At 47.9% G+C, this 226,602-nt stretch overlaps 12 protein-coding genes and 3 long non-coding RNA genes across 46 annotated transcripts in view; 6 read left to right on the top strand and 9 right to left on the bottom strand.

The window, feature by feature from the left end:
• fer (fer (fps/fes related) tyrosine kinase) overlaps positions 1-13,616 on the top strand; it is a 17,328-nt gene extending 3,712 nt beyond the window's left edge. For 2 of the 4 annotated variants that reach the window (XM_078956424.1, XM_078956425.1), the window contains exons 3-21: positions 760-891; positions 963-1,136; positions 1,633-1,732; positions 1,830-2,013; positions 2,115-2,252; positions 7,639-7,758; positions 8,543-8,665; positions 8,755-8,950; positions 9,088-9,183; positions 10,381-10,587; positions 10,740-10,862; positions 10,926-10,982; positions 11,065-11,183; positions 11,687-11,781; positions 11,856-11,979; positions 12,050-12,204; positions 12,281-12,403; positions 12,480-12,612; positions 12,714-13,616. In XM_078956424.1, coding sequence (XP_078812550.1) covers positions 760-891; positions 963-1,136; positions 1,633-1,732; positions 1,830-2,013; positions 2,115-2,252; positions 7,639-7,758; positions 8,543-8,665; positions 8,755-8,950; positions 9,088-9,183; positions 10,381-10,587; positions 10,740-10,862; positions 10,926-10,982; positions 11,065-11,183; positions 11,687-11,781; positions 11,856-11,979; positions 12,050-12,204; positions 12,281-12,403; positions 12,480-12,612; positions 12,714-12,762 — 2,448 coding nt within the window. In that variant the 3' untranslated portion in view covers positions 12,763-13,616. Of the gene's footprint in view, positions 1-759; positions 892-962; positions 1,137-1,632; positions 1,733-1,829; positions 2,014-2,114; positions 2,253-7,638; positions 7,759-8,542; positions 8,666-8,754; positions 8,951-9,087; positions 9,184-10,380; positions 10,588-10,739; positions 10,863-10,925; positions 10,983-11,064; positions 11,184-11,686; positions 11,782-11,855; positions 11,980-12,049; positions 12,205-12,280; positions 12,404-12,479 lie in introns of all 4 variants that reach the window. The other 2 variants (XM_078956426.1, XM_078956427.1) reach the window with 2 other exon arrangements.
• On the bottom strand, positions 13,158-19,570 carry cdc26 (cell division cycle 26 homolog). 3 transcript variants are annotated; one of them, XM_078956434.1, is made up of 4 exons: positions 19,430-19,546; positions 19,207-19,326; positions 14,789-14,882; positions 13,158-14,104 (listed from the first exon to the last, which is right to left on the bottom strand). In XM_078956434.1, the coding sequence occupies exons 3-4, from the start codon at positions 14,867-14,869 to the stop codon at positions 13,904-13,906; spliced, it is 282 nt and encodes a 93-aa protein (XP_078812560.1). In that variant the 5' UTR covers positions 14,870-14,882; positions 19,207-19,326; positions 19,430-19,546; the 3' UTR covers positions 13,158-13,903. The 3 variants fall into 3 exon arrangements, with proteins under 3 accessions (XP_078812560.1, XP_078812561.1, XP_078812559.1); XM_078956435.1 differs by having other exon boundaries at positions 19,207-19,275; XM_078956433.1 differs by lacking the exon at positions 19,207-19,326 and having other exon boundaries at positions 19,430-19,570.
• prpf4 (pre-mRNA splicing tri-snRNP complex factor PRPF4) lies at positions 16,710-43,699 on the top strand. Of its 5 annotated transcripts, none has more exons than XM_078956430.1 (15): positions 16,710-16,828; positions 23,656-23,833; positions 25,584-25,770; positions 25,938-26,025; positions 27,117-27,196; positions 34,345-34,438; positions 40,603-40,697; positions 40,778-40,836; positions 41,674-41,797; positions 41,907-41,996; positions 42,065-42,187; positions 42,653-42,760; positions 43,125-43,243; positions 43,323-43,429; positions 43,509-43,699. In XM_078956430.1, exons 2-15 carry the CDS (start codon positions 23,677-23,679, stop codon positions 43,593-43,595), a joined length of 1,518 nt encoding a protein of 505 aa, XP_078812556.1. In that variant the 5' UTR covers positions 16,710-16,828; positions 23,656-23,676; the 3' UTR covers positions 43,596-43,699. The 5 variants fall into 5 exon arrangements, with proteins under 5 accessions (XP_078812556.1, XP_078812557.1, XP_004084617.1 ...); XM_078956431.1 differs by lacking the exon at positions 16,710-16,828 and adding an exon at positions 19,299-19,398; XM_004084569.5 differs by lacking the exon at positions 16,710-16,828 and adding an exon at positions 19,464-19,603.
• Positions 43,700-45,460: 1,761 nt separating this feature from the next.
• On the top strand, positions 45,461-48,632 carry LOC105357611 (uncharacterized). The gene is made up of 2 exons (XR_911486.4): positions 45,461-45,597; positions 47,687-48,632. It is a non-coding gene; the product is annotated as an uncharacterized LOC105357611 (long non-coding RNA).
• Positions 48,633-49,467: 835 nt separating this feature from the next.
• rnf224 (ring finger protein 224) lies at positions 49,468-57,401 on the bottom strand. Its single transcript, XM_011492844.4, has 3 exons — positions 57,260-57,401; positions 56,454-56,684; positions 49,468-49,849 (listed from the first exon to the last, which is right to left on the bottom strand). Exons 2-3 carry the CDS (start codon positions 56,676-56,678, stop codon positions 49,529-49,531), a joined length of 546 nt encoding a protein of 181 aa, XP_011491146.1. The 5' UTR covers positions 56,679-56,684; positions 57,260-57,401; the 3' UTR covers positions 49,468-49,528.
• A 606-nt stretch (positions 57,402-58,007) lies between these two features.
• pisd (phosphatidylserine decarboxylase) lies at positions 58,008-67,400 on the bottom strand. 3 transcript variants are annotated; one of them, XM_078956432.1, is made up of 10 exons: positions 67,252-67,390; positions 66,447-66,487; positions 66,240-66,376; positions 61,597-61,741; positions 61,227-61,361; positions 61,048-61,149; positions 59,725-59,848; positions 59,076-59,219; positions 58,843-59,003; positions 58,008-58,470 (listed from the first exon to the last, which is right to left on the bottom strand). In XM_078956432.1, the coding sequence occupies exons 3-10, from the start codon at positions 66,275-66,277 to the stop codon at positions 58,225-58,227; spliced, it is 1,095 nt and encodes a 364-aa protein (XP_078812558.1). In that variant the 5' UTR covers positions 66,278-66,376; positions 66,447-66,487; positions 67,252-67,390; the 3' UTR covers positions 58,008-58,224. The 3 variants fall into 3 exon arrangements, with proteins under 3 accessions (XP_078812558.1, XP_004084615.1, XP_011491147.1); XM_004084567.5 differs by lacking the exon at positions 61,597-61,741 and having other exon boundaries at positions 67,252-67,400; XM_011492845.4 differs by lacking the exons at positions 66,240-66,376; positions 66,447-66,487; positions 67,252-67,390 and adding an exon at positions 62,804-62,992.
• Positions 67,401-72,673: 5,273 nt separating this feature from the next.
• On the bottom strand, positions 72,674-80,163 carry wu:fi75a02 (uncharacterized). Of its 3 annotated transcripts, none has more exons than XM_023960693.2 (11): positions 80,031-80,163; positions 78,096-78,209; positions 77,820-78,029; positions 76,248-76,650; positions 75,829-76,119; positions 75,696-75,719; positions 75,423-75,582; positions 75,266-75,354; positions 74,972-75,043; positions 74,620-74,750; positions 72,674-73,130 (listed from the first exon to the last, which is right to left on the bottom strand). In XM_023960693.2, exons 2-11 carry the CDS (start codon positions 78,199-78,201, stop codon positions 72,970-72,972), a joined length of 1,647 nt encoding a protein of 548 aa, XP_023816461.1. In that variant the 5' UTR covers positions 78,202-78,209; positions 80,031-80,163; the 3' UTR covers positions 72,674-72,969. The 3 variants fall into 3 exon arrangements, with proteins under 3 accessions (XP_023816461.1, XP_023816460.1, XP_078812549.1); XM_023960692.2 differs by having other exon boundaries at positions 79,938-80,079; XM_078956423.1 differs by lacking the exon at positions 72,674-73,130 and adding an exon at positions 74,116-74,288 and having other exon boundaries at positions 79,938-80,079.
• A 737-nt stretch (positions 80,164-80,900) lies between these two features.
• LOC101173361 (UDP-glucuronosyltransferase 2C1-like) lies at positions 80,901-85,319 on the top strand. The gene is made up of 7 exons (XM_004084564.5): positions 80,901-81,300; positions 83,098-83,587; positions 83,742-83,890; positions 83,968-84,099; positions 84,179-84,266; positions 84,394-84,613; positions 84,967-85,319. Exons 1-7 carry the CDS (start codon positions 81,055-81,057, stop codon positions 85,244-85,246), a joined length of 1,605 nt encoding a protein of 534 aa, XP_004084612.1. The 5' UTR covers positions 80,901-81,054; the 3' UTR covers positions 85,247-85,319.
• Positions 85,320-95,983: 10,664 nt separating this feature from the next.
• ythdc1 (YTH N6-methyladenosine RNA binding protein C1) lies at positions 95,984-103,860 on the bottom strand. 2 transcript variants are annotated; one of them, XR_002874296.2, is made up of 16 exons: positions 103,639-103,860; positions 102,800-102,901; positions 102,456-102,727; positions 101,998-102,388; positions 101,326-101,388; positions 101,155-101,249; positions 100,919-101,027; positions 100,728-100,845; positions 99,317-99,401; positions 98,077-99,231; positions 97,620-97,699; positions 97,429-97,465; positions 97,273-97,312; positions 97,136-97,198; positions 96,587-96,775; positions 95,984-96,500 (listed from the first exon to the last, which is right to left on the bottom strand). XR_002874296.2 is itself a non-coding variant. In XM_023960834.2 (16 exons), exons 1-16 carry the CDS (start codon positions 103,664-103,666, stop codon positions 96,330-96,332), a joined length of 1,998 nt encoding a protein of 665 aa, XP_023816602.1. In that variant the 5' UTR covers positions 103,667-103,860; the 3' UTR covers positions 95,984-96,329. The 2 variants fall into 2 exon arrangements, 1 of the variants encoding a protein (XP_023816602.1); XM_023960834.2 differs by having other exon boundaries at positions 99,077-99,231.
• LOC110014262 (uncharacterized) lies at positions 102,898-104,907 on the top strand. Its single transcript, XR_002289380.3, has 3 exons — positions 102,898-103,084; positions 104,565-104,657; positions 104,734-104,907. It is a non-coding gene; the product is annotated as an uncharacterized LOC110014262 (long non-coding RNA).
• Positions 104,908-116,145: 11,238 nt separating this feature from the next.
• On the bottom strand, positions 116,146-116,484 carry LOC144996726 (uncharacterized). The gene is made up of 2 exons (XR_013659575.1): positions 116,342-116,484; positions 116,146-116,175 (listed from the first exon to the last, which is right to left on the bottom strand). It is a non-coding gene; the product is annotated as an uncharacterized LOC144996726 (long non-coding RNA).
• A 1,020-nt stretch (positions 116,485-117,504) lies between these two features.
• On the top strand, positions 117,505-118,604 carry ufc1 (ubiquitin-fold modifier conjugating enzyme 1). The gene has a single exon (XM_011492252.4). It carries the CDS (start codon positions 117,505-117,507, stop codon positions 118,015-118,017), a length of 513 nt encoding a protein of 170 aa, XP_011490554.1. The 3' UTR covers positions 118,018-118,604.
• On the bottom strand, positions 118,597-129,935 carry fktn (fukutin). Of its 11 annotated transcripts, none has more exons than XR_002874298.2 (10): positions 129,675-129,932; positions 126,162-126,221; positions 120,573-120,773; positions 120,302-120,494; positions 120,103-120,233; positions 119,879-120,011; positions 119,684-119,813; positions 119,474-119,607; positions 119,275-119,399; positions 118,597-119,175 (listed from the first exon to the last, which is right to left on the bottom strand). XR_002874298.2 is itself a non-coding variant. In XM_023960840.2 (10 exons), exons 1-10 carry the CDS (start codon positions 129,774-129,776, stop codon positions 118,962-118,964), a joined length of 1,374 nt encoding a protein of 457 aa, XP_023816608.1. In that variant the 5' UTR covers positions 129,777-129,935; the 3' UTR covers positions 118,597-118,961. The 11 variants fall into 11 exon arrangements, 10 of the variants coding, with proteins under 10 accessions (XP_023816608.1, XP_023816607.1, XP_023816604.1 ...); XM_023960840.2 differs by having other exon boundaries at positions 120,348-120,494; positions 126,162-126,218; positions 129,675-129,935; XM_023960839.2 differs by having other exon boundaries at positions 120,348-120,494; positions 129,675-129,934.
• A 9,661-nt stretch (positions 129,936-139,596) lies between these two features.
• fsd1l (fibronectin type III and SPRY domain containing 1-like) lies at positions 139,597-157,886 on the bottom strand. 5 transcript variants are annotated; one of them, XR_002874302.2, is made up of 15 exons: positions 157,660-157,885; positions 157,426-157,499; positions 150,219-150,314; positions 148,675-148,806; positions 148,501-148,602; positions 148,411-148,433; positions 148,103-148,224; positions 147,660-147,878; positions 147,464-147,562; positions 147,216-147,345; positions 146,352-146,434; positions 145,685-145,939; positions 143,592-143,680; positions 140,450-140,690; positions 139,597-140,358 (listed from the first exon to the last, which is right to left on the bottom strand). XR_002874302.2 is itself a non-coding variant. In XM_023960897.2 (14 exons), the coding sequence occupies exons 1-14, from the start codon at positions 157,706-157,708 to the stop codon at positions 140,175-140,177; spliced, it is 1,590 nt and encodes a 529-aa protein (XP_023816665.1). In that variant the 5' UTR covers positions 157,709-157,886; the 3' UTR covers positions 139,597-140,174. The 5 variants fall into 5 exon arrangements, 1 of the variants encoding a protein (XP_023816665.1); XR_002874303.2 differs by having other exon boundaries at positions 139,597-140,291; XR_013659573.1 differs by having other exon boundaries at positions 140,450-140,676.
• A 445-nt stretch (positions 157,887-158,331) lies between these two features.
• On the bottom strand, positions 158,332-189,594 carry apc (APC regulator of WNT signaling pathway). 4 transcript variants are annotated; one of them, XM_023960896.2, is made up of 18 exons: positions 189,383-189,594; positions 176,483-176,638; positions 173,639-173,726; positions 173,359-173,551; positions 171,415-171,523; positions 171,150-171,263; positions 170,824-170,886; positions 166,233-166,280; positions 166,076-166,162; positions 165,813-165,990; positions 165,536-165,736; positions 165,362-165,457; positions 165,114-165,253; positions 164,960-165,037; positions 164,407-164,523; positions 164,116-164,330; positions 161,147-164,039; positions 158,332-160,632 (listed from the first exon to the last, which is right to left on the bottom strand). In XM_023960896.2, the coding sequence occupies exons 2-18, from the start codon at positions 176,615-176,617 to the stop codon at positions 158,773-158,775; spliced, it is 6,615 nt and encodes a 2,204-aa protein (XP_023816664.1). In that variant the 5' UTR covers positions 176,618-176,638; positions 189,383-189,594; the 3' UTR covers positions 158,332-158,772. The 4 variants fall into 4 exon arrangements, with proteins under 4 accessions (XP_023816664.1, XP_078812544.1, XP_078812543.1 ...); XM_078956418.1 differs by having other exon boundaries at positions 166,233-166,277; XM_078956417.1 differs by lacking the exon at positions 189,383-189,594 and adding an exon at positions 177,558-177,695.
• Positions 189,595-226,602: the final 37,008 nt, after the last annotated feature.

Genomic DNA, 226,602 nt, shown 5'->3' with positions numbered 1-226,602 from the left:
ATATTCACACAAAAAAAACACCCCTCTGCGGGTGGTTTCTCACCCAAGCTCGTCGGCTCTATATATATATATAAACCTGCAATAATTGAACAACAATCAAATGTGTCTGTTAGTTTACTGCACGTTGACATCTTTGAACCAGACGAAATGCATTTACAAAGAAAAGGAGTAGAATTGCAGTTTAGTTTAGTCCTATTTAACAAAGCAAAAATCCTGCTGAATGAAGCCAGTTTGATTGTGCAGATGCTCCACAAAGTTAGTTTTTTTGTCATGCTCTTACAGAAGCCACATTCTCATGAATACCTATTGACAAAATATGCTGAACCGCTTTAGCATCTTGGATGATAATTTTTTACAATTTTAAAAATTAGTATAATGTTGGTAAATGGTAAATGGCGTATACTTATATAGCGCCTTTCTTCCTAGAAGGACAAAGCGCTTTACAGTCACGGACCCATTCACCCAGTCACACACACATTCACTCACACAGTCACACACTGGTGTATAATGTTCAACCAGGAAACGTCCTACAAGTCCCGTCAAAACCAGGAAACTGCCTAATTGTCACTCTAGAACCACAGAACTGGGCTTGTGGAAGAATACTGGTTTTTGCTGTTGTGCTCAGCTTCATCGCCTTAAGGGTTGAGTAAATAAGCTTGGTACCATAGAACATAAGTTCTAATTTTACTAAAAACCCTCCAAGACCAGAATCTTGCTGTCAGTTAAACATTGAAGACCTGTGATTGCTCTGCTCTGTAGCTGCTGGAGACGGTGAAACGCTTCATGACTCTGCGGGTGAAGAGTGACAAAGAGTACGCCGCCCAGCTGCTCAGCATGACTCAGCAAATAGAGAAGCAGGAAGCTGCAGACTACGTCAGCACCGTCAGCAAGGTGTGGTCATTTAAAAAACTGCTACCCCCAGCAGAGGCTCGCAGGTGGTCTAACATCAGTGCTCCTCTCAGTCCTGGTCACAGGTGATCCGTCAGACGGAGGCATTGGGCCGAGTCATGAGGAGCCACGCCGACGACCTAAATTCTGGTCCACTGCACCGCCTCGCGATGTTGATCCGAGACAAGCAGCAGGTGAAGAAGAGTTACCAGAGTCTTCATCAGCAGCTGGAGAGCTACAACCATAAGGTATGCTGATGTGGAGGAAGGGTTGTTCTCTGTTAGCTTGAAGTCTCCAAATTGATTTTCCAGCTAGGATAAAACTGAATCCTGCATAGTGGTCCCACTAAAGACCAACAATTAAGTGTCCCTGGAACTAACAGTTTTGTAACAGCTGCAATAATAATAATAATAATAATTGATACTTTATTTATCCCACAATGGGGAAATTCTTCTCTGCATTTTTGACCCATTCCTTGGGGGGGAGCGGTGAGCTGCAGACTAGCCGCGCTCGGGGGGGTGACAGGTGGCTGGGGAGAGCGGGGATCGATCCGCCAACCCTTCGGTTGTTGGACGACCTGCTCTACTGCCTGAGCTAACGTGCCCCCCGATCAGACTATTGACTGACATTCATGGACAATCAGTCCATTTAGTAGTGAAATCTGATCTCCAAGAAAAGAGACAGAAGACCCAAGTTGAAGCTGCTAATCTGCTAAACCTAACTTCTTTTCTTTGCTGTTGCTAGGTAACCAGAAGTGACCTGGAGAAGCTGAGAGCATCATACCGTCAGCTGAGCCGAGACGCCAATAACGCCAAAGAAAAGTACAAGGAGGCCGTGGCCAAAGGTTGGTATCGTTCATGGCATGTGAAACGTTCTTATGGTTTTCTAGGTCTTTGTACACCGATACCCCCCCCCCCCCCCCCTTCTGGTTACAATCATAGGTAGGGAGGCGGAGCGATCCCGTGACCGATACGACAAAGCCACAGCAAAGCTCCACAACCTTCACAACCAGTACGTGTTGGCAGTGTGCGGCGCTCGCATACAACAAGATGAGCATCAGCGCCACGCCGCACCAGCGCTGCTGGACGCACTACAGAGGATGCAGGAGGACATGACACTTGCCCTGTACGTCACATGACAACACCCAAAAGTACTACAGAGTAATCATACTCTGCAACAGGGTGGACCTGTGTTCTGTCAGTGAAAGACCTTTGCTGTCACTGCAGTAAAAGTATTCTGGAGGAGTACTGTCAGATCAGCAGTCTGTTGACGGAGGACATCGTCAGAGTCCATCAGGAGATCTCGGAGGCGGTGCAGCAGATCGATCCTCTGGCTGAGTACCAGCACTTCATTGATGCCTACAGGTCAGTGGTACTTCTGTGTTTTATAGTCCAAACAAAACTAGTAAATCTGCTTTTTCACTTTCTAAAATTCAAAAGAAAATATTGAATTTTTCATCAGTTTCCTGTTTTATTTTGAGAAATGAAAACGCAGAAGCGTGAAAGAGGATTCAAACCATAGGACTCAATTTACTTTAGCCATGGTTATTGCTTTAAGATAAATTTTGGATGTTTTCATGATTGAAAGGTATATTTGCCGTAGTTTACAGAGACGTTTGTGAGGAAAGCTCTGATGCAGGAAGGCTTTATTACAGACTATAAAGCTCATCTTGTATTTAAAATGTGTGTCTTATAACAAATATAGTGGTTTCTGAGAGTGTGCATTAAGTCTTCAACTCTAATTTAAGATGAGACGATCACCCGGATTTTATGACTTGAGTAAATCATTGAAGTTGTTCATTCTGATTACAATGACGGTTTTTCTAAATGAACTTAAGATCTTCTTCACATTGTCCTTCCACTGTCTTCTTCTTTGCCTGTCAGCTGCTTCCTTTAGGGGGCGCCACAACAAATCATCCTCCTCCATTTATCCTTCTCCGCATCCTTCTCATTTACACCATCCTCCCTCGTGTCCTCCTTCATCCATGAACCTCCTCTTTGGTCTTCCTCTAGACCAAACTACGGCCCACGGGCTGGATCCGGCCCGCCTACATGTTTGGTCCGGCCCACTGAACAATATCAGAGACCCATATTTATTTATATTTTTAATCTGGCCACACGATCAAGACGTGACATTTTCTTCCCCCCTTCTGCAGTCTGAGCTCCAACCTGAAACCCTCTATAATCTTTATCAAACAAAACGGAAGACAGTCTTTCCTTTCTACGTCACAGTTCATCTTTCCCGGTTTAAATCATTCTTTCTGAGCGATCATGCTGCTTTTTTTAAACAGCACCCTGTTCTGTGTCCTGATTGGCTGAAGACCTTGTCAATCAATCTCCTCAGTCCGTGTGTCTCTACCGTCTCTGTGTCTCCTGTACAGCGGAACGCGTTACGCGGAGCTCTTCAGATCAGAAATCTGTGATCAGATCTTTGTTTTCATTCTAAGATCCTGGATCTAACTTCTATGAAGGTTTGAGAATTTAAACAAGAGAAAAGTGTGAAAATGTTCATGTCTGTGTGAGAAAAGTGTATTTATGCAGTGAGCAGTTTTGATGCCATGATAAAAAAAAACGTCTGTAAACAATCATTCTCCGTGGATTTCACTGATCACTGTTATATTTAGAACGTAACTCCTGCAATAGACGAGGAACTCTGTTCTGGTGAAAAGATAACAGAAATATGATTAGCTGCAGCAGAAGACACAGAAATGAGCTTTTTCAGTGTTAATGGATGAGAAACAGACGTGCAGGTCGCAGCTGCTCAATTTTAGCACAAACTGTTAGACGAGTGATGAGCTGCAGCTTCAAAGTAATTATTAGGATTATGACGGGAGAGGATCCACTATTTATTTATTTATTTATTTATTTATTTTTATGTATCAGTATAATTTTTCTGAATTTTTGTCTTTGAAAATCTTAGTGTTATTTGGTCATTGTTTTATTTCATAAATAATGTTATTTATTTTATTAAAAGGATCGAGAATGAATAAAACTTTATTCATAGCCCTTACAACTCCTTGGAGGTACCAAAGGGCTTCACAATAAAAAAAAGAGATATAAAATGGGAACAAAAGTTTTACACTAAGCCTAGAATATTCTGTTTTAGAATATAATTTTCCATCCATATTTTTTCATCTACATTCCATGTTATATCATTCTCCCTCCACACATCTGCTCCTGGTCCGGCCCTTCTATTGAATTTTAGAACCTAATGTGGCCCCCTGAGTTAAAATAATTGCCCACCCCTGCTCTATACCATGGCGGCTCATTCCTGGTCCTGGAGATCTACCAGTCTGCCTGTTTTCTAGCTCTCCCTGCACTGCTTGCTGCTGATTACCTCAACCAGAATGTAGAGACATCTGATTGAGCCAATCAGCAGCTAGCTGGGCTTGGAGATGTGGAAAACAGTCAAGATGGTAGATCTCAGAACCAGGAATGAGCAGCCCTCCTCTAGGCCTCTTTCCTGGTAGCTCCAACCTCAGCATCCTTTTACCGACATCATCACGGTTCCTCCAATCTATCTCCTTCTGCTTCCCTGCATTGATCTTCAGAACATTGACCATGTTCCTTGTCCATCAGATCTTCAGAGTTTCCCTTCCATCTTTCCATCACTCTTTTAGAACCTGTCAACACATCCTTCTATCTCTGTTTCTCTGACCCACCTGTGCAGATCCACCTCTCCCTCCTTTGAGTCCAACCTGTTATTCAGGTCCTTACATACCCTTTGTTTGACCTTTGCCACCTCCACCAGTCTCCATGATCACTTAAGCTGTAGCTGTCCAGTCATCTAGAAGAACCTCCTGATCTCCTGAAGTCTGTTTCGCCTTCCCCAAAAGCCACACAGAACTCACTTATCTTCATCTTACACCACTTGGTCCACATTATCTTTCTCACCATCAGAGTCATCCTCACACCACCATTCTCTGCTGTCTGGTGACACGTTTGCTAGTCTCCACTTTGCAGATGTCTTTGAATATTTCAAAAGCAAACAATGAAGTACTTTAATTAACATTTTCATTTCATCTTTTATCAGAGGTGTTTTGTATTTTAATTTTAGTATTACAGCAGAGTACCTTATAGGGATGTCCCGATCCAATCATATGATCTTAATCGAGCCCGACTGATTGGCTGATGACTCAATCGAAAATCGGATGTTGTAGCCCAGGGGTCGGGAACCTTTTTGGCCAAGAGAGCCATAAACGCCACATATTTTTAAATGTAATTTCGAAAGAGCCATACAATAATGTAGCGTCTCTTTCCCACACTGAGGCACGGAGACTTAACCTCTTTTAAGGTTCTTTATTCTGGTTACTGTAGACCACAACAAACGCCGTAAAATTAATTCAGCAACTCCTAAATCTCTCCTGTCGACACGAGACGAGAGAGAGCGCGTCTACCAACTTTATATTCCCCCCTCCAGCTCCAGCCCTCCCATTTCCCTTATTCGGCCCATAGCTGAACCCCATTGGTCCAAACTACCTAACAACCACCTGAGCGACAGAACTGAGAGCCAATCAGATCTCTGCTTGATGCGGTCAATGAACTCCAGAACTTTTAACGCGGCCCAACAGCCAAGTTAAACTCAGTCCGCGACAATATGTTTAAAACTAAATATACAAGTGAATGCGTGCATTTGATGTAATTTCAACATTTTTAAAGTACAATAAGTCTGTGGATTCTTTTTTAATAACATTGTTATTCTGTTGCTAATAAATGAGTATTTCTCGTGGTAGTTTTGCTGATGGTCTAGTCTGGTTGATACGTGGTGAGTTTCTGCTTCATGCAGGCGTTGAGACTTTAAACGTCATCGTAGGTCTGAATGTTCTGTAGATGTGACAAAGACTGCTCACATGCAGACGGGGAGACAAACACACACTCACACGCTGCAGTGAGTGACGGGCAACGGGTTTTACGTTTTTACAATCCCTGCGCGATTCACCTGCTGTCCCCACAACCCCTCACCCCCACCCTCTGCTTTCTCCCTCACACCTCCCGTCCCCGCAACTCCGCGCACTTTCTCAGAGACGGGAGCGCACACTTTTAGGCACGGTAATTCACAGGTTTCCAGCTGCTACAAACTCTGTGAAATTATAGATAATTGTAAACTTATAGCGCTGGCGCAGATTTTCTCTCCAAGCACCGCTACTACTGCGCGCCTCTGGCATCGCATCGCGCCCGAGAAGGACTGGACTAATGATAAAAAAAAAGTATAATTAAAGATTTGTCTGCGAGCCACATGTGACCATCAAAAGAGCCATATATGGCTCGCGAGCCATAGGTTCCCGACCCCTGTTGTAGCCCGATCAGTATCAGACATTTGATTTATTTTTATTATGATCCGCGCTTTAAATTTTAAGCTTATTATTCCAGATAAATACTCTACTAGAAGTCTGTATATCATGAACGGATCACAACACTTTATTGCAGTACCAGTTTGAGCAGGAGGCGCACAAAAACAGCTAAGCTAAGCTGGTGAAATACTCAGATTCAGACTGCCGGGACCAATATCTCTTTTAAAAGACACTTTGAAGAGGCAGCAAGTGTCTCTATTGGGTTGTCTTAACAATAACAACGACATGCAAAGACATTTTAACAAAACAATTGTTGAGAGTAGCGCTCCATACTCCCGACACACAGACGCAGTGAGATGCTACTGCCGGGGAAAAGGAGATTTAACCCCTTAAGACCTCATCCTTTTTTCATTTTTCTTTGACGGAGACCCAGTTAAGCAGAATTAACTACTGAAATAACCCAAAATGTGATGTCCATGCATGTTGATGCCAGGTCTTGAAAATAAAGAATCCTATATTCTCTAAAAAACAACCCCAACTGATAAATCTTTCTATTAATATGAGCTAGTCATGAATACTCGTCATCATATTTATGCTACAAACAATTTTAAAAGGTCATCATTAATATTTGTGTTTTTATGGAGATATGAATAATATTTGATAAAAATGTAGTTCTGAAGATACTATCACTACCGTCACCACACTTACTCCACATGAGTAATTATTACCAGTTTGTACTAGGTAATTGTTACTTTTTTTTAGAAATGATAATTTGAATATTCTTACTTGATTGTTAAAGTTGGTTTACAAAATTGCACCGTTTAAGCATTAAATGATAAAGGTTAATAAAACAAAAATAGGGGAAAAACCCAGATCTTTTCATTCAATTTGTTGCTTTTTGGGTTAGGGTTACGAAAGTATCGGATCGGGACTCGGCATCAGGAGTAACTCAAAATCAAATGACTCTGAATGAGATCGCCCCCAAAGAAATGACCGGGACATTCCTAGTACTTTATCCACCTTACTGAACAATGTGTGGACTCGATGGTTGAGAATTTTACTCCAAAATCCTCAAGTTTCATTCAGAAGGTGACCTCATGTTTCAGATAAGATGATATCAAGATACTTTATTGATCCCAGCCTGGGGAATGTGGTTGTTGCAGCAACAGTGTACAGGCTCGGCTAACAAAACAAACAGACTATCGGTGAAAAACGAAAACCAGGGAAGCAATTAGTCTGCTCCAAACAGCTGTTAGAAGACCAAGGATCAAATGAGCTTATCTATGGCACAAGAATGATCAATTATATTTACCTGAACATTGCCAATTTAAACAAAACAAAAAAGGGTGAATTTCATTGTTTAAACTTTGACAAACAAGTTTTTCAAATTAAACAAAAAAAACAGTAACTCCACAATTTGTGGAAAGAAGTGCTGCTGTCATTATGGTTACTTTGGTCAGGTCCCCGGAGATGCCAGAGGTGAGCGTAGAGTTTGACCCATCCTTGTTGGATGAAACGGACAACATCTCAGCCAACGAGATCCTGTGGAATACTCTGACGGCCGACAACCTCCAGTCCATGTGAGCTCCTTTACAAACAGCTGTGTTTACTGGCCTTTCAAATTAAAAGACTGTAACAGGGTCCATATTTCTGTTTCTTCCAGTTCAGTCTGTTATTAAAAGGCTTATATCATGCTTCTTTAAGCCTTTCACAGTAAATTATATCCATGTTACCATATATTCCCTTTGGCACACTAAAATAACATGTTTTTAATGAAACAAGTTATTTTCACAGCTCATTTACCAACCCAGAAGTAAGACAACTCAATCTCTGAGGCTCCGCCTTTCTGTCCGTGTGAGTGTCGCCCGTTTCATGACATCCTAGAGCCGGCAGTGTGTCTGTATTTCGCCCATAAACACAATCAACATCTGAACTTTTGCAAAGATGAACGTACATATCGTTCATACGAAATGAAAGTGTTTAGCTGATCACCGCTATCTCCACTGAGAAAGTGGGCGTGTTTGTTAGTCTGGGGGCGGGGCTGGCAGTGCAGACTCTTCCTGGAAGGGGCTGTTCTTCACTTTGTGGTGTCACAATGTGAGGATCAACTCGTTTTCATGGATTGGGAGGGGCTGGTGCTCAGAGAGCAGGTTATTAAAGGAATACTCAGAAATGTGTGAAAGGATCAAAAACCACTTTGGTTTTTTTTTGTCAGGATTGAACATTATAAAACACTTAAATCTCAGAAAGTTTATTTAGCATGATATAGGCCTTTTAAATGATTCAGGTTTTTCCTTCTTAGCCCTTCAGAACACTGTCAACTTAAATGTGTCTTTATTTAATCTGGACTTGTGGACTATGCAGGTTATCGTCAGCAACAGAGGAGTTGGTGCTGACTCAGCAGAATCTTCAAACAAAGGCGGCGTTGGCAGATGAACTTGAAGCTAAAATCCAGACAAGTCAGGAAAATACAGAAAGGAAGAGCGAGTGAGTCAGAGCAAGCAGAATCAAGCGTTTCTACCTGTGGTCCTCACTGTGTCTTTTTTTAAATTGTTTTTGGGTCTTTTCCATCCCAGCTGTGTCCTGCTGCTCAGCCAGAAACTTTCCCTCCTCGAGCTTCGGCACACGGTCCAGTCCCTGCGTGGCTCGGAGGCCCGCCTTCTTTCTCAGAAAGCCCTCTTAGATGCCAAAATGGCTGTTGCCTCCCCTCCGCCTCCACCTGCTCCCCTCGCTTTGCAGTACGAGGATGACACTCGCTCTGTCGGATCCACGGTGAGGATTGGACTGTCGGGTCGATAGGAGGTGGAGCCCTGACTGCTTGGCTGGCAGAAAGAGTTCCACTTTTACAATAAAGGCTTTTCTGCTTCAGTAAATGGTAAAAATTTTGACTTATTTGATCTTTGTGTCAGGATAAAACCAGGGAGAAGAGCTCACGCTTTGACACACTGCGCTCTCTGGCGGGGATGATCCGATCTCCTAAAGCTATGCTGGGATCCTCTTCATCAGTAAGATGCTCAACAAGGAGCCCTTTTGTCTTTGTAAACCTGCCCCCTCTCTTCCTAAATCCATTTGTGTCCAAACTTGTTTTTCTGGTAGTATAATTATTTTGGTAGTATAGTATAATTTCCCCTTTGTTGGATCAATAAAGTTTTGTTTTATTCCATTCCATAATGTTGGTAGAAAAGTGGACTTTTGGATCTGGGTTTGTGGTAGAAGAGCGCGTTACAAATTATTCTGCAAGTGATTTTTTCCATTATTTTTCTAAATCCTCAAATGACAGTCAGCATTATTTTCAAGTCACCAACCATTAGAGTTTATATTAAATGTTAGTGAACAAACCTCCTAAAGATAAGTTTTTGTTTCAAAACTCAAAACCTTTAAAGTCACTGTTCCACATTATTATATCAGAGTTCCACAACAGATTCTAAAGAACTGAAAACGGTCGATTGATGAATTTGCCGCATCAGGAGGTCATATTTAATGAAATCCAAAGCTTTTCCAATCAAATGCATCTTCATGGGTCAAGTTATATATAGTTATATATATACATAGGAGCAGCTTCACAATTTTTTTATCCATTGAAGTTGTGAGTTTTTGGAGAGTTTCTGCTTGAATTTCATTGCAGGATGTCAGAATGGCCTCCCAGGGCTGATGCTTGAATGTGAACTGCCCCCCACCCTCAGAGATATTTGGCTCGAAAATGCTCCAAAGGTTCTCAATAGGGTGGAGGTCAGGTCAATTGTATATGTTGATGAATTGGCCGTCTTTGAATATTTTTTTATTTTATAATAATACAGTAAAGCAAACAGTAAAACTCTTAGTTTCACTGTATGAAGCCATTATATTTCAAAAAGTTCCAGCTTTAAATTTAATTTGTTTTAATGAAGAGTCAGTTCCCAGCTGAGGTTGCATCAAAAGTTCTTCACACTGAAAAAAAAAACATTAGACAGAACTTTATTATTAACTTTTTTATGTCCCAGTTCAGTCTTGATTATTCCAACAATCCAGATTATTTTAACTGTATGATCATAGTTTATTTATATCTGAACCTTGAAGGAAAAATGTAGCCCTGTCTGTGACCCCCCTCCTCTGAAGGGGTAGGTGTGGTTTAAAGTCTGTTCATTTATTATGTGTTTAATGTGTGTAAAGTATTTTCCTAACCATAAAAGTGGTAACTTTGTTAATTGGTGTCCACCTGCCAGCAGTTCTTTGAGGTTATCCCAACTTCGGAGCGCCCCCTGGCAGAACAGGAGTGGTATCACGGTGCCATTCCTCGCACCGAGGCCCAGGAACTTCTTCGGCAGCAGGGAGATTTCTTGGTCAGGGAGAGCCACGGCAAACCGGGAGAATATGTCCTGTCTGTGTTTTCTGACGACCAGAGACGTCACTTCATCATCCAGTTTGCTGACGTAGGTGTCACCGCACAGGAAAGATGGCTGCAGCATTACATGCTGTTTAACCAAGCATCTGCTGGATGAAAGGATGAAATGCTGGAGCTACATGACAGCTCTAGACCTGGTTTCAGACTGATTACAATTTCTATCACAACTTTTTCTGGCAGAATCAGTACCGTTTCGAAGGAACGGGCTTCTCCACCATTCCACAGCTGATCGAGCATCACTTCTCCACCAAACAGGTCATAACCAAGAAGTCAGGAGTTGTGCTGCTCAACCCTGTTGTCAAGGTAATCAGTCGGGTATGGTTCAAGTAATGCCAGGTAAAAGATAAAGCTCTGTTTTCTCTGTAGGACAAGAAATGGATCTTAAACCACGAGGATGTGGCTCTGGGAGAGATGCTCGGAAAGGTGACCTCGCCGTTAGTCTCTTAAATTTCAATCTTTCTGCCCCACTGTGTGCCATCATGGCCATCTGCCTTAACTGTTAAAGGGAAACTTTGGCGAGGTGTACAAGGGAATGCTGCAGCGGGACAAAACTCCCGTAGCGGTGAAGACGTGCAAAGAAGACTTGCCTCCTGAGCTGAAGATTCGCTTCTTGTCAGAAGCCAGGTAAACAAAGGTTGCTCAAAAACACCTGGTCGAGGTCACAGCAAACATTCAGGAGTGTGAAGCCAGGTTTAAACCAGGCCAAAGTCTGGAGGAGTTCAGACCAGCCTGGACCGTAGCCCTGGAGGGTCGGGGCGTCTGCCATGACAAACTGCATGCAGGCGGCGCTCCACTACTGTGACCACCGGCCTTCTTCTGAGCACACGCATCCTGCCATTAAGTCAACGACTAATTCAGGAATAAAATAGTTCAAGAAAATGACATCTGAACAACATTCACGCGTGTGTGGCCACCGACCATCTGAACAGTCTCTGCTCTTACTTTCTGATTTATGAGCCTCCAGCAGTGCACGTAAGAACATGCACGTTTGCAGCATGAACTACAGGAACAAAGGTGCATGCTACTTCCTACCATCTGCACAAGCCCCTTTACCAACAGAGACATTGTGTTCTTTCTACTCTCTGAATGGCTGGTTCCAAAGCATCCCTGTCTGTGATTGGCTGCAGGATCTTGAAGCAGTATGACCACCCAAATATCGTAAAGCTGATTGGTGTCTGCACACAGCGACAGCCTATCTACATCGTTATGGAGCTGGTTCCTGGTGGGTGGAGCTTCCCCTTCGTTGAGTTGTGGGTTTCCTGCTGGTCAGATTCTGACTTTTGCTGCACCTATCAGGTGGAGACTTTTTGTCATTTCTGAGGAAGAAGAAAGATGAGCTAAAGACAAAGCAGCTGCTTCGCTTTGCTGCTGACGCAGCGGCGGGCATGGCGTACCTGGAGGGTAAAAACTGCATCCACAGGTAAGTCTGCTCAGCAATACCCACTCAGATCTGGATCCGTTGAGGTTTAAGTGACCTTCTTGACCCTAAGGGACCTCGCAGCAAGAAACTGTCTGGTTGGAGATGGCAGTGTGTTGAAGATCAGCGACTTTGGGATGAGTCGCCAGGAAGACGACGGTGTTTACTCTTCATCTGGACTCAAACAAATTCCCATCAAGTGGACTGCGCCTGAAGCCCTAAACTATGGTAACACCTGTGTCTACGGTGCACTCGATCATCAGTGTGATATGGTCAGATGACCGTCACCCTCTCTGATTGGTAGGCCGCTACAGCTCGGACAGTGACGTGTGGAGCTACGGCATCCTGCTGTGGGAAACCTTCAGTTTGGGGGTGTGTCCTTATCCTGGAATGACCAATCAGCAGGCCAGGGAGCAAGTAGAGAAAGGTTGGTGCACACAGTCATTCCCTTCACGGTCAGTCAGCGGTAACCATGAAACCAGCCTTTTCCTCCTTACTGGCAGGTTACAGAATGGCTTGTCCCCAGCGCTGCCCCGATGAGGTGTACAAGGTGATGCAGCGCTGCTGGCAGTACAACCCAGAAGACCGGCCAAAGTTCTCTGAGCTGCAGAGAGACCTCGCTTCCATTAAGAAGAAGTGAGAAGACCTCGCCAGACTCGCTGCTGCAGCACTTCCTGTTTGGGTGAAGGAACTTCAAATTCAGAAAACTGACCCAGAAATGTGTTGTTGCATCACAGCACTGCTGGCAGACTGCAGATGATGTCATTACAACATCCTGTCTGGTGAGCGAGGGTAGGCGTGCCGTCTCACCTTTGACCTGGCGACACTTGGGCCTTTGCAGTTTATTAGACGATCCTACAAGTGGAAGAAATGCGGTTTCTCTGCTGGATACGTGTTCTTAAAGCCCAGAGAGGGTAAACATGTTGAACAAAGGTCAACACTACAATCGGTCAACATTAAAATACTAAACAAGGACGTCAATGTCTTCAAAAATGAACAGAAACACTAAAAACATTTAAACTGTAAACAGGCGCCAAAAAAAATATTGAAAGGGTAAACAAAGACATCAAAACCAGGATTAAACTTAAAAAAATGTAAAGAAACAAACACTCAGTTCTCAGCGTGAAACTTGATGCCAACATTAAAAACTTTAGTAAACAAACACTAAACAAAATCACAACTTTTTTTTATTGTCTGTTTTTATTTATTGTGAGCGAATTCTGGCAGGAGCGTTGAGTCACAGTATGTAGTCCTGGAGTGTTACCATGGAAACGTGTCTTACTGACCCGTGAGCACTATGATTCATTTTATCTTTATTTACTCATATTTATTGTTTTAGCTCACCTTGGTTTGAGTCTGAAAGCTGTCGGCCGTCACAGGTGTCACCCACTCCACCAAAGCTGTGTGTGGTTAAACTGACGGTTGTCATAGTAACTGACGGTTCTTTGGTTCTGGTTTTCATATCCAATGGTAAGCTCTGAATGGTCAGAATTTTTGGCTGCTTATGTCGTTGTTGGCATAGTGAGCTCAGAGCGCCACCTGCTGACAGTTTTTGTAAATAAACCCATTCTGTTCTTGACTTTAACCTTTTTGTATTGTTGATATCAAAGTATCATTTATAATTAAAATAGATCATATGACCTTGTGGGTGTGTCCTACATTAATAAGCTAACAAACACAACTGGGTTCTTCTGACGGTCTGATCTCTGACATCAGAGGGTGGGAGGTCTTCTGAGGAGGAGGACTGGATGTTCTTCATCCTGAGCCATTAACACTCATGAACATCAGGGTTATGAGACCCATACTCTGGACTTGGGCATGAGTTGACGGTTCTGTTGAAGAGCATAGTCCTCAAAAGCTCCGCCCTCTCAGACAACATCAAAGTTCAGGAATGTTTATTTGAAAAAAGAACCAATTCTCTTCTACATTAAAACTGCAAACTCCCAAACAGGGTGGGTAGTGTTGCTGGTTTAGGGTGGGGCTTATACCCAATTCGCTCATTGATAAGATCCACCCTCGAAGTAACAGTGGAAGCTGATGCAGAAGCTCCACCCCCGGTTAGGTCCACGCCAATAACAGAAGAACTGCATGCTCCTGACTCTGCCTCCTCACGCTGGCGCTTTCTAGCCTAAAAAAAAAGAAAAAAACAAGCACATGTTTTCTCTGTAGATGATGTCACAACAATGACCATGATGAACCATTGTATATAACTGGACTGAGTGGCCCCGCCCCCTTGGCGTTCCAAACAGCAAGTGGCTCCAAGAAGCCAAAATCCCAAAGCCTGCTATAGAGAAATAAACAGCTGTTACTCAGTCATTCTATTGGTCAGAAGAACCGTTGTGACTTACACTTTTTTTAACATCTTATTGATAATCCTCATTTTTTTTCAGGATATTTTTTCTGTAGTTAAAGTTATTCAAGTTAAAACTTACCAATCAGCCCGCCTCAATGAAGGTATGTGGTGCCCGCTGGCCCCCACCTCGAACGTTTGACAGATTCTCCTGAGCTGTTTTCAGTGGAAGGGGTGTGGACTTCAACAAGCTCACTCCTGATTGGTGACAATAGTCGCCATAGAAACGTAACTCAAACCAACTCTGACCTATCACGTATGGTGGAAAAATGGCGACTAAATTGGCTTAATTTGTCTGGAGCCGGAGGTAAGGCGTTTTCAACGGGTGACATTGCACTCAGTCCAGTTGTCTATACAGTCAATGTGATGAACATGCCATAGCTGGCTAGCAGCTTCTGATCCGGGGTTTGGACTCTTCAGAACAACAGCATAACTTTCACCAGATGATTAGTTGAACTTAACCTCCAGATCCTTCTTGACTCCCTCAAACTCCTCCATGTCATCGATCTTCAGCTCCAGACGTGTTGGTTTCCTCCTCAGCATCTTCTGGTTTCAGCTGCACACACCATAACAGCACAAGTCAGTATTTCTGTCTCTAGACCTACTTTGACTATTCCATGAACCTTCAAATTGTATTTCGTAAATTGTCTAGAAGCTTTCGAGGTGTACACAGCTGTTTCAAAGATTGATCTCACCAAATCTCAAGACAGTAGAATTAGGTCACCAGAAAAAGAAAGGCATAAAAGATTATATCTACTTTTATGGATCGATTATTGATTTAGGATCAATTCAGGTTGATTAATTGGTGTATAAACCCAGCCCTGGTAGCAGAGAAGAACAGAGGAGCGGAAATATGTTCTATGGTCATCTCCAAACTGAAGGCTGAAGCTGTAAAAGCAAACACACGGCTCCTCCAGGGGGGTATTCCAGAAAGCAGGTTCTGCTAGCTCCCACGGTAAGTTTGAGGCTAAGGAAGTTGATAACCTCAGCTTTCAGTTCCAGAAATGGAGGTATGTTTCAGGGTAGGTCAAGTTACCATAGCAACTCATGCTCTGAACATAACCTGGTCTGGAGCAGGTTTAGTTGAAGGTTAGTTTGTTTTCAGAGAGGTGAAGCAGCATGGCGTGTCCATTTGAAGATGATTTAGTGGATGAAGAAGCTCAGATAATACTTTTTCCACCATGAGAGGATGATAAGACCACATATGGATGTTGGAAAGATAAACTTTATACTTTGATCTAACTTAATTATTTGCTTCAGTTAAGATGAATCCTTTTTGGAGTTCAGTCAGCTTAAAAATAACATGTAGTTATCAGACATTTATTTTACTTTCATTCAAATTAATTCAATTAAGTAGGTGTAACTTTGGAGCCGCTGTTAGATCGGCACCGCAAGGGATTGTGGGATACCATTCCCTTTGACTGTCTGGACGGATTTGGGTTTAAGTGTGGGTTTTTGACCAAATGTGTTTAGTTTAGCTGTTTTACTGTGTTTTGTCTAGTTATTTTGTCCTGTTATGTTTAATTCTTTCTGCACCATGAGTGAGAGGGAGGGAGAGGATGATGAGTGTTAAGCACCACTAGTGCAGCATAATGTTGCTAGGACTGAAATTAAAATTAGAGTCATAATAAATAAATGCATGGGTCATATTGCAAAACCTCATTGTCATTTATTTTAATGGTGTAAAATGTATTCTAATGGCCTCAAACTTAGACATATGGGAGTTCAAGAAGTACAATAAATTAAGATGGAAAAACATTTAATTGAATTGGAGTAATATGACATTTAGTTAGACAAATATGTTAAAAAAAAAATTCATTCATTCATTCATTTTCTTAACCGTTTTTCCCGTTCGGGGTCACGGGGTTGCCGTAGCCTCTCCCGGCCACTTGTGGGCGAAGGCAGGGGACAACCTGGACAGGTCGCCAGTTTGTCGCAGGGTAAACATTTGTCTTGTAAATTTGAGTTGTATAAACATCTGAGTTGGATAGACGTACGAAATTAGGTTGAATAATTGAACTCAAATAAATTACTACTATTGGTAAAAAGTAATTAAGTTGGATAAGTTATATACAGGGCTCCAGACTGCGAGCAATTGGTCGCATTTTGCGACCAAAATTTGAGAGTGTGCGACTGAATTTTACATCCAGTCGCACATGTGCGAGCAGTAAATTTGCCTCCCCCACCCTTCGTATTTTTTTATACATTAAACGTGAAAGGGGCACGTCAATGATCAATGAAATAATCAATGAGACGCGAGCGCACACGGAAGCAGGCAGACACACACACTCGCGCACATACTCATGAAACGCGAGCACGTACACTCTCGCGTGATGCCCGTGTGTGAGGCGGCCCTGCGTGTGAGAAGAATAGGGAAAGCCACTGTGAGTGGCTAAAATGCGTGTAGGGGGAGGGGCCTAGAGATAATCGAGTGCGCGTAAACATCTGTGGGAAGGAAACGGAGACAAATATCACAACCTGATATGTGCGTCTGAGCTATGGGTAAGCGAACTATTGATTCGTTCTTCCGACCTGCGGCTAGTGTACCAGTGCCAGAGTGTACAGCAGGGGTCTCAAACTCACGGCCCGCGGGCTATTTGCGGCCCCCAAGATGATATTTTGGGGTCCCCGCCTTAATATGAAGGTTTAATGTTACTGCAGCCCGCCAGTTTGTATGAATGACACATTTTCATTGTCGTGCGCGGAGCTGACCAACCAATCACAGTGGGGTATACGACTCTTGGGGGCGTGACAATGACAGGGCTTGAAAGCAGGACACCTGACAGCCCCCTCCCCAGACCACATTAAGGAGTTCCTTACTGTCCTTTAGAACGGATTTATTCGCTCGTAATTTTCTAAATACATGCAGTCCGTGCTGAACTTTTCTCTGGGTCACACAGACCCGGAGGAAGGTTTAGGTTTTGGTTACGGTTACGGCGGCGCATCAAACGGTTTATGCACGGCTGTCAAGGCAGCTCACCGCTCCCGCGGGAGTCGGGTCAGCTGAGGAGAATAAATGTCCCACACCTACATGCGTGACAGCTAACGGGGCTTGAACTTTAAACACGCTCGAGCAAAAACAACATTAGTTTTAGACACACTGAAAATACGTGGGGAAAATGCAACGATAGACGTGTTTGAGATGAACATCGCCTGGATCGTTGGGGAGACCAGGCGGGGGGGGCTGTGAGATGAAGGCGAATCTGCAGCAAGACTGAAGGAGAACAGGAAATTGGAGTTGTCCTTAACATTCAATTTAGTTTTAATATTCTTCTCCCCCTTAGTATGATCTGTGTTATTATATATTTTATGATTATTTTAATATTTTGTGATGTATGTAGCCTTTTTTTAATGAATTGGTATTTTAAATTATTTTAATTAATCACTCCACTACAAAAACCATCAGGACACATGTCCCATAATGCATTATTTTGTAGTCATCTGGGCAGCTTTCAGTCAGTGCAGTACTAAATTTCCAGCTGCGTTCGCTCAGGTTGGGGCCTTGCTCCCGCCCCTTTCTCGTGATATTTTTGTTTTGATTGACAGTTGATGTTGGAGCAAAAACAAAAATATATGTCACACACCAGGTGATCTGCGCAGCGTTGAGTCCACCTGGGTGATCTCAAACATGCTTATTGTGCATCTTGGCTGCACCTATTTGGTGTCACAAAGATAAATTTCCCTCCGTTTTCTTTACTTATTTGTACTGTCATGACAGTGATGGTGCTGTCAGTTTACCTTCTTGTTGCATCTTCAAAAGTGCAGAATAAAATGTGACACTGAATTTGAAACAGCACATTGTAATTTCTGCATCTATTATTAAAGTATTTATTAGTAATACAGTGGAAATTAGTAGATTGGGTTAGAATGTTGATTTACGGTATGCGCCCCTAAATTTTCTGGTTGTGCCCCTAAAATTTTCAGTTGGGGGCCACAGTGCTCCCAGTGAAAAAAGTTAGTCTGGAGCCCTGTATATATATGCGTCACAAGGAAAATAGAAATAAGATCAGAAACTCGTGCGTTTACTTTGTCTGTTCTTTTCTCCAAGCAGAAACTCTCTTTTGCTGATGATGCAGCCGTGTTACTTTATTGATGGACGTATAATCTTCATACGCCGTCATTTAAATGTCCGAATCCGTCTTACTGAAGTACAGCTCTCTCTCTTTTTTTCTCCACACGTTTCCATGGTGACTCCAGAAATCGGCGATCCATTGAGAATGTTTTTATGTACCTGCTGTGCACGTGCATTAACCCAGGGTTACCAAGTGGAGCGTAATTATGCTAACTCATATCCGGTCTGTTGGAACCGACATACCCAGAGTAAGCAAGTTCAGGTGGATTTCAGCCAGAGTTCAGGGTTAAAGTCAGGGGAGTTTAAACATGACTTCTGGAATACCCCCCTGGTCTCTGTGGGGGTTTACTCAGGAACCTCTGGTTGGATCAGATCTTCAGACTCCCACAAAGAGGGGGTCAGAAGTCTACAGTGTTTGACCTCAAAGTCACAAGCTACTCCAAAATATCATTTTAAAGAACAAGCTCTGTTTCTTTTACATAAATTATGGGACACTAGAACTTAAGCTCATCTCTGGTTCTGTGGGTTTGGGCTATTCTGGAATTGAAGACGCCCTGTGACTACACCCAGCAATAAGAACCATACCATTTCTCCACTGAACCTCAGGTCTGAATCCAGCAGCCAAAACAGCGCCCCCTAGGGAGCAAAGTGGACGTACTTTGCTGATTATCTGACACACCTAACCACGAAACGTGAAAGGTTCTAGTTTGATGCTCCACTGGTTCCAGTTCAGTCAAAGGGTCTTAAAAGAATGAGGATGCTCTGGGTCACACGGATCAGTTTGTGTAAGGTTTTGGTTGACAACCACCTGTTTCTGTCATGACAGCCAGCTGTACAGAATCTCTGATTCGGAGGAAAGCCACGAGCTCTGCTCCGTCTGCAAGGAACCCAAGACCTGGAGATGAGCTCCGGACGTTTGACCTCCTTTCTGGACATCCATTCAGCAAATAAACAAACACCACGTGATCTGCAGTTTTACTTCTGGTTAGCAACAAATTAGGTTCGTCACGCGCTTTTACCAGTGAGCTTACCTTGAACGAGTGGGTAAAACGCGCGCTCGCGGAGCTCCACGACCTGTTGTTGAGACACAAGACGCGCGTATCCAGGTTTTTCCGGTGAACCGGAAGTAGTAGGTTGACCCGGAAGCGGTTACAGCACATATATCCGGATCATTTAGCGCGTGGAGGCAGCTTTGTCGGATTAAGGTGAGTTTACGAAAAAAGTAACGAAGCTGTAGCAGCAAAAACAGTTAAGGACTAGCACGCGCTCACAGCATCTAATTTATTCCTCCGCCGCACGCGCTTTCAATCAGCCACAGATTCCCCCGCGTGGATCGGAACCGGTTCCACTGCAGAAATTGGTTGGAGGTTCTAACTGTTGTGCAGCTTCGCCTGCAAAAAGGGTGATGGAGGGAAGAAATGTTCAGTGTTTAGTAGATGACGTCATTAGTACAGACTGAATGTCCGTTTGCCTCAAGAAACGCAAAACAAAGAAAAGACGTAAGAATAGGCTGGCATTTACGATAGGACAGGTATAAAACATCAAATTACCAAGGATAGAAGATTAAAACTACTGTCGACTAAAATGCTTCATCGTTTAAAAAGGCGACCGTACCAAAATCTCCAAATAGGGGAGGAGCATCTGAAAGAAACAGAGAAGTTCAGCCGGCTAACAAGGAATATTGTGTTTTTGTTTTTCATTTAACTTTATTTGTTTTTAATTAACTTTATTCATTTCGTAGACAAATGCAAACAAAGGGAGTCAAACGTACACATGTTAACATAAAATGATGGATTCCTAGAGAAGAAAATAATAGAATAACTGAATATGATAGAGCTTATTGATGCTAACAGATGTGAAGAATTTATGTCATGTTTACATTTTATTTCTAAGTATCACTTCGGGTTTGCTGTTGGGGACTTAGCTGAATATAGAATTTAGCAAAAAATTAATATTTTTATTAAAATATGAATCCTTTTTGTCCTGATTAAAATGATAGAAATCGAAAATAACATTCTCATAAGGGTGAAAATCAGTGCAGATCAAGTCAGTGATCGTCTTTTAGAGAAGGAGGCCAGGCGTCAATCGAGAGGGTCGGAGGGTCCTGTCCCGGGTAATTATGAAAAGCAGACCCGTTATGTACATTTTCAAGGCATCGTTTCAGATGATTTGAAACCACCAGGGGGGTATTCCAGAAAGCAGGTTATGCTAGCTCCCACGGTAAGTTTGAGGCTAAGGAAGTGGATAACCTCAGCTTTCTGTTCCAGAAATGGAGGTATGTTTCAGGGTAGGTCAAGTTGCCATAGCAACTCATGCTCTGAACATAACCTGGTCAGGAGCAGGTTTAGTTGAAGGTTAGTTTGTTTTTCAGAGATGTGAAGCAGCATGGCGTGTCCATTTGAAGATGATTTAGTGGATGAAGAAGCTCAGATAATACTTTTTCCACCATGAGAGGATGATAAGACCACATATGGATGTTGGAAAGAGAAACTTTATACTTTCATCTAACTTAATTATTTGCTTAAGTTAAGATGAATCTTTTTTGGAGTTCAGTCAGCTTAAAAATAACACGTAGTTATCAGACATTTATTTTACTTTCATTCAAATTGATTCAATGAAGTAGGTGTAACTTTGGTGCTGCTGTTAGATCTGCACCGCAAGGAATTGTGGGATACCATTCCCTTTGCCTGTCTGGACGGATTTGGGTTTAAGTGTGGGTTTTTGACCAAATGTGTTTAGTTTAGCTGTTTTACTGTGTTTTGTCTAGTTATTTTGTCCTGTTATGTTTAATTCTTTCTGCACCATGAGTGAGAGGGAGGAAGAGGCGGATGAGTTTATTTAGCACCACTAGTGCGCGTTTCCATGGTGACTCCAGAAATCGGCGGTCCATTGAGAATGTCTTTATGTACATGCCGTGCACGTGCATTTACCCAGGGTTACCAAGTGGAACGTAATTACGCTAACTCGTATCCGGACTTTTGGAACCGACATACCCAGAGTAAGCAAGTTCAGGTGGATTTCAGCCAGAGTTCAGGGTTAAAGTCAGGGGAGTTTAAACATGACTTCTGGAATACCCCCCAGGTGCAGAGATTGGGTTCACTTCTACTCTGTTGACGGCTACATTTTCTTCTGACCTGCGGGTTTACGACACAATTTCCAAACTCATCTCCAGAGTAAATATAAACATGTGAGCGGTGGAGGCGATGCGGCTCAATGGCTGCGGGCCGTTATCGTGTTGTGGGGATGGCTTTATAATAATAATTGTTATGAACATTCATCGTCTCCGCCTTGTTCTCACTGTCCACTTCTGTCTTGATTCACACTTGAGTTGCTCCTTTTTGGTCTCCTGAACAAAATCCGTAATAAACTGCATCTGGTCCAGAATTCCACTGCCCATATTGTCTCCAGAACTCCAACCTTTGATCACCCCCCCCCCCCCCCCTTCCTCCAGCAATTGCACTGGCGTCCAATTCAATTCAGACTCCTCCTCTTCCTCACCTTCAAATCCCTCCATAACCTGGCCCCTGTTTACCTCTGAGCTCCTCCAAGTTGACGCCTCCTCTCGTTTTCTCCGGTCCTCTTTTTTTCTCCAGCTTTCTCACATTGTTTTTTTATCCTATTTTTCTAAATGTATTTTTATTCTTGTTTTTACTGCTATGTACAGTGACCTTGTGTGTCAAGAAAGGCGTGTGTCATCAAATTATTATATGCAATTCTTAAGATGGAAAAATTGATATTAAAATATAAAAGGAAAAATTCTACTAAATTTGGTCAAAATTCATCAAATCCATTCAGAGCAGGCTTCTAATGAATTCCACTGTCTATTTGATGTCTGCATTTAATGTCTCCACCTTATACTTAAATTTAAGTGAAATGAAATTAAACCATTGGGTGTTTTTGCTGATATTTGTTCTCAGTCTGTTATGATATTTCAACTTATGGACAACAGAAGAAAACGTGTCAAGGATCCTCTGAAGTAGGCCTGCACAATATACCGCAAATTTATCGTTATCGCAACATTAAGCTGTGCAATATGCATACCGCAAAAGACGGCGAAAATCGCAATAAATGGTTACCTCAAATGTACAAAAACAAACTCATGGCAGCTTGAAATATTGAACACATGAAATGAATCCCTTTATGCATTTAACCAATCGGAAGGACCCGTTTATGTTGTTGATCAATCAGATGAGCCCTTATATGTTTGATGTTTGCCTCCTACGTCAACAAGGGTCATTTGGATTATAATTTTTAAACTGTTGTAGTGAAATGGAAATTATTTTTTGGTTGTTTTGCTATTTGTTTATATACCGCAAATTATATCGTTATCGCAATATTAATCACCAATATCGCATATCGCGAGTGTTCCTCATATCGTGCAGCCCTACTCTGAAGTACAGTAAACCCTTGTTTTTCGCGGGGGTTACGTTCCAAAAAGAACCCGTGATAGGCAAAACCGTGAAGTAGAAACCTTTATTTTTTTTACAATTATCATACAATTAAATCCTCTATTATACATTGAAAAGAAAGAACAAACCATTTTACAGGCTCAAGCATTTGTTTAACAAATAAAGGTACTTTAGAAACGTTTTTTTCAACAAATAACTTCTATACTGTTCTGTCAAATAAAATTTTAATCATCAATGTGAACAGAAGGCGTCAAATCGCGGAGATTAGCCCCGCCCACCGCGACCCGAGTAATTTGATTAAACGGGAGAAAATTTAAAATGGTTATGAAAAAAAATACAAAGTACAGTGGGACAAATAGTGACTCAGGTGTATTTCACTGCTCTTCAGTCTGAGCCGCTGCATCCTGATGGGTTTAAGAGAAACTCGAAATTGCAAGAGAATTTGCACGACGTAATGTTAATTTGGCAAGCTGTTGTAGGTATGTGGACATATTAAACTGCAACGTTATTGATGCACAGGTAGAGAAGAAGCGGAGTGACTTTTTGGCCAATCAGAATGCAGAACACAATGCACGATGCAAATCCGTGAAGTAGCGAAACCGTGAAAAGTAAACCGCGTTATAGCGAGGGATCACTGTACTTGTATAATGAATACTGTACAGCAGTTTTACACCAAATCCTTTGCAATTTAAAAATAGGACAAAAACAAATAAATGTTGATAAATTCTGTTTTGTAGGTTTGAATTTGTGGATACATTTGAATGAAACATCAAAAAGTTAATTTATACTATTTAGTCCAAAGTCTTTCACGCTTGTCTACATTCTTCATCGTCTCTTTTGTTCTGCAGCTGAGGAAGAGCAGCACGAAGATGTCAGACGAAGAAGATGCAGTTCCGGTTGCAAAGAAAAGCCGTGTTTTCTACGGAAGCCTGGAGGAGAAGGAACGTGAACGTCTGAGTCTGCAGGCTACAGGAAGTGATGCCGTGAGGGCGGGGATTAAGGCTGGAAACATCAACATTTCCTCAGGCAGGTCAACTGTTGAATCATCACTCTGTGACTTTGGTTTCTGTGGTGACCACGCCGCAGGGATCCTTCAGATTCAGGGTCCGTCGTTGTTCCTGTCAGCTTCGTCCCAGGCACAGACGCAAAAGACCGGCTCTTCGTTTTGTCCGACGAAAGCCGGACACAAACCACAACTAATAATTTCTGCTTCATCAACAATTTTGAATTCATCTTCCATGAATTAAAGGGACGATATCCATACATCACTCCCAAATCCAAGTCTCTGATTGGTCAAAGTACAAAAGGTGTAACTTTCAACCCGCCGTTAATGGCTGTCATTTTTATTGGCCTGAACATGGTCATGGAAACTTGTGTGGCGATGCGTGAACGTAAGACTTTTAAACACGCATGTGCGCACATATGCATGTTCACATAGACTCTTCATTGGAAGTGGGCGCTTGAACTCAGGTTTCCGAGGGCGGAGTGAACGTAGCTTAACTGCAGGAACTTGGACAGCTAACAGCTCTGCAGATTGACAACTTTACTGCAAATGTAAACAAAAATAGCACCGATTTAAGTCAAAGTCAAGTAGGGATGAGACGATAAGCGGATTACAGCCCTTTTTTTTTTAATAGTTCTGCATATGGTGCGTGATTGAAACTATAATAAACACATTCATCTTTGCTGATAATTTACTTTTTCTGCTAGTCCTGTGTTCAGACTTCAAGGGTTTCTGGGGGAAACCTATGCTGCACACCCTCCCTCTACTCACACACACACGTGCGCGGTTACAGCAGCACACACACATCCTCATTCTACAACAGAACTTTCCGTCTCGCTAGGAAATGCGACAAATTTACTGCGTTCTAATTATTTATTTCCATTACAAGCTGCGTTCTTGAGTGCGTGACCCGGCCGCCCGCCGGAGGATTTTGTGTTGGGGGGGGGGGGGTTATTACTGTTCTCCTTCACTCTGCAACACCAAACATGAACTGCTAGATTTCCATGAATATCACTACATGTTTTGTTTGGGAACTATTTTGTGCAGCGTAACGTTACGTGTCTGTATGAACAAAGGCCTCCTGCCCCGCGTTCTTCATGGGTGTCAGGCCTCATGGCTACCAGAAAGGTGACAAAGTGTCTGCAGTCTGTTTATTACTGGTCAATATAGAATATTCTGAGAAGATGTCTGAACCAGAGAGCACAGGTGAAGCCTCACATACAGCTAGAGAGCAGAAGAATCAAAACACACCCCCAGCACACGTGTGCGCTCTTTCCTCCTACACACGCAGCGCGCTGACACACACAGACTCACACACAGTCATTCTACAACACCTATATAGTTAGTTCATAGGTAGTTGTTACCGTTATTTATTAATAAGGAATACTGCGTTGTAATTGTATTTATTTGCGACGTGGCCGCCATGGGATGTGGTTGGGGGGGGGGGGGGGGGGGGGTTGCAGTTAAATGTGACAACCCGCCCCCTGCTGGTTCATCACAATCCCACACCGTCACAGCTCTAAAGTCAAGTCAAAGTCAGCTTTGACAAAAATGCTGCAGACACAAGACAAGCAGCACAGATTAAACTACTTTCCTCTCGGCCCGCAGTGCGAGCAGCTTATACATTTTACTTTAAATCACAGAATCAGGATTCAGAACTCAGTCAAAATGAAAGAGACCACAGAAGTGTTCCATCCAGGTGTGTTCTCTCAATGCAGACAGGTAGTTTACAGCTCTGTCCCTGTTGTCTCTGTCTCCCATGATGCCTTGCAGGGGAGACTCTGGAGATTGAGGATCGAGTCAGCGAGCGGCAGCAGGAAGTGCTCGCAGAGTTCGAGCGGCGGCGGCGAGCTCGACAAATTACAGTCTCCACCGACGATGCAGAGGTGAAGGCCGGCCTCCGAGCACTGGGGGAGCCAATCACATTGTTTGGAGAGGGGCCAGCTGACCGCAGGGAGAGGTGGGTAATCTCAACTGAACTGTATTTAAAAATACTTGAAACAACAACAGTTAGAAAAGCAAAAACCTGCAGTTCTGTCTAACCAGCACAGTAACACAAATCATATTTTTGGAAACTGTATGAATAGAAATATCCCGCCAGAACGATGACACAATGCTTGTTTTCAGATTGCGAAGTGTTTTGTCTGTGGTTGGACCAGATGCCCTAAAGAAGTCCAGGAAAGACGAGGACAGAGCCAGAAGGTCCCAGGAACAGGTCAGCCTGCAGTCCTGCTTCCTGTGCTGCTAAGTAGCATTCTGAAGTACATTGTAGTACTGCAAATCTCCACTTGATGGCGTTGCTCTCACCGTGTTCATCAGCGTTGTTGGCGGTCCCTGCGTGTGCATTTAGCCAGGGTTCGTTCTTTAGTCCAGGGATTACCAGGCGGTACTTTCTCCCGGTCTTCCAATCGTTTCTTGGGGTCATGGATCTCATTGTCTGCCGGTTCGTTCACGGCGTGTAACCTCCTCACTTCCTCCAGAAGCTCCATCATGTTTCTGTTGGATCTTGATGACCCTCACGTCGTTAAGGCCGCCGTGGCGCAGAGATAGGGCGGTTGACCCCAAAGACCTCAGATTTGATTCCTGCCATGTATCGAAGTGTCCTCGGGCAAAACACTGAACCCTTCGTTGCTTCTGGGGGTTATGGGTTGTCTCCAGTTCGTGAATGTCTGTGTGTGAACGGGTAAAGCGTTTTTACCATTTAAGACATTAAGGGGTTTTCTTGATGGTTGGGGAGGACTTTTAACAAGTAATTAAAGACCCACTCATGAAAATGGATGTTTTTGCTGTTTTTAAACTGTTCTTGTAGCAATTTTCAAATATAAAAGAATTTGAGATTGAAACAGCTTTTCTGAGTATTTCTTTATTCAGATTGTGTTGGATCGGGGTGGGCTTATGACGCAGTGTGTGGGTCAAAGTCTCCCTTCTTTGGTTTCAAACCTAAATTCTCCACTTGAAGATGAATAAATCCATAAACGTCTTTTTTTTTCCTTGTCTTCCATGCCAACAGTTCTGCCCACATCCAAAAAGCAAATTTCTAACAAGCTCCTGCAGCTCTGGAGAAAATATGTCTCAAAACGACACAGGCTTTTTGATTGAGCCTAAAAACAGCACAATCATAATTAAAATACCACTGGGAACGACTTTAGCATGGAAAAAATATAGTTGGAGTAGGACTTTAAATTGTAAGATGACTGCTGCTACTGTGAAGCAAAGGTCCTTACTACTTCATATGAATTGATGAAGTAGATCTATTTGATGAGAATTGTCTTTCTAAGTCTGAAAATGTTTTTCCTCCAATCACAGTGTCTGCAGACCTGGTATCATGAAGGCTCCGCCTCCCTAAAACAAGCTCGACTGTGGATGGCCAGATATTCTCTGCCTCGGTAAGTTTCCAGCAAACTTGCTGGGCAGAAGAGGGGTAGGAAGGGTAAAACAGGTTTCTGCTGGACTGATTCTATAGAGCAGTGGTGGGGAACCTTTTTGGCCGAGAGAGCCATAAACGCCACATATTTTTAAATGTAATTTCCTGAGAACCATACAATATATTTAAAACTAAAAATACAAGTGAATGTGTGCATTTTATGTAATGTCAACAATTTCAAAGTACAATAAGTCTGTGGATTATTTTTAATAACATTGTTATTGAGGACTGAGTTGGACTGGGTGGCTGTTGGGTCCCGTTCTAAGTTCCAGAGTTCATTGAACGCATCAAGCAGAGATGCTGATTGGCCCTCAGTTCTGTCGCTCAGCCTGTCGTTGGGGGGTTTGGACCAATGGGGTTCAGCTATGGGCCGAATAAGGAAATAGGGGGACTGGTGCGGGAGCGAGGGAATAAGGGGGGGCTTCGGCGGGAGAGAATCAGGAATTGCTGAATCGATTGTACGGTGTTGGTTACGGCCTGCAGTAACCAGAATAAAGAACCTTAAAGGAAGTTAAGTGTCCGTGCCTCAGTGTGGGAAAGGGACACTACAATATGCTGTTGCTGATTAATAATGAGTATTTGTTAGCATGAATGTGACTCTGGTGCTGCGTGGTGGTTCTGCTGATGGTCTAGTCTGGTTACGTGGTGAGTTTAAGCTTCATGCAGGCGTTGAGACGTCCATCCGTTAAACGGGATCGTAGGTCTGAATGTTCTGTAGACGTGAGGCAGACCGCTCACATGCAGACGTCAGTACAGCAATACTCACGCGCTGCAGTGTGTGGTATGTGACGGGCAGGGTGTTCTCATTAGAGCGCCGCTTCACCTCGCTGCCTGAGCCCACGACCCCTCCCCTTTTCCTTCCCAAATAGGGGGGGGTGCAGCTGTAGGGACGGCAGTTCACAGTTTCAGGCTGCTACAAACCCTGTGACATAACAGATAATAGGAAGCCAATAGTGGAGCAGATTTTTTTTCTATAAGCACTGCTACTACTGCGCGCCCCCCCTGGCATCGCATCACACGCGTGAGAGACTGGTCTAATGAAACTTAAAAATATATATAATTTAAGATTTGTCTGCGAGCCAGATGTGTCCATCAAAAGGCTCGTGAGCCATGGGTTCCTGACCCCTGCTTTAGAAGAACTTGACTGTGACACCCAGGTGGGGGTTGATGTTTCTGACTCATGTTTAGCCCCTATTACGTCAGACAAAAATAGACCGTAATGCTGGACAATAGAAGGACAGCCAACGTTTTTTACTGTAATGTTTGTGGATAAGGTCAGGAGGAAGAACAGGTGATGTGGTGAAGAACACATAAACTAAACACATCATATCTGTGACACGGACACTTTGTGGCTTTTTCTACTTTGGATTGCTGGTCACCATGAAGTTAGTTATTTTGTAGTTCTTAAAAATATCAGAACCAAAATTACAGAAACAATTAGTATTAGATTAGGTAATTAGATTAGCCATTTTTAATTGCATTACTCTTCCACAACATAGAACAGAGCCCTCCAGGGGTCAGTGGTAAAAAAAAAGAAAAACTGATAAATTGTGCACATGGATTATCAGATTTTTTTTCTTTTTAACCAATAGGGACCTGGAGGGCTCAGTTATATAGAATTATATTTATATATAATTTATATAATGGGAGGAAGGCATAATAGTCAGAGAAAATTCACACAAAACTCCAAAAAGTAATGTCCCAGCTGGGATTTGAACCTTCTCGCTGTGAGGCGAAATTCAATTCAATTTTATTTGTACAGCCCAAAATCACAACAACAGTCGTCTCGATGGGCTTCGAAGTAAAACATGAAATCAAAAGGATCACGAATACAAAGAGTTCAATAGAAAAATACTAAAATGAACTAACAAACTGACTAAGCTATACTGGCATCCCTGCCCTTAGACCCCCCTTCGCGGTAAGGAAAAACTCCCAAAAAAACCGGATTCCGGAAAAAACGAAGAAACCTCAGGGGTGAAGGAGGGATCCTCCCCCAGGACGGACAGGCGATTTACCAGAAATCTTAGAGAAGAATTAACTTATCTAAATCTACAACTACATATATAAAAGTCCAGCAGACGAGCTTCATCCAGCCGTGGTTATCGGGACAGTCAAAGGCGCGAGTCGAGCCGGAGACAGGAACCACAGCCAGGTGTAGGAGCAGGAGCAGAGACGAGGTACTCGGTCAGGTACAGAGCAGAGACGAGCCAGAGATGAGCCAGAGGCAGGATCCACAGCCAGGTGTAGGAGCAAGAGCAAAGGCGAGGTAAACGGTCAGGAACTGGAGCACGGATGAGCCAACTGGAGTCTGGAAGCACTCCCACTCCCCAGGAGGGGAGAGGAAAAGAGGGACAATACATGAATCGCACTGCACCAAACAGAGGCATGGAGAACTAAATGATAAATTATGATCAAGAATAGAGGAGAGGAAGGGTAGAAGTAAAAAAGGAAAGAGGACAGAACCCCAGTGTACCATAGTTACCCCAGCTTCAACTTCTAGCAGCCTTTTAAAAGAAATAGTTATTATTAAGTTTAATTTAAACAAACTAACATTAAGTTAAATAATCTCTGAATACTAGCCAGTCTGACAATAAGCCTGTCCAAAGAGGAATGTTTTCAGTCTAGCTTTGAATGTAGAAACTGAGTCGGCCTCTCTTATATGAGCTGGGAGTTTATTCCATAAGACAGGGGCTTGGTGGCTAAACGCTCTACCTCCAACCGTACTTTTACCAATTCTAGGAACCACAAGCAGTCCTGCATTTTGCGAGCGAAGTGTTCTGATTGGTTGGTAAGGGACTATGAGGTCCTTAATATAGGACGGGGCCATTCCATGTAAGGCCTTATAGGTTAACAGGAGGATCTTGAACTTAATTCTAGAATCAACTGGGAGCCAATGGAGCGAAACTAACACAGGAGTGATGTGATCTCTTCTGCTGGTTCCAGCTAACAATCTAGCAGCTGCGTTCTGAACAAGCTGGAGACTTCTTAAGGAACTCTTAGGACACGCTGCTAACAAGGAGTTACAGTAATCCAGCCTCGACGTAACAAATGCATGGATGAGTTTTTCAGCATCACTCTTAGAAAGTATATTTCTGATCTTAGCAATATTCCGCAGGTGAAAAAAGGCAGTTCTACACGCCTGAGATATATGAGCCTTAAATGATAAATCCTGGTCAAGTAAAACCCCAAGGTTTCTAACTGTGGAATTGGGGGCTATACTTATACCATCCAGGGAGACTATCTGAGCAGACAGAGCATCTCTGAGGTTTTTAGGACCAAGTATAATGACCTCAGTTTTTTCTGGGTTCAAGAGGAGGTAATTAATTGTCATCCAGGTCTTGATGTCACTGATGCAGGCGTTCAGTTTCTCTATCTGGTCATTCTGGTCAGGCTTCATGGATAAATACAACTGCGTATCGTCGGCATAACAATGAAAATTAATGCTGTGTTTCCTGATTATGTTTCCTAGGGGTAACATATAAAGCGTAAACAGGATCGGTCCCAAGACTGAGCCCTGTGGGACTCCATAGTTGACTCGAGTGCACTGAGAGGAATGGCCATTTACATTAACGAACTGATACCTATCAGACAGATAGGATTTAAACCACTGGAGAGCAGATCCTCTGATCCCTATGTCCTGCTCTAATCTATGGAGTAAAATACCGTGGTCGATAGTGTCAAAGGCTGCACTGAGGTCCAACAGGACCAGAATAGAAAGTAGTCCCTTTTCTGAGGCCAATAACAAGTCATTAGAGACTCTAACTAGTGCAGTTTCCGTACTGTGGTGAGGTCTAAACCCCGACTGAAAGTCTTCAAAGTGGCTGTTGTCCTGTAGGTGGCAGTAAAGCTGCTTAACTACAACTCTTTCTAGGATTTTAGAAATAAAGGGCAGGTTTGATATCGGTCTATAGTTGGCCAAGATGCTAGGATCCAAACTGGGCTTTTTCAGAAGAGGTTTAACAACTGCATATTTAAAAGACTGTGGCACGTAACCCGTTTCCAGAGAGGCATTTATCATTGTTAATATGGGATCATTAATTAGGGGAAAAGTTTCTTTAAAAAGTCTAGTGGGAATTGGGTCTAACAGACACGTTGAGGATTTGGAGGATGTAATAATTGATGTTATTTCCGCTTGATCCACAGCAGTGAAGCAGTCTAATGTTACAGAGGTTTCTATGGATGCCTCCATTTCTACCGCTTCAGCCTGTTCTGGGCTGATAGTAGGAATAACTTGATTTAACTTATGTCTAATATTTGAGATTTTACTATCGAAAAATGTAAGAAAATCATCAGAGCTGAGAGAAACAGGAACATGTGGTTCTACTGAGCTCTGACTGCGAGTTAATTTAGCTATAGTGCTAAAAAGAAATCTTGGATTGTTTCCATTCTCTGATATTAAGGTTGAATAGTACTGGCTTCTAGCTCTACGCAGAGCTTTTTTATAATTTAATAGGCTATGTTTCCAGATATCCAGAGACTGCTCTGAACCGGAGCGGCGCCATTCTCTTTCCAACTTACGGGTTTCTCGTTTAAGAGAACGAGTTTCAGCGTTAAACCACGGTGCTACTCGGTTTTGTCTGACGAACTTAGGTTTCAAGGGGGCAACAACATCGAGTGTACTCCTGAGGGCTTGTAAGGCATCATTAACAAAGTGGTCATTTATACTAGGACTGATACTATGGGAGCTGGTCTCAGAGTATTTTCTCAGAATATCACTAAGTACTGGCTGAACTGTGTGTTTAAACTCAGACACAGAACGGTCAGTTAAGATTCTTCTAAGCTGTTTCTTATTCACTGGGGCAGAAGGATGTTCCAGTGTAAGCTGGAAGGTAATCAGAAAGTGATCAGAAATGATGGGGTTAAGAGGAAGGACACTCAGCTGGCTGATCTCTATCCCATGGGTTAGAACAAGGTCCAGGGTGTGCTTATGACAGTGAGTGGGTTCATTCACACTTTGGGTGAAACCAACATCATCTAATAAAGCTGCAAAAGCCTTTCCTAGGCAGTCACTGGGGTCATCAACATGAATATTAAAATCCCCTAATATTATAATTTGATCAGAATCTAAGACAATAGTCGATAGGAAGTCGGAAAACTCAGTTAAAAATTCTGAATATGGGCCGGGGGGGCGATAAATAATTATGAGTAAAACAGGTTTTCGAGTTTTCCTGTTTGGGTGACTTAAAGACAATATGATGCTTTCAAATGAATTATAAGCATTTTTAACTTTAGGGCTGAGAAGTAAGCTAGACTGTGATATTACTGCCAAACCACCTCCTTTACCTGAAATCCTGGATTTCTGATAGTTAGCATAAGTGGGGGGGGTTGCTTCATTCAATCTAACATAGTCATCCTGATGGAGCCAAGTTTCTGTTAAGGCTAAAAGACTAAGATTGTTATCAGTAATTAACTCGTTGACTAAGAGGGACTTGGAGGAAATGGATCGAATGTTTAATAAACCGCATTTAATGACATCATAATTCTGCTTGTGAGAACTGCTGTCTGTCACTGTAAGGTTTCTATGACGCGCTCCTTTCATTTGTCTTTCAGCACATAAGCTAAAGCTAGGACCTGCTTGACTTTCCCTGCATGGGTTTTGCACCGGCACTAACCCTAAGGGAGGCACTAACCTTAGAATTGATCACCATTAAAACAAAAAGAGTACAGGTCCCTGTCATTGTTCTGGCAATCTGTCCTACCTTGTGAGATTTTCCTACCCGTAGCACAAAATGATAAATACAGCCATCTAACTGTCCTCATCAAATAATTCTACCGATATGAACGGACGCACCATTTGGATGTTGTAAACAATGGGGCTGGGTTGATAAAATCGACAAATTGAGCTGAATCGTTCCAAGCTCAATTAATTGGTAACCAATCCATAAAAATAGAGATTGATCTTTTATACTTTTCCTTTTTTCGGTGACGCTAAACATCAGTAAAGCTTGAGTCCACTATCTTGATGCTAACGTATAATGGAATTTACCATAGGACGGCTAATGCTAACTAAATGAGAAGCTTTATAGACTCACAGGCAGGAATTTTCCTAAGTGTTTTAAGGAAAGATGTTTTCTGATTAACCATATGTGGTCTAATGCAGGGGTCCCTAACCGTTTTCATGTCAGTGTTTTCACTAACCGAACGGGGCTGAAATTGGCATGCAATATTTTTTTGCTTACGGTTTGTGAAGAACCAATTTTTTACATTAAAATGCTAATACAAGAAATTAAGTTTAAAAATAAAACATTTGTACTAATAATAATAATAAATAATAATGGATTGGATTTTTCTGCGCTTTTCCAGATGCTCAAAGCGCTTACATTGTGTCCATTATTCATTCACTCCTCATTCATACTTGGTGATGGTAAGCTATGGTTGTAGCCACAGCTGCCCTGGGGCAGACTGACAGAGGCGTGGCTGTCAGTTGGCGCCTACGGCCCCTCTGACCATCACCGGGATCATACATACACATTCACACACCAGTGGAGACACACTGGAGGCAGGGAGGGTGAAGTGTCTGGCCCAAGTACACAACGACAGTTGGCTGGTGGGAGCGGGGATCGAACCGCCAACCCTTCAATCATTGGACAACCCGCTCAACCGCCTGAGCCACTTTTGCCCGTAACAGTGTAATAATAAAACTTTTTTGTGCAGGTGACGATTATTCAGTGCAAAAAATATAAATTATTTTTCTGATTTGTAAAAATTCCATAAAAATAATGTATTTTCATAGAACAGCATTAAAACACTGAGAACTCAGAGTCTGATCATGGCTCAGAGCAGAAACATTTAACATGTTTAGTTTTTACATGATTCTGTGGATTTTTATCACAGGAACACTTTCTGCACTAACTTTCTTAGCTGCTGCCTAATTCTCCCTAAATCTCTGTACGACAAGTTTCCTCAAACGTCTTCAGCAGGTCAACAGATTCATCTGATTGAATCTGTTAAATGTTTGCAGCTGCTTTAAACTTTGTGATGAAGATGTCAAAGTGGAGGCTAGCGCCTACAGGCTAACGACTACAGGCTAACGACTACAGGCTAACTTTAGCTGTGACCAACTTTTAAGGTTTGACGGACAAATAAAGCAAAAGTTGTTTTGTTCCATAGGGCCGTGGCTCGCCTGGAAGCTGCTCGTGCACAGAGAGATGTTTCTGAGGCAAACAAGACCATACAGCAGCAGGAGCTGCACAAGAGCCTGAGGGTGAGACACCAGCTGGACCATCTTCTCAGACTGCCCCAGTGTTGGGAGCATTTAGCTATTTACTATCAGTGTTGGTAAATAGTAAAATGGTTAGATATTGGAGATTCTGTCACGTTTCTGGCTGATTCAAGATCATGATTGGTTAAGGAGTTAAGTGGGCGGTGGCCTGCTCTCCATGCTGTTTTGTAGCCTTCATCAAAACAACCAGACGCAGTGGCAGACAATTCACATGAAGTCAAATTCACATTATGTTCCGGAATAAAGACATTATCCACATCCATCACGGCATTCCCACTGTCAGTTTTGCTAACCGGAGACCTGAAACTACCTCAGCGCTATGTGCTTCGGTGACGAAGCAACGCCACTTAAAACAAACAATTTGGATTTTACATCCAAGAGCTAAAGTTTCAGCACACTTTGTGGTAGAAAACATGCTCCTGCCATCCACTAAGTCATTCAGAGCTCTTATATCAAAGATTCCAGTCAGATCTTTTCCCGTCTGTACCGTAAAACGTTTACAGAAAACATTGATGAAGAGTGCACAAACACGAACACGGGGGTGAAAGGATCCTTTGCACAGTTGCAGTAACTTTCAACCTCTGCTCACATCTGCAGTGTTCATAATGAAAGTTACCTGGAAGTGACGGCCCCTTGGTTAATCCTACTAATATGCCCCAAGAGTTGATTTTTATGGAGTCCTAAACTGTTCATAATTAAATAAATAAATATGACCTCGTGAAAATAAACAATCAACCAATAAATCTCTCATAAACATATAAAAAGATCATAAAATTGTGAAAGACCTGCACATTAATTTTAAATAAGCCATTATCTTATTAAATATATTTCATTTTGCTTTAAAAACCTTTTCATTATTTTAAAACAGCATTTTAAAATATTCATTTTAATCATATGGAATATTATAATTCTACATCTTTTTTCAGAACCTTGGATTTCAAAATCAATATTTTCCAAAGTAGCTTTGTTTTTATTTCATGTTGCTGTTTCAGAATGACTTATTTATTTCATAATGACCTTTTTCAGCAGACTGAGTCTGTCTGTCAATCAAACTAGACAAGGCGGAGACACTTTTGTGATTGGCTACTCCTTTACTCAGACATAAGCAGCAGCACCCTAACCACATCTATCGAAGATGCTTCAGCGAACGTGACGGCGCAATGCCCACCCCTCAACACTAGGGGGAGTATGCACCTCAACACATCCACAGTGTTGGCAGAAATTGGGCAGTTTTGGTTCTAAATTTGCAGAAAAAAATGGTTTTGGGCGAGTGTGCATAATTCAGCTGGTTTTGTGATCAGTTCGGCGGTTTTCATTTTCTCATGAAAATATAGTAGTAGCCAAAGTTAAGCTGGGTGGCTGTTGGAGTTCCACTAAGCTTCTATGAACTGGAGTTCCATGAACGCACCATGCCGTGTGTGGGAGGAGCTACCAGCTAAATTTTGTTAGGCCACATGGAGCTGTGGCTGTGCTTATCTCACTTACAATGCATGGATGCACAATGCACATGGAGAATGTTGAGAGATCAGGTTTATTTATTTTGAATAGTTCCACATGATAACAATGTTTTCATGTTTGAGTTCATGAGATCATCCCAGAGAGTCTCTGCTTCAGCTCCTGCAGTCAAACTACGTCTTGATGATGGCCGCCTCAGCGGTTTTGTCCACCACTATCAGAGCGTGCAGTGCAGGAGTGTGTGTGTGTGTTTGAGCGCAAGTTAACTGTTTGTTGTTCAGTTCGCTGGAAAAGTAATAATAAAAGAACAGAGACTTGTTCTTTTATTAACCCGCTATGGAGGCTCAGAACGGGGAACAACCGCGGTCAGAAACGTCATCGCAGGAAAGGTTCAACATTTTCCCCAAGAGGGGAAAATGTTGAACAGGGGACCTGATTTATAATCATTGTCTCATTGAAAATAGAAAAATATCTTGCATATTAGACACCCTGATTCATCTAGAGCCTTGTGGGGAGGGTCTGGTGGAGGGGGGCACGGTGAAACATCCGTGCTCATCTTTCACTGGTCCCCCCCACAATTTTAACTTCCACTTTAGAAACACACACTGCATGTTAGCAGCACACACAGAGCAAATACCCACCACACACAGAGGGACCCCGGAGTGGGGGGGCTCTGTGGCTTGGCAGCGGTGGGGCCCCCCACACTGGAGACCTCCTATTTTACCTGCAGCACACCCACAGCACACCCACACCTCCATATATCGGTGGGGTCGGGGGGGGGGGGCTGCAGTAATTGGTCGAGCGCGCGGCGCTGGGGGGTCAGTCGGCCGGCCGGAGGGGGTTACTGCGGGGGGTGGGGGGTAACCAGAAGATTGTGAGTATGTGTGTGAGAGTGCATGGGTGGGACGGACCTGGGGGCTGGCTTGCTGGGATTCTCTGGGGCTCTCCCTCCCCATCACAGAGGGGGGAGGGCACTAAGGGGGTTGGGGAGGGGGGCTTAGATAATATGGCGGGGGAGGAGGGTTGTAGAGGGTAGGGTTATGGGGGGTGGCTGTGGGTGCGCGGCGATCTCTGGGATGCTCGTGCCGGGGCTGGCTCGCGGGGGCGGGGCACCGGTTGGGTGGTTGGCGGCCCATGGGTTCTCGGGGCCCGGCGCCGTCCCTGGCCCTTGTCTCGGTGTCCGGCGCCCGGTGGCCCCCATGACTGCCGCCTGGTACGGCCTAGCGCTCCTATCCTGTGGCCTGGGGGCTGGACGCCAGGTTCGCTTATGCCTTTGGGCGTCGGGGGAACCCCTGTAGGGGGGCATTCTCTGCGCCTGGCTGGGTGGGTGGGCGATCCCCTCCTCCCCCCCCTCCCGGGCTGCCCGGGTCCGGTGCCATGGGGGTTCCTGGCCTGGGGGTCTCTCCTCCCCTCTTCTGGTCTGGCTGGGTAGGATCTGGTTCCCCTTATGAACACACGGTTCACGTCGGCAGCATGCATGTATCTCCACCCCCACGTGCACACTGCCACACTGCTCCCTGTCTGCTTCATCCCTCCTCCTTACCCACAGTGTATTGATGGACATATATTTTTCGCTCATCTTAGTGTCAGAATTTCACCTTTGATGTAATATTTGTCTTTCCAGCAGATTTGGTATAATTGTTACAGCTTAAAATAATAACTTATTCAAATCAGTACTTGTATCCCCCACTTTCTCACCTCTTCTCCTTTTACTCTCTTCAACCCCCCCCCCCCTTTCATTCTTCCCCTCTCGCTCCCCACACACACTAAATGTAACAAATAAATAAAAAATAATACAACAAAAAGGGGTTTAAACAAATCTACACTCTAGTTTCTCGAAGCTATATAACCTCTTTTTGTGATAGTAAAACCTGTCCAACACAAAAAGGCTTCATCTGTATGCTCAGCTGTTGGACAGAACAAGTAAAAAAAAAAAAAAAAAAAAAAGAAAATAGAAAAATATCATAAGGTTTAGGAGGCCGAGCAGGCTTGTTCCGCTTTCCACAGCCGGTCTGTCTAGGTCAGGGGTCGGCAACCCAAAACGTTGAAAGAGCAGCATTGGACGAAAAAAAACAAAAATGTCTGGAGCCGCAAAATATTAAAAGCCCTGTTTAAGCCTTATAATGAAGGCAACACATGCAATATGTATCTATATTATCTATATTAGCCTACTATCAAAATTAATAAGTTGTTACAAATACATAATGAGCATTAACGATTAAATGTGTATTTGCCCTGCAGTGCATTCTGGGAGAACGACTCGTCACGTGACTGCTCTGTTGTGGAAGTTTAACTTCATTACAATATCAATGAATTATGTTTCATTTCTTTTTATAAAATTAAAGAAATGTAATAAAGAAATGCAATTTTTGATGTCATTTTTATATTTAGGATTCAAACACAAAACAATAAAATGGAACGTGCGTGACCCATGACAGTCAGCTTCAAGCATTTGCGGCGCCTGGAGACTTTCATTGAGCTCCTTTAGGTGGCTCCTCACAGGCATATCCACCAAAAAGTGCAGCTTTTTGAGTCACACAGTATCTTTCAGTTACGGGTAGTTCAGGTCTTTGCTTTTCAGGAATGTTTTCACGTGTTCTAAACAGACAAAGTGACGCAAAACGTCCCCCCCTGGACAGCCATCGGACTTTGTAGTGTAGCAGGAGATCAGAATATTCACTTTCAACTTCATCAAGCAATGCACGGAACTGACGGTGGTTCGATTTACATCAGCCACCTGCCTAGCGGTCTGCTAAAAGTAAGAAAAAGAAGAAAAAAAAGCCCTGCTGGTAGAAATGTGTCGTTGGCTATGACGCAAATCTTCGTTGACAGAAATGTTGAAATTTAATATTGTAGTGGCGGTCATGTGCATTTTAGGTCTGTTAGCAGCAGGGGATTGTGGGATGCGGTCTCCTTATCTAATTAGGGCTCAGCATGAGCGTTTCTGTTTGCCCACGTTTCTTTTCATATGGCAGTTTTGTTGTTCCACCTTAGTTTATTCTTCCTGTTATGTTGTTTCTTTATGTTGCACCGTGAGTGTGGAAGGGGGAGAGGTTGATGACCCCTGTGCGATGTTCATTGTGGTGTGTGTTCAACGTAAATGGGCTTGTTATGCCAGGAAGGGGACAGCGTTCTCAGCTTCTCTATCTGCCTCCTCTTCTCTGAGACTGTGTGGATTCGTGCGGTGTGTGTGTGACACGGACAGTTCTCCAGGGCAACCAGTTGATTGACAGCTCAACTTGTTGACAACTTGGCTCCCGTATTTCCTGCTGCAAGTGACGTATCTGCTGGGCGTTACAATATTTATTCTTCACATTCTTAAAGCATTGGAAAACGTTAAGAATGTTTGTGTCATGTTTTTCCTCCTACAGAAACCATATTAAAACAAAAAATATATTTCTCTCCCCCATCTTTTTACATTTTCAAACATTTTTAAAATGCTCCAGGGAGCCACTAGGGCAGCGCTAAAGAGCCGCATGCGGTCTATGTGGACGACTGGAGCTCCTCTGTGGTTTGGTCCACACAAACCCCCAAACTACAAAAACAGAGTGGTCCATGTTTGCATCTTCTGCAGCAGACAGATTGTCTCTATTTGATCCTCTAATGTCAGCAAAGCCGTGCAGATATCGCTGAAATATGTCATCTCTCTCTCTGTCTGGTACACCCCAGAAGGAGTATCCAGGAATATGAGTCGATCTCCAGGGATCAGCCAATGTGCGTTTAGATCCCACCCACTTTCACTGATTGACAGACATTCTGCTGAAAAAGCTCTTCATGAAATAATGTCATTCTGAAGAACAGCAATATGAAATAAAAACAAAGTTCCTTTGGAAAATATTGATTTTTGAAATCCAAGCTTCTGAAAAAAGACATATACTTATAATAATATTCAACATGATTAAAATGAATATTTTAAAATGCTGTTTTATAATAAAAAACAGGTTTTAAAGCAAAATGAAATATATTGAATAATATAGTGGCTAATTTAAAATTTCATCCCAATTTCATGATCTTTTTATATGATTATAAGAGACTTATTGGTTGATTGTATATTTGCATTAGGTCATATTTATTTATTTAATTATGAACAGTATAGGACTCTATAGATTTTAGGTCCAATACTTTTTAATTTATAAATGTTTCTTCTTGGGGACGTCATCTTGAGATATGGTATTGACTTTCACAGCTACGCTTATGACACACAGCTTTACATCGCTGTGTCTGCTTAAACCTATAAACATTCTTTTAACTGTTTCTTAGATATAAAGCCGTGGATGGCAGAAAACTTCCTACAGCTCAACCAGAACAAAAAATAAATTTTAATCAGGGGTTCTAAAGACAAGAGACTAATTTACCACATCTTTAAACCTTAGTGTGTGAGAAACCTGGGCGTACTTTTTGACTGAGCTGAGTTTTATCCCACACATTAAAAGTGTCGTTAAGACAGGATTTTACCGTCTCAAAAACATTGCCAGAATCCGCTTCGAGCTGTGCAAGAATAAGAAGCACATTTTAGAAATAAAGTGTGATTTGATTTGAAAGAAGAAAGGCTGCTCTGACTAACTTTTTACTGTCTGGGTGATGTTACGGATTACTTTTTTGAAGTAAGATGCAGCACTGCTCTACCTTCAACATGGACTCTTTGGATCCGGTATCTGTTCTGTCAAAGACACTTCAATGTTTTTCTTCAGAATCTGAACAACTTCTGCAGTCAGATTGGTGATGATCGGCCAATCAGCTTCTGCCACTTCAGCCCCGACTCCAAGATGTTGGCCACCGCGTCCTGGTAATGAACCCTACAGACTTGTTCTGAACGTCTGACCTGCTGCTCATTATGAAACTAACTCTGACCTGCTGACCCCACAGGAGTGGGCTGTGTAAGCTGTGGTCAGTCCCTGACTGCAACCTCATTCGTACACTTCGAGGTGGGTGGAGCTTCAACTTTTTTTTGATTTGATTTGAAATGGTTTATTTCAAGCAATCAAATAGAAATAATACACAACAACAATACAATCATCAGTTATACATTCATACAATAAGTAATCAAACTTGGGATAATTAGACATATTAATAAATATTGCTTGAAAGGGAGTGGAAGGAAGCGAACCTATATAATCCCACCCCTGTTCTTCCTTAACCATTTTATAACATGATTTATCAATATCCGGTTCATAACTTTTGTCAGACAGAATTTAAAAAAAAACAAATATCAATAAAGCACATGACAAAGATGAATTACTTAATTATTTTGTAAAAAATAACTTTTAGAAATCAACATGGCAATTAAGTATCCAAAATATATGCAGATTATCTTACCTATAAAAGTCATTGATATGATTAAAAAATAATACTATATCAGTAAAATGGACATAACACTGTTTCAGGAATTTACATAGCAAAATTTTGATCAAGTATCAAGTTAAAAATATGTCCAAAATTATGTTACATTAGGAAAAATCATGAATCAACTTATCAGTTTTTTGGAGCAAGTGAAGTAGTATCATTAAAAGTTAATCAATTTAACCATTTTCAATAATTGATTAATCATTTGTTTTATTATTTTTTATTTATTTTCTATAATAAAGTAATAACTTTCAGGCTGCTCTATGTGCACAGAAGCACAATTAACCTTTAACCTTTGTGAGAATTGTTGACGTCTAGGTTAAAAACTATAAATGTTTTTTATTTGATTTTCAGTGAAGGAGTCATTGCACCAATAAATCAATTGAACTTTTAACGCCCTGTTTTCCAATTGGTTAAAGGACACAACACCAATGTCGGTGCCATCGTCTTCCGCCCGCAGTCTGGAGTCTCTCTGGACCAATCAGATGTCAATTTGGCCTCATGTGCTGCTGATGGAACAGTCAAACTGTGGAACATGGAGAGGTGGTTTTTAGGAGATGATTGTGTCATGAAGAAGGGACGGAGGAGTTAAAGGCTTGCAAAACGTCTCAAATAAAACCGTCAACGTATTTTCTTTGTGTGGTTGCGGTAGTGATGAACCTGTGGCAGACATTGAGGGTCACAGCGATAGAGTGTCTCGAGTGGCCTGGCATCCATCTGGAAGATTTTTGGGAACAACCTGGTAGGTCACAGCAGTGAGTACTCTGCAGCTGTTTGCAGTACTCTGTTTTGATAGTGTTCTGTACACAGCTACGATAACTCGTGGCGTCTGTGGGACCTAGAGGTTCAGGAGGAGATCCTCCATCAGGAGGGTCACAGCAAAGGAGTCCACGACCTGAGCTTCCACCCTGATGGCTCGTTGGTAGCTACTGGGTGAGTTTGTGCACTTCGTAGTATACCAAAATAGTCCGATACTCCCAGCCAAGTTTATTGTTTACCATCAAAATACCAGAAACAGAATAATGCACACAAATACACACATTTAGAATCAGACTCAAAATCAGAATTACTTTATTGATCCCACTGTGACGGGGTTTTTATCAGCAGCGAAACATGAAATGTGAATGATTTGTCCCACAAAACTATAAACTGTTACTGGGCTGGGAGAAAAGAGAAAAAAAAGGCTACAGTAAATGAAAGCATTGTAAACATAAGATAAAAGATTAAAAAAAAGAATAATATAAAACAATGAAAAACAACATGAATGTAAACAATAATGTGGTATAATTAAAAAAGCTATTTACAGACATTGCAGGTAAAAAGATGTGCAACAAATGGGAGTCACATAAATCCCGTAATCCCTTTCATGTGTTTTCTTTCTCTTTGGTGTTCATTCAGAGGGTTGGATTCTTTTGGAAGGGTCTGGGACCTGAGGACAGGACGCTGTGTTGTCTTCCTTGAGGGACACCTGAAGGAGATCTACAGTCTGCACTTCTCTCCTAACGGGTCAGCCAGTTCAATTCAATTTTATTTCTATAGCCCAATATTTACAACAAGTCGTCTCAATTGGCTTCATATCGGTAATTGTGTAATGAATCATAAAGTGATAGAATTCAATAGCTGATTGCTAAACTAAACTAAACAGACTCAACTAAACTGGGTATCCCTGCCCGTAGACCCTCCTTCTCTGTAAAAAACTCAGCCAGCTGCATTTCAGATCCAGACAGAGAGCTGTTGACTGAAACTGTCAATATAGGATGAAAGAAGAAATGGTCCAATCGATGAAATGATCCTATAATTTATATCTACAGATAAAAAACATCATTAACCAGCCAACAGCATTGTTTCATGGTGTGTTTTCCTCTGTTAGGCATCATCTGGCAACAGGAAGTGGTGACAATACCTGTAAGGTTTGGGAACTGCGCAACAGGAAGTGTCTGTACACAGTCCCAGCCCACCAGAACCTGCTGTCCACTGTCCGCTTCCAACGTAACAAAATTTAGTCTTCCTGTCTCTTTTAAAAGGACACTACTTCTTGTGTAGCTTCAGTTTGTGTTTTTGTTTGCAGCCACAGACGGTCACTTTCTGTTGACTGGAGCTTATGACAACACAGCAAAGGTTTGGAGTCACCCCGGCTGGACACCGTTGAAGACCTTGGCAGGACATGAGGGGAAGGTATAAGCATTGATTGTGTCTATGCATTTAGACCTGATTGCTCCTGATATTACGATAGTGACACTGTTGATTTCATCAGGTGATGAGCGTGGACGTGTCACCTGACGGGAAGCTGATAGCCACCAGTTCGTACGATCGAACGTTCAAACTCTGGTTGTCTGAGTGATGTCACCATTTGTTGTAGTATGTCAACCCTGACTTCATTTAAAAATATGACGTGTTCCAGTACTGGTTTTATGTTTTCTAATAAAAGAAAGCTCAGATGATGAATATGGTTTTCCTGTCTGCATGTTGATGTTAGGTCTTGAAAATGTAGTCAAGACGAAGGTGAAATTTTTGCCCTCAACTAATACCGAGATCTTTAGTTTTTTTGTTGCTAAAATGACCACTATGATGCATTCGTGAACCAAGTTCAGTTCACATTCAAGCAGTAAAAACTACAACTTTGCACCACACCTAAGTGTAATCTAAGCCTAATTAAACTCTAATTAAAAACTATAGGTAACCCTTGTGCTATCCTAGGCATTTTAACATTGGGAGTGGGGTCATCTAGACCCACTAGACAGTGCTCTGAACCTTTTTTCTTCAATGATTTGTGATCTTCACTGGTGTCCATGGATTACATGAAATCTTTCCACCTTTATCCACCTTTGTCATGGTAGGGAGAACACGCCAATGGAAGGGGGGGGGGGGGGGGGGGGTCATCTAAGATAACACAAGGGTTAAAAGTATATAAATGTACTCTTACAAGCTACTTTATTAGGTCCACCCGGCTGGGTTGGATCTTTAGCCTTCCGAACCGCAAGATCAAGAACAAGGTTCCGGAAACGTCCCTGAAATTTTGCTCCATGTTGACTTGACAGAATCACAGTTGCTGCAGATTTGTCTGCTGCACATCCATGATGCCGATTTCCCGTTCCACCACATCCCAAAGAGGCTCTATTGGGTCCTCATGGGAGGACAAACCCTTGCATGGGATGTACCACCGGACCATAACTGACGTGGCTGATATCAAGGAGTCCTACCAATGGCTAGAAAGGGCTGGCCTACAGGACAGCACTGAAGCACTCATCCTGGCAGCTCAGGAACAAGCCCTGAGCACCAGAGCCATAGAGGCTCAGATCTACCACACCAGACAAGACCCAAGGTGCAGATCTACCACACCAGACAAGACCCAAGGTGTAGATCTACCACACCAGACAAGACCCAAGGTGTAGATCTACCACACCAGACAAGACCCAAGGTGTAGATCTACCACACCAGACAAGACCCAAGGTGTAGATCTACCACACCAGACAAGACCCAAGGTGTAGATCTACCACACCAGACAAGACCCAAGGTGTAGATCTACCACACCAGACAAGACCCAAGGTGTAGATCTACCACACCAGACAAGACCCAAGGTGTAGATCTACCACACCAGACAAGACCCAAGGTGTAGATCTACCACACCAGACAAGACCCAAGGTGTAGATCTACCACACCAGACAAGACCCAAGGTGTAGATCTACCACACCAGACAAGACCCAAGGTGTAGGCTGTGCAAAGAGGCGCCTGAAACAATCCAGTACATAACTGCAGGATGTAAGATGCTGGCAGGTAAAGCATACATGGAGCGCCACAATCAAGTGGCTGGAATAATATACAGGAACATGTGTGCAGAATATGAACTGGAAACCCCAAGGTCAAAATGGGAAACACCTCCGAAGGTGGTAGAGAATGAGAACCAGACATTGTACGGTTGATGTCCAGCTCCTCTGAAAATGGAGAATGTGAAAACTTGTCAAGGACTTTTGAAACAAAAAGGAGCAGAATCAATAGCCGGATTCTTCAGCTATGACCTAGTTGTTCAAAAATGCCTTTAGCTGGGTTCGGTTTTACGTCTGTGTTGATCCCAGTCCCTCTGGGTGTGTCTATGAAGCCAGAAATGAAAGGAATGAAGCAAAGACCAGTTTCTGTCCAACCTGTTGGAGAACGGGGGGGAGCTTCATAGAAATGAACTGACAGAGAGAGAGGGAGTGTTGACTGGTAGAACAGGTTTAGGTGAGGTGGTCAAGTGAGCTTGAAGCAGACCAGGGAGCGAGCTGCCGTGTCATTGTTTCAACACAGAGAGGAAGAGAAAACCGCAAAGAGGACTCTCGGCGGGAAGAGAAGCTGACTGTGGACAGGTGAGTTACCTGGGAGGCTTGTTCAGGTACAAAGGGAGGGACACAGGCTTCAAAACATGTTTCTCTGCAGAGATAGTTGGGAAAAACCAACAACACAAAGTGGATTTTTACCTGTGGTGATTCTGGTTCTGCTGCAGGTTTCTGCTCAGTACTGGCCAACGTCATTTTAAAGCATCTGTCGCTCACAGACTTTTCAAAACACACCAGAGACAAATTTAGCCGGTTTGGGATGATCTGGACTGAACCACTACCAGAGAAATTTAGATTGGGGTTAAAGTGCCTAGGATAGAACAAGGGTTGAGTGATCTAAAAACATTTTCCATCTCCAGGATTTCAGCTCTGTGTTCATCCAAACAGGCCCTGATAAAACACTGAGTAGTGAGGAATATGAAAGATACTTTTGTCTTTGTGTTTATTTGATTCTATTAAGACATTTTGATCAGAATGACGGTACCGCGATTTAGCCGCAGCTTCATCAGTTGTTTTAGGAAAAGTCCCGCCCCTTTAACTGTCTCCGCAAATCATTCTTAGAAGTTTAATCACGCGTCATCAGACTGACCAATAAAGTTTCCAACAAAAAAAACAGCTGAAGCTCGTCTTTAGCGGTGTAGCTTTCCGCGGGACCCGCTGTCAGACCGTGGAACAAGTGAAAAAAAAGATGACGCTCAGAGACACGAGTCTTTCTGCGTTTAGCGGTTGTTTCTACTACATCTCCCATGATGCATTGGGTTAAAGTCACAGCGTCTGGGCACACGATGAGTCTCTATTAACGTCTTGAAACAACAACAAACACTCATCAAACAGTTTTTAAATCTTCTAACTTAACTTTTAGTACTTCTTTTAGAAAAAAGCAGCTGCAGCTTCCAGCTTTTTCTGCCACAATTATCACAAAAATGCATGTGAGATCATGGAGGGACTGTAGATAAATACAGACTAGGAGTTTCTCCTTTTTTAATTTGGGGATTTTTGGTGTGTGCCAGGATTTTTGTCAAGGTTAAAGTGTGACGTGGCTCAAAAAAGGTTGAAAAACGCTGATCTAGGCCACAAAGACATTTAGATAAACCATGTTCAAATACAGGAAGTCGCGTGAGCCTGGAGCAGGACAAGGCTTGCTCCTGGTTTAGCTGCAAGTTTGTTTTGTTTAGATCTGCTTCTCATTTTTAACCCTTGTGCTATCCTTGGCACTTTAACATTGGGACGTTGCCCATCAATGCAAGGGGGGGGGGGGTCATCTAAGATAGCACAATGTTTAACCCTTGTGCTATCTTAGATGACCCCCCCCTTCCATTGACATGTTCTCCCTACCATGACAAAGGTGGATAAAGGTGGAAAGATTTCATGTAATCCATGGACACCAGTGAAGATCACAAATCATTGAAGAAAAAAGGTTCAGAGCTCTGTCTAGTGGGTCTAGATGACCCCACTCCCAATGTTAAAGTCCATAGGATAGCACAAGGGTTAGAGGAAGACCAGAGAGGAGGTTTCTGGATGCAGAGAAGGAAAACATGAAGGTAGCTGCTGGTAGAGGGTGCAGGAGACAGACGGAGGAAGCTGATTGGCTGTGGAGACCCTGAAGGGAAAAGCAGAAGAAGTTGTCCGTAAAGACAGACTTATGGAGACGAGGCTTTGGCGGGAAGGACACACAGTGACACAGTTTCTTCAGTCTCCAAAAAAAGGTTAAATTGGGAGGGGTAGTTTTTTCAGATCAACCCCCCTCCATCAAATCAAAATGGCTGATGTAACAGCCCCCACACACATAGATACAAACGTGACCCTAAATAGAAAATACATAGAAAATGAAGCAATAATGATGGAAAAGTAATCAGACTTTTAACTTAATTTTTTTTTGGTTTAAACGTCTAACTTCTGATGGGAAGATGCTCCTTTCAGCCTCTGGTAGTTTTTGGGGAACTGCAACCGCCGGTAATTAATGCTCAGAATCCAGAAATGAAAACCAGAATATTTCCCCAATAAACCAATGAGTTGAGCTGAAGGAAGTGTGGTATTTCTGATGTTCTCTGCAGCTTCAGTTTTGACAAAAAGTTCTCCACAGATCTTCACCTCTAAAAACTCTCTGGTCTCATCACAGGTTGACGGTCCTGCTTCCTATTTCCGCCTTTCCTGCTGTGGTTGGTTCACTGACTGGACTCTGCTCCGCCTCCACAATGTCATCAAACATCAATGTCTCTCTGGATAATCCATATGGTCAGGTGACTATCCCGAGGGCAAAGCTCCGCCCCTCTGATGGGGGCAGTACAGTAATAGCAAATCCAACAGCTCTCAGCAGCAATGATACATCTTACACATTTTCAAGCTCCGCCCACAAGGATTCATATATGGTGAAGGAAGATGAAGGTGTGGAAGAGGAGAAAAGGGGCTGTTGCTACCGCTGCAGGAGGAGGAAGTGACATCACTGCGGCAGTGATGCAGGGACTGGATCCATGTTATTTTCCTACGGAAAGAGAGTTCAAAAGCCAGAGGGGAACAACACGAAGGGCAGGACGCTACATCACGAGGCCATTTTGTTTCTGCAATCAACTTGAGCAAACCATGGTCATGAGCGAGGCGTAGTCCAGCTGAGAAGAAGTCCTGTCAAACAACGCTGGAACCAGTTTTAGAGTCAAAAGTTTCAAAGTGACCACAACTATCTTCCCCTGAACCTCTGTAACCTCTGACCTCTGCTTCTCTGCTGGAGACTCCACCCCTTTCACAAGTTCTACTAAAATAATGGGCGCTCAGAACTGCAGGACCTGGATACCTGACTGGTCATGGGGTGATGGTTCTTCTAGAACGTTCTGACAAATCAATAAAAGTTTGAGACACACAATGGCTGCCCTTGACACCGTCTAAGTTTCTTGCCACCATTGTTGCCATCAGCTAAGGTGCACATCCCATGAAGCGGCAGCCTCAGTAAACTCTGAGCAGTATGTGTGTATTTGTTGCATGTCTGATCTTGTTCGGGTTGTACTAGAACACATCTCGTATGTAAGTGTAAAAGCTGTACATATGACAATAAAAGGATTCTGATTCTGATATTTCAGAATGATGGACTTTTATATATGTAGTTGTAGATTTAGATAAGTTAATTCTTCTCTAAGATTTCTGGTAAATCGCCTGTCCGTCCTGGGGGAGGATCCCTCCTTCTTCACCCCTGAGGTTTCTTCGTTTTTTCCGGAATCCGTTTTTTTTGGGAGTTTTTCCTTACCGTGAAGGGGGGTCTAAGGGCAGGGATGCCAGTATAGCTTAGTCAGTTTTGTTAGTTCATTTTAGTATTTTTCTATTGAACTCTTTGTATTCGTGATCCTTTTGAGTTCATGTTTTACTTTGAAGCCCATCGAGACGACTGTTGTTGTGATTTTGGGCTATACAAATAAAATTGAATTGAATTGATATGTTTACGGACTATTGTCCCTCTGATTCTTGGGGTCCGTTTCTGCTGGTCTTTTACATTTGGACCCAACCGATTGAACTGGCTCAGAAGAACATCCAGAGTCTGTCCGAGTTTATTTTGTAAACAGAAATAGTTCTGTTCTGTGTGCAAAAGTTCTGACCCGTTTCTGCTGGGAAGTGCTTTGATGAACATTAACCCTTGTGCTATCCTAGGCATTTTACCATTGGGAGTGGGGTCATCTAGACCCACTAGACAGAGCTCTGAACCTTTTTTCTTCAATGATTTGTGATCTTCACTGGTGTCCATGGATTACACACGTTGAATCTGGTTGAGGGATTCATGGAGTCTGGAGAACTACAGAAGATCAGCAGCTGTGGACGAGGCGGATTCAGACGGAGGCGGTAAGGGCAGAGGAGGAGAAGCTAGTTTTGCTCCACAGATGGAAACAACACAGAAAAATCACAGACAAGAAGCAGAAACAGCGGTTCAGTTGTTTTTATTTCTGGCTTTTGATTTTGTGCGATTTTTCTGTCAAAAGAGTCAGTTACCCCGCCATGTGCAGCAGAACCAGCAGCATAAGGAACAGGGCAAAGGTGGGCAGCAGTTGCCATAGTGATGGAAGCGAGGCTCAGCCAGACCTCCATGTGACCTCCTGTAATCATTCTCCTCCGTCCCCAGCCACAGCTTGCCCTTAGCTACCATCTCTCCTGAAGGCCTCCTCTCTCTGCCACTTGGGTTCCAGGGGATGCAGGCCTGCTGGCTTTTGACCCCCAGAAAGGACGTCAAGTCCAAGTCCAGACCTGCAGCTCCTCCTCTGGGTCGGGGTGTGTTTTGTCGACACTGAGGACAGGGGATCCACACCTACAGGGGTGGGAGGGCAAATCACATTTAGCCTGCAGCAAAGCCACATTCCAGTGAAAATTTATGCATTTGCAGAATGAAAAAAGTCCACATTCAAAAATGGGTCAGTGTGTCTGTGTATGTCAGCGAGTACACACATTAACCCTTGTGCTATCTTAGATGACCCCCCCCCCCCCCCCCCCGTTCCATTGACATGTTCTCCCTACCATGACAAAGGTGGATAAAGGTGGAAAGATTTCATGTAATCCATGGACACCAGTGAAGATCACAAACCATTGAAGAAAAAAGGTTCAGAGCTCTGTCTAGTGGGTCTAGATGACCCAACCCCCAATGGTAAAGTGCCTAGGATAGAACAAGGGATAACACCACTGACTGACTGTGGACGGAGCCAGCAGACCACACGTCATCTGGTTGGCAGCTGCATTGATGCTTGGCTCCACTGCAGCTGCAGTCTTACCCTCATTTGTATGAGTAGTTTGAAAATGGCTTTTCTGCTTTTGTTCTTTTTAAATATTAATGTTTTTCTTCTCCAAATGTTTAAATTTTTAATCATCTTCACTGGATCACTGCAGTTTTCAGAAAAGATCCAGAAAGAAGAGACAAAGTTTGGACTGAATGAGCAGCTTGTGTTGATTTTTTTCCTGAAATGGGACTAAATCTGAAGGAGCAGTGATTGTACCAAGCAATCAGTTGTTCCTTTCTTTGTCTTAAAATTCTAAAAGTTGGAACAACCAGGTAGGAAAATCTGTCATGAAATGTTTTTTAATGTACTTATCTAAACGTAGAAAACAATAAAGTTTCTGTCTGAGTAATAACTAAACTGCATTTAACCCTTGTTCTATCCCAGGCACTTTAGCATTGGGAGTGGGGTCATCTAGACCCACTAGACAGAGCTCTGAACCTTTTTTCTTCAATGATTTGTGATCTTCACTGGTGTCCATGGATTACATGAAATCTTTCCACCTTTGTCCACCTTTGTCATGGTAGGGAGAACACCTCAATGGAAGGGGGGGGGGGGGTCATCTACGATAGCACAAGGGTTAAAGGATTTGATATTAAAGCCTCTGCCAGAGTCTGAGCACAAAGCTGTCGCTGTTATAGACTCCAAACAGGAGAGAAGACATTCAAATTTAGTAAAGATGTCACAGCTGAGCACCATGATGAGGATGGGATTAGAACCCTGAGGAAAACACTTGAATGTGCCGCTAAAGACAGAAGACAATGTCAGTGAACGCATCTATGAGCCACTGATGGACATCACCGGTGCCAGTTGGAGGACAGAGAGCTGATGTGACCGAGGGCAGTGAAAGGCGTCCATGAGGGGCAACAATGATCTCAGAGGAAGATCAGAAACGAGAAATCCATTGGTAACGCTTCCTTTTAGAGTACAGTACTTACAGTGTACTTAAGTGGTATTTATATGGTATTTATTGTGTAACTACTGGGTACTTACAGGGTGTTTACATGGTACTTTTTATGGGACTTACTGGGTACTTACATGGTACTTTTTTGTGTCTACTCTGTACTTACATGGTACTTGCTGTGTATTTATGTGGTACTATTTGATTCATACTTATGTGGTACATACTGGGTATTTATAATATACTTACTGGGTATTTACATGTTGTGCAAAGGTGTCTTTTGTGGTACTTAACACATGTAAGAACAAGGTAAGTCCAAATAAAGTTCCTTCAATTTAAGTCTGCACGCGTATGTTTCATGGTATTTACCATGAATTTACCACAACTACCCCTTAAGTACAATGAAACTGGACTGTAAAAGAAAGTCAGCCCTGTTTCCACTCTATTACATGGTACTTTCAGTACTAAATGCTGGGTATGATCACGTATTACCTTCCTGTACAGTGTACATACACACTTTGTCTTCTGACCAAATGAGACAATGCTATTGTAATTGTAAAAACATATTCTGGCCTGATTACTTCTTGTAACGTGGCAAATTTAAAGAGAAACAAGACAGCAGTGAAAACAACAATCTTTAATATGATACACTTCTGCAGCATACAATGCAGTTACTTCACCTTTACCAACAAGTTAGCATTGTCTCATTCTGGGTCATTTATGGTATTAAATACACAACAATAATTTAAGCACAAAACAATTGAAGAAATGGGAATGCAGACCAGTTCTAAGTTTCTTCACATTTAATCCACAGCAGCCTCCCTCTTATTCTTGCAATTTGCAGGACTTGCAGGGATAAATTGATGATAAAGATGAGGGTTAAAGAAAACTACAGATAATAACAACAATAATGGATTAGATTATCTGTGCTTTTCCAGACGCTCAAAGTTCTTACAATGTTCCCATCATTCATTCATTCATTCATTCATTCTTGGTGATGGTAACTACTGATGTAGCCACAGCTGCCCTGGGGCAGACCGACAGTGTACGGCCCCTCTGACCATCACAAAGACATTCACACGGGTCCACACACCGGTTGAGCCGCGCTAGTGGCAAGGAAAGGGGGGGTGTACTGCCCAGGGACACAGTTGGCCGGGGATTGACCGGCTGACCCTTTGATCATTGGACAACCTGCTCAACCACCTGAGCCACTGCCACCCTAAGATCGTGCTGTAACCATTGGTTTTAACCAATCCATTCATATCTAAATTTTTGGTCGACGAGCCGATTCCAAATCAATTTTTTTTTATACGGTCCAAATGAATCTGATTCCCTGAACTAAAATGGATCCAGAACTTCATCGAAACTTCCAGCAGTGAGACTCAGACAGAAATTCCTGCTACTGATCAGTTTTCCAGATTGTTGGATTTCTTCCAGATCATCAAGTTAAATGAAATCTGTGTCCAAACCAACAAGTAAACTAGACTGAATGTCAAATCCATTCACATGTTAGTTTCCTAAAGTTCACCACTGTTGTTTTTCCACATCCAAAGAATCCAAAGGGAACATTCTTAGAACATTCTAGACACTGGATGGTCACATGACTTTATTCAAAGTCTGTCCACACATTGGACTGGAATGATGGACTGATCCGTGTTGATGACATCACACGTGTGTTGCCTGCTGTGCAATTGGTCGTTTTTACGTCACAGTGAAATAAACCTACTGTAGCTCAATCCAGATGGTATTTTCCAAAATCCATTGTTGATCAATTCATGTCATTTTGTAACGATTTTCTTATGGTTTGGATCGATTCCATTTGATTAACAACTTGCCTCAGATCGATCTTTCTCTTTCGGCTTTTCCCATCAGGGGTCGCCACAGCGAATCATCCTTTTCCACCTCACTCTATCATGAACATCTTCTACCCTAACGTTAGCCAACTTCATGTCCTCTGTTAAGACATCCATGTATCTCCTCTTTGGCCGTCCTCTTGCCCTCCGGCCAGGCAGCTCCATCTCCAACATCTTTCTACCAATATATCCACTATCCCTCCTCTGAACATGTCCAAACCATCTCAGTCTGGCTTCTCTGACTTTGTCGCTAACACAGGCAACATGAGCCGTCCCTCTGATGTACTCGTTCCTTATCCTGTCTAACCTGGTCACTCCTAAGGAGAACCTCAACATCTTCATCTCCGCTACCTCCATCTCAGCCTCTTGTCTCTGTCTCACTGCTACCGTCTCTAACCCATAGAGCAGAGCTGGTCTCACCACTGTCTTGTACACCTTTCCTTTGAGTCTTGCTGGCACTCTTCTGTCACACAACACTCCTGACACTTTCCTCCACCCGCTCCAACCTGCCTGCACTCGCCTCTTCACCTCTTTTCCACACTCCCCATCACACTGAACTGTTGACCCCAAGTACTTAAACTCCTGCACCTTCTTCACCTCAGCCCCCTGTAACCTAACGCTTCTACCTTGATCCCTCTCGTTCAGACATATGTATTCTGTCTTACTACGACTGACCTTCATGCCTCTTCTTTCCAGAGCAAACCTCCACCTCTCTAGCTGTTCCTCCACCTGCTCTCTACTCTCACTGCAAATTACAATGTCATCCGCAAACATCATTGTCCAGGGAGATTCCTGTCTTACCTCGTCTGTCAGCCTGTCCATCAGCATAGCAAACAAAAAAGGACTCAAAGCTGATCCTTGGTGTAGTCCCACCTCCACCTTGAACTCCTCTGTCTGACCTACAGCACATCTCACCACCGTCATACTTCTCTCATACATGTCCTGAACTACTCTGACATACTTCTCTGCCACTCCAGACGACCTCATACAGTACCACAGCTCCTGTCATACGCCTTCTCTAAATCTATGAACACACAATGCAGCTCCTTCTGACCTTCTCTGTACTTTTCCATCAACATTCTCAAAGCAAAAATGGCATCAGTGGTGCTCTTACGGGGCATGAAACCATACTGCTGCTCACAGATCTCCACCTTCTTCCTAAGCCTGGCTTCCACTACTCTTTCCCACAGCTTCATTGTGTGGCTCATCAACTTTATTCCTCTATAGTTGCTGCAGTTCTGCGTGTCACCCTTGTTCTTAAAGATTGGGACCAGAACGCTTCTCCTCCATTCCTCAGGCATCTTCTCACTCTCTAAAATCCTATTGAACAACCTTGTTAGAAATTCCACTGCTGTCTCTCCTAGGCACTTCCATACCTCCACAGGTACGTCATCAGGACCAACTGCCTTTCCGCTCTTCATCCTTTTCAGAGCCTTCCTAACCTCATCCTTTCCAATCTCTGCTACTTCCTGCTCCACAACAACCACATCTTCCTCCCTTCTTTCCCTGTCATTTTCCACGTTCATCAGCTCCTCAAAATACTCCTTCCATCTTTTCTGTACACTCTCCTGGGTTGTTAGCACCTTTCCATCTCTGTCCTTAATCACCCTTATCTGTTGCACGTCCTTCCCATCTCTGTCTCTCTGTCTGGCTAGCCTGTACAAGTCCTTCTCTCCTTCCTTTGTGTCTAACCTGTCATATAGCTCATCGTAAGCTTTCTGTTTGGCCTTTGCCACCTCTCTCTTCACTCTACGCTGCGCTTCCTTGTACTCCTGTCTACCTTCCTCAGTCCTTTCTACATCCCACTTCCTTTTAGCCAACCTCTTCCTCTGGACGCAGTCCTGTACTTCCTCATTCCACCACCAAGTCTCTTTACCGTCTTTCCTCTTTCCAGATGACACACCTAGCACCTTCCTACCTGTTTCCCTGATAATCTCTGCTGTAGTTTCCCAGTCCTCTGGAAGCTCATCCTGACCACCCAGGACCTGCCTCAACTTCTGCCTAAATTCCTCACAAGTTTCTTCATTCTGTAGCTTCCACCACTTGGTCTTCTTTTCTGTTTTCCCTCTCTTCTTCTTCCTGACCTCCAGAGTCATCTTACACACCACCATGCGGTGCTGTCTGGCTACACTCTCTCCTACCACCACTTTGCAGTCATTAACCTCTCTCAAATGACCTCGTCTACATAGGATGTAGTCCACCTGGGTACTCCTACCTCCACTTCTGTATGTCACTCTATGTTCCTCTCTCTTCTGGAAGTAAGTGTTGACTACAGCCATTTCCATCCTCTTCGCAAAGTCCACCACCATCTGTCCCTCCAGATTCCTTTCCTTCACACCTCAGATCGATCAGGTTGCCTCAGATCGATCAGGTTGGGTAAATGAAGTCATCCATTAAGCGTTACATCCCTACTTGCAGAGTGATTTGGGCCTGCAAACTCAGCAGAAGCTGCAACGCTTCACCTCACTGCTAACCAAAGACACTTTATGTGTTTGTTTGTTTTTTAATCATTAAGCAATTTATTTATAAACTGTAGCTTGAGAACACACAAACCATTGACATCAATTTATAGAGTTTGCTTAATTTAACTAACTAATTTATAATAATTTATTTAATAACTAACTAACTAATTTAATTTATTTTACTTTTGACAGTAGTAGATTCAAGTTTCTTGAATGTGTCCTGTGTCAAATAAGATTCTCCTACAGATTCACTTCAATAAAAAAGCAAGAAAATCATGAAAAAATGTTTTTTATTGCTATGATTTAAAGGCCTTATCATGCTAAGCCTCTCAGAGTAAACTATATCCATGTACATTTTTATATTTTACCTTTGACACGCTAAAAGAACATTTTTTTTAAATAAAAAATGAGTTATTTTTGCAGCTCATTGTCCTTCCCGGAAGTGAGACGACTCTATCTCTGAGGCTCCGCCTTTATCTCCTTGTGGGTGCCGCCCATTTCATGACTCATCCTAGAGTCTGCCTCAGCATCGTGTCTGCTTTTCTCCCACGAAATCAAAGAACATCCGAACTTTTGCAGAGATGGATGTTCATATTGTTCATGGAAAATGAAAGCGTTTAGCCGATCATCGCTAGCTCCTCTGAGAAAGTGGGCGTTAGCCTGGGGGCGGGCTAGCCCTTCAGAAACCGCAGATAAGAAGATGCAGAAAAAACATCACCAGCTCCTGAATCCTGCTGGGCAGCCCAGAGAAGGTAGTGGATGAGGGGCCGCTAATCCCAGTCGGACACCGCAGATTATAGAAAGTCTAACTGCATCTGGTTCTGGAGCCACACCTGCTTCAGAACCAGGAAATCTGGATACAGGGCCCTCAGCTCCACCCAACTCGTGGTCACAAACCAAGGCGAGTACTGATGATGTCATTGCTCACCTGCTCATTGATCACCGTGTCCAGTCTTTTCAGACAAGCCTGACAGAAGGCGTGGCCACAGTGCAAGCGCCGCGGTAACCGCGATGCAAGGTCATAGCTGCAAAAACACACGATGCACACCAGGTCCTGCCTTCTTGATGAAATCACCGTCTCCACGAAGACCGAGGAGGGAGGAGGCTGACTTTTAGTCTCCTCCTTCCCAGCTTCTTCCTTCTTGTCTGACATTTTTTTCTAATTAAAAAAAGAAAAATTTGTCTTTACAATCCAGAGTTTTTCCAGACTAAAGCTGAAGCGGAGACAAACCAGAGAAATCAAGGTGAATTCTGTCAAAACATCATCTGTAGTATTTTACAAAACACAAAGAAATGTAATAACGTAAATGCTTTCCTCTGATTTTCCATAAATAGTCTTGAAGTTCAGTCTGATGTCATGACTCAAACTCAAGACATCTGGATCAACGAGAACTTCAACAATTCCAACATTCACCACTAGGGGAAACTGTAAGTGAGAATGTAAAAATGCTTCACTAAACTAGTCCTCAAGTTAAAAAAACTACTTTTATGGCACAAATAAAGGGAATGCAAACTTCAGCCAGATCAAAATGAAGCTAAAGTGATTTCACACTGAACTAGCTAAACATTCAAGGCTAACAAGTCCTTAACATGGTCCAAACTGAAGCTACTCCTAAACTAAAACGGTCTAAAAATCCAGATTTCAGGATTAAGGACCATTTCTGTTCCTGTTAGGGTTAGTGGGTTCTACTAAATTCTTCTGCTTTTAGCTGTTCTCCTTCAGGACAGACTCACCTGGGCTCCTTTCTGTGGGAACGTTGTCTTTTTTCTTCACATTTCTGTTTTTGTCTTTCTTCCTGTTTTCCTCCACACTCTGCTTCTTTCCTTTCCCGTCTGCTGTTTAAAAAACCTTTCCTTCGTTTCTGTCGGGATGTTTTGCTTTTTTGTCTGTTCTCCCTCCGTTCTGCACTGTCAGAGAGAGAGAGGTTCCGCTTCATCAATAATTCAGGCTCGCTCTCCCATGTAACCTGTTTACATGGTAGAGACGTGAATGAAGAACCAAAACCAGATGACAGAATAATCTGGAGTTATAAACTGCCTGGCATTAATACCAGGTGGAACAGAACCAGGCCAGATTATAATGAGGACTGACATCCCGGCCAGCAGAACTGGAACCAAAGTTCTGATGATGCGGCTTCATTTAGAGGGCCGCTCACACCTGTCCTCTCCTGTTACCAAGCTGGGGGCAGACTCAGATTTCCTGTAACACTCGACTGGACTGGGTCACTCCTGTGAGGGTTCTGACAGAACTATGGTTAGACTGAACCCAAACCAGAGAGAAAAGATCAATTCGGCTCCAAAAACAGTAGAAACCAGCTGCTGCAGCAAAACTTGCAGCACAGGCCAGGCTTACCCAGGCGAACCCTTCTTGTAATCTGACCACATGTGTTTAATGAAGTGGGACAGAGAAACCTCCTGGGACAAAACATTTCATTATTATTTCATTCCTTTGTAGAAAAGAACAGGAGGAATGAAAGTATCCTTAAAAGAGAAACAAAGTTCGATTTTAATCAGCTCTCCACTCAACAGGTGAACAATAAAGCTTCAAACATTCAAAGTGTTTTTTTCCTGAAGGTGGAGCGACCGATACAGAACAGAGGTTTGGCAAATCCTCTTATGAGGCATGAAGCATTCTGGGAGTCTGAGTCTTTGTCACATCATGGCCTTCTTGTGCCTCTGAAGCGTGGAGCCTTCAGTCCTCAGTGGGCGCCGAGGCCTTCGCCCACTCTGATTCGCTGTCCTGGCTGCAGCTTGAACACAAAGTCTTTGGGAGCCTCAAACAGCAGGACGATGGTGGATCCCAAGTTAAATTCTCCAATGGCTTCACCTTTTTGTAAGGCCACACCTCCTTCACTTGTCCTCTGCAAGACCTGGTTGCCCGTGGCAACATAGCTGCGGTCATAGAAGGAGCCTTTCCTGTAGCGGGGAGCGTTGGTCTGCAGCTCCTGCCGACAAATGGGGACATTACAACAACTTCCTGTTCTTCCATGACAAACATGATCTTTGTCCTTAAGACCCTTCTGTGGTTCACTTGGAGGCTCTGCTGCTACACGGCTGCAGGCAGTCATACATGGTGTGCAGCAGGTAAGAGGTTGGAGGTTTCCTGTGTGTTCAGGTGTGTTCTTGTGGGTGGGGTTCCATTTTTACATTATTGTGCTTTATTTTAAATATACTAATAATTTAAGTGAACAGAACTTTGTGCTGCCTATTGTATGAAAAGTGTTATATAAATAAAGATGAATTGATTGATGTACATGCCTGTCTGTGCACTCACACGTGTACTTGTGTGTACCAGTCAAGTTTTGACGTGAGCTCACCTGGTCAAAATACAGTCTGATGGAACCCACATTTGTGGCACCAACTGCCGTCAGTGAGAAGAAACCGTGCTGCCATTGGCCGCTCAACACCACACGCTCATTCAGGCAGAACAGTTCTTTGACCCAGCGAGCCACACCCGGGTTCACAGACATCAACGAGCCTGATACAGACAGACGGAAGTGAAGACGGGCGACAGGCGGGGGCAGACGGGCACTCACAGCACCACACCCACCTGGGAAGTGCCGCCGGAGCTCCACCTTCCAGTCAGCAGGGGAATGGAAGCAGTGATAGTCCCCAGGAGCCAGGTAAACCACCACGTGGAAAAGGTCACTGTCAGGAGACGACAGCAGGACGTCCCGAAAAGATGAGGATGAATCTGAGGTCAAGCAGAAAGAAAGTGTTTAGTTAAGCCAGCATACAAGATCCTCCCACCATACATGGTCTGTTTCTGCAGCAAGTTTCCTTCTTTAAGGAGGTGAGACGGGAGCCTTAAGTGAGACAGGGGTGTCAGGAGACGCAGGGGAGGCGGAAACCAAAGGCGAGCCAGGAGCCGCAGGTTAGATGGAAACCGCAGGTGAGACTGGAACCACAGGGGAGACGGGCAAATTACCTGGAGGGTTCACAGCTGATTACTTCGTCCCAAAAACAGATCTATCTAGCCGTAGTATCCCTAAAAAGAACCAGTGGGAGCATAGACCACAATAGCATACAGCGCCAAGCCACGCCCACAGGAAGATCGTACAAGCAGGGGTTCACATCGGAAGTAGAGCAATACATTAAAGAAAGCGGCTGTGAATGTCTTCATCATCTAACACATTCAGTTTCTCCAGACCTTTTCTAGTCCAGCTAACCTTTACCAGAGGACAGGGGCGTGGCCTTACCCAGTTGTTCCATGGACTGTGGACCCAGGAAGTGCTCCAGACTATAGGTGACACCTTTAACTTGTTCCACTTCAGAGTTCTTCACACGACCAAAATGGAGAATCTTTCCATCAGCTGGAGATGTCTGGAACCAAATGAATGGGAAACGTGTCAAAAGCCACGTTTAAGTCCCGAACTCTGAATTCCATCACCAAAATCCCACAGATCAGGGAAGATTCTGCATCATCTTTTAGTTTCATTGCTTTTTTTCTTCAAAAGATAAACATTTTATTTACAGAAAACAGGCTTAAACAGAAGCTGTTAAAAAAACGTTAAAGTCTGATTATCGTATCTCTTTCAATAGTGGGCGGTCTCTAATAGACGCCGATCTCCAATAAACATCGGGTCTAACAGGTCCTCTTTACTTTAGACGCAGGTCACTAATAGTGGCCAGGCTCCTTACTCGGGAGCCCTCAGTCCAGCCGCCAAGTGTTGGGAGTTTACCCTGGTGGAGGAGAGGGTCATGTCCCTCCAACCTTCGGGTGGGGGACGGGTCTCTGATTGTGGTTTCAGCCTACAGACCAACCGACAGTGTGGAGTGCCCGGCCTTGTTGGTGTCTCTCAATGGGTTACTAGAAAGTGCCCCAACGGGGGACTACATAGTCCTCAAGGAGGACTTCAATGCCCACGTGGGCAATGACAGTGGCACCTTGAGGGGACTGATTGGTAGGAATGGCCTCCTTGGTCTGAATCAGAGCAGGGTTTTGTTGTTGATCTTCTGTACTCATCCAAGCTTGTCTATAACAAACACCATGTTCACAAGGGTATCAACCAATAAACGTGGTATCAGGACGCCCCAGGCGGGAGATCAATTATCGACTTTGTAGTCGTTTCAGACAACCTTTGGCCGTACATCTTGTACATTCGGGTAAAGAGAGGAGCAGAGCTGTCCACCGATCACTACCTGCTGGTGAGTTAAATGGCTGGCGAGGAAGGAGGCCGGAAAGACTTGGGAAGACCCAAACGCTCTGTGAGGGTCTGCAGGGAACGTCTGACTGGTTTAATTTTCCTAAAGCGAAAAGCCAAAAGGTATAAATCTCCTCAAGTACTCTGGAACTCTGAAGGTTCCTCACACTGCCCTAAAAGCTCACATCCTAGAACTAACAGGATCCAAAAAGTATTTGCGTTCTGGTTCCAAATCTGAGATTTGGAGAAGCAGAATAGAAGAATAGTTTATGACATCATTGACTGTTTGGGGTTTCAAGTACCGTATGCGTTTCATGTCCCTTATGTGTTTCATAATAACAGCACGGAGTGCTGTGTGTGTAGAAGGGCGGAGCTTACCAGGTGGGAGGCCGCACATACAGGGCGGACAGCAGGTTTGAGGCGCCGCCGGAAAAATTCTCCTAGATTTCTATAATGATGCAAGTCTTCAACCGCTGCTTCCTGTTGGACAAACACAGGAACAGTCAACTAGGTGAAAAAACAGGTGAGGAGAACGCCAGCTGGTTCCAAGCCCAGACCTGCATATTGACTCCAAACGTCCAGATGTACAGAGAGTAGATGGGTTTCCTGAGCCATGTGGGTAGATTCATCTCGTTTAGACGACCCCAGGCTCGGGAGAGGAAACGAGTTGGAAAGGAGCGGTACAACGCCACCTGCAGGAGTAAAAGACAAAGAAAAAAAATGTCCATCAGCCTGGTCCAGCTGGACCTTTGTGAAGACGATTGTTTCAATTCCTGAAAAACTAAACATTCTGTTTTCAGTTATGAATTCTGCTTTGCAAGGAACCAGGAAAGACGAGCGAGAAGCTGAACAGAGTGAAAGACGACTACATCCCTGCCACCAAACTACCCTCCCTCAGTGGCCCCGCCAAAACACAGCTGTTCTTACCCGATTGGCCAGTGGACGCAGAGTATTGAACGATAAGATGAAACCAAGGAAGGCAATTGGTCGGCGGCGCCAAGGGGCGGGGCGACAGACCCCATTACTGAGCTTGCTCAGACGGTGACGAAGAGCCAAATGAGGCACCTGAAGCCTGATATTGTTTTTGCCCAGAATGAGAGTGAAGAAGAAGAGGAGCAGATAGGAAGAGGGGTGAGTTAAACTGGTAGAAACTTCCAGAACTAATAAATACAAACACTTGAACCGAGATGCGAGGAAGAGGAGGAGACAACAAGCCAAGGAGAGGCAATTGGAAGGTGGCAGCAGGAGAACCACAGGCAGGTAAAGACCAGAACCTAATGGAGCTTCAAAGCAGAAGGTGGCCGAGGACAGACAGGAGTCAGCAGATCGATGAGGAAGATGTGACGACTTAAGTATTCACGATTATCAGATATTCGTGAAGGAAACTGATTTTATTTAGACACATGATGGAAAGAAGAAAAGTGGATCTTCTGTGTGTTTAGGAGAAGCAGAGGAGGAGGAGGCAGAGATGAAGATGCTGAGGTTCTCTGTGGGATCAGGATGGATCAGGACTGGATCCATCAGAGGATCAGATCATGGATGTTCTGGAGATCCATGCAGGGAACCAGATGGAGAAGTTTGAGAGGAGGAACAGAGGAGGACCAGTGATAAAGATAATTGCGAAAGGATGTTGAGGTTGGAGCTACCAGGAAAGAGTTCTAGAGGAATGACTGGAACATCCAGACCTTCCTTCATGTCATCTTAAACACACACCCAGATTGGGGGAGGGGGAGGTCAGATTAGGGGGGTTTAACAGGTCCTCAACTAAACAACTAGGTTAGCAGGTTATCAGGGGATTAGAGACAAATAGGTGGAGCAAGATGCTACGACAGCAACTTTTATCGAGACAAACATGTTGGTTTCTTTAAACTTTTGGGGACACAAAATTGACACAATTATAGCCCCGACAGTTGACCTGGTTTCAACTCTAAAGCGTCAGACCTGAGTTTCAAGATCAAGTTGGTCTGTTTTGGTTCAAATAATAACTGGGTTCCCTGGAGCCGAAGTTCCATGAATGAGTAGAAGACCATCAACCAGAACAGGAGTTCTCCTTCCTCCTGATGTTCTCTTGTCTGCTAAAGATACCTCCCCCCAACATGAAAATTCAACAGCCCTCCCGCTGTCACTCTCCCACCTGAAAGGTGCTGTGGTTCTCGTCTTAACTGCTCTTCCTCCCACTCCACTGCTTTCTCCATCGCAGGTGTGATGGCGTCGCCTCACCTGCCGCAGCAGGTCACGATCCTGACCGACACCGCTGCGGCGCTTAAAGCAAAACCTCACCATCAAAGAGTTTGGTCACAAAGGAGCAGACGGATCATTCAGGAGTGCAGATAAGACAGACAGGGATCAGAGGCCTTAATGCCCAGAGCTCCCCCCTCTGGAAATGGGAGTGTCTCGGCCAGCTGACCAAACAGAGCTCACTGTTTGGTCACACGCTTGAAGTCAGGAAGAGCCCATCATCAGAACCCAAATCCTCCAAAGAAAAGATGCAGCAGGTTTGTTCTGTTCTGGAAACTCCAGACATGAAGTTCATGAGACATGATCAAGAAAGGTTCTGGTCACCAGAATACATTTCCATGGGAGAAGACGCAAAGGCAAAGCCAAAGTCCCAACAGGTTGTTACACACATGACATTTTCACCAGTTTGGAGGTGTTCAGTGTCCATGTCAGGTTCTTGGAGATGTACGTGCCAAGAAACCTGACAGAGTCGGTCTAGTCCACCTCCTCACCTCTGATGTGGAGAGGGGGTTGAGTTGTTCTCCTGGTCCTCCTGAAGTCTATAATGACCTCCTTGGTTTTGGTGGGATTGAGGACCAGATCGTTGGCTGAACACCACTCCTCCAAGTGTTGGATCTCCTGCCTGTACCAGGTCTCATTATTGTCTGTAGTGTCATCAGCAAATTTCACTATAGTTTTGGAAGAGTGCATGGGAGCACAGTCCTGAGTGAAGAGTGTGAAGAGGGCTGGACTGAGCACACAGCCCCGTGGTGTCCCTGTGCTCAGGATTATGGAGTCAGATGTCAGGCTCCCCATCCTGACATTCTGAGGCCTGTTGGTCAGGAAGTCCATAATCCATGAACAGAGCGTGGTTGAGAGTCCGAGATTGGAGAGTTTGTGTATCAGTTTATGGGGAATCACAGTGTCGAATGCGCTGCTGAAGTCAACAAAAAGCGTCCTGACGTAGGTGTTTGGCTGCTCCAGGTGGGTCAGGGCTGTGTGGAGTGTGGTGGAAATGGCGTCCTCTGCAGATCTATTTTCCCGGTAAGCAAACTGATGTCTGTCAAAGTATGCGGGGATGTTATCTTTGATATGTTCTAAGACGATCCTCTCAAAACATTTCATTATAACCAGGGTGAGGGCAACTGAACGGTAGTCATTTAGTGTTGTGACACCAGGTTTATTGGGCACAGGAACAATGGTTGTGGATTTGAGGCAGGTGGGGACTGTGGACAGCTGTAAGGAGAGGTTGAAAATATCTGAACACGCCAGCCAGGTGGTCAGCGCAGGACTTCAATAGACCCCATCCGGTCCAGCTGTTTTTGCAGCGTTGATCCTTTTCAGAGTGGATCTCACCTGGTGTTGCTCAATCATGAGTGATGGCTCCCCCTCAGGCTGTATCCAACCAGCAGGCTGGGGTCTTCCCTGCTGCTTGTCAAAGCGAGCAAAGAAGAGGTTCAGTGTGTCTGGGAGATCCCTGTCCTTACTGACCTGTGGGGTAGTTCTGTTGTAGCCAGTCAGAGTCCTGATTCCTCTCCACGTGCTGCGAGGGTCGTTGTTCCTAAAGTGTCCCTCTATCCGTTGTCTGTAGTCGTTTTTGCCTTCCTTAATTCCTTTTGTCAGATTCCTCCAGGCTGTGCTGTATTCTAGTTGGTTTCCTGACCTGTAGGCGGTGTTCCTGGCCTTTAGCAGTGCCCGAACGGTTCCATTAAACCAGGGCTTCTGGTTGGGGAATGTTCTGATGTTTTTTTTGGGTACCGTTTCCTCTGCACAGAACTTGATGTAATCCAGTACAGCAGCTGTGTAGCCTTCCAGGTCAGATCCCTCAGCAAACACATCCCAGTCCATGACTTCAAAACAGTGTTTCAGCGATCACTCCACACCTGTACAGTGTTTATGGTGGGTCTGCTTCTGCACCCCACTGGTCTGTAAGATGGGGTCATTAGCAAAGAGATGTGGTCTGATAGACCTAGGTGGGGGGCTGCTGCAGCTTTGTAGGCTCCCTTGATGTTTGTGTAAATTTGGTCCAGAATATTGTCGTCTCTTGTGGGGAAGTCTATATATTTGTGCAACTTTGGCAGTGCTGTTTTAAGATGTACATGATTAAAATCTCCTGCCACAATCACTACTCCCTCTGGATGGGCATTTAGCTTGCTGCTCACAAGGACGTGCAGCTCCTCTAGCGCTAGCTTAGCGTTAGCCTGTGGTGGGATGTAAACAGCAATGATCTGGACGATTGAAAACTACCTCGGCAAGTAAAGTGGTCTGCATTTCACTGCCAGATATTCCAGGTCTGGTGAGCAGTAAGTCCCGTTTATATCCACAGCTGTGCACCAGTTGTTGTTTAAGTAAACACACACGCCTCCGCCTTTCTTCTAACCGGAGCAGGCCGTCCTGTCGCCTCGGTAAACAGTGCAGCCAGCAATCCCGGCAGCCTCAGGGATGTTGTTGTCCAGCCAAGTCTGACACACACATATGCAGGTCTTGTCGGAGAATATCCTCAGTCTTATTTCGTCGATCATATTGCCGAGTGACCGGCAGTTGGCAGGAACAGGAACGGGGGCGCTGGTCGATGCGGGTTAGCTCTTAGCCTAGCCCGCAGGCCGCTTCTCTTGCCTCGTTTCTGCCATCGTTGTCTGAGCCGCCTGCGGCGTCTCGGGGGAGGGAGAGGGAAGGTTGCCGAGGAGCCCTCTGGAAGCTTGATCTCTGGAGGAATGTCATCAGGCAAAGCAAGCAGCGAGTCTTTGTACATCAAATATTTTTTCCCCAAGCAAAGTAGTTCATCTCTACTGTAGTCAATGTGAGCATCCACAGAAATGACACAAAACAAAAAGACGAACAAACGGACAAACACGATCAAAAATCCACAAAAAGATGAAGAGTGCCAAGCCACTGCGTGTGCACGCACCGCCATCTTAAGAATTCTTAAGAACATTCTAGCTCACTGTATGGTCACATGACTTTGCCAAATTCAAAGTCTTTCTACACATTGGACAGGAATGATCCATTTTAATGACATCACATGTGTGTGTTGTCCGCTGATGCACTTTGTCGTTTTTACCTTACAGTAAAAAAGAAATAAACCTACTGTACTTCAATCCAGATAGTATTTTTCAAGATCGACCTTCAATTTTATTTAAAATGTATGGCATTGATCGATTCGATTAACAACTTGCCTGGTTGGATCGTAGGACTAAAAATCAATCCATTGATTGATCGTTACACCTCTAGAACTCAAACACGTGGCTTAGCAGATGTTTGGCTGACTCACATCCGGCCTCATCTTCTTCAGAACTAAACTGGATGTCAGAGATGATCCATTAGGTTTATTCAGGTATGTGGTCACAACATACCTGTGTGGGTGTGGCCAAATGGGGTGACGTTTCCTCATCCTGTTGAAACTTCTTCTTGTAGTGCTGGTAGCCAAGATAACCACCCCCAGTCCCTAACAGGAGAGCAAAGGGCCGGGGGCGGGGAATGAGGCCCCGCCCTGCAAGCACAGATCTGGTTAGCGTAAACACGAATGACGACAACAAAACAACCTCGTCACTGGTGCTCACCTGTGCTCAGGCTGCGCTGCCAGCAGGTCCGACACACAACTCTGAAGCACAAGTAGGTCAGAGGTCAGACATCACAACACTGAGCCGGACGGACATTTGTTCCACCGTTTCTACAGAACAGGTTCCTGGTTCTGTTCGAGTTCCGACCTGAACAATCTAGCAATCTAGATAGATAGTCTGGTGTTATTGTGACGGTGAAGACAGAGAGGGGGGACCAACCAAAAACACCTCAATAGGATGAATAAGGGGCCGTTGGGAGGGGGGTCTGATTCACCAACTCCTTAATTGGAGCCGAGCTGCTGCCGTCCTGCAGACGCATGGTTGTGGAAAATTCGTGACGGATTCTCTGCTTCTTCACAGAGTTCATCATCACCTTGTGAAGACAGGCGGAGCATTTATCAAACACTCATGAGTGGGAGGAGCTTGTTCCATGGCCTCTTTCTGGAGACAACCAGTCTGATTGGAAAAATGACAGCAGTATCTGAGGTTCAGCCAATCAGAGAGCAGCAAGCATCTGCTGATGGATAAAGTTCATCGATGGGTCCAAATCTAGCGTGTGCGTGAATGGCCCATCTACGTGCACGGGTTTCAATGACAACGTAACGGAGAACGTCTTTCTTTGTCTGTGGAGACACATAAACTCGCGTGTTCGATCCCTTAAGTAGGTAAACTTCAGCTGTCACTGACGTCATTCTCATAAACAAAGACCAACGTGAGCGCGCGGACACGAACAGAAAACGTGTTAACAACAAGCGTGAGTCTGCGTGTACACGCACGAGGCGCAGACATGTAGGTGAGCTCCTACCTGCCGCCGCTAATGAGCCTCCGGAGCGCCGCCGCCATGCTGTCTGCGGATATGATGTAAGCACGCATCTGCCCACGTGATCCGGACGTTTCCTGCAGACTGAGCAGATGCAGCCGCGTGACAGCGTTTTACACAGACCCATCAGCTGATGCTGACGATAGAAAATGTGTACGCATGCGCACAGGCGCTCACGCGTCCATAGTCCCCGCCCCGAGAGTGAAGTCCAGGCTATAATTGGTTTGTGACAAAAACGAACTCGTTAATCAATCACTGGATGATAAAGGAGAAGGGTCCACATTTCATAAGATCACTGAAGAATTCGAGCAGCTTATTTGATCAATTCCACAAAGTTTACATTTCTTTCCACAAAACATCAAGTTTGGAGATTTCACCAAATTCCAAATATGCTTTCAACTGAAGGGAACTCGCCTGGTGAGAAAAGTACAAACAGGCTCATCAGAACTCCTGTTCGGATGTCTGTCAGCACAGATGGCCTAACATGAGAAAAAGTCAGTGGAATACAGTCATAAATACATTATTAACAATAAACTCAAAGAATTTGTTCAAAAACATATACAAAAATATTAGCCAGTAAAAAATGTGTCACATTTCTGCTGATGAATGTATAAAGTTATATTATTATGATATCAGCAAAATATTATCTACACGAAAGAAAACCATTGGGGTAACCCTTGTTCTATCCTAGGCACTAACATTGGGAGTTGGGTCATCTAGACCCACTAGACAGTGCTCTGAACCTTTTTTCTTCACTGGTGTCCATGGATTACATGAAATCTTTCCACCTTTATCCACCTTTGTCATGGTAGGGGGAACACCTCAATGGAAGGGGGGGGGGGGGGGGGGGGGGTCATAGGATAGCACAAGGGTTACATCAGGAAGTCACTGTATCTTTATACATTTTCTTAAATATTTGGATATTTGAACATTGTTTGAGATCATTACTTAATCCGTTCCAAAGTTTAGTGGCACACACTGACACAGTGTGTAGCACTAGTTGCATACTAAGATTTGTTTACTGTTTTTGTTTAATCAGTTTATATAGAGGCATAAAAATGCTTAACGAGGGGTTGAGGGATTCAGACGTAGCACTACTGAAGGCCCAGGTGTGTAATGCACGGTCAGCCACTGAAAAAATGAAAGTCCCGCCCCGTCGCATTTGACATGCAAATGTTGGCCAATCAGATCAACCAGAAAGGTTACCACCCCAGAGTGACAAACACACCCCTGAACATTCCTTGCAAAACCAGTGGGCGCACAGAAGCGCCGCTCAGTTAGGATTGCAACCGTGCAGTTGTTAAATGCGGGGTCGCTCGCTTAGCATTGCGCTTGCACAGTTGTAAGGTTCGCTCACTCAATTCCTGAATAAACTTGCTCAGTTGTCTTTGCGCTCGTTCAAATAATGGCAGCCATTAAACGCCAAATGTGTTGACCACAGTAAAAAGTTCCCTATGATTGTCTGTAGAATATATTTGTGTAATCAACAAACAATATGACTTTTAAAAGTTTTGAAACAATACAATACATATGATTTATGTAAATATGGAATAGCACCGGGCCCAGAATTGATCCTTGTGGGACACCACAACTTATCTCTTTGGCTTCTGATGTAAATTCATCAATCTTGACAAATTGTTTTCTTCCTGTTGATTAGCTTTTGAACCAAGTTAGTGCTAGTCCTCTTGTCCCATACACTTCCTGTTTGTCAAGTAGGATGTCATGATCGAGAGTCAGATGGTTTATAACCCTTGTGCTATCCTAGGCACTTTAACATTGGGAGTTGGGTCATCTAGACCCACTAGACATTTTTGTCTACTGGCCAAGGTTAAACCTCTCCTCTCTCGTTATGACTTTGAGATTTTAATCCATGCTTTTATTTCAATTTGTTTGGACTACTGTAATGCTCTCTATGTTGGGCTTTCCCAGGAATTACTTGCTCGATTTTAGTTAGTCCAAAATGCTGCTGCCCGTCGTCTAACTGGTGCACGGAAACAAGAACATATTACTCCCATTTTAGCATCTCTTCATTGGCTCCCAGTTCACTTTTAAAATTCTCTTATTTGTTTTTAAATGTCTCCATGGACTCGCTCCAAAATATCTGTCTGACCTGATTCAGGTGTACACTCCCCCCCCCCGCTCCCTTAGGTCAACACAGCTGGTTGTCTGGAAGACCAGGAGAAAACTGAGAGGTGACCGAGCCTTCTCAGTCTTCGGATCATAAATCTGGAATGAATTGCCCCTGTACCTCAGATGGATAGACTCACTCGGTGTTTTAAAATCTGCTCTTAAAGCATATTATTTCACTTTGGCTTTTAATTGAGTTGGAATCCAGACCTTTTTCCTGTGTTTTATGCTTTATATTGCGCATGTGCTTTTATTAATTTTTGTTTTGTTCAGCACTTTGGTGAACCTTGTTCTGTTTAAACTGCTTTATAAATAAAGTTGAGTTGAGTTGACTAGACAGTGCTCTGAACCTTTTTTCTTCAATGATTTGTGATCTTCACTGGTGTCCATGGATTACATGAAATCTTTCCACCTTTATCCACCTTTGTCATGGTGGGGGGACAGGTCAATGTAAGGGGGGGGGGTGTCATCTAAGAAAGCACACGGGTTAAGTCAATGAAAATTCCAGCTGCATATTTCTTTGTATTTTTATTTATTCCTTTATTTAACAAGGACAGTGCACAATAATTAGAAAATATACATGCACAATGAACAATCATTTAAAATAGATGAAAACATTCACACAGTGAGAAACATAAACACAAATATAAAAGACACAAAGGTGACAGATCGGACAGGGAGGGGTAGTCATTAAAATAGTTCAATGTAGACATGTTTGTTGTGACATGAACCAAGTTCTTTAGGTGCTTTTTAAACAGAGTTTATGTGCTGAGGTCTCTAATAACGTGAGGAACAGAATTCCACTCTTGTGCTGCTGTTACGGAAAAGGCGCTCTGGCTGAAGGCACTTCTCCACAGAGGAACTATCCAGTCTTGATGAACCGTTCCTTGTGTTACTCTTTGGGAGAATGATCTTATTTTTACAAACTGACTGAGTGGAGGGGATGACAGACCATTGATGATTTTTTTTTAATGATTTTCCTTTTGTCTAGAAGTTTTGTGATTTGATCCACAGCATCAATGAGGTGGATATGTTTTCTCTAAAACCATATTGGTTTTCATTTATATTGTTATGATTATCAAAAACTGTAACTAATTTATCATTGAATGTTTTTTTATCATTTTTGAGAGAAAGGAGAGAAACAAGTCTATAGTTTGTGAATTGGCGTTTGTCTCCACTATTAAAGATAGGTTTGATATTCAATTCGGTGATAATAATGTTGTTGGGTCTGGAGTTCTGCTCCTGGTCATCCATTCATTTTTCGATGATCTCAATCCTGTTGACAGTCTGATCGTTCAGAGACCGAACCTGTCTCACCTCCTCTAGCACGTTTAGGATGTGTCCATGAAGGATCGTCATCTAACTTCCTCCAGCACGAAATCGAGCAACTGCTTGATATCCTGAGATTCCTCAGCTACTGGCTTTTTTTTTTTTTTTGGGGGGGGGGGCATGACCAGGAATTGCTTTTCGCAATATTTACGCTTTTCCGCAGTAAATAGAGTTGCGAAGTCCAGCTGCTCCATGCCTCCGAGGCGTCTTCCCCAGTAATTAATTAGAAAATTAGGATTATAATGTATTATTTAAAAACGTATATATAAAGGCTACAATAAAATATTTTATTTTAATATTACATATTAGGACCACAGAAAAAGAAATAGCATATACATAAAGGCTTGCAATGAGTTGGAAGAGGTTGGTCATACTGAACACATAATTCAGGAAATATTGTTGTCTAAATGTCGCCTCTACCGCTGTACTTTACAAGCTTTACATATTCTGTTTACATATTCACAAAGTACTTATTGATAAGGATTCCAGCTGTAAATATTGATCCACCAGGCCGGAAACATTACCGTGACAGTCGCACAAGCATAAACCATGGACAAACACAAAAGGGTAGCAAACCATTTTATCTGGTCCTGCCTCTTTTCCCATATTTGGAACTCCGAGTTGGGCGGATCCTATGAGCTGACCATTTAGGCTTCAAGTAGTTCTTTGTCCTGTTATGTTTAATTCTTTCTGCACCATGAGTGAGAGGGAGGAAGAAGATGATAAGTTTATATAGCAGCCCTACTGTGTAGTGGTGTAATGTTAGAGTTGGAGAAATGACAAATGTCGACGCGCGTCATGTTGCGAATCCGTTTTGATTCATTCATTTTATTATAAAAATGAGAATATCTGCAGCTCAAACTTAACCCTATGAGAGTTCAAAAAGTACAATAAATTAAGATGGAAAAACAATTAATTTAATTGGAGTAAAATGACATTTAGTTAGATACATATGTAAATTTGAGTTGTTTAAACAATTATTGAGTTTTGTAGACGTAAGAAATTAGGTTGAATAAATTTAACTCAATTACTTGTTACCGATTGAATTAATTAATTTAAGTTGGATAAGTTATATATATATATGCGTCACAATGAAAATAGCAATGACATAGAAACTCGTGCGTTTACTTTGTCTGTTTACTCTTTTGCTGATGATGCAGCCGTGTTACTTTATTGATGGACGTATAATCTTCATACGCTAACTCATATCCGGTCTGTTGGAACCGACATACCCAGAGTAAGCAAGTTCAGGCAGATTTCAGCCAGAGTTCAGGGTTAAAGTCAGGGGAGTTTAAACATGACTTCTGGAATACCCCCCAGGTCCAACTTCAAAACAAATGCTTGAAGTTCTTTTCACGTTCCACCATCCATTTTAGAAGAACATAAACACTCACCTGAGCACAGGTGTTAGCTCACCTTTGCACTTATAGTTTGCATGACTGAATGACTGAAATATTTCACACTAGTTGGTTTTGAGGCATAAGTATGCGTGTGAACACTATCTGTTTTGTGTACATGTTGACATGTGGACATTTTTTGCAGCTAGCAGGTGTGTTGATAACATTGGAGTGTGTGTGTGAACAGGCCCCGCCCTTTTGTACTACATTTGAACCTTACCGTAATGATAAACAACCAGTAAACCTGTCTGCTCTATGCTGCTTCATGGTCTTATCCCCCCTCCCACTGTCACCCCCCCCCCCCCTCTCTCTTCTTCCCCTCTTTCCTTTTCTGTCCGGTCCAACACCAAAGATTTTCAAACATGGTTGAAATGAATAAAGTTTGGCCTCAATTACAAAAGGGGTTTATTCAGACATACCTCTGGTTTGTCTGAAGATTAATAACCCCTCTTGTTAAAGTAAAATATGTCCAACACAAGAGGCCCTCAGCTCTCATCTGTCTGCCCAGCTGTTGGACAGGACAAGTTAAAAAAAACAACAACAAATGCTTGAAGTTCAGAGTCAAAGAAACTTTATTAGTTCAAAAATATTCTCTGTACATTAAAAACCACTGACCCCCCCGGGCAGATGAGAGCAGATCAAACAGGAGGGGAGGGGCCTCTGATAAGGTCCATGAACAGGTGACTTCCTGTGGACTGGATGTCTCCTGATTTAGATTCCAGACGATTTTGTAAACCAAAGCAGGGAGCTCAAATGCACAGCATGCCGTTTCCATGGCAACCACACCAGCAGCTGTGCGCGGTCTCAGTCAGCTGAAGGGGAGGGGTTTCACAGTAAGAGCTCCATGACATCACTCGTCCAGGTCCTGCCGGGTCAGGAAGTCTTCGAGCGCGCTCAGTCGTTCCACCAGCATCACGTCCAGGTCGCTGTCGTCATGGATGCTGAGGCCGTGGATGTTGCGTCGAGCGGCTGCCCGTTTTCTGGGCGCTGTGGCAACGAGAAGCCCCGCCCCTGAGTAGACACAGTAAAAGGTGCAGTTTCAGTCTGGGTTCTGTAAAGATCTCAACCAGCATGACGCACTAACAGTTTTTACTGAAGAACTTCTGCTCAGCAGAAGGTGATGAAGACTAAACCAAACCCAACCTCCAGACACAAAAGCTTCTCTATAACCACAAGAACACGGCAGTCTAACGTTCTCAGGGAAGAACGGTTCTCCCCCGAAAGAGGAACTTGGGATGGATTTTATAAAAATCCCTGTTTGATGGATGACGGGGATGAAGTTCTGCGAATAAACCTTTAAAACGGAACCACGTCTGTAAGGAACATGCATTGGTGGGAGGAGCAGTACAGATGTGGTTTCCAGGCGGGAACATGTGAGGAGGACGTGAGATCTGTCAGATGTTTCATCAGAGAATGAATGAAGCAGCAGATGTTCAGAGACGGATCCTTCATCCTAGAGCTCACATCCTGATTTCTCCAGATCTTCCCAGAAAAGCTGCTTCCTAACTAATGTGACTCTAAAGCAGAAGATTCATTTCCCACAAAGAAATGATCTACAAACAAATGTTTACATCATTTAGCCTAAAGAGAAATTTTAGTTTCAGTTGAAAAGTTTGATCACATTTCTAAATGATGGACAATTCCAGATGAATGAATCCATGGTTCACAAGTGGAGGAAGCTGGAAAACAAACTCTGACAGTCAAGAAGACGCAGCTGAGTTTCTGCGGAAACCAGGCGACTAAAGTGATGGATGAACGATCAGCTTGGAGAAGCTTCTCAGTCACTGTTCCACAGAGGGCAGTAACACTGACAGAGGAAGCTTTTGCTTTCGTTTTATGAAACGCCGTCATCTTTCCATCCGGTGAGGATTACGGTGCTGCAGCCACTTCCAGCGGATTACAATGAAAAGCTGTTCATCTTCCGCTCATACTGCAGTAGAAAGATCGCAGACAAAACCTCCAGCCACATCACCAACATGGAGCAACAGGAGCAGCGCGGTAGGATACGCACAACGGGGCGCGGCTTTTATTGTTGTGGGACGCAGCGAGTCACGCCACAGTTTCACAATGACGGAAGGGAATCTGACGTTTGATAGAAATTCAGCCCAGCTGTTCATTTCAGATGCAGAAGATGAGGACTTTGATGGATTTTTGGATGCTGATTGATGACTGAAAAATGAAAAGAAACCACAACAACTCAGTTTTGCTTCTGCTGCCTTTTTTAAACACACACTAGCATGCATGTTTTACCGGTGTGTGTTAACGCCTTAAAACCCGGTGTGCCTTTTGTATGTGTCAAATACAGAAATATCCCCCCTATCTTAGACCGCACCCTGTAACCCAATGCCCCTATGGTCGTGAAAATACGGTACCATAATCATGCTCATAAATATTTCTACAGCTCACATTATTTCATTTTTTTGTGAGATGATCCAAAAACAGAGACCCTAAAAACAGGACGATGGAGGAAAAACTCACAGGACTACATTTCCCAGCATACCTGGGGGTTTCTTCCTCTTTCTGGGCTGAGTGACATCAGGGAAGAGGAGGAGTCTGCGTCTCTTCTGTTGACCAATCAGCAGCAGAGCTCCATCTTTCTCCCGGGGCTCCTCAAAGATAGTCTCTAGACTTCTGTGAAAAAGAGCAAAGCATGCTGGGATATGTGCTGGACAGTATATAACATCCGTGGCAGGTGTGGACCTCCGGTCCTGGAGGGGCTGTTCTGGTTTTTCTAGCCCTTTCCTTGTTCTGACTCCTAACTTTCTTTTTGATGGCACCTGTTCGCTCCCCCACAGTCAAAACTGAAAACTCAAAACTGAACTTGTCGACGGGAAGTGGGGGCGGCTGCGTACCTGTTAGTGGGCGGGGCCCTGTAGTTCTTATTGGTATAGATCTCCTCTACGCTGAACTCTTTCTTCTTTAACCTGAAAGACAAACATCCCATCATCCATGTGCAGCGGCACCACCCAAGGGGGCGGAGTCAGTCCAATCAATGAAAATAAGGTCGTTTCGGGGGGGCGTGACGATGACAGAAGCGGTTCTACGTTCTGGTTTGAAGTGATGTGGTTTTCACCAGGAACGGGCTGAATGTTCTGTCATGGTCACTCACAGCCCATCTGGACCCTCCTCCTGAAAATGCTGCACACCTTTTGACCTTCGGGAGGCCCATCGGCGTAAGCTCCGCCTCTCGTGGGGACGACCTTCGGATTCGGATCTGAGAAACTCGTTTACTGAACTGTGGTGAACAGACAAGCCTGTGAGGTGGGAAGGAGGGCGGCTGCAGGAAAACACAAACCTCCTCACCTCCGCCTTTGTGGACAGGAAGTAGGAACCGCCTGTTGATTGGTCAGACAGTGAACTCAAAACCCCATTGGCTGAACCAACAGGAGGGGGGAGGGCTTTCTGCCCGAGCTGAAGGAAGTTTTGAGCGGCATCACGTTTTTGATGAAGCTGAGCGACCACGCTGAAAAATCATCGTTTGAATTTCAGTCATTCATCGGCATTAAATGTGATTATACAATGCACTCAATAACACAACTCACACACACACACATGTTCACACACACACACAGTTACCTTGCAGACGTCTTCAGGGCGTAGCTGCGGACGAAATGTCAATCAGTGTATAATGAAGATGAACTTTAGGGTTCAGAAGGTCATAGGTCAGATTATTGTAGTGGGGGCGGGGCTTGGTACAGCATCCACTTACCAGTGATCACTGCTCAAACTGGGTGGGGCCGTCCAGTCCTTCAAAGGCCACAGAGAACCCCAGCTAGCTCCGCCCCTCAACCTATACAATACTGTTTCTATGGCAACTGATGACAGGTGAAGTATGGGGGGGGAGTTAAAGTAGGAGGTGGGGGTGCACCTGACCTCACTTAGCAACGAGGACGCGTGGGGGACGCCGTTGGAGGAACACCAACCAAAGGCCACCGGCTGGTTTCCATTCCGCCCGTTGGGAAGTGACTGCAGGACGTGCAAGGCATCATGGGAGGAGAACCTGCAGCAAACAGAGGAAAGCATGAAAATCCTGTGTCCCCTTCATTAGTTCACCTGCTGCTTCCTCACTGCATCCAGATGGTCATGTGACCCCCGTCTCACCTGGTTTACCTGTCTCCGCCCCCTCACCTGTAGCCATTCTTCTTTAGGACCATCCAGGGCTGTGATTGGCTGACCCCTCCTGGATTCACGCTGAACTTGTGTGCTGTAAACCCGCCTCGTCCCAAGGAGTCTGTTATTTGACTGATACACCTCCCTGCCTCCTCCTCCTCTTCCTCCTTTGCTGAGCTGTTTTCTTCTACATCTCTTGAGAGAAAAATGTCCTGGTGGCTAATTTTTCTCCTCTTCGCCCTGTTGACCTTCTCCTTGGCGCTCCTCCTCTTACTCTTCTGCTCTGGGTTTTTTGCAGAAGACCGCGCCTCCTCGCTGCTGACTGAAGAAAGCGATGTCAAGGAGGAGAAGTCAGACTGGGCAAAAGAGGATGGTGTGTCTGAGGTAAAGAGGGTGGAGCTAGAGGCAAAGGCAGGTGAGCCTGCAGACGGAGACACAAACGGATGACATCACACATTTGATAGTGACATCATCGCTGAGAACCAAACCACAAAGAAGACATTTTTCAGACTTTTAGGGCTGCAGGCCGCAGTACGCTAAACAATATATAACAATAACAATATACTCTGTCCTGGGCTGCACACTTGAGTCCATGGAGGAGGTGGCGGACAGGAGGATGTTAGCTAAGCTGACATCCATCATGGATAACCCCTCCCACCCCCTGCACCAAACTGTAGAGGCGCTGACCAGCTCCTTCAGCACAAGACTGTTGCACCCTCAGTGTAAGAAGGAGCGCTACCGCAGGTCATTCCTCCCCACAGCCATCAGACTGTACAACACCGTGTTACAGTGACACTCCACGGTCCCAGGGGTGTTTTTCTGTTTAGTCATTGATTCATTTACTTTTGTTGTAGTTGTTGTTTTTCAATTTTAAATTGTTTTTTGTTCCTGAACAGTTGTTTGTTTTTGTTCTTGGTGTGAACTTCATTAGTTATTTCTGTATTTTGAAAAAATTTGTAATGTTTTTTTTTACAGTTTACATGTTTTGCAGACCGCATGTTTTTTTACACTTTTGCAGCTGTATTTATTTAATATTTATTTCTTTATTTAATAAGAATCTCATTTTTGATAATAATTTTTCATAATAATTTTAGTAATATTTTTAATTATCTAATATAAATGTAATTTGTGATGTCCTTTATTGATGTTATATTATATAGATTATTTCTGAATGTCGTGTTGCTGCCACAGATAAATGAAATTTCCCCATTGTGGGATTAATAAAGTCATCTATCTATCTATCTATCTATCTATCTATCTATCTATCTATCTATCTATCTATCTATCTATCTATCTATCTATCTATCTATCTATCTATCTATCTATCAAAACTGATAATGACATCAGACTACACTACCCAGAATGCCCAAACAATCCATCCTAGTTTACCAAAGTTCCTCTAAAACGAATTTTTAACGCCATGATCCGCAAAAACCAGATCAGTACATAGAACCAGAATTCCTTCATTAGACGCTGTTGATGTATGAGATTAAAGGTCTGGAGATCAGAACCCTACGGAACCCGATCCCATCAGATCCCATCAAAGCAGTGTCTGGGGATCGGGTTCCATAAAGTTCTGAACCAGCTCACCTGAGTGATGGGTTCCTCTGTTCGGGGTCCTCCTCCTTGTGCTCCCGCTCCTCCTCTCCAGTAATTCCAGCCGATGGCCGACAGACGCCAAAGCTCCTCGCAGGAGCCGACGCACCTCCAGCCGATGAACCGCCAGCAGACGAGTAAGGAGGGAGGAGCAGGAGCATGGAGGCGCCGGGGGAGGTGGAGAAAGAGGAGGCGAGCAGACTCCTGAAGAGGAGACACACACTAATGACTGTGCATACGTCAAGCACAAGCAGCTCCATCCAAACACACCTGCATGGGTCTCCTTCATGTCCGTCAGAAACAGAACCGGAGGTGGAGACGTTAGGCCACGCCCCCTAACAGATGGCTTGATTGGCGTAACTGGTCGGGAGAGCATCACCAAGACTTGTAGAAAGAGAGAGAGAGAAGTCACCTTCTGAGCACAGGAGTTTTGACTCCACACACATGAACCAGAGTGAGGATGAGGTGATGGAGGTGACCTTCATCTCAGGGTCTGTCAATCAAATAATTGATCCTAGCATGATGAGGGCAGTCTGTCTCAGTGCTGGTCACCTTTGCTCAAAGCCCTTGGGGCGTCGCCACAGCCAATCAGCTTCCACTGAGCTGCTCAGGTGCTTTGGCAGAGATTGTAATGCCGGATGCCCTTCCTGGCCCGAGCCTGTGTTGTATTTGGGCTGGGATGGGCACAGGGGGGCCCAGACTTAGGGCCCTTGTTGCTACATTCTGTTAAAACCGTTTTATCCCTCATAACTGAGCGCTAAGAACAGGTGAAGTAACCGCGGGGTGGAGCGTGTCTCCTGTCGAGTGCGTTTGTTTATCTCACCAAAGGGAGAGCTTATTCACATCACTACGTTTACGCAAACGTTTCCTCGCCATGTGGCGAATAACCCTCAAACTGCTATTCACCAAAAAGGAGAAAATGCTTGCAACTGGGGAGTGTTCATTTGGACCCTTCAAAATAAAAGTCTAATGCGCTGGACTCACTCTACTATGGAGAAAAAGTTCTATTGCCATGAATTTAATGATGGTTTTATCGCCCGGCCCTAGCTGCAACAAAAGGCGGGATGCAGACACAGTCTGACCCTCTGCTCAAATCGCAGCAGCATCGCACACTTGATTGACAAGCAGAACGGCCAATCAAACATCCTCTGATGCATACGGCATGGTATGTTGTTATTCTTACGGTCTGGATCGCTTTTTTTCACAAAAAGTGGACTATTTGTTACGTGGAGTGGCCTATTGTCATGGTAACATGCTCAGCCGGCACAGACCTCAGTCAGCGGCAAAGGAAGGCGACATCTATGCTGGAGGTCACCACGGTTAAATCAAACATCCGTTCAGAGAGGAAGTTCTCCTCTTCCCGCTTGTTTTGATGAAGACAGTTTGTTTTAAAGAGGCCAGTGCAATGAGACAGAATATTTAACACATGTGACCTACTTTTCAGGTGTGCGGTCATCACTTTTTAATGCACACCCAGCAGCCAATCAGAGTTGGTATAAATGCAGAGAATATAAATATAGAAATATAGAAACTTGTCTCTACAGTAGCTCGTCTGCTAAAACAATGTGGACCCCTGATGTAGAGCCTGTTCATCTTGATCTGTGATGCATCATCTGTCCAGATTATTAAACATTTCTTTCTGCAGAAAGTCTTTTCCTGTGTTTTTGTGCAAAAAGTAATTCTACTAAAGTATCGATCGGATCGATACCCCACCCTGGTGTCCAGGAGGAGGCGCTGTGGTCCGGAGCTTTGCTTCCTCTGATGTTGGACCTTCATGGAGGTTCTGAAGGTTCTGACTGCCTGGACACTAACATCCTAACCCAAAACTGCAAAGCCCCCCCCCGGTTCCTCAGGCCGCCTTGTCCTTCCTGCTGCTGATTATTTTAAGATTTATAATTTATTTATTAATGATTAATTACCTTACAGGTAATTCAACCTGCTCTCGCGAGACTATCCAAAAGCAAATTATATCAAACCTCTCCTGATCAGATTCTAGGGGGCGGGGCTGTGCGTGTTTTTGCGGGTTTTGGCAGGTTTTAGTAACGGCTAGCGTCTGTTAGCTAGCCCTTTGGTGAACCGGGACAGCCCGGCTCGGTTCCCGCCTCGCCTTACCTTCTTCGAGCCTGCAGGTCTACCGGTCTCCGTTAACGCGTCCTGCGAATCATCTGAAACGGTTCTGGTGTGGAACAAATCGGATCGACCTACTTTTTTTAACTGGAACGGTGGCTGTTTTCACAACGGACCGGTGTCAGGATCCCGGAAGTCCCACGAGTGGAACTTCCGCCGAGCACATCAAAATAAAAGTCTACAGGGACCTTTTTCATTAGGAGATCGCAGCACATAAACATAAAATGATATCTGTCTTCTTCTCCTTCAGGGTCTCCACAGCCAATCAGCTTCCTCCGTCTGTCTCCTGCATCCTGTACCAGCAGCTACCCTCATGTCTTCATCTCTGGATCCAGAATCCTCCTCTCTGGTCTTCCTCTACACTCAGCATCCTTCAGTCTCTCCTCTGGACATCTCATCCCAACCATCTCAGACTGACTGGATCTCCAGAACCAGAACATGTTCTGTCCCTCTGATGTCCTCATTCCTGATCCATCCTGAACCTCAGCATCTTCATCTCTGCTTCCTGTCTTCCTCAGTGTCTCTAGGAAACAACATGGATGCTCTCTCCACACTTATCTCCACCTTTCCTTTCATTTCAGCTCAAACTCTTTTCTGACACTTTTCTCCATCCATTCCAACCTTCCTTCTTCTTCACTTCTTTTCCACTCTCTCTGTTCCTCTGGACTGCTGATCCTTCAGATCCTCCTTTCTTGATCTCTTCTCACTTTAACCTCACTCTTCCTCTCATCACACACGGCCTTTACCCCCCAGACCCTCAGCAAACCATCATCAGCTGCTTAAGACGGACTCAGGTCCGGACCACACATTTATCTCTGTTGTCTCTTTGGTTTTCTGTCTGGACCCAACTCTGGGATCATCTTCATCCTTTGGAGGATGACCACCATTCAGACGGCTCCGGATTCCTCCACTTTCCTAAAAAGGAACGGTTTGGGCCACTTCCTTCTCTTTACGGTGACACTACGTCTGTGTAGGAGTGAAGTCCAAAGACAATAAAAGCTGGACCTCCACACCCATCTACTCTCATGTTTACCCAACCTCTGATCAGGTTGGACTTTGGACCTGCTGCTGCAGAAAAACCAGTGTCTCCTCTTCAGCCAGGATGAAGCTCGCCACAGTGTCTCTGTTTTCCTCCGGCCTGCTGCTTGCTGTCTTCTCGACTGCAGCTCATGGCGGTAAAGTTCTGGCGTTTCCAGGCGAGTACAGCCACTGGCTGAACATGCGGACTATCATCGAGGAGCTCGTGAGGAGGAACCACTCCATCACCGTCCTGGTGCCAGATGCTTCACCGTCTGTCAACTACAACAACAGCAGAGACGCCGCCAAGTTTGACTTCCTGGTGTTCAAGGTGATGGCTTCACATACAACTCTGCATGAGTCCTGAAGAGAGGACAGAGTCCATGTAGACCCAGTCCACAGGTCCGGGGTGAGAGGGTCAGGTGTAGAGAGGATTCTGCAAGTGTTGAATTTGGATCTGGAGCTTTTTGGCAGAAACCTCCAGAACCAGATTGTTCTTCTTGAAGAGTAATCCTGGTTGGGTTTGTTTCTCCTACCTGCATGGGGGGTATTCCAGAAAGCAGGTTATGCTAGCTCCCTCGGTAAGTTTGAGGCTAAGGAAGTGGATAACCTCAGCTTTCAGTTCCAGAAATGGAGGTATGTTTCAGGGTAGGTCAAGTTGCCATAGCAACTCATGCTCTGAACATAACCTGGTCTGGAGCAGGTTTAGTTGAAGGTTAGTTTGTTTTCAGAGAGGTGAAGCAGCATGGCGTGTCCATTTGAAGATGATTTAGTGGATGAAGAAGCTCAGATAATACTTTTTCCACCGTGAGAGGCTGATAAGACCACATATGGATGTTGGAAAGAGAAACTTTATACTTTGATCTAACTTCATTATTTGATTCAGTTAAGATAAAACATTTTTTTAGTTAAATCAGTTTAAAAATAACACGTAGTTATCAGACAGTTATTTTACTTTCATTCAAATTAATTCAATGAAGTAGGTGTAACTTTGGTGCTGCTGTTAGATCGGCACCGCAAGGGATTGTGGGATACCATTCCCTTTGCCTGTCTGGATGGATTATGGTTTAAGTGTGGGTTTTTGACCAAATGTGTTTAGTTGTTTAGCTGTTTTACCGTGTTTTGCCGAGTTATTTTGTCCTACTTTTCTCAAGTCTCTGCACCATGAGTGAGAGGGAGGGAGAGGAGGATGAGTTTATATAGCATCACTATCATCATGAAATGTAATGACAATGTTGGAAAATTCCTAAATGCATGAATGTACGCAGTACATACTGTTTTGTTCTTTTTATTGTTATAAAAATGAGAATCTCTGCCAGCTCAAACTTAGACATATGAGAGTTCAAGAATTATAATTCATTACGATGGAAAAAATATTAATTGAATTGGAGTAAAATGACATTTAGTTAAATAAATATGTAAATTTGAGTTGTATAAACAATTATTGAGTTTTATAGACGTAAGAAATTAGGTTGAATAAATATAACTAAAATACTAGTTACCAATAGAAGTAATTCATTTAAGTTGGCAAAATTGGATACGTTTTTATATATATATATATATATATATATATATATATATATATATATATATATATATATATATATATATATATATATATATATACATACATGCGTCACAAGGAAAATGGAAATAAGATCAGAAACTCGTGCGTTTACTTTGTCTGTTCTGTTTCTCCAAGCAGAAACTCTTTCATTTGCTGATGATGCAGCCGTGTTACTTTATTGATGGTCGTATAATTTTCATACGCCGATATTTAAACCTCAAATTCCGTCTCACTGAAGTATAGCGCTTTCTTTTTTTCTCCACGCGTTTCCATGGTGACTCCGGAAATCGGTGATCCATTGAGAATGTCTTTATGTACCTGCTGTGCACGTGCATTAACCCAGGGTTACCAAGTGGAGCGTAATTACACTAACTCATATCCGGTCTTTTGGAACCGACATACCCAGAGTAAGCAAGTTCAGGTGGATTTCAGCCAGAGTTCAGGGTTAAAGTCAGGGGAGTTTAAACATGCTTCCTGGAATACCCCCCAGGACTTGAACTGATGCTGTTTATGTTTCTCTGAGGTTCAGGAACTCGGCTGATGCGGATTCTTGTCCCACAGGTTCCCTTCTCTCGCTCAGACTGTGTCAGCATGATGCAGGAATTTATGGACTTCTCCATGTACGAGATGCACAGCTCCTCACTGCTGCAGGTCTTCTGGAGGATGAGCTACTTCATGCAGCGGTCCTCGGACCTGGGCATGCAGCAGTGTGACGCCATGCTGAAAAACCAGCAGCTCATGGCGACTCTGCGGGACGCTTCTTATGATGTGGTCCTGGTGGACCCGCTGGTCATGTGTGGAGACTTGGTGGCGGATCTGCTTGGGGTTCCGCTCATCCTCTCCTTGCGCTTTAGCTTTGGCAGCACCTTGGAGCGGCACTGCGGCCACGCCCCGTTCCCACCCTCCTTCGTCCCGACGGCTCCGCTGCCGTACAGCGACCATATGTCATTTGTGCAGAGGCTGACCAACACGCTGATGACTGTGTCCATGTCGGTGCTGCACGAGGCGCTCTGGAGGCTGAAGCTGGACCCATACTACACAGAGGTCAAAGGTCAGATACTCAAACAAGCAAAGCTGAGGAGAAACCAAAATACAAGAATGCTAATCATGTGACAGTATCCTCGCATGCTTTTACTTTGAAAGAGTTTTGCAGACTGCTTGCATGCTGTTTTTGGAATTACACAGCAAGTGTTTTGTACGAACAGGAAGTCCCAGTAGCTACTGCGGCACCTTTGGGAAGGCCGACATCTGGCTGATCAGGACTTTCTGGGACCTTGAGACGCCACGGCCCTCCCCACCCAACTTCAAATTTGTGGGTGGTCTGCACTGCAAGCCAGCCAATCAGCTGCCAGAAGTAGGAACTCTCTAGTGTGCTGTCACTCTTCAGCTTAAAGTGAAGCAGTTATGTAACTCTGATGTCACTTCCTGTAGGAAATGGAGGCATTTGTGCAGAGCTCTGGTAACGCTGGTGTGGTGGTGGTCACCTTTGGCTCCATGGTGACCAACCTAACAGCAGAGCGAGCCGAAGTCATCGCATCTGCACTTGGTCGGATACCTCAAAAGGTCAGAGGTCAGGCCGCTTCTATATGAAGTCATCTTTGTGTGTCAGCACAACAAACTGCAGTGTGGTTTCATCCGTCAGGTCATTTGGCGTTACTGTGGACATCGACCTGCAACGCTGGCGCCCAACACGAAGCTTTATGACTGGATCCCACAGAACGACCTTCTGGGTAAGTGTCACCCTTTCACAATAAAACCAGCTTTCCAATGCATCTGTTTAGGACGTGCGACAACCACCAAAAAGTGGTTTAGTCCTGATCCTCTTCAAAATAAGAGCCCTTTGTCTGATTCCCTCAGGTCATTCACGGACGCGAGCATTTGTGACTCATGGCGGCACTAACGGTCTGTATGAGGCCCTGTTTCACGGCGTGCCGGTGGTAGGCGTGCCACTTTTTGGAGATCAGCCAGACAACCTCGCCCGAATCAGTCGACATGGTGCTGCTCTGGTCCTCAACTTCAACAGCATGACAGCCGATGACCTGACGGAGGCGCTGCAGGCCGTTATCAACCAGCCCAGGTAAGCAGCAGAACCAACGCACACACCAGGTCAGGAAACGCTCCGCCAAAATCCAGAGACGCCATGAGGAAAAGCTAACCTTTAGCTGTAGGATTGTGGTAACCGATCAAATCCTGACTGGGGACAGCCAATCAAGTCCAAAGCTGCCCTTAAATGCAGCGGAACTGCTGTGGGTGAGAGGCTGAACGTTCAGGCAGCACTCGGACGCTCTACAGCAGCCTTCGCCGTGACGCCTCCACCCACTGAAGTTACTGGGGGACCAGGAAGCACCATTTTGTTTTGAAAAGCTCCACAAACTGAAGAACGGCTTCTGTCTGAAGGAGTTTGCTAACATGGCCTCCATCTTCCTACAGCTTCAGGACCAGCATGCAGCGCCTGTCGGCTATTCAACGCAACCAGCCGGTGGCGCCGCTGAGCACCGCCGTCTTCTGGGTGGAGTTTGTGATGAGACACGGCGGAGCCAAACACCTGCGGCTGGCGTCACATGACCTGACCTGGATCCAGTACTACAGCCTGGACACGGGGGCAACGCTGCTGCTTGGCCTGCTGACCCTGGGGGCCGTCAGTTGGGCGGGGCTTCTCCACATCCTTCAGCGATGCAGACGGCGAGAACGCAGAGAGAAGAAGGACTGAGGGATGTTTTAGCGATAAAGTTGATGAATGAAGATGATGGTCTTGATGAGAATTAAAAATGCAAAGAATGACACACACGTGTGGAGAACATTTCTGACAATCCCACACGTAACAGAGACTCCGCCCACGTCTGCCTCTTTTGGCCTCGTGCAGATGTTCCAGCTGTAGATAAGAAGACGTTCTGCAGATGTTCTAGCTGCAAATCAGAGGTTCTGCAGATGTTCCAGCTGTAGATCACAGGACGTTCTGCAGATGTTCTAGCTGTAGATCAGAGGTTCTGCAGATGTTCCAGCTGTAGATCACAGGACGTTCTGCAGATGTTCTAGCTGTAGATCACAGGACGTTCTGCAGATGTTCTAGCTGCAAATCAGAGGTTCTGCAGATGTTCCAGCTGTAGATCACAGGACGTTCTGCAGATGTTCTAGCTGTAGATCATAGGTTCTGCAGATGTTCCAGCTGTAGATCACAGGACGTTCTGCAGATGTTCTAGCTGCAAATCGGAGGTTCTGCAGATGTTCCAGCTGTAGATCACAGGACGTTCTGCAGATGTTCTAGCTGTAGATCAGAGATTCTGCAGATGTTCCAGCTGTAGATCACAGGACGTTCTGCAGATGTTCTAGCTGTAGATCACAGGACGTTCTGCAGATGTTCTAGCTGCAAATCAGAGGTTCTGCAGATGTTCCAGCTGTAGATCACAGGACGTTCTGCAGATGTTCTAGCTGTAGATCATAGGTTCTGCAGATGTTCCAGCTGTAGATCACAGGACGTTCTGCAGATGTTCTAGCTGCAAATCGGAGGTTCTGCAGATGTTCCAGCTGTAGATCACAGGACGTTCTGCAGATGTTCTAGCTGTAGATCACAGGACGTTCTGCAGATGTTCTAGCTGCAAATCAGAGGTTCTGCAGATGTTCCAGCTGTAGATCACAGGACGTTCTGCAGATGTTCTAGCTGTAGATCATAGGTTCTGCAGATGTTCCAGCTGTAGATCAGAGGTTCCACAGATGTTCTAGCTGTAGATCAGAGGTTCTGCAGGTGTTCTAGCTGTAGATCAGAGGTTCCACAGATGTTCTAGCTGTAGATCACAGGACGTTCTGCAGATGTTCTAGCTGCAAATCAGAGGTTCTGCAGATGTTCCAGCTGTAGATCACAGGACGTTCTGCAGATGTTCTAGCTGCAAATCAGAGGTTCTGCAGATGTTCCAGCTGTAGATCACAGGACGTTCTGCAGATGTTCTAGCTGCAAATCAGAGGTTCTGCAGATGTTCCAGCTGTAGATCACAGGACGTTCTGCAAATGTTCTAGCTGTAGATCAGAGGTTCTGCAGGTGTTCTAGCTGTAGATCAGAGATTCTGCAGATGTTCCAGCTGTAGATCACAGGACGTTCTGCAGATGTTCTAGCTGTAGATCAGAGGTTCTGCAGGTGTTCTAGCTGTAGATCAGAGGTTCCACAGATGCTTTAGTTGTAGATCAGAGATTCCACAGATGTTCTAGCTGTAGATCATAGGTTCTGCAGATGTTCTAGCTGTAGATCAGAGATTCTGCAGATGTTCCAGCTGTAGATCACAGGACGTTCTGCAGATGTTCTAGCTGTAGATCAGAGATTCTGCAGATGTTCCAGCTGTAGATCACAGGACGTTCTGCAGATGTTCTAGCTGTAGATCAGAGGTTCTGCAGGTGTTCTAGCTGTAGATCAGAGGTTCCACAGATGTTCTAGCTGTAGATCACAGGACGTTCTGCAGATGTTCTAGCTGCAAATCAGAGGTTCTGCAGATGTTCCAGCTGTAGATCACAGGACGTTCTGCAGATGTTCTAGCTGCAAATCAGAGGTTCTGCAGATGTTCCAGCTGTAGATCACAGGACGTTCTGCAGATGTTCTAGCTGCAAATCAGAGGTTCTGCAGATGTTCCAGCTGTAGATCACAGGACGTTCTGCAAATGTTCTAGCTGTAGATCAGAGGTTCTGCAGGTGTTCTAGCTGTAGATCAGAGATTCTGCAGATGTTCCAGCTGTAGATCACAGGACGTTCTGCAGATGTTCTAGCTGTAGATCAGAGGTTCTGCAGGTGTTCTAGCTGTAGATCAGAGGTTCCACAGATGCTTTAGTTGTAGATCAGAGATTCCACAGATGTTCTAGCTGTAGATCATAGGTTCTGCAGATGTTCTAGCTGTAGATCAGAGATTCTGCAGATGTTCCAGCTGTAGATCACAGGACGTTCTGCAGATGTTCTAGCTGTAGATCATAGGTTCTGCAGGTGTTCTAGCTGTAGATCAGAGGTTCCACAGATGTTCTAGCTGTAGATCATAGGTTCTGCAGATGTTCTAGCTGTAGATCAGAGGTTCTGCAGATTTTCCAGCTGTAGATCATAGGTTCTGCAGATGTTCTAGCTGTAGATCATAGGTTCTGCAGATGTTCAAGCTGTAGATCAGAGGTTCTGCAGATGTTCTAGCTGTAGATCAGAGGTTCTGCAGATGTTCCAGCTATAGATCAGAGATTCCACAAATGTTCCAGCTGTAGATCAGATGAGGTTCTGCAGATGTTCCAGCTGTAGATCAGAGGTTCTGCAGATGTTCCAGCTGTAGATCAGAGGTTCTGCAGATGTTCCAGCTGTAGATCACAGGACGATCTGCAGATGTTCTAGCTGTAGATCAGAGGTTCCACAGATGTTTTAGTTGTAGATCAGAGATTCCACAGATGTTCTAGCTGTAGATCATAGGTTCTGCAGATGTTCTAGCTGTAGATCATAGGTTCTGCAGATGTTCTAGCTGTAGATCAGAGGTTCTGCAGATGTTCTAGCTGCAGATCAGAGGTTCTGCAGATGTTCTAGCTGTAGATCATAGGTTCTGCAGATGTTCTAGCTGTAGATCATAGGTTCTGCAGATGTTCCAGCTGTAGATCACAGGACGTTCTGCAGATGTTCTAGCTGTAGATCATAGGTTCTGCAGATGTTCCAGCTGTAGATCACAGGACGTTCTGCAGATGTTCTAGCTGTAGATCATAGGTTCTGCAGATGTTCTAGCTGTAGATCATAGGTTCTGCAGATGTTCCAGCTGTAGATCACAGGACGTTCTGCAGATGTTCTAGCTGTAGATCAGAGGTTCTGCAGATGTTCTAGCTGCAGATCAGACGTTCTGCAGATGTTCTAGCTGTAGATCATAGGTTCTGCAGATGTTCTAGCTGTAGATCAGAGATTCCTCAGATTTTCTAGCTGTAGATCATAGGTTCTGCAGATGTTCTAGCTGTAGATCAGAGGTTCCACAGATGTTCTAGCTGTAGATCAGAGGTTCTGCAGATGTTCTAGCTGCAGATCAGAGGTTCTGAAGATGTTCTAGCTGCAGATCAGAGGTTCTGCAGATGTTCTAGCTGTAGATCATAGGTTCTGCAGATGTTCTAGCTGTAGATCAGAGATTCCTCAGATTTTCTAGCTGTAGATCATAGGTTCTGCAGATGTTCTAGCTGTAGATCAGAGGTTCCACAGATGTTTTAGCTGTAGATCAGAGGTTCCACAGATGTTTTAGTTGTAGATCAGAGATTCCTCAGATTTTCTAGCTGTAGATCATAGGTTCTGCAGATGTTCTAGCTTTAGATCAGAGGTTCCACAGATGTTTTAGTTGTAGATCAGAGATTCCTCAGATTTTATAGCTGTAGATCATAGGTTCTGCAGATGTTCTAGCTGTAGATTAGAGGTTCTACAGATGTTCCAGCTGTAGATCAGAGGTTCTGCAGATGTTCTAGCTGCAGATCAGAGGTTCTTCAGATGTATTAGCTGTAGATCAGAGGTTCTGCAGATGTTCTAGCTGTAGATCAGAGGTTCTGCAGATGTTCCAGCTGTAGATCAGAGTTTCTGCAGATGTTCCAGCTGTAGATCACAGGACGTTCTGCAGATGTTATAGCTGCAAATCAGAGGTTCTGCAGATGTTCTAGCTGTAGATCAGAGGTTCCACAGATGTTTTAGTTGTAGATCAGAGATTCCACAGATGTTCTAGCTGTAGATCATAGGTTCTGCAGATGTTCTAGCTGCAAATCAGAGGTTCTGCAGATGTTCCAGCTGTAGATCACAGGACGTTCTGCAGATGTTCTAGCTGTAGATCAGAGGTTCTGCAGATGTTGTAGCTGCAGATCAGAGATTCCACAGATGTTCTAGCTGTAGATCATAGGTTCTGCAGATGTTCTAGCTGTAGATCATAGGTTCTGCAGATGTTCTAGCTGTAGATCAGAGGTTCTGCAGATGTTCTAGCTGCAGATCAGAGGTTCTGCAGATGTTCTAGCTGCAGATCAGAGGTTCTGCAGATGTTCTAGCTGTAGATCATAGGTTCTGCAGATGTTCTAGCTGTAGATCAGAGATTCCTCAGATTTTCTAGCTGTAGATCATAGGTTCTGCAGATGTTCTAGCTGTAGATCAGAGGTTCCACAGATGTTTTAGCTGTAGATCAGAGGTTCTGCAGATGTTCTAGCTGTAGATCATAGGTTCTGCAGATGTTCTAGCTGTAGATCATAGGTTTTGCAGATGTTCTAGCTGTAGATCATAGGTTCTGCAGATGTTCTAGCTGTAGATCAGAGGTTCTGCAGATTTTCCAGCTGTAGATCATAGGTTCTGCAGATGTTCTAGCTGCAAATCAGAGGTTTTGCAGATGTTCTAGCTGTAGATCAGAGGTTCCACAGATGTTTTAGTTGTAGATCAGAGATTCCTCAGATTTTCTATCTGTAGATCATAGGTTCTGCAGATGTTCTAGCTGTAGATCATAGGTTCTGCAGATGTTCTAGCTGTAGATCAGAGGTTCTGCAGATGTTCTAGCTGTAGATCAGAGATTCTGCAGATGTTCCAGCTATAGATCAGAGGTTCTGCAGATGTTCCAGCTGTAGATCAGAGGTTCTGCAGATGTTCCAGCTGTAGATCACATGACGATCTGCAGATGTTCTAGCTGTAGATCAGAGGTTCTGCAGATGTTCCAGCTGTAGATCAGAGGTTCTGCAGATGTTCCAGCTGTAGATCAGAGGTTCTGCAGATGTTCCAGCTGTAGATCACATGACGATCTGCAGATGTTCTAGCTGTAGATCAGAGGTTCTGCAGATGTTCTAGCTGTAGATCATAGGTTCTGCAGATGTTCTAGCTGTAGATCAGAGGTTCTGCAGATGTTCTAGCTGCAGATCAGAGGTTCTGCAGATGTTCTAGCTGCAGATCAGAGGTTCTGCAGATGTTCTAGCTGTAGATCATAGGTTCTGCAGATGTTCTAGCTGTAGATCAGAGATTCCTCAGATTTTCTAGCTGTAGATCATAGGTTCTGCAGATGTTCTAGCTGTAAATCAGAGGTTCCACAGATGTTTTAGCTGTAGATCAGAGGTTCTGCAGATGTTCTAGCTGTAGATCAGAGGTTCTGCAGATGTTCTAGCTGTAGATCAGAGGAGGTTCTGCAGATGTTCTAGCTGTAGATCAGAGATTCCTCAGATTTTCTAGCTGTAGATCATAGGTTCTGCAGATGTTCTAGCTGTAGATCAGAGGTTCCACAGATGTTCTAGCTGTAGATCAGAGGTTCCACAGATGTTTTAGTTGTAGATCAGAGATTCCTCAGATTTTCTAGCTGTAGATCATAGGTTCTGCAGATGTTCTAGCTGTAGATCAGAGGTTCCACAGATGTTTTAGTTGTAGATCAGAGATTCCTCAGATTTTCTAGCTGTAGATCAGAGGTTCTGCAGATGTTCTAGCTGTAGATCATAGGTTCTGCAGATGTTCTAGCTGTAGATCAGAGGTTCCACAGATGTTTTAGCTGTAGATCAGAGGTTCTGCAGATGTTCTAGCTGTAGATCATAGGTTCTGCAGATTTTCTAGCTGTAGATCATAGGTTCTGCAGATGTTCTAGCTGTAGATCAGAGGTTCCACAGATGTTTTAGCTGTAGATCAGAGGTTCCACAGATGTTTTAGTTGTAGATCAGAGATTCCTCAGATTTTCTAGCTGTAGATCATAGGTTCTGCAGATGTTCTAGCTGTAGATCAGAGGTTCCACAGATGTTTTAGTTGTAGATCAGAGATTCCTCAGATTTTCTAGCTGTAGATCAGAGGTTCTGCAGATGTTCTAGCTGTAGATCATAGGTTCTGCAGATTTTCTAGCTGTAGATCATAGGTTCTGCAGATGTTCTAGCTGTAGATCAGAGGTTCCACAGATGTTTTAGCTGTAGATCAGAGGTTCCACAGATGTTTTAGTTGTAGATCAGAGATTCCTCATATTTTATAGCTGTAGATCATAGGTTCTGCAGATGTTCTAGCTGTAGATTAGAGGTTCTACAGATGTTCCAGCTGTAGATCAGAGGTTCTGCAGATGTTCTAGCTGCAGATCAGAGGTTCTTCAGATGTACTAGCTGTAGATCAGAGGTTCTGCAGATGTTCTAGCTGTAGATCAGAGGTTCTGCAGATGTTCCAGCTGTAGATCAGAGTTTCTGCAGATGTTCCAGCTGTAGATCACAGGACGTTCTGCAGATGTTCTAGCTGTAGATCAGAGGTTCTGCAGATGTTCTAGCTGCAGATCAGAGGTTCTGCAGATGTTCCAGCTGTAGATCACAGGACGTTCTGCAGATGTTCTAGCTGTAGATCAGAGGTTCTGCAGATGTTCTAGCTGTAGATCATAGGTTCTGCAGATGTTCCAGCTGTAGATCAGAGTTTCTGCAGATGTTCCAGCTGTAGATCACAAGACGTTCTGCAGATGTTCTAGCTGTAGATCAGAGGTTCTGCAGATGTTCCAGCTGTAGATCACAGGACGTTCTGCAGATGTTCTAGCTGTAGATCAGAGGTTCTGCAGATGTTTTAGCTGTAGATCAGAGATTCCACAGATGTTCTAGCTGTAGATCATAGGTTCTGCAGATGTTCTAGGTGTAGATCAGAGGTTCTGCAGATGTTCCAGCTGTAGATCATAGGTTCTGCAGATGTTCTAGCTGCAAATCAGAGGTTCTGCAGATGTTCCAGCTGTAGATCACAGGACGTTCTGCAGATGTTCTAGCTGTAGATCAGAGGTTCTGCAGATGTTTTAGCTGTAGATCAGAGATTCCACAGATGTTCTAGCTGTAGATCATAGGTTCTGCAGATGTTCTAGGTGTAGATCAGAGGTTCTGCAGATGTTCCAGCTGTAGATCATAGGTTCTGCAGATGTTCTAGCTGCAAATCAGAGGTTCTGCAGATGTTCCAGCTGTAGATCACAGGACGTTCTGCAGATGTTCTAGCTGTAGATCAGAGGTTCTGCAGATGTTCTAGCTGTAGATCAGAGGTTCTGCAGATGTTTTAGCTGTAGATCAGAGATTCCACAGATGTTCTAGCTGTAGATCATAGGTTCCACAGATGTTTTAGTTGTAGATCAGAGATTCCACAGATGTTCTAGCTGTAGATCATAGGTTCTGCAGATGTTCTAGCTGCAAATCAGAGGTTCTGCAGATGTTCCAGCTGTAGATCACAGGACGTTCTGCAGATGTTCTAGCTGTAGATCAGAGGTTCTGCAGATGTTGTAGCTGCAGATCAGAGGTTCTGCAGATGTTCTAGCTGTAGATCAGAGGTTCCACAGATGTTTTAGTTGTAGATCAGAGATTCCACAGATGTTCCAGCTGTATATCAGATTAGGTTCTGCAGATGTTCCAGCTGTAGATTAGAGGATGTTCTACAGATGTTACAGCTGTAGATTAGAGGTTCTACAGATGTTCCAGCTGTAGATCAAAGGTTCTGCAGATGTTCTAGCTGTAGATCAGAGGTTCTGCAGATGTTCTAGCTGTAGATCAGAGGTTCTGCAGATGTTCTAGCTGTAGATCCGAGGTTCTGCAGATGTTCTAGCTGCAGATCAGAGGTTCTGCAGATGTTCTAGCTGCAGATCAGAGGTTCTGCAGATGTTCTAGCTGCAGATCAGAGGTTCTGCAGATGTTCTAGCTGCAGATCAGAGGTTCTGCAGATGTTCTAGCTGTAGATCAGAGGTTCTGCAGATGTTCTAGCTGTAGATCAGAGGTTCTGCAGATGTTCTAGCTGTAGATCAGAGGTTCTGCAGATGTTCTAGCTGTAGATCCGAGGTTCTGCAGATGTTCTAGCTGTAGATCAGAGGTTCCACAGATGTTTTAGTTGTAGATCAGAGATTCCACAGATGTTCTAGCTGTAGATCATAGGTTCTGCAGATGTTCTAGCTGTAGATCAGAGGTTCCACAGATGTTTTAGTTGTAGATCAGAGATTCCTCAGATTTTCTAGCTGTAGATCAGAGGTTCTGCAGATGTTCTAGCTGTAGATCATAGGTTCTGCAGATGTTCTAGCTGTAGATCAGAGGTTCCACAGATGTTTTAGCTGTAGATCAGAGGTTCTGCAGATGTTCTAGCTGTAGATCATAGGTTCTGCAGATTTTCTAGCTGTAGATCATAGGTTCTGCAGATGTTCTAGCTGTAGATCAGAGGTTCCACAGATGTTTTAGCTGTAGATCAGAGGTTCCACAGATGTTTTAGTTGTAGATCAGAGATTCCTCAGATTTTCTAGCTGTAGATCATAGGTTCTGCAGATGTTCTAGCTGTAGATCAGAGGTTCCACAGATGTTTTAGTTGTAGATCAGAGATTCCTCAGATTTTCTAGCTGTAGATCAGAGGTTCTGCAGATGTTCTAGCTGTAGATCATAGGTTCTGCAGATTTTCTAGCTGTAGATCATAGGTTCTGCAGATGTTCTAGCTGTAGATCAGAGGTTCCACAGATGTTTTAGCTGTAGATCAGAGGTTCCACAGATGTTTTAGTTGTAGATCAGAGATTCCTCATATTTTATAGCTGTAGATCATAGGTTCTGCAGATGTTCTAGCTGTAGATTAGAGGTTCTACAGATGTTCCAGCTGTAGATCAGAGGTTCTGCAGATGTTCTAGCTGCAGATCAGAGGTTCTTCAGATGTACTAGCTGTAGATCAGAGGTTCTGCAGATGTTCTAGCTGTAGATCAGAGGTTCTGCAGATGTTCCAGCTGTAGATCAGAGTTTCTGCAGATGTTCCAGCTGTAGATCACAGGACGTTCTGCAGATGTTCTAGCTGTAGATCAGAGGTTCTGCAGATGTTCTAGCTGCAGATCAGAGGTTCTGCAGATGTTCCAGCTGTAGATCACAGGACGTTCTGCAGATGTTCTAGCTGTAGATCAGAGGTTCTGCAGATGTTCTAGCTGTAGATCATAGGTTCTGCAGATGTTCCAGCTGTAGATCAGAGTTTCTGCAGATGTTCCAGCTGTAGATCACAAGACGTTCTGCAGATGTTCTAGCTGTAGATCAGAGGTTCTGCAGATGTTCCAGCTGTAGATCACAGGACGTTCTGCAGATGTTCTAGCTGTAGATCAGAGGTTCTGCAGATGTTTTAGCTGTAGATCAGAGATTCCACAGATGTTCTAGCTGTAGATCATAGGTTCTGCAGATGTTCTAGGTGTAGATCAGAGGTTCTGCAGATGTTCCAGCTGTAGATCATAGGTTCTGCAGATGTTCTAGCTGCAAATCAGAGGTTCTGCAGATGTTCCAGCTGTAGATCACAGGACGTTCTGCAGATGTTCTAGCTGTAGATCAGAGGTTCTGCAGATGTTTTAGCTGTAGATCAGAGATTCCACAGATGTTCTAGCTGTAGATCATAGGTTCCACAGATGTTTTAGTTGTAGATCAGAGATTCCACAGATGTTCTAGCTGTAGATCATAGGTTCTGCAGATGTTCTAGCTGCAAATCAGAGGTTCTGCAGATGTTCCAGCTGTAGATCACAGGACGTTCTGCAGATGTTCTAGCTGTAGATCAGAGGTTCTGCAGATGTTGTAGCTGCAGATCAGAGGTTCTGCAGATGTTCTAGCTGTAGATCAGAGGTTCCACAGATGTTTTAGTTGTAGATCAGAGATTCCACAGATGTTCCAGCTGTATATCAGATTAGGTTCTGCAGATGTTCCAGCTGTAGATTAGAGGATGTTCTACAGATGTTACAGCTGTAGATTAGAGGTTCTACAGATGTTCCAGCTGTAGATCAAAGGTTCTGCAGATGTTCTAGCTGTAGATCAGAGGTTCTGCAGATGTTCTAGCTGTAGATCAGAGGTTCTGCAGATGTTCTAGCTGTAGATCCGAGGTTCTGCAGATGTTCTAGCTGCAGATCAGAGGTTCTGCAGATGTTCTAGCTGCAGATCAGAGGTTCTGCAGATGTTCTAGCTGCAGATCAGAGGTTCTGCAGATGTTCTAGCTGCAGATCAGAGGTTCTGCAGATGTTCTAGCTGTAGATCAGAGGTTCTGCAGATGTTCTAGCTGTAGATCAGAGGTTCTGCAGATGTTCTAGCTGTAGATCCGAGGTTCTGCAGATGTTCTAGCTGTAGATCAGAGGTTCCACAGATGTTTTAGTTGTAGATCAGAGGTTCTGCAGATGTTCCAGCTGTATATCAGAATAGGTTCTGCAGATGTTCCAGCTGTAGATTAGAGGAGGTTCTGCAGATGTTCTAGCTGTAGATCAGAGGTTCTGCAGATGTTCTAGCTGTAGATCAGAGGTTCTGCAGATTTTCTAGCTGTAGATCAGAGGTTCTGCAGATTTTCTAGCTGTAGATCAGAGGTTCTGCAGATGTTCTAGCTGTAGATCAGAGGTTCTGCAGATGTTCCAGCTGTAGATCAGAGGTTCTGCAGATGTTCCAGCTGTAGATCAGAGGTTCTGCAGATGTTCTACACTGATGTCCAGAACATGTTTTCCGTTCAGGAACAGAACAGCAGCACTTTTGGATGGAGAACAGGAAGAGAACAGAAACAAAGACCAGGTGGACGACTTTATTCAGAACATAAAAAATTTACTTTGAAAGAGTGAACAAAACAGCAGTAAAATCTGGTTTATCTACTTCCTGCTTAATTTCATGACCAAAGCTGGCCCCTGGCGCACAGACAGAGTGAGGGGGGGTCTGGGACATTATAACGAAACAAAAACGGCTGCAATGCACTTAGTCTGACCTTCAAAATAAAAGCTCAGCAGGTTATTAGAATAACCTTTCTTGACCTCTGTGGTAACTGAGTTCACAGAGCTGTTCTCAAACATAACCATGGTTGTTAGGAAATACTTGAAAAGCACTTCAACCCTTCAGAATAAAAGCCTGGACTTCATTTGATCACCTACGGTACCGCCCCCTTTCTTTGTCCCTTTCTCTGTCCCTATCCCTGCCGCGCTCCCGGTCACGGCGTGGTCCTCCACGTTCACGTTCCCGCTGCCGCTCACGCCGGCTGCTCACCACTGCTTGAGTCCGCCGCAGGAAGTCATCCACACGCATGTCGTAGTCATGCTGCATGATGGGAAACAGAAGACAGGTGACGCCCAGCAGATGAAGAAGAGACGATGAAGAGGAGACGATGTCGCTCAAGAACTCACCGGGCTGGAGGTGAAGGTGCGATGCTGCGGGACACGCTGCTTGTCTCTGAAGCGAGAGGGTGGAGCATCATGGGGGGGCAGGGGGGGGTGATGATGATGGTACGTCTGATGAGGGGCGGGTGGGGGGTGACTGTGGTGGTAATATGGAGGATGGTGGGGAGGCTGCTGCTCCACCCCAGGATAGGCCGCCTGTCACACAAACATGAAGTCATCATTACATCACAGCTGACACAAGCCCCGCCCTCCTTTCCTGAATTTGACACAGACCAGGAAGTACCAGACATTGCAGTTCCTCCAAACACCACAGGGGGCTGGTTTCAAAAGGGGCCCATTCTGCACTGACTTATTTAAAAAATAAAAATGTATTTTGTATGTTTTGTTTATGACAGCTGTGAGGCACGTTGAGCCTTTTCCTTAAATCTCTGCTTTTATTCAGAGTTTCTGTATTTGGAAGGTAGCTGGACAATAGTTTGGAAAACGTTAGCTTCATGGTCGTTCCTCTGCCATGTTAGTTCAGAAGGTCACCACTAGGGCTGACGAGAGCCATACCAGAGTTTGCCATGGAGCCGGGGGCCCGACGTTGTGGTGATAATCTCTCATGTAGTCGTAGGACTGGAACAGGTAAGAAGCAAACAGGTGAACACAGAGGGGCCGTCCCAGTCAAACATCAAAGTGCCGGCACTCACCCCGTTGAGGAAGACGTCCCTCCTGACGCCCGAGAACCTCCTGCAGAGTTAACAACAACCTTTATGAGCCATTTCACAATAAAAGCCTTTGATTTCTGCCCCCCTTTTTGTTTCTGCTCTGCCCCGCCCACTTTCAGGTGACGTGGTGTGCCTCACCTGTCCACCGGCTGGTTCCGTGGGTCCTGGAGGAATCCTGAGAATCAATGATAGTTAAGAGATACAGTTTCAAACGTCCATACGGACCATTCCACTGTGAGTGTGTATGTGAGCGTGCACGTGGATGTGAGCCACAGCACAGTGAAAGTCACTCAGGTGTGTAAAATAATCAAAACCTCCAGGTGAACAACCTGCTCGTTGTACAAAGTCCGGTAGGCCGTCGGCTCGCGGTCGCTTCCTGCTGTGGATGTCGTACTCTTCCAGCCGACGCCTACGTGAATAAGTCCACAGGTAAGACACTTGCTCGTGCGCGCTCACACGTGCACTCACAGACACGTGTTCGTATGCACGAGACAAAACCTTCTGAAGGACGAAGCAGCATGAGCAGATCAGACCGGTGACCTCCGTGGTGGACCAGCACGGTTCTGGTTCAGGGCCTAAATGAGCCTGAGGTCTCACAGTGTTTGTTACCACGGCAACAAATCACACAGACCTGGAAACCAGGACCTGAAGAACCCCAGTGACACTGATCCTGCTTCGTCTGACAGAGTGTGGCCATCCAGAGGTTGCAGCACGCACGCACGCACGCACACACACACACACACACACACACTAATGCAAACACACGTCTGTGAAGGAACAACATACCGCTTCTGTCGTCTATGAAGGAGGGGCAACACTTTTTACACAAACAGTTTTTCTCCTCATCAGTCCACTTAAGTGCTTTTTAACCCCTCTTATTTTGAAAGGGTGAGGAGATGATGATGATGATGATGAAGTTCTGTCAAGCAACATAAATTCCCACTCCCATCAGCCCCTCCCTCCCTTCTCAGACTAGCAGTCCAAGACAAAAAAACTGTCCATTCCTTTCCACGCCTTCCTTCTCGTTAGCTCCACCCACCCTCCCATTCAGGGCCAGAGACCCCGCCCACAAAACAGTCCGTCCTTAACAACCTGGCTCGGAGTCCTCATTCTCTGCGTGTGCCAGGGGGGTGGGTAGGGGTGCGAGGAAGCATGGGGGGTGGGGGGCAACAGTGTCCTCTTGATGTAGGGCGGGGGGGGGGGGGGATCACCATTAGTCCAAGAAGTTCTTTTTTTTATTCATTTGTCCTTTATTTACCTCAAGAGGTGGGTACCCTGGCCCCAACAGTCCTCAGGCCCCACCCCCTGCCCCCCTTACCTGTTCCCCCTTCTCACACGGAATCCAGTCCCTTACTCTCGTTTTGCTTTAGCTCTACCTTGCACGTCCTCCCCTCACCATCAGTCCGGCCAGTGGTGCTCTTATTTTGAAAAGCCGAGCCAGTCCCACTAAAGCTGAATGGTTTTTAACTCCAAAGCACCAAACTCCTGCAAAGACAGAGAGCTTGACAGGACGTTTACGCCAGCGGAAGACTTCCCCTCAGAACTGATCAGAACTCAACCAGACGGGTTGCTGCTACGGCAAACACCACAAATAAACCTGCATCAGACGTTAACGTTACTTCCTGCCTGACCGTCAGCCTCCAACCAGACGCAGAGGGGCGCAGCGACCAACCACCACCTGAGCGCCGCCAGGTAAAGGTCGCCGTTGTATCCATGGTCCGGCAGCGGGTGGCACCGTGGTTGCAGCAGTACAGGATGCGGGGGAGGAGCTTGATGATTGGCTAACCTTCCCGGTTCTCTCAGTGGCGGTCGGCCTCGGGGCCGCGGCTCCGTCGGTGTCCTGCGTTTGTGCCGAATGCGGCGAGACACCTGATGAACATCCACACTCTCGTCCAATGGAAACAGTCCACAGAGTTGAGCGCCGACGTCCGGCTGGATCTCCTAAAAAAAGTCGAAGTAGGATGAGTCCGAATGAAAAAGCTGCAGAAGCACAACCTCCTGAAGCGGGACGCCACGGTGGGCAGACCTGTCCATCTCGTCCAATTTTGATCGGCTTGTGCTCGTTCCATGGGTTGGAGAGGTGGGCCGTCTTGATGAAGGGCAGCTCCCTCCTGTGGGCGACAGAAGCAAGTTCAGCAGTGGTCTCAGCCAGTTCCCACAGTGGGTAACCGCCACCAGAACCGCAAGTTGGAGTATCACAATTCAATGTACTCTGTGCTCTAACGGGAAGACTGCCAGAACCATGAGGATTCTGGGGTTGCGCGTATTTTTCAGGTGTCGTCCAACTATCTGGTCTACAACCACCTTGAGCCAGTGAACATTGGTCTCAGACAGAGGATAAACCATGAGCACAACCGTTCTCACCACAGCCGTGGGCAGGTTCTGCCACAGGCAGACGCCTTGGCGGCGTTGGACCGGGCTTCTACAAGCCCCATCTACTGAGAATGTTCTGGAACTGGCTATTTCAGGAGGTCACTACCTCCAGAACAGCTGTGTACCCGTACAACTGATCAAACAACCAAAGCACTGCTCACCTAGAGTCCTACTGTTAAATACAACCGGATCTACACCACGCGAACTGTCCAGAGTGATCATAACTGCCACCAAATGCTAATGTTAGCTTAGCCCTCGCCATCCTTCTCAAGCAGAAGTCCATGCTGGCACCATGCACGTCCCTGATTCTGACCAAGCCCACTTAAAACTGCTCTCCCAGTCACCAGGGTTCCACCAACACCCCACATGCTGTCTGGCTGCCCCCTTCAGGAATGCCCCACCACCCACTGATTCCAGCTGACCCCTCACAAGCTCTATCCATCACTGTCCCACCTCCAGGGCCGCTCCACACGGTCGGATCACGGTGCTGCTGTCCCAGCATAGACCAGCACAGCTGCCTGTCTGGTCCTAATCACCATTTACACATGCAAGCTAGGAGGATGAGGCACTAAAGTTTGGTCAACCAAACAACACCTGATTTAAAACCACGGTCCCCACTAAGCAGATGGAGAGCTCAACAAGCGTCACAGAAGTTGGCCAACAGGTGGCGCCACAGCTGGATTCCTGACCTTTAACAGCATCAGGGGGCTGTAAAGACATTTGGGTTCGTCAGTGTCCTCTTTACCCTTTTCTCCACTGCACTGACAATGAAGGCATCCTGAAAGAAGTATTCAATCCATTTTCTGTTTTTTTTTACAAAAAGTTAACTATTTGGTGTGTAGTGCAGGCCGTTGTCATGGTAACAGCTGAGCCAGCACACTGATCATTCCATGATGAAGATTAAGTTTGTTTTAAAGAAGCCAGCGCAGCGATACAGGACATTTAAGATATGTGACCGGAACTACTTTTTAAGCGTGCATTATCACTTTTAAGATGGGATAGACGACTGTGGTGGAACCTCTGAAACTTTCAAGCCAGCAGACTGAGAACCGAGGAACGTTTACCTGCAGAGCCAGTCGATTTTAAAGACTCCTCCCAGCATCTTAGCATTAATGCCGGCAGGAAGCACCCAATGGATGGGAGAGCCGCCATGTTGAGACTCTGAGGCCAGCCGAGCAAAACCTGGAGAGAACAGCAACGATAAACGAGACGGCAGGCAGACGAGGACGGCAGTCATCAGCTTTTCTGGCTTCACCTTGAAATTTTCCGCTTTCCCTCACAGAGAAGATGAGGATGACGCTCCGCGCCGAGCGAAACGCCGCGTTCAGCTTCTTCTCGTTGACCGGTAACGTGGACCAGACTCCCTGCACATGACAGACACAAAGATCAGCACGCTAACAAGAAACCCAACACCTCTGAAAGCTAGCAAACAGAAGACGGACACCGAGGCAGAGATGGCATCCCAACAGAACATGAGAAAGACAGACTCACTTTGGCTTTAGCCAGGGACACGTTCTCGTGGTTATTGCTCTTGATGAGGAAAAAGCGAGCGTCACGCAGGATGTAGCGCAGCTTGCTGGTGGGATCTGAAACGCAGAGAGCAGCTGGACGTGAGGGTCCGGCTTTGGACGCGCTTCCCGTCCTGTTTGGAGGGGTTCTTACTTTCCACGCCTTTACGAACGGCTCGCACAGACGACGACAGCTTCTCCTGCTTCTTATCGGAACCTGTCAAAATAAAAGAACAAAAAGAGCCTGTTATGGTGACATGTTCACGCGTGCTCCTTGACATGCGTGAAGAACAAGTGTGTCAGTGTGCAAAGAGTTCAGCTTCATCGCATCATTTATTCAGATCTGTTTCTTGAAAAGCAAGAATGGTTTTGAAAAAAATCTGCTTTCCGTTTGATCACAAATGAAAGCCACACCCCTTAACCCTGAATGACACACGACTTGACATATCGTAACTCTGTTAACGCGATTAACACGGATCAGCTGACTCCGACGCAGAGACGGCGACTTTTCACCGACATCCAAAGAGTTGCATGACGGCGCAAAGCCGCTGTTCTCTGCTGGGATGTAAAGCGCCGGCGTTCTAAGCCACATCCACGCCGTCTACACGGAAAGATCTGGGCTAACCGGAATTGAAACAGCATCATTTCTAAACTCTAATGGTTTCTTCTGGTTCTGAAAGTATTTGGAGCAGGAACCAGGTCCTGTTCCTTCTGGAGCAGAACTTCATCCAGTTCAGTTTTGGACAACTGATCAGGAACACAGAAGATCCCCTCAGACCCGGCCCAGTGCCAGGTGGGATCCTTAGAGGGGGGTTGCCATGGTTACCTGAAGCCTCTGATGCAGAGCCCGAGTGCACAGACTCGCCCTCTTCAGAGAAGCTGACCGAGGAGGCGGAGCGCGACCCGCCAGCTTCGCTGCGAGTGTCGTAGTCGTTACTGTCTCCACCACGGCGCTCGTCATACTCTTCCTCCTCCTCTTCTTCCTCCTCCTTCACGCCTTCCTCCTCTTCTTCCTCCATTCCTTCTTCTTCCTCCTCCTCCTCCTCCTCCTCATCCTCTTCCTCCTGCTCCTCCTCTTCTTCCTCCTCTGCATGGGAGGCAGTGGGGGAGGAGCTTCCAGATGCCTGCTCTGAGCCGTACTCTCCCACCACCTCATCCTCTGATTGGCTGTCGTCACGGAGGTCGGAGCTGGCTGGCCGCTCGTCCCGAACCAGTTTCTGATAACAAACAGGAAGTGAATAAAGATGTCTGGACGTATGGCGTGGGCTGCAGGTGTGTCAGTACCTGGTTTAGGTCCGGGCCCCTCTGGAGGTCTCGGCGCCGTCCATCCTCACCTCTGCGGCTCCGAACGGCGTCTCGGGAGTCGCGCCGCCGCTTTCGCTCTTCATAGTAGTCGTGACGGTAAGCAGCAGAGGGGCGGCCGCGAGGGCTGGACGACTTCTTAGAGGATGACGCTGATGAGCCCAAGCCTCTCTTAGTGGAAGAGGCGTGGCTTGATGGAAGGCGGAGCCTCTTCAGATCTTGGCTATCAGACCGTTCGCTCTTCCTCTTTGTTCCTAACAGACGAGACCCAGGGTTTAATGTGACACCTGCTTCCACACCGGCAGAACATCTGGAGACCAGCGCACCTTTCTTGTCACTCAGGTCCCGTTCCGTGTCCGGGTTGTACAGCTCATCGTCCTGATCCGGGGCTTCCGTCAGCAGGTCCTCCAGCACGTTCAGCTCGCCGTCTGAAAAACAACAACACGCTTAGAACACCGGAAGGTTCTGGACAGCAACAGGTCGGCTCCTTTCAGACCGAGCCGGGCCAACATCTTCCAGCTGGACCGAGACGGACCAGTACCTTCCACCTGGATCTATGCTTTCCAGGCAGAAAGTCAAAGTTCAGTCAGGGAAGAAAAACGTCAAAAAAGGTAAAGTTCTGTTTCTGGAGAGAACAGTTAGTAGAACAGAACCAGGGAACTCCTGAATCTGAATCACACTCCCAACAACAGAACCACTGATTACTTGGTTCTGGTATCTTCTGTTGCTACAACATAGCCAGACAAAGCCCACCTTTAGACAAGTCAGTAGGCAGAACCTGAAACGGCCAGGTTCTGGACCAATTGGATCTTATGACGAAAACAAAGAGCGATTAGGTTCGGCCTTTTAACTATACAGAGCGGACCGGTACCAAAACAAACTGTCTATTCTAAAGGTTTAAATTCATCCAAGTGCTGATTCCTGAAGTCAGATGGGTCAGAACCGCGGTGTTCGTCTGCAGCTAGCCGCTAAGCTAACCTCCGCCAACGTTACCGGAGGAATGGCTGACCGCGAGCGCGTGACCAAGTTTCGAGGGATGACGGGTGCGCGTGGCCGTTTACAAAGTTCGGGTATCGATCAATTCAGAACCGCTATCTGATCGAATCGATCGATCGGCCGGAGAAACAAAGAGCATGTCGATGCTAACATCTGCTAACTGTCTCACCTTTGTCCTCGCGCCGTTCGGCCGCCATAGCGCGGGCTGGGGCGTCTCGCTGCCTCGCGCGCAGCTAAAATGTGCAGACTTGATGAGAACTCCTCAAATGAAGACACGAGCGAACGACACTAATGGCGGACCGCGTCGTTTTCTTCTTCTGGTGTTTACGGTAAACAGCGCGTCGACGCGGGATTAGCACCGCCCCCAGAAGGGACAGCAGCGTCACGTGACGAGAGATCAAAAGGGTGGGTCAAACCAAACGAAGCTTTGATGTTTCCCATTTTTACACTGTGATAAAGGATGAATTGGTTTTTGGAGAAGCCCGGGAAACTGCTGAAATCAATTCAAATCAAATCAAAACAAACCAAACTTTATTGGTAGAGCACTCTTCTGACTAACCAAGATCAAAGCGCTTCACATAAAACATTTTCCAAATGTGAAAATTAAAAAGTAAGAAAAAAAATAAAATCACATACCCCCCCCCCCCCCACACACACAAGATAATCAAGCATAAAATGAGAAGCTAAAGATGCAAAATAGAAATCTGGCTTGATACCAAGTGGAGAAATAAAATATGAGGGACCTGTCTACGTCAGTGACCCACACACACACACACACACACACACACACACACACACACACACACACACACACACACACACACACACACACACACACACACACACACACACACACACACACACACACACACACACTGCCACAGAATCCCCCCGAGGAGCCGGACCCTGGAGATCCTACTGCAGATCCACTGACAAGATTCAATCCCTGATGTGGAGGATCCCTCCGAGAACAAAAGTTCAAACACAGATATAAAATAAAGAAAAGTAAACCCGAGATTATAAACCGGACAGACGGACGGATGGACAGCTGTCATTCAGACTAATGTCTTTCTCACAAACGTTCTGTTTTACCAGGGTTCCACTTCCTGGAACAGGAATAAGAGAATCTTTAAAAGACATTTGAACCTGTGGTTTCAACAATCTCTCGTGTAATCATCACATGATCAGGTATCAGAACATGTTATTGCTAAACAGAGAGGTTTTAAAATGTCACATCTGGTTTAGGTTTACACTGTCTTCACAGCAGCTGGATGGCTCTGTGGGCTGCATGCAGGAGCGGCACAATCCCATGTTCGATTCCCAGGGGCCACGATTAACTTCACCCAGTGTGGGTCCTTGGGCAACCTTTACGCAACTGCCCAACTATGTAACTACAAGAGCTCAAGTCTGGGTCTCCCTGTGCCGGTCCCCAGCTCGGGTAAAATACAGCGTTGTGTCAGGAAGGACACCCAGCGTAAAAGTCTCTGCCAAACCACCTGAGCAGCTCGGTAGAAGCGGGTTGGCTGTGGCGACCCCTGAAGGGACATGCAGAAAGGTGAACAACTGTATTTATTTCTGGAGGTTTGGTTTCTTTTGTTTCCAACACATCATTGACCTCCCAGAGGACTGCAGATGGAGATTGGCCTTTGGCTCGTTTACATTTGATGTTTATGTTTCCAATATCATAAATAAATGTTCAGAAACAGTTTGATACGTGGAGCGCTTGGTGCTTGTTGGAGTTAGTCCATCCAGTCCATGTTTATTCTGGAAAAGGTGTTGGGTGTTTTTCTTTGTCTCCATGTGGATCCGTCAGGTCAGGCCCCTCTGTAGGGGCCAGTCCATCCCCGTACAACCAGGGGCTCTTGGCTTTTATTGAAAGGAGAAAGTGGAAGCCGTTTCTCTGTGCTTTTGGACTGAAACACTTTAACAAAAACTGAAAAAAATGATGTTTTGGGCAGAATTTCAGGAGGCAGCCAGAGGCTGAGGTTTCAGTTTGAGGGCTTCATGGGGCGAGTGGCAGATTAAAAATATATAGATGTATTCATGCAGAAACACATTCAGTAGAAATAGCTTTTGACAGACACTGATCCTGCTAATTGTCCCACTTAGAAATGGGAGTCCGGTCTGTAGTGTTTAAAATGGAACCACTTCACTGCAAAAAAGGATCCAGGTGATCAATTAGTTTGACTTTTAAAGAATTTATTCCAGGGGTCAGCGACCTTTACCACTCAAAAATCGTTTGCATCAGTTTCCTACAAAACACAGGAAGCAGCAGCAGCCTTTGGAAAACCTGGAGTTTCCAGAGAATGACATCATCTCACTGGTTTTTAAAGTGAAGTGAAGAAATGTTTATTTTCCCTCTATCCTCCGTCATTGAATGGGTTCTGATGAGAACTATTTCCTGAAAGGCCACAAAACTAGCAAATATGTGGTAATGAACCAGCAGTTAATCTGCGTTTCCAATAGATTTTTGTCAACAAACAACTGTTTTTATCATCTTGATCGGGGGCCTGTTTCAGAAAGGAGGTTCAACCAACTCTGAGGATAAACTTGAACTCTGAGTTGGTCAATCGAGAGATTAACAACTCTGAGTTTTCTGTTTCAGAGAAGCTGATCCGAGTCAGGTCAATCAACTCTGAGTGGACTGATTCGGAGTTAAGCGTGAGCACCGCGACTATAAGAAGCCATTATCAATGGAGCGCAGATATTACGAGTCACCATGGCAACCGTGAAAAAAAGAGGTCTGCATATTTTTCTCCAGCTGATCTTGACGTGCTGCTGCAGAGTTACAGTGAATATGAGCACATATTCCAGAAGAAAAGCAACACCGCTGCATCTGCAAAACAGAGACAGTTAGCGTGGGAAAACATAGCTGCTCAAGTTAATGCCTAAGTTTGCATTTAAATCATTGTTATAAAATATTGGCTGTAATAACTTTTTAAATAGCGTAAGGTGTGAAATAAAAATGGTGATATTTAGGTGTACTTTTGAAGTGTTATTCCTGGTGTAATTGCATGAAATGCTGCATAGTGTACAGAAGCAATCTGGGGGAAAAATGCATTTAACGTCGGTAATGTTTAGAGGACTTTTCTGTTAACCTTCCCCTCTTGCAAACGTTGGTCAGTTTAATATTAATACATGCAATTGTGTTTTTAAAAGTGAACTTTTGTCTACCCTTGTATTGATCAAGTGGTATAGGTTTATATGGGATTAAGAAAGTAAGCAGTGCTAGCAAATTGTGTTTCCAAAAAGTAATCGTTACATTAATCTAATTCAATGTCCCTGATTTCATTTTCATGTAGATGCAATCCTGCAGGAATTAAAAGAACATGGCAGCAGCTAAAAATGAAGTATAAAAACATAATTCAATCAGATCAAATGTGAGCATGTCATGGATGGAGGCTTTGTTGACAATATTTGACATATGAAACATCTACATAGCAATACATATCTAATGTTGTTTTCATTGTATATATGTAATTGACTGCAACGAAAAACGGTAACGCTCAAACAAAAACGTATGGGGAACTGACAAAAAATCCAGTCTAGGTCTCAAAATCCTCGCACGACGTAAATGTAATTCTCTAGGAATTAATGCAGCCTCCTCGTCTATTGGGTCCTCCAAAAAAGAACAAGCCATTCTTGTCACTTAGACCGTCTCTGTGTGACGGAAATGTGGGCAATGAAGGTTAAAGCGAAAAATACCACTTCGTCTTTAAAAAGGGGAGGGGTCCGGCAGAAACCTTGAGTTTGGAGAATAAAACCTGCTCCCGACCAGGTTAGGTTCACAGCGTAAGTAACCATGGACACTGACTCCGAGTATAAGTTACCTCTCTTTCAGAAACGGGTTTGACTTACTCTGCTTTCTCTGGTTTAACAAACCTCCCATTCTGAAACGGAAAACTCAGGGTTTCCCTGATTTTAGGGTTAACGCACTCAGAGTTTACACTTAACCTCCTTTCTGAAACAGGCCCCAGGATGTTTTCAGATCCAGAAGGATTTTTATTGAAATTGAACAAAACAGTTTCACAGCCTAGGAATTTGCTGTGCTGCCAATGTGCCACAAACAACAGCCAAGAAGAATAAAATAAACAGTAAAGAGTCAAAAACACAGACCCAGGGATCAGAACCATACACATAATTACAATAGTGCAACACAGGATGGATAAGGTAATGGGAAACTGGACTGATGGTTTAAGGGGGGAGGAGTTAAAAAGTGTTCATGAGTCTGACGGCAGAAGGAAAGAAACAGTTCTTGTGTGGTGAGGTTCTGGTCCGGATGGACCGTAGCCTTCTGCCCGAAGGGAGTGGTTCAAGTAGACCATGTCCAGGGTGAGAAGGGTCGGCTGCTATCCGACCCGCTCCCCCCCGGGTTCTGGAGACGTTGAGGTCCTGGACAGATGGAAGGCTGCAGCCAATCACCTTCTCAGCTGAGCGGCCAATACGCTGCAGTCTGTTGATGTCCCTGGCTGTGGCTCCAGCGTACCACACGGTGATGGAGGAGGTGAGGATGGATTCTAGTTTTGGGCAAAGCTGCATGTTTATTCTGGGATGTCTCGCCACATTTGAGACTTTGTTGTTTTGCTAATTCCTCGTCACATATGAATCATACTGATAAAGTAGCTGAAAGCAGAAAAAAAATCTGCCCAGGCGCCAACAAACCTACTGTTTTCTTCAGGAACGTCCATGTTCTCCATCCTTGTCCTGCCTGGGTCGGAACATTGATGGAATTACACGCCGGAGGGAGTCGTGGCGGTGAAGCAGGTTGATGGTCACTAGAGCTTTTCTTAGAAAATGTCAACATTTAGAATTTTTTAGACCTAACCCTCATCCTGTTTGTCTTTGTTTTTCTACCCTTGTGCTATCTTAGATGACCCCCCCCCCCCCTTCCATTGAGGTGTTCTTCCTACCATTGACAAAGGTGGATAAAGGTGGAAAGATTTCATGTAATCCATGGACACCAGTGAAGATCACAAATCATTGAAGAAAAAAAGGTTCAGAGCACTGTCTAGTGGGTCTAGATGACCCAACTCCCAATGTTAAAGTGCCTAGGATAGAACAAGGGATAATGTTTATTTTTAACCTTTGTACAGTGTCCTTGGGTTTCATAAAAGGCGCTTTAAAAAATGGATTATTATCATTATAATACACGCCTCGGTCGAGGCGTGCCTTTATGTGGGCGGAGTTAAATGGCTCTTATCTCATATTTTGCACCAGACTAGTGTAACCGGTCGCTTTCTGCGTTGTGCTGGTTAATATATGGTGTGACACAGTGTTACCTCTTGGAGAGAAGCCTCCCTTTATTCTGGTAATAAAACAAACAGAAAACAATACACTGTGTGATCCTGCCCACTCCAGTTCCTCTCTGACAGGAGGTCATACAAAAGGGGTATGCCGCACGCGGCATGCTAGCTTAAAACCTTATACAGGCTCTGTAACACATTTTACACTCACATTTTTCTCATACATACCTGGTAATAAAACAAACAGAAAACAATACACTGTGTGATCCTGCCCACTCCAGTTCCTATACAAACAAAACAAATCGACATTTAAGCTTTAACAGTGAATCCCCAAAATATCTCTCCTGAACCATCAATCCCTTTTAATCATCACATCACAAGTTAGAAACAAACATTGCTGTAGTTATACAAATAAAAATTAAACCCAAAAGGGCAATAAACAATAGGATGTATTGGGATTATAAAATGATTTTAGGATGATGGCACCCACCTCTCTGACAGGAGGTCATACAAAAGGGGGTGGGGAACAGTAGCCTTTGGAATATATAGGGGAGTCAAAAGAAGTAGAAGAAGAAGAAGAAGAAGAAAGGAAGGAGGGGCTATGACCAGTAGTGTAATGCAGTAGTTTGTTGGAGATCCCTCATGTATGGTAACCCTTGAACAGATTTTGTGCCATTATAAAATAAGATAAAGGCTGTCCCGGTTACACTCACCCCTCTAGAATAGCACAAAATCACAAAAACTCATGTCAGCACATTTGCCTTAAACCAGAAACAATACATGTTCCAAAAAAAATACCATCAACAAAATGGTCAAAATGCCAGGAAAATAGCTACCCAGCTACACGGTCCAGATACTCTACAAACAACGTGAGGTGCCATTTACACCTCACATAGATTGAACCATATTGACAATACCAGGTAGAGAGTAAAAGAAATCAAACCATATAAACTTCCATCACAAAAAAAATAGGAAGCAGTAGTAGAAAAAAAACAATTACACATTTACAGTACTTGTATGAACATACCGTGTATCAAACAATGCTTCAACTTGGGCCATAGATTCAATCAAACGGCAAACTGGTTTTATAATCCTACCAAACCGGGAAGTAAGCCGATGACCCATATCCAAACTTTCCCCGTCAAGGACGGAAGTGATGGGAGAGACAATGTGAGACTCACTGAGGGAATTATCCATAGCACCAGCTCCAATCGACCCACTGGGCTCTGGTGGGGGCAGGACAAGACCCAGGGCAGATTCACCATCAAATGAGGCAGATGATTGTTGCCTAACCCAGGATGTGGTGCGGTCAAGTACATTTTCTTCGCTGCATGAAAGAGAGCTGATGAGGGGGTGCTCTGCATGTACTGCCTCCACAGCTGATGTGCCAGTGTCGCACAGGTCAGGAACTGAAAAGGTACTAATGACACTGCCACCAGAACAGACAGCATCACCGGCCAAGCGTACATCTAGTGGCAAGAAGTTCACGTTCAGCAAAAGGTTACGATGCACCACACGCTCATTCCCTGCTCGGTCCCTGATACGGTATATGTGAAGAGCAGGTTTGGAAGCCACCACTGTGTAAACTACTGACTCCCATTTATCTGAAAGCTTTCGTTTCCCCTTTGCTCTCTTATTTGCCACCAGCACCTGATCACCAAGGGAAAGCGGTAGACCCTTGGATCTCTTGTCATACTGGTCACGCTGATGTTTCTGCTCCCTGCTACTATGCTGCTGGGCCAAAAGCATGGCGGAGCGAAAGTCGTTTGCCAGCGACTTGACATAGGAGTCATAGTCACATATGATGTCATCTTGAAGGACATTTTTGAACATTAGGTCAACTGGCAGTCGGGGGACCCTCCCAAACATAAGGTAGAATGGGGCAAAGCCTGTGGTTTCATGCGCAGTACAGTTGTAGGCAAAAGTCAAGGACTGAAGCATTTTCGGCCAGTTCTGCTTTGACTGAGAGGGGAGAGACCTCAACATATTGCCCAAAGTGCGGTTAAACCTTTCTGTGGTCCCATTACCCATTGGATGGTAAGGGGATGAGTGTGATTTCCCCACACCACTAAGTTCCAGAAGCTCTGCAAAAAGCTCACTCTCAAAATTTGCTCCTTGGTCAGAGTGTATGCGCTGAGGAAACCCATAGATACAGAAAAATCCATCCCATAACTTCTTTGCCACTGTCTTAGCTGTCTGATCATGACACCGAAATGCATGTGCTAACTTCGTGAAATGATCTGTGACCACAAGAACATCAACAGACTTGTTGTTTTTGTCCTCAGCTGACCAGAAGTCAATGCATACGAGTTCCAATGGCGCAGAAGTCTTAATGTTCTCCAAAGGAGCTCTTGCAGCAGGCTCTGGGGTCTTACTGAGGACACATCTAGGGCAGTTCTTCACATAATCACGCACATCCCTCTCCATGTCAAACCAGAAAAAGCGATGACGAGCTAAAGAGAGTGTACGTGGCTGACCCTGATGACCCGCATAGTCATGCACACCGGAAAGAACAGCAGATCTCAAGGAGTCAGGCACAACAAACTGAAACCTCTTGTGTTTGGTCAGGGGATCTTTAGAGACTCGGTAGAGTACACCATTCAGAAGTGTGAGTTTGTCCCACTGCTTTAAAATCCTCAGTGTCTGCAGGCCCTCATTACAGCGTTCACGTCTTGATGGTCTGCGCTTCCGCTCAACATAAACGACGACTCTTGATATGACAGGGTCATGCTGCTGGTGAGAAACAAGACTAGACTGTGACAAGGTAGCAGGAGCATCCGCAGCAGGTGGGGCTACAGACGCCAGATAGTCAGCGAGAGATGTTGCTCGCAGCCTAGAGGCAGAGTCCCAGTCACAGGCGGCAGACAAAATAGAAGAAACCTCTCTTTCTGACATGGAGACATTGACAGCAGTTGAGAGGTGGGTGCCATCCAATGTCTGTGGTTGACAGGTCAAATGGAAAGCTTCCTGTACTGTGTCATCTGTGATGTCACAAACCTGATCGAGCAGCCTACAGTATGGCTCTGTCAAAAGGCGTTGAGCTACAGGTTTTACAAATGGGCTCCTGCTCAGTGCGTCGGCCACAACATTCAGCCTGCCAGGGACATACTTGATCTCAAAGCAGTATGGCGCAAGCTTGGAGACCCAGCGCTGCTCACAGGCGTCAAGCCTTGGTTTAGTCAGGATGTATGTGAGGGGGTTGTTGTCAGTCCAAACAGTAAACTTTTGACCTTTAAGCCAATGACTGAATTTATCACATACAGCCCACTTTAGAGCCAAAAACTCGAGCCTGTGAGCAGGATACTTTGACTGACTGCGACTGAGAGTTTTGCTCGCAAAAGCCACAGGTCTTGCCTTGTCCTCACCGATAGGAACTTGCGACAAGACAGCACCCAAACCATCCATAGAAGCATCTGTGGAGAGAATGAAGGGCCTCTCAAAATCTGGATGGGCTAGCATCACACAATTGAGAAGTGCAGCTTTCAGGTTCTCAAATGCACTCTCACATGCTGGAGTCCAATCCTGAGGGGTCAATACTCTGTAGGTCCCTGCCCTCCCACCTGCATTACCTCTAAGTCTTCTCTTCTGGCCTGCAGTAAGAGTGAAGAGTGGCTTAGCAATGCGTGAGCACTCTGGAATAAAGTGTTGGTAAAATAAAACCATACCAAGGAAGGACCTCACTTTCTGTTGAGATGGTGTGCAACCATCAGGGTTCATGAGGTCTTGCTTCTGGAAACTGGAAATAACCTGCACTTTATCCTGATCAACAGAAACCCCAGAAGCCTCAATCACATGTCCTAAGAACCTCACAGATCTTCGAAGAAAGTGACATTTCTTCTGTGCAAGCTTTAGGTTATTGGCTCTCAGACGACGGAAAACAATCTCTAGTCTCTGCAATGCCTCAACCTCTGAAGGTGCAAACACCAGAAGATCATCAAGATAACAGAGAAGACTGGAAAAGTTCAAGTCACCAAAAATGCTGAGCATCATCCTCATAAAGGAAGCTGGACTGTTACAAAGACCCTGTGGGAGGCGGTTGTACTCATAGAGGCCCAAAGGTGTTGTGAAAGCCGTGTAGTGTCTGTCAGACTCATGCAGGGGAATGTTGTAAAACCCAGACGTCAAGTCCATGGTACTGAAAAGGGCGTTACCACCCAGGGCAGCAAGACAGTCAGACTGGTGGGGCAGTGGATGAGCATCCTTAACGGTCTTAGCATTAAGCCAACGGAAGTCAGTGCATATTCTTAAGTCTCCTGACTTCTTCCAAACCATAACAAGGGGTGAAGCATACTCACTGACTGACTTGCTTATGATGCCTTTCAGTTCCATGTCAGATAAGACTTCCCGCAGCTTCCGATAGTGTGCTGGGGGCACTCGTCGATAGGGCAGACGAAAGGGGTGGTCATCGGTTAAATGAATACGATGAACAAAATCCTTCACCTCACCACAGTCTAGCTTGTCTCTAGAGAAGACATCCTGATAGTTAAACACGAGTTCAGCCAGTTTCCTTTTCCACACATCAGCCACCTCACATCCATCAATGTCAATGTCCTCCAAACCACAATCCCTAAGTTGTTGGAAAGGATCACCTCCTGGAAACAATGAGGTCAGCGAAGCAGTAGCCTGACCATGCTGCATTTCACATGTGGCTTGAGTAAAATACAGATCTTCAACAGCAACACAAGGAAAGACATCAGCAATTTTAGCATTGCGTCGCAACGTCACCGTTGCTTGTGTGGGATTGAGGACCTTGAGTGGAACCCAGCGATCGCCCCACATAGGTGTTATGACACGACCTACCAGGATGTTTTTTGGAGTGGAGCGGGCAGATGAAGGCTCCACAATCACAGTGCTGCCGGGCGACACAGAAGAAGAGGGGGGTAACTTCCCCCACACTACATATTCTTGGTGAGGCAACAAAGTCACCGCCTGTCTCAACCTCACCGTCCCAATCTTATCAGGTAATTGAGGACCTGACCACCTAGAAATGCAACTTAGTAACTGGAGAAACTGTTCACATTCTGGGTTTTCATTAGTGGAAGTCACGATCTCCCAATATGTTGGATTAGACTTCATTTTCTGAATGATGGGCCGAAGCACGTTGCTCCCAATGATCAAGTCATCCCTCTGTCCAGGCACCACGAGTGTGGGCACATTAAACCTGAGTCCGTAAATCTCAATGTCCAAATCATAAATACATTTTGGTTGAGTGACGAGCCCTCCACAACCGACAAGCACCACGTTTCAGGAATGGCCTTGGGATTCAAAACAACACCAGCATCCTTCAGCCTAAGCTCTGCTGACTCACTCAGTGTGCATGACATGCTCCCCGAATCAAGCATCCCCCTCAAAGCAGACTGGCCACCAACAGACACTGTGGCAAAAAAAAGTTCACTAGCACCCTCAACTCTCTGAGATCCAACATAAACCACTTTTTTTTCTTCAGAAAAACTTTGACAAGTGTCAATGTACACAGAGCGAGAATCTGGAGCAGATGTGAGGGTTTGGTCATTATGGTCCATGCTGACCCTCTCATCACATGGACATCCTAGTTTAAAGCAGGGCTGGAGGTGGAAGCTACTGGCATTGATACAGGTGAGACAGTTCTCGGACAATCACGCTTCATGTGGCCAGAGCCATGGCAGTTGAGACACAGTCTGAACAACCTGCAGTGAGAATGGGTCGAGTGTTCATCTGAACCACAAACCCTGCATTGGGTTGGCTGAAATCTCTGCGAGGCTGGAAAATTTCCAGACTGACGTCGCCCCCGTTGGCTAGTTGTAAGAGACGCAGAACATAAGGAGAGGACTTTATCAAACATATCCACCATCTGTTGAGAAGGAAGGCCAACTTCAGGTGGAGATGGAGCAGATGTTACAGGTGCAGCGTGTAAAGGAGGCAAAGAGTGAGCAGGAGAGGATTGCAGATGACACACAGGGGCTGAATACCCTGAGCTTGGTTCTACCAAAACTACGGGGGTGGATGATGAAACATTAACTGGACTGACAGTGGGAAGACCAACAGTCTGGCATTGAGTGTGGACATGGGCACCCCCGACCTGTTGTGTGTGAACCCGCATCCCCCTAATCTTCCTGACATGCCCATCCAGGCGCTTCTGCACCTCAGCTGCTGTCCATTCCTCGGGAGACTTGACGTGAAACAACAGTGCAAGAGCGGGATCGGGACAATGATTAATGAACATTGTAACCACCTCTGCTCCTGGGTCTTCCACCCGCTTCCCTCGCCTCTGGAGACACTCATCTACAGCATCAATAGATTTGTTTAGACGAATCCAGTAATCCATTGCGTCCTCATCAACCCGCGGCAAAGTGTTATAAAAGTCTCTCATCGGAAGAGCAGAAAATGTCAGTTCACTGAAATTGTGTTTGAGAATATCAAAGACGGCTATAAACATTTCAGTGGGACTCAGCGCGGGCCGTGACCGAAGTGACACTTTAACTACATCCCTGGCTTTACCAGCCAGCCGGGACATGACAATGTCAAACATTTCTGCAGGGGTCACACATTTCACCCTGGACATGTAACATTTCATTATATCCTCCCATTCCTGGATCGAGAACGCATCAGACCGATCACCTCTAAAGTATGGGGGAGCCTTCACATCGGACTGAACAACCACCCGCAGCTGCGATAAGTCATTGTGACTACAGTGCTGGGATTGGCTGTCAGCAGGCTGAGGCTGGGGTTGGCTGGGCTGGTGCATAGCAGTGAGATTCGCTGTAATATTATCACCAATCTGCTTTGCCAAATCAGTAATCATGTTACTGAGAGCGTCATTTAAGACAACCTGACTGGGCTGAGTCTGTGGTGTCACAACTGGCGTGGAACTAGCAGCAGGAATGGTGGGGTTCATTAGTGACTGGTCAACAGAGCTCTCAAAATCACATGAGGTAACTGTCCTGCCCCTCCCAAATGAAACAAAATGTTGACCCCTTCCCATACTGAAAGAAACCTGACGACCCAGGGAATTGTGTTCAGCCATGTCAGTGGTAAAAACAGCACTCAAAAATCTCACAATAAAACCAAAATAAAATAAAATAGCTGGTGAAACAGTTCTAGTTAGTGTTAAGCAAACTTAAACAATATAGAAAGTCAAAATCAGTAAAAAAAAAAAAAAGTCGGAAAATCCCTCAAAGTTAACCTGCAAGTCCCCGCGCAGGGATTAACGATCCAACCTAAAGGAGCAGAATGCGCACGCTCACAGCACCTGCAAAACAATACACAGGGCACAGTGTCCCAGAGCGACAGAGCAGGTGTCAGGCGTTGGCGCGAACTCAAAGCTGCAAGGCCAGCGGAGGGGTAGCAGCGGCGGGTCAGACGTCCACTCCTCCGCGATGTGACGGGTCAAACGGCACCAAGTGTAACCGGTCGCTTTCTGCGTTGTGCTGGTTAATATATGGTGTGACACAGTGTTACCTCTTGGAGAGAAGCCTCCCTTTATTCTGGTAATAAAACAAACAGAAAACAATACACTGTGTGATCCTGCCCACTCCAGTTCCTCTCTGACAGGAGGTCATACAAAAGGGGTATGCCGCACGCGGCATGCTAGCTTAAAACCTTATACAGGCTCTGTAACACATTTTACACTCACATTTTTCTCATACATACCTGGTAATAAAACAAACAGAAAACAATACACTGTGTGATCCTGCCCACTCCAGTTCCTATACAAACAAAACAAATCGACATTTAAGCTTTAACAGTGAATCCCCAAAATATCTCTCCTGAACCATCAATCCCTTTTAATCATCACATCACAAGTTAGAAACAAACATTGCTGTAGTTATACAAATAAAAATTAAACCCAAAAGGGCAATAAACAATAGGATGTATTGGGATTATAAAATGATTTTAGGATGATGGCACCCACCTCTCTGACAGGAGGTCATACAAAAGGGGGTGGGGAACAGTAGCCTTTGGAATATATAGGGGAGTCAAAAGAAGTAGAAGAAGAAGAAGAAGAAGAAAGGAAGGAGGGGCTATGACCAGTAGTGTAATGCAGTAGTTTGTTGGAGATCCCTCATGTATGGTAACCCTTGAACAGATTTTGTGCCATTATAAAATAAGATAAAGGCTGTCCCGGTTACACTAGGAAATGCAACTTGCTTCTTTTTCCGTCCTGCTCAGTGGACGAACACGCCACCCTCGTCTTCCTCAGCGCGTTCACAGACGCAGGAGGTCAACGATCAGCCCAAACTACTGTCAGGGATCTGGTTGATGATCGTTTCTTCCCCTCGGGTGTCTCAGACAGCGCTTTTGTCATGGGGGGGGGGGGGTTGCAGTCTGACAGTCTAAGTGGACAGGTGATAACCAGTTCAAACAGTTATTACAGGTATCCAGAGGAGGACAGGAGAACAAAGATAAATCCTTATTTTCTGCTTAATTATACAAATAAATCCTTTAAAAAACGTGATTTTCTGGAATTTTTTACGTTGTGTCACACAGTTGAAGTTATGATGAATGATCCATATCCGGAACATTTGTCTGAGTACTTGATGTATAACATCACAACAGTTATTATATATGCTGGAAGAAAAGTTTAGAATTGTAAATGTTTTACAATAAACTTCATTAAAAATGTCCCAAATGTGACACTGCGTTCAAATGAAACTGGAAAGTGTGTGAAAACCCAAAGTTTTCCATTCAAAAGGTATGCTGGGCGGTGTTTAGCATTTATTCTGAAAATCCCAAGAGCGGAAGCAGTTTTTGCGCCGTGTATTGTGGGAGATCCACGTCACGTTCCAGAACCGAGCGTTATCAGTGAAACCAGGATGGCAGACGAGGCCACGCGCAAGGCTGTGTCACAGATCCCACTTCTCAAGACCCACGCGGGCCCGCGGGATCGCGCGCTGTGGCCCCAGCGCCTGAAGGAAGAGTACCAGGCTCTGATTCGGTTCGTGGAGCAAAACAAAGCCGCCGACAACGACTGGTTCCGGCTCGAGTCCAACGCGGACGGCACGCGTTGGACCGGCACGTGCTGGTTCGTGCACGAGCTGCTGCGGTACGAGTTCCGGTTAGAGTTCGACATCCCGGTGACGTACCCGGAAACGGCTCCGGAGCTGGCCATTCCGGAGCTGGACGGGAAGACGGCAAAGATGTACCGGGGCGGCCGGATATGCCTCACCGAACACTTCGCCCCGCTCTGGGCGCGGAACGCGCCGCGCTTCGGGCTCGCGCACCTCATGGCGCTTGGGCTCGGCCCGTGGCTCGCGGTGGAGGTTCCGGACCTAATCAGCAAAGGGCTCGTGGCCCACAAGGAGCGGCCGCGAGAGGCGGCAGAGTGACGTCACAGAGGCTCTTCAAAATAAAACTTCCATTTCCACAGCTGGTGTTTGGGTTCTGTTAACGGACGCTCTGCAGGTCATCCGTGAACCCGAGCCCACAGAACCGAGAAGAAGAAAGTCCAGAAACAAACCACGAAGAAAAGGAGGCACTGAGGAGACTCACCTGTTCCTCTGTGGTTTATTGGCAGACAGGTGATTGTTGCTTTGCGCCACGGCCCAGGCTGGAGTGGATCAGAACCACACCCCCAACCTTCTCCCAAAGCACCACCCACATGTTCCATGGCATGTTCACCAAATAAAAAGATTCCTCAGCACTTTGTTCCAGCTCATCTTCAGGTTCTCCGTTCACATTTCAGGTTCTGTCAGCATCACGGTTCCCACTCACATGTTTAGAACAGTAGGTCCCGATCCAAGTCTGGGTATGTCTCCACCTCCCTACTGTTGTCCTGATCGCACCTGTGACAACAGACGGAGAACAGGTGAGGAACTACAACACCTTTTCTGATGGTTCCTCCCAGGATGCCTCTGGTTGTTTACGGTCAAAACCTTCTGCAGATAAACTTCAATAAACCATTAAGCTTCCAGCACACTTTGGCTCTTTATTGGTGACTATTTAAAGAACATGAGGAACAGGTGAGGGACGAGCTGTCCTAGAACATTAACATCAGGATTTTCTTGAACATGAAACCCATCAGATCCAGCATGTTCCTGTCAGGTTCTCCTGCAGACGTTCTCTGAAGGTCCTCTGTACTCCTGGTGGGAGGAGCTTCAGCTCAGCAGGCGGGGTTTCTGCTCCTTTATTCTGAGAGCTAAACGAGCGCATTAGCCTATGAGAACTCAACCAGTGATGACATCACTTCCTGTTTGTGTTCAACACTTAGTGCAGGTCACATGGTTGCATACATCAGAAATTAAAAATAAAAACTCCCAGTCAGCCCCTCCCTCTAGTATACTTGAATTAACTCCGCCCACTGGCCTCGAGGCCATTCCCCGTTTTCCTGCACGTTGCTGGGGGAGGACTTCCAGTCCCAGTTCTTCAGAGGGACGCTCCACGTGGATCCATAGTTTGCCACGACGTAATCCTGCGTCTCACAGGGAACGCGAACTTTCAGCTCCAGAAGCTCCGCCCAGCAGAGAGAGAAGCGAGGGAAGGTGTACCTGCAGAGACAGTTTGGGACTTTACAGTGGAGGAGACAGAGCAGAAGAGCGAAGACACCTGAGCTGCAGGTGAGCTCGTCGGCTTCGGGACAATCTCACTTAAACTTTCTGCCGCTCTTGGCTTGCGTGCCGCCGTTCCACACCACGTCTCCGTCCTCATAGAAGAAGAAAATGTCCAGTTTGACATCCTGGCTTAGAAATGAAAGCTCCAGGCTGTCTTCCACCTGAAACCCAAAATACAGATTTTTTTCCCCCCGACAGGAAATGACATCACGCTCCTGCATAAACAAACGGAAACCTTTCCAAACTTGTGCTTCAGGCTTAAGCCAGCTTCTCTGAAGGCGCCGACGATGTCCGGCCTGAAGTCTGAGATGAAGATCCCGATGTCCACGTCCTGACTGTAAGAGATGACGCCGCACTGCCGGAACCATCCTGCAGGGAGCAGACACGCAGAGGGTTAGCCTGTTCCCCTCACAGTGGGTGGGGCTCTTTGACCGGTTCTGGTTACCCAGGCAGGTACCACTGCTGATCCAGAAGGGGATGTGGAGCAGACCAAGTGTTTGTGTTGTTACACGAAGCAGAGTCCTGGCTTTCCTTCGGAAGTCCAGCGCCGCCGCAGACGAGTCGTCGGGGTACAGCTGCAGACAGAGCGTCATTCATGGGGGGTCTGTGCAGACGGACACCTTGGCGGCCAGACACAGACCTGCAGGAAGTGGCGAGCTTCGTGGAAGCGGCACTCCAAGAAGCGAGCATCTCTCTGCTGCACCAGAAAGTGGGTGATGTTGCGAGGAACTCGAACATCGAGGCGATCCAGGACCGTAAGGATCAGTTCTGGCCTGGGGGGGCAACAAGCAAACAGCACAGTCACCGACTGGAGGTCGATCCTGGGGGGCTCGGAAAACAGAAGTCACATGGCCAAAACCCCACCTGTCGTACGCTCCAGCATAGCGCCCATAGTCCAGCAGGGAGAAGGGGGCGAAGGTCCGGTCCATGTCGGCCCTGAGGCGCAGCGGGCCGTGCCAGAGGTAGTTCCCGCTGCGCTCGTACAGGAAGACCACCTGAACACATCAGAGCATCAGTGCACACGACGGCCACTTCAGCACGGAACCAAAACCGGAACCAGTACCAGACCAGACCCAGACTAGACACAAGGAGTGCATGGCTCCACCCACATGGATGATGTAACCATCAAGGCGGAACAGGAAGTGGAGCGGGATCTCCTCCCCTGACAGGGTGTCCAGGCTGGAAAGGCGCGGGTCTTTTCCTCGCAGCTCCAGCAGCTCAAAGCCTTTGGTCTGAGCAGCCGCCACAAATTCAGGCTGCAGAACCAAAGACAGACCAGTGTCAGAACCAAACACGTTCCTCTTGAGCTGTAGAACCCAAACTACCACACTTACAGTGCTCTCCCACGAGCTGGCATGCACGCCAAACGCCAACACTGGACGGTCGGTGCAGAGGACACTGCATTGTGGCTCCTGGACCACCCGGTCACGCTGACGCAAAGCATGCTGGGACAGGAGCGAGAGCGCCAAAGTGTCAGCGAGGAACAGCGGCAGGTGGAAATGGTGGGCCAAGGCCAAGAACTTCTTCAGCACCTGCTGTAGAGACGGACGGTTACCATGGTGACCACAGCACGCATCCAAACATCAGCTCTGCACTCAGTTCGGTTCTCAGGTCACTGGACTGACCCAGATGTCCGTTTTCCTCATCTTTCCATGGCAGCTGCTGGTTGTGGTGGAACACCTGAAGCTGCAGGTGAGTTTGCTCTTTGCCTTTGCTAACCTTCGAGTTAAGAGACAGCGGCCTGGCAGAGACGAGCCGACAACAATAACCGGCTTAACGACGTCTGTCGCTTTGGGACATAGTTTCTCTAGAGCGGCAGGACTTGATTAGAAATTCATCCCTTAGTTTTTGGGCTGGACTTTTGATGGGGAAATAAGCCTCTGCCTTTTTTTCATGATCCCTTTCTTTTACATAGTCTCCTGCTAGCTTACAGCCCCTCACCCCCCAGCCTAACATAAGCACTGCAACAGAAACAGCAGCAATGTCGTAGCTATCCAGACGTCCAGTTCTGATCCACATCCCAGCTCAGACCAGGGAAACAAAGACGGTCATGTATCTATTTGTCTGACAGTGGAAGATCAGAAAGGGCCTGAGCGGGGAGACTTTGGCCCCGCCCCTTTCAGCTTCTTGGTCTGAGCTTTTTCTAACAGCTTTTTGTCGTCTGCTGCTGATGATTCACAACGATATGAATAAAAAAAAAATCAGAAATGCTGTTCAAATAATCAATTCTATAAATGTCCTCCGTCATCAGAATAATGCTACATAAACTCGACATCTTCATCACAGTGATGAACCTGCAGCCTGAACAGCTGTTTGTCAGAAACTTCACGATCAACAAGGTTCTCCGTTTGTAAACGCCCGTTCACACCGGGACGAATTTCACGCGCGATATTCGCCGACGTTTTTTTTTTTTTTTTTTTTTTAACTTGTCCTGTCCAACAGCTAGGCAGGCAGATGAGAGCTGAGGGCCTCTTGTGTTGGACATATTTTACTTTAACAAGAGGGGTTATTAATCTTCAGACAAACCAAAGGTATGCCTGAATAAACCCCTTTTGGAATTGAGGCCAAACTTTATTCATTTCAACCATGATTGAAAACAGGGGGGGGGGGGGGGGGGGGGTGATAGTGAGAGGGGGGGGTAAGACCATGAAGCAGCATAAAGCAGACTGGTTTACTGGTTGTTTATCATTACGGTATGGTTCAAATGTAGTACAAAAAGGGCGGGGCCCGTCCACACACACACTCAAATGTTATAAACACACCTGCTAGCTGCAAAAAATGTTCACATGTCAACATGTACACAAAACAGATAGTGTTCACGAACGCATACTTATGCCTTAAAACCAACTAGTGTGAAATCTTTCATTCATTCAATCATGCAAACTATTAGTGCCAAGGTGAGCTAACACCTGTGCTCAGGTGAGTGTTTATGTTCTTCTAAAATGGATGGTGGAATGTGAAAAGAAGGAGGAGGAGCGCCCAGCCACCCCCACACCCAGACCCCCGCCACAGCAGCAGCGGCAGCCGGAATCCCCCCAACGCCACACGGGAACAGGCAGGGAACGACCGCCCCCCGGGCGACCAAGACCGCCACCCAGGCCATGGCCAGCAGGACCGCCGCAAGGCCCCCAGAGCCAGAGAGCAGGGAGGCGCGGAGGGAAAGAGAGCGCCGCCCCAGCCCAGCCAGGAGAGCAGCCCCCCCGCCGCGCCGGAAGAGCCCAACGCAGGGCACCACCGGAGAAGGACGCCCACAGCCACAGACGAGCACCCCACCACCACCCAGGAGTTCCGGGCATCGCCCCGCCCCAACCCCAGGTACGAGCCAGGACCCCCCAAGGGAGACCCGCTCCGCACTCCAGGCAGCCACCCACCCGGCCCACGGTTGGTCCAGGGAGGAGCAAGGCAGGGGCCCGCCGCCCCCGCCCAGGAGGGGGGAACCCCGGGGAAAAAAGGGTGGCCCACAAGGGGTGTTATAAATATGGCCCGACCAGGCTCGGCCATGTTGGAAGTTTGGCGGGGCCCAGCGCTCAGGGGCAAGGACCAGGACCCACCCCCCAGGGACACAAACACCCCCGGCTCAGGTGTAATATGAACCCCCCCACCGCGCGGAGAGAGCACCGCCGGGCCCAGGGAGCCGGGACCCAAGGGACACGGCCACCATCGCCAAGGGGCCCGCACCCCCCACCAGGGAAGGGGTAGGGGACAGATGGACCCAGGTCCCACCTTCCTTGCAAAATGTGTGTGCGTGTATGTGTGTATGAGAGGGTGTGTGTGTGCATGTGTGTGTGTTTATGTTGGAATGTAAATATTGAAGGGGGGGGGTGTGTGTACTAAGGAGGGTGCAGTTAAAATTGGCGAGTAGGGCACTAAGGGGACATCTCCTGATTACTCACAGTGATGTCCCCTCACCCTCCCCACCAAGGGGCCCTAAATGTCTAAGGTGCGGATAAAATTGGCGGGTAGGGTGCCAGGAGGACATCTGCTGCTTGCTTGCAGTGATGTCCAAGCACCCCCCCTACCAAGGACCCTTCATGTCTAAGGTGCAAATAAAACCGAAAGAGGGGGGGCCCACTCCATACGGCAACCATAAGAGGGGGGGCCACTGCCAAGTAGCCCCCCCCCCAAGGCGCATCAGGCTAGACCCCCCACCCCCTCACCCTAATATGAGGTTATATGAGGAAGGGGGTAAGTTGGGGACAGCTGGTAGACTGTCCCCCGGTGGTCAAACAGCTGTCCCCCAGCCCCCCCCCCAGCAAAAAGGCCAGGGCCACCCAGCCCAGGGGCCCCACCCCCGGAGGCGCCGACACCCCAGGCCCGGCACCACCCCACACAGAGAGAGAGGAGCCAGAGAGCGCCGCCCCCCCCGGAGCAAGCCCAGGCCCCCACCCCCAGACGCCGGCCCTAGAGGAGCTCTGGTCAGGCCTTGACGGGACCGAGGAGGCCAACCGGCCGAGGCAACCACTGATTGCCTCAGCGGAGACCCCGACCCGTTAGCCCCCCCGACCCGTACCAATAATGGGCCCCCCCTCCCCCCCAGAACGCCCCCCCACAGGACAGGGCCGACAAGCCCCCCACCCCAGACAGACCCCGCAGCCGAAGCGGATGACACCCAGAGCGACCGGGGGCCCCGAGAGGGTTGTCCCGTCCCGTCCCAGAGCCAGGGAAGGGCCGATCCCAGCCCCAGGTGCAGATGGGCAGCCCATCCGGCGCCCTGGGCCCCCCCCCCCCCGAGCAGGGCCCCCTGCCAACCCCCCCCAGCGCAGGCAAAGGGACCACCCCCCCAAGCCAAGCCAGACCACCCCCCCACCACGCACCCCCACACCCAAGCCCAGATGACCAGGCAGCGCCCCAGCCCGCCCCACCCAGGCACCGGACCCGCCCTCCCGACCAACGGAGCCCCCGCCAGGCACCGGAGGCTGCGACCCCCACCCCCAAACCACGGCAGAAGGAGCAGCGACGACCAAGCCCCCCACCCCTTAAGTCATGGAGTCAACCACAGGAGACAAGAGAGACTGAATTCTTTCAAAGTTACTTGAACTTTGGGCTGACATTTTTTCCAAGCTGATATGATCAAACAGCAGATTTCTGTGTTGACTTATGTTTATATTTTTCTTGTTTTTCCAATTTATTAAAATAGTTTTTTTGGCAATACAAAGAGTTGTGAAAATGATAGATGCTAATCCTTCTTCTATATCGATGGCACTCATGTCACCAAGCACACAAAGTGACGGTGAGGCAGTGATTGAAACCTTAAGCCAGACTGATAAATCGGCACATACCTGCTGCCAGAGAGCCTGGACAGGCGTGCAGAACCACAGTGCAGATTATTATCACAGTGCTCGCAAATATCTGAGTTACTGAGACCCATCTTGAACATCCTCTGTCCAGTGTAGTAAATTGTGTGAAGAGTTTTCGCCGACGTTTAACGCCTCGTGACTAAACAAAGGGCACCAATGAGAGTGTGCACACCGACGGGAAAAAACGCCACGCGTCAAAGCGTCACTTTTTAAAAAACGCCTCGGGTTCTTTTTTTTTTTTTTTGATGCGTCGCGTCGAAATCTATTTGACCAATGAGAACGGCGTTTTTGCACACGTGTCTGGAGCTTCTGAAGTTACAGTAAAACACCACTTGGGGGCGCTCAAACACAAAACTGCCTTTCTGAGCACACATACCAGCGAAGAAAATAGACGCCAAGTAGCGTCTACACTGCCGCAAAGAAATAAGACGAAGAAGATGCACTCACTGACGGACATTCTTAAATATCCCCGAACCAAGCACCAGTTGGAGCTACTGATGCTTGAAGTATTCATGTTTTCTTTGTATGATTCTGACAAGCGCGTAAATACTTGCTCTCTTCCTCTGAGTGAAAAGCGACTTTAAGAAGCGTAAAGTTGCGCAGGGCCACCTTGTGTACAGGAGTATTTCTGTTTACATTAAGCGCCATCTAATGTCAGGGAATGAAATTGCATGTTCGCTCGGCTCATCGTCAGCGAAAATCGCCTGGGTGTGAACACAAAAAACATGTTGAAAGACGCTGGCGAATAACGGCTGGCGAATATTCGTCCCGGTGTGTACGGGCCTTACAGACTGAAAACATCCCATCATAAACACTAAGCTGCTGGGCTTCGTCACCGTTTGACCATCTGCTGACATCACCATCATCATCATGAAGCACATCTCATGATTCCTGCTGACTAAAGACATGGTGACCTAGAACATGTTCTAGGAAGATGAGGAGCACGAGGAGGATGAAGAGGATGAGGAGGATGAAGAGGATGAGGAGCATGGAGAGGATGAGGAGCATGGAGAGATGAAGATGATGAGGAGCATGGAGAGGATGAGGAGCATGGATAGGATGAGGAGCATGAGGAGGATGAAGATGATGAGGAGCATGAGAAGGATGAGGGGGATGAGGAGGATGAAGAGGATGAAGATGATGAGGAGGATGAGGGGGATGAGGAGGATGTAGATGATGAGGAGCATGAGGAGGATGAAGATGATGAGGAGCATGAAGAGGATGAGGAGCATGAGGAGGATGAAGATGATGAGGAGCATGAGGAGGATGAGGAGGATGAGAAGGTTGAAGATGATGAGGAGCATGAGGAGGATGAGGGGGATGAGGAGCAGCTCTTCCTTTAGGAGAACCAGGTGGTCCTGTTAAATGGCAGCTTCTCTACCAAGCTCCTCCCCATCCAGAACCTCGGTTCTGTTTTTCGTTTACTCTTGAGTTTGGAAACTGACCAGAAAACCTTTAGAGCTGATGGTTCATCAGAAGACCCCTGTGTCTCCCACTACACCACAGCCTGTTCTCTGTTGGAACTGCATTCATGTTTTCCTGAGTGGAGATGTGAGGAGAAGCTCCTGCTTCTATGTGACTGTGCCCCTCCCCCTTCAGGTGATGAGGTCACAGGTACCGACTCACCCATTGTACAGCGCGGTTGGTCAGGTGATGCACCGGGCTCAGTAACGGCCCCCCCTGCTGCTGTGGACCAAAGCACGAGAAAAACGGGTCAATGCCGACATGGGACCCACAATAACAACATTAACACACACAGCTACACACAGTGGGCGTGTCTGAGATGACCCAAGCGGACGCTGCCCAGATCAACTGGTGCGCGGTGCATGCTGGGTAGTTTTTTGCTCTAACGTCACAAATCAATCAATCATTGGAAATTTATTATTACACTCACTGCGAGACACCATGATGACTACAAAACAATGCATTGTGGGAAAAGGGGTTCTGACAGTAGTTTGATGCAGAACAGAAACGGTGGCGAACAATAAAGGAAATCTGAGTATTTTATAACTTTCTGCAAAAAATGAATCACTGATGAAAAAATAAACAAGAACAATTAAAAATATAAATAAAAAGATATAAAAGAAAAATGCAAATATAAGATCATGAAAATTAAAATACTTTCTGATAAAAAAAGATAGGTTGCATATTAAAATGAATGTAAAATGCATAACAGCACAGATCAAACTAAGGGGGAGTGGCTTATTCAAATTCAACCGAATGTTAAGACTTCCAGTTGTCCTTCAGCTTAGCTGCTTTTCCCGGCCCCACCTGGTCTCGCCACCATCCAGGTGAGCCGCTGGTTTATCTCAAACACGCCTCATAAAAAATGGCCCCTCCCCCCTTGTTCGATTTTATAAGTAAAAAAACTAATGTTGGAATAGGCGCCAGGGCTTTAACTCGAGGGGGCTGCAGGACTAAATTCAGCCAAACTGTGGTGTCAATCAGAGGCACACAGTTATGGAATACGCTGCCACAGCACATTAGGAACTGGGAAAACTGCCCCACCTCCCAAACAGCTCTGAAACGACGGCTGAAAACAAACCAGTCCTGCAGACATTAGTTATTGTGGTTTTCTGTGACTTTCTTGGACTTTTTTAGACTTGCTTTTTGTTGTTATAACCTTTGTAAATATTTTTACCTCTAATATTGTGCTATTTTATTGTGCTGTAAATGTAATTGTTGAACTTTATATCCTGCCCTAGGACAACGGATGAAATTTAGCTCCTGTGCTAATTCTGGCATGTTTCTGTTAAAGCAGCTGCTGAAACATTGTTTAATATGCATTGTCCTAATTCAAATAAATACATAAAAATAAATAAACACTTGGAGTCTCTAACATTCAATGGAAAAAAGTCTGGTCTTTCCCACAAAAATTCTTCTTAACAAACAAAGTCAAAGCAATCTTATTTAAACTAATACACAGATTTTACCCATCAAAACATTCTTTCATTTTCTTAACCGTTTTTCCCTTTCGGGGTCACAGGGCTGCTGGAGCCTATCCCGGCCACTTGTGGGCCAAGGCAGGGGACGTCCTGGACAGGTCTCCAGTCTGTCGCCGGGTATCAAAACATTACTTAACTAAATGTAAAGCTGACATAAACAGCAGCTGTACTTTCTGCCAGAAACCACCTGAAACCTGCTCCCATTTATTCTGCTCTGTGAATTCACATTCAAATTTTGGAAAAACTTTGACAAATTTATCTCCGACTCTATTTTTGCTGATTTACAGCTCTAATATAAAAACGTCATATTTGGTTTTCATAGTTTTAACTCAAAGATCGTGATGTTTTCTTTTTTTATTAAGATGTTGTTATTAATGGCTAAATTTCATATTCACAAAAGTAAACTTTCTAATAAAAAATCCTGATTTCTTTGTGTTCAAACTGGAACTGCAGCAATATATACAAAAAATACAAAGGCTCAAAAAACGATTAACATCTGTAAATATTTTGGACTAATGACTTATGTTTACTCTTGCGTTTCCATTTGTCTACGTTTATTTTTTTATTTTTAGTTTTTTCTCCTGTGAATGTTCTTAATAATTAGGATTTTCTTAAGGTTATAACAAGTTTATTCTGTTTTCAGAACCGTATTGTACATTATATTTGTATAAACACTGCAGTTTGTGTTCTTTTTAGTCTCCAATATTTCATTAAAAAAATAAAAAAATCTTTATTGAAGATTTACAGGATCATAGTACAAAATCACGTCAACTTTAAAGGACACAGGTAGAAAAATAAGTAACAAAATATGTCAGTGGAACATAAAGAACAAAGGAAAATGAAGATTATAAAGTAGAGCAATAAGTTACTATTCTGTATATTTAAAACATTCCAGGGTGTCAAAGGTTCTTATAGCTTTGGGGTTAGAAGAAGATTTTATTGTTCCGGTAAATTGGTTTAACTCAATAATAGAAAGTTTAAATAAGGCTTTTTCTTTTAGAAAATTTGCATTTATGAATATTAAATTTGGCTAGTATTATTAAAAGGTTAATTAAATAGTCTTCCCTTATTAGTGATTTTTTTTAACATTATAAAAACCAAATAATATGTCTTTGTATACCAGATCAATTTTTTTATACATTTTACATTGAACAAAAGAGGAAAAGTCTTTCCAAAAAGATGTTGTTTGTGGTCATTTCCAGAATAGATGTGATTGTTTCAGTGTCTCATTTACAGAAGGAGCAGTTTCTATTGAACTCTATATACAGTGAGGATTTGGCTGGGTGGCAAAATTAAAAGAAATAAACACTTGGAGTAATAAGATAATCAAATCCATCCAATTCCCACTAAAACTGTAGCTCAGCAAATAATGCTGCAACAACATTCTTCAGAAATGAGGCCTCTCTATGTAGAAGGAAAATGTTTGGGAGACAAGAAACTAACAAACACTTTTTTCCTAGAGATTTGAAATAATTCACATTAACCTTCCCCTTAAAAAGAAAATATATGTAGCAGAATGACAGCACCACAGAAGCTAAAAGGATACGAACATTATATCTATCATATCCTGTCCCTCACAAAGCTAAAGAAGTGACCATTAAAATATTAAATGATAGTTATTATTCCAATCCTTTTTTACATTCTGGCTTTAACTGCGATCTTTGTGTCTTTTGTGGAAATGATGTAGAAACTGTGGAACATCTTTTCTTTGAATGTTTTCATGTAAAAGAGTTTTGGTCTTCTTTTCATAATTGGCTCAAATCCAAAAATATCATTATTAATCCTTTAAATTGGAATACAATTAAAATTTGATTACAATTAATTCACAAAAATCTGGACTTTCTGATTAATTCACTGATTGTAATTTCAAAGCATTTTATTCATACTTGTAAATTCTTAAAGGTGAAACCTCACATTATTGGATGACTCAACCGTCTCAAACTATTTTCTAAATCTTTACATTACATCAATCATAAGAATGCCCAGACAAAATGTATTTGATCTATTTGAACCTTTGTAATAGACCCTTATTTTTATAGATTTTTTAAAGTTATATTTGTTTTCATGTTACTTTTCTTTTTTTGTCTACCTTTATCCCAGCATTAATATTGTTGTCATTGACAGACATGCCGTGATTGTTTGTTGAATATTTGCTTCAATAAAAAAATAATAATAAAAACACTTGGAGTCTCACCTTGGTGACGTACTTCCGGTAGTAATGCAGCTGGAACAGCAGGAACACGCAGCTGCTAACGATGAGCAGCGACAACACCGCCGTCCGGTTCACGCGAGGCATCCGGTCACGCGGGCCGCTTTGCCTCTGGTCATACCTCGTGGGCAGAGCCGTGCGCGCGAGGGCCTGTGGCCGAAGACTTTAGAACGAAGCGGGAAGAGCTGAAGCGACCCCGAACCCCGCCATCTTTATGGAGCAACGACAAGTGGTCACTCCCACTTCCGGTTATCCTTTCCACAATAAAGCGTCACGTCCATCTGCAGTAATCCCATTTAATCCCACAGAGAGATGCAGGCCGTAATCTGAACTCTGGTCAATCTCTACAGCGTCACACTCTTTCCGATTTCAAGCAATAAAAACAAAGTAAATAAAAATACACATCAGGTCTGTTTCAGACATGAATGCATCCATTGAACATATCAGCGATTCCATCGTCTTGACATTCTAACGGCTCCTCATCCTAAACAGACATTTGGGACACAAAGACCGACCTCTGACCTCTGTCCCCTGTCTCAGGTACGGACCTCACTATCCTCCAAGTCCTTCAGTCCATCCAGGTCCAGAGGACAGTGACATTGAAGGCATCACTATTACAGTGCAAAACACACATCAAAGTATAATAGAAAAATGTCTATATGTACAAAGTGAACCAAGAAAGTGTACAAATATATAAAATGTCCGTAATTGTGTGCAGATAGAAACATGATAGATGTGCAAAAACAACATGGAGGCGGGGAAGTGGGTTAGGGTTAAGTCTCAGTCTGTGATCGGTTAGAGAGGAAGTCATTCATCCTGTGTGTGGGTGGGGGGGGGGGGGGGGGGGGGCACAGAGTCTGTCTGGGACCATAAAGCTTCTCTTTAGGGAGAATACGAGGCACATCTGGGGTTTCAGGGCTGAAGCCTCTCAGAGATGAGACTGAACCTGAATGAGTCTAAGTCTGCAGCAGCGGTCCGAGTCCTTCAATGCAGAAAGACCCATTGGGTCCAGTTTCTCACTGACCAGAACCCAGTGAGAACCGCATTGCTGTTACCGGTTAGAAAATACCCTTATTTATGTTTTTGTGACCATCAACTGTAGCTGTTAAATATTTTCAATCATTGAATTCAAAGTGTTGTTTTTTTCCAGACATAATAATTTTAACTTCTTGTACTTTTAACAGCAGCACAAATCATGTCTTTTCAAAATAAAGTACAGCACATACCAGTGGCGATTTCTTTAAGACTGCAAGGGAAGCGCGGCTACAAAATGAATGGTCAAATATGTACTGTTGTATTGTATTGACATTTTATTGACTAAAAATGCGTTAGAAAACGTTCATCTCAAAGACGAGTTCCTTCAGAATCAGTTACATTGAGCAGGTCGGCTGACTCGGTTTCCTTCTCATACAGCGTCACAGTGCATTACCACAAAAAACTCTACGTAAACTACAGTCTGTTCAGAACTCAGCTGCCAGAATTATCTCTCAAACACCTTCCATCCAACACATCACACCTGTTCTGCAGCAGCTCCATTGGCTACCGATCACACACAGGATTACATACAAAATACTTCTCCTGACCTTTAAATCCATCCACAACCTTGCTCCATCATATCTATCAGATCTTGTTCATGTGGCCGTTCCCACCCGTACCCTCAGATCCTCCTCCTCCCTTCATCTGGATGTCCCCACTGCTCGCCTTGTCACTATGGGGGGCAGAGCATTCAGCTGCTCTGCCCCCCGGCTCTGGAAGTCTCTACCTCCGGACCTCAGAAACATTGGGTCTCTCTCACAATTCACCAAAAAACTAAAAACTCATCTTTTCCAACTTGCCTATTCCCCCTGATAACTTCCTCTTTCTGGCCTATTTATATGTATATTTTATTGTGCATTCGATTGCTTTTATTTTATTTTCACTTTTATGTACGGCGACCTTGGGATCCTTGAAAGGCGCCTAACAAATAAAATGTATTATTATTATTATTTCCCTATTGAAGCCCAGCGTCCATTGACTTCAATGGGGCTGCTTTGAACGTTTTTTTTCATTAGATTGGATAAACGCTGCGATTATGTCCCGCCCACGGACGCTCAGCGTCTCTGGGGGTGAATGGGGAGTGGGCTGGCCCGGACTCCGAGCTTCTGCGTGATGATTGGAGGGTCTGCAGAAAGACTGCATCTCCTTTTGACTGACAGCGATTCTGTCCTATGAGGAATCACTGAAGCTGTTCTCAGTCCCATCGCGGATTTCTCAAGTTCAGTCGAAAGAAAAACTGCTGCAACCAATTTCTTTGATGTTTGCTTGGAGAAATTGCTTGATTTTCATCATACATTTAACACAATTATACACAACATTCCTGGTTTCAGTTTTACAGAGTTTAATTTTTTTTTCACAGACCATTGTCTTGACAAGGAACGTAGGGCAGAATTTACTTTTAAATAAATAGACAATTTTATGATGTAGGCTGAACATGAGTTTCACCTCTCTGACCGACCTGTAGCCGCCACTGCCACATCCTGTGTTGGACCAGATCCTGCTGCTTCAGACCAGATCCTGCTGCTTCAGACCAGATCCTGTGTCAGACCAGATCCTGCTGCTTCAGACCAGATCCTGCTGCTTCAGACCAGATCCTGCTGCTTTAGACCAGATCCTGCTACTTTAGACCAGATCCTGCTGATTCAGACCAGATCCTGTGTCAGACAAGATCCTGCTGCTTCAGACCAGATCCTGTGTCAGACCAGATCCTGCCGCTTCAGACCAGATCCTGCTACTTTAGACCAGATCCTGCTGCTTCAGACCAGATCCTGCTGCTTCAGACCAGATCCTGCTGCTTCAGACCAGATCCTGTGTCAGACCAGATCCTGCTGCTTTAGACCAGATCCTGTGTTAGACCAGATCCTGCTGCTTTAGACCAGAACCTGTGTCAGACCAGATCCTGCTGCTTCAGACCAGATCCTGCTGCTTCAGACCAGATCCTGCTGCTTCAGACCACATCCTGTGTCAGACCAGATCCTGCTGCTTCAGACCAGATCCTGCTGTTTCAGACCAGATCCTGTTGCTTCAGACCAGATCCTGTGTTAGACCAGATCCTGCTGCTTTAGACCAGATCCTGTGTCAGACCAGATCCTGCTGCTTCAGACCAGATCCTGTGTCAGACCAGATCCTGCTGCTTTAGACCAGATCCTGCTACTTTAGACCAGATCCTGTGTCAGACCAGATCCTGCTGCTTCAGACCAGATCCTGCTGCTTCAGACCAGATCCTGTGTCCGACCAGATCCTGCTGCTTCAGACCACATCCTGTGTCAGACCAGATCCTGCTGCTTCAGACCAGATCCTGCTGCTTCAGACCAGATCCTGTTGCTTCAGACCAGATCCTGCTGCTTCAGACCAGATCCTGTTGCTTCAGACCAGATCCTGTGTTAGACCAGATCCTGCTGCTTTAGACCAGATCCTGTGTCAGACCAGATCCTGCTGCTTCAGACCAGATCCTGTGTCAGACCAGATCCTGTTGCTTCAGACCAGATCCTGCTGCTTCAGACCAGATCCTGCTGCTTCAGACCAGATCCTGTGTCAGACCAGATCCTGCTGCTTCAGACCAGATCCTGCTGCTTCAGACCAGATCCTGTGTCAGACCAGATCCTGCTGCTTCAGACCAGATCCTGTGTCAGACCAGGGGCCTCATTTATAAAACTTTGCGTAGGATTTGCGTCAGAAGTGGCGTACGGATGAAACATAGGACGTGCGTACGCACAGAAATATTTGGATTTATTAAACCGTGCGCACGTACATCCTACGCATCTTTCCCTTTATAAATCACAACCGATTCTAAATGAAGCGCAGCTTTTGCGGCTTCATGACACGCCCATAGTTGCCCATAAATAGTCCGTGAAACGCCCACAAATGAATATTCATGGCTTGCTAAATCATGGCAAACACAGAGAGGAAATCAAAAAAACGTAACTTCACTCAATGTGAAGTAGAAGTTATCGTTGGCGAGGTGGAAAAGAGGATAAAACGTTGTTTGGAGGGCACAGTGTGGGCATTACTAATGCCAAAAAGGCACGTGAGCGGCAAACGGTGGCAGACGCCGTAAATGCTGTAGCCTCACAACCTCTGACCGTGGCCGAAATAAAAAAGAAATGAAAGAAATGATCGGACATCAAAGTCGAGGCAAAAAAACGTCTAGCGCTGCATCGGCAGAGTGTGTCCGCCACGGGGGGGACCGGAGCTGACCCCTCTTGATGAGAAACTGGCCGCTATTATTGGGGAATCCCTATTAAGTCCCCCTTATCGGCGTCCTCCTCCGCCTCAGTCACCTGACTGAGACGGAGGGGACGCCGACGCGCCAGGGTCAGGGTGACACAGGTAAGAGAAATAATTCAAATGAATGCAGTCAAGTCACATGTATGCAGGCTACACAATTACAGATTATTAATATAGAACAATTTTATTTTAGTTGCTGGGTGTTCCAGCGGGGCCAGTGGTTACGATGCTGCAGCTGAGCAGCCGTCTGGCCCCAGCGTCTCCACGGCACGCGGCTCTCAACCCTCCAGCAGTGGGCGTGTCCTCACCGATGCAGTCCTTGAAATGCAGAGGGAAGTCAGTAGTTCAATCAGAGAGGTGGCCAAGGAGTTGGGCGAAATCAAGATCGCCCTGACTGAAATAAACTGCACGATGAGGGAATTCTTAAATAAATAATATTTTCCACACCTCTTTTTCTTTACAAGCATCACTTCCAAACGCTGGCGCACAGCAGCAGCAAATGGCTCAAATGCGTGGGGATGGGGTTCAGGGTCGGGGCCAACACAGCAATCAGCGCCAGGGGGTAGAGGCACGTTTTTAAGCTGTGCCACATTGTGTAGCACAGCACATGCCAGCACGATTTGGCACACACTGTCACTTTCACGTGTTTCTTCCATCTGCCGACGGTGTCGCCGTTTCTCATTTCACCCGTTTTTGTGCGTACGCCTGGGTCAGAGCTTGCGTGGAGGACCGCACATTTTCCCGTCAAGTTTGCTTTTTATAAATCTCAACTATTGCGTAGAGAGTGGCGTACGCCTTCTTTTGTGTGTACGCAACGTTTATAAATGAGGCCCCAGATCTTGTGTCAGACCACATCCTGTGTCAGACCAGATCCTGCTGCTTCAGACCAGATCCTGCTGCTTCAGACCAGATCCAACTGCTTTAGACCAAATCCTGTGTCAGACCAGATCCTGCTGCTTTAGACCAGATCCTGTGTTAGACCAGATCCTGCTGCTTTAGACCAGAACCTGTGTCAGACCAGATCCTGCTGCTTCAGACCAGATCCTGCTGCTTCAGACCAGATCCTGCTGCTTCAGACCAGATCCTGTGTCAGACCAGATCCTGCTGCTTCAGACCACATCCTGTGTCAGACCAGATCCTGCTGCTTCAGACCAGATCCTGTTGCTTCAGACCAGATCCTGTGTTAGACCAGATCCTGTGTCAGACCAGATCCTGCTGCTTCAGACCAGATCCTGCTGCTTCAGACCAGATCCTGCTGCTTCAGACCAGATCCTGTGTCAGACCAGATCCTGCTGCTTTAGATCAGATCCTGTGTCAGACCAGATCCTGTGTCAGACCAGATCCTGCTGCTTCAGACCACATCCTGTGTCAGACCAGATCCTGCTGCTTCAGACCAGATCCTGCTGCTTCAGACCAGATCCTGTTGCTTCAGACCAGATCCTGTGTTAGACCAGATCCTGCTGCTTTAGACCAGATCCTGTGTCAGACCAGATCCTGCTGCTTCAGACCAGATCCTGTGTCAGACCAGATCCTGCTGCTTCAGACCAGATCCTGTGTCAGACCAGATCCTGCTGATTTAGACCAGATCCTGTGTTAGACCAGATCCTGATGCTTTAGACCAGATCCTGTGTCAGACCAGATCCTGCTGCTTCAGACCAGATCCTGTGTCAGACCAGATCCTGCTGCTTCAGACCAGATCCTGTGTCAGACCATATCCTGCTGCTTCAGACCAGATCCCGTGTCAGACCATATCCTGTGTTAGTCCAGATCCTGTGTCAGACCAGATCCTGCTGCTTTAGACCAGAACCTGCTGCTTTAGACCAAATCTTGCTGCTTCAGACCAGATCCTGCTGCTTTAGATCAGATCCTGTGTCAGACCAGATCCTGTGTCAGACCAGATCCTGCTGCTTCAGACCAGATCCTGTGTCAGACCAGATCCTGTGTCAGACCAGATCCTGCTGCTTCAGACCAGATCCTGTTGCTTCAGACCAGATCCTGTGTTAGACCAGATCCTGTGTCAGACCAGATCCTGCTGCTTCAGACCAGATCCTGCTGCTTCAGACCAGATCCTGCTGCTTCAGACCAGATCCTGTGTCAAACCATATCCTGCTGCTTCAGACCAGATCCCGTGTCAGACCATATCCTGTGTTAGTCCAGATCCTGTGTCAGACCAGATCCTGCTGCTTTAGACCAGATCCTGCTGCTTTAGACCAAATCCTGCTGTTTCAGACCAGATCCTGCTGCTTTAGACCAGATCCTGTGTCAGACCAGATCCTGCTGCTTTAGACCAGATCCTGTGTCAGACCAGAGTCTGTCAGACCAGATCCTGCTGCTTCAGACCAGATCCTGTGTTAGACCAGATCCTGTGTCAGACCAGATCCTGTGTCAGACCAGATCCTGCTGCTTCAGACCAGATCCTGTTGCTTCAGACCAGATCCTGTGTTAGACCAGATCCTGTGTCAGACCAGATCCTGTGTCAGACCAGATCCTGCTGCTTCAGACCAGATCCTGTGTCAGACCACTTCCTGCTGCTTCAGACCAGATCCTGTGTCAGACCATATCCTGCTGCTTCAGACCAGATCCCGTGTCAGACCATATCCTGTTAGTCCAGATCCTGTGTCAGACCAGATCCTGCTGCTTTAGACCAGATCCTGCTGCTTTAGACCAAATCTTGCTGCTTCAGACCAGATCCTGCTGCTTTAGACCAGATCCTGTGTCAGACCAGATCCTGCTGCTTCAGACCAGATCCTGTGTTAGACAAGATCCTGTGTCAGACCAGATCCTGTGTCAGACCAGATCCTGCTGCTTCAGACCAGATCCTGCTGCTTCAGACCAGATCCTGTGTTAGACCAGATCCTGTGTCAGACCAGATCCTGCTGCTTTAGACCAGATCCTGCTGCTTTAGACCAAATCCTGCTGTTTCAGACCAGATCCTGCTGCTTTAGACCAGATCCTGTGTCAGACCAGATCCTGCTGCTTTAGACCATATCCTGTGTCAGACCAGAGTCTGTGTCAGACCAGATCCTGCTGTTTCAGACCAGATCCTGTGTCAGACCAGATCCTGTGTCAGACCAGATCCTGTGTCAGACCAGATCCTGCTGCTTCAGACCAGATCCTGTTGCTTCAGACCAGATCCTGTGTTAGACCAGATCCTGTGTCAGACCAGATCCTGCTGCTTCAGACCAGATCCTGTGTCAGACCAGATCCTGTGTCAGACCATATCCTGCTGCTTCAGACCAGATCCTGCTGCTTTAGACCAAATCTTGCTGCTTCAGACCAGATCCTGTGTCAGACCAGAGTCTGTGTCAGACCAGATCCTGCTGCTTCAGACCAGATCCTGTGTTAGACCAGATCCTGTGTCAGACCAGATCCTGCTGCTTCAGACCAGATCCTGCTGCTTCAGACCAGATCCTGCTGCTTCAGACCAGATCCTGTGTCAGACCATATCCTGCTGCTTCAGACCAGATCCCGTGTCAGACCATATCCTGTGTTAGTCCAGATCCTGTGTCAGACCAGATCCTGCTGCTTTAGACCAGATCCTGCTGCTTTAGACCAAATCCTGCTGTTTCAGACCAGATCCTGCTGCTTTAGACCAGATCCTGTGTCAGACCAGATCCTGCTGCTTTAGACCAGATCCTGTGTCAGACCAGAGTCTGTCAGACCAGATCCTGCTGCTTCAGACCAGATCCTGTGTTAGACCAGATCCTGTGTCAGACCAGATCCTGTGTCAGACCAGATCCTGCTGCTTCAGACCAGATCCTGTTGCTTCAGACCAGATCCTGTGTTAGACCAGATCCTGTGTCAGACCAGATCCTGTGTCAGACCAGATCCTGCTGCTTCAGACCAGATCCTGTGTCAGACCACTTCCTGCTGCTTCAGACCAGATCCTGTGTCAGACCATATCCTGCTGCTTCAGACCAGATCCCGTGTCAGACCATATCCTGTTAGTCCAGATCCTGTGTCAGACCAGATCCTGCTGCTTTAGACCAGATCCTGCTGCTTTAGACCAAATCTTGCTGCTTCAGACCAGATCCTGCTGCTTTAGACCAGATCCTGTGTCAGACCAGATCCTGCTGCTTCAGACCAGATCCTGTGTTAGACCAGATCCTGTGTCAGACCAGATCCTGTGTCAGACCAGATCCTGCTGCTTCAGACCAAATCCTGCTGTTTCAGACCAGATCCTGCTGCTTTAGACCAGATCCTGTGTCAGACCAGATCCTGCTGCTTTAGACCAGATCCTGTGTCAGACCAGAGTCTGCTGCTTCAGACCAGATCCTGCTGCTTCAGACCAGATCCTGTGTTAGACCAGATCCTGTGTCAGACCAGATCCTGTGTCAGACCAGATCCTGCTGCTTCAGACCAGATCCTGTTGCTTCAGACCAGATCCTGTGTTAGACCAGATCCTGTGTCAGACCAGATCCTGTGTCAGACCAGATCCTGCTGCTTCAGACCAGATCCTGTGTCAGACCAGATCCTGCTGCTTCAGACCAGATCCTGTGTCAGACCATATCCTGCTGCTTCAGACCAGATCCTGCTGCTTTAGACCAAATCTTGCTGCTTCAGACCAGATCCTGTGTCAGACCAGAGTCTGTGTCAGACCAGATCCTGCTGCTTCAGACCAGATCCTGTGTTAGACCAGATCCTGTGTCAGACCAGATCCTGTGTCAGACCAGATCCTGCTGCTTCAGACCAGATCCTGTTGCTTCAGACCAGATCCTGTGTTAGACCAGATCCTGTGTCAGACCAGATCCTGTGTCAGACCAGATCCTGCTGCTTCAGACCAGATCCTGTGTCAGACCAGATCTTGCTGCTTCAGACCAGATCCTGTGTCAGACCAGATCCTGCTGCTTTAGACCAGATCCTGTGTTAGACCAGATCCTGTGTCAGACCAGATCCTGTGTCAGACCAGATCCTGCTGCTTCAGACCAGATCCTGTGTTAGACCAGATCCTGTGTCAGACCAGATCCTGTGTCAGACCAGATCCTGCTGCTTCAGACCAGATCCTGTTGCTTCAGACCAGATCCTGTGTTAGACCAGATCCTGTGTCAGACCAGATCCTGTGTCAGACCAGATCCTGCTGCTTCAGACCAGATCCTGCTGCTTCAGACCAGATCCTGTTGCTTCAGACCAGATCCTGTGTTAGACCAGATCCTGTGTCATACCAGATCCTGTGTCAGACCGTCTGTCTGGAGCATCTTCATCATTTCACAGTCAGATTTAAACCACGTGTGTAGAGTCCACCTTCAGAAAACAAAGTCTGTACATGAAGGACTTTCTCTCCGAACCGGAACAAGAAACTGTTGTTCCGCAGATCAAAATATGAGTCTGAAGGTGGATTCAGACCGGAGCCATTTGATCCACTTACAGTGAACCAGAGTTCGTTCCCCGATAATCCAGAACAAATATTCAGGCTGAAAACACCAAGTGGACCAAGAACCGCTCTCAGACCCATCTTTGGAGGTGGTCTCGGTTCGTTTCCAATCGGACTGATATTTGGTTCGTCTGAATACAATCCTTCCTCGGAGCGGAACAACTGGACCAAAACAAAAGGTTAGGAATGAAGCGGCAGATGAGCTGCGGACTCATATAAAGCAACGATTGTTGTTTTATCAAAGAGAGAGAGAAAAAAAAAAGAGTCCAGCTGTTTATTAGCTAGAACGTTTATTTGAACACAGCTGGAAACGCTTTTCTGGTTCTCGTTACGCGGGACCGCTGTGACGTCATCCTAAAAGCTAAATTGTCTTAAAAACAATGACATAACACAACAACGATGAGACAGCATTGAAATGTGGTCGGATGAATGAATGGAGGCTCATTACAACAACTTAGAACGTGACGCTGTTTTCCCACAATCTATATGTCCCAAACATTTCCCATCATGCTTCAGCTGAGGAGCGCTGGAGGCTTTTGAAAACATGGGTTTCAGGATTTATGTCTCACAGGTGAACAACAGACCCACAGGTGACCCCACACTCAGTCTGACTTTCACAGCCAGTACAGGAAATCTCTAGCATTACCTGTCCAGGTGTATGTGTAAAACATGATGCACAGGGACACACAAACCACTTATTTAAGTTAAGACATTTAAAATAACAGCATGAATTTAAATTTGTCACTTTCAATATAAATTCACTTGAACATTTCAGTAAATTTTCTGAATATCTACAGTAATCAGCAGGTAAGCCGTTCTCCTATGACATCACACGCCAGACTGCGGCTCCATCAACCCGATGACTGATCATGTGACTGGCTGGCCAGACTTCGATTGGTTGTCAGAAGGCTTGACATGAAGTTGGGCACCTGCAGGCCGGTTGTGACCGCGATGGCTCCACACCACAACTGCAACACAGAGAAGGTCACAGTCATCCTCCGTTCTCCTGCCGTCATTCCTGAACCTCTTCAGAACCTTCCAGAAGAACCAAAATGGTGCCGTTTAGATGAAAGTACATAGAAGACGATAGTTTAACCAGTTTTCGCTTCACTGATCAAATCCTTACAATAAATCTTTCTGTAGACTCGGAGTGCTTGTAGAAACCAGCTGCTATGGCCCGGACTGTAGCATTCTTCTTATTGCATCAGTGATGCATCTCCTCTCCTTCCACACCTCACTGGGGTCATGGTGGAGCAGCCTTCTCTCCAGGTTCCTCCTATGCTCTGCCCGCGTTTCAGTGCCCACCTGAGCTCACCTGAGCCTCGTATCCCCGTCCCTGAATGGCTGCTTCTCCTGTTCAGGAGCGCCTTGATGTCAGCAGTGATTTAGGGCAAAACAGCGTTTTAGGATCACAGTAACCAAACAGTCTCGTATGTAATCTGTAGAAGGTCATCAGTGATGACATCAGATTGGATCCTGAACCTGCAGATTCTTGGAATTGGATTTCTAAATAAATGTCCAACAGTCGGTTTCTTTGAGTCCTGGGCCCAGGTAAGGAGCACCTGATGAGGCCTGTGGGTCAGGAGGGGCCGTCTATGTGTCATGGCGGCTTTAGATGCCCCCCCCCCCCTCGTCTGACCTCCTACATCAGGGGTGGGCAGACTACGGCCCGCGGTCTGGATCTGGCCCGCCTCCATGTTTGGTCCAGCCCTCTGAACAATATCAGAGACCCATATTTATTTATTTAATCTGGCCACACGATCAAGACGTGACATTACCCCCCCCCCCCCCCCCCCCCTGCAGTCTGAGCTCCAACCTGAAAGCCTCTCAAATCTCTGTCAAACAGAACTGAAGACAGTCTTTCCTTTCTACGTCACAGTTCATCTTTCCCGGTTTAAATCATTCTTTCTGAGCGATTATGCTGCTTTTTTTAAACAGCACCCTGTTCTGTGTCCTGATTGGCTGAAGACCCTGTCAATCAATCTCCTCAGTGCCGTGTCTCCTGTTCAGAAACACGGAGTTCTTCAGATCAGATCTTTGTTTTCATTCTAAGATCCTGGATCTAATTTCTATGAAGGTTTGAGAATTTAAACAAGAGAAAAGTGTTTTTATGCAGTGAGGAGTTTTCCTGCCATAAACGTCTGGAATCATTCTCTGTGGATTTCACTGATTATATTTAGAACGTAACTCCTGCAATAGACGAGGAACTCTGTTCTGGTGAAAAGGTAACAGAAATATGATTAGCTGCAGCAGAAGACACAGAAATGAGCTTTTTCAGTGTCAGTGGATGAGAAACAGACGTGCAGAACACAGAACAGCTGCACAAACAGACGTGAGGAGCTCAAAGTCTCTGCAAAATTATGACGGCAGAGGATCCACTATTTATTGGTTTTTATGTATCAGTTTATTTTCCTGAATTTTTGTCAATCATAGTGTTATCATAATCATAGTTTTATTTCATAAATAATGTTATTTATTTCATTAAAAGGATCATGAATGAATGAAACTTTATTCATATATCACTTTATAACTCCTTGAAGGAACCAAAGGGCTTCACAATAAAAAATGATCTCAAATGGGAACAAAAGTTTTAAACTAAAAACTCTAGAATATTCGGTTTTGGAATATCATTTTCAATATAAATGTTTTCATCTACATTCCATGTTTTTCATTCTCCCTCCACACATCTGCTCCTGGTCCGGCCCTTCTATCCAATTTTAGAACCCAATGTGGCCCCCAGTTAGAATAATTGCCCCCCCCTGTCCTACATTCATGGATTCTGCTGGACAGTCATCTCAAAGCTGCGGTTCTCGCTGCTGCTGCTGAATGAATGATTCAACAGAGTGGGGGGCAGCCAGTGGCGGTTTTTGATATGGGCGATGTGGGCGGTCGCCCAGGGCGGCACTTCATAGGGGGCGGCATTTGCCGTGCCTGAGGCGTTACACCTAATGTGCTACATACTATATTCAAAGAGGAAGCTTGGAGCTTTTAATTTGAAATTGCTTCAGCAGCCGACACTTAATGCTTTCAAATTGACACATCAGACTCTTAAGAATGTCTTCGTCCTATTTGCTCTTCACACTTATGGTGCAAAAAAAAAAAAAAAAAAAAAAAGAATACCTCAGAGTGAAACAACGTAAAACAGGCACATGAAAAGGAATTAGGCAGAACAAACATCCGTGCTCAACCCAATTTCGAAAAAAGCAGGCAATGGAGATTATTTCCCACAATTCTTTGCTCCGACACAGCAGGCCCGATGCGCACGTGACCACCGCCCTCTGCTGCAAGATGCTTGCGGCCACACCTCTTTGCGGTCCTCTTTGTTCTTTGGAACATAAGTCAAAAAACTCGAGAGGGGGCCGCAACTCGCCGGTGGCTGGCTGAATCACACTAACAGGTGATTGGGAGTCTTTTTCTATCTGACAATCAACTCTGGGCCGCAGCTGCGCCTGTCGTCATGGAGACGGAGCCGCGTGTGTCAGAGGGAAGGGGAGGGGGAGGGGTGGTGCGGGCAGACCATTTTTTATGGATTGAGTTTTTTTGGAGGATTTCTGCTGTTGGTGTTGCACAAATTTAGGGAAATGCCAAATATTTTTGGAGTAATTCCACTGATGAGTTCTAAGATTTAGTCTTTAATGTTTTATAAGACCTAAACATATTAATCACAATAAGGTTTTTTTTAGATCTAATCCCTCTGTTATGTTTCACAAAGACACACACAGGACGTCACACATTAAGAAATTATTGCTAAAAATGAAGCAGGAGTCCAGCTCTAAAAAAAAATTCTCTAATTTCTTATTAATATTTCCAGGCTTTCTTTGCTTTTTGTCCTGCAGCATGTTCATATTTGTATAATTTTGACAGAATATATTTATATGGAGAACAAAATATTACAACTTATTTAAGGTTTAACTTGTGTTCCTGTTTTTATTCATATTTATGTTCAAAAAGTTCAGTTTAAAAGGTTTAAAAGTTTAGCTTTAGTGTGTTCAGTAAATGTTTATCTTCTTCGGCCCAAAACCTTAAGCATGTTTTTAACTTAGGCCCCCTGTGTGACTGAGTTTGACCCCTGCTGTAATGCGAGTCTAGAAAAGTCATGCATTTTTTGTGTAAAATGGCTAAATAGAAGATAGGGAAAAAAACAGGATGTTGTTGTCAAATTTTGTATATGTGCGGGGGGGGGGGGGGGGTGTTACTCGCCCAGGGAGTAAGTCAGTGTAGAACCGCCACTGGGGGCAGCAGAGGCGGAGCTCTGGTGTGGTACTCACAGTGAAGGCTGGAACGATCGGCTGGTTGAACTTTGTCTTGAAAGCATGAAGAAGACAAAGTCGCTGGACGTCGACAAAGAGAAGATCTCCTGAAACACAAAGACAGGTGCGGTGAGAAGGAGGCGGTCCTTACCAAATGCCGCCCTCTATTACTGAATCAGACTCTGACCCCACATGTTTCTCAAAAGACCACGGGGGAGGGGCTAGTCTCAGGAGGAAGTAACTCCTTCTTTCCTTATAAAATGAAGCAGTTACTTCAGTCACCGCCGTTTTCTTTTGCTCCACTTCCTGTTTTTAGCGGAGCCTACAGCCGGCCGAACGTGCTCTGGTCACAGAGCTCGTACCATGACAGCCATATTCCTGCTGTGCAGAACCCGGTCAGTCCGGTTCCGGGTTCTGTAAGTCTGGTCTGTGATGTCCATCTAGAGTTTTTTTTTTTTTTATATAACTTTATTTATTGAACTTTTTCTGTATTAAACAGACATACAGAGTGTAAAATGAAATGTAAAAAAAGGCAATGTGTAAAAATAAACACTCAAATGTCAACCCGTCCCACCCACCCCCGTCAACAACCCCAAGAGGCCAAGTCACACACAAAATAAATAAATAAATAAATAAAAATAAATTAAAAAAAATATATATAAATAAAAACACAAACCACTTGGGCTTTTAAAAAATAAGAAATATGTCCAAAAAAAAAAAAAAAAAAACTTAACTAAATAAAATAAAGAAAGGGTACTTAAATACGTAGTAATAAGTGAGAAAACCAGGGTAACAGCAGTGGCTTTTTGTTGCACTGGTGCTCAGTCAGCCTCCAGATTGTGAGGAAATGTCAAGGAGTCCACATATTGTAGGAAAGGGCTCCAGGTCTCATGAAACACCCTGAGTGAGCCATGAAGTGAGTACCTAAGCCTCTCAAGTTTGAGATTGTAAAGCACCTCGCGGACCCAGCGGACATGCGAAGGGGGACGGGGGAGCTTCCAGTTCAGCAGGACCAGCCTGCGTGCTAATAGGGTGGTAAATGCAACGGCCCGCTTTAGTGCACTCGGCGTGTCTGAAGTTGGGGGGAGACCAAATATTGCCGACATGGGATTTGGTGTGACGGTGTGTCTGTAAGCCCTCGTTAGTGTATCAAATACATCTGTCCAAAGAGCTGCGATCACTGGGCATGACCAAAACATATGGGCATGATTGGCAGGAGAGAGATGACATCTGCTGCAGGCATCGCTAATAGAAGGATAGATTTTGGCCAGTCTGGCATTGGTGTAATGGACCCTGTAAACAATCTTGCATTGAATCAATCTATGGCAGGCGCAAATAGAGGACAAATGGACAAGAGACAATGCCGACCTCCATTGTTGTTCCGTCATGTTAAGGTTCAGACTGTCTTCCCACGCAGTTTTGACAGTATCGGACGGCTTTGAGGATGCTGTCCAAATTGACTTGTAAACGCTTGAAATGCATCCATTAACAAAAGGGTCTTTGGAGAGAAGAACATCCAGAAGAGTTTCTGGTGGGCGATTTGGAAAATGAGGAAACAGTTTTTTAACATAGTCCCTGATCTGGAAGAAACGGAAGAGATGCTGATTCGGGAGGGCATATTTCTTTGACAATTGTTCAAATGAGGAAAAGACATTGTTAGTGTATAAGTCAGAGATTGATTTAATCCCATTCCTGTGCCATAGTTTGAAGGACAGATCTGTTTTGGACGGATCGAATCTGCAGTTTTTGTAGACTGATGTGAGGACTGTAGAATTTATAAGGCCGAAATGTCCATCTAGAGTTTTACGCCGGATGTCCTTCCTGACACAACGCTGTATTTTTTCTGGGCTGGGGACCGGCACAGGGAGACCCAGACCCGGCCCCCTTGTGGTGACATGTAGTGTGAAGGGTCTCGCAAAAGGACCCACTGAATGAAGCTCATCATGCCCCCTGGGAATCAAACCCTGGTTTCCCTGGTGCCAGTCCTACACGTAGCAAACTGGGCTGTCCAGCCGCTACTGTTGGTAATAATGAGTTAAACATCTGAAGAACCACTTAGAACCTGAAAGGACCGGTTCTCCAGAAAGAGAACAGAGAGATGGTTCTGGTACCGCTGTCGTAGTCGCAGTAAATCCCGATCCTCTGCGGCAGCGGCCAGTCCAGTGACCTCGCTCGGTTGTTGTGCTTGGCGGCGAGCGTGGACTGCAGCCATTGGCTGGCAGACAGACACCAGGAGGCGGCGCTCTTCCCTAGTTGCTCAAAGCGGCCCAGGCTGCCCCGGTAGGCCACGCCCACACTGAATGATTTCCAATCAGCCAAGGGGCGGAGCTCCCAATAGTGGCAGCCACTGTTCACCTCGTGGTCACCTTGGAGACAAAAGACAAACATTACTTTCAAAATAAAAGCACAAGTGAGATGCAGCAGTGTGACAAATTTTGATTGCCAAATTAAAAGTCTGTTGTTCATAGAACAGAAACTGTAGTTTGCAACTCAAAGTCAAATCTCTGTAATTCCATCCATCCATCCTCTTAACCCGCTGTGTCTCTAAGGGTCACGGGGTCACCGTCCCGGCTACTGCTATGCGAAGGCGGCGTTCACTCGGACGGGTCTGTACGTAAATCTACGTCCTTCTTCACACCCATGACTGCAGACTGTGGCAGAGTGGCCAAACGTTCAGCCAGAGCAGGAACCAAACCTGTGATTCCCAATCAGAGGTCGGCCGTTCCACCTGTGCGCCGTGGCCACGAGCTAGCAGTGAGTAAAGTGTGTCAGTGGTACCCAGCACAGTGTAGGCCTCCCCGGCAAAGCGATCGCGTCCGGCCCGAACTCCGGCTGTCTTGCTGGGCGACGGCGTGGAGCTCCTGCCGGAGAAGAAAGCGTGAGAACACAGACGCCGTCCAACGCCACCATTCAGCCAAAGGTATGGATCAAAGCAAATGACCACAACGCTGAATGAAAATGTGCATTTTTCAGAGAAACAAACAGAACGAAGGCAGACAAAAAAATTCACACACTCTTCACAGAGATGGTTCTGAATGACCACAGGCTTCCTCTGAAAAGACGCTGAGGAAAGAAAACACGTCAGTGGGATGCCAGCTGTGCGTGGGGTGGGATGACACATGAAGAGTGAGGCAGTTGCTAGGCAACCATTCAGAGCGGACAGTTTCTACCTGGAGGTGTTGAAGCGGACGCTGAAGGAAAGCTGAGGATCAGCAGAGAAACAGCTGTTACTGCTGCAGACGTGCACATCACACGTGCACATCAGCCACACATGACATCACTGCTCAACGCTAGCTCATGTTAGCTCCGTGGTCATCTAAGCAGGATACGAGCAGCCGCAAGTAGGCGGGACTAACAGCCCTGACAGCTCAGGCAACTGACTTCATTCAACTGTCACCTATCAATCAAAAGGTCACTCTAAAGGGGATTTAAGGTATGAAAGGAGGTCAAAGAGACTCTGATCAAACAGGCCCCCCAGTGGTTACTTGACAAACTGCAGCTGCCTTCATGGAAGCTGCTTCGTCTCGTCAGCACACCTGTGCAGGTAGGAGGAGAGCAAAGGCCCAAGCAGTGACTGAACCTGGAACTGGTCTGATGGCGACGACCCCCCCCCCCGTGTCAGGAGAACATCAGCATCCTCACCTGCTTTTGTTCTCTTTGCTTCTGAGACGAGGGTCGTGACCTCTGACCCCTTGCGGCTCCCAGGTGACTGTATCGCCGTGAACCCTGAGGTCGGCGTGCGCCGTGGCCTCGTCGAAGCCAAAGCAGAATGCTGTGAAAAAGTGAATTGACTGACGCAGAGACAGGAGGCGGAGCTAGAGAAGCTGCTTTCTGCTCGGGGTGATCAGGAAGGAAGGGAAGCAGCTGGATTCTGTCACACGTTTGCTTACCTCTGGTTTCCATGGCAACCGGCTCGGAGAATTCTCCAGCTGCTGCTTTGTTTCTGGCTCGAACTCGAACGACGACAAACTGTGAGTCGAACTTTAGACCTAAGAGATTTGTCGTCAAAGACTCGTATCAGCTGTTTGGGTCCAGAGGACCAGATCAGACTCTGCTCTGGCGCCGCTCCGCTGTGAGACCGCTCACCTGAGATGGTGACCTGCGCCTCTGTGATATCACACAGCCGTTCCCAGCATGCTCCTCCCAGCGAGCTGCCATGGTTGGTCTTCCGGTACTCCACTTCGTAACAAATCGGTCTGCAGCCGTCTGCGCCGCTGTCTGCCTCCACCAGAGGGCGCCACGCCACGTGGATAGCGTTGTCCTGGACGCTGCAGCTGCAGACGTCGATCTCAGGCGCTCTGGGGACTGAGTCAGAGGTGCACAGGTGAAAATCACCTGATGCTGGGTTGTCAAGGAAACCATAGACATAGTCCAAAGGAGATAGTGGAGAACCAAAACGCAGAACTTCAACCCGGGACAACAAAACTGTAGACCACAGAACCAGAACCTCCGTCCTCCCCTGGAACTGCGTGAACAGGAACCTGGTGAACACTGTCTAGAACGTGACCAATGAAAGCAGCAGCTCTGACCTGGCAGGAAGTGAAGTTTGTGAAGCCCCTCCCTCTCAGCGCTGAAGTCCACTGCAAACTGGGACATGCTCTCTGAGACGGATGGCCGGGTGGTCAGCCGGAACGCCGGAGCCATCGTCACTCTAGTCACAACAAGAGGCGGAGTTAAAATAAAAGCGGGCGGGGTTAGAATGTTAGGAGGAGGGGGATTAGCAGACCTTAAGCAGGAGTTAGGAATGTTGGTGAAAGACAACACAGAAAAAGAACAACAGAGGCAGGACAGAGAAGACACAACAACAACACAAAGAGAAGACAACAGAAAGTCGTACCGTTCTTTGATGTGTTTGGCAGCCTGAAAGACAAACAACCCTGAGTGTTTGTCATGTTTGTGGTTCTGGCGTTTTCTGAGGGAGGCCTACCGTCAGGAACTCGTCCTCCTTCGAAATGTTCAGCGTCTGATTTGCAAACTCGAGGAGGTCGTCACACGACTGCAAAGCACACGCCCCTTCAGACAGCTGCCGCTGAAATCACACGCAGACTTTAGAAAGGACCTGGGAGCACACAGGACACTGAAGCACAGCCTGGTTTCAAACCTTAAGCTCCGCCTTCTTTCTCTGCTCCTCCTTTTTGATGATTTCATGTAGCTGAGCTCCTCTTTCTTCCAAGGCAGCCCGTAGCTGTTCAAGCTCCGCCTCCAGCTCCACGATCACCTTGCTGGACTCCTCCTGAATGCAATTCACTGGTTACAGGCGGGGCGGCATGGGTGGTTAAATGGATGGATGGATGGATGATGGATGGATGGATGAAGAGATAAGGTTATGGGTGGGTGGATGTTTCCTAAATGTGATCTGCTGCTGGGTTGAGGGGCAGTTAAAGGGTTAAAGCGCCTTTCAATGAGAGCAAAGCTTCTTTTAAATAACAAAGTTCAGTGAGTTCAGAGGGGAAGAGGAACGGTATATTCAGAATGATCCGACTGCATCTGATTGGATCAGATTCTGTGACCTAAACTGGATCCAGGACATCTTAAGGCCCGTTCACACCGGGACGAATTTCGCCGGCGATTTTCGCCGACGTTTAACGCCTCGTGACTAAACAAAGGGCACCAATGAGAGTGTGCACACCGACGCGAAAAAACGCCACGCGTCAAAGCGTCAAAAAAAAAAAGAAACGCCTCGGGTTTGTTTTTTTTTTCGACGTTTTGCGTCGAAATCTATTCGACCAATGAGAATGGCGCTTTTGCACACGTGTCTGGAGCTTCTGAAGTTACAGTAAAACACCACTTGGGGGCGCTCAAACACAAAACTGCCTTGCTGAGCACACATACCAGCGAAGAAGATAGACGCCGAGTTGCATCTACACAGCCGCGAAGAAATAATGACGGACATTCTAAAATATCCCCGAACCAAGCACCAGTTGGAGCTACTGGAAATATTCATGTTTTCTTTGTATTATTCTGACAAGCGTGTAAATACTTGCTCTCTTCTTCTGATTGAAAAGCGACTTTAAGAAGCGTAAAGTTGCGCAGCGCCACCTTGTGTACAGGAGTATTTCTGTTTACATTAAGCGCCATCTAATGTCAGGGAATGAAATTTCATGTTCGCTCGGCTCATCGTCAGCGAAAATCGCCTGGGTGTGAACACAAAAAACGTGGCGAAAAACGCCTGGCGAATATTCGTCCCGGTGTGTACGGGCCTTTAGACTTAGAGAGAAATACTTGTACAGAATCTACCATGTCTCATTCGAAATGGTATTTTTCTAGATCGACTATCAATTTTTTTTTTTAAACACATTTCTAATGATTTACATTAATTCAATTCTGGCTCAGATGGATCTGGTTGGATGAATCGATGAATCATTATTTTCCAAAAGGAACTCAGACTTTGACAGAACCTGGTCTTTACAGAGTCTGGGGGTTTGATTTTAACGTCAGAGGGCACAGTGGGGCGGGTGGAGACGAGGATGGAGGTTATGGAACCAACTTCCCATCCAGCCTGTTTGGGGCTTTAAAGTTGTCTTTTTAAAGATAAATGATGATTATTGCGTTGATCAGTTTCAGTTTCTGAACCGAGAAAATCAAACGACATTTGAAGAATAAAATTCCAGGTCATGCAAATGCACCTGTGGCCCCTCCCCTCACCTGCAGGCCACTCAAAGAGCTACTGAGGGAATCCAGGAAGTGCTTAAGCTCCTCCTTCTTGTTGGCAAGTGTACTGATGATGCGGCGCAGAGCTTCCTGTTAAACACATAAAGACATGAAGAACATGTGAACCCAACCAGAACCAACCCATTAAGAACCTTCTAGACGGGTGTGGTTCTGAGGTCAACGCGTTGATGTTTCTGATTGGTTGATGGATGTTGATGGAGACAAAATCTAAAGGAAGAGAACCTCAGATGTTAGGACCTGCAATGAAGTTCTCGGTGGGATCTGGAAAAAGAACAAATGGCGGTCGAATGCTGCTTCATTCTAGAAAAGGGTACGCAAAACTGCATAAACAAGAGCGTTCTGCGTCTGGAATCCCAACCCAGGAAGGAACCTCAGGGAGGTCCTCGCAGGATCCTCCCACTGCAGCGCTCGTCAGGTGCAGCAGTTTTTGTGTCTACTGAAAGAAAACATCAAAGAGAAATATCCCAACCAGCCTAAAGTTGATACTAAAATGAAGAAAACATTTGTCTAATCCAAGTCACAGATTCTATTCCTCACTGGGATTTCCCATCCTGATAGTCCGATGGTTCCCTCCGATAGTCCGATGGTTCCCTCCGATAGTCAGATTGTTCTCTCTGATAGTCTAATGCAGTGCTTCTCAAATAGTGGGGCGCGAAGCGATGCCAGGGGGGGCGCGCGGTGGTGGCGGTTTTAGGCACAGGTAATACGGGCAATTGGCCAGTGCGCAAATTTAACGTGGGGGCGGTGGTGACAGCGTCTCAGTGCTTGGAAAAATATCTGCTCCACTATTGGGTTCCTATTGTCTGTTCTATCACAGAGTTTGTAACAGCCTGAAACCTTTGAATCCCCGTCCCTGCAGCTGCTCCCGTCTGGTCCCGTCTCGTGTCACATGCGGCTGCGTGAGTGAGAACGAAAGGGGAGGGGTGGTGTGGGCTCTGACTGCCAGGTAACACGGGGCACGCGGAGGAGAGCTGCCTGTTGCCCAACACCCGGATCATGGTGCATTTAGATTCCTCAGTTCATTCTAATAATCTCATTCTTTATGAACTATTGTAGACATTTTGATGACGTATCTTTATTTTCCATCAATGTTTTCTTTGTCTGCCTGTGGTTTAGTTGGTGTCAGACAGACATAAAGACAGCAGGTAATGCAGGAAAACAGCTGCACTTTATGAGATCAGAAATAAACAATCCATCATTTAAAAAAAATCAGAACTAAGCCTGCACAATATGCCGCAAATTTATCGTTATCGCAATATCAAGCTGTGCAATATGCATATCGCAAAAGACAGCAAATTTGCAATAAATGGTTACCTTAGATGTGGCCAAACAATCTTATGGCAGCTTGAAGTGTTTAATGGATTGAAAGAATCCCTTTCTGCATTTGACCAATCAGATGGACCCTTTCACGTTGTTAACTGATCGGATGGCGCCCTATTATGTTGTATGTTCGCGTCCTATGTCAACAAGGGTCATTTGTAGTATAATTTTTAAGCTGTTGTAATGGAATGGGAATAATATTTTTGGTTGTTTTGCTAATTGTTTATATACCGCAAATTATATCGTTTTCACAATATTAATCACTGATATCGCATATCGCGAGTTTACTTCATATCGTGCAGCCCTAATCAGAACAATGTTTTTTTTCTATTACTTAAGACTAAAAACGTTAAATATATTTGTGCTGTTACTGTTTCAGATAAATTTACATTTAATATTATTTATTGATTGAATTATTTTTCTCAGCATCAAATGGTTCAGTTGGTCAAAATGTTTCTAGTTTAAATTAGGAATGACAGATTTTTTTTATTTCAGGCACTTTAATCTTTTCTGTTTTAGACTAGAACAGTGGCTAAATAAAGTTAATATTTGTTGAAAGTGGATTTATGTTGATTTTTTCTTTTGTTAATGTTAAACGATACAATTTTAGCGAGTACATATGTGTGTGTGTGTGTGTGTGGGGGGGGGGGGGGGGGACATTTTCTTTTTCCTAGGGGGGGCCTGGCAAAAAATAATTGAGAAGCACTGGTCTAACGGTACCCTGTGATAGTTCGATGGTTCTCTCTGATAGTCTAATGGTTCCCTCTGATAGTCCGATGGTTCTCTGTGATAGTTTGATGGTTCCCTCTGATAGTCCGATGGTTCTCTGTGATAGTCAAATGGTTCCCTCTGATAGTTTGATGGTTCCCTCTGATGGTTCCCTCTGATAATCCGATGGTTCTCTGTGATAGTCTGATGGTTCCCTCTGATAGTTTGATGGTTCTCTCTGATAGTTCTCTCTGATAGTCCGATGGTTCTCTCTGATAGTCTGATGGTTCCCTCTGATAGTTTGATGGTTCTCTCTGATAGTCTAATGGTTCCCTCTGATAGTTTGATGGTTCTTTCTGATAGTCTGATGGTTCCCTCTGATAGTTTGATGGTTCTCTCTGATAGTCTAATGGTTCCCTCTGACATTAAGATGGTTCTCTCTGATAGTCTAATGGTTCCCTCTGATAGTTTGATGGTTCCCTCTGATAGTTTGATGGTTCTCTGTGATAGTCTGATGGTTCCCTCTGATAGTTTGATGGTTCTCTCTGATAGTTCTCTCTGGTAGTCCGATGGTTCTCTCTGATAGTCTGATGCTTCACTCTGATAGTTTGATGGTTCTCTCTGATAGTCTGATGGTTCCCTCTGATAGTTTGATGGTTCTCTCTGATAGTCTAATGGTTCCCTCTGATAGTTTGATGTTTCCCTCTGATAGTTCCCTCTGATAGTTTGATGGTTCTCTCTGATAGTCTAATGGTTCCCTCTGATATTCTCATGGTTCTCTCTGATGGTCTAATGGTTCCCTCTGACATTTAGATGGTTCTCTCTGATAGTCTGATGGTTCTCTCTGATAGTTTGATGGTTCTCTGTGATAGTCTAATGGTTCCCTCTGATAGTTTGATGGTTCTCTCTGATAGTTTAATGGTTCCCTCTGATAGTTTGATGGTTCCCTCTGATAGTTCCCTCTGATAGTCCGATGGTTCTCTGTGATAGTCAAATGGTTCCCTCTGATAGTTTGATGGTTCCCTCTGATGGTTCCCTCTGATAATCCGATGGTTCTCTGTGATAGTCTGATGGTTCCCTCTGATAGTTTGATGGTTCTCTCTGATAGTTCTCTCTGATAGTCCGATGGTTCTCTCTGATAGTCTGATGGTTCCCTCTGATAATTTGATGGTTCTCTCTGATAGTCTAATGGTTCCCTCTGATAGTTTGATGGTTCTTTCTGATAGTCTGATGGTTCCCTCTGATAGTTTGATGGTTCTCTCTGATAGTCTAATGGTTCCCTCTGACATTAAGATGGTTCTCTCTGATAGTCTAATGGTTCCCTCTGATAGTTTGATGGTTCCCTCTGATAGTTCCCTCTGATAATCCGATGGTTCTCTGTGATAGTCTGATGGTTCCCTCTGATAGTTTGATGGTTCTCTCTGATAGTTCTCTCTGGTAGTCCGATGGTTCTCTCTGATAGTCTGATGCTTCACTCTGATAGTTTGATGGTTCTCTCTGATAGTCTAATGGTTCCCTCTGATAGTTTGATGGTTCTCTCTGATAGTCTGATGGTTCCCTCTGATAGTTTGATGGTTCTCTCTGATAGTCTAATGGTTCCCTCTGATAGTTTGATGGTTCCCTCTGATAGTTCCCTCTGATAGTTTGATGGTTCTCTCTGATAGTCTAATGGTTCCCTGTGATATTCTCATGGTTCTCTCTGATGGTCTAATGGTTCCCTCTGACATTTAGATGGTTCTCTCTGATAGTCTGATGGTTCTCTCTGATAGTTTGATGGTTCCCTCTGATAGTTCCCTCTGATAGTCCGATGGTTCTCTGTGATAGTCTAATGGTTCCCTCTGACATTTAGATGGTTCTCTCTGATAGTCTGATGGTTCTCTCTGATAGTTTGATGGTTTTCTGTGATAGTCTAATGGTTCCCTCTGATAGTTTGATGGTTCTCTCTGATAGTTTAATGGTTCCCTCTGATAGTTTGATGGTTCCCTCTGATAGTTCCCTCTGATAGTCCGATGGTTCTCTGTGATAGTCAAATGGTTCCCTCTGATAGTTTGATGGTTCCCTCTGATGGTTCCCTCTGATAATCCGATGGTTCTCTGTGATAGTCTGATGGTTCCCTCTGATAGTTTGATGGTTCTCTCTGATAGTTTGATGGTTCTCTCTGATAGTTCTCTCTGATAGTTTGATGGTTCTCTCTGATAGTCTAATGGTTCCCTCTGACATTAAGATGGTTCTCTCTGATAGTCTAATGGTTCCCTCTGATAGTTTGATGGTTCCCTCTGATAGTTCCCTCTGATAATCCGATGGTTCTCTGTGATAGTCTGATGGTTCCCTCTGATAGTTTGATGGTTCTCTCTGATAGTTCTCTCTGGTAGTCCGATGGTTCTCTCTGATAGTCTGATGCTTCACTCTGATAGTTTGATGGTTCTCTCTGATAGTCTAATGGTTCCCTCTGATAGTTTGATGGTTTCTCTCTCTGATAGTCTGATGGTTCCCTCTGATAGTTTGATGGTTCTCTCTGATAGTCTAATGGTTCCCTCTGATAGTTTGATGGTTCCCTCTGATAGTTCCCTCTGATAGTTTGATGGTTCTCTCTGATAGTCTAATGGTTCCCTCTGATATTCTCATGGTTCTCTCTGATGGTGTAATGGTTCCCTCTGACATTTAGATGGTTCTGTCTGATAGTCTGATGGTTCTCTTTGATAGTTTGATGGTTCTCTGTGATAGTCTAATGGTTCCCTCTGATAGTTTGATGGTTCTCTCTGATAGTTTAATGGTTCCCTCTGATAGTTTGATGGTTCCCTCTGATAGTTCCCTCTGATAGTCCGATGGTTCTCTGTGATAGTCTAATGGTTCCCTCTGACATTTAGATGGTTCTCTCTGATAGTCTAATGGTTCCCTCTGATAGTTTGATGGTTCCCTCTGATAGTTCCCTCTGATAGTCCGATGGTTATCTGTGATAGTCTAATGGTTCCCTCTGATAGTTTGATGGTTATCTCTGATAGTCTGATGGTTCCCTCTGATAGTTTGATGGTTCTCTCTGATAGTCTAATGGTTCCCTCTCTGATAGTTTGATGGTTCTCTCTGATAGTCTGATTGTTCCCTCTGATAGTTTGATGGTTCTCTCTGATAGTCTCATGGTTCCCTCTGATAGTCTGATGGTTCTCTCTGATGGTCTAATGGTTCCCTCTGATAGTTTGATGGTTCCCTCTGATAGTCCGATGGTTCTCTGTGATAGTCTAATGGTTCCCTCTGACATTTAGATGGTTCTCTCTGATAGTCTGATGGTTCTCTCTGATAGTTTGATGGTTCTCTGTGATAGTCTGATGGTTCCCTCTGATAGTTTGATGGTTCTCTCTGATAGTCTAATGGTTCCCTCTGATAGTTTGATGGTTCCCTCTGATAGTTCCCTCTGATAGTCCGATGGTTCTATGTGATAGTTTGATGGTTCCCTCTGATAGTTTGATGGTTCTCTCTGATAGTTCTCTCTGATAGTCCGATGGTTCTCTGTGATAGTATGATGGTTCTCTCTGATAGTCTGATGGTTCCCTCTGATAGTTTGATGGTTCTCTCTGATAGTCTAATGGTTCCCTCTGATAGTTTGATGGTTCTCTCTGATAGTCTGATGGTTCCCTCTGATAGTTTAATGGTTCCCTCTGATAGTCTGATGGTTCTCTGTGATAGTCTAATGGTTCCCTCTGATAGCTTGATGGTTCCCTCTGATAGTTCCCTCTGATAGGCCGATGGTTCTCTGTGATAGTCTAATGGTTCCCTCTGACATTTAGATGGTTCTCTCTGATAGTCTGATGGTTCTCTCTGATAGTTTGATGGTTCCCTGTGATAGTCTAATGGTTCCCTCTGATAGTTTGATGGTTCCCTCTGATAGTTCTCTCTGATAGTCCGATGGTTCTCTGTGATAGTCCGATGGTTCCCTCTGATAGTCCAATAGTTCTCTCTGATAGTCTAATGGTTCCCTTTGACAGTTCGATGGTTCTCTCTGATAGTCCGATGGTTCCCTCTGATATCCTGGTTTTGAGCCTTGGAACACCTGGCAAAGGTGAGGGACGGTGCCCTTCTGCGTGTTCCTAAGGAGTACGGTTCTGTTGTGATAGCATCAATGACAAAACACCTTCTAATGTCACCTGTGGAACTGCCAGCCATGACATCAGCTGCCTCTATTTTGACGCGCGTCACATTTACTTCCTGACGCCTTGGTGGTTTTGCAAACACCAACGTTTTTCTAGAAATCATTCTTTGCCATTTCATGGAAAACATAGAGGTGCGAGTAGCTTGCGTTTAGATGTTTTGGAGAGCTCTGCAGAGGTGCCGGCGAGCACGCCGCCGTGTCTGGGTTCACCATTTCCTCCTCTTGATTCAGTCCTTTGGACCCTCAGGGTTAAACCCCCAACTCCTGAGGAAGATGCTTGTTTACATAACCAGATGCTCTGGACGTTCTGCTACAAAAGTCGGTTTTTACATCAATTCGTCCTAAACTGTTCAACGATGAGGTCATCATTGTAAACATTGCTTATTGAACCAGAGAAAGAAATTTGAAAAGAAGGTGGAATTTAACAAACAAACATTTATTATTTCCATTTTTCATTCATCATCTAATCCGTATTTTTCCTTTCAGGGTCACAGGGCTGCTGGAGGCTTTCCCGTCCACCTGTGGGTGAAGGCAGGGACATCCTGCACAGGTCGCCAGTCTGTCACAGGATTTCCATTTTTGTTCTGATTAATATGCTGAGAAAATTCCAAAACTATTTTTTGTTCTAATGTTAATGGAATAAAAATACGACACGATGTGCAGGTCCGGGTTAACCCTTGGCAGGTGCTGAAATAGCTGAGCAGAACAGGCAGTGACGTCATAGACGTACTGCAGTCAGTGGCTGGTTCTGATGACGTCAGAACACTGTGCAGTTCTTCATCGTCGATCAGAATTGTTGTTTGTCCTCAGTAATAATGACGGACAGACAGAAATCTCCTAACTGGATCCTGGCCGTTAAACTACCCCTCCCTCTGCCCGGGAACGAGCCCTGTTACCATGGTAACCCGCGCGTTCAGCTGATTCGGCAGCTCCCAGGCCTACTGGACCGGAGGATAGCGGGCCGGACGGGCTTCTCGATCCAGTTCAGTTATCGATCATCGGACTCACCTTCTGGGTGTCCATCACTTGACGGAGGGTGCGCTGTGATCCACCGGAAGTGAATAAGCGCGTCTTCTCACTTCCTGTGGATATTTTTGCATTAAGGAACAGAAGTGGGATGTTCTTCTGAATCAGAGAACATCTTTATGAACGTGTGGAAAACACCAAAGGAAGAAAAAAAAATCCTGTGGGAACTGATCAAAGAGCACCCGCCATGTGTCACGTGACTTCTCCCAGCCTCACCTGTCGGCAGTAATCCAGCCCTTAATACGGAGCCGTAAGCAGGTTTCATCGGAACCCGGATGGATCAGAGTCTCTGCACGTCGTCTGTCCTCCACACAGCAGGATCCAGTTTCTCCTGGACCGTCATGTCTGCAGGTTAACCATCTGCAGTTTCTCATGAACAAGAACCGTCCGTGGTAGAGGTGGGCCAACAGCATTGACTAAGAACTGAACTGAGTGCCGCCCCCCCCCCCCCCCCCCCCCCCGGGGTTCCAAACAGGAAGTGGCTCCAAGAAGCCAAAATCCCACAGAGTTCTGGAGAAATAAGCAGCTGTTCCTCCGTCATCCTGTTGGTCAGAAGAACTGTTCTTTTTTTAATCTTCTTAATAATCCTCATTTTTTTCAGGATATTTTTTCCTGTAGTTCAAGGTCTAAACTGACCAATCAGATGCCTGAATAAAAGTAGGTGGAGCCTGCGGGCCTACATTCAAACCGTTTGTCAGATTTTGTGTAAACGGCTTTCAAGAAACTCCAAGCTCACTTGGTAAGACTGGTTGCCATAGAAACGTTGACTCAGACCACCTGGTACCAATCACATTATGACTCAGACACGCCTCTATGAACCCACACGCACGCCGCTGCGGGAGATCTGGCGGCCCCCCCCTTCACACGGCTTTAGAAAACAATACAGAGCTCTGATGAAACTTTATTGATCAGGCGAACATCAAACTCCCAACAGGAAGTAGGAATCCACTTCCTGTCACTCAATTTAAATATGTGCTTAAAAGGTTTACAGCAATAAGTTATGCTTTACAGTGTTATTGTTTCCATGGCGACGGAGCAGGACACCTCCTGTACAACATCAACAGACACAGTTCTGTCAACACAGAACCCCCCCCCCCCCCCCCCAATAGAACAGGACACCAGGAACTGGTTCTGGTCATCAACCAAATTCCAAAAAGACCAACAGGAAGTTCCGACACGACAGTCGGCAGATACCATCGTTAGCATCATTGTGTTAAACTGCTAAGAAGGGCGGGGTCATGCAGGAGGCGGAGCTAAGAGCAACAAATAATCATTTAGTGGTATAAAAAGATAAAAAGTTCAAGTTGCTGCAGAGTTGGCTGCTGATCTTCACACGGACGTCACTATGTACGAGCCGCGCTCGCCGCCGCCGCCTCCGCCGCCTCCCTCTCCGCTTTTGGGCTCCCTCTTCTTGGTGACAGGAGTTGGGATGAGCGAGGGTCTTGTGGGCGTGCTGGACATGCTGCTGGTAGTGGTTGTCGGAGGGCTGACCTCGGTGCTGCTCTTCCTCGGGCTCGGTGTATAGTTGAAGGGACTGACGCGAGCCGCCACGGCGCTGCTGCGCGCCGCCGGACGCTGCGCCGGACGCTCTGGTGGCGGTAACCTGTCGTCTAGCAGACTCTCACAGCTCCGTCGCAGGTTCAGATTGGAAGAGGAGGAGGAGGAGGAGGAGGATGGTATTTTTGAAGGGGTGGGGCTGTCGATGATGGGCGGGCCTTTGGCGGTGGGGGAGCGCGCAGAGCAGGAGGACGGAGATCGCGGGTTGTTGACCGGACAGTCCTCCAGACGGACCCACACGTCCTCCGCCTTGTCGGATTCGCTGCAGGCAGCAGAGGAGTCGCTGCCGCTCTTCGGCATTCGCCAAGCTCCCTTTGACTTGGCAGCGCCCTCCTCTTCACTCCGCCCCTTTTCACTGGACTCGGATGAGGCGGACAGAACAGACGAGGAGCTTCCGGTTCTCTTCCACGTGCCAACGTGCGGCAGAGAGGTGGAGTGCTTGCTGGCGCCGCCCCCTCCGGTGCTGTTTTCTCTCTTCCAGGTCCCGGTGCGGCTCAGGCGTGATGAGGTCACTTCCTGAGGTCGTGACGGGCTCTCCGACTGCGAGCGGCAGACCTCGTGTCTGACCCTAGTTGAGAGGGGCAGGGACGCATCGGGGCTTAAGGGGGACTCCAGCGTAACGGCGGCGGCGGTAGAGTCCTCCAGCTTCCTTTTTAGTGTTGGGCTGGGGGCCTCTTTGATAAAGGTCGATTGGCGGACAAGGCCTGGCTTCTCAGGCTCCGCCTTTTGCTTCTTGGGGGCAGTAGCACTGACCACCCTGGAGGCGGACTCGCTCCTGGGGATAGCAGCAGGGTTCTTGGGCGTTCCGCTGTGCTTACCGGCTTTGGAAGCAGGAGACGCGGTGCGTGGCAGTTGGGACACTTTCCCTCCTTTCAGGTTAGCTCCAGATGAGGATCGTGAGGCTATGGAGTCCTGGGAGGCCCCGCCTCCTTTGTCAGCACCATCACTGCCTCCAGAAGCTGTGGCTCGGGGCTTGCTCCGGCCTCTAGCGGCAGGCTCCATCCTGGGCCTCCCCGTGATCAGACTCCTGTACACCTTCTTCCCGCCCCTCAGGGCCTTTGGCCCCTCCTCCTCCTTCTTCTTGGCGTCCAGCGTGCCGTGCTCTCCCGCCTTCAGGATTCTGGGGCCACAGGTAGGTTCGTCCGTCCCCCGCTCCTCTTCCTCCATATTGTTGCTGGCCGTTGGAAGGTGAAAGGGTGACCCAACAGACTTCAGAGACAGGACCGAGTCCGAGTCTGAAGATGGCTGACGGGAGAGGGATGAAGATGCGGCGGCGGCATTCAGGCTGCTGACGATGGAATTGGCGCCTTCTTGAATGGCCTTCCAATCAAATGACTCTGAGTCAGGGGAGGTGGGGCTGTGCTGCGACTCGGACGGCTCCTCCTCAACCAGAACACAATCGCTAGCTGTAAGCGGCGCGACCGCTGCAGCAGCAGGAGGCGTGGCCGCCGCCGCCTTCTTCTTCTTCTTGGGCATGGCGGAGCTGATGCATTCCTGCAGCAAGTCGTCCTCCGAGTCGATGCTGAGAGAGCTGAGCGACGAGTTCCTGGAGAAGCAGACGGGCGTGTCCTCCACATGAAACGCTTTGGGGGTGTAGCCGCTGGCACCGGGGGGTTGTGGTTTGGACTCCACCTGTAGAAGACAAAGAAGATGACATCATGGGTCCTAGTGACAGCAGTCAGGACACCCATTTCTTAGAAACTAGGGGACAACCCAAGACCGCAGGACGACCAACAACCAGGGAGGGATCTGAGAGCGTGAGATCATGTGGAGCATCTTCAGCCCCACTGAAGTCCAGAAGCCACTGGCTGCAGACCGCCTTAACGTGGGCGGAGTTGAAGGCGTTGTGCTCCGCCCACTATCCTTGATTTTTCATCACAGTAAAGGTTGGCATTCAAAAACACCAAGTGTCTCATCTTTGAGAAACTGAGATATATGAGAAATATTTATGAGATAAGAGCCGTTTAAGCCCGCCCACATTAAGCCCCGCCTCGGTCTGCAGCCAGGGGTAGTGTATTATGGGATGGAACGTTTTTGTAAAAAGGCAGTTCAGGTTGAATGAGAAGTGAATCAAAGCCTCGTCCTGCAGAACTCTCCGGGTCGTCTGTCCACCACCTTGTAGTTTTGGAAGCAGGTCAGGACTCACCTTTGCAGGGGGAGGAGTCTCAGCAGCAGCGCCTCCATCCTGTGGAGCAAACTCCTTGTTGTTGTTCTCCTGGTCGATGTCACTCAGTGAGCTCAGCGACGGGTTCCTGGAGAAGCAGACGGGCGTGTCCTCGATGGCAAACTTCTGCTTCTCGTCTGTGGCCGTCTGGCTGGCAGGTTTCGGCTGAGGGAGAACGGCCGCCTGCTGCCGCTTTCTCCTGCCGCCCTCCCCTTCCTTCCTACACTCCTCCCCGTCTCTGTCGCAGCCGTCGTCTTCATCAAAGTCCAGCGAGCTGAGCGAGTCGTTGCGGGAGAAGCAGCATGGCGTCCCCTCGATGGGCGTGTAGTGGCGTGGAGAGTCGAAGGCAAACCCCGGCTTTGGCTTGGAGGCTGCCGAGCCGCTGTAAGCCGAGCGCTGAGAGACGGGCTTCACGGGAGACGTCGGCTTTTTCTTCTGGGGCAGTGGGGCGAGAGGGGGCCCTGAAGCCAGAACGGGGGGGGCTTGCTGGTGCTCGCCGCCTGCTGACGCTCTGACTGGTTTCCGGGGTTTGGCCTTGGGCATGGCGGCACTGATGCACTCTGCAAGGATGTCTTCCCCGTTTTCCCCCTCTGGAAATCCCGCTCGCGTCCTTTGGGCGATGATGGGGGGCGTCTCTTCGTTGGGGGGCGAGTCGATGGTGAGATCGCTCAGTGAAGTGGCAGTGGAGAAGTTGAGAGGCGTTCCCTCCACACAGTACACTCGGGGTACCTCCTCTGCTGGAGGGGGCCCCACGTCCTTCCTTTGCTGGGGTTGGGCCCTTCTCTGGGGAGGCAGAACTTTGTACACAGGGAGCTGGCTCTGCTTCCGTGGGGGGGTCTGGTGCGGTTTCTTTGGTTTCTGTGAGGACTTGGGCATTGCCAAGGTGATGCAGGCCACCAGGATCTCATTGTCATCGTCATCGGACTCATTGAGGACAGGTTTGGTGGAGATCTCCTTCCTTTCACAGCTCGCCCCCCCATGCTCCTCTTTCTTTTTCATTTCGGCAGCAATAAAGGGTTCATCCAGACTGAGCGCGCTCAGACTAGAGGCACATGAGAAGCCATGGGGGGTGCTCTCTGTAGCAAAGTGCAGCAGGATATCAACATTATTTTCCTCCACCTCCTTGGCTTTGTCCTCCTCCGTGTTTTTCTGGACCGGTGGCGGGAGGGGAGGGGTCTTAGCCCGGCTCGGCGGCATCGTCTGCCCCGGACTGTCAGGGAGGTCGCTGGGGCTGACCACGCCACTCGGCATGCCGCTGCAGGGCTCACTGGAGCGCACGGAGCTGGCAATGGAGGAGGCGGAAAAGCTGTCGAGGGAGCTGACGGAGGTGCAGCGGCTGAACATCAGAGGCGTCTCCTGAGCGTAGGGCTGCTCTGGAGGGCTTTTGGGAGTCCTGGCGCCCGATGATGATGTCACACTGTGGTGGGGGTGGTGGGAGTGGCCATGATGGTGGTGATGACCTCTCCGTCCCCGTGAAGTGGGAGGGCCTGCAGTCTGACTCTCCGCCTCTTTCTGCTGCCGTTGCTGCTGCTCGCTCTTCTCTCCGACGGGCAGAGTCGGGTAGTCGTTGCTGCCGGCGACCACGCTGCCCCGCCCTTTCTTCTTGTTCTCAATGGCATCCCGGTCGTCCTCTTCCTCGGACGATAAAGATGACAGAGAGCTGCCTCTAGAGAAGCAGATGGGCGTGTCCTCCACACAGTACGTCTGCGGCGACTCCTGGCTGTTTTTTGTGACAGGGCGAGAGATGGGAGGAACCAGGGGGTGGGGCTTGCTGCCAGAGGAAGATGTGGGAGGATCCAGCAGGGAGACAGCAGCTTCGTCTTGCTTGAAGAGAGGTTTCCGAGCAGCATCAGCTCCATACTTCAGGCTGTAGTCAATAGGCTGCTCCGGTGGAGGCTCGCCACCGTAGTTTGATGATGTGGCGACCACATAGTGAGGGGGTGGGATAGACCCAAGGCAGCTACTGGGTCCTGTTTCTCCATCATCGCTTCTCCGCAGCTGGCCTTCCTGCTCGCTTTCGTGGTCGCTCTCAATGCCGACACGGGGACTGGGACTCTGCCTCCCAGAGTTGAGCTGCTCATCAGAGTACTTCAGGCTGTAGTTGATGGGCGTATCCAACTCGGCACCATCATCCTCTGCCATGTGATTCGCACTCCGAATCTTGTGAGCCAGGTCAGCTGGGTACTTCCTGTAGACGCAGCACTTGCTAACGGCGCTCTCGTCCGAGGAGTAGAAGGGCTCCGACGACGGCTTGGTCTTGCCCCGGTTCCCGTAGCCGTCGGCACTTGTCACGCTGTTAAGGCTGTCGCTGGAGGCCCGGACGCTGGGCGGGTACACCGAGCGGGCGGTGTATATCGCTTCTTCGCTCATCCTCTTGGACCCGTCTCCGTTCTTCGGGCTTGACAGGACTGGTGTGTTGGCGTATGAGCGCGTGGCTGTGCCTCCTGCGCCGGGGGTGCTACAGCCACGCCCCTTCCTGTGTGTGGCCTTGGGGCTCAGATTGTCGATGTTGTCGAAGGTCTCTGACAGATGCTGTGCATCCAACTCTTCGAACAATGCCTTTTGTTTGCGAGCGTGCAGGGAGGGAGCACCAGCGCCAGGGGACACCACGTTGGCATCTTTGAACCTTGCTGGCCGGTTGGCCATCAGGTTTCGCAGCGCCGCGGCGCTGCCCATGGCGATCATCTTGTGCCGGGAGTGGATCAGATTACGCAGCATGCCAACTGCGCCCAGTTCCCACAGAGTCTCCTGGTCCTTGATGTCTCGAGCAGACAGATTCCAGAGCGTCCCGCAGGCGTTGGACACGATGGTCAAACTATGAGACTTCAGGTGCTGCAGAAGAGTTGGCAGGCAGCCATGCTCTCGCAGAACCTGCCTGCAAGTCAAGCAAGAGGGACAAAGGTTACCCCAGCAGCTAGTGGTCTTTTGTGTCCTGTCTTTGAGGCGTTTACCTGTGTGCCTCGTTTGTGGCGATGAGACTGGACACGTTTCGCAGGATTCCACCACCACTCTCGATGATGGCCAGGGTGTTTGTGTGGCTGCGATGGGTCAGTGTCCCAACCAGGAATGCCAGAGCGCCATCGACCGCACAGATATCAGCTTTGTTCTCAGTGCAATGTGCGGAGAGGTTCCAGAGCGCGCTCAGTACAGACTTCAGCGTTGATTCCTGGAACACACAAGGAAACCGTCCTTACAGCACTGAGAACAGGTACAAGACAGAGACGTAACCATGAGGGGTTTACCTTCTGCACTTCCAGAGCGCAGCCCATCAGAGCACGCACGCTGCCCACCTCACGCAGCGTCTTCTTACTGTTGACGTCAGCACGCCACGACAGGTTTCTCAGGACACTCGCAATCACCTGGAAACAACAGTCTGACCGTGAAAGAACGCCAGGCGCCATCGAACACATACTGTCTATGAAAGTCATCATGGATGAAACCTAAAGATCTTTACTTTCCCTGGTTGGTTTTCTGGAATGTCAGAGACGAGCAGTGGGAAAGCTTTGTGTCCAAAAAGGCCAATTCATGCTGTGTTATTTGGTAAACATAAGCTGTACATTGAGGTTACAGCGTCTCCATAGTTCCTGTGTTTCATTCGTTAAACAGCGTATCCCTGATCCATGTCTCTCTACTCTCTGAAGCTTGATTACAGTCTTGAATAGTTTTTCTTCCCTAAATTTGTTCCCTTTTACTTGAGTTCCGGTTCCAGGTACTTGATTGCAACAATGCCTTCATGAATGAAGCTGCAGGAAACAAGCAGGTTTGCTTAGGTGGCCATGGTACAGGTGAGCTTACCTGCTGCAAGTCTTCGCTCTCAGACTTCAGCTGAGCGACCATGGCTCTCATGCAGCCCTTCATGGAGCACAGCGTGGCCTAAAGAGAAGACAGCCGGAAGACACTGAGAGCAGCTCACCGCCTGACCGTCAGCGGCTCTCCTTAATACTCTTACCTTATTGGCCACATCTCCAAAGGTGAGGTTTGTGAGCGCCATGCCAGCATATCGGCGTAGAGTGACACTGTAATGGTCGCTGCTGAGGCCGCCCATCTCACAGTCCACCTGTAACAACTCAGCCACAGCCTGCAGACCCCCTGCAACAAAAAAATACACCATCGAGACGTGGTCCAGACCCGCAGAGCTCTTATAGCTGATGGGCCAGACCTGCTAAAAGTAGCTATGGAGCAGCCAGCTACACTCACCTAACTCGTTCATGGCGTGGCGGTGCTCTTCATCAAAGGAGAGCTTCATAAAGACGCACACAGCTGGACAAATCTGGTGCTCCACTGGAGACGGCACTGGAAAACGGAGCAACACATGGTCACACAAACACAACAGCAGAGGGCGCTGTAAGCTGCTCCTGACAGCTGACTCACTGGGGTTTTCCTCCTGGTCCACACCACGCTCGTGGTTCTCCTGCCAGCTCCAGCAGGCCTCACAGTAGTGGCGTACCTGCTCCAGCAGGTGCAGCACTCGTATCTCACGGCGACCTCTCTTGTCATCCGGCTGACTGTGCACTATGTTGTGCAGCGCCGCAGATGCCCTTGCTCGGGCCTCCTTACTTCCACGAGAGTTACCTGCCACAAAACAGAGCAGCGGGTGAGGCGTGCAGTCCTGCTAACAGGGGGCGCTGCTGGGTATTTGAGGGCTCACCCAACAGCAGGGAGTCCTTGTCGTTGCCATGCAGCAGCTGGATGAGCAGAGGCAGGCAGCCAGACTGACGCATTGCAATGCAGGAATCCTGGGAGCTGGACATGGCGAGCAGCGTCCGCGACATGTCGTCCTTGTCGTGAGTACCCAGCATGGAGAGGAGGCTGTACACCATCTCCACCTGGACAAGCCACAGAGCTGACATCAGCACCAGATCTACATGGAAAGATTTCTCCACTTCAGAGGCTGTTGACACGGGGAAGAACCTTGGTTCCCAGATGGCTGGTGATTCGTCTGGGAACAGGGTAACTCGTCTCACTTCCCCCGCCCTGGTCCAGTCGACCCCCACAACTCTGCAGGGCAACAGGCGACAGTGAAACGAGAAGAGGAACTGCCCAACGAAAATGCAAAGCATAATCTCACCTGAGTGCCCGCCGGTAAACTGCCGTCACCTTGAGCTCCCTCAGCCTGCTAAAACAAAACAAAACGGCTGACGGTTCTGACAGATGCAGGAATGAAAGTGTTGATATGGGTGTGAGCGCTGCAAGGAGCACAGGTGCAAGTGTTCAGACAAATTCAGACGGATCAAGGGCACATTAAGGACCCACTCCAATAAATATGGTCATTTTGGTGTTTTTAACATTTTCTGATTTCAAAGTATTTCTTAATTCAATTGTTGTGAATCAGGAGCAGACAAAAAAATGCCGTTTGAAAAAGATTGTTTTCATTTTCCTTGTCTGAGCTGGAATCTGGATCTAAACTGTATGGCTGATAGCTCCAATATTGCTAGACATTTTTGTTGCATTCCTAATGTTAGCATGGGGTTGTGAGGACTGTATGCTAGCTGGAAAGCATGTAAACAAAGGGATGAGAAAATAAGATCACTGATTTTTAAAGAATTTATTTGGACATCATGGTGGAAAATAAATAGCAAAAGTTGATCAATAACATAAGTTCAACTCAGTACTTTATTATATACATTTTTGTTTGCATTGACAGCAGTCTAACGTTTTCTGTAAGTCTTCACAATGTTTTCACAAACTGTTGCTGGTGTTTTGGTCCATTCCTCCATGCAGATCTCCTCTACAGTAGTGATGTTTTGGTCCATTCCTCCATGCAGATCTCCTCTACAGTAGTGATGTTTTGGTCCATTCCTCCATGCAGATCTCTACAGTAGTGATGTTTTGGTCCATTCCTCCATGCAGATCTCCTCTAAAGCAGTCATGTTTTGGTCCATTCCTCCATGCAGATCTCCTCTACAGCAGTGATGTTTTGGTCCATTCCTCCATGCAGATCTCCTCTACAGCAGTGATGTTTTGGTCCATTCCTCCATGCAGATCTCCTCTACAGCAGTGATGTTTTGGTCCATTCCTCCATGCAGATCTCCTCTACAGCAGTCACGTTTTGGTCCATTCCTCCATGCAGATCTCCTCTAAAGCAGTCATGTTTTGGTCCATTCCTCCATGCAGATCTCCTCTACAGCAGTGATGTTTTGGTCCATTCCTCCATGCAGATCTCCTCTACAGCAGTGATGTTTTGGTCCATTCCTCCATGCAGATCTCCTCTAAAGCAGTCATGTTTTGGTCCATTCCTCCATGCAGATCTCCTCTACAGCAGTGATGTTTTGGTCCATTCCTCCATGCAGATCTCCTCTACAGCAGTGATGTTTTAGTCCATTCCTCCATGCAGATCTCCTCTACAGCAGTGGTGTTTTGGTCCATTCCTCCATGCAGATCTCCTCTACAGCAGTGATGTTTTGGTCCATTCCTCCATGCAGATCTCCTCTACAGCAGTGATGTTTTGGTCCATTCCTCCATGCAGATCTCCTCTACAGTAGTGATGTTTTGGTCCATTCCTCCATGCAGATCTCCTCTACAGTAGTGATGTTTTGGTCCATTCCTCCATGCAGATCTCCTCTACAGTAGTGATGTTTTGGTCCATTCCTCCATGCAGATCTCCTCTACAGTAGTGATGTTTTGGTCCATTCATCCATGCAGATCTCCTCTACAGTAGTGATGTTTTGGTCCATTCCTCCATGCAGATCTCCTCTACAGCAGTGATGTTTTAGTCCATTCCTCCATGCAGATCTCCTCTACAGCAGTGGTGTTTTGGTCCATTCCTCCATGCAGATCTCCTCTACAGCAGTGATGTTTTGGTCCATTCCTCCATGCAGATCTCCTCTACAGCAGTGATGTTTTGGTCCATTCCTCCATGCAGATCTCCTCTACAGTAGTGATGTTTTGGTCCATTCCTCCATGCAGATCTCCTCTACAGTAGTGATGTTTTGGTCCATTCCTCCATGCAGATCTCCTCTACAGTAGTGATGTTTTGGTTAATTCCTCCATGCAGATCTCCTCTACAGTAGTGATGTTTTGGTCCATTCCTCCATGCAGATCTCCTCTACAGTAGTGATGTTTTGGTCCATTCCTCCATGCAGATCTCCTCTACAGTAGTGATGTTTTGGTCCATTCCTCCATGCAGATCTCCTCTACAGCAGTGATGTTTTGGTCCATTCCTCCATGCAGATCTCCTCTACAGCAGTGATGTTTTGGTCCATTCCTCCATGCAGATCTCCTCTACAGCAGTGATGTTTTGGTCCATTCCTCCATGCAGATCTCCTCTAAAGCAGTGATGTTTTGGTCCATTCCTCCATGCAGATCTCTACAGCAGTGATGTTTTGGTCCATTCCTCCATGCAGATCTCCTCTACAGCAGTGATGTTTTGGTCCATTCCTCCATGCAGATCTCCTCTACAGCAGTGATGTTTTGGTCCATTCCTCCATGCAGATCTCCTCTACAGTAGTGATGTTTTGGTCCATTCCTCCATGCAGATCTCCTCTACAGTAGTGATGTTTTGGTCCATTCCTCCATGCAGATCTCCTCTACAGTAGTGATGTTTTGGTCCATTCCTCCATGCAGATCTCCTCTACAGTAGTGATGTTTTGGTCCATTCCTCCATGCAGATCTCCTCTACAGTAGTGATGTTTTGGTCCATTCCTCCATGCAGATCTCCTCTACAGTAGTGATGTTTTGGTCCATTCCTCCATGCAGATCTCCTCTACAGTAGTGATGTTTTGGTCCATTCCTCCATGCAGATCTCCTCTACAGTAGTGATGTTTTGGTCCATTCCTCCATGCAGATCTCCTCTACAGTAGTGATGTTTTGGTCCATTCCTCCATGCAGATCTCCTCTACAGTAGTGATGTTTTGGTCCATTCCTCCATGCAGATCTCCTCTACAGTAGTGATGTTTTGGTCCATTCCTCCATGCAGATCTCCTCTACAGTAGTGATGTTTTGGTCCATTCCTCCATGCAGATCTCCTCTACAGTAGTGATGTTTTGGTCCATTCCTCCATGCAGATCTCCTCTACAGTAGTGATGTTTTGGTCCATTCCTCCATGCAGATCTCCTCTACAGTAGTGATGTTTTGGTCCATTCCTCCATGCAGATCTCCTCTACAGTAGTGATGTTTTGGTCCATTCCTCCATGCAGATCTCCTCTACAGTAGTGATGTTTTGGTCCATTCCTCCATGCAGATCTCCTCTACAGTAGTGATGTTTTGGTCCATTCCTCCATGCAGATCTCCTCTACAGTAGTGATGTTTTGGTCCATTCCTCCATGCAGATCTCCTCTACAGAAGTGATGTTTTGGGGCTGTCGAAGGGCAACACAGACTTTCTAATCCCTCCAGAGATTTTCTATGAGGTTGAGATCTGGAGACTGGCTAGACCACTCCAGGACCTTGAAATGCTTCTTATGAAGCCCCTCCTTCGTTACCAGGGCAAGACCCAGCCATGCTTCATCTTCAATGCTGATGAAGGTTTTCATTCCAAATCTGACCATACATGGCCCCATTCATTTTTTCCTTTACACAGATCAGTCGTCCTGGTCCCTTTGCTGAAAAACAGCCCCACAGCATGATGCTTCCACCCCCATGCTTTACTGTAGGTCTGGTGTTCTTTGGATGCAGCTCAGCATTCTTTCTCCTCCAAACAGTAGAGTTCTTGCCAAAAGGTTCTATTGTGGTTTCATCTGACCATAGGACATTCTCCCAATCCTCTTCTGGATCATCCAAATGCTCTCTAGTAGACTGTAGACAGGCCTGCACATGGACCGGCTTTAGCAGGGGGACACGTCTGGCCCTGCAGGGTTTGAGTCCCTGGTGGTGAAGTGTGTTACTGATGGTATCTTTGTTATTTTGGTCCCAGCTCTCTGCAGGCCATTCACTAGGTCCCCCGTGGGGTTCTGGGATGTTTGCACACCGTTCTTGTGATCATTCTGACCCCACGAGGTGAGATCCCCAGATGGAGAGAGATTATCAGTGGTCTTGTAGGTCTTCTATTTCCTAATAATTGCCCCCACAGGTGATTTCTTCACTCCAAGCTGCTTACCTGTAGCAGATTCAGTCTCCCAGCCTGGTGCAGGTCAACAGTCTGGTTTCTGGTATCCTTAGACAGCTCTTTGGTCTTGGCCATAGTGGAGTTTAGAGTGTGACAGTGTGAGGTTGTGGACAGCTGTCTTTATAGATAACCAGTTCAAACAGGTGACATTAATACGGGTAACAGGTGGAGGACAGAGGATCCTCTACAGAAGAAGTTACAGGTCTGTGAGAGACAGAAATCTTTCTTTTCTGTAGATGAACAAACGTTTATTTTCCACCATAATTTACAAATAAATTCTTTAAAAATCAGACAATGATTATCTGGATCTTATTTTCTCATTTTGTCTCATAGTTGAGGTTTACCTATGATGGAAATTACAGGCCTCTCTCATCTTTTGAAGTGCGAGAACTTGAACAGTTGGTGGGTGGTTGAATACTTTTTGCCCCCCTGCATGTCCTGGGAAGCGACTCAGGTTTTTAAATTTGGCTAAAAACAGCATAATAATAACTAAAAGACCGCTGGGAAAGCTTTGGAGTGGGACTTTAACACAGACAAATGTAGAAAATTAACACAGGCACAGGTGCTTGGACAGGTGCGAGTGTTAACACGGGTGTTTTTTTTACAGATGAGGTTACCTGTAGGTGTGCCCCCAGCCTCAAGATGTCCTTTTCTATCTGCTGAATGCGTGAAACACGAGCCTAAAAACACACAAGTGAGTGAGCACCTGCTATTGAGCAAACACTTCCTGCCAGTCTGAACCCTGCAGACATCAGGTCCTTCTTGAGGGCGGAGCTCTAAACAAAAGGCGCCTCTCATCCTAAAGGTCTGCCTGTACCTACAGCAAACCCCAGTAAAGCCCATAAAGCATGATGTGGAGGGTCAGACTCCAAATTGTTCACCTACACAGCCTTGACTGATCAAGCAAAGGTGATGTGACAGAGGACAGGTGAGCTCCTTTTACCTGAGCTCTCCTTTCCATCTCCTGACAGGAGCCCAGCTGTTCCTCCATGGCTGATCGGATTTGCCGGGCCTCAAACTCCAGTTGTCGTCGGCTCATGTCCGTCTGCAGAGTGAACTGGAACAAACACCTCTGTCATTAGAAAATGCATTACCCAGCATGCATTTGCACTCACTTCTGGAATAGGGTTTCTCTGTGCAGATCATTGTGTTTTACAGTTCCAGTTTAGGAAGAACCTTTAGATTCTGTCCAGGGTTAGCAGACTTACGTTTTCTGTTAGCGGCAGACTGTCGATTCGTTTGGTGAGATTCTGCAGCTGAGCATAATACCAGCCCTTCTCCTTCTCCTCCTTCTCCAGCTCAGCCAAAAGAAGAGCCCTGTTCAACAGCAGCAGCAGCAGCCAATCAGTTTGCAGTTTTTCTACTGTAATACAAACAAAAACAGCCCCAAGCTTCAGCGCTGTCAGAGGTACAGTACAGACCAAAGGCCTGCACACACCTTCTCAATCAAAGAGTTTTCTTTATTTTCATGACTATGAAAATTGTAGATTCACACTGAAGGCATCAAAACTTTGAATAAACACACATGGAATTATATACATAACAACAAAGTGTGAAACAACTGAGAATATGTCATATTGTAGGTTCTTCATAGTAGCCACCTTTAGCTTTGATTACTGCTTTGCACACTCTTGGCATTCTCTGGATGAGCCTCCAGAGGTCGTCACCTGAAATGGTCTTCCAACAGTCTTGAAGGAGTTCCCAGAATGCTTAGCGCTTGTTGGCCCTTTTGCCTTCACTCTGCGGTCCAGCTCACCCCAAACCATCTGGATTGGGTTCAGGTCCAAGAACAAATTTTACTGTAGCATTCCAGCCGGACTTGATTCAGACGATGGACTCAATGATAGTAACTGATGGACTATGATGGGGTATTCCAACCCATTTATTTACTCCACAGTCATAGTCACACCGTTTTTCCATCTTCTATGGTCCAGTTTTGGCGAGTCTGAGTGAATTGTAACCTCAGTTTCCTGTTCTTAGCTGACAGCAGTGGTACCCGGTGTTTTCTTCTGCTGCTGTAGTCCATCTGCCTCCAGGTTGGACGTGTTGTTCAGAGATGCTCTTCTGCCGACCTCGGTTGGAACCAGTGATTCTTTGAGTTCCTGTTGTCTTTCTATCAGCTGGAACCAGTCTGGCCATTCTCCTCTGGCATCAAAAAGGCATTTCTGCCCACAGAACTGCTGCTCACTGGATATTTTCTCTTTTTTGGACCATCCTCTGTAAACCCTAGAAATGGCTGTGGGTGAAAATCCCAAATGATCAGCAGTTTCTGAAATCTTCAGACCAGCCGGCCTGGCACCAACAACCATGGTTCAAAGTCACTTCAATCACCTTTCTTACCCGTTCTGATGCGCGGTTTGAACTGCAGCAGATTGTCTGGACAATGTCCACATGCATAAATGCATCGAGTTGCTGGCATGTGATTGGTTAATTAATAATTTGCTTTAACGAGCAGTTGGACAGGTGTGCCTAATCAAGCAACGAGTAAGTCTAGTCAGTTTTATTTAAATCAATGACATGGCAGTTCTACAAACTCTGTAAGGAAACATTAAGCTGTCATTGTTGTAGCCAATGGGGAATTCTTTACTTAAAACACAAGCTTTTGTTTGTTTTTACCTAAACGTGGCTTATATTTGACAAAAACTCTGTGGAACTCATTAACAATGTCATGAAAACTTTCCACTATTAAACAATTATATATCCTCTACATTTTGTACACAGCCCTCTGGTAGCATTCTGCCTGTTCTGTTTAAATAAGTCACCTTCGTCCATCATCGCGCCTTTTCCAAATAGCAGACGACTCCTGTGGACATGTCTGCTATTGCGATGAATCATCGAGAAGCTGTATGTCACTGCCAGTTAGATAGCAGGGGTACAGTGGCCGTACAATGGAGTGTATACAATAGGTTTTTTACTTAGTATGGTTAGAGATTAACGTTAGTAAAGCTGGAGTTCAGTAGTAGTACTGCTGGAGGTAAGTTGTAGTACATCTGCATGTTCATTGGTAGTTTAACTGAAGTTCAGCTGTACTACTGTTGGGGTTTTAGTGCTACTGTAATCCAGCTGCATTTCAGCTAATTTACAGTTCTACTTGTCAGAGCAGATATGATCTGTCTTCTGTCAAAGTGCAGTACTGTTGCTGGTGTCAGTACCTTTCCTTCTCCAACTCCTCAAGGCAGCGGTCGTGGTTGTCTCTGCCCACTGAAGGCAGTCCTCTTCTGGTAAAGACAGAAGCCAGGGAAGGACCTGGAGCTCCGGCATTTCCTGTTGTAGCTCCAGAGGTGGCCGGCATGGGGAGAGGAGGCCGGGACCATGACTTAAAGCCAGCTGAGTCCAGGCTCATCCCTGTGGAACAGAAAGAGCAGAAAAACAGAGTATTTAGAGGCATCTACGTAAACGTCTGCTACCCCCGATGGCGACAGTTCAGCTCACCTTTCAGTCTTTCTATCAGCTCCACCTGAGAACCAGTCGCCTCCCCAGACTCCTCTTCAATGGTACCCTGCAGCTGCTTCAGGACTTCCTGTTAAAGTTCAGAGGCCAGCGTTACAATTCAGCACCTCACGGGACCGCAAAGACTCCTCCAAAACTATGGAGAATGTGTCTACGAAATCTCACCACGATCAGTCTGCAGCGCTCAAACATAATGCACACCAAACACAAAAACAGAGCTCCAAAATGGAAAACAGGAAACAGGAAACAGGAAACAGGAACAGAAAGCCAGCGTTTCGGGAAAGATGGAGCTATGACGAAGAACACAAAAGAGGCTGACAGTACAAAAATAACCCCACACCACCCGGACCACTACAGCAGCACCACAAATCAAGAACGCCCAAAGACCTTCACAACTGCAACACAACAGAGAAACAAGAGAAAGCCATTGAGACGAGAGTTCCCTAACGGGCTTCCTCTGCAGCCGCCCAAAGATCCTGGCTCACACAGATGCGTCACAGCCAGCAGAAACAAGGAGCTCATTCTGCAGGACGGCACATGATTGGTGGAAAACCACAGCTCTGGTCTGAGACAGAAACACGCTGTTGCTGTTGCAGAGGTTTAATTATTCACTTTTAAGTTCCCCTTCTTCCATGTTGCTGTGGGCTCAGACCGCTGGTGGCCATTGGAGGATGAACTGGACCTTCATCACTGAAGACCTTTGTTCTGTTCTTGGTCTTACTCATGAATGTATGTTGTTGCTGCTGTCACTGAAATACATGTATCTTGGTTTGGCACTGATGTTCCAGTGTTTTTGAGTTTTATCTGCTTTCTTAACTCAATTGTCTGATTAACAAATGGGACTGGATTCTTGTCTGCTTCCTGGTCTCTACCAGCTGTAAAGACCAACATCATCTTTGGCTGCTGGAATCTGGATCAGAACTGTTTGGCTGGATAGATCTGTTACTGCTGCTGTTTTGTAGCACCGCTAATGTTAGGTTGGGGGTGTGAGGGGCTGTAAGCTAGTGGGAGGGCATGTAAACAAAGGGACGCTGGAAAGTGGGGGGAGGCTTACTCCACAACAATGATCCCACTCACACCGTAGAAGTGATTTTTTTTTAACTTGTCCTGTCCAGCAACTGAGCAAACAGATGAGAGCTGAAGGCCTCTTGAGTTGGACAGATGTTACTGTTACAACAGGGGTTCTGAATCTTCTGACACACCAGGTGTATTTTAGAATAAACCCCTTTTGGATTTGAGGCTGAACTTTATTTATATTAATTATGTTTGGATACAGTTCTTGTTGGACCAGACAAAAAAAAGAGAGGAGGAAAGCGTGGGACATTAGAGATGGGGGCACAGGGGGAATCAACAAACAGAAACCAGGGGGGCACAGAAGCAAAGAGAATGCAAGCTCCAGCCCAGCTAGAGAACGGCCCTCTCATTGCGCCGGAGGGCCCAGCAAAGGGCCCCAACCCAATGAAGAGCTGCCGTAGCCCCAGACGAGCAGCCTTCCACTACCCAGGAGTTTTGACCATCCCATCGACCCCAACCGCAGGCACGAACCAGGACCCCCCCCAAGGGAAACCTGCCCCAACACTCCACCTCCCCAAAGAGGAGGACGCCCAAGAGAAGGGGGTCCCCTGAGCCCCCTCTAGCCAGATGACTCAGGGCTCCCTCTCCCTGGATGGAGAGAGGGCCACCAGATCCAGGAAGCCAGCACTCAGGGGACACAGCCACCGCGCCAAGAGCCCGGTTCCCTCCACCACGGCTGGGTAGTTGACAGAAGGTCAGAGGCCCCACCTTCCTCGTGTAACATGCGGGTGTGAGTTGCTGTGTATATTGAGGAATGTGTGTAATGTAATGTAATGTGTGTAAGGTGTTGTTCAAATTTGCAGCTAGGGTACTGTGATGACATCTCTTGTTTGCTGGGAGTGGTAAATGGTAAATGGCGTATACTTGTATAGCGCCTTTCTTCCTACAAGGACAAAGCGCTTTACAGTCACACACACATTCACTCACACATTCACACACTGATGGCGGCTCCGCTGCCAAACACAGGCGCCTGCCTACCACCAGAGGCAAGGTGGGGTTCAGTGTCTTGCCCAAGGACACTTCGACTCATGGGTGTGCAAGGCGGGAATCGAACCTGCAATCTTATGATCATGGGTCGACCGCCCTACCGCTGCACCACGGCCGCCCCAATGTCCAAGCCCCCCTCCACCTGCCCTACATGTCTAAAGTGCAGTTAAAAACAACTACACCCGACAAGCCCCCTACCCCACAAAAAGAGAGAGGAGCCAATTAAGAGCCAGTCCCAGGGGCACCCCCAGGCTCCCGGCCCCAAACGCCGCCCCAACAAGAGCTCTGGTTTGGCACGGATGGGACCAAGGCAGTTGACCAGTCGGGGCCCCCTACAATTGTGTCAATTAGAGATGAATTTCTTATGAACTCCTGCCACCCTGCAGAAACTGTGTCCCAGAAAACCAACGATGATCAGAGTGGGACTTTAACACCTTCTGTCCTGATCATGATCCACCCACACCTGAACTCACTGCAGGAGCTCTGCTCTGTTACTACATTATAGTGTTTGTGCTGGCATTACTCAGTTCTCACTAGCAAAAAGCGTAGATATGCACAAACAATAAAAGGGGCTTTCTAGATGAGCCTCACACCCGTCTGGACCACATCACCTGGAGCAGCTGTACTCTGGGAACAAGCCGCTCTGTGGACGACCGTTGAAGATTAACGGTTGGCTTACTGTGATTTCACAAGACCGCCAAGAAGTTATTTCATTTCCAAGAACCTTCCATGAGACTCTCACGGTACACAGCCCGCCGAGCTCACCTTCATGTTGAAGGCCTCCGTCTCCAACTTGGTCAGGTGGTTGGAGTTGTCCTGCAGCTCCTGCCTCAGGGTGGAGTTCTCCATCTTCAGCACCTCCACCTGCCTCAGCAGCTGGTCGTATGACACTGCCGCCATGCCGCACGCTGGACATCTGACCTGGAAAAGATCCAGCATGGGACACTGTAGAACTGGCTTAGTACTGCTGGAGTACTGCTGGAGTACTGTTGCAGTATCACTAGAGTAATGATGTGATACTGCTTTAGTACTGCTGAAGTACCACCATCACAATGATTTAGTAACACTGTAGTGCTGCTATTGTGGTGAAATAATACTGACGTAGTACTATACTATCATAGTATTCTGTTGTACTGTCATAATTTCACTGTAGTACTGCTAAAATGCTAAAGTAATGGTACCGTAGAATTGTAACAGTACTGTTACAGTGATGTTGTTCAACTCCTGTAGTACTGATGTAGCATTACTGTAGAACTTGTATTTTATTGCTATAATACTGCTATTGTGATGGTATACTTCCTATAATACTTGTGAAGTATTGCTATGGTCCTGCAGTAGTAATTCTGTTATATTGATGTAGCACTGATTAAGTGCTACTGTTGGAAGAACTATTAGTAGTAGTCATGTGTTTCTGCTTACTACTGCACAAGCGTTGTAGTACTGCTACAGGACTTCTATAGTACTGCTGTAGTACTTCTGGACAGCACATCATTGATTGGTCCCAGTGATCAAATGATTCAGCTGATGTCACAGCTGATCAATAAACGCAGGAAGAATGTCCTCCAGCAGCAGTCAGCCATTTTCCCTCATCCCCTCCATCATCTGATCCCCCTCCCCCCACGATCCACCAGTCCTTCCCTCCTTCCATCACCCGCCCTTCCCTCCATCCCTCCATCCACGTCTGCCGCCGGAACAAAAAGGACTCCATTCAGCCCAAACCATAGGCAGTCTTCAATGGACAATGAGAACACGGCCCCCCCACCCATCCGCCCCCCCGGTAGCACCGAGGAACAAATGAAGGATGGAGAACGGGATAAAGAAAGAGAAAATGGCAGCTCACCCCATGGCTGTCTCCTCCATCAGCCTCCTTTCTGTCTCTGACTGAGGAGTCAGCTGAGCAACCAACAGCCAATCAAGAACGAGACACAAAGGTGGGGGGGAGGGGAGGGAGATGCCTCTGCTCCCAGAGTGCTTTGCAGCAGCACTGCAGAGATGACCAGATGACCGGGTTATTAAGTTACCAGACAGACTGGCATGTGCACACACACACACAAAGACTAACACAAACCATAAACACAACCAAGGCAAATACAAACACAAATGCTCAAACAGATTCACACACATGCACAGACAACACACACCAACACTAATAAACTGATACCATCAAAGCAGGGGCTCAAACTTGATCCAGTCACATTAAAAACCGGCAGCAGTTTGTCCAACTGGAAGATTGTAAAGATTGTGGAGAACCACGAGGGTCATTGTTCGCCCCAGCACTGTTCATCCTATACATTAATGACACACACAAAAAAACTTTTATTTTTTTTCAGATACTTTATTTATCCCTCAATGGGGAAATTCTTCTCTGCATCCCATCCCCCTGGGGGAGCAGTGAGCTGCAACTGAACTGCGCTCGGGAGGCGGTAGCATCAAGGGTCTTGCCTAAGGACCCTCACTGAGTGATGTTAACTGCTCGCCATTGATATGGTAATTGCCCCCAGTACCATTGTTTCTTCCCCTCCGGGAATCGAACCCTGGATATCTGCATGGTAGCTTCTCACCTTACCAACCGAGCTACTCAGCCGCTATATGCCGACGACACAAGTGTAGTCTGTACAGGGGAGAATCTCAGTGAAGTAGTACAAATAGTAAATACAGAATTAGGGAAACTGAAACAATGGTTGGACAAAAATAAACTCCCACTCAGTGTTAACAAAACTAAATTCATGATTTTTGGAAATCACCACATTCCTGCAGATTTAGAAATAAAAGCTGCTATTGATAATCGTGTTTTGGAAAGAGTAACTATAATAAAGTTCCTTGGAGTAAACCAGGACAAAACAGAGGTTTTAGTGATCGGTTCTGAGGACAAGAGAGAGAGAGTTTTATCTAAACTAAAGAATTACAAAACTTAGTGTGTGAGAAACCTGGGTGTCATTTTTGACTGCGATGAATTTTATCCCACAAATTAAAAATATCACAAAAACAGGATTTTATCATCTAAAAAATATAGCCATTTCTCTCTCTTGCCAGTCCAGAGGTGCTAATGCATGCTTTTATTACCAGCAGATTAGATTACTGTAATGCCCTGCTCTCTCTGGTCTTCCCAGAACAAGAATAGCAAATCTTCAACTGCTGCAAAATTCAGCGGCACACGTTCTAACGAGGACCAGGGGGCGGGATCACATTACACCGGTTTTAAGATTGATTGATTTTAAAGTTCTTTTATTGGTTTATAAATGTTTTTATGGTCTCGGGCCTTCATATTTATCTGACATGATTTTAAAGTATGAGCCCTCGCGGACCCTGAGGTCCTCTGATTCAGCCCTTTTGATTACTCCAAAAGTTAGAAGTAAAACATTCGGCGAGGCCTCATTCAGTTTTTACGGACCTCGCCTGTGGAACAGCCTCCCAGAGAGCCTCAGGGCCGCAGAGAATGTTCATGTTTTTAAAGGAAGGCTTAAGACCTACCTTTTTAATTTAGCTTTTAGTTGAATTTTAGGATTTTTTATTTATTTATTGTTTTCTTTTAACTAGTTTTATATGTGTATGTATATACAATCTAGCCACAGGGGTTGCAAGCCAGTAACTTCTGTGCCGGTCCCAAGCCCGGATAAATAGAGAGGGTTGCGTCAGGAAGGGCATCCGGCGTAAAAATTGCCAAAATAACCATGCGAATCATCCACAACACTTTAGACATACCGGATCGGTCGAGGCCCGGGTTAACAACGACCGCCACCGATGCTGTTAACCTACAGGGTGTCGGTGGAAATTTGACTACTGTTGGTGGAAGAAAGAGGGGAGGCAGAAGGGTCCGTTGCCAGAGAGAGAAGGGAAAAGGCAGGAACATAGGTTTGAGAATAGGGACTCTTAACGTTGGCACAATGACAGGGAAAGGCAGAGAGCTGGCAGACATGATGGAGAGAAGGAAGGTAGATGTACTGTGTGTGCAGGAGACAAGGTGGAAGGGCAGCAAGGCACGTAGTATTGGAGGAGGATACAAACTGTTCTATCATGGTGTTGATAGGAAGAGAAACGGGGTAGGTGTGATTCTGAAGGGGGAGTTTGTAAACAGTGTTCTAGAGGTGAAAAGAGTCTCAGACAGGATGATGAGCCTAAAGTTAGAAATTGAAGGGGTGATGGTGAATGTAGTCAGTGGGTATGCGCCACAGGTTGGCTGTGAGTTAGAAGTGAAGGAGAGATTCTGGAGTGAGTTGGATGAGGTCATAGAGAGTATCCCCAGAGGAGAGAGAGTTGTTATTGGAGCAGACTTTAATGGGCATGTTGGTGAGGGCAACAGAGGTGATGAGGAGGTGATGGGCAGGTTTGGTGTGAAGGAAAGGAATCTGGAGGGACAGATGGTGGTGGACTTTGCGAAGAGGATGGAAATGGCTGTAGTCAACACTTACTTCCAGAAGAGAGAGGAACATAGAGTGACATACAGAAGTGGAGGTAGGAGTACCCAGGTGGACTACATCCTATGTAGACGAGGTCATTTGAGAGAGGTTAATGACTGCAAAGTGGTGGTAGGAGAGAGTGTAGCCAGACAGCACCGCATGGTGGTGTGTAAGATGACTCTGGAGGTCAGGAAGAAGAAGAGAGGGAAAACAGAAAAGAAGACCAAGTGGTGGAAGCTACAGAATGAAGAAACTTGTGAGGAATTTAGGCAGAAGTTGAGGCAGGTCCTGGGTGGTCAGGATGAGCTTCCAGAGGACTGGGAAACTACAGCAGAGATTATCAGGGAAACAGGTAGGAAGGTGCTAGGTGTGTCATCTGGAAAGAGGAAAGACGGTAAAGAGACTTGGTGGTGGAATGAGGAAGTACAGGACTGCGTCCAGAGGAAGAGGTTGGCTAAAAGGAAGTGGGATGTAGAAAGGACTGAGGAAGGTAGACAGGAGTACAAGGAAGCGCAGCGTAGAGTGAAGAGAGAGGTGGCAAAGGCCAAACAGAAAGCTTACGATGAGCTTTATGACAGGTTAGACACAAAGGAAGGAGAGAAGGACTTGTACAGGCTAGCCAGACAGAGAGACAGAGATGGGAAGGACGTGCAACAGATAAGGGTGATTAAGGACAGAGATGGAAAGGTGCTAACAACCCAAGAGAGTGTACAGAAAAGATGGAAGGAGTATTTTGAGGAGCTGATGAACGTGGAAAATGACAGGGAAAGAAGGGAGGAAGATGTGGTTGTTGTGGAGCAGGAAGTAGCAGAGATTGGAAAGGATGAGGTTAGGAAGGCTCTGAAAAGGATGAAGAGCGGAAAGGCCGTTGGTCCTGATGACGTTCCTGTGGAGGTATGGAAGTGCTTAGGAGAGACAGCAGTGGAATTTCTAACAAGGTTGTTCAATAGGATTTTAGAGAGTGAGAAGATGCCTGAGGAATGGAGGAGAAGCGTTCTGGTTCCGATCTTTAAGAACAAGGGTGACACGCAGAACTGCAGCAACTATAGAGGAATAAAGTTGATGAGCCACACAATGAAGCTGTGGGAAAGAGTAGTGGAAGCCAGGCTTAGGAAGAAGGTGGAGATCTGTGAGCAGCAGTATGGTTTCATGCCCCGTAAGAGCACCACTGATGCCATTTTTGCTTTGAGAATGTTGATGGAAAAGTACAGAGAAGGTCAGAAGGAGCTGCATTGTGTGTTGGTAGATTTAGAGAAGGCGTATGACAGGGTGCCGAGGGAGGAGCTGTGGTACTGTATGAGGTCGTCTGGAGTGGCAGAGAAGTATGTCAGAGTAGTTCAGGACATGTATGAGAGAAGTATGACGGTGGTGAGATGTGCTGTAGGTCAGACAGAGGAGTTCAAGGTGGAGGTGGGACTACACCAAGGATCAGCTTTGAGTCCTTTTTTGTTTGCTATGCTGATGGACAGGCTGACAGACGAGGTAAGACAGGAATCTCCCTGGACAATGATGTTTGCGGATGACATTGTAATTTGCAGTGAGAGTAGAGAGCAGGTGGAGGAACAGCTAGAGAGGTGGAGGTTTGCTCTGGAAAGGAGAGGTATGAAGGTCAGTCGTAGTAAGACAGAATACATGTGTCTGAACGAGAGGGATCAAGGTAGAAGCGTTAGGTTACAGGGGACTGAGGTGAAGAAGGTGCAGGAGTTTAAGTACTTGGGGTCAACAGTTCAGTGTGATGGGGATTGTGGAAAAGAGGTGAAGAGGCGAGTGCAGGCAGGTTGGAGCGGGTGGAGGAAAGTGTCAGGAGTGTTGTGTGACAGAAGAGTGCCAGCAAGACTCAAAGGAAAGGTGTACAAGACAGTGGTGAGACCAGCTCTGCTCTATGGGTTAGAGACGGTAGCAGTGAGACAGAGACAAGAGGCTGAGATGGAGGTAGCGGAGATGAAGATGTTGAGGTTCTCCTTAGGAGTGACCAGGTTAGACAGGATAAGGAACGAGTACATCAGAGGGACGGCTCATGTTGCCTGTGTTAGCGACAAAGTCAGAGAAGCCAGACTGAGATGGTTTGGACATGTTCAGAGGAGGGATAGTGGATATATTGGTAGAAGGATGTTGGAGATGGAGCTGCCTGGCCGGAGGGCAAGAGGACGGCCAAAGAGGAGATATATGGATGTCTTAACAGAGGACATGAAGTTGGCTAACGTTAGGGTAGAAGATGTTCATGATAGAGTGAGGTGGAAAAGGATGATTCGCTGTGGCGACCCCTGATGGGAAAAGCCGAAAGAGAAAGAAGAAGATGTATATACATTTATTTATTTATTCTATTAATTTTTAAGTTGCTCTTACCATTTCATATGCCTATAAAGGTTTATGTAATTATTTGTTTTTTTGTCCATGTTTTATATATATTTTAATTTTATTCCTTTTACATTTTAGTACACTCCAGTGTTTTCCTCTGAGGGATCCTCCACATCGGTGACTGACCCTTCTCAGGGAGCGGGGACGCTGCAGTGGGATCTCCTGGGTCTTTTGATCGGATCTGGGGGGTTCTGTGGTAGTGTTCTCCGTGAACTCGGGTTGGGGGGGTCGCTGGTGTGGACATGTCCCCAAAATATCGTTTCCCCACTTCAGGACAAAGCCTGGTCTCTACATTCTATCATTTTATCACTTATTTATTTATTTATTTATTTATTTTTTGATGTGTGTGGGTGTGTGTGTTTTTGCGGGGGGTTGTCGCACGGTTTTTCTTGTCATCTTGTTTTTAAATTTTATTGTATTTTATGCACAGCACTTTGAGTGACATATGTTGTTGAAAAAGTGCTATATAAATAAAGGTTGATTTGATTTGATTTGGAGTAATTCTGGACGACAGAATAAGCTGGAAACCACAAATAAAGCAGGTCAGAGCTAAACTGGCTAAAAGCAAAGCAGTGTTGGGAAAAACGCATCATACACTCACAAAGCACGTCTACTAATATATTCATCCATAATACTAACACATTTACAGTACAGTTGAAGTTAGGGGAAATACTTCTAAAACAAATTTACAGTGTTTGTATATCTTACAGAAAAAAGCTGTTCTAATAGTTTATGGATTATAGGACAGACACAAATCAGGGGTTGACATAGCCCAGAAATTTGCACTGGCCCACAGGGCCAGTAGTTTTTGAAAGTTACTGGCCCGACACCGCGCACAGCGAGACCCGCCGCTCCGCAGGTGCTTGCAACTTTAGGGGGGTCCGGGGGCATGCCCCCCCGGAAAATTTTAATATGGTGCAATTTGGTGCATTCTGGTGACATCTAGCACTTACATACACTTTTCAATGACTAAAAATAGAGCATATCAAACTTAAATCTGCTCTAGTCTGTTTCAGATGTTTTGAAGAGAGCGCTGCAGTGTAGTAGGAAACACTAGTTCAGAAGTTTTCATGCTGCTTCTAATCACTGCTATTTCACATTTGTTCCTAATCAATAGTTAAGAAGTTTTATTGACTTTTTTGCTCTGACTGCCTTAAGGTTCTGCTTTTTGTTACTGTTGCAAAGTTACATTTACTTTTTAGTTACTTCAGTTACCTAATTAAATTAAATAATTGAAAAATTAAATACAATTAAATTACTGAGATCATTCAGCTAACTAGAAATACTTACTGCTTACAGTGTTGTAAAGAAAAACTAAATTAAGTAGTTTGACCTTATACTCCATTTGAGTCTGAGATTCAGGTATTTGGAGTTGCCTTTGATTCTTTGACATTCAGCTTAAAGCTTAGTGGATACAGTTTCATCTTCAATGCATTCATTAAATATCTTGCTGTCCATACTACTAATTAATAACTACTAACATATTCCTATCTATTCCTGCCATGTCTTCCACATCTCTGACATGCTTCAGTCTCTCTTCAGTGACGGTGTTGGATTTATGATCATCGCGGTGAAAAACCACCAGGGGGCGCGCTGATATGTGTGTCAGTTTAAATATATCTGCCTAAAATGTAATAATAACCCACTGGCTTGTTCCTTCGTTGTTGCTGTTTAACATTGTTTAGTATTGAATTGTTACATTCAATAAAGTTTGGGAAAAAAATTGAGTGAGCGCGTGCCGCGTGGTGCTCGGCAGTGACAGCCGCGCGCGCAGGCGGGAGAGGAGGAGAAGAGTGATAAAAGGTTTCCCATAGAAACCCTTGAAGTCTGAACACAGGACTAGCAGAAAAAGTAAATTATAAAGACGAGGTAAATCTACACGTTTTCGCAAAATATACTTTATTGTAAAAGGTGAAAAATGTATTAATTGTTAGATATTTTAGTGGCCCGAGCGGACAAGTAAAAAATAAAGTCTTGTGGTCCGCACTGCTCGAAAAACAGGACCGGGCCAGCGGACAAATGGCTATGTCGAGCCCTGCAAATGCACTTCAGGCATGACGGCCGCTGCAGGCTGCAGTTTTCCATCTCTCTCAGTCTGACCGAGTCTGAAAGTTTGCTGTCCCGCGTTAACCAGAGAGGGAAAATTGAAAATCAGATTTATTATTATTGTCTTGATGAAAATAAATATATATATATATATATATCATAAGATTCAGGAGAAGGGTTTAAGACCAGGCTAATGAGTGTCTACAACATTTAGCTTCTGATCCATTTAAACTCAGTACTGCGGGCATAATGGCACAATGTGCATCTTGGCTGTAAATATGTGAGAAAAACTTCAGCCTTTATTTTGTCTGGACATGATTGGAAACACAAATTCACATGATTGCACGGTTTCTAAGGACGGCCCGAAGCGGCACTTCCGCCTTCAAAAGCCGTCTCAAAGCTACTCCTCTGCTCAGAGACTCGGTTCTCCCAAAGAAACGGTCAGACTGAGGTCTGAATCGTTACAAAGCAACCTTCCCTTCCCTTCACACAAACATGAAGACTCTGGCTGCACTGATCAGGCATGCTTGGCTCACGCAGAGCATGTAGCACTGACGTCATGGCCCCCCCCCCCCCCCTTTATTTTTAATTGTGCTCCAGAAAAACTTCCATACTGTACTGAATGTAATGTGAATGTTCTGAAAAAATGTTAACAGAAATACGCAGATCACCAGGGGGGTATTCCAGGAATCAGGTTCTGCTAGCTCCCACGGTAAGTTTGAGGCTAAGGAAGTGGATAACCTCAGCTTTCAGTTCCAGAAATGGAGGTATGTTTCAGGGTAGGTCAAGTTGCCATAGCAACTCATGCTCTGAACATAACCTGGTCTGGAGCAGGTTTAGTTGAAGGTTAGTTTGTTTTCAGAGAGGTGAAGCAGCATGGCGTGTCCATTTGAAGATGATTTAGTGGATGAAGAAGCTCAGATAATACTTTTTCCACCATGAGAGGCTGATAAGACCACATATGGATGTTGGAAAGAGAAACTTTATACTTTGATCTAACTTAATTATTTGATTCAGTTAAGATAAATCTTTTTTTTGTTAAGTCAGCTTAAAAATAACACGTAGTTATCAGACAGTTGTTTTACTTTCATTCAAATTAATTCAATTAAGTAGGTGTAACTTTGGTGCTGCTGTTAGATCGGCACCGCAAGGGATTGTGGGATACCATTCCCTTTACCTGTCTGGACGGATTTGGGTTTAAGTGTGGGTTTTTGACCAAATGTGTTTAGTTTAGCTGTTTTACTGTGTTTTGTCTAGTTATTCTGCATGCCCAGGTCCGAGGACCGCTGCATGAAGTAGCTCATCCTCCAGAAGACCTGCAGCAGTGAGGAGCTGTGCATCTCGTACATGGAGAAGTCCATAAATTCCTGCATCATGCTGACACAGTCTGAGCGAGAGAAGGGAACCTGTGGGACAAGAATCCGCATCAGCCGAGTTCCTGAACCTCAGAGAAACATAAACAGCATCAGTTCAAGTCCTGGGGGGTATTCCAGGAAGCATGTTTAAACTCCCCTGACTTTAACCCTGAACTCTGGCTGAAATCCGCCTGAACTTGTTTACTCTGGGTATGTCGGTTCCAAAAGACCGGATATGAGTTAATGTAATTACGCTCCACTTGGTAACCCTGGGTTAATGCACGTGCACAGCAGGTACATAAAGACATTCTCAATGGATCAACGATTTCTGGAGTTACCATGGAAACGTGTGGAGAGAAAAAAGAGAGAGCTATACTTCAGTAAGACGGAGTCTGAGGTTTAAATGACGGCGTATGAAGATTATACGTCCATCAAAAAAGTAACACGGCTGCATCATCAGCAAAAGAAAGAGTTTCTGCTCCAAGCTGGGGTCCTCCACCAGAGGCCTGGGAGCTTGAGGGTCCTGCAGTATCTTAGCTGTTCCTGTTCTTTTCTGGACTGAGAGGTCTGAGGTCTTTCCAGGTATCTGTTGTAGCCACTCCTCCAGCTTGGGGGTTACTGCCCCCAGTGCTCCAATGACCACAGGCACCACTGTCACCTTCTCTTTCCAGGCTTTCTCCAGTTCTTCTCTGAGTCCCTGGTATTTCTCCAGTTTCTCATGTTCCTGCTTCCTGATGTTCCCATCGCTTGGCACTGCCACATCCACCACAACGGCTTTCCTCTGTTCTATGATAAACTACATCTATATTTATATCCTATCAGATAGGATAGGATGATAATGGCGGACCAATCAGACATTCTAGACATGTCTGTTCATTTCTGCTTGGTTTGTGTTGATTTTTTTTAAACCTGTTATTGGGAAAACCGTTTTAGGTGTTAATAACACATAAATTGATCACTTCAGATTAAGCTAAAAAAAACTTGGGTTTTCCTAATTTTGCGCAGCATCAACAGTAAAAATCCTAAAAACGTCTATACATTAGGCCTGCACAATATACCGCAAATTTATCGTTATCGCAATATCCAGCTCTGCAATATGCATATCGCAAAAGATTGCGAATATCGCAATAAATCGCAAACCCAAAATGTATTAAAACAATCCTCTAGCAGCTTGAAGCATTTAACGAATCAAATAAATCCCTTTATGCTTTGACCAATCAGATGGAGGCCTATTATGTTAGATGTTTGTCCCCCGTGTCGACGAGGGTCATTTGGAGTATAATTTTTAAACTGTTGCAATGAAATGGGAATGATTTTTTTTGTTTATTTTTCTATTTGTTTATTTACCGCAAATTTATCGTTATCGCAATATTGATCACTAATATCGCATATCGCAAGTTTTCCTCATATCGTGCAGCCCTACTATACATTCATAAACAAACGCCACTGGTTTACCGCCTGCATCAGCGTCTGCAGCTTTATGTCAGATACAAACACCAAAGAAACCACAGATAAACCTAACATGGATATTATATGGACAATAAAGACATGTAGTACACGTCTACAATGTATACATAGTTAATCATGTTGTGTTTATGTCCACCTTCACATCAGTGAGATGGACGTTGTGTGGTCCAAAAATGAGGTCAGACGTCATGCTAACTCATCTTTCAGGCACCTTGATGTAACATTGCTCAGATATGTTGCCAGTGCCAGATACTGCCGGCCCGTTTATCCCATTTAAAGTGATCTAGCAGGCCTGAGATTATAACTCAGCTGGTCTGGACTTTGACACATGTGCATTGGACAAACACAAAACCCAAAGAACACAAAACCCAAAGAACACAAAACCCAAAGAACTAGAAAACCCAAAGAACTGGACCTCTGGATGAAGTCACTTAGTCTCTGGATGAAGTAACTTAGTACTCTTGATGGAATAACTTAGTACTCTGGATGAAGTAACTTAGTACTCTGGATGAAGTAACTTAGTACTCTGGATGAAGTAATTTAGTACTCTGGATGAAGTTATTTAGTACTCTGGATGAAGTAACTTAGTACTCTGGATGAAATAACTCAGTACTCTGGATGAAGTAACTTAGTACTCTGGATGAAGTAACTCAGTACTCTGGATGAAGTAACTTAGTACTCTGGATGAAGTAATTTAGTACTCTGGATGAAATAACTCAGTACTCTGGATGAAGTAACTCAGTACTCTGGATGAAGTAACTTAGTACTCTGGATGAAGTAACTCAGTACTCTGGATGAAGTAATTTAGTACTCTGGATGAAATAACTCAGTACTCTGGATGAAGTAACTCAGTACTCTGGATGAAGTAACTTAGTACTCTGGATGAAGTAACTCAGTACTCTGGATGAAGTAACTTAGTACTCTGGATGAAGTAATTTAGTACTCTGGATGAAGTAATTTAGTACTCTGGATGAAATAACTCAGTACTCTGGATGAAGTAACTCAGTACTCTGGATGAAGTAACTTAGTACTCTGGATGAAGTAACTCAGTACTCTGGATGGAATAAGTTAGTACTCTGGATGAAGTAATTTAGTACTCTGGATGAAGTAATTTAGTACTCTGGATGAAGTAATTTAGTACTCTGGATGAAGTAATTTAGTACTCTGGATGGAATAAGTTAGTACTCTGGATGGAATAAGTTAGTACTCTGGATGGAATAAGTTAGTACTCTGGATGAAGTAACTTAGTACCCTTGATGGAATAAGTTAGTACTCTGGATGAAATAACTCAGTACTCTGGATGAAGTAACTTAGTACTCTGGATGAAGTAACTCAGTACTCTGGATGGAATAAGTTAGTACTCTGGATGAAGTAATTTAGTACTCTGGATGAAGTAATTTAGTACTCTGGATGAAGTAATTTAGTACTCTGGATGGAATAAGTTAGTACTCTGGATGGAATAAGTTAGTACTCTGGATGGAATAAGTTAGTACTCTGGATGAAGTAACTTAGTACCCTTGATGGAATAAGTTAGTACTCTGGATGAAGTAATTTAGTACTCTGGATGGAAAAAATTAGTACTCTAGATGGAATAAGTTAGTACTGGATGAAGTAACTTAGTACTCTGGCTCTCCAGTCTTCCTGCACGTAAACGTCTCTACAGAAATAAAACTTGGTCATAAGATAAAACTGCTGCAACAATTCTGACAAAGTTACTGCAAGGGATTACTTGCACTAAAAGTGTTCCACGCTCTGTTCTCCAGGACTGAAGAACAACCCCTGCCTAACACTCCGAGGTTCTGGGTCTTACTCGGACCGTAGTTCGGTTCTAGTCCGGCTGAAAAAGCTGGTCAACTCCGCTATTCAAGCTTCGTTTTGCCGGGAAACGGGTTCCTCATCCGCTGTAGGTTTAACTAAATTACGCCAAAACCGGCCGGTTGGTCTCCGCGGTTTGGTTCTTCACCGAAGCGCTGTCGGTCCGGTCAAATGTCTGAACTCACCAAAACAAGCCCAGAGCTAAGTTAGCCGCTAAAAGCCCTTACCTTCCCGAGGCCTTCACGGAGACATCATCCGAAACCCGGCCGGTCCACAAACTCCGCGTCATAAATCACGAGGCTGCTGGCAGTCCAGTCCGGACGGGGAGGAAAAAACACTTCACCAAAGTTCTAATACGGCCTTCTTGATGTGGAGCTGCTGCGTTCCGCCATCTTGTTTCCGTAAAAAAGGGGAGCCTTGTTAGATATCAGAGAGCCAGCACCCCCTACAGGCCTGAAAAGGTACTCCATCCGCCTAAAGGCCTAAACAGGTACTTCACCCCCTACAGGCCTGAACTGGTACTCCACCCCCTACAGGCCTAAACAGGTACTTCACCCCCTACAGGCCTAAACAGGTACTCCACCCCCTACAGGTCTGAACAGGTACTCCACCCCCTACAGGCCTAAACAGGTACTCCACCCCCTACAGGTCTGAACAGGTACTCCACCCCCTACAGGTCTGAACAGGTACTCCACCCCCTACAGGCCTGAACAAATACTCCATCCGCCTACAGGCCAAAACAGGTATTCCACCCCCTACAGGTCTGAACAGGTACTCTACCCCCTACAAGCCTAAACAGGTACTCCACCCCCTACAGGTCTGAACAGGTACTCCACCCCCTACAGGCCTAAACAGGTACTCCACCCCGTACAGGTCTGAACAGGTACTCCACCCCCTACAGGCTTAAACAAGTACTCCACCCGCCTACAGGCCTAAACAGGTACTCCAACCCCTACAGGCCTAAACAGGTACTCCACCCCCTACAGGTCTGAACAGGTACTCCACCCCCTACAGGCCTAAACAGGTACTCAACCCCCTACAGGCCTAAACAGGTACTCCACCCCCTACAGGTCTGAACAGGTACTCTACCCCCTACAGGCTTAAACAAGTACTCCACCCCCTATAGGCCTAAACAGGTACTCCACCCGCCTATAGGCCTAAACAGGTACTCCAACCCCTACAGGCCTAAACAGGTACTCCACCCGCTACAGGTCTGAACAGGTACTCCTGCCCCTACAGGCCTGATCAGGTACTCCACCCCCTACAGGCCTGATCAGGTACTCCACCCCCACAGGCTTAAACAGGTACTCCACCACCTACAGGCCTGAACAGGTGCTCCACCCCCTACAGGCCTGACAAGGTACTGCACCCCCCCACAGGCCTGAACACATACTCCACCCCCACAGGCCTAAACAGGTACTCCACCCCCTGCAGGCCAGAACTGGTACTCTTCCCCCTACAGGCCTGAACAGGTACTCCACCCCCTGCAGGCCTGAACAGGTACTCTACCCCCTACAGGCCTGAACAAGTACTCCACCCCCTGCAAGCCTGAACAGGTACTCCACCCCCTACAGGTCTGAACAGGTACTCCACCCCCTACAGGCCTGAAGAGGTACTCCACCCCCGCAAGGTCCGAAGAGGTACTCCACCCCCTACAGGTCTGAACAGGTACTCCACCCCCTACAGGCCTGAACAGTAACTCCACCCCCCACAGGCCTGAACAGTTACTCCACCCACTACAGACCTGGACAGGTACTCCACCCCCTACAGGCCTAAACAGGTACTCCACCCCCTACAGGTCTGAACAGGTACTCTACCCCCTACAGGCTTAAACAAGTACTCCACCCCCTACAGGCCTAAACAGGTACTCCACCCGCCTACAGGCCTAAACAGGTACTCCAACCCCTACAGGCCTAAACAGGTACTCCAACCCCTACAGGTCTGAACAGGTACTCCTGCCCCTACAGGCCTAAACAGGTACTCCACCCCCTACAGGCCTAAACAGGTACTCCACCCCCTAAAGGTCTGAACAGGTACTCTACCCCCTACAGGCTTAAACAAGAACTCCACCCCCTACAGGCCTAAACAGGTACTCCACCCGCCTACAGGCCTAAACAGGTACTCCAACCCCTACAGGCCTAAACAGGTACTCCACCCGCTACAGGTCTGAACAGGTACTCCTGCCCCTACAGGCCTGAACAGGTACTCCACCCCCTACAGGCCTGATCAGGTACTCCACCCCCACAGGCCTAAACAGGTACTCCACCCCCTACAGGCCTGATCAGGTACTCCACCCCCACAGGCTTAAACAGGTACTCCACCACCTACAGGCCTGAACAGGTGCTCCACCCCCTACAGGCCTGACAAGGTACTGCACCCCCCCACAGGCCTGAACACATACTCCACCCCCACAGGCCTAAACAGGTACTCCACCCCCTGCAGGCCAGAACTGGTACTCTTCCCCCTACAGGCCTGAACAGGTACTTCACCCCCACAGGCCTAAACAGGTACTCCACCCCCTGCAGGCCTGAACAGGTACTCTACCCCCTACAGGCCTGAACAAGTACTCCACCCCCTGCAAGCCTGAACAGGTACTCTACCCCCTACAGGCCGAAACAGGTACTCCACCCCCTAAAAGCCTAAACAGGTACTCCACCCCCTACAGGTCTGAACAGGTACTCCACCCCCTACAGGCCTGAACAGTAACTCCACCCCCCACAGGCCTGAACAGTTACTCCACCCCCTACAGACCTGGACAGGTACTCCACCCCCACAGGCCTAAACAGGTACTCCACCCCCTGCAGGCCTGAACAGGTACTCTACCCCCTACAGGCCTGAACAAGTACTCCACCCCCTGCAAGCCTGAACAGGTACTCTACCCCCTACAGGCCGGAATAGGTACTCCAACCCACACAGGCCTGAACAGTTACTCCACCCCCTAAAGGCCTAAACAGGTACTCCACCCCTTACAGGTCTGAACAGGTACTCCACCCCCTACAGGCCTGAAGAGGTACTCCACCCCCGCAAGGTCCGAAGAGGTACTCCACCCCCTACAGGTCTGAACAGGTACTCCACCCCCTACAGGCCTGAACAGTAACTCCACCCCCCACAGGCCTGAACAGTTACTCCACCCCCTACAGACCTGGACAGGTACTCCACCCCCTACAGGTCTGAAGGCAAGGCAAGGCAAGGCAAGTTTATTTGTATAGCACAATTCATACACAAAGTAATTCAAGGTGCTTCACAAAACAGAAAAATGCAATAAAATCACAATACATCATAGAAATAATCAACATAAAATTTACTTTAAAAGAAAAGAAGAAAAAAAAAAATTTTGAAAACTGATTTAAAAATAAAGGAAGGAAAGGAAAGAAAAGTGCAGATAGGACCTTTCAGTCATATACACGGCTAAACAGAAATGTTTTAAGTCTAGATTTGAACATGAACACAGAAGAGGCCTGTCTTACGACTTCAGGGAGGCTGTTCCAGATTTTAGCTGCAGAATATTGAAACGCTGATTCCCCTTGTTTAGTTCTGACTCTGGGAATCAACAGGAGGCCGGCCCCTGAGGTCCTCAGAGTACGAGATGGTTCATATGGCACTAACATGTCAGAGATGTACTTTGGTGCTCGGCCATGGAGAGACTTGTACACAAGCAGAGCTGCTTTGAAGTCTATTCTTTCAGGTACAGGGAGCCAGTGCAGAGACATGAGCACAGGACTAATGTGATCATACTTCCTGGTTCTCGAGCAGCAGCATTCTGGATGTACTGAAGCTGTTTTACAGCTCGTTTGGAGAGGCCGGTGAGCAGGCCGTTACAGTAGTCTAACCTACTGGAGACAAATGCATGAATAAGTATCTCCAGGTCTGGCTTTGACACTATGTTTTTGATTTTGGCAATGTTTTTCAGGTGGTAAAATGCCGCTGATGTTACTGACTTGATATGGCTGTTAAAGTTCAGGTCAGAGTCCATGATTACCCCTAGATTTCTGACTTGATTTGAGGGTTTAAGAGACAGAGAATGAAGGTAGCTGCTGAGACTTTCTCTTTGTTTCTGTGGGCCAAAAATAATAACTTCGGTCTTGTTTGAGTTTAGCTGGAGAAAGTTGTTCTGCATCCACGCACTGATCTGTTGGAGGCAGTGGTTGAGAGAATCCACCGGCCCATATTCACCTGTTGTCAGTGACACATAGATCTGAGTATCATCTGCATAGTTGTGATAAGATATGTTATTACTGCGTATTAACTGCCCTAGTGGCAGCATGTAGAGGTTGAACAGAAGGGGTCCCAGGATCGATCCCTGGGGCACACCACAAGTCAAGGCCATGTAGTCTGAGACACAACTCCCAATTTCAACAAAATATTTCCTGTCTTCTAGATAAGACTTGAGCCAACTTAGGGCAGATCCAGAGATGCCAACCCAGTCTTGGAGTCTGTGCAAAAGGATCACATGATCAACAGTATCAAAGGCAGCGCTCAGCTCAACCCACACAGGCCTGAACAGTTACTCCACCCCCTAAAGGCCTAAACAGGTACTCCACCCGCCTACAGGCCTAAACAGGTACTCCAACCCCTACAGGCCTAAACAGGTACTCCAACCCCTACAGGTCTGAACAGGTACTCCTGCCCCTACAGGCCTAAACAGGTACTCCACCCCCTACAGGCCTAAACAGGTACTCCACCCCCTAAAGGTCTGAACAGGTACTCTACCCCCTACAGGCTTAAACAAGAACTCCACCCCCTGCAGGCCTAAACAGGTACTCCACCCGCCTACAGGCCTAAACAGGTACTCCAACCCCTACAGGCCTAAACAGGTACTCCACCCGCTACAGGTCTGAACAGGTACTCCTGCCCCTACAGGCCTGAACAGGTACTCCACCCCCTACAGGCCTGATCAGGTACTCCACCCCCACAGGCCTAAACAGGTACTCCACCCCCTACAGGCCTGATCAGGTACTCCACCCCCACAGGCTTAAACAGGTACTCCACCACCTACAGGCCTGAACAGGTGCTCCACCCCCTACAGGCCTGACAAGGTACTGCACCCCCCCACAGGCCTGAACACATACTCCACCCCCACAGGCCTAAACAGGTACTCCACCCCCTGCAGGCCAGAACTGGTACTCTTCCCCCTACAGGCCTGAACAGGTACTTCACCCCCACAGGCCTAAACAGGTACTCCACCCCCTGCAGGCCTGAACAGGTACTCTACCCCCTACAGGCCTGAACAAGTACTCCACCCCCTGCAAGCCTGAACAGGTACTCTACCCCCTACAGGCCGGAACAGGTACTCCACCCCCTAAAGGCCTAAACAGGTACTCCACCCGCCTACAGGCCTAAACAGGTACTCCAACCCCTACAGGCCTAAACAGGTACTCCAACCCCTACAGGTCTGAACAGGTACTCCTGCCCCTACAGGCCTAAACAGGTACTCCACCCCCTACAGGCCTAAACAGGTACTCCACCCCCTAAAGGTCTGAACAGGTACTCTACCCCCTACAGGCTTAAACAAGAACTCCACCCCCTACAGGCCTAAACAGGTACTCCACCCGCCTACAGGCCTAAACAGGTACTCCAACCCCTACAGGCCTAAACAGGTACTCCACCCGCTACAGGTCTGAACAGGTACTCCTGCCCCTACAGGCCTGAACAGGTACTCCACCCCCTACAGGCCTGATCAGGTACTCCACCCCCACAGGCCTAAACAGGTACTCCACCCCCTACAGGCCTGATCAGGTACTCCACCCCCACAGGCTTAAACAGGTACTCCACCACCTACAGGCCTGAACAGGTGCTCCACCCCCTACAGGCCTGACAAGGTACTGCATCCCCCCACAGGCCTGAACACATACTCCACCCCCACAGGCCTAAACAGGTACTCCACCCCCTGCAGGCCAGAACTGGTACTCTTCCCCCTACAGGCCTGAACAGGTACTTCACCCCCACAGGCCTAAACAGGTACTCCACCCCCTGCAGGCCTGAACAGGTACTCTACCCCCTACAGGCCTGAACAAGTACTCCACCCCCTGCAAGCCTGAACAGGTACTCTACCCCCTACAGGCCGGAACAGGTACTCCACCCCCTAAAGGCCTAAACAGGTACTCCACCCCCTACAGGTCTGAACAGGTACTCCACCCCCTACAGGCCTGAAGAGGTACTCCACCCCCGCAAGGTCCGAAGAGGTACTCCACCCCCTACAGGTCTGAACAGGTACTCCACCCCCTACAGGCCTGAACAGTTACTCCACCCCCTACAGACCTGGACAGGTACTCCACCCCCTACAGGTCCAAACAGGTACTCCACCCCCACAGGTCTGAACAGTTACTCTACCCCCTACTGGCCTAAACAGGTACTCCACCACCTACAGGCCCCAACAGGTGCTCCAACCCCTAGAATCCTGAACAGGTTCTCCACCCCCACAGGCCTGAACAGGTACTCCACCCCCAAAGGCCTGAACAGGTACACCAACCCCCTACAGGCCTGGACAGGTTTTCCACCCCCTACAAGCCTGGACAGGTTCTCCACCCCCTACAGGCCTAAACAGGTACTCCACCCCCCCACAGGCCTGAACAGGTACTCCACCCCCACAGGCCTAAACAGGTACTCCACCCCCTACAAGCCTGGACAGGTACTCCACCACCTACAGGCCTGATCAGGTACTCCACCCCCACAGGCCTAAACAGGTACTCCACCCCCTACAGGCCTGATCAGGTACTCCACCCCCACAGGCCTAAACAGGTACTCCACCCCCACAGGCTTAAACAGGTACTCCACCACCTACAGGCCTGAACAGGTACTCCACCCCCTACAGGCCTGACAAGGTACTGCACGCCCCCACAGGCCTGAACACATACTCCACTCCCACAGGCCTAAACAGGTACTCCACCCCCTACAGGCCTGAAGATATAGTCCACCCCCGCAAGGTCCGAAGAGGTACTCCACCCCCTACAGGTCTGAACAGGTACTCCACCCCCTACAGGCCTGAACAGTTACTCCACCCCCCACAGGCCTGAACATTTACTCCACCCCCTACAGACCTGGACAGGTACTCCACCCCCTACAGGTCCAAACAGGTACTCCACCCCCACAGGTCTGGACAGGTACTCCACCCCCACAGGCCTGAACAGGTACTCCACCCCCAAAGGCCTGAACAGGTACACCAACCCCCTACAGGCCTGGACAGGTTTTCCACCCCCTACAAGCCTGGACAGGTTCTCCGCCCCCTACAGGCCTGGACAGGTACTCCACCCCCCACAGGCCTGAACAGGTACTCCACCCCCCTACAGGCGTGGACAGGTTCTCCACCCCTTACAGGCCTGGACAGGTACTCCAACCCCTAGAATCCTGAACAGGTACTCCACCCCCACAGGCCTGAACAGGTACTTCATGCCCACAGGATTGAACAGGTACTCCACCCTTTACAAGCTGGACGGGTTCTCCAACCCCTAGAGGCCTGAACAGGTACTCCACCCCCAAAGACCTGAACAGGTTCTCCACCCCTTACAGGCCTGGACAGGTACTCCAACCCCTAGAATCCTGAACAGGTACTCCACCCCGACAGGCCTGGACAGGTACTCCAACCCCTAGAATCCTGAACAGGTACTCCACCCCCACAGGCCTGAAAAGATACACCAACCCCCTACAGGCCTGAACAGGTACTCCACCCACACAGGCCTGGACAGGTTCTCCGCCCCCTGCAGGCCTGAACAGGTACTCCACCCCCACAGGCCTGAACAGGTACTCCACCCCCTACAGGCCTGGACAGGTACTCCACCCCCTACAATCCTGAACAGGTACTCCACCCCCTACAGGTCCAAACAGGTACTCCACCCCCTACAATCCTGAACAGGTACTTCACCCCCACAAGCCTGGACAGGTTCTCCACCCCCTACAGGCCAGAACAGGTTATCCACCCCCACAGGCCTGGACAGGTTATCCACCCCCTACAGGCCTGAACAGGTACTCGACCCCCACAGGCCTGAACAGGTACTCCAACCCCCTATAGGCCTGGTTCTCCACCCCCTACATGCCTGGACAGGAACTTCACCCCTACAGGTCCGAACAGGTACTCCACCCCCCACAGGCCTGAACAGGTACTCCACCCCCTACAGGTCCAAACAGGTACTCCACCCCCTACAATCCTGAACAGGTACTCCACCCCCACAGGCCTGAACAGGTACTCCAACCCCCTACAGGCCTGAACAGGTACTCCACCCCCTACAGGTCCAAACAGGTACTCCACCCCTACAATCCTGCACAGGTACTCAACCCCCACAGACCTGAACAGGTACACCAACCCCCTACAGGCCTGGACAGGTTCTCCGCCCCTACAGGCCTGGACAGGTATTCCACCCCCCTACAGGCCTGGACAGGTACTCCACCCCCCACAGGCCTGAACAGGTACTCCACCCCCTACAGGCCCGAACAGGTACTCAACCCCCTACAGACCTGAACAGGTACTCCAACCCCCCAAGGGCCTAAACAGGTACTCCACCCCCTACAATCCTGAACAGGTACTCCACCCGCCACAGACCTGATCAGGTACTCCATCCCCCACAGGCTTGAACAGGTACACCAACCCCCTACAGGCGTAGACAGGTTCTCCGCCCCATACAGGCCTGGACAGGTACTCCACCCCTACAGGTCCAAACAGGTACTCCACCCCCACAGGTCTGGACAGGTGCTCCACCCCCACAGGCCTGAACAGGTACTCCACCCCCAAAGGCCTGAACAGGTACACCAACCCCCTACAGGCCTGGACAGGTTTTCCACCCCCTACAAGCCTGGACAGGTTCTCCGCCCCCTACAGGCCTGGACAGGTACTCCACCCCCCACAGGCCTGAACAGGTACTCCACCCCCCTACAGGCGTGGACAGGTTCTCCACCCCTTACAGGCCTGGAAAGGTACTCCAACCCCTAGAATCCTGAACAGGTACTCCACCCCCACAGGCCTGAACAGGTACTTCATCCCCCACAGGATTGAACAGGTACTCCACCCTTTACAAGCTGGACAGGTTCTCCAACCCCTAGAGGCCTGAACAGGTACTCCACCCCCAAAGACCTGAACAGGTTTTCCACCCCTTACAGGCCTGGACAGGTACTCCAACCCCTAGAATCCTGAACAGGTACTCCACCCCCACAGGCCTGGACAGGTACTCCAACCCCTAGAATCCTGAACAGGTACTCCACCCCCACAGGCCTGAACAGATACACCAACCCCCTACAGGCCTGAACAGGTACTCCACCCCCACAGGCCTGGACAGGTTCTCCGCCCCCTGCAGGCCTGAACAGGTACTCCACCCCCACAGGCCTGAACAGGTACTCCACCCCCTACAGGCCTGGACAGGTACTCCAGCCCCTACAATCCTGAACAGGTACTCCACCCCCTACAGGCCTGAACAGGTACTCCACCCCCTACAGGTCCAAACAGGTACTCCACCCCCTACAATCCTGAACAGGTACTTCACCCCCACAGGCCTGGACAGGTTCTCCACCCCCTACAGGCCAGGACAGGTTATCCACCCCCACAGGCCTGGACAGGTTATCCACCCCCTACAGGCCTGAACAGGTACTCGACCCCCACAGGCCTGAACAGGTACTCCAACCCCCTATAGGCCTGGTTCCTCCACCCCCTACAGGCCTGGACAGGAACTTCACCCCTACAGGTCCGAACAGGTACTCCACCCCCCACAGGCCTGAACAGGTACTCCACCCCCTAATGGTCCAAACAGGTTCTCCACCCCCTACAGGCCTGAACAGGTACTCCACCCCCTACAGGTCCAAACAGGTACTCCACCCCCTACAATCCTGAACAGGTACTTCACCCCCACAGGCCTGGACAGGTTCTCCACCCCCTACAGGCCAGGACAGGTTATCCACCCCCACAGGCCTGGACAGGTTATCCACCCCCTACAGGCCTGAACAGGTACTCGACCCCCACAGGCCTGAACAGGTACTCCAACCCCCTATAGGCCTGGTTCTCCACCCCCTACAGGCCTGGACAGGAACTTCACCCCTACAGGTCCGAACAGGTACTCCACCCCCCACAGGCCTGAACAGGTACTCCACCCCCTACAGGTCCAAACAGGTACTCCACCCCCTACAATCCTGAACAGGTACTCCACCCCCTCAGGCCTGAACAGGTACTCCAACCCCCTACAGGTCCAAACAGGTACTCCACCCCTACAATCTTGCACAGGTACTCCACCCCCAAAGACCTGAACAGGTACACCAACCCCCTACAGGCCTGGACAGGTTCTCCGCCCCTACAGGCCTGGACAGGTATTCCACCCCCCTACAGGCCTGGACAGGTACTCCACCCCCCACAGGCCTGAACAGGTACTCCACCCCCTACAGGCCCGAACAGGTACTCAACCCCCTATAGACCTGAACAGGTACTCCACCCCCCCAAGGGCCTAAACAGGTACTCCACCCCCTACAATCCTGAACAGGTACTCCACCCGCCACAGACCTGATCAGGTACTCCATCCCCCACAGGCTTGAACAGGTACACCAACCCCCTACAGGCGTAGACAGGTTCTCCGCCCCCTACAGGCCTGGACAGGTACTCCACCCCCCACAGGCCTGAACAAGTACTCCACCGCCCTACAGGCGTGGACAGGTTCTCCACCCCTTACAGGCCTGGACAGGTACTCCACCCCCTACAATTCTGAACAGGTACTCCACCCCCACAGGCCTGGACAGGTACTCCACCCCCCACATGCCTGAACAGGTACTCCACCCCCTACAGGCCCGAACAGGTACTCAACCCCCTACAGACCTGAACAGGTACTCCACCCCCCCAAGGGCCTAAACAGGTACTCCACCCCCTACAATCCTGAACAGGTACTCCACCCGCCACAGACCTGATCAGGTACTCCATCCCCCACAGGCTTGAACAGGTACACCAACACCCTACAGGCCTGGGCAGGTTCACCACTCCCTACAGGCCTGGACAGATTCTCCACCCCTTACAAGCTGGACGGGTTCTCCAACCCCTAGAGGCCTGAACAGGTACTCCACCCCCACAGACCTGAACAGGTACTCCAACCCCTACAATCCTGAACAGGTACTCCACCCCCACAGGCCTGAACAGGTACTCCACCCCCACAGACCCGAACAAGTACTTCACCCCCACAGGCCTGAACAAGTACACCAACCCCCTACAGGCGTGGACAGGTTCTCCGCCCCCTACAGGCCTGGACAGGTACTCCACCCCCCACAGGCCTGAACAGGTACTCCACCGCCCTACAGGCGTGGACAGGTTCTCCACCCCTTACAGGCCTGGACAGGTACTCCAACCCCTAGAATCCTGAAAAGGTACTCCACCCCCACAGGCCTGAACAGGTACTCCATCCCCCACAGGCTTGAACAGGTACACCAACACCCTACAGGCCTGGGCAGGTTCTCCATTCCCTACAGGCCTGGACAGGTTCTCCACCCCTTACAAGCTGGACGGGTTCTCCAACCCCTAGAGGCCTGACCAGGTACTCCACCCCCAAAGACCTGAACAGGTTCTCCACCCCTTACAGGCCTGGACAGGTACTCCAACCCCTAGAATCCTGAACAGGTACTCCACCCCCTACAGGCCTGGACAGGTTCTCAGCCCCCTGCAGGCCTGAACAGGTACTCCACCCACCACAGACCTGAACAGGTACTCCAACCCCTACAGACCTGAACAGGTACTCCACCCCCTACAGGCCCGAACAGGTACTCCACCCCCTACAATCCTGAACAGGTACTCCACCCCCCACAGGCCTGAACAGGTACTCCATCCCCTACAGGTCCGAACAGTTACTCCACCCCCACAGGCCTGAACAGGTTCTCCACTACCTACAGGCCTGGACAGGTCCTCCACCCCCACAGGCCTGAACAGGTACTCCACCCCCACAGGCCTGAACAGGTACTCCACCCCCTACATTTTTGAACAGGTACTCCACCCCCTACAGGCCTGAACAGGTACTCCACCCCCTACAGGTCCAAACAGGTACTCCACCCCCTACAATCCTGAACAGGTACTCCACCCCCACAGGCCTGAAAAGGTACTTCACCCCCACAGGCCTGGACAGGTTGTCCATCCCCTACAGGCCAGGACAGGTTATCCACCCCCACAGGCCTGGACAGGTTATCCACCCCCTACAGGCCTGAACAGGTACTCCAACCCCCTACAGGCCTGGTTCTCCACCCCCTACAGGCCTGGACAGGAACTTCACCCCTACAGGTCCGAACAGGTACTCCACCCCCGACAGTTCTGAACAGGTACTCCATCCCCTACAGGTCCGAACAGTTACTCCACCCCCACAGGCCTGAACAGGTTCTCCACCACCTACAGGCCTGGAAAGGTCCTCCACCCCCACAGGCCTGAACAGGTACTCCACCCCCACAGGCCTGAACAGGTACTCCACCCCCTACAGGCCTGGACCGTTACTCCACCCCCTACAATCCTGAACAGGTACTCCATCCCCTACAGGCCTGAACAGGTACTCCACCCCTTACAGGTCCAAACAGGTACTCCACCCCCACAGGCCTGAACAGGTACTTCACCCCCACAGACCTGGACAGGTTCTCCACCTCCACAGGCCAGGACAGGTTGTCCATCCCCTACAGGCCAGGACAGGTTATCCACCCCCACAGGCCTGGACAGGTTATCCACCCCCTACAGGCCTGAACAGGTACTCCAACCCCCTACAGGCCTGGTTCTCCACCCCCTACAGGCCTGGACAGGAACTTCACCCCTACAGGTCCGAACAGGTACTCCACCCCCGACAGTTCTGAACAGGTACTCCATCCCCTACAGGTCCGAACAGTTACTCCACCCCCACAGGCCTGAACAGGTTCTCCACCACCTACAGGCCTGGACAGGTCCTCCACCCCCACAGGCCTGAACAGGTACTCCACCCCCACAGGCCTGAACAGGTACTCCACCCCCTACAGGCCTGGACCGTTACTCCACCCCCTACAATCCTGAACAGGTACTCCATCCCCTACAGGCCTGAACAGGTACTCCACCCCTTACAGGTCCAAACAGGTACTCCACCCCCACAGGCCTGAACAGGTACTTCACCCCCACAGACCTGGACAGGTTCTCCACCTCCACAGGCCAGGACAGGTTATCCACCCCCAGAGGCCTGGACAGGTTATCCACCCCCACAGACCTGAAGAAGTACTTCACCCCCACAGGCCTGAACAGGTACACCAACCCCCTACAGGCCTGGACAGGTTCTCCGCCCCTACAGGCCTGGACAGGTACTCCACCCCCACAGACCTGAACAGGTTCTCCATCCCTTACAGGCCTGGACAGGTACTCCAACCCCTACAATCCTGAACAGGTACTCCACCCCCACAGACCTGAACAGGTACTCCACCCCCACAGGCCTGAACAGGTACTCCACCCCCACAGGCCTGAACAGGTACTCCAACCCCTACAGGCCTGAACAGGTACTCCACCCCCTACAGGTCCAAACAGGTACTCCACCCCCTACAATCCTGAACAGGTACTCCACCCCCACAGGCCTGAACAGGTACTCCAACCCCCTACAGGCCTGAACAGGTACTCCACCCCCTACAGGTCCAAACAGGTACTCCACCCCTACAATCCTGCACAGGTACTCCACCCCCACAGACCTGAACAGGTACACCAACCCCCTACAGGCCTGGACAGGTTCTCCGCCCCTACAGGCCTGGACAGGTATTCCACCCCCCTACAGGCCTGGACAGGTACTCCACCCCCCACAGGCCTGAACAGGTACTCCACCCCCTACAGGCCCGAACAGGTACTCAACCCCCTACAGACCTGAACAGGTACTCCACCCCCCCAAGGGCCTAAACAGGTACTCCACCCCCTACAATCCTGAACAGGTACTCCACCCGCCACAGACCTGATCAGGTACTCCATCCCCCACAGGCTTGAACAGGTACACCAACCCCCTACAGGCGTAGACAGGTTCTCCGCCCCCTACAAGCCTGGACAGGTACTCCACCCCCCACAGGCCTGAACAGGTACTCCACCGCCCTACAGGCGTGGACAGGTTCTCCACCCCTTACAGGCCTGGACAGGTACTCCACCCCCTACAATCCTGAACAGGTACTCCACCCCCACAGGCCTGGACAGGTACTCCACCCCCCACATGCCTGAACAGGTACTCCACCCCCAACAGGCCCGAACAGGTACTCAACCCCCTACAGACCTGAACAGGTACTCCACCCCCCCAAGGGCCTAAACAGGTACTCCACCCCCTACAATCCTGAACAGGTACTCCACCCGCCACAGACCTGATCAGGTACTCCATCCCCCACAGGCTTGAACAGGTACACCAACACCCTACAGGCCTGGGCAGGTTCACCACTCCCTACAGGCCTGGACAGGTTCTCCACCCCTTACAAGCTGGACGGGTTCTCCAACCCCTAGAGGCCTGAACAGGTACTCCACCCCCACAGACCTGAACAGGTACTCCAACCCCTACAATCCTGAACAGGTACTCCACCCCCACAGACCTGAACAGGTACTCCACCCCCACAGGCCTTAACAGGTACTCCACCCCCACAGACCCGAACAAGTACTTCACCCCCACAGGCCTGAACAAGTACACCAACCCCCTACAGGCGTGGACAGGTTCTCCGCCCCTTACAGGCCTGGACAGGTACTCCACCCCCCACAGGCCTGAACAGGTACTCCACCGCCCTACAGGCGTGGACAGGTTCTCCACCCCTTACAGGCCTGGACAGGTACTCCAACCCCTAGAATCCTGAACAGGTACTCCACCCCCACAGGCCTGAACAGGTACTCCATCCCCCACAGGCTTGAACAGGTACACCAACACCCTACAGGCCTGGGCAGGTTCTCCACTCCCTACAGGCCTGGACAGGTTCTCCACCCCTTACAAGCTGGACGGGTTCTCCAACCCCTAGAGGCCTGACCAGGTACTCCACCCCCAAAGACCTGAACAGGTTCTCCACCCCTTACAGGCCTGGACAGGTACTCTAACCCCTAGAATCCTGAACAGGTACTCGACCCCCACAGGCCTGGACAGGTACTCCACCCCCTACAGGCCTGGACAGGTTCTCAGCCCCCTGCAGGCCTGAACAGGTACTCCACCCACCACAGACCTGAACAGGTACTCCAACCCCTACAAACCTGAACAGGTACTCCACCCCCTACAGGCCCGAACAGGTACTCCACCCCCTACAATCCTGAACAGGTACTCCACCCCCCACAGGCCTGAACAGGTACTCCATCCCCTACAGGTCCGAACAGTTACTCCACCCCCACAGGCCTGAACAGGTTCTCCACTACCTACAGGCCTGGACAGGTCCTCCACCCCCACAGGCCTGAACAGGTACTCCACCCCCACAGGCCTGAACAGGTACTCCACCCCCTACATTCCTGAACAGGTACTCCACCCCCTACAGGCCTGAACAGGTACTCCACCCCCTACAGGTCCAAACAGGTACTCCACCCCCTACAATCCTGAACAGGTACTCCACCCCCACAGGCCTGAAAAGGTACTTCACCCCCACAGGCCTGGACAGGTTGTCCATCCCCTACAGGCCAGGACAGGTTATCCACCCCCACAGGCCTGGACATGTTATCCACCCCCACAGGCCTGGACAGGTTATCCACCCCCTACAGGCCTGAACAGGTACTCCAACCCCCTACAGGCCTGGTTCTCCACCCCCTACAGGCCTGGACAGGAACTTCACCCCTACAGGTCCGAACAGGTACTCCACCCCCGACAGGCCTGAACAGGTACTCTATCCCCTACAGGTCCGAACAGTTACTCCACCCCCACAGGCCTGAACAGGTTCTCCACCACCTACAGGCCTGGACAGGTCCTCCACCCCCACAGGCCTGAACAGGTACTCCACCCCCACAGGCCTGAACAGGTACTCCACCCCCTACAGGCCTGGACCGTTACTCCACCCCCTACAATCCTGAACAGGTACTCCACCCCCTACAGGCCTGAACAGGTACTCCACCCCCTACAGGTCCAAACAGGTACTCCACCCCCACAGGCCTAAACAGGTACTTCACCCCCACAGACCTGGACAGGTTCTCCACCTCCACAGGCCAGGACAGGTTATCCACCCCCAGAGGCCTGGACAGGTTATCCACCCCCACAGACCTGAAGAAGTACTTCACCCCCACAGGCCTGAACAGGTACACCAACACCCTACAGGCCTGGACAGGTTCTCCGCCCCTACAGGCCTGGACAGGTACTCCACCCCCACAGACCTGAACAGGTTCTCCATCCCTTACAGGCCTGGACAGGTACTCCAACCCGTACAATCCTGAACAGGTACTCCACCCCCACAGACCTGAACAGGTACTCCACCCCCACAGGCCTGAACAGGTACTCCACCCCCACAGGCCTGAACAGGTACTCCAACCCCTACAGACCTGAACAGGTACTCCACCCCCTACAGGCCCTAACAGTTACTCCACCCCCTACAATCCTGAACAGGTTCTCCACCCACCACAGGCCTGAACAGGTACTCCACCCCCCACAGACCTAAACAGGTACTCCTTCCCCTACAGGTCCGAACAGGTACTCCACCCCCTACAGGTCCAAACAGGTACTCCACCCCCTACAATCCTGAACAGGTACTCCACCCCCACAGGCCTGAAAAGGTACTTCACCCCCACAGGCCTGGACAGGTTGTCCATCCCCTACAGGCCAGGACAGGTTATCCACCCCCACAGGCCTGGACAGGTTATCCACCCCCTACAGGCCTGAACAGGTACTCCAACCCCCTACAGGCCTGGTTCTCCACCCCCTACAGGCCTGGACAGGAACTTCACCCCTACAGGTCCGAACAGGTACTCCACCCCCGACAGTTCTGAACAGGTACTCCATCCCTTACAGGTCCGAACAGTTACTCCACCCCCACAGGCCTGAACAGGTTCTCCACCACCTACAGGCCTGGACAGGTCCTCCACCCCCACAGGCCTGAACAGGTACTCCACCCCCTACAGGCCTGGACCGTTACTCCACCCCCTACAATCCTGAACAGGTACTCCATCCCCTACAGGCCTGAACAGGTACTCCACCCCCTACAGGTCCAAACAGGTACTCCACCCCCACAGGCCTGAACAGGTACTTCACCCCCACAGACCTGGACAGGTTCTCCACCTCCACAGGCCAGGACAGGTTATCCACCCCCAGAGGCCTGGACAGGTTATCCACCCCCACAGACCTGAAGAAGTACTTCACCCCCACAGGCCTGAACAGGTACACCAACCCCCTACAGGCCTGGACAGGTTCTCCGCCCCTACAGGCCTGGACAGGTACTCCACCCCCACAGACCTGAACAGGTTCTCCATCCCTTACAGGCCTGGACAGGTACTCCAACCCCTACAATCCTGAACAGGTACTCCACCCCCACAGGCCTGAACAGGTACTCCACCCCCACAGGCCTGAACAGGTACTCCAACCCCTACAGGCCTGAAAAGGTACTCCACCCCCTACAGGTCCAAACAGGTACTCCACCCCCTACAATCCTAAACAGGTACTCCACCCCCACAGGCCTGAACAGGTACTCCAACCCCCTACAGGCCTGAACAGGTACTCCACCCCCTACAGGTCCAAACAGGTACTCCACCCCTACAATCCTGCACAGGTACTCCACCCCCACAGACCTGAACAGGTACACCAACCCCCTACAGGCCTGGACAGGTTCTCCGCCCCTACAGGCCTGGACAGGTATTCCACCCCCCTACAGGCCTGGACAGGTACTCCACCCCCCACAGGCCTGAACAGGTACTCCACCCCCTACAGGCCCGAACAGGTACTCAACCCCCTACAGACCTGAACAGGTACTCCACCCCCCCAAGGGCCTAAACAGGTACTCCACCCCCTACAATCCTGAACAGGTACTCCACCCGCCACAGACCTGATCAGGTACTCCATCCCCCACAGGCTTGAACAGGTACACCAACCCCCTACAGGCATAGACAGGTTCTCCGCCCCCTACAAGCCTGGACAGGTACTCCACCCCCCACAGGCTTGAACAGGTACTCCACCGCCCTACAGGCGTGGACAGGTTCTCCACCCCTTACAGGCCTGGACAGGTACTCCACCCCCTACAATCCTGAACAGGTACTCCACCCCCACAGGCCTGGACAGGTACTCCACCCCCCACATGCCTGAACAGGTACTCCACCCCCAACAGGCCCGAACAGGTACTCAACCCCCTACAGACCTGAAAAGGTACTCCACCCCCCCAAGGGCCTAAACAGGTACTCCACCCCCTACAATCCTGAACAGGTACTCCACCCGCCACAGACCTGATCAGGTACTCCATCCCCCACAGGCTTGAACAGGTACACCAACACCCTACAGGCCTGGGCAGGTTCACCACTCCCTACAGGCCTGGACAGGTTCTCCACCCCTTACAAGCTGGACGGGTTCTCCAACCCCTAGAGGCCTGAACAGGTACTCCACCCCCACAGACCTGAACAGGTACTCCAACCCCTACAATCCTGAACAGGTACTCCACCCCCACAGACCTGAACAGGTACTCCACCCCCACAGGCCTTAACAGGTACTCCACCCCCACAGACCCGAACAAGTACTTCACCCCCACAGGCCTGAACAAGCACACCAACCCCCTACAGGCGTGGACAGGTTCTCCGCCCCTTACAGGCCTGGACAGGTACTCCACCCCCCACAGGCCTGAACAGGTACTCCACCGCCCTACAGGCGTGGACAGGTTCTCCACCCCTTACAGGCCTGGACAGGTACTCCAACCCCTAGAATCCTGAACAGGTACTCCATCCCCCACAGGCTTGAACAGGTACACCAACACCCTACAGGCCTGGGCAGGTTCTCCACTCCCTACAGGCCTGGACAGGTTCTCCACCCCTTACAAGCTGGACGGGTTCTCCAACCCCTAGAGGCCTGACCAGGTACTCCACCCCCAAAGACCTGAACAGGTTCTCCACCCCTTACAGGCCTGGACAGGTACTCTAACCCCTAGAATCCTGAACAGGTACTCGACCCCCACAGGCCTGGACAGGTACTCCACCCCCTACAGGCCTGGACAGGTTCTCAGCCCCCTGCAGGCCTGAACAGGTACTCCACCCACCACAGACCTGAACAGGTACTCCAACCCCTACAGACCTGAACAGGTACTCCACCCCCTACAGGCCCGAACAGGTACTCCACCCCCTACAATCCTGAACAGGTACTCCACCCCCCACAGGCCTGAACAGGTACTCCATCCCCTACAGGTCCGAACAGTTACTCCACCCCCACAGGCCTGAACAGGTTCTCCACTACCTACAGGCCTGGACAGGTCCTCCACCCCCACAGGCCTGAACAGGTACTCCACCCCCACAGGCCTGAACAGGTACTCCACCCCCTACATTCCTGAACAGGTACTCCACCCCCTACAGGCCTGAACAGGTACTCCACCCCCTACAGGTCCAAACAGGTACTCCACCCCCTACAATCCTGAACAGGTACTCCACCCCCACAGGCCTGAAAAGGTACTTCACCCCCACAGGCCTGGACAGGTTGTCCATCCCCTACAGGCCAGGACAGGTTATCCACCCCCACAGGCCTGGACAGGTTATCCACCCCCTACAGGCCTGAACAGGTACTCCAACCCCCTACAGGCCTGGTTCTCCACCCCCTACAGGCCTGGACAGGAACTTCACCCCTACAGGTCCGAACAGGTACTCCACCCCCGACAGGCCTGAACAGGTACTCTATCCCCTACAGGTCCGAACAGTTACTCCACCCCCACAGGCCTGAACAGGTTCTCCACCACCTACAGGCCTGGACAGGTCCTCCACCCCCACAGGCCTGAACAGGTACTCCACCCCCACAGGCCTGGACCGTTACTCCACCCCCTACAATCCTGAACAGGTACTCCACCCCCTACAGGCCTGAACAGGTACTCCACCCCCTACAGGTCCAAACAGGTACTCCACCCCCACAGGCCTGAACAGGTACTTCACCCCCACAGACCTGGACAGGTTCTCCACCTCCACAGGCCAGGACAGGTTATCCACCCCCAGAGGCCTGGACAGGTTATCCACCCCCACAGACCTGAAGAAGTACTTCACCCCCACAGGCCTGAACAGGTACACCAACCCCCTACAGGCCTGGACAGGTTCTCCGCCCCTACCGGCCTGGACAGGTACTCCACCCCCACAGACCTGAACAGGTTCTCCATCCCTTACAGGCCTGGACAGGTAATCCAACCCTTACAATCCTGAACAGGTACTCCACCCCCACAGACCTGAACAGGTACTCCACCCCCACAGGCCTGAACAGGTACTCCACCCCCACAGGCCTGAACAGGTACTCCAACCCCTACAGACCTGAACAAGTACTCCACCCCCTACAGGCCCTAACAGTTACTCCACCCCCTTCAATCCTGAACAGGTTCTCCACCCACCACAGGCCTGAACAGGTACTCCACCCCCCACAGACCTAAACTGGTACTCCTTCCCCTACAGGTCCGAACAGGTACTCCTCCCCCACAGGCCTGAACAGGTTCTCCACCCCCTACAGGCCTGGACAGGTCCTCCACCCCCACAGGCCTGAACAGGTACTCCAACCCCTACAGGCCTGGACAAGTACTCCACCCCCTACAATCCTGAACAGGTACTCCACCCCCACAGGCCTGAACAGGTACTCCACCCCCTACAGGTCCAAACAGGTACTCCACCATCTACAATCCTGAACAGGTACTCCAACCCCCTACAGGCCTGGTTTTCCACCCCCTACAGGCCTGGACAGGAACTTTACCCCTACAGGTCTGAACAGGTACTCCACCCCCCACAGGCCTGAACTGGTACTCCACCCCCTACAATCCTGAACAGGTAGGTACTCCACCCCCACAGGCCTGAACAGGTACTCCAACCCCCTACAGGCCTGGTTCTCCACCCCCTACAGGCCTGGACAGGAACTTCACCCCTACATGTCCGAACAGGTACTCCACCCCCCACAGGCCTGAACAGGTACTCCACCCCCTACAGGTCCAAACAGGTTCTCCACCCCCTACAATCCTGAACAGGTACTCCACCCCCACAGGCCTGAACAGGTACTCCAACCCCCTACAGGCCTGAACAGGTACTCCACCCCCTACAGGTCCAAACAGGTACTCCACCCCCTACAACCCTGAACAGGTACTCCACCCTTTACATGTCCTAACAGGTACTCCACCCCTGCAATCCTGAACAGGTACTCCACCCCCACAGACCTGAACAAGTACTTCACCCCCACAGGCCTGAACAGGTACACCAACCCCCTACAGGCCTGGACAGGTACTCCACCCCCCACAGGCCTGAACAGGTACTCCACCCCCTACAGGCCCGAACAGGTACTCCACCCCCTACAGACCTGAACAGGTACTCCACCCCCTACAGGCCCGAACAGGTACTCCACCCGCCACAGACCTGAACAGGTACTCCACCCCCTACAGGCACGAACAGGTACTCCACCCCCACAGGCCTGAACAGGTATTCCACCCCCTACAAGTCCAAACAGGTACTCCACCCCCTACAATCCTGAACAGGTACTCCACCCGCCACAGACCTGATCAGGTACTCCATCCCCCACAGGCTTGAACAGGTACACCAACACCCTACAGGCCTGGGCAGGTTTTCCACTCCATACAGGCCTGGACAGGTTCTCCACCCCTTACAGGCCTGGACAGGTACTCCAACCCCTAGAATCCTGAACAGGTACTCCACCCCCACAGGCCTTAACAGGTACTTCATCCCCCACAGGATTGAACAGGTACTCCACCCTTTACAAGCTGGACGGGTTCTCCAACCCCTAGAGGCCTGAACAGGTACTCCACCCCCAAAGACCTGAACAGGTTCTCCACCCCTTACAGGCCTGGACAGGTACTCCAACCCCTAGAATCCTGAACAGGTACTCCACCCCCACAGGCCTGGACAGGTACTCCAACCCCTAGAATCCTGAACAGGTACTCCACCCCCACAGGCCTGAAAAGATACACCAACCCCCTACAGGCCTGAACAGGTACTCCACCCCCACAGGCCTGGACAGGTTCTCCGCCCCCTGCAGGCCTGAACAGGTACTCCAACCCCACAGGCCTGAACAGGTACTCCACTCCCACAGGCCTGAACAGGTACTCCACCCCCTACAGGCCTGGACAGGTACTCCACCCCCTACAATCCTGAACAGGTACTCCACCCCCTACAGGTCCAAACAGGTACTCCACCCCCTACAATCCTGAACAGGTACTTCACCCCCACAAGCCTGGACAGGTTCTCCACCCCCTACAGGCCAGGACAGGTTATCCACCCCCACAGGCCTGGACAGGTTATCCACCCCCTACAGGCCTGAACAGGTACTCGACCCCCACAGGCCTGAACAGGTACTCCAACCCCCTATAGGCCTGGTTCTCCACCCCCTACATGCCTGGACAGGAACTTCACCCCTACAGGTCCAAACAGGTACTCCACCCCCCACAGGCCTGAACAGGTACTCCACCCCCTACAGGTCCAAACAGGTACTCCACCCCCTACAATCCTGAACAGGTACTCCACCCCCACAGGCCTGAACAGGTACTCCAACCCCCTACAGGCCTGAACAGGTACTCCACCCCCTACAGGTCCAAACAGGTACTCCACCCCTACAATCCTGCACAGGTACTCAACCCCCACAGACCTGAACAGGTACACCAACCCCCTACAGGCCTGGACAGGTTCTCCGCCCCTACAGGCCTGGACAGGTATTCCACCCCCCTACAGGCCTGGACAGGTACTCCACCCCCCACAGGCCTGAACAGGTACTCCACCCCCTACAGGCCCGAACAGGTACTCAACCCCCTACAGACCTGAACAGGTACTCCACCCCCCCAAGGGCCTAAACAGGTACTCCACCCCCTACAATCCTGAACAGGTACTCCACCCGCCACAGACCTGATCAGGTACTCCATCCCCCACAGGCTTGAACAGGTACACCAACCCCCTACAGGCGTAGACAGGTTCTCCGCCCCATACAGGCCTGGACAGGTACTCCACCCCCTACAGGTCCAAACAGGTACTCCACCCCCACAGGTCTGGACAGGTACTCCACCCCCACAGGCCTGAACAGGTACTCCACCCCCAAAGGCCTGAACAGGTACACCAACCCCCTACAGGCCTGGACAGGTTTTCCACCCCCTACAAGCCTGGACAGGTTCTCCGCCCCCTACAGGCCTGGACAGGTACTCCACCCCCCACAGGCCTGAACAGGTACTCCACCCCCCTACAGGCGTGGACAGGTTCTCCACCCCTTACAAGCCTGGAAAGGTACTCCAACCCCTAGAATCCTGAACAGGTACTCCACCCCCACAGGCCTGAACAGGTACTTCATCCCCCACAGGATTGAACAGGTACTCCACCCTTTACAAGCTGGACAGGTTCTCCAACCCCTAGAGGCCTGAACAGGTACTCCACCCCCAAAGACCTGAACAGGTTCTCCACCCCTTACAGGCCTGGACAGGTACTCCAACCCCTAGAATCCTGAACAGGTACTCCACCCCCACAGGCCTGGACAGGTACTCCAACCCCTAGAATCCTGAACAGGTACTCCACCCCCACAGGCCTGAACAGATACACCAACCCCCTACAGGCCTGAACAGGTACTCCACCCCCACAGGCCTGGACAGGTTCTCCGCCCCCTGCAGGCCTGAACAGGTACTCCACCCCCACAGGCCTGAACAGGTACTCCACCCCCACAGGCCTGAACAGGTACTCCACCCCCTACAGGCCTGGACAGGTACTCCAGCCCCTACAATCCTGAACAGGTACTCCACCCCCTACAGGCCTGAACAGGTACTCCACCCCCTACAGGTCCAAACAGGTACTCCACCCCCTACAATCCTGAACAGGTACTTCACCCCCACAGGCCTGGACAGGTTCTCCACCCCCTACAGGCCAGGACAGGTTATCCACCCCCACAGGCCTGGACAGGTTATCCACCCCCTACAGGCCTGAACAGGTACTCGACCCCCACAGGCCTGAACAGGTACTCCAACCCCCTATAGGCCTGGTTCCTCCACCCCCTACAGGCCTGGACAGGAACTTCACCCCTACAGGTCCGAACAGGTACTCCACCCCCCACAGGCCTGAACAGGTACTCCACCCCCTAATGGTCCAAACAGGTTCTCCACCCCCTACAGGCCTGAACAGGTACTCCACCCGATACAGGTCCAAACAGGTACTCCACCCCCTACAATCCTGAACAGGTACTTCACCCCCACAGGCCTGGACAGGTTCTCCACCCCCTACAGGCCAGGACAGGTTATCCACCCCCACAGGCCTGGACAGGTTATCCACCCCCTACAGGCCTGAACAGGTACTCGACCCCCACAGGCCTGAACAGGTACTCCAACCCCCTATAGGCCTGGTTCTCCACCCCCTACAGGCCTGGACAGGAACTTCACCCCTACAGGTCCGAACAGGTACTCCACCCCCCACAGGCCTGAACAGGTACTCCACCCCCTACAGGTCCAAACAGGTACTCCACCCCCTACAATCCTGAACAGGTACTCCACCCCCTCAGGCCTGAACAGGTACTCCAACCCCCTACAGGCCTGAACAGGTACTCCACCCCTACAATCCTGCACAGGTACTCCACCCCCACAGACCTGAACAGGTACACCAACCCCCTACAGGCCTGGACAGGTTCTCCGCCCCTACAGGCCTGGACAGGTATTCCACCCCCCTACAGGCCTGGACAGGTACTCCACCCCCCACAGGCCTGAACAGGTACTCCACCCCCTACAGGCCCGAACAGGTACTCAACCCCCTACAGACCTGAACAGGTACTCCACCCCCCCAAGGGCCTAAACAGGTACTCCACCCCCTACAATCCTGAACAGGTACTCCACCAGCCACAGACCTGATCAGGTACTCCATCCCCCACAGGCTTGAACAGGTACACCAACCCCCTACAGGCGTAGACAGGTTCTCCGCCCCCTACAGGCCTGGACAGGTACTCCACCCCCCACAGGCCTGAACAAGTACTCCACCGCCCTACAGGCGTGGACAGGTTCTCCACCCCTTACAGGCCTGGACAGGTACTCCACCCCCTACAATCCTGAACAGGTACTCCACCCCCACAGGCCTGGACAGGTACTCCACCCCCCACATGCCTGAACAGGTACTCCACCCCCTACAGGCCCGAACAGGTACTCAACCCCCTACAGACCTGAACAGGTACTCCACCCCCCCAAGGGCCTAAACAGGTACTCCACCCCCTACAATCCTGAACAGGTACTCCACCCGCCACAGACCTGATCAGGTACTCCATCCCCCACAGGCTTGAACAGGTACACCAACACCCTACAGGCCTGGGCAGGTTCACCACTCCCTACAGGCCTGGACAGGTTCTCCACCCCTTACAAGCTGGACGGGTTCTCCAACCCCTAGAGGCCTGAACAGGTACTCCACCCCCACAGACCTGAACAGGTACTCCAACCCCTACAATCCTGAACAGGTACTCCACCCCCACAGACCTGAACAGGTACACCAACCCCCTACAGGCCTGGACAGGTTCTCCGCCCCTACAGGCCTGGACAGGTATTCCACCCCCCTACAGGCCTGGACAGGTACTCCACCCCCCACAGGCCTGAACAGGTACTCCACCCCCTACAGGCCCGAACAGGTACTCAACCCCCTACAGACCTGAACAGGTACTCCACCCCCCCAAGGGCCTAAACAGGTACTCCACCCCCTACAATCCTGAACAGGTACTCCACCCGCCACAGACCTGATCAGGTACTCCATCCCCCACAGGCTTGAACAGGTACACCAACCCCCTACAGGCGTAGACAGGTTCTCCGCCCCCTACAGGCCTGGACAGGTACTCCACCCCCCACAGGCCTGAACAAGTACTCCACCGCCCTACAGGCGTGGACAGGTTCTCCACCCCTTACAGGCCTGGACAGGTACTCCACCCCCTACAATCCTGAACAGGTACTCCACCCCCACAGGCCTGGACAGGTACTCCACCCCCCACATGCCTGAACAGGTACTCCACCCCCTACAGGCCCGAACAGGTACTCAACCCCCTACAGACCTGAACAGGTACTCCACCCCCCCAAGGGCCTAAACAGGTACTCCACCCCCTACAATCCTGAACAGGTACTCCACCCGCCACAGACCTGATCAGGTACTCCATCCCCCACAGGCTTGAACAGGTACACCAACACCCTACAGGCCTGGGCAGGTTCACCACTCCCTACAGGCCTGGACAGGTTCTCCACCCCTTACAAGCTGGACGGGTTCTCCAACCCCTAGAGGCCTGAACAGGTACTCCACCCCCACAGACCTGAACAGGTACTCCAACCCCTACAGGTCCAAACAGGTACTCCACCCCCTACAATCCTGAACAGGTACTCCACCCCCACAGGCCTGAACAGGTACTCCAACCCCCTACATGCCTGGACAGGAACTTCACCCCTACAGGTCCAAACAGGTACTCCACCCCCCACAGGCCTGAACAGGTACTCCACCCCCTACAGGTCCAAACAGGTACTCCACCCCCTACAATCCTGAACAGGTACTCCACCCCCACAGGCCTGAACAGGTACTCCAACCCCCTACAGGCCTGAACAGGTACTCCACCCCCTACAGGTCCAAACAGGTACTCCACCCCTACAATCCTGCACAGGTACTCAACCCCCACAGACCTGAACAGGTACACCAACCCCCTACAGGCCTGGACAGGTTCTCCGCCCCTACAGGCCTGGACAGGTATTCCACCCCCCTACAGGCCTGGACAGGTACTCCACCCCCCACAGGCCTGAACAGGTACTCCACCCCCTACAGGCCCGAACAGGTACTCAACCCCCTACAGACCTGAACAGGTACTCCACCCCCCCAAGGGCCTAAACAGGTACTCCACCCCCTACAATCCTGAACAGGTACTCCACCCGCCACAGACCTGATCAGGTACTCCATCCCCCACAGGCTTGAACAGGTACACCAACCCCCTACAGGCGTAGACAGGTTCTCCGCCCCATACAGGCCTGGACAGGTACTCCACCCCCTACAGGTCCAAACAGGTACTCCACCCCCACAGGTCTGGACAGGTACTCCACCCCCACAGGCCTGAACAGGTACTCCACCCCCAAAGGCCTGAACAGGTACACCAACCCCCTACAGGCCTGGACAGGTTTTCCACCCCCTACAAGCCTGGACAGGTTCTCCGCCCCCTACAGGCCTGGACAGGTACTCCACCCCCCACAGGCCTGAACAGGTACTCCACCCCCCTACAGGCGTGGACAGGTTCTCCACCCCTTACAAGCCTGGAAAGGTACTCCAACCCCTAGAATCCTGAACAGGTACTCCACCCCCACAGGCCTGAACAGGTACTTCATCCCCCACAGGATTGAACAGGTACTCCACCCTTTACAAGCTGGACAGGTTCTCCAACCCCTAGAGGCCTGAACAGGTACTCCACCCCCAAAGACCTGAACAGGTTCTCCACCCCTTACAGGCCTGGACAGGTACTCCAACCCCTAGAATCCTGAACAGGTACTCCACCCCCACAGGCCTGGACAGGTACTCCAACCCCTAGAATCCTGAACAGGTACTCCACCCCCACAGGCCTGAACAGATACACCAACCCCCTACAGGCCTGAACAGGTACTCCACCCCCACAGGCCTGGACAGGTTCTCCGCCCCCTGCAGGCCTGAACAGGTACTCCACCCCCACAGGCCTGAACAGGTACTCCACCCCCACAGGCCTGAACAGGTACTCCACCCCCTACAGGCCTGGACAGGTACTCCAGCCCCTACAATCCTGAACAGGTACTCCACCCCCTACAGGCCTGAACAGGTACTCCACCCCCTACAGGTCCAAACAGGTACTCCACCCCCTACAATCCTGAACAGGTACTTCACCCCCACAGGCCTGGACAGGTTCTCCACCCCCTACAGGCCAGGACAGGTTATCCACCCCCACAGGCCTGGACAGGTTATCCACCCCCTACAGGCCTGAACAGGTACTCGACCCCCACAGGCCTGAACAGGTACTCCAACCCCCTATAGGCCTGGTTCCTCCACCCCCTACAGGCCTGGACAGGAACTTCACCCCTACAGGTCCGAACAGGTACTCCACCCCCCACAGGCCTGAACAGGTACTCCACCCCCTAATGGTCCAAACAGGTTCTCCACCCCCTACAGGCCTGAACAGGTACTCCACCCGATACAGGTCCAAACAGGTACTCCACCCCCTACAATCCTGAACAGGTACTTCACCCCCACAGGCCTGGACAGGTTCTCCACCCCCTACAGGCCAGGACAGGTTATCCACCCCCACAGGCCTGGACAGGTTATCCACCCCCTACAGGCCTGAACAGGTACTCGACCCCCACAGGCCTGAACAGGTACTCCAACCCCCTATAGGCCTGGTTCTCCACCCCCTACAGGCCTGGACAGGAACTTCACCCCTACAGGTCCGAACAGGTACTCCACCCCCCACAGGCCTGAACAGGTACTCCACCCCCTACAGGTCCAAACAGGTACTCCACCCCCTACAATCCTGAACAGGTACTCCACCCCCTCAGGCCTGAACAGGTACTCCAACCCCCTACAGGCCTGAACAGGTACTCCACCCCTACAATCCTGCACAGGTACTCCACCCCCACAGACCTGAACAGGTACACCAACCCCCTACAGGCCTGGACAGGTTCTCCGCCCCTACAGGCCTGGACAGGTATTCCACCCCCCTACAGGCCTGGACAGGTACTCCACCCCCCACAGGCCTGAACAGGTACTCCACCCCCTACAGGCCCGAACAGGTACTCAACCCCCTACAGACCTGAACAGGTACTCCACCCCCCCAAGGGCCTAAACAGGTACTCCACCCCCTACAATCCTGAACAGGTACTCCACCCGCCACAGACCTGATCAGGTACTCCATCCCCCACAGGCTTGAACAGGTACACCAACCCCCTACAGGCGTAGACAGGTTCTCCGCCCCCTACAGGCCTGGACAGGTACTCCACCCCCCACAGGCCTGAACAAGTACTCCACCGCCCTACAGGCGTGGACAGGTTCTCCACCCCTTACAGGCCTGGACAGGTACTCCACCCCCTACAATCCTGAACAGGTACTCCACCCCCACAGGCCTGGACAGGTACTCCACCCCCCACATGCCTGAACAGGTACTCCACCCCCTACAGGCCCGAACAGGTACTCAACCCCCTACAGACCTGAACAGGTACTCCACCCCCCCAAGGGCCTAAACAGGTACTCCACCCCCTACAATCCTGAACAGGTACTCCACCCGCCACAGACCTGATCAGGTACTCCATCCCCCACAGGCTTGAACAGGTACACCAACACCCTACAGGCCTGGGCAGGTTCACCACTCCCTACAGGCCTGGACAGGTTCTCCACCCCTTACAAGCTGGACGGGTTCTCCAACCCCTAGAGGCCTGAACAGGTACTCCACCCCCACAGACCTGAACAGGTACTCCAACCCCTACAATCCTGAACAGGTACTCCACCCCCACAGACCTGAACAGGTACACCAACCCCCTACAGGCCTGGACAGGTTCTCCGCCCCTACAGGCCTGGACAGGTATTTCACCCCCCTACAGGCCTGGACAGGTACTCCACCCCCCACAGGCCTGAACAGGTACTCCACCCCCTACAGGCCCGAACAGGTACTCAACCCCCTACAGACCTGAACAGGTACTCCACCCCCCCAAGGGCCTAAACAGGTACTCCACCCCCTACAATCCTGAACAGGTACTCCACCCGCCACAGACCTGATCAGGTACTCCATCCCCCACAGGCTTGAACAGGTACACCAACCCCCTACAGGCGTAGACAGGTTCTCCGCCCCCTACAGGCCTGGACAGGTACTCCACCCCCCACAGGCCTGAACAAGTACTCCACCGCCCTACAGGCGTGGACAGGTTCTCCACCCCTTACAGGCCTGGACAGGTACTCCACCCCCTACAATCCTGAACAGGTACTCCACCCCCACAGGCCTGGACAGGTACTCCACCCCCCACATGCCTGAACAGGTACTCCACCCCCTACAGGCCCGAACAGGTACTCAACCCCCTACAGACCTGAACAGGTACTCCACCCCCCCAAGGGCCTAAACAGGTACTCCACCCCCTACAATCCTGAACAGGTACTCCACCCGCCACAGACCTGATCAGGTACTCCATCCCCCACAGGCTTGAACAGGTACACCAACACCCTACAGGCCTGGGCAGGTTCACCACTCCCTACAGGCCTGGACAGGTTCTCCACCCCTTACAAGCTGGACGGGTTCTCCAACCCCTAGAGGCCTGAACAGGTACTCCACCCCCACAGACCTGAACAGGTACTCCAACCCCTACAATCCTGAACAGGTACTCCACCCCCACAGGCCTGAACAGGTACTCCACCCCCACAGACCCGAACAAGTACTTCACCCCCACAGGCCTGAACAAGTACACCAACCCCCTACAGGCGTGGACAGGTTCTCCGCCCCCTACAGGCCTGGACAGGTACTCCACCCCCCACAGGCCTGAACAGGTACTCCACCGCCCTACAGGCGTGGACAGGTTCTCCACCCCTTACAGGCCTGGACAGGTACTCCAACCCCTAGAATCCTGAAAAGGTACTCCACCCCCACAGGCCTGAACAGGTACTCCATCCCCCACAGGCTTGAACAGGTACACCAACACCCTACAGGCCTGGGCAGGTTCTCCATTCCCTACAGGCCTGGACAGGTTCTCCACCCCTTACAAGCTGGACGGGTTCTCCAACCCCTAGAGGCCTGACCAGGTACTCCACCCCCAAAGACCTGAACAGGTTCTCCACCCCTTACAGGCCTGGACAGGTACTCCAACCCCTAGAATCCTGAACAGGTACTCCACCCCCTACAGGCCTGGACAGGTTCTCAGCCCCCTGCAGGCCTGAACAGGTACTCCACCCACCACAGACCTGAACAGGTACTCCAACCCCTACAGACCTGAACAGGTACTCCACCCCCTACAGGCCCGAACAGGTACTCCACCCCCTACAATCCTGAACAGGTACTCCACCCCCCACAGGCCTGAACAGGTACTCCATCCCCTACAGGTCCGAACAGTTACTCCACCCCCTACAATCCTGAACAGGTACTCCACCCCCCACAGGCCTGAACAGGTACTCCATCCCCTACAGGCCTGGACAGGTACTCCAACCCCTACAATCCTGAACAGGTACTCCACCCCCCACAGGCCTGAACAGGTACTCCATCCCCTACAGGCCCGAACAGGTACTCCACCCCCTACAATCCTGAACAGGTACTCCACCCCCCACAGGCCTGAACAGGTACTCCATCCCCTACAGGCCTGGACAGGTCCTCCACCCCCACAGGCCTGAACAGGTACTCCACCCCCACAGGCCTGAACAGGTACTCCACCCCCTACATTCTTGAACAGGTACTCCACCCCCTACAGGCCTGAACAGGTACTCCACCCCCTACAGGTCCAAACAGGTACTCCACCCCCTACAATCCTGAACAGGTACTCCACCCCCACAGGCCTGAAAAGGTACTTCACCCCCACAGGCCTGGACAGGTTGTCCATCCCCTACAGGCCAGGACAGGTTATCCACCCCCACAGGCCTGGACAGGTTATCCACCCCCACAGGCCTGGACAGGTTATCCACCCCCTACAGGCCTGAACAGGTACTCCAACCCCCTACAGGCCTGGTTCTCCACCCCCTACAGGCCTGGACAGGAACTTCACCCCTACAGGTCCGAACAGGTACTCCACCCCCGACAGTTCTGAACAGGTACTCCATCCCCTACAGGTCCGAACAGTTACTCCACCCCCACAGGCCTGAACAGGTTCTCCACCACCTACAGGCCTGGACAGGTCCTCCACCCCCACAGGCCTGAACAGGTACTCCACCCCCACAGGCCTGAACAGGTACTCCACCCCCTACAGGCCTGGACCGTTACTCCACCCCCTACAATCCTGAACAGGTACTCCATCCCCTACAGGCCTGAACAGGTACTCCACCCCCTACAGGTCCAAACAGGTACTCCACCCCCACAGGCCTGAACAGGTACTTCACCCCCACAGACCTGGACAGGTTCTCCACCTCCACAGGCCAGGACAGGTTATCCACCCCCAGAGGCCTGGACAGGTTATCCACCCCCACAGACCTGAAGAAGTACTTCACCCCCACAGGCCTGAACAGGTACACCAACCCCCTACAGGCCTGGACAGGTTCTCCGCCCCTACAGGCCTGGACAGGTACTCCACCCCCACAGACCTGAACAGGTTCTCCATCCCTTACAGGCCTGGACAGGTACTCCAACCCCTACAATCCTGAACAGGTACTCCACCCCCACAGACCTGAACAGGTACTCCACCCCCACAGGCCTGAACAGGTACTCCACCCCCACAGGCCTGAACAGGTACTCCAACCCCTACAGGCCTGAACAGGTACTCCACCCCCTACAGGTCCAAACAGGTACTCCACCCCTACAATCCTGCACAGGTACTCCACCCCCACAGGCCTGAAAAGGTACTTCACCCCCACAGGCCTGGACAGGTTGTCCATCCCCTACAGGCCAGGACAGGTTATCCACCCCCACAGGCCTGGACAGGTTATCCACCCCCACAGGCCTGGACAGGTTATCCACCCCCTACAGGCCTGAACAGGTACTCCAACCCCCTACAGGCCTGGTTCTCCACCCCCTACAGGCCTGGACAGGAACTTCACCCCTACAGGTCCGAACAGGTACTCCACCCCCGACAGTTCTGAACAGGTACTCCATCCCCTACAGGTCCGAACAGTTACTCCACCCCCACAGGCCTGAACAGGTTCTCCACCACCTACAGGCCTGGACAGGTCCTCCACCCCCACAGGCCTGAACAGGTACTCCACCCCCACAGGCCTGAACAGGTACTCCACCCCCTACAGGCCTGGACCGTTACTCCACCCCCTACAATCCTGAACAGGTACTCCATCCCCTACAGGCCTGAACAGGTACTCCACCCCCTACAGGTCCAAACAGGTACTCCACCCCCACAGGCCTGAACACGTACTTCACCCCCACAGACCTGGACAGGTTCTCCACCTCCACAGGCCAGGACAGGTTATCCACCCCCAGAGGCCTGGACAGGTTATCCACCCCCACAGACCTGAAGAAGTACTTCACCCCCACAGGCCTGAACAGGTACACCAACCCCCTACAGGCCTGGACAGGTTCTCCGCCCCTACAGGCCTGGACAGGTACTCCACCCCCACAGACCTGAACAGGTTCTCCATCCCTTACAGGCCTGGACAGGTACTCCAACCCCTACAATCCTGAACAGGTACTCCACCCCCACAGACCTGAACAGGTACTCCACCCCCACAGGCCTGAACAGGTACTCCACCCCCACAGGCCTGAACAGGTACTCCAACCCCTACAGGCCTGAACAGGTACTCCACCCCCTACAGGTCCAAACAGGTACTCCACCCCTACAATCCTGCACAGGTACTCCACCCCCACAGACCTGAACAGGTACACCAACCCCCTACAGGCCTGGACAGGTTCTCCGCCCCTACAGGCCTGGACAGGTATTCCACCCCCCTACAGGCCTGGACAGGTACTCCACCCCCCACAGGCCTGAACAGGTACTCCACCCCCTACAGGCCCGAACAGGTACTCAACCCCCTACAGACCTGAACAGGTACTCCACCCCCCCAAGGGCCTAAACAGGTACTCCACCCCCTACAATCCTGAACAGGTACTCCACCCGCCACAGACCTGATCAGGTACTCCATCCCCCACAGGCTTGAACAGGTACACCAACCCCCTACAGGCGTAGACAGGTTCTCCGCCCCCTACAAGCCTGGACAGGTACTCCACCCCCCACAGGCCTGAACAAGTACTCCACCGCCCTACAGGCGTGGACAGGTTCTCCACCCCTTACAGGCCTGGACAGGTACTCCACCCCCTACAATCCTGAACAGGTACTCCACCCCCACAGGCCTGGACAGGTACTCCACCCCCCACATGCCTGAACAGGTACTCCACCCCCTACAGGCCCGAACAGGTACTCAACCCCCTACAGACCTGAACAGGTACTCCACTCCCCCAAGGGCCTAAACAGGTACTCCACCCCCTACAATCCTGAACAGGTACTCCACCCGCCACAGACCTGATCAGGTACTCCATCCCCCACAGGCTTGAACAGGTACACCAACACCCTACAGGCCTGGGCAGGTTCACCACTCCCTACAGGCCTGGACAGGTTCTCCACCCCTTACAAGCTGGACGGGTTCTCCAACCCCTAGAGGCCTGAACAGGTACTCCACCCCCACAGACCTGAACAGGTACTCCAACCCCTACAATCCTGAACAGGTACTCCACCCCCACAGACCTGAACAGGTACTCCACCCCCACAGGCCTTAACAGGTACTCCACCCCCACAGACCCGAACAAGTACTTCACCCCCACAGGCCTGAACAAGTACACCAACCCCCTACAGGCGTGGACAGGTTCTCCGCCCCCTACAGGCCTGGACAGGTACTCCACCCCCCACAGGCCTGAACAGGTACTCCACCGCCCTACAGGCGTGGACAGGTTCTCCACCCCTTACAGGCCTGGACAGGTACTCCAACCCCTAGAATCCTGAACAGGTACTCCACCCCCACAGGCCTGAACAGGTACTCCATCCCCCACAGGCTTGAACAGGTACACCAACACCCTACAGGCCTGGGCAGGTTGTCCACTCCCTACAGGCCTGGACAGGTTCTCCACCCCTTACAAGCTGGACGGGTTCTCCAACCCCTAGAGGCCTGACCAGGTACTCCACCCCCAAAGACCTGAACAGGTTCTCCACCCCTTACAGGCCTGGACAGGTACTCTAACCCCTAGAATCCTGAACAGGTACTCGACCCCCACAGGCCTGGACAGGTACTCCACCCCCTACAGGCCTGGACAGGTTCTCAGCCCCCTGCAGGCCTGAACAGGTACTCCACCCACCACAGACCTGAACAGGTACTCCAACCCCTACAGACCTGAACAGGTACTCCACCCCCTACAGGCCCGAACAGGTACTCCACCCCCTACAATCCTGAACAGGTACTCCACCCCCCACAGGCCTGAACAGGTACTCCATCCCCTACAGGTCCGAACAGTTACTCCACCCCCACAGGCCTGAACAGGTTCTCCACTACCTACAGGCCTGGACAGGTCCTCCACCCCCACAGGCCTGAACAGGTACTCCACCCCCTACATTCCTGAACAGGTACTCCACCCCTACAGGCCTGAACAGGTACTCCACCCCCTACAGGTCCAAACAGGTACTCCACCCCCTACAATCCTGAACAGGTACTCCACCCCCACAGGCCTGAAAAGGTACTTCACCCCCACAGGCCTGGACAGGTTGTCCATCCCCTACAGGCCAGGACAGGTTATCCACCCCCACAGGCCTGGACAGTTTATCCACCCCCACAGGCCTGGACAGGTTATCCACCCCCTACAGGCCTGAACAGGTACTCCAACCCCCTACAGGCCTGGTTCTCCACCCCCTACAGGCCTGGACAGGAACTTCACCCCTACAGGTCCGAACAGGTACTCCACCCCCGACAGGCCTGAACAGGTACTCTATCCCCTACAGGTCCGAACAGTTACTCCACCCCCACAGGCCTGAACAGGTTCTCCACCACCTACAGGCCTGGACAGGTCCTCCACCCCCACAGGCCTGAACAGGTACTCCACCCCCACAGGCCTGAACAGGTACTCCACCCCCTACAGGCCTGGACCGTTACTCCACCCCCTACAATCCTGAACAGGTACTCCACCCCCTACAGGCCTGAACAGGTACTCCACCCCCTACAGGTCCAAACAGGTACTCCACCCCCACAGGCCTGAACAGGTACTTCACCCCCACAGACCTGGACAGGTTCTCCACCTCCACAGGCCAGGACAGGTTATCCACCCCCAGAGGCCTGGACAGGTTATCCACCCCCACAGACCTGAAGAAGTACTTCACCCCCACAGGCCTGAACAGGTACACCAACCCCTTACAGGCCTGGACAGGTTCTCCGCCCCTACAGGCCTGGACAGGTACTCCACCCCCACAGACCTGAACAGGTTCTCCATCCCTTACAGGCCTGGACAGGTACTCCAACCCCTACAATCCTGAACAGGTACTCCACCCCCACAGACCTGAACAGGTACTCCACCCCCACAGGCCTGAACAGGTACTCCACCCCCACAGGCCTGAACAGGTACTCCAACCCCTACAGACCTGAACAGGTACTCCACCCCCTACAGGCCCTAACAGTTACTCCACCCCCTACAATCCTGAACAGGTTCTCCACCCACCACAGGCCTGAACAGGTACTCCACCCCCCACAGACCTAAACAGGTACTCCTTCCCCTACAGGTCCGAACAGGTACTCCTCCCCCACAGGCCTGAACAGGTTCTCCACCCCCTACAGGCCTGGACAGGTCCTCCACCCCCACAGGCCTGAACAGGTACTCCAACCCCTACAGGCCTGGACAAGTACTCCACCCCCTACAATCCTGAACAGGTACTCCACCCCCACAGGCCTGAACAGGTACTCCACCCCCTACAGGTCCAAACAGGTACTCCACCATCTACAATCCTGAACAGGTACTCCAACCCCCTACAGGCCTGGTTTTCCACCCCCTACAGGCCTGGACAGGAACTTTACCCCTACAGGTCCGAACAGGTACTCCACCCCCCACAGGCCTGAACTGGTACTCCACCCCCTACAATCCTGAACAGGTAGGTACTCCACCCCCACAGGCCTGAACAGGTACTCCAACCCCCTACAGGCCTGGTTCTCCACCCCCTACAGGCCTGGACAGGAACTTCACCCCTACATGTCCGAACAGGTACTCCACCCCCCACAGGCCTGAACAGGTACTCCACCCCCTACAGGTCCAAACAGGTTCTCCACCCCCTACAATCCTGAACAGGTACTCCACCCCCACAGGCCTGAACAGGTACTCCAACCCCCTACAGGCCTGAACAGGTACTCCACCCCCTACAGGTCCAAACAGGTACTCCACCCCCTACAACCCTGAACAGGTACTCCACCCTTTACATGTCCTAACAGGTACTCCACCCCTACAATCCTGAACAGGTACTCCACCCCCACAGACCTGAACAAGTACTTCACCCCCACAGGCCTGAACAGGTACACCAACCCCCTACAGGCCTGGACAGGTACTCCACCCCCCACAGGCCTGAACAGGTACTCCACCCCCTACAGGCCCGAACAGGTACTCCACCCCCTACAGACCTGAACAGGTACTCCACCCCCTACAGGCCCGAACAGGTACTCCACCCGCCACAGACCTGAACAGGTACTCCACCCCCTACAGGCACGAACAGGTACTCCACCCCCACAGGCCTGAACAGGTATTCCACCCCCTACAAGTCCAAACAGGTACTCCACCCCCTACAATCCTGAACAGGTACTCCACCCGCCACAGACCTG

This window comes from Oryzias latipes, chromosome 12, assembly GCF_053564925.1.
Source record: "Oryzias latipes strain Hd-rR chromosome 12, Olatipes_Hd-rR_3.1".
NCBI lineage: Eukaryota > Metazoa > Chordata > Actinopteri > Beloniformes > Adrianichthyidae > Oryzias > Oryzias latipes.
The sequence above is the reverse complement of the archived record's forward strand: the minus strand, read 5'-3'. Positions and strand labels throughout refer to the sequence as shown.

Excerpts from the sequence above, each read along its gene's own strand:
- cdc26 (XM_078956433.1), bottom strand. The coding sequence starts at position 14,869 with ATGCTGAGGAGGAAACCAACACGTCTGGAGCTGAAGATCGATGACATG. Across the intron at positions 14,105-14,788 it reads GAGTCAAGAAGGATCTGGAG|GCTAGAAAGCGCCAGCGTGA; the intron begins GTTAAGTTCAAC and ends CTTTTTTTTTAG.
- prpf4 (XM_078956428.1), top strand. The coding sequence starts at position 19,858 with ATGTCCGTTTGCCTCAAGAAACGCAAAACAAAGAAAAGACGTAAGAAT. Across the intron at positions 23,834-25,583 it reads AAACATCAACATTTCCTCAG|GGGAGACTCTGGAGATTGAG; the intron begins GCAGGTCAACTG and ends GATGCCTTGCAG. Across the intron at positions 43,430-43,508 it reads TGGCAGGACATGAGGGGAAG|GTGATGAGCGTGGACGTGTC; the intron begins GTATAAGCATTG and ends TGATTTCATCAG.
- rnf224 (XM_011492844.4), bottom strand. The coding sequence starts at position 56,678 with ATGTCAGACAAGAAGGAAGAAGCTGGGAAGGAGGAGACTAAAAGTCAG. Across the intron at positions 49,850-56,453 it reads ACACGGTGATCAATGAGCAG|GTGTGGATCCCCTGTCCTCA; the intron begins GTGAGCAATGAC and ends CCACCCCTGTAG.
- pisd (XM_011492845.4), bottom strand. The coding sequence starts at position 62,952 with ATGGTGAGGTTTTGCTTTAAGCGCCGCAGCGGTGTCGGTCAGGATCGT. Across the intron at positions 59,004-59,075 it reads GCTCCGGCGGCACTTCCCAG|GCTCGTTGATGTCTGTGAAC; the intron begins GTGGGTGTGGTG and ends TGTCTGTATCAG. Across the intron at positions 58,471-58,842 it reads TCAGACTGTATTTTGACCAG|GAGCTGCAGACCAACGCTCC; the intron begins GTGAGCTCACGT and ends ATTTGTCGGCAG.
- wu:fi75a02 (XM_023960693.2), bottom strand. The coding sequence starts at position 78,201 with ATGCTCTCCCGACCAGTTACGCCAATCAAGCCATCTGTTAGGGGGCGT. Across the intron at positions 74,751-74,971 it reads AGGGCCCCGCCCACTAACAG|AAGTCTAGAGACTATCTTTG; the intron begins GTACGCAGCCGC and ends TCTTTTTCACAG. Across the intron at positions 73,131-74,619 it reads AAAGAGGAAGAAACCCCCAG|GGGCGGGGCTTCTCGTTGCC; the intron begins GTATGCTGGGAA and ends GTGTCTACTCAG.
- LOC101173361 (XM_004084564.5), top strand. The coding sequence starts at position 81,055 with ATGAAGCTCGCCACAGTGTCTCTGTTTTCCTCCGGCCTGCTGCTTGCT. Across the intron at positions 83,891-83,967 it reads CAGCCAATCAGCTGCCAGAA|GAAATGGAGGCATTTGTGCA; the intron begins GTAGGAACTCTC and ends CACTTCCTGTAG. Across the intron at positions 84,614-84,966 it reads GCCGTTATCAACCAGCCCAG|CTTCAGGACCAGCATGCAGC; the intron begins GTAAGCAGCAGA and ends ATCTTCCTACAG.
- ythdc1 (XM_023960834.2), bottom strand. The coding sequence starts at position 103,666 with ATGGCGGCCGAACGGCGCGAGGACAAAG. Across the intron at positions 102,902-103,638 it reads CGAACGGCGCGAGGACAAAG|ACGGCGAGCTGAACGTGCTG; the intron begins GTGAGACAGTTA and ends GTTGTTTTTCAG. Across the intron at positions 101,250-101,325 it reads CGTTCGTAAAGGCGTGGAAA|ATCCCACCAGCAAGCTGCGC; the intron begins GTAAGAACCCCT and ends TCTGCGTTTCAG.
- ufc1 (XM_011492252.4), top strand. The coding sequence starts at position 117,505 with ATGGCAGACGAGGCCACGCGCAAGGCTGTGTCACAGATCCCACTTCTC.
- fktn (XM_023960835.1), bottom strand. The coding sequence starts at position 129,776 with ATGCCTCGCGTGAACCGGACGGCGGTGTTGTCGCTGCTCATCGTTAGC. Across the intron at positions 119,608-119,683 it reads CAGCAGTGGTACCTGCCTGG|GATGGTTCCGGCAGTGCGGC; the intron begins GTAACCAGAACC and ends TGCTCCCTGCAG. Across the intron at positions 119,400-119,473 it reads TGAAGCACAAGTTTGGAAAG|GTGGAAGACAGCCTGGAGCT; the intron begins GTTTCCGTTTGT and ends TTTGGGTTTCAG.
- fsd1l (XM_023960897.2), bottom strand. The coding sequence starts at position 157,708 with ATGAAACCTGCTTACGGCTCCGTATTAAGGGCTGGATTACTGCCGACA. Across the intron at positions 148,807-150,218 it reads GCTCTTTGAGTGGCCTGCAG|GAGGAGTCCAGCAAGGTGAT; the intron begins GTGAGGGGAGGG and ends AATTGCATTCAG. Across the intron at positions 148,225-148,410 it reads GCCAAACACATCAAAGAACG|AGTGACGATGGCTCCGGCGT; the intron begins GTACGACTTTCT and ends TGTTGTGACTAG.
- apc (XM_023960896.2), bottom strand. The coding sequence starts at position 176,617 with ATGGCGGCAGTGTCATACGACCAGCTGCTGAGGCAGGTGGAGGTGCTG. Across the intron at positions 171,524-173,358 it reads GAGGAGTTGGAGAAGGAAAG|GGCTCTTCTTTTGGCTGAGC; the intron begins GTACTGACACCA and ends GCTGTTGAACAG. Across the intron at positions 164,331-164,406 it reads GCGCTCTGGAAGTGCAGAAG|GAATCAACGCTGAAGTCTGT; the intron begins GTAAACCCCTCA and ends TGTGTGTTCCAG.